Below are 288,358 nucleotides of genomic sequence, written 5' to 3'. Positions count from 1 at the left end.
CTGTTCCTCACAAGCGTCTTCTAACCAAACTGCGTGCCTACGGAGTATCGCCTCAGTTGTGCGACTGGATTCATGATTTCTGTCAGAAAGGCCACAAGTTGTAGTAACACACGGAAAGTCATCGAGTAAAACAGAAGTAATATCCGGCGTTTCACAAGGAAGTGTTATAAACCCTACATTGTTCCTGATCTGTATTAACGACGTAGGAGACAATCTAAGTAGCCCTCTTGCATTGTTTGCATATGATGGTGTCATTGACCGTCTTGTAAAGTCATAAGATGGACTAAACGAATTGCAAAATGATTTAGATAAGATATCTGTGTGGTGCGAAAAGTGGCATTTGACCTCGAATAAAGAGAAGTGTGAAGTTGGTCACATGAGCACTAAAAGAAATTCGATTACGCGATAATTCACACGAATCTGAAGGCTGTAAATTCAACTAAATTACAATTACAAATATCCTAAATTGGAACGATCACATAGATAATGTTATGTGTAGAAGAAACCAAAGATTGCGATTCATTGGCAAAACACTTAGAAGGGCAAAAGGTCTGCTAAACAGACTGCTTACACCACGCTTGTCCGACCTATTCTGGAGTATAGCTGTGCCGTGTGGGATCCGCAACAGGTGGGAGTGGCGGATGACATCAAAAAATTTCAAAGAAGGGCAGCTCGTTTTATATTGTCTTGAAATAGGACAGTTACTATCACAGTCATTACACGTGAATTCGAGTGGCAGTCAGTGAAACAAAGGCGGTTTTCGTTGCGACGGGATCTTCTCATCAAATTTCAATCGCCAGTTTTCTCTTTCGATTGCGAAAACATTCTTTTGGCACGCACCTACATACATAAGGAGAAAGGGTCATCACGTTAAAATAAGAGAAATCAGGGCTCGCACAGAAAAATTTGAGTGTTAGTTTTCCCCGCGCATCGTTCGAGTGTAAAACGATAGAGAAAGAGAGAGCTTGAAGGTGGTTCATTGAACCCTCTGCCAGGCAGTTTATTGTGAATAGCACAGTAATCACGTAGATGTAGATTTGGAGCTCATGTATTTCATGTTATGAAAGGATTAGGTGAACGATTTAACACTTCTCCCACGTTATACAAGATACCAACTGAAGAGACTCTACAGCGCTGAAGAAGAGAATCGAAAACATGTGCAAATCGCAATATATGAGTATAGTATCAGTGTGATTTGCAGATTACCTATTGATTTACGTGCGAGAATGTGTATTAATATGTAGTGAATGTGACCAGATAATTTCTGCGCTAATGTAAACAGTCGGGTCTAAATGGTAACTTAAGTAAAGAGAGAGATATGTGGCAATTGGTGCAATAAATGAACGTCTATTAGTGAAAAATGAGGTGGGAAAACAGCAGGTACTAACAGTAATACATACAAAGATGTGAAATTACAAATAAAGCGAAACAAGACAAAAAGTAGACGGAGGATATTGACAGGAAAGCTCAGTTATCTCATAGGAATTCCTCGACATAAACTGGCGCTGAAACGACAGGACAGTTGTTGAATTTAGTTCAGAAGGATGAACGAGAAAATGGTAATTCTTATTTTTCTAGAAACAAAGGTACACTTCCTGTGACGTTCGGTAATTATATTGCGAAAATACAAAAGAAGAAACGAAACTGTCACAGGCAGAATGAATTTTAGGAATTAAGTTGCACAAAGTATTCAGCAGAAACCATTATGATGGTTAGAACATGTCAAAAGATGGTTAGAAGGTTGGGTTCTAAAATGTCCCATAGACTGGATGCCAGATCGAAGAAGAAAAAAGGGCAGCCACCTAATTCTTGGATTAAGGGGATTCAGATCATAGTTAGGGGCAAGAGTATTCTTGAAGTACTGTGGAGGAATGGAGAGAAGTTTAAAAAAATGATACATACTGCAGTCAGAGGTGTTGGTAAAATTTGCAAACAGTCTTCAACCTGTCATGCTGAGAAATTCTAATATTACTTGTTGGTCTCTTCGATTATGTCAATAGTAACATGAAACTACCTTTAAAATAATGATTGGCATGCACTGAAAGAAGTACCGATTCCATGACAAATCTTGTTCTGGTGCAGTGGCATAAAAAGTCATGAAATATTTTCTGTTAAACTCGTGAATTGCTAGACTCCTACGTAGTATCGTCTCCCCCTGACGAAGGCGAAGACACAACCTTCTGTGCGCTAGACGAGATACCGAAACAGCTGTGGGGTCAGCTTGATTCATAAGCATTCAACAGCCACCTGTGTTTCATGGAGGTAGTTTATAGTTCAGTCGATGGGGTTTACACCTCACTCATTAGGATCCAAATGTGCTCAATAGGACTGAGGACAGGTGACATGGTGTAACAGGAGGGAAGAACCCGAAGCAAGAAACAGTATGACCGTAGAGTTTCTTTAGAGTGTTCTAATATAATTTGGGAGTGTGTACTGAGCCTGCCTGCTCTGCCTATTGTCTGAAATTTATAATTTCGACTTTCGTTTAATACGATTTAATGTTGCATTGTACTTTGCTGTTATCGGACAATAATTACACTCCACTCGACTGTAACAACAGGCAGCACGAGCATGAGAGAAAATATTAACGGTTTGATGAATAATGTGCGCAAGGGCATCTGATATACATCACCATTTTTCCTTAGTAGTTTATGATACGTTTATTAACCTCGAACAGAATTGTCACAATAGAATAAAATGTGTCTATGTTAGATGACTGCTTTTAAATTCACAAAAGCGACGTCTACTCATCGAATGATTGCACCAATTTAACGGTAACAACTAAGAGTCACTATCAATTCAGCGTAAAACCAACATCCGCTCATCTCACTTCAAAATTAACGTAAGAATTTAAGAAAAATCTACCTTATTAGTCTACATTCAGAGAAGGTGATCCAGTATGGATAACTACTTCGTAAAAACAAGGAATTGGAAATTACTTCCCTGTAAACTCTGCACCTAGGTAGAACTATTCTCTTTTTGTAGTAAACTGATTAATTTTCGTAGCATAATAATATAAGCAGCTTGAAAGCCTCGTAGAAATGCTGAACTTCTGCGAATAAAAATTACCTCTTTTCCTTTTCTTTATATGAGCGACGTTAATAGTATTGTGGGAACGTGTGAGTAGCCAGTGATGCATGCTTCGTTTACTCCATGCAAGTGCCGCGGACGTTAGATATAGGTTTTTAATCCTTGACTGTTAGTTCAGTGAGTTTTCTTTTCCGAGGTGGAAACATCAAGTATTTTGTGCAAAGCTGTATGTGGATATAATTTGTTACCTACAGTATATTTCGCTACTTCACTTTATTCAAACCAATAATATCTATGAACGCTGTGTAAGTAATATAAAAAAATGAAAATATTGTATTTAATTCCTTATTGAGAATTAATTAACGAAAAATTCCGGTTCTCATATTTCTCAAAATATTTGATTTTTCCGTGTGAGTCTGTTAGGCTTAATTAAAAAAGTCCCACAAATTTATTTGTAGGGTGTCACTATACTGCGAACTCACACAGAATACATCACTGAAATTTTCCTGAAACTTCTACACCGATATAAGGATACTGATTTGGGTATTTTGATTTCGATAAAGTCTTATTTTTTTGTTTATACCTTATTTTTGTCAATTAGAGTCACTATTTTACACCTTTTACAAAAGGTAGCTACTTAGTGCCGGAAAACTAATTTAATCTCCTCTAACGGAATCAGAAGAGCAATCAAAATAAAAATCCTAAGTGTAACCGCCAGTTTACACTAACCTGGGACAGTTCATGTGCAAAAATAAGTCTACTTAGACGCTGACGGATCACGAATCCCACTAATGAACGCAAAATTAAAAGCGGCCGCTCGTCACTTTATAAGTCACCATGCAGTCTAATATGGTTCCAGAATTCAAGGAAAAATATTCACAGCTAGGAAAGATATCTCTTACTGCAGTCAGATTTGCTCATTGCTGGGGACTGTTGTACAAGTAGAATAACCAGTTACACACTTCGAGATGTCGCCTTGCTCGAGTAATCGAAAATCACCAACAACGATTAATTCAAAGGAAGCTCACACTCAGTTGCCTTTGAGTCGGCTAACAGATGCAGTAGCTTCACATTAAAGGAAACGAATCGCATCCTTCGTCCAACCGAATCAACAATACCAATCAAAATTTCTAAAACAACGAAAATGAATAACAACTGCAGAAGCTAAACATAATATGATCTTCCTAGGTATATTATGAACTATCAAGCACTAACTTTACCTATCCTAAGTGAAAGGAATGTGTTCCCTTGGAATTAGAGGAAATTTACGATAGGCAAGTTCGTGCATATTGTGTTAACAGCAACCTCCATACGTGTAATTAGACCTACCGTTCTTCTTAATTTTGATTACTTTAGGGACATACTTTTAGACAAATATGTGTCGATACTGCAGTTTTACAATTATCACTTTTTTCTATGGGATGGCTGTCGGTCAGTCTTGTAGTGGTCAGATAGCAGCGGCAGTAGATGATCTCTGGACTCCACAGTTGTCATCTCACACGCCTCACATGTTCTCTACTTCGCTGCGTTGGTTTTTTAGAAGCAGGGATCCTCGTGCTGGATTTCTGTACCAGATTTTAGTAAAAATGTATAAACTATTATCGTCATACTATTTTCAGTTAATTTGCTTCGAAATTTACTATTACTTACTTAGTTTGCGAACATACATCAGGTAGAATAAAAACACATTTCCAACATTTTGACACAGTACAGAGACTTCTGCACCTCTTTACATATTTGCGAAGCTACAGGGTACCATAAATTTAACTATTTGAAGAACACTTAGAACTCCTCAGCTTCAGTTTCACCATAGATCAAATCTCACCGTTTTAAGAATGAGGTAGCCTATTAGAGTGGACTTGAGATTTATACTAACCTATTGGTTATTACACTAGAGGCCCTTAAAATTGCTACACCACGAAGATGACGTGCTACAGACGCGACGGGAAGAATGTGCTGTGATATGCAAACGAATAGCTTTTCATTCACACAAGGTTGGCGCCAGTGGTGACACCTACAACGTGCTAACATGAGGAAGGTTTCCACCCGATTTCTCATACACAAACAGCAGTTGACCGGCGTTGCATGGTGAAACGTTGCTGTGATGCCTCGTGTAGGGAGGAGAAATGCATACCATCACGTTTCCGACTTTGATAAAGATCGGATTGTAACCTATCGCGTTTGCGTTTTATCGTATCGCGACATTGTTGTTCGCGTTGGTCGAGATTCAATGACTGTTAGTAGAATACGAAATCGGTGGGTTCAGGAGCGTAATACCGAACGCCGTGCTGGATCCCAACGGCCTCATATCACTAGCTGACGAGATGACAATCATCTTATCCGCATAGCTGTAATGGATAGTGCAGCCACGTCTCGATCCCTGAGTCAACAGGTGGGGACGTGTGTAAGACAACAACCATCTGCACCAACAGTTCAACGATACTTGCAGCAGCAGGGACTATCAGCTCGGAGACCATGGCTGCGGTTACCCTTGTCGCTGCATCACAGACAGGAGCGCCTGCGATGGTGTACTCACTGCCGAACCTGGGCGCACGAATGGCAAAACGTCAGTTTTTCGGATGATTCCCCGTTCTGTTTACGGCATCATGATGGTCAGATCCGTGTTTGGCGACATCGCGGTGAACGGACGTTGGAAGCGTGTATTCGTCATCGCCATACTGGCGTATCACCCGGCGTGATGGTATGGGGTGCCATGAGTTACACGTCTTCGTCACCTCTTGTTCGCATTGACGGCACTTTGAACAGTCGACGTTACATCTCAGATTTGTTAACGACCCGCGGCACTACCCTTCATTCGATCCCTGCTGAACCCTACATTTCAGCAGGATAATGCACGACCGCGTGTTGCAGGTCCTGTACGGGCCTTTCTGGATACAGAAAATGTTCGACTGCTGCCGTGGCCAGCACATTCTCCCGATCTCTCACAAACTGAAAACGTCTGGTCAATGGTGGCCGAGCAACTGGCTCGTCGCAATAAGCCAGTCACTACTCTTGATGAACTGTGATATCGTGTTGAAGCTGCATGGGCAACTGTACCTGTACACGCCATTCAAGCTGTTTGACTCAATGCCCAGGCGTATCAAGACCGCTATTACTGCCAGAGGTGGTTGTTCTGGGTACTGATTTCTCAGGATCTATGCACCCAAGTTCTGTGAAAATATAATCACATGTCAGTGCTAGTATAATAGATTTGTCCAATGAATCCCCGTTTATCATCTGCATTTCTTCTTGGTGTAGCAATTTTTAATGGCCAGTAGTGTAATACTTCCATTAAAAACTCTGTAGACGAAACGTTACATAGCGTCCCGTCCATCTTTCAGACAGTATACATCTATCTCCATAGCATTTAATCTCTCTGGAAAGCAAGATACATATTATTGCATAACAAGTCTTACTGACAAATCTACAATTTAATTCGCAGATCTACCAAATTCAGAATGTAGTCACCATTCAGATCAATTCCGATCCTACTCATTTTGCCTGTGATTCGGTGGCTGTGTTTAGTTCCTAACGTCAATTCTGAATCCAGTCTCCATTTACCCACCAATCGAAAAGAGAAACCTCAGTCAGACATTTTGAATCAATATAAACATTACAGCAAAATTTCTTCCAACTAATAACTTGACAATTCCTTAAACACATGCTACGTCTAGGTTACCCACTTCAAAATCAAGACTTGGCCACTAGCCAATATGCAGCGTATTTGTATTAGAACACTAACACTTTTCTATAAAACCAACAAAGAAATGATTACTCAACTAAAAGCGATAATCGAATGAGAACTTACATATTAAATTTGGGCACAATGTTATCACTACTTGTCCTGTGGCATCAATGCGTACATAAAGTGCTTATCGAGCCACACCTATGACTTCAACGTTTCTATAGGACCTTGGTCGTCTTCCTTCCACCTCGTACTCTGTTCATTTACGTCTTTTTTGCTTGTTATGGGTAAATAAAATTGACTATCTAAGTAATTATCTGCTTATTTCCTACCGTGCAGACTCCACGTCCCCTTACCAACACTTTCCTCCCTTCGGTAGCTGTTTAAGTCGGCTGTTTACCTTCTGTATGCTACTCGTTTCAACCTCACTTTCTGTGACAGACCAAAGCGTGGTACATACTATACTTGTCCGTTCTGCACATGTTACTATCATAGCCTCCGCTTTATATACATTATCCTTCTTGTTTTCAAATATTATGTTTAAATTTAAATCGTCTCTCTGAAGTTTATAATTTAAGTCATTTTGGTATGTGCAGACTCATGAATTGTTTCACTGTTATGACAACTACCGGATGTACTGCTATTCTCTTGACTTTTGGTTCTATAGGGCTGCCTCCCCTTAGACTCACATATTTAACGAGGTGTTCCCTCTGTAATACTTACTCCTGAGAAGGGGCACCTTATGTAGCCCGTCTGAGTCTTCGTAGCCTGTAATTCACTAAATTATTCGACGTTTCTAAGCCCACTCTAATTTACTCTATTATTTGCATTTTGATCTTCTGTTACTTGATCAGACACCTTTTTATATAACAATTCCATCGACTGGCCCTGAATCCTTTAATCTTCTGCGGTTCATCAAGAAGAGTAGATAGATCTTGCTATTCCTGTCTTCACTCTTACACCTCATCGTTCAACAATACGTGGTCCTCACTTAATGCTTCCGTTCATCGCTCAAAACTTTTATTCATACCCTTCATCAGTTTTCCTCTATCTTTTTACTATCCTCCTACACACTCTTTATTTAGTTTTTGCCCTCTTCGTACCTTCGCGTAATTAAGTTTTTGGCCTCCCTCGCAGGTCTTGATCCTTTCTCCTGATCCCACATTATTAAATCTTGAGTATTGGACTGTTTGCGTATTATTAAATTCTCGAAATAATCTTTCACTGACTCATCCATATTACAAATTCAGACAGAATACTTTAAATCACCTAATCATTAATAATCACATGTGTATGATATTCACACAAAGAAGGTCCGTCCCAGACTAAACAGTCACTGCTTGCACATCGTATCCTAACAAACTTGCAAATTTCCACACACACAAATAGTATGGAAATGTATCTGACACTGAAACTATGTATTTAGCAGCCTCCTCCAGTAGCAATGATAATGCCAAGGTGTTGTCTCAGTGCTCGTGAGGTCCCGCTTGTAGCGATGTCTCAGCTGAAATGTGTTTTCGGCTGAATTTGAGGCCTCACTTGCAGTGATGCCTCTGCAGTTGAATGCGCTGGGCTGAGGTTGAGCTCTCGCCTGTAGTGATGCCTCGGTGTGGATGTGGCTCAGCTGCAGTTAGAGTCGTGACCGTAGGCGGCTAAACCTCTGTTGTTCCAGCAAAGCGCCCACAGGGCCAACTCCACGACAAAGTACACTGCTCAATACTCTACACACTGTATCACTATATAACTTAATAAAATGTCAACAACTTCCCTTATTATCAAAACAAACAATTAAACTCACTAATGCTGATTATTACAACCAACACTCCGCCAATCCCCTCAGTAGTTTAATTGTTCACTACTGAACCGTTAAGCAGGATGGTTTAAAAACTGACCAGTGCTGGTAGTCACAGTCTGCAGTTAATGTACTGTGCCAGCATCCCCTCTATTGATTAAAATTTATAGGTTCAGATTACGTTTAATATGATTTAACGTTATACCATACTCTGCTGTTAATGACGATATTATCGAGCAATAATTACACTCCACTTAACTGTAATAAGACGCAGCACGTACACGCCAGAAAAAATAAAAGAAATAATCCGCCCAAGAGCATCTGATATACTTTACTGATTCCCAGTTTCTGGCGCCATTTGTGTTGTGTGCGACCGATAGTAACTAATTTATGTTTCAGGTTTTATCAATCCAATGACAATTACATCGAAACCCTTACCTGCCGACAAATGTTGATATACATCAATGGGGATAGTTGAAAATGTGTCCCCGACTGGGACTCGAACCCATAACCTCCTGCTTACATGGCATACGCTCTACCTATCTGAGCCACTAAGGGTACAGAGGATAGTGCGACTCCAAGAACTTATCCCTCGCACACTTCCCGTGAGACTCACATTCTCAACTGTCCATAGCCAACATTCGTAGTGCTCCTAATAGATATTTTACCCATTCACTCATTACTCGTGGCAGACTAAGCTGCCGAATCCCGTAAGAGTTCGAGAAAAGCGTGTGAATTCGCACAGAAGAAGGTCAATGGCCGGGTAGCCTTTAAGTATATGAAGACCTTGCAGTCACACAATCATCTGTGCCCTCAGTGGCTCAGATGGGTAGAACGTCTGCCCTCTAAGCAGGAGATCACAGGTTCGAGACCCAGTCGGGGCACACATTCTCAACTGTCCCCATTGAAGTACACTCCTGGAAATGGAAAAAAGAACACATTGACACCGGTGTGTCAGACCCACCATACTTGCTCCGGACACTGCGAGAGGGCTGTACAAGCAATGATCACACGCACGGCACAGCGGACTCACCAGGAACCGCGGTGTTGGCCGTCGAATGGCGCTAGCTGCGCAGCATTTGTGCACCGCCGCCGTCAGTGTCAGCCAGTTTGCCGTGGCATACGGAGCTCCATCGCAGTCTTTAACACTGGTAGCATGCCGCGACAGCGTGGACGTGAACCGTATGTGCAGTTGACGGACTTTGAGCGAGGGCGTATAGTGGGCATGCGGGAGGCCGGGTGGACGTACCGCCGAATTGCTCAACACGTGGGGCGTGAGGTCTCCACAGTACATCGATGTTGTCGCCAGTGGTCGGCGGAAGGTGCACGTGCCCGTCGACCTGGGACCGGACCGCAGCGACGCACGGATGCACGCCAAGACCGTAGGATCCTACGCAGTGCCGTAGGGGACCGCACCGCCACTTCCCAGCAAATTAGGGACACTGTTGCTCCTGGGGTATCGGCGAGGACCATTCGCAACCGTCTCCATGAAGCTGGGCTACGGTCCCGCACACCGTTAGGCCGTCTTCCGCTCACGCCCCAACATCGTGCAGCCCGCCTCCAGTGGTGTCGCGACAGGCGTGAATGGAGGGACGAATGGAGACGTGTCGTCTTCAGCGATGAGAGTCGCTTCTGCCTTGGTGCCAATGATGGTCGTATGCGTGTTTGGCGCCGTGCAGGTGAGCGCCACAATCAGGACTGCATACGACCGAGGCACACAGGGCCAACACCCGGCATCATGGTGTGGGCAGCGATCTCCTACACTGGCCGTACACCACTGGTGATCGTCGAGGGGACACTGAATAGTGCACGGTACATCCAAACCGTCATCGAACCCATCGTTCTTCCATTCCTAGACCGGCAAGGGAACTTGCTGTTCCAACAGGACAATGCACGTCCGCATGTATCCCGTGCCACCCAACGTGCTCTAGAAGGTGTAAGTCAACTACCCTGGCCAGCAAGATCTCCGGATCTGTCCCCCATTGAGGATGTTTGGGACTGGATGAAGCGTCGTCTCACGCGGTCTGCACGTCCAGCACGAACGCTGGTCCAACTGAGGCCCCAGGTGGAAATGGCATGTCAAGCCGTTCCACAGGACTATATCCAGCATCTCTACGATCGTCTCCACGGGAGAATAGCAGCCTGCATTGCTGCGAAAGGTGGATATACACTGTACTAGTGCCGACATTGTGCATGCTCTGTTGCCTGTGTCTATGTTCCTGTGGTTCTGTCAGTGTGATCATGTGATGTATCTGACCCCAGGAATGTGTCAATAAAGTTTCCCCTTCCTGGGACAATGAATTCACGGTGTTCTTATTTCAATTTCCAGGAGTGTATATCAACACCTGTCGGCATGTAAGGGTTTCGATTTAATTACCATTTCATTCTAGGAAAGCTGCACGGTCATCAGTGGTATCAGTTCTTCCTGGAACAGATACTGTCTCCATATTTATCAATTCAGTTTGAAGATGTGTGTAATGTGTCACCAATAAGTGTACGCAAAACTGAAATGTAAAATAAAATATTATAGCAAACTTACTGCACTGTAACTCTTCTGACGTAGCCGTGGATTAATTCTAATACTGCACATCAATCCTCGAGATAAGTAATAACTTTCTGTAATTAAACTGTTTGCGTCTCCATACTGGCAGTGCATCTGTGTGTATCTGAAATTGTGCCACGAGCGAAATTGGCATGTTTAAAACTATAATAGGGGTCCCTGTGTAATTGTTGAGTTTAGTAACAGAATTTAAAATACCCAACAACAATTAAATTCTGTTGCTAATCTCAATTTATCTAATATTTGTTTATAAATTTGAACTGAAATCAATTTATCAGTATAAATTTTGTTTCAGGTTTTACCATATGCATTTTAAGGTACGTACCATGTAGTGAGCAAGAAGCTGTGTCCGAATTTGAAGTCTGTGTTAGAAGACCAATATGTGCACGCAAGAGTAGCAACATCTTTCCATCTATGTAATAGATCGCCGCATCTCCCATGGCTAGTTCGGATCTTGTTAGGCGTACTCCATGCCCTACAGGGTATATCAAGTTCCCACGGTCTGTTGATGGCTTTGAGAAAGCTATAAACTTGTGTGAGAATGTTGTTATACCGTTCTTGAGTTCAAGCTTCCTCCTAGTTCCGCTTGAGACAACATACTATTAGGACAAACTGTGTACATCGGCTTCTGCCGTTGCTGACAAGTTGTTTGTCATACAGACGCGGGTGAACCGTCTGTGAAATGGCTAGTTACATACACTGTCCAGTCACATTAGTGAGGCCACTTGTCAGTAGGCTGAATAACCACCTTCTCCAGTGTAAACCACTGCGAGACATGCAGGAAGAGAGTCACAGAGGTTCCGGAAGGTACTGGCAGGGATGTGGACCAATGTTGACTCAAGTGTGCTAGATTTCTCGATTGAGGATCCAAAGCGCGAATAGTCCGATCGAGATGATACGACAGATGTCGATTTGGTTTCCATTTGGAGAATTTAGTGACCAGGGAAGTACAGTAAATTCATCCCAATGCTCTTTCGACCACGCATGTACACTGTGAGCTCTCTGACATGTGGCTTTGTCCTGCTGGGTGATGCCATAGTGCTGAGGAAAAACAAGCTGCATGTAGGGATGGACATGGTCCCCAAAGATAAATGCATACTCGTGTTGACTCATTGTACCTTTCAAAAGAAATCACCTGGGGAATGCAACGAAAACTTCCCGCTGTCTATAACATTCCCTTCCTCTGGCCTTGACCTTACCTACGATTACTACGGGGCTGTACATACCAACGGGCCAAGTCCATGTTTACTACAAATATTACCACATTTCCCCCTCCACTGCCTCCAACCCTCCCTACCGTCCTCCACACCAGGCCCCCTCACTTGGCTCACCCTATCCTCCCATCTGTCCATTTTCTCTTCCACCAGCCTCCTGAATGTCCCCCATTCGCCCCATTCTGTCTCCATCTCCTGCTCTTCACTCTCTTCCATATCATCTTCCCCCTCTCGGTTCATCACCTTCTCACTCCTCTGTTCATCTCCTCCTCACCTGTCTCTGTCCATCTTCTCCTCCCTACTCCCAGTTTTCCAATTCCTTCTTCCTCTCTCTCTCTCTCTGCTGTACTGCGGCCACCAGCACATGTATCCCCTGAATATTGTGCTGGTACTGGTACTACCTGCTCAAAACACCTATCATACAGAATTTCCTACATATCAGGGGTAGAAAATCATTTTTGTCTGTATCTTCCCATCTTCTGGAGCTTAGAGGTTCTATCCTGCAAAGACAGCAGTGCCTTTTGGATAGGCCACTGCCATGGTCATACCAGTCAGGCACCCAGGGACTTCACCTTTCATTTAGTTTTGGTGATTATCATACAATTTCATTCAGATTTATTGTTTGTAAAATTTCCCTGATTGATATTAATCTGATGGACTGTTAGGGTTAGGGCAATCCAGTGATTGATCTCACAATACTTGCATGACTGAGTAGCAGTAGTAGAATTAAACTCAGTTATAGGAACAGATTTTTGGATGCTGGAGATGACAATTGCATTAGGCGCAGCTTTAGAACTTTCCCCGAGCAGCAAGCGAGTCCGAGGATTCCTTTTTCGTCACCGAAGCGAGCCATGGACGTGGTGGGGCAGTGGTTTATGGGCTGACATTCTGGTGGTCAGCCGTGTTCTACTGTCGGCCAGGCAAGTTGGTGGGAACGCCGTGGCTCAATGTGAAACGACACTTCTTTAGAAACTGGCTGCGCCGGGCATCCTGGCGCCATGCAAACCGCTTTACTAGCGAATGGACATGGTGAGGGAGCCTGGTCTACTTATCCCATGTGCGGTTTCAGGTGAAGTCGTGCCAGGCTATGTTTATTAGAATTGTGGACCCAATTTTTCTCAGAAACGAAAGGCGCTGAACGTTTCCAGAACATAATCACTCAATTTTTAGTATTAATAGAGACTGATGAATGACACTGCTAGCTGAGGGAAGATGGTACAATTGCTCAGACCGCGAATAGTAGCATGATAATGTTGCCTGGTTCGTTTGGGAACACATCATTTCAGTAACCTGTGGCCACCAAGAGACACAGATTTACATCCCACCGACTTTTTTATTTGTGAACGTATGAAATACGTCTACAAGAACAATCCTCACACAATATACTAACTGAGCACAACACAGAAGAAAATAAAGCCTGTATAAGTATAGTGACCATCTAAAAAATGGCATATAAAATCAAGGAACGTGTTGAGGCTTATTGGAGCACATGGAGGATACTTCCACCATCTATTATGAGAAAATACCAGTTGTGGGTTGTACATTGTAAGTTCATTGATAATGATTTGTTTTTTCTTAATTTAGGGTTGCGTTAATTCCCGCTGATACTGCTGATTAATTCAATAGCACACAAAGCTCAATGAGCGAACCAAATTCCGAAAGAGTTCTTTGAAAAATTCTGGGGTATCACCGAGTCTACTATCACAGTAATGTTAAATAGCATACTTAGTGGCGGGTATTTTAGGTAACGAGATAAAAAGAGTGAAACAAGACCGGACTGAAAAGCTTAGAAAAATTGCGATGTTTTACACTGATGAGCTCTCATTACAAAAGTGTCGCCAGTGCTACATTAATAGCAGGCTGGCACTGTTACTCAAGAAGGTAGTAAAAATATGTCAGCTTTGCATCTTTGGGAGGGCTATAATGTCTGATGTTTCTGAAATTAATCACCTCATTTCAGTAACTGATATGGCCAATGTCAAAAGCGGGCTTTTTTCATCGATTTCCTTAAGGCCTTTGATCATGTATGCCATCAATGAGTAATGAGAAAATGTGAAAGTGCTTCTGGAAGAGAGTATAATAAAAGTCATTTGCAACATGATCACTGACATATCCACTAGGGTCCACGTTCATGGACAGTCCACATAATATTTTAATGTACACCAAGGTGTGCCACAATGTGGCCTGTTCTCTACGTCTCCTTTCGCACTGTCGCTGAAGTCATTGCTACAATTTTTCAACGAAACAATATTAGGTCTGATCAAACGCTGGCCGTACGAAAGAATGCTGATGCCTAATAATAAATGAGGACGAGATAGTGTCCATCAATCGAGTCACTGACAAACTGTATCGGGAGCAGAACTAAGTGATTTAAAATGTAATATCCTAATCATCCGACGATTCGAGAACTGTGTCGTAGTTATCCATGTCATTCTCAGATATGTAAAAATTTCCCTGGAAAGCACTTACCACTGTTTACATGTAGACATTGTGACAAAGCTGCCATCTGAAAGAATCTGAAATTAAAGATTGGGCTGCCATTTCTCGGTTTTTGTGGAACTGTCAACTAATATCAATAAAGCACATCACATAACATGTTTTGCGTGCAATAAATGGTTCAAATGGCTCTGAGCACTATAGGACTTAACATCTGAGGTCATCAGTCCCCTAGAACTTAGAATTAGTTAAACCTAACTAACCTAAGGACATCACACACATCCATGCCCGAAGAAGGATTCGAACCTGCGACCGTAGCGGTCGCGCGGTTCCAGACTGAAGCGCCTAGAACATCCACATAGACCTGCTTTGCATGCAATAACTGTTTCTGATCATTGCCAATTACCACTGTTCACAGACGAGGTTTTCATTTCAACTATAGTTTCAGAAAATTATTCGAAATTATAGCAGTATTTACAGCCTCAGATGTTCACTGGTTCAGGAGAACTATCATAGCTGTGATTATTAAGCAACCAGATTAAATTTTCTTCAAATTAATCATTTTTGCACTAGAATTAACGATTAAGTAGAATCAGAGATATCATTAATTAATTCCAATGAAAGTGGCTCATATAAATGTAAAATGTGTTTAGTTCACTGCCCATAATTAGTTTAACTGATATGCAACACTGATGGATTTGTGCTTTTCGAAAAATATGGTACTGCCAATAGCTCTACCGCAATTGTTTGAGTCTGTACTATGAAATAAACGATTTTTCTTCTTTCGCTTGTGCCTTTGTCCTGCAGTTTTCGCAGGGTCTGCATTGTTACAATCGGATTTGTCATTGTTAATTGAAAGGGGTGGCCACGTGCCCTTCCTGCCGCCACCCCATACCCCCTGGGACGGAAGCAGTGTAACACAGCTGTGGGCGTCCAGTGTAAACCATGAAAGAGTGCGAACGTGTTTCAAATGTTTGCGGGTATGCTAACTGAGGCGGGATCTGGGGACCAGCCCGGTATTCACCTAGTGGGATGTGGAAAACCGCCTAAAAACCATATCCAGGCTGGCCAGCTCATCTGCCCACGTCGTTAATCGGTCGAGTGGATTAGATAAGGGGCCGGCGCGCCTACCCGAGTCCATGAAGCATCGCATTAGCGCTCTCGACTAAAGTGGCGGGTGTGAAATAAACGAATATTACCAATTAATAAATATACTTAGAAACTCACTTGAAAATGTAGAAACACAGAATTGTGGAAAACTTGACCTTTAGCAATTCTCTCATTGTCTGGATAGCTTTGTGATGTGATGGGTTTTACCTGCTCAAAGGGTGTTGTGTGTTGTCGTGTAAAACAGTGTGGACAGTGACTGCTTACCCTGCTGAACGAGATAAGTGAAATGTACGAGTATTAACAAAGACAGGGCGGGAACATGTGTGTAGGAGACAGTGACATTGAACGGGAGAGTCGCCCGCTCTGGCAATGTTTTATGCACTCGCCGTTGTGTTAAAGTATCCGAGGAATCCTTTTCAGAAGCAGATAGAGACGTGTAGTAGGTTCATACTGTATGTAAATGAAATCTCGACTGCTCCACGCTTAAACAGCGGTAAGGCTTGGAAGGGAAATTTACTCTTGTGATATGATAGCATACTGCTGAAAACCTTCCAACGCAACAGTCTAAGATTACAGTGACATTTTACTGGTGACGTCCCTAGGATGTTCAAATTTCTACCATAACCATGTATGTGTTTTTGAAACTGAGAGGATATTATTAAGCTAGTGTGTGCGTAACACATTTTACAGATTATTGACATAATGAGTTTGCTTTTATTGCGTTACCTACAATTTTTTTGGCTAGAAGTCATGTCATCGATCTGTTAATGAATACTGGCAAAATCTGTCCTATCAAGTCTCACAGCCAGGACCCCAGAGCAGAAACGTAGTGACATGTGTGCCACAGTGTACCTAGATATCACTAATTCGACGTCGACCACCACTTGCTGATTATGAAAAACATTGATTGATATGTAAATGGCTCCAACTTGGGCGTAAGAAGTGTTGTGAAATAAACAGGGTTGACTTGGTTAAGAATGTCGAAGAGCGGTCGTAATTTCGGTATAGCTTTCATTTGTCTGTGTGAAGATGTGCACTTAAGTACTTGTTTGTACAAGTGTAACTCTCTGTAACGATGTTTTGTTCTGAAGAGATTCACTAGCTCATGCGTAACCAGTCAAATGATTTTATGAAGTCGCGCTGTAGACAAATATAGGTTATAAATATGCAGGGTTGATTTGAAAACTAAGGGCATCCCACAATGGGCTCCTAAAATGTGAAGAAATTAATTCAAAGGTGATAAATACATGGCAACATTTAAGTTTATTATTATCGTATCGTTTCCTTCACTGTAGATTCTATTTCTAATCTCATCCAGTGAACATTCAACACTGAGTAATCACGTCTGCCAGTCTTGCTGCTGGGTTCCAGATTTCTACTCTTACAAACAGAAAAGTCCCTTGGCAGCGGCTGGCTAGCAGGATAGATAACTCCCGTATTGTTTTCACACAGTTTCGTGTTGTTTTTACTTGCATTCTTGAGTTGCCAAGAGGGCTCCAGCCCGCTTGTTTCAAGATGAACTGTCCGTACGTCTTCGCACAATTAGTCACTGGCGTATGGAACTCGGAGGTGGACATGTGCTGTCCGTCATGCTTTAAATACTGCACCCGTTTCAGAGGGAAGAAGTCACTCCAGTTAAACCATACCTGCCTGGCTTTTGAGAAAGGCTTACTGCGTCCTGATGGCTTCGGTGGAGTCCTGTAGCCTGTGGAGTATTGCCTGTTGAGTGTTACTGAATATGTACAGTATGTTCTCTAATATGCATAATCAACTTTGTTCATTTTGTATTGGATGTTCAACAAGACACATTCCACTGATTTTCGGATAAACGTCGTTACCAAAATTTTAATTAACTATTCTATATCATAACACTTCGCATATTAACACGCTATAGTTCCCATTCAATTTAAGGAGCCTCATTTCTTATTCATTTATTCACTTGTATGTCTCAGTCGTCGTATCTTGCCATTCGTATCCCCATTCACCGTCGCTTGTCTTTTAATCATTTTCACTACTCTAACGATATATGTGCTTGTATTTCACTTCAGTTACTGGTAATATGTCTAACTTTTAATTATACGTATCTCTCTTAAGGTCATGAGTTATACAACTGCTTTTCTGTGCAAGAGAGAGAGCGGAAGAGCTAGAGACAGACAGAGAGGAAAAAGTGGAAATGTTACGCACAGCAGCAGCAACAGCCGTGCATGTCGGCGGCAGGATTAGCTAATGTGTTTCTAAATACTGTATCTCATTTACATACGTAGCCATGTTTCCAGACGGCACAAAGAACGCTAAATGACTACCAACCTAAAAAAAAGGCAACAGCATGGGGAGGAGAGATATTCTGCAGTGAAATGACAGAAACAAAATATGATCACAATGTGTCACCACTGGCCTAGTTTGTCAGTGCCTGATGAAGTTTTTCTGATGAAACCGTAATAACGGTCTACGGGTAAGGAAAAAAAGAAACAACAACAGCAACATGCTACTATCAGCATAGACTGATTGCAGAATTCAGTAAAATTGTCATGGTCATGTCCACTAGAAATCTATCAAATAGCTCATTTCGGAGATAATGTTTCTTTTTTTCTTTAATTCCTCAACTGAAGAACATTTTAAATCACAACCTCTACAGTAACCGTACTCCTTCCTAAATGCTACAACAATGCTTTAAGGTTAGTTAATACTCTATGGCTTCACAAGAGTTTTTAATCATCGGAATAGGAAACCATGTTGTTGTTGTGTGTCTGCATTCCGAAAACTGGTGTGATGCAGCTCTGCACGCCAATCTGTCCTGTGCAAGCCTCTTTATCTCCGAATAATTACTGCAAAATACATCTGCAATCTGCTGTCGAAACTGTTTACTGTATTCATCTCTTGGAGTCCGAACCTGGTAGATGAGTGGTCAGTGCTACGGAATGTTATACCTAAAAGCCCGGGCTAGATCCCAGGCTGGGTCGGATATTTCCTCCGCTCTGGGACTGGGTGTTGTGTTGTCCTTATCATCATCATTTCATCCCCATCGACACGCAAATCGCCGAAGTTAGGTCAACTCGAAAGACTTGCACCAGGCGAACGCTCTACCCGACGGGAGGCGCTAGCCACACGGCATTTCCATTTCCATCTGTTTGTTATCCTCCACAATTTTTATCGCTCACACTTCCGCCCGGTACTTTTCTGCGCAATTCTATTCAGTACCTCCTCAGGAATTGTGCGATCACTCCTTTTAAGATTCAACATTCTTCCCTAGCACAACATTGCAAAAGCTTCTATTATTATCTAATCTGTTTCTTGTCTGTGTTTCACTTGTATACATACAATCAATACAATTACTTCCTGACAATTTGTATTCGGTGTCAATAAATTTCATTTTTTAGAAACTCTTCTCTTGCCATTGCCAGTCTACCATTTAAGTACAGTATACTGCGATCATCATCAGTTATTTTGCCGTCCAAATAAAATAAAGCTCACCTACTATTTTAAGTGTCTTGTTTCCCAGTCTACTTCCCACAGCACCACGTGATTTAATTCAACTCCATTCCATTAACTTCGTTTTGCTTTTGTTGACTTTCATCTTATATCTTCCTTCCAAGGCGCTGTCCATTCATTTCAGCTGCTCTTCCAAGTCCTGTGCTGTGCCTGAGAGAATTGCAATGTAATCGGCCAACCTCAATGCTTTTATTTCTTCCCCTTGATCTCTCCAAAGCTTTCTTTGGTTTCCTTTATTGCTTGCACACTAGTTTGCATAACATCTGGAAGTTGCTGCAAATCTGTCTCACTCCCTTCTCAACCGCTACTTCCCTTTCATACACCCTCAACTCGTCTAACTGCCGTCTGGTTTCCATACAGATTGTGTATAACCTTTCGCGTACTGTGCTTTTCATCTGCTGCCCTCAGAATTTAGAAGAATGTGTTCCAGTCTACATTCTGAGAAGCTTCCCCCTGATCTATAAAAGCTATAACCGTAGCTTTTCTTTCCTTAACCTATCGTCTAAAATATGTGGTAGGATTAACATTGCCTCGCGTGTGCCTATATTTCTCTGGAATCCAAACCAATGTTCCACGCGGTCGGCTTCGACCATTTGTCCCATTCTATCGTACAGAGTTCGTATTGTGGATTGGCAAGACAGCCAACCCACCATGACAGGAAGCCGAAAGGCACGCGTTTAAGCTCACGCAGGCTGGCGTGAGGTATGTTTTACAGCATCAATAGTAACTGGTAATGGCGCCTTGCTAGGTCGTAGCAAATGACGTAGTTGAAGGCTATGCTAACTATCGTCTCGGCAAATGAGAGCGTATTTTGTCAGTGAACCATCGCTAGCAAAGTCAGCTGTCTAATTGGGGCGTGTGTTAGGAAGTCTCTCTAGACCTGCCGTGTGGCGGCGCTCGGTCTGCAATCACTGATAGTAGCGACACGCGGGTCGCGGCCGATTTAAGGGCTACCACCTAGCAAGTGTGGTGTCTGGCGGTGACACCACAGTTCGTTTTTGTATTCTGCTAACATGACTTTTTAATTTGATTGAGTAATTTCACACCTGTCAGGAGGATCAGAAAAACTAAAATAAGGAATCAGACTAAAAGATGTTCGGAAATTCCGTCACAAAGCTATAAGACTCGAAGAGGATGCTGAGTAAATAATATTTTGAACCAATGTCCGCAAACGTACCGTTACCTTGGTACGGCCCTTTGAATACATGTTTGCTGGATGGGTATGCAACAGAGCGGTTATAGTGGGGCGTGGGGAGCTTACGTAAGATCGGATGATGTCATTTGGCGTCTGTCCTACCTCTCTGACCCAGTTAGAATTTCGTTTACGTGTCTGTGAGTGTTGGAGCAACATGGGTGAATCCACGTTAGCGAAATACATCGGCGCGGTCCTTGTTCTCGGAAAAGTTCACTGTGATGGAAGAGTTGCTCTTCGTCTTTATCAAGATCTTTAACCATAACGCCTGACTCCTTCGCATATCGTTTTTCCCACAATTACGCAATGGCTATAAGCTTCAGCACTGTCAGCGGGCATGACTTTGGTGCTGAAAGCAGACGTAGCACACACAAAATGGAAAAGTCCGTGGTGTAAATAACTGTGTCTGTTAACACTGATTAAGTTTCCTTTTCGTATCTTTGGTTGCTAATGAATGGAACTCTACAACAAGCGATATACTAGAATAAGCATAATTCACTGGTGTCAAAAGTTAAATCAACTAACGGAAAGTTTGCAAGATTGTGTTTATTTTGCCACAAACAGTATAAACAGGTGATAGCAAAGCAGAGACAATGTAAAGAATACAGAACAAATACAACTGCTACATACATAACAGTAGACGACAGCGTTCGAATTTTCCCGCATAAAAGATTTTCACACTCGTTGCGAGAAATGGTTAATCTGCTCACTAAGGGTTGTGAACATCTGTGGCACCGATAAAGGGCTGACAACGACGGAGCATGCTGTGAATTACGTCATAAATATCGTGCTGCGGGAGTAATGCTCATTCTTCATGCGGATATGCTCTCAAGTCGTGAAGAGTCGTTGTGAATGTTGACGTGATTCAACCTGTCTCCGCCGGCCGGGTGGCCGAGCGGTTCTAGGCGCTACAGTCTGCAACCGCGTGTCCACTACGGTCGCAGGTTCGAATCCTGCCACGGGCATGGATGAGTGTGATGTCCTTAGGTTAGTTATGTTTAAGTAGTTCTAAGTTCTAGTGGACTGATGACCTCCGAAGTTAAGTCCCATAGTGCTCAGAGCCGTTTGAACCATTTGAACCAACCTGTCTTTCTAATTAATTCCAGACATGCTCCATGTGATACCAACCGGCAGGCGAACAGACCACGATATGTGCGCGGTATCATCCATTTCCAAGAAAACGTCAGCCTCTCGTTCGCTACGACGTCGAGCACTATCGTTCATATATACGAAATCTGGGCGCACAGCACCTCGCAGCAACCATACATGAGGTCCCAAAACCTCGTCACTATACCTGACAACAGTTGAACGTTTCCAATTAATCCGTGCAATTTCCTAAAGAGGTGTTAGAGTGGTCAACACAATGGCTGCCCACACCATTAGCGATCCTCCTTGATATCGGTCTATTTCTATAATGTTAGGGTCTCGAAATAGTGTTCAGATGCGATTCCGTCGAGAATCACTCTCTAGACCAAATCGGGACTCATACGGGAAAAGAATATTGGCCCACTGTTCGGTTGTCTAGTTGGCACGTTGACGACTCCACTCCAGACGTTCCCTTCTGTGAAGACGCGTCAGAGGCACACACACAGCAGGTCTAGACAATAAAGGCCACCCTGTCGAAGCCTTCTACAGGCTGTTTGCCGTTATACAACACTTACTGTGGATGCTACGATGTCAGATGCCCTCTTACGTTAAACCATCGGGGCAGATCAGTTTGTGACTGTCCTGCTTCCATTCTTCCTATGGGCCGCTACCGCAGTGACTCTGGTAGGCGTCTTCTCTGTGCCATACTGTACCGTCAGCGAATGTGTGCACAGTGATTGTGGATGTTGCGCTATCCGGAGAACACTCCTCCATTGTATAGGTGCACTGACGTCGTCGTTGGCGTCGTTTCTCGTTCATCGAAATGCTATCTTCCGTGCACAACACAATCGTACGGCCACCTGTAGGTAGTTTGTATGACTATATCGTGAGTTGGACACAGGATGGGGAAATAGCGGTTTCTTGCTTTAATTTTTGACACTATTGTAAATTACTTGTAAAAATGGTCGCATTGTCAACATCTTTTTAGGTGTATGTAGTTTGAAAATCGTACTTTTGCGGACATGGTTTTCCGTTCAAAATATTATCTAGTTAGTCCCCTCTACAGGTCCTAGAAGTTTGTAACGGAAATTTCCGAACATCCTGTATATTATATACACAATTACACGCACCTGAAATCGTCCGCAGGCTGGCAGTCAACTGGGATCGAGCTATGTGAAGTGTTTCCATACCTGACAGCGCTTGGGGCTACTTTGAAGGTTTTCTCTGTATAGGAACGTTTTAAAATTCTCAATGAACGTAGACGAATGACACGGAGGGCTTTTTTTTTTTTTCTAACGAGAATGGTGTACAAGGACCTTTAGCCGTTTTATTCACGCATACGTGAACGTCGCACCACTCCATGACCACACAATAGGGGGCCATGAAAGAAGAGCACTGGAAACGCAAAGGCATCCTTCTCTGCTTTGGGTCATTCTGATTTTGTCGAATAGTTTTGGACGGTCCCTAGTGGCTCCACCCTGTATGTGAGAGCAAAACCTGCCGCCACGCTGGACTCTAAAGGGGTGAGCACACGTTCAGTGTGATTGCTAGACCAGAATGTCCAGACAGAAGGGTTGAAGCATCAGGGATACGTCAACAGTATCAAAGGTTGTCAGGAACGTTTTCCTGTTGCTGTTGTCGTTTTAGATCATGAAATAGGAATCAATGATCCAAAGAGTGAGGTGGTTTTTTAACAACCTTTATGGCACTCACAGGCTTTTTCATGTCTACATCTACATCTACATCTATACTCCGCGAGCCACCTTACGGTGTGTGGCGGAGGGTACTTATTGTACCACTATCTGATCCCCTCTTCCCTGTTCCATTCACGAATTGTGCGTGGGAAGAACGACTGCTTGTAAGTCTCCGTATTTGCTCTAATTTCTCGGATCTTTTCGTTGTGATCATTACGCGAGATATATGTGGGCGGTAGTAATATGTTGCCCATCTCTTCCCGGAATGTGCTCCCTCGTAATTTCGATAATAAACCTCTCCGTATTGCGTAACGCCTATCTTGAAGTGTCCGCCACTGGAGCTTGTTCAGCATCTCCGTAACGCTCTCGCGCTGACTAAATGTCCCCATGACGAATCGCGCTGCTTTTCGCTGGATCATGTCTATCTCTTCTATTAATCCAACCTGGTAAGGGTCCCATACTGATGAGCAATACTCAAGAATCGGACGAACAAGCGTTTTGTAAGCTACTTCTCTCGTCGATGAGTCACATTTTCTTAGAATTCTTCCTATGAATCTCAACCTGGCGCCTGCTTTTCCCACTATTTGTTTTATGTGATCATTCCACTTCAGATCGCTCCGGATAGTAACTCCTAAGTATTTTACGGTCGTTACCGCTTCCAATGATTTACCACCTATGGCATAATCGTACTGGAATGGATTTCTGCCCCTATGTATGCGCATTATATTACATTTATCTACGTTTAGGGAAAGCTGCCAGCTGTCGCACCATGCATTAATCCTCTGCAGGTCCTCCTGGAGTACGTACGAGTCTTCTGATGTTGCTACTTTCTTGTAGACAACCGTGTCATCTGCAAATAGCCTCACGGAGCTACCGATGTTGTCAACTAAGTCATTTATGTATATTGTAAACAATAAAGGTCCTATCACGCTTCCCTGCGGTACTCCCGAAATTACCTCTACATCTGCAGATTTTGAACCGTTAAGAATGACATGTTGTGTTCTTTCTTCTAGGAAATCCTGAATCCAATCACAAACCTGGTCCGATATTCCGTAAGCTCGTATTTTTTTCACTAAACGTAAGTGCGGAACCGTATCAAACGCCTTCCTGAAGTCCAGGAATACGGCATCAATCTGCTCGCCAGTGTCTACGGCACTGTGAATTTCTTGGGCAAATAGGGCGAGCTGAGTTTCACATGATCTCTGTTTGCGGAATCCTTGTTGGTTATGATGAAGGAGATTTGTATTATCTAAGAACGTCATAATACGAGAACACAAAACATGTTCCATTATTCTACAACAGATTGACGTAAGCGAAATAGGCCTATAATTATTCGCATCTGATTTATGACCCTTCTTGAAAATGGGAACGACCTGCGCTTTCTTCCAGTCGCTAGGTACTTTACGTTCTTCCAGCGATCTACGATAAATTGCTGATAGAAAGGGGGCAAGTTCTTTAGCATAATCACTGTAGAATCTTAAGGGTATCTCGTCTGGTCCGGATGCTTTTCCGCTACTAAGTGATAGCAGTTGTTTTTCAATTCCGATATCGTTTATTTCAATATTTTCCATTTTGGCGTCCGTGCGACGGCTGAAGTCAGGGACCGTGTTACGATTTTCCGCAGTGAAACAGTTTCAGAACACTGAATTCAGTATTTCTGCCTTTCTTCGGTCGTCCTCTGTTTCGGTGCCGTCGTGGTCAACGAGTGACTGAATAGGGGATTTAGATCCGCTTACCGATTTTACATATGACCAAACTTTTTAGGGTTCTTGTTTAGATTGTTTGCCAATGTTTTATGTTCGAATTCGTTGAATGCTTCTCTCATTGCTCTCTTTACGCTCTTTTTCGCTTCGTTCAGCTTTTCCTTATCAGCTATGATTCGACTACTCTTAAACCTATGATGAAGCTTTCTTTGTTTCCGTAGTACCTTTCGTACATGATTGTTATACCACGGTGGATCTTTCCCCTCGCTTTGGACCTTAGTCGGTACGAACTTATCTAAGGCGTACTGGACGATGTTTCTGAATTTTTTCCATTTTTGTTCCACATCCTCTTCCTCAGAAATGAACGTTTGATGATGGTCACTCAGATATTCTGCGATTTGTGCCCTATCACTCTTGTTAAGCAAATATATTTTCCTTCCTTTCCTGGCATTTCTTATTACACTTGTAGTCATTGATGCAACCACTGACTTATGATCACTGATACCCTCTTCTACATTCACGGAGTCGAAAAGTTCCGGTCTATTTGTTGCTATGAGGTCTAAAACGTTAGCTTCACGAGTTGGTTCTCTAACTATCTGCTCGAAGTAATTCCAGGACAAGGCAGTCAGGATAATGTCACAAGAGTCTCTGTCCCTGGCTCCAGTTCTGATTGTGTGACTATCCCATTCTATACCTGGTAGATTGAAGTCTCCCCCTATTACAATAGTATGATCACGAAACTTCTTCACGACGTTCTGCAGGTTCTCTCTGAGGCGCTCAACTACTACGGTTGCTGATGCAGGTGGTCTATAGAAGCATCCGACTATCATATCTGACCCACCTTTGATACTTAACTTAACCCAGATTATTTCACATTCGCATTCGCTGATAACTTCACTGGATATTATTGAATTCTTTACTGCTATAAATACTCCTCCACCATTGGCGTTTATCCTATCCTTGCGGTATATATTCCATTCTGTGTCTAGGATTTCGTTACTGTTCACTTCCGGTTTTAACCAACTTTCCGTTCCTAATGCTATATGCGCACTATTTCCTTCAATAAGAGATACTAATTCAGGAACCTTGCCCTGGATACTCCTGCAGTTTACCAATATTACGTTAACTTTTCCTGTTCTTGGTCTCTGAGGACGGACGTTCTTTATCAACGATGATAATGCCCTCTCTGGTAAGCCGTCAGGTATTTTATCGTTTCGCCCAAGGGGGGGTCCCTCTAACCTAAAAAACCCCCGTGTGCACGCCACACGTACTCTGCTACCCTAGTAGCTGCTTCCGGTGTGTAGTGCACGCCTGACCTGTCTAGGGGGGCCCTACAGTTCTCCACCCAATAACGGAGGTCGATGAATTTGCAACCATTATAGTCGCAGAGTCGTCTGAACCTCTGGTTTAGACCCCCCACACGGCTCCAAACCAGAGGACCGCGATCGACTCTGGGCACTATGCTGCAGATATTAAGCTCAGCTTGCACTCCGCGTGCGATGCTGGTTGTCTTCACCAAATCAGCCAGCCGCCGGAAGGAACCAAGGATGGCCTCAGAACCCAAGCGGCAGGCGTCATTCGTTCCGACATGTGCTACTATCTGCAGCCGGTCACACCCAGTGCGTTCAATAGCTGCCGGAAGGGCCTCCTCCACATTACGGACGAGACCCCCCGGCAAGCACACCGAGTGCACACTGGCATTCTTCCCCGACCTACCCGCTATTTTCCTGAGGGGCTCCATAACCCGCCTAACGTTGGAGCTCCCTATAACTAATAGGCCCGCCCTCTGTGACTGTCGGGACCTTGCCGGAGAATCGGCCACTGGCCCAACAGGCGAGGAATCCTGTGGTGGCTCGGAAACGATGTCATCACCACTAGGAAGCACCCCGTACCTGTTGGAAAGGGGTAAGGCAGCTGCCACGCGGCCTGATCCCACCTTCGCCTTTCGGCCAGGCACGCGCGAGCCCACCACTGTCCGCCATTCACCCTGGAGTGATGGCTGACCGGTAAGATGCTCACTGCCGGAAGACGCAGCGACATCAGGGGTTCCATGTGATTCCAAGGCCACCGAAGTAGGCATAGGTCTCACCACAGTTGCCCCAACGCCACTACGAGCACAAAAGTACAAAAACGCTTTATACAAACAGTACTCGCTGCTGCTGGTGCTCTCGCTCTGGCTGTCACAAGACAACTGTCGATTCTGGGTGGCGAAGTGTCTGAAATATTTTTCTCGGCCCCTTGTAAGGAAACAGCGTCGCGGTTCTGTCCTCCATCGCAGAGGCGTCAAAATAAGATGTAAATGTTGTGACGCCTCCACAGTGGCGTTGGGCAGAATTGTGGTGAAACTTGGTGTCAATGTGACGTCACTAACCCACTTTACACATGGTCGAGGCCGAAGGTGGCTTCACAGGGAGCCATGCCTTGGGACGATTACAGAGAGAGATACTGTAGGCACTTTTGAGCCAAATTTAAAACTTGCGTGTCACGGTGTAAACAATTATGGGGTTTCAAGGAAGTGATCCCTTAATTCCGTTGTGGAATGTATTTCTCTTTTAAAGATCTTCCTTCAGTAACTCTATACAGTCTGTTGCAGGCCCCTGTGGTGAGTGGTGGAACCATGCTGACAGAGGTCAGGAAGTCAGCAGTTCCCCAGCGTAGGAGTCGGGGGGGGGGGGGGGGGGGAAGGAGGGGCGGAGGCTGGTATGATAGTATTGGAGTGTTCAGAGGAAGCTTGGAAGCCGTGCGGCATATCGCCATGAACATTCCATTGTTAACACTTTCATTAATTGCTAAGCAAACTACAGCAGTCGTGATGCCCTCAGGAAGTAAGCCATTTGTGTCCCGCGAAGATGTGCGCCCGCCAGCATTGTATTTCCTGTGACCATGGTAATAGCGCGGTTAACACGGTAAAGACGCTGACCACAGCAGGAGATGGCGGCTCACCATGCTGGTTTCACGGGAAGGTATGTGTCAAGGAGTTCAGGAATGGCGCCGTGGACCAAGAAGGGATGAAGTAGCTCACCACACAAGTAGTAGCAGCGGCAGCAGTGTCTGCCCACCGGAGCAAAGGCAGTCAGGATGGAGATATCCTCACAAAGACATGGATTCGAACCACAGACCACAAGAGCAACAGGGCTGCATGTAGCAACGATAGAGTCGAAAGTAGGGGACTTGTTGATCCATGTAGATTTGTAGACCCGTAGACCAACATAGATTGCCCCTCAGAGCTTGTGGCTGAGCAGACGGATATTCCTCTGTGTTTACAGGTACTGAACCGGCCCTTGTTTCGCTGGATATGAGTTCATAACCCATAAGTTACAACAAAGCCTTATCTCAGAAGTGAAGCAGTGACTCTGTATTGTGTCACTGCTATTATGCCTCTGGTCCCTCTGCTTGCCTGTAGCACGTAGTAACTGCCTTGGTAGCTGGGTGACAGAACATGCCATATTCTGACGTATCATCGCCTGGCCAGCCTGAATTGACTCATTTGCACTTATTCATGGGCAGTTTCTTTGTTGTTGTCAACCGTGCCAAGTAAATTAACTGCTGTGCAACAACTCTGCCCCTTCATTTATTTCGTTACCCTCTGAGATCTTCCGTCCATAAATTTTGTCACGTAACGTATTTACTTATCGTTTCAGAATATTTCCCCATAAATTCTGTCACATTAATTATGTCATTATCTTCCAGGGAGATTTACTCCTCACCTATATTACATAAGATTTCTCAGACCCATCGCCATATTTGTGGCTGTTTCTGTCACACCCAAACACTTTCTTTGCTTTAATCACATCCTGGATTTGTTTTTTCGCTGTGGACACAGCAAATTACCAAAGGAAGGGATCAGTTGATAGGAAACATCCAATGAACCGCCAGCTTTTTAAACGCTGCAGGTGTGGGAGGGTGTATGTGGAGTTAAGATAGGAGAGAGAGAGAGAGAGACAGACAGACAGACAGACAAACAGACAGACAGACAGAGAGAGAGAGAGAGAGAGAGACAGAGAGAGAGAACAAGGCCTGAATACATTAAACAGGGGCAAATAGAAGTGGGTTTAAGTTGTTATTCAGAGATTCCATGATTGCAAAAGTGTTGGTAGTGCAGGATGTTACCACCAACTGATCTGTCGATTATGTCCAATAAATGTTTGATGGGGTTTGTGCCGTGTGCTTTGGGATGTCAAATCATTTTCTGGAACTGTCCGGAATGCTGTTCAACCTAGTCGTGAACAATTGTGGCCCAGTGGCAATTAGTGCATTGTCATCCATAACATGAAGTACACATATCCTGAATTAAATAAATAATGGTAATAATAAGACTAAAAGTATGTGGAACATTGTCAAATGGGAGACAGGACAGCCAGTCAGTGTACTAAAGTCCATAACAATTAAACTAAATGAGGATGTTCTGAGTGAAAATTCATAAGCTGCAAGCACTTTTAACAGTCACCTTCTAAATGTGCTTGCAAATATTGGACTTAATGATTCTGTTGAAGAAGCCAGAGAATATGTTAAGAATGTCATTCCTCGTAATTTTAAGCCACTAGAAGTAGTACTAACATCCTTCGCTGAAATTAATACAATTATCAAAATTCTGAAAACCGAAAAGCTTTTGTGGGGCTGATGGTATTCCAAACATGATTTTAAAAATTTGCTTCAACCTAGTTAGTAATTCCTTAGAGATATATCTATTGCACCACTGGCACTGAGAATTCTTTTCAGATAGCTTAAAATATGCAATTACTAAATCATTTCATAGGAAAGGTGAAAAGACAAACTTAAATAGTTGTAGTTCAGTTTCCTTACTGACGTGTTTTTCGAAAATAATGTACCCAAGGGAAGTCGCACATTTAAGTGGAAAGAATTTACTTAGCGTATCACAGTTCGGTCTGCAGAAAGTTTTCTCCACTGAGTATGTTATTAATACATTCAGTCATCAAACAATACAAGCATTAAATAACAATATGTCGCTTGCTGGCATATTTCGTAAACTCTCCAATGCCTTCTGTTGTGTAGATAATGACAGTCTCCTTTCAAAACTCGTGTTTTATGGAATTATTGGCTTTACACATAGCTGCTTTGAATCATACTTGACAAACAGAATGCAAAGGTTATGTTAAATAATTCAGTGTTGGAAAGGTAGAAAATTTTTGTAACTGGGGTAAAAACACAAAGGGTCTCCCACAGGGTTCAGTTTTGGGTCGACTCTTATTCCCTGACCAATGAAGAGCCAAAAAAAAAAAACTGGTAAAACTGCCTAATATCGTGTAGGGCCCCCGAAGTGCTGCAACATGACGTGGAATGGACTTGGCTAATGTCTGAACTGGTTCTGGAGGGAATGGACACCACGAATCCTGCAGGGCTGTTCGTATATCAATAAGAGTACGAGGGGGCAGAGGACAGCACACTGCAAGGTAACCCAGATATGCTCAATAACGTTCACACCTGGAGATTTTGGAGGCCAGCGAAAGTGTTTAAACTAAGAAGAGTGTTCCTGGAGCCACTCTGTAGCTATTCTGGCCATGTGGGATGTCGTATTCTCCTGCTGGAATTGCCCAAATCCTTCGAATGCATTTAGGTGATCGGACAGGATGCTTACGTATGTGTCACCTGTCAGAGCCGTATCTAGACATATTAGGGGCCCCACATCACTCCAATTGCACATGCCCCACACTATTACAGAGCCTCCACCAGCGTGGACAGTCCCCTGATGACATGCAGGGTCCATAGATTCACGAGGTTGTCCCTATACCAGTGGCGTAGCGTGAGGGGAGACTTTGAGACTTAGTCTCCCCTGTACACGTGCTTAAAAAAGATGCAACAGCAATTCATAACAAAGATTTAAACAACTTTCTACTAAAAGCACTAAATGTACGAAGACATCAGTTTTGTAAACTGCGCCGCTGCACGCTGAGTATTGGTGTATTTGCCTGCTTGAGACTCGACTGCTCCCAGTCTCTGCCTCTCTTCCCTTTACCTGGCTGTGTGCGCCTGCGCTTTAGTGGCATTCTTGGCTACCCTCCACTTTCCCTCTTCCACGAAGGCCGTCGCGCTGCACTTGCTAGTAGGTATCGAGATTAGTCTCTTCCGCTTCTGTGCTGGTTTTTAACACGGAAGTGAACAGTCGCGCGGTTTGTGCTCATAGTCATTCTTGTGTGATTTTAATGCATATTTTCGTTGTGTCGCCAATATGAACGAGCCAGCAACTAAAAACCTTATAGAATTTTTATTAAAAACGTCTTTTTTTACATTAACGTACGAAAAAAAGTGCGAATTGAAGGACAAGCTACCTACTCCTACACTCAGTGTAGTTTTAAGTGAAGCCAAACAAAAACGTACTTTTCAGACAGTCTCGTACGAAAAATGTGCTTGGCTGACTACGAATGCAATTAATATACCATTATATTGTTATGTATGTCTTCTTTTCGGTGGTAAAAAGGAATGATGCAATGAGGGCATTTGTACAACAACGAACTTTGACAAGAAAGCACAAAAGCATCAGATACCATAACGTCACCTGCAGAACAAAGAATCATTTCAGTTATTGGGCAAAAGTAGAATGAGCACGCCCTTTCTGAAGCCGCTTGTCTGGCAGCAATAAAATACAACGAACAAGTTGCATCCAGCAGGAGAGTATTGGCTCGTCTTATGCAGGAAATTGTATTTCTTTCTAAACAAGAACTATCCTTTCGCGGCCATCGAGAAGACGAATCCTCTAGCAACAAAAAAAAAATGGATCAAATGGCTCTGAGCACTATGGGACTCAACATCTTAGGTCATAAGTCCCCTAGAACTTAGAACTACTTAAACCTAACCAACCTAAGGACATCACACACACCCATGCCCGAGGCAGGATTCGAACCTGCGACCGTAGCAGTCCCGCGGCTCCGGACTGCAGCGCCAGAACCGCTAGACCACCGCGGCTAGCGTCTAGCAACAAAAGTAACTATCTGGAATTGTTGGATTTACTAGCTCAAGGAGAGCAGTTAATCTGAGACCATCTGTCATCATCTTCAAACTTTAAAGGAACTTCTCCAGATACAAAGAATGATGTAATAGAAATGATAACTCTGGAAGTTAATGAGAAAATAAAATCTGAAATTCAGAACTGCAATTTCATTTCGATTCAGGCTGATGAAATATTAGACATGACCTGCAAGAGTCAAATGAGTATAACATTAAGGTATTGTATCGCAGACAAAATTGAGGAAAGATTCATTGTATTTTACGATGTTTCTGGAGATAAAACTGCTGAATGTTTGTCAAACATTATTTATGCAGTATTATAAGAATGGAATGTGGAAGGAAAAGTGGTTAGTCAAACATATTATGGTGCTTCAGTAATGGCGAGCAGAGAAAGAGGACTACAACAATTGGTGAAGCAGTCCTGTCCCTATGCGCTGTTTAATCTTTGTTACGCACACCAACCGAATTTGGTACTGTTATATGCCTCCAAAATCATACGACAAGTGTGCATGTTTGTAAGTGAGCTTACTGTATTCCATTCGTTTTTCAACAAATCATCAAAACGAACTGAGAAAGGATTTATACTGCCACATGCAAGCAAAACTCACTGGAACTTCCGTTCCAGGGCAGTTTCAACAACATGTAGTAATTTCTTAGGGCTATATAGTGTTTTTAATTATATATTTGGTGATACAGACTCTCAGTGGAACCCAGAATCTTTGAGCTGTGCTGTGGGAATGAAATGACAGATGGATGATCCTACGTTTGTCTACTTACTTTGCATCTACCGAGGATGCTTTGTTTATGTTGATCATCTCTCTATTGTTCTTCAGTCAAATTCTGTCAGTATAACTGCTTGCCACGACGAAACTGTTTTGAGAAACTTACGACAGTTAAGAACGAAAACATTCATTGACGAATGCAATAATTGCACCTTGTGTTTGAATGGCAACTTCTCACCCTCCGACAGTCAAAAGACATCTCTCAGGGCACGAACTTACGAGATACTGGATTTGCAAATTGTTCAGATGGAAAGAAGGTTTCAAGACTTTCCCCAAATTCAGTTTGTTGAACTTTTGAACGAAAAGTGTTTCCCGAACTATCAAAAAGAATTCCCAAAGCTGAACCGCTTCAATTATTAGCACAGTACCCTTTTTTTGAAACAAGAACAACTTGAAAATGAACTGTGTACCATATACGCTGATGAGAAGAAACACCTATCTCCGAGAATCATCTTTGTGGTGTGCGTACTGTAAGACCTTCGGTACACACACCATCAGATTATTTGACTTGTCGCTCTAACGAAGTAGGCGAATGTCAGCAATATGTCTCGTGGTCTTATCGTGGCGAATATATCTTCTGCCGTTAGGTCAGACGATAGAAATGCCACTTGCACGTTTAGAGTATCAGAATGATGGTGACCAACTTTAGACAGAACTTGATTAATTTTCACACACATTTATTAAAATAATAAAAAATATAGACATTACGTAACTTGATTCTGGATGCTGTTTACAATTGACAATCTGAAGTTCCATTGGTCTTGGTACGTTAATCTTATTCTCACGAATCTCTGATACTTGATAAAGTGTCTATACACTTATCTTCATGGCTGTGTACAGGAATATGGTAATCTTAATAGGCGCAGACTGAAACTTGACTATAGACTGGTACAGACTAAAGAAGACTGACTAATTGGAGGTCTGTACACTCGTTGTAATACCTCGAGCGGTCAGGTGTCACTGCCGAGTGTGATCCGCGAGGAGAAAAGATCCTACGTTAGCAGCAATCTTATTGGCTGCGTTACATATTAATGAGCAAATTGGCGGAAGCAGAAATTGGTCCGTCTCTAAGACAGCGCCATCTCGTAGTGTGGAGACAGACGAGCGCTGCGCCCGCGCTGTTGTGCTTAGCGGGGCGCGCTCCATTGGGAAAGTTGTGTACGCACTGACTACGCGGAACTATGTGCACAACAATCTTAAAGTACATTGTCAACAGTGATTTAGACTCCGTTTATGAAGAAACGACAAAGTTCCTGCCTTTGGTTTTGACCCAGCCCGCAACTACAGCAAGCAGTGAACGAAGCATGACTACTCTTAAACGAGTGGAGAATTATTTAGGGAATTCAATGTCCAACACCCGTCTGTCGTGATAGAGCACGTTAGCAATAGAAAAGATATTACTTGGAGAGCTATCCAGTGATCAGATCTTTGTAGACCGAGTTATAGACTTATTCGTGGAAAGAAAAGTCAGGTGCATTGCACTTGTGTACACGGAAATATAAGAGCTTCTTCTCTTGCTGCTGGAGTTCTACATATTTGTCATCGTTTCTTGAACAAGTTTGTTATTATTATTATATTATTATTATTATTATTATTCGTGGCGGTGGTAGTGGTAGTGGTAGTGGTAGTAGTAGTAGTAGCAGTAGTAGTTGTTTTATTTGATTTATTTTGTTTCATTTGTTTAAATTATTGTTTATTGTACTATTTTGTCTCCCTATAATAACTGCAGAGTCTCCCCAACCTTTACAACCACGCTACGAAACTGCTCTATACCCGTACACGTCCATCTGCTCCATACAATTTGAAACGAGACTCGTCAAACCAGACAAAATGTTCACAGTCATCAAAAGTCTAATGTCAATGTTGATAGGCCCAGGCGAGGCATAAGCTTCGTGTCATGGAGTCATTGGGAGTACACAAGTGAGCCTTCGGCTCCGAAAGCCCATATCGATGATGTTTCGTTGAATGTTTCGCACGCTGACACTTGTTGATGGCCCAGCACTGAAACCTGCAGTAGTCTGCGCAAGGGTGGCCCATCTGTCACGTTGAACGACTCTCTCCTGTCGTCGTTGGTCCCGTTCTTGCAGGATCTCTGTCCGGCCGCAGCGATGTCCGAGAACTGATGTTTTATTGCATTTCTGCTATTCATGGTACACCCGTAAAATGGTCGTACGGGAAAATCCCCACTTCATCGCCACCTTGGATACGCTGTGCCCCAACGATCGTGCGCGACTGTCCAAGCTCACTTAAATCTTGATAACCTGCCATTGTAACAACACATCGAACAACTGTGCCGGACACTTGTCTTATACAAGCGTTGCCGACCGCAGGGGCGTATTCTGCCTGTTTACATATTTCTGTATTGGAATACGCATGCCTATACCAGTTTATTTGACGCTTCAGTGTATATGTGAATGACCTGCACTTAAATTCAACAACCAAAACTGATACTTTTTGCAGCTGGTACTAGTGTTACAATAAATCCCATAAGAAAGAAAGTGACGGAAGGATTATTAAGTGATATTTTCCAAGTAATTATTAAGTGGTTCTCTGAATACAGACTCTCCCTTAACTTTGAACAAACGACTACATTTAATTCTGTACAAAAAGAAGAGTGATGCCAACTACTGTTGTAGAACATGAGCAGCAGTCTGCAAACAAGGTGGAATGCTCCAAATTTATGGGCGTAGATAATGATGAAAACTCTAACTGGAAGAAGCGTATTACGGAACTTCTCAAACAATGTTCAGCTACTTTTGCGCTTCCTCTAATTGCCAATTTTGGGAACAAACCTATCAACCTCCTGACACGTTTTGTATATTTTTACTCAATAATGTCGTATGTAATAATTTTGTGGCATAACTCATCACCTAGAAGGGAAGGATTGATTGCATAAAAGCGAAAAGTGAGAACAATATGTGGTGCTCACCCACAAACGTCAAGTAGGTATCTCTTCAAGGAGCTAGGCATTTTAACTATGCCATTACAAATCATAGTTTTGCTAATGAAATTCGTCATAAACAGTTCATCACAATTTGAGATGAGCAACGATGTACATACCTACAACACTAGAGGGCAAAGTGACTTTAAGTCTGTCAGCGGCTCAGACAGGAATGCATCATACAGCAATAAAATTTTTTGTCATTTTCCAAAGAACTAAAATCTCTGGTACAGGTAGAGAAGTAAGTTTTAAATCTAGTTTAAAATCCTGTCTCCTGGACAAATCCTTCTGTTCCACGTACCCTATTTAAAAATTGGTAGCCAGAAAGAAAGCCTGTTTTTAAGCACAGCGGTATAAGTAGGAATAAAATGATAATATGTTCATTATTGCTAACATTAATCAAGTATACATATCCTGTAATATGTCTCGTTCCACATCATTTAGATAAAACACTGGTTTAAGTGGTCTGTGGAACGTACAATAGTGTAAAGTCAGCGCCGGCACACCAGTCAGGAACGGCAGATAAGAGAAGGCTATGAGAAGAGGTCAGACAATCGCACTCTGGCCGGCCTCCTTCCACGACGACAACCCGAGAGCACCGTCCTGTGCGTGAAGACGGCGTAAGCGCCGCGCCCAACTCGTGGCACATAATTCGATAGCTGCTTCAACGTTAGCCACTTCGTTAGCCAATGCACCGTAGCCTCTGTCATTAGCAGTCTCTATGTATCTCAGTTAGAGATCAGCAGTTACCGCAGTTCAGTTGATGAACTGCTCTTAGTAGCGGTCGCTAGGGCCAGAAGTGTAACTTGTGTTTGTCTGTTGTGAGGAATACTGATTTTTTGTATATCACCCTTCGCCTGTGACACACGTGTTTAATTGCACTTGTGGATGATCATGTATAAGGGACTGCAAGAATCCTCAGATCAAAGTTAAGTATTTGTTGTAATAAAACTCATTAATACGAGGTATTTGATTGTTTGCCTACCGAACCGAGTATGCAGGATTCCTAAGCACAAAAATAATTAAGTAACTAATGAGTAACCAGTAATAGTGGCTAGCATGGGAAGTGCTTCTGAGAAAAGTGGTTTTATTTTACCTTTGTTTTACTGCGTACATGACAACCATTACTTTATAGGACCGAAGTACTGTTCATGCTGAATAACACACAATTTGTGCGGCAAGAGTCAACCACTAAATCTGAAAAAAGAAACGAAATCTTCCAATAGTTGTTATTCATGATAATGCCAGAAGTCAAAAAACACGTTAATTAATTGATTATTATCACATTGCCCAACGTCAACTGATTTATTGCCTATTGACTTCTCTTTGTTCTCTTAAGGTCAAACAACAACTGCTCGGACAATGATCGTCAGCAACACAAGAATTTGTTGAAATGGTCCAAAACTATGGTTTTGAAGTCAGAACGCTGTTTCCATAATTGATTGCAGTTGATGAAAAAGTGTTTACAGTTCAGAGGAGAATATTCTCAGAAAGAAACAAAACGATTTATACCAACAAAGATTTTCTCTCTGTGTTTTCGTAAGAATTTAAAAGAATATCCTTGTACAATGAAGGACGAATGTTTTCTTTTGTAATATGGTAGAAAGTTGCTTCCCTTATGTTTATTCTGTGTTATCCTACAACATAATAATATCCCAACCTATAACTGCTGGTGAAAGAAATTACCCACCACTTGTGGCACTGGACTGTGTTAAGACACCTTTGAAATCATTAATATTTTTACACGAGCTGTGAATAACATAAAGGCAATTCGCACCCAAGTTTTCAGCTACTAAGCATACTACAGTCTTTTGGCTGACAAAGAGAAGGCATATGTGCCGAACATACCAATGGAGGTGTAACTGAGTGTCCAGTAACGTATCTGCGTGGCAGAATTTGGTATTAGTATGCCCCTGAGAACGCTCGACAAACTTTCACTCTATATTCTGCTTTTGGTCGCGACGATTCTTCACGCTATTCTGAGCTATTCTACTTTCCTAGAGCCTTTGATGCCACATGCATCGCCAGAATGCTATTTGTCTGATGTCAAGTTCCGAGACTATTTTCTTGGTGCAAGCTATAAAAATTATAGTGAGATTGTGGCTATGATAGTGGAGCTTGGCGTAATATTTTGTTCGTGAAACTTTCACGGCAATAGATGAATCGAGGCTTCATATCCGTTGCTCAGAGGAAGCAGTCCCATGTTCGAGGAGCAACATCGGTATTTCATTTGCCGTACGTCAGGTTAGGGCACGGTTTTGATTACCTGCGGAATGTTATAATGTTGCTCAGAGTATTCTAGGCAAGGAACAAAGTGCAGTTACAGAAGTAACAGATGAGTGACGAATAAAATACAATATTTGTAGGTAACAAGTGTCATGAGAAACAAGAACTGCAGCTGGTCTACGAAAATAAAAATAAAAACACCTTTAGAGCAGCTCCTGCCACACCCTCAGAGCAGCTCCTGCCAATTAGGAAGCAGCTGAAGAATGCCGTCCTCTGCAATCATTAACCGATGTGCAGTTGCACGTATCCGCAGGAGTCACAAATGTAACGCTGACAAGCTTCCTGCTTGTGTTTAACCCTTTCACGACTACGGGCGTACATGTATGCCCTCCAGGTAGAAAGACCGGACGGCTGTGGGCATTCATGTACGCCCGGCAGGCGGAAGGTCCAGACGGCTAATGGCATTCATCTACGCCCAACCTCGGGAGCAGGTAAACGTACGCAATAGAACGGCTACTCGCTGTTGCCCGCATTCCTAACAACAGTGTCATTATTTGGTCTTCTTTGTAATGTAAGAAAGCGCTGTAGCGTGCACCTCTCCTGCACCCTTTCTGCTTACGAGTCTAACATTCGGCCAGTCCTCTTTTCGGTTCTCGTGAGACGACAGCGTTCACGTGTGTAGCCTTTGACATGTCGGGACACAGTTTACCGGACAAGGATATCATGGATATTCTTATGGGTAGTGGCGAAGAGGTGGATGCGTCAGGACGTGTTGCTGAATTCTCGGCATCACGAACAGAATATTCTTCCTCTGAAGATTGAAAAGAAGATGACGTAAGTGAAACTTCGTAGGGAAAAAGAAAATATGACTGGACGGAGAATTATCCAGTGACGAAACGACACCGTTTTTAGAACACATTTAGCGGTTTAAAAGCAGACTTCGAAGAGTCAGCAAGTCATTTAGATTTTTTCTTGTACTTCACGCCCATGGAATTCGTTTCTGCCATCTGTACAAAGATCAATAATTATTATAAATTTATTATTGAAAAAATTACGACAGTACCCAGGAGACTACGACGCTTGAAGCATATAGAGCCAGCCGAATTTTATTGCTCCCTAGCGTGCTCTCTGCTTATGCCTAGAAGTAAAAAGTGAATGAATATTGTAAGTGGGCTGCTTCTGTGTTGGCAGCGCTGTGTAGCGCTTTGCACTGGATCTCTGGTTGCGCTTTCTTTGTAAGAGACTCTGTGGCTGGTTGGACTCGTTGTTGGAAGTTAATCGCCAGTAGTGTTGGGCAGTCGGAAGTTAGTCGCCAGCAGTGATGGAAGTACTGTTGGGCAATTGGAGGTGAACAGCCAGCAGTAATGGATGTTCGGTGTGAGAAGTTAGCATTGATGGAGGGTAGGGGTCCGAAGTGTTAGCGTAGACCAACGATCTGTACATGGTCGACTTGCAGATTGAATATTATTCATGGTTATATACCTTTGTACTAGGTGTCAATGACGATTTATATTCGTTTCTGAACTGGATGTCACATTATTAAGGAAAACAAAATACTTTATTTGGTTTCGCAACAAAACCTTTCCTTTGCTAACCACATGCCTATTAGTAGTTACTGCCTTTGGTAGTTAGAATCTTTTATTTAACTGGCAGTATTGACGCTCGCTGTATTGCAGTGGTTTATGTAGTGGAGATTTTTGTGAGGTAAGTGATTAATTAAATGTGTAGGTTATTGTTAAGATTTCTTTTTAGTCAGGGCCATTCTTTTGATTTAATTATTTGAGGTCAGGTTGATCAAAATGGTTCAAATGGCTCTGAGTACTATGGGACTTAACATCTGAGGTCATCAGTCCCCTAGAACTTAGAACTACTTAAACCTAACTAACCTGAGGACATCAGACACATCAATGCCCGAGGCATATGCCTCCAAAATCATACGACAAGTGTGCATGTTTGTAAGTGAGCTTACTGTATTCCATTCGTTTTTCAACAAATCATCAAAACGAACTGAGAAAGAATTTATACTGGCACATGCAAGCAACACTCACTGGAACTTCCGTTCCAGGGCAGTTTCAACAACATGTAGTAATTTCTTAGGGCTATATAGTGTTTTTAATTATATATTTGGTGATACAGACTCTCAGTGGAACCCAGAATCTTTGAGCCGTGCTGTGGGAATGAAATGACAGATGGATGATCCTACGTTTGTCTACTTACTTTGCATCTACCGAGGATGCTTTGTTTATGTTGATCATCTCTCTATTGTTCTTCAGTCAAATTCTGTCAGTATAACTGCTTGCCACGACGAAACTGTTTTGAGAAACTTACGACAGTTAAGAACGAAAACATTCATTGACGAATGCAATAATTGCACCTTGTGTTTGAATGGCAACTTCTCACTCTCCGACCGTCAAAAGACATCTCTCAGGGCACGAACTTACGAGATACTGGATTTGCAAATTGTTCAGATGGAAAGAAGGTTTCAAGACTTTCCCCAAATTCAGTTTGTTGAACTTTTGAACGAAAAGTGTTTCCCGAACTATCAAAAAGAATTCCCAAAGCTGAACCGCTTCAATTATTAGCACAGTACCCTTTTTTTGAAACAAGAACAACTTGAAAATGAACTGTGTACCATATACGCTGATGAGAAGAAACACCTATCTCCGAGAATCATCTTTGTGGTGCGCGTACTGTAAGACCTTCGGTACACACACCATCAGATTATTTGACTTGTCGCTCTAACGAAGTAGGCGAATGTCAGCAATATGTCTCGTGGTCTTATCGTGGCGAATATATCTTCTGCCGTTAGGTCAGACGATAGAAATGCCACTTGCACGTTTAGAGTATCAGAATGATGGTGACCAACTTTAGACAGAACTTGATTAATTTTCACACACATTTATTAAAATAATAAAAAATATAGACATTACGTAACTTGATTCTGGATGCAGTTTACAATTGACAATCTGAAGTTCCATTGGTCTTGGTACGTTAATCTTATTCTCACGAATCTCTGATACTTGATAAAGTGTCTATACACTTATCTTCATGGCTGTGTACAGGAATATGGTAATCTTAATAGGCGCAGACTGAAACTTGACTATAGACTGGTACAGACTAAAGAAGACTGACTAATTGGAGGTCTGTACACTCGTTGTAATACCTCGAGCGGTCAGGTGTCACTGCCGAGTGTGATCCGCGAGGAGAAAAGATCCTACGTTAGCAGCAATCTTATTGGCTGCGTTACATATTAATGAGCAAATTGGCGGAAGCAGAAATTGGTCCGTCTCTAAGACAGCGCCATCTCGTAGTGTGGAGACAGACGAGCGCTGCGCCCGCACTGTTGTGCTTAGCGGGGCGCGCTCCATTGGGAAAGTTGTGTACGCACTGACTACGCGGAACTATGTGCACAACAATCTTAAAGTACATTGTCAACAGTGATTTAGACTCCGTTTATGAAGAAACGACAAAGTTCCTGCCTTTGGTTTTGACCCAGCCCGCAACTACAGCAAGCAGTGAACGAAGCATGACTACTCTTAAACGAGTGAAGAATTATTTAGGGAATTCAATGTCCAACACCCGTCTGTCGTGATAGAGCACGTTAGCAATAGAAAAGATATTACTTGGAGAGCTATCCAGTGATCAGATCTTTGTAGACCGAGTTATAGACTTATTCGTGGAAAGAAAAGTCAGGTGCATTGCACTTGTGTACACGGAAATATAAGAGCTTCTTCTCTTGCTGCTGGAGTTCTACATATTTGTCATCGTTTCTTGAACAAGTTTGTTATTATTATTATATTATTATTATTATTATTATTCGTGGCGGTGGTAGTGGTAGTGGTAGTGGTAGTAGTAGTAGTAGCAGTAGTAGTTGTTTTATTTGATTTATTTTGTTTCATTTGTTTAAATTATTGTTTATTGTACTATTTTGTCTCCCTATAATAACTGCAGAGTCTCCCCAACCTTTACAACCACGCTACGTCACTGCTCTATACCCGTACACGTCCATCTGCTCCATACAATTTGAAACGAGACTCGTCAAACCAGACAAAATGTTCACAGTCATCAAAAGTCTAATGTCAATGTTGATAGGCCCAGGCGAGGCATAAGCTTCGTGTCATGGAGTCATTGGGAGTACACAAGTGAGCCTTCGGCTCCGAAAGCCCATATCGATGATGTTTCGTTGAATGTTTCGCACGCTGACACTTGTTGATGGCCCAGCACTGAAACCTGCAGTAGTCTGCGCAAGGGTGGCCCTTCTGTCACGTTGAACGACTCTCTCCTGTCGTCGTTGGTCCCGTTCTTGCAGGATCTCTGTCCGGCCGCAGCGATGTCCGAGAACTGATGTTTTATTGCATTTCTGCTATTCATGGTACACTCGTAAAATGGTCGTACGGGAAAATCCCCACTTCATCGCCACCTTGGATACGCTGTGCCCCATCGATCGTGCGCGATTGTTCAAGCTGACTTAAATCTTGATAACCTGCCATTGTAACAACACATCGAACAACTGTGCCGGACACTTGTCTTATACAAGCGTTGCCGACCGCAGGGGCGTATTCTGCCTATTTACATATTTCTGTATTGGAATACGCATGCCTATACCAGTTTATTTGACGCTTCAGTGTATATGTGAATGACCTGCACTTAAATTCAACAACCAAAACTGATACTTTTTGCAGCTGGTACTAGTGTTACAATAAATCCCATAAGAAAGAAAGTGACGGAAGGATTATTAAGTGATATTTTCCAAGTAATTATTAAGTGGTTCTCTGAATATAGACTCTCCCTTAACTTTGAACAAACGACTACATTTAATTCTGTACAAAAAGAAGAGTGATACCAACTACTGTTGTAGAACATGAGCAGCAGTCTGCAAACAAGGTGGAATGCTCCAAATTTATGGGCGTAGATAATGATGAAAACTCTAACTGGAAGACGCGTATTACGGAACATCTCAAACAATGTTCAGCTACTTTTGCGCTTCCTCTAATTGCCAATTTTGGGAACAAACCTATCAACCTCCTGACACGTTTTGTATATTTTTACTCAATAATGTCGTATGTAATAATTTTGTGGCATAACTCATCACCTAGAAGGGAAGGATTGATTGCATAAAAGCGAAAAGTGAGAACAATATGTGGTGCTCACCCACAAACGTCAAGTAGGTATCTCTTCAAGGAGCTAGGCATTTTAACTGTGCCATTACAAATCATAGTTTTGCTAATGAAATTCGTCATAAACAGTTCATCACAATTTGAGATGAGCAACGATGTACATACCTACAACACTAGAGGGCAAAGTGACTTTAAGTCTGTCAGCGGCTCAGACAGGAATGCATCATGCAGCAATAAAATTTTTTGTCATTTTCCAAAGAACTAAAATCTCTGGTACAGGTAGAGAGGTAAGTTTTAAATCTAGTTTAAAATCCTGTCTCCTGGACAAATCCTTCTGTTCCACGTACCCTATTTAAAAATTGGTAGCCAGAAAGAAAGCCTGTTTTTAAGCACAGCGGTATAAGTAGGAATAAAATGATAATATGTTCATTATTGCTAACATTAATCAAGTATACATATCCTGTAATATGTCTCGTTCCACATCATTTAGATAAAACACTGGTTTAAGTGGTCTGTGGAACGTACAATAGTGTAAAGTCAGCGCCGGCACACCAGTCAGGAACGGCAGATAAGAGAAGGCTATGAGAAGAGGTCAGACAATCGCACTCTGGCCGGCCTCCTTCCACGACGACAACCCGAGAGCACCGTCCTGTGTGTGAAGACGGCGTAAGCGCCGCGCCCAACTCGTGGCACATAATTCGATAGCTGCTTCAACGTTAGCCACTTCGTTAGCCAATGCACCGTAGCCTCTGTCATTAGCAGTCTCTATGTATCTCAGTTAGAGATCAGCAGTTACCGCAGTTCAGTTGATGAACTGCTCTTAGTAGCGGTCGCTAGGGCCAGAAGTGTAACTTGTGTTTGTCTGTTGTGAGGAATACTGATTTTTTGTATATCACCCTTCGCCTGTGACACACGTGTTTAATTGCACTTGTGGATGATCATGTATAAGGGACTGCAAGAATCCTCAGATCAAAGTTAAGTATTTGTTGTAATAAAACTCATTAATACGAGGTATTTGATTGTTTGCCTACCGAACCGAGTAAGCAGGATTCCTAAGCACAAAAATAACTAAGTAACTAATGAGTAACCAGTAATAGTGGCTAGCATGGGAAGTGCTTCTGAGAAAAGTGGTTTTATTTTACCTTTGTTTTACTGCATACATGACTACCATTACTTTATAGGACCGAAGTACTGTTCATGCTGAATAACACACAATTTGTGCGGCAAGAGGCAACCACTAAATCTGAAAAAAGAAACGAAATCTTCCAATAGTTGTTATTCATGATAATGCCAGAAGTCAAAAAACACGTTAATTAATTGATTATTATCACATTGCCCAACGTCAACTGATTTATTGCCTATTGACTTCTCTTTGTTCTCTTAAGGTCAAACAACAACTGCTCGGACAATGATCGTCAGCAACACAAGAATTTGTTGAAATGGTCCAAAACTATGGTTTTGAAGTCAGAACGCTGTTTCCATAATTGATTGCAGTTGATGAAAAAGTGTTTACAGTTCAGAGGAGAATATTCTCAGAAAGAAACAAAACGATTTATACCAACAAAGATTTTCTCTCTGTGTTTTCGTAAGAATTTAAAAGAATATCCTTGTACAATGAAGGACGAATGTTTTCTTTTGTAATATGGTAGAAAGTTGCTTCCCTTATGTTTATTCTGTGTTATCCTACAACATAATAATATCCCAACCTATAACTGCTGGTGAAAGAAATTACCCACCACTTGTGGCACTGGACTGTGTTAAGACACCTTTGAAATCATTAATATTTTAAGCATACTGCAGTCTTTTGGCTGACAAAGAGAAGGCATATGTGCAGAACATACCAATGGAGGTGTAACTGAGTGTCCAGTAACGTATCTGCGTGGCAGAATTTGGTATTAGTATGCCCCTGAGAACGCTCGACAAACTTTCACTCTATTTTCTGCTTTTGGTCGCGACGATTCTTCACGCTATTCTGAGCTATTCTACTTTCCTAGAGCCTTTGATGCCACATGCATCGGCAGAATGCTATTTGTCTGATGTCAAGTTCCGAGACTATTTTCTTGGTGCAAGCTATAAAAATTATAGTGAGATTGTGGCTATGATAGTGGAGCTTGGCGTAATATTTTGTTCGTGAAACTTTCACGGCAATAGATGAATCGAGGCTTCATATCCGTTGCTCAGAGGAAGCAGTCCCATGTTCGAGGAGCAACATCGGTATTTCATTTGCCGTACGTCAGGTTAGGGCACGGTTTTGATTACCTGCGGAATGTTATAATGTTGCTCAGAGTATTCTAGGCAAGGAACAAAGTGCAGTTACAGAAGTAACAGATGAGTGACGAATAAAATACAATATTTGTAGGTAACAAGTGTCATGAGAAACAAGAACTGCAGCTGGTCTACGAAAATAAAAATAAAAACACCTTTAGAGCAGCTCCTGCCACACCCTCAGAGCAGCTCCTGCCAATTAGGAAGCAGCTGAAGAATGCCGTCCTCTGCAATCATTAACCGATGTGCAGTTGCACGTATCCGCAGGAGTCACAAATGTAACGCTGACAAGCTTCCTGCTTGTGTTTAACCCTTTCACGACTACGGGCGTACATGTATGCCCTCCAGGTAGAAAGACCGGACGGCTGTGGGCATTCATGTACGCCCGGCAGGCGGAAGGTCCAGACGGCTAATGGCATTCATCTACGCCCAACCTCGGGAGCAGGTAAACGTACGCAATAGAACGGCTACTCGCTGTTGCCCGCATTCCTAACAACAGTGTCATTATTTGGTCTTCTTTGTAATGTAAGAAAGCGCTGTAGCGTGCACCTCTCCTGCACCCTTTCTGCTTACGAGTCTAACATTCGGCCAGTCCTCTTTTCGGTTCTCGTGAGACGACAGCGTTCACGTGTGTAGCCTTTGACATGTCGGGACACAGTTTACCGGACAAGGATATCATGGATATTCTTATGGGTAGTGGCGAAGAGGTGGATGCGTCAGGACGTGTTGCTGAATTCTCGGCATCACGAACAGAATATTCTTCCTCTGAAGATTGAAAAGAAGATGACGTAAGTGAAACTTCGTAGGGAAAAAGAAAATATGACTGGACGGAGAATTATCCAGTGACGAAACGACACCGTTTTTAGAACACATTTAGCGGTTTAAAAGCAGACTTCGAAGAGTCAGCAAGTCATTTAGATTTTTTCTTGTACTTCACGCCCATGGAATTCGTTTCTGCCATCTGTACAAAGATCAATAATTATTATAAATTTATTATTGAAAAAATTACGACTGTACCCAGGAGACTACGACGATGGAAGCATATAGAGCCAGCCGAATTTTATTGCTCCTTAGCGTGCTCTCTGCTTATGCCTAGAAGTAAAAAGTGAATGAATAATGTAAGTGGGCTGCTTCTGTGTTGGCAGCGCTGTGTAGCGCTTTGCACTGGATCTCTGGTTGCGCTTTCTTTGTAAGAGACTCTGTGGCTGGTTGGACTCGTTGTTGGAAGTTAATCGCCAGTAGTGTTGGGCAGTCGGAAGTTAGTCGCCAGCAGTGATGGAAGTACTGTTGGGCAATTGGAGGTGAACAGCCAGCAGTAATGGATGTTCGGTGTGAGAAGTTAGCATTGATGGAGGGTAGGGGTCCGAAGTGTTAGCGTAGTCCAACGATCTGTACATGGTCGACTTGCATATTGAATATTATTCATGGTTATATACCTTTGTACTAGGTGTCAATGACGATTTATATTCGTTTCTGAACTGGATGTCACATTATTAAGGAAAACAAAATACTTTATTTGGTTTCGCAACAAAACCTTTCCTTTGCTAACCACATGCCTATTAGTAGTTACTGCCTTTGGTAGTTAGAATCTTTTATTTAACTGGCAGTATTGACGCTCGCTGTATTGCAGTGGTTTGTGTAGTGGAGATTTTTGTGAGGTAAGTGATTAATTAAATGTGTAGGTTATTGTTAAGATTTCTTTTTAGTCAGGGCCATTCTTTTGATTTAATTATTTGAGGTCAGGTTGATCAAAATGGTTCAAATGGCTCTGAGTACTATGGGACTTAACATCTGAGGTCATCAGTCCCCTAAAACTTAGAACTACTTAAACCTAACTAACCTGAGGACATCAGACACATCAATGCCCGAGGCAGGATTCGAACCTGCGACCGTAGCAGTCGCGTGGTTCCAGTCTGAAGTGCCAAGAACCGCTCTGCCATTGCGACCGGCTGAGGTCAGGTTGTAATTTTTTTGAGCAGTCAGATTGCGGTGCGCTAGAATATTGTGTGTCAGTGTTGACATGATAAGAAAAAGTAAAGAGAAAGTAGGCTCAGTACCTTCAGTTTTACTCAGTTGTTTCAGAATCAAATAACGCTAAGGATCAGTATTGGTCGACAAATTCTTTGTTTCAGACAACATTATTTTCTAACATAATGGCCAGGGATCGGTACAGGATGTTTTTGCGTTTATTGCACATCAGTGACAGTTCCACCGCATCTCAAGATATTCTTGTAAGAATTCGTCTCATAGTAGATCACACAAAAAATAAATTCGGCGGGGCACTAGTACTCTTTGAAAACCTAGTGATCGACGAAAGTCTGCTACTTTTCAAAGGCAGGTTCCGATTTAAGCAGTACATACCAAATAAACGTAGCCGTTTTGGTATTAAAATTTTCGTCCTTTGTGACGTACAAACCAATTATATTTTGGATTATTTTGTCTACACTGGTGCCGCCACGGAAATAGGATCTGGAAATGCTAACTGGAGAAAATCAGACAACGCGGTTGTGAGTTTGTTATTGCCATACCTCAACAAAGGTCATAAGGATTATTTTGACAATTGGCATTCGAGCCCCGAATTTTTCCTGTGGGTCTATGATAAATGTACACACGCCGTCGTAACAGACAGAAAAAATAGAAAACATCAACCGCCGTTGGCAGACAAGCTGAAAAATGGGGAAATACAGTTCACGTCCTGTGGAACAATAATGGAAATAAAATGGATGGACAAGAATGAAGTCTGGATGCTCTCCACTGTCAATGGACCAGAGTTTGTGGAGACAGAAAAAAAGAACATAGAAAGGGGTCAAAACAAACTGAAACATACCTGTGCTGTCAGCTATAATACACTCCTGGAAATGGAAAAAAGAACACATTGACACCGGTGTGTCAGACCCACCATACTTGCTCCGGACAATGAGAGAGGGCTGTACAAGCAATGATCACACGCACGGCACAGCGGACACACCAGGAACCGCGGTGTTGACCGTCGAATGGCGCTAGCTGCGCAGCATTTGTGCACCGCCGCCGTCAGTGTCAGCCAGTTTGCCGTGGCATACGGAGCTCCATCGCAGTCTTTAACACTGGTAGCATGCCGCGACAGCGTGGACGTGATCCGTATGTCCAGTTGACGGACTTTGAGCGAGGGCGTATAGTGGGCATGCGGGAGGCCGGGTGGACGTACCGCCGAATGCTCAACACGTGGGGCATGAGGTCTCCACAGTACATCGATGTTGTCGCCAGTGGTCGGCGGAAGGTGCACGTGCCCGTCGACCTGGGACCGGACCGCAGCGACGCACGGATGCACGCCAAGACCGTAGGATCCTACGCAGTGCCGTAGGGGACCGCACCGCCACTTCCCAGCAAATTAGGGACACTGTTGCTCCTGGGGTATCGGCGAGGACCATTCGCAACCGTCTCCATGAAGCTGGGCTACGGTCCCGCACACCGTTAGGCCGTCTTCCGCTCACGCCCCAACATCGTGCAGCCCGCCTCCAGTGGTGTCGCGACAAGCGTGAATGGAGGGACGAATGGAGACGTGTCGTCTTCAGCGATGAGAGTCGCTTCTACCTTGGTGCCAATGATGGTCTTATGCGTGTTTGGCGCCGTGCAGGTGAGCGCCACAATCAGGACTGCATACGACCGAGGCACACAGGGCCAACACCTGGCATCATGGTGTGGGGAGCGATCTCCTACACTGGCCGTACACCACTGGTGATCGTCGAGGGGACACTGAATAGTGCACGGTACATCCAAACCGTCATCGAACCCATCGTTCTACCATTCCTAGACCGGCAAGGGAACTTGCTGTTCCAACAGGACAATGCACGTCCGCATGTATCCCGTGCCACCCAACGTGCTCTAGAAGGTGTAAGTCAACTACCCTGGCCAGCAAGATCTCCGGATCTGTCCCCCATTGAGGATGTTTGGGACTGGATGAAGCGTCGTCTCACGCGGTCTGCACGTCCAGCACGAACGCTGGTCCAACTGAGGCGCCAGGTGGAAATGGCATGGCAAGCCGTTCCACAGGACTACATCCAGCATCTCTACGATCGTCTCCATGGGAGAATAGCAGCCTGCATTGCTGCGAAAGGTGGATATACTAGTGCCGACATTGTGCATGCTCTGTTGCCTGTGTCTATGTGCCTGTGGTTCTGTCAGTGTGATCATGTGATGTATCTGACACCAGGAATGTGCCAATAAAGTTTCCCCTTCCTGGGACAATGAATTCACGGTGTTCTTATTTCAATTTCCAGGAGTTTAGATAAATGGGTGCAGTTGATAAGACAGACATGCTGTTATCTTCTGTGCATTGTATCCGAATGCCAATGAAACGGTACAATAAGGTACTCTTCCATTTGACTGACTTGTATGTGCTTACGCAAAAACTATTTTTGAAATACAAAAGCTACAGAAGATACCACTAGCGAAATACCACTTGGAAATAATCTGTCAGTTGCTTGATAAATTTCATAGTCAAACGTGTAGAAGTGCGATCTCACTGACAACCAAAGAAGAATGCCATTTCCGACTACAGAATAAAGAGGGACATTACCCAATGTTTCTCGTAACAACGGAGAAAAAGGAGATTCCCCAGAGACACTGTATAGTATGTAATGATTATTCACAACGAAAAATGGCACACATAAGTTGCAAAAAAAAGCGATGTGGCTCTCTGCATGGTGCCATGTTTTGAAAAATATGACACACTAAAGAAATATTAGGAAGTTTTAGTAACTGTGAACTTTTCAAATAAAGGAAACTAAAAAATAATAGTAAAAAAATGGTAAATAAAGGTGAAGGAAATGGTATTTAGCTCAGCCAGTGGCAGTCCGAAACCTTCGTCAAAAATGATGATGCGAAGCCACTAAAGTATACCGTACTGAACGTGACGTGCTGAAAAAGAAAACAGCAGGTAAGAAGAAGATAGACATTTACTAACGGATTTCTTACTGTGGTGAATCGATTTTAGGCTTTAATTACAAACGAAGCCCTGGGCCTATCGCAAAATGAGTTACATTCTTTGTTTAATTATGAGTACGGATGTATGACACAATTAGGATTTAAATTTCTATTATTATTTTTTATTTAAGATATTAGCAAGAATTGTCCGAGATTTCGGCTTTATAAACGAGAAAAACCGCGGTAGTCCTGCGTTATCTGATGCTCTTACGGGTCTATATACATATCATAGACTGATTTTCTTAATGAAACATCTTTATATTGATGTCGTTTCACATCGTTTGTAGGGCGCCATCATGCTTGGCTCCAACACATTGTCATGACCAATACACTACTGGCCATTAAAATGGCTGCACCAAGAAGAAACAGAGATGATAAACAGGCATTCGTTGGACAAATATATTATACTAGAATTGACATGTGAATACATTATCACGCAATTTCGGTGCATATATCCTGAGAAGTCAGTACCCAGAACAAATACCTCTGGCAGTAATAGCGGCCTTCATACGCTTGGGCATTGAGTCAAACAGAGCTTTGATGGCGTGTACAGGTACAGCTGCCCATGCAGCTTCAACACGATACCACAGTTCATCAAGAGCAGTGACTGGCATATTGTTAGGAGCCAGTTGCTCGGAAACCATTGATCAGACATTTTACAATGGTGTGAGATCTGGAGAATGTGCTGGGCAGGGCAGCAGTCGAACATTTTCTGTATCCAGAAAGGCCGGTACAGGACCTGCAACATGCGGTCGTGCATTATCCTGGTGAAATGTAGGGTTTCGCAGGAATCGTAATGAAAGGTAGAGCCACGGATCGTAACACATCTGAAATGTAACGACCACTGTTCAAACTGCCATCAATGCGACCAAAAGGTGACCGAGACGTGTAACCAATGGCACCCCATACCATCACGCCGGGTGATACGCCAGTATGACGATGACGTATACACGCTTCCAATGTGCGTTCAACGCGATGTCGCCAAACACCGATGGAACCATCATGATGCTGTAAAGAGAACCTGGACTCATCCGAAAAAATGTTTTGCCATTCATGCATCCAGGTTCGTCGTTGAGTACACCATCGCAGGCGCTCCTGTCTGTCATGCACCGTCAAGGGTAACCGCAGCCCTGGTCTCCGAGCTGACAGTCCATGCTGCTGCAAATGTCCTCGAACTGTTCGTGCAGAAGGTTGTTGTCTTGCAAACGTCCCCATCTGTCGACTCAGGGATCGAGACGTGGCTGCTCGATCCGTTACAGCCATGCGGATAAGATGCCTGTCATCTCGACTGCTAGTAATACGAGGCCGTTGGGATCCAGCACGGCGTTCCGTATTATCCTCCTGAACCCACCGATTCCATATTCTGCTAACAGTCATTGGATCTCGACCAACGGAGCAGCAATGTCGCGATACGATGGACCGCGATCGTGATAGGCTACAATCCATTCTTTATCAAAGTTGCAAACGTGATGGTACGCATTTCTCCTCCTTACACGAGCCATCACAACAAAGTTTCACCGGGCAACGCCGGTGAACTGCTGTTTGTGTATGAGAAATCGGTTGGAAACTTTCCTCATGTCAGCACGTTGTAGGTGTCGCCACCGGCACCAACCTTGTGTGAATGCTCTGAAAAGCTAATCATTTGCATATCACAGCATCCTCTTCCTGTCGGTTAAATTTCGCGTCTGTAGTACGTCATCTTCGTGGTGTAGCAATTGTAATGACCAGAAGTATATGTTAAGGGCCGATGAACAAACAATTCAAATTTATTTAGTTAATTTAAAAGCGTATTTACGAGAAAAATCATGAAATGTTACAACCGTAGTGTCTTCAAGGCTCTGCAAGTAAGTCTCAAACTGTAAAGTAAGGATTGTCTCCACGGTTGTTTTCTGGCACTTAGGATAATATTTACCGCTGCTTCTGACATGTTTGCCATAAAAATGTCAATCTGAGTCGTTGCTCGCTTTTCCTGTTACATTTTAGGCCATTCTGAGCTGGTATAGTTATCAGTTCGAGCTGAGGCAACTGTAATAGAGTGAAACTTGATAAAGCACAGTGCATTTCAAACTAAAAATTTATGTCATGACTGCTATACTTCGGTTTCCCTACATCTATATTTTCGTAAACCCTCGTCGCTAGTTCTGGAAAGGCCTCGTCGCTACTGCTGTTGAGGGCGAGTTGCCACTGCTGTTACGGCAGGCTGAGTTTGTGAGTTCGTGAACCGGTTTCTGATGCAGCACACAGCTGACACAATTTCTCCCTGCCGCTATCAACAGGTGTGCCCCAGGATCAGGTAACAGGATTGGAGAACAAAGGTCTATAACACTCCAACAAATTAGCAACTAAGTCACACAAATGAGTGAAAAAGGTTTACTTATCTTTAAGACTAGTTGAAATATGAAGTCTGCAACACTGCTTGTCTTATAACACAAATAAGGCCCTCAGTGTCTAAGTGTAAATATTCATAGGTGAACTTCACAGTACATAGCAAACGCAATTTACACCAACTGTCTGTTCACTTCTAACAGTTCACTAAACGACATTCCCTGTCTATGTCAGTCCTGGACGATGGTCTACCTCCCGAGTAGGCGTGTGTCCGTTTTCGTCCCTTAGTGGCACATTGTTCATCGGTCGACATTGGCCGAGGCGAAGTCGATATCGTCATCTTCAGCGCCGCGCGTGGCGCTGGTGGAACTCGAGCAAGTGGCGAGTCTCTACGGCACTGGCACCAACTCTCCTCTTTGCGCCTGTGGTGTTTTTGCCTTGGCTGTGTCTTGTTCGGACGACACGGCATATATACCTGCATGCAGTATCATTATCCACCGATACTAAGTACAGTTGCTTATTTCGGGCTACGTGGTAAGAGCCAAAAATGTTTAGTCTATAAACCAGAGAGCACGTATTTATGACTTAGACAGTAGCTGCATTGCAACGACAAATAACGTTATTACGGATACATTAATGAGAGAGATTCAATAAGAAACATTTATTTGGTATCAAGATTTACCAAAAATTTCTGATAAAAGTAAAGTCTTCTGGTAGTTTTCATGCAGCACTCCGCAGCCAGTTTCTGCGCTACATTGCGCCATCTACATGTCCCCTGGCAGACGAATAGGAAGAATCCTGCTTCTAGTCTAGTCAAATTAGGGGCCAGCATTCAGTGACTGGCATCCGTACAATTTTGGAAAAAAATTACATTTTGTCTGTGGAGTGCGTGATTGATTGTTTTGTAATTTTTTATGACTGTGTCATAAACATGTGATTGTGACCATAAATAAACAAAAAAATTTAAAACCGTAAAACTCTTCTTAATGCAGCCATCACTTCAATCTTCACTTGCTGGCAAGTGATGCTCGAAGGGGTCGCTGTGTTACGACAAAATTCTTTGGATACCCGTCACTGGCACTATAGTGGATGGGAATGGGACGGGGGCGGGATTCTTCCTTTTTTTTTTTTTTTTTTGTTCATCTGTCTACTAACTGTTTTGATGCGGCCCGCAACGAATTCCTTTCCTGTGCTAACCTCTTCATCCCAGAGTAGCACTTGCAACCTACGTCCTCAATTATTTGCTTGACGTAATCCAATCTCTGTCTTCCTCTACAGTTTTTGCCCTCTACAGCTCCCTCTAGTACCATGGAAGTCATTCCCTCATGTCTTAGCAGATGTCCTATCATCCTCTCCCTTCTCCTTACCAGTGTTTTCCACATATTCCTTTCCTCTCCGATACTACGTAGAACCTCCTCATTCCTTACCTTATCAGTCCACCTAATTTTCAACATTCGTCTATAGCACCACATCTCAAATGCTTCGATTCTCTTCTCTTCCGGTTTTCCCACAGTCCATGTTTCACTACCATGCAATGCTGTACTCCATACGTATATCCTTAGAAATTTCTTCCTCAAATTAAGGCCGGTATTTGATATTAGTAGACTTCTCTTGGCCAGAAATGCCTTTTTTGCATAGCGAGTCTGCTTTTGATGTCCTCCTTGCTCCGTCCGTCATTGGTTATTTTACTGCATAGGTAGCAGAATTCCTTAACTTCATTTACTACGTGACCATCAATCCTGATGTTAAGTTTCTCGCTGTTCTAATTTCTACTGCTTCTCATTACCTTCGTCTTTCTCCGATTTACTCTCAAACCATACTGTGTACTCATTAGACTGTTCATTCCGTTCAGGAGATCATTTAATTCTTCTTCACTTTCACTCAGGATAGCAACGTCATCAGCGAATCGTATCATTGATAGCCTTTCACCTTGTATTTTAACTCCACTCCGGAACATTCCTTTTATTTTCATCATTGCTTCCTCGATGTACGGTTTGAAGAGTAGGTGCGAAAGGCTACAGCCTTGTCTTACACCCTTCTTAATACGAGCACTTCGTTCCTGATCGTCTACTCTTATTATTCCCTCTTGGTTGTTGTACATATTGTATATGATCCGTCTCTCCCTATAGCTTACCCCTACTTTTTTCAGAATCTCGAACAGCTTGCACCATTTTATATTGTCGAACGCTTTTTCCAGGTCGACAAATCCTATGAAAGTGTCTTGATTTTTCTTTAGCCTTGCTTCCATTATTATCCGTATCGTCAGAATTGTCTCTCTCGTCCCTTTACTTTTCCTAAAGCCAAACTGATCGTCACCTAGCGCATTCTCTATTTTCTTTTCCATTCTTCTGTATATTATTCTTGTAAGCAGCTTCGATGCATGAGCTGTTAAGCTGATTGTGCGACAATTCTCGCACTTGTCAGCTCTTGCCGTCTTCGGAATTGTGGGGATGATGCTTTTCCGAAAGTCAGATGGTATGTCGCCAGACTCATATATTCTACACACCAACGTGAATAGTCGTTTTGTTGCCACTTCCCCCAATGATTTTAGAGTTTCTGATGGAATGTTATCTATCCCTTGTGCCTTATTTGGCCGTAAGTCCTCCAAAGCTCTTTCAAATTCCGATTCTAATACTGGGTGCCCTATCTCTTCTAAAGCGACTCCTGTTTCTTCTTCTATCACATCAGACAAGTCTTCACCCTCATAGAGGATTTCAATGTATTCTTTCCACCTATCTGCTCTCTCCTCTGCATTTATCAGTGGAATTCCCGTTGCACTCTTAATGTTACCACCGTTGCTTTTAATGTCACCAAAGGTTGTTTTGACTTTCCTGTATGCTGAGTCTGTCCTTCCGACTATCATATCTTTTTCGATGTCTTCACATTTTTCCTGCTGCCATTTCTTCTTAGCTTCCCTGCACTTCCTATTTATTTATTTCCTGAGCGACTTGTACTTCTGTATTCCTGATTTTCCCGTAACAAGTTTGTACTTCCTCCTTTCATCAATCAACTGAAGTATTTCTTCTGTTACCCATGGTTTCTTCGCAATTACCTTCTTTGTACCTATGTTTTCCTTCCCAACTTCTGTGATCGCCCTTTTTAGAGATGTCCATTCCTCTTCAACTGTACTGCCTACTGCGCTATTCCTTATTGCTGTATCTATAGCGTTAGAGAACTTCAAACGTATCTCGTCATTCCTTAGTACTTCCGTATCACACTTCTTTGCGTATTGATTCTTCCTGACTAATGTCGTGAACTTCAGCCTACTCTTCATCACTACTATATTGTGATCTGAGTCTATATCTGCTCCTGCGTACGCCTTACAATCCAGTATCTGATTTCGGAATCTCTGTCTTACCATGATATAATCTAATTGAAATCTTCCCGTATCTCCCGGCCTTTTCCAAGTATACCTCCTCCTCTTGTGATTCTTGAACATGGTATTCGCTATTACTAGCTGAAACTTCTTACAGAACTCAATTAGTCTTTCTCCTCTTTCATTCCTTGTCCCAAGCCCATATTCTCCTTCAACCTTTTCTTCTACTCCTCCCCCCACAACTGCATTCCAGTGGCCCATGACTATTAAATTTTCGTCCCCCTTAACATACTGCATTACCCTTTCAATATTCTCATACGCTTTCTCTATCTGTTTATCTTCAGCTTGCGACGTCGGCATGTATACCTGAACTATCGTTGTCGGCGTTGGTCTGCTGTCGATTCTGATTAGAACAACCCGGTCACTGAACGGTTCACAGTAACACACCCTCTGCCCTACCTTCCTATTCATAACGAATCCTACACCTGTTATACCATTTTCTGCTGCTGTTGATATTACCCGATACTCATCTGACCAGAAATCCTTGTCTTCCTTCCACTTCACTTCACTGACCCCTACTATATCTAGATTGAGCATTTGCATTTCCCTTTTCAGATTTTCTAGTTTCCCTACCACGTTCAAGCTTCTGACATTCCACGCTCCGATTCGTAGAACGTTATCCTTTCGTAGATTATTCAAACTTTTTCTCATGGTAACCTCACCCTTGGCAGTCCCCTCCCGGAGATCCGAATGGGGGACTATTCCGGAATCTTTTGCCAATGGAGAGATCATCATGACACTCCTTCAATTACAGGCCACATGTCCTGTGGATACACGTTACGTGTCTTTAATGCAGTGGTTTCCATTGCCTTCTGCATCCTCATGTCGTTGATCATTGCTGATTCTTCCGCCTTTAGGGGCAATTTCCCACCCCTAGGACAAGAGAGTGCCCTGAAGCTCTATCCGCTCCTCCGCCCTCTTTGACAAGGCCGTTGGCAGAATGAGGCTGACTTCTTATGCCGGGAGTCTTCGGCCGCCAATGCTGAATATTTATCAAAATTTGGGCAGTGGCGGGGATCGAACCCGGGACCGAAAACGTTTTGATTATGAATCAATGACGCTACCCCTAGACCACGGGTACATACCCGTCGGTTAAGGCGCCTTAAGATGTCGTAATATGGTGCTGAAATGGCTCGGAGCACTATGGGACTTCTACATCTACATCTACATCTACATTTATACTCCGCAAGCCACCCAACGGTGTGTGGCGGAGGGCACTTTACGTGCCACTGTCATTACCTCCATTTCCTGTTCCAGTCGCGTACGGTTCGCGGGAAGAACGACTGTCTGAAAGCCTCCGTGCGCGCTTTAATCTCTCTAATTTTACATTCGTGATCTCCTCGGGAGGTATAAGTAGGGGGAAGCAATATATTCGATACCTCATCCAGAAACGCACCCTCTCGAAACCTGGCGAGCAATCTACACCGCGATGCAGAGCGCCTCTCTTGCAGAGTCTGCCACTTGAGTTTATTAAACATCTCCATAACGCTATCACGGTTACCAAATAACCCTGCGACGAAACGCGCCGCTCTTCTTTGGATCTTCTCTATCTCCTCCGTCAAACCGATCTGGTACGGATCCCACACTGATGAGCAATACTCAAGTATAGGTCGAACGAGTGTTTTGTAAGCCACCTCCTTTGTTGATGGACTACATTTTCTAAGCACTCTCCCAATGAATCTCAACCTGGTACCCGCCTTACCAACAATTAATTTTATACGATCATTCCACTTCAAATCGTTCCGCACGCATACTGCCAGATATTTTACAGAAGTAACTGGTACCAGTGTTTGTTCCGCTATCATATAATCATACAATAAAGGATCCTTCTTTCTATGTATTCGCAATACATTACATTTGTCTATGTTAAGGGTCAGTTGCCATTCCCTGCACCAAGTGCCTATCCGCTGCAGATCTTCCTGCATTTCGCTACAATTTTCTAATGCTGCAACTTCTCTGTATACTACAGCATCATCCGCGAAAAGCCGCATGGAACTTCCGACACTATCTACTAGGTCATTTATATATATTGTGAAAAGCAATGGTCCCATAACATTGCCCTGTGGCACGCCAGAGGTTACTTTAACGTCTGTAGACGTCTCTCCATTGATAACAACATGCTGTGTTCTGTTTGCTAAAAACTCTTCAATCCAGCCACACAGCTGGTCTGATATTCCGTAGGCTCTTACTTTGTTTATCAGGCGACAGTGCGGAACTGTATCGAACGCCTTCCGGAAGTCAAGAAAAATAGCATCTACCTGGGAGCCTGTATCTAATATTTTCTGGGTCTCATGAACAAATAAAGCGAGTTGGGTCTCACACGATCACTGTTTCCGGAATCCATGTTGATTCCTACATAGTAGATTCTGGGTTTCCAAAAACGACATGATACTCGAGCAAAAAACATGTTCTAAAATTCTACAACAGATCGACGTCAGAGATATAGGTCTATAGTTTTGCGCATCTGCTCGACTACCCTTCTTGAAGACTGTGACTACCTGTGCTCTTTTCCAATCATTTGGAACCCTTCGTTCCTCTAGAGACTTACGGTACACGGCTGTTAGAAGGGGGGCAAGTTCTTTCGCGTACTCTGTGTAGAATCGAATTGGTATCCCGTCAGGTCCAGTGGACTTTCTCTATTGAGTGATTCCAGTTGCTTTTCTATTCCTTGGACACTTATTTCGATGTCAGCCATTTTTTCGTTTGTGCGAGGATTTAGAGAAGGAACTGCAGTGCGGTCTTCCTCTGTGAAACAGCTTTGGAAAAAGGTGTTTAGTATTTCAGCTTTACGCGTGTCATCCTCTGTTTCAATGCCATCATCATCCCGGAGTGTCTGGATATGCTGTTTTGAGCCACTTACTGATTTAACATAAGACCAGAACTTCCTAGGACTTTCTGTCAAGTCGGTACACAGAATTTTACTTTCGAATTCTCTGAACGCTTCACGCATAGCCCTCCTTACGCTAACTTTGACATCGTTTAGCTTCTGTTTGTCTGAGAGGTTTTGGCTGCGTCTAAACTTGGAGTGGAGCTCTCTTTGCTTTCGCAGTAGTTTTCTAACTTTGTTGTTGTACCAAGGTGGGTTTTTCCCGTCCCTCACAGTTTTACTCGGCACGTACCTGTCTAAAACGCATTTTACGATTGCCTTGAACTTTTTCCATAAACACTCAACATTGTCAGTGTCGGAACAGAAATTTTCGTTTTGTCTGTTAGGTAGTCTGAAATCTGCCTTCTATTACTCTTGCTAAACAGATAAACCTTCCTCCCTTTTTTTATATTCCTATTAACGTCCATATTCAGGGATGCTGCAATGGCCTTATGATCACTGATTCCCTGTTCTGTACATACAGAGTCGAAAAGTTCTGGTCTGTTTGTTATCAGTAGGTCCAAGATGTTATCTCCACGAGTCGGTTCTCTGTTTAATTGCTCGAGGTAATTTTCGGATAGTGCACGCAGTATAATGTCACTCGATGCTCTGTCCCTACCACCCGTCCTAAACATCTGAGTGTCCCAGTTCATATCTGGTAAATTGAAATCTCCACCTAAGACTATAACATTCTGAGAAAATTTATGTGAAATGTATTCCAAATTTTCTCTCAGTTGTTCTGCCACTAATGCTGCTGAGTCGGGAGGTCGGTAAAAGGAGCCAATTATTAACCTAGCTCGGTTGTTGAGTGTAACGTCCACCCATAATAATTCACAGGAACTATCCACTTCTACTTCACTACAGGATAAACTACTACTAACAGCGACGAACACTCCACCACCAGTTGCATGCAATCTATCCTTTCTAAACACCGTCTGCACCTTTGTAAAAATTTCGGCAGAATTTATCTCTGGCTTAAGCCAGCTTTCTGTACCTATAACGATTTCAGCTTCGGTGCTTTCTATCAGCGCTTGAAGTTCTGGTACTTCACCAACGCAGCTTCGACAGTTGACAATTACAATACAGATTGCTGCTTCGTCCCCGCATGTCCTGACTTTGCCCCTCACCCGTTGAGGCTGTAGCCCTTTCTGTACTTACCCAAGGCCATCTAACCTAAAAAACCGCCCAGCCCACGCCACACAACCCCTGCTACCCGTGTAGCCGCTTGTTGCGTGTAGTGGACTCCTGACCTATCCAGCGGAACCCGAAACCCCACCACCCTATGGCGCAAGTCGAGGAATCTGCAGCCCACACGGTCGCAGAACCGTCTCAGCCTCTGATTCAGCCCCTCCACTCGGCTCTGTACCAAAGGTCCGCAGTCAGTCCTGTCGACGATGCTGCAGATGGTGAGCTCTGCTTTCATCCCGCGAGCGAGACTGGCAGTCTTCACCAAATCAGATAGCCGCCGGAAGCCAGAGAGGATTTCCTCCGATCCATAGCGACACACATCATTGGTGCCGACATCAGCGACCACCTGCAGATGGGTGCACCCTGTACCCTTCATGGCATCCGGAAGGACCCTTTCCACATCTGGAATGACTCCCCCCGGTATGCACACGGAGTGCACACTGGTTTTCTTCCCCTCTCTTGCTGCCATTTCCCTAAGGGGCCCCATTACGCGCCTGACGTTGGAGCTCCCAACTACCAGTAAGCCCACCCTCTGCGACTGCCCGGATCTTGCAGACTGAGGGGCAACCTCTGGAACAGGACAAGCAGCCATGTCAGGCCGACGATCAGTATCAGCCTGAGACAGAGCCTGAAACCGGTTCGTCAGACAAACTGGAGAGGCTTTCCATTCAGCCCTCCGGAATGTCTTTCGCCCCCTGCCACACCTTGAGACGACCTCCCACTCTATCACAGGTGAGGGATCAGCCTCAATGCGGGCAGTATCCCAGGCAACCACAGTCGTAGTCCGATCAGGGGATGCGTGGGACAAGCTGGCCATCCCCGACAAACCCCCATCCGGACCCCCACAGTGATGCCCATTGGCAACAGCCTCAAGCTGTGTGACCGAAGCTAACACTGCCTGAAGCTGCGAGCGAAGGGTTGCCAACTCAGCCTGCATCCGAACACAGCAGTTGCAGTCCCTATCCATGCTAAAAACTGTTTTGCAAAGAACGTCTGAACTAATCTACAGAGAGCGCAAACAAATCGACAAAATTTAAACAGTTATTAACATACAAGATTGCCTAGTAAATGCAGTAATGCTGCTACTTGCGCACTGCTGACACTGCTCGGCGGCAGAAGGAGACTACGCGAATTTACACTATTCAGGTACTAAAACGCGATGCTACAACTCCCAAATACTATAATATGCCCGAAATTTATGAATTAAACAATGCAAGTACCAAAAACACGCAAAGAAATTAAGAATTAAACTATGTAACAAATGAGTGAGCTAGGAGTATACGACTTGCTGCTGCAGCTGCTTATCCAACGGCGGCAGGGACCTTCTGAGGTCATCAGTCCCATAGAACTTAGAACTACTTACGCATAACTAACCTAAGGACGTCACACACATCCATGCCCGAATCAGGATTCAAACCTGTGACCGTAGCGGTCGCGCGGTTCCAGACTGCAGCGCCTAGAACCGCTCGGCCACTCCGGGCGGCTATTGCGCTGAAACTAGTCACTCAAATAAAATTCAGTTTAGACCACTGACAGTGTTCTGATTCGATATTTTATACTGAATACTCGAGGTCCCGCAACGGTCTTTACAAAGATGGACTTGAGGAGACTAAAATGTAAACCGCAGCCATGTTTTGGTACGTAAAAAAAAATGTTTTATGAAATCTTCTTTCTCTCCTGCTCGCTTGTTTGCGTATCTTCGGGCTAATATGAGGAACTACTGAGAGATTTCGATACGGTCTTCGAATTTTCGGCACCAGTCTCTTGGCAGTATCGATATCGACAACAACCAATAATGGTTGAGATTCTCGATTCCCACGATGGATGAACTACATAAATAAACAATTAAGTTTGTACCGAACGCCCAGTGCGCGATTCCAACTCGCACTTGGCCAGTTTTTTTTTAAATTTTTATTTATTTATTTATTTTTCTTTTCTTGTCGCTAGCGATCATTTACAATCCCTTCGATTTGTGCAACTTACAGAAATATAAGAGTGACATACATTACTTTGACTAAACCAGAGGCACGATTTTTACAATTCTCATTGGCTCTGAAAAGCTGTGGTAGGGAACGAAAGGTTGGTGCGGTTAGCATCAAGGCCTCCTCGGAAAACAGGGGGTATATTAGCTGACAATTTGAATAAAATGTATCAGACATATGAGCATCATAGCCCCTCACTTATCTCTTCTGCTGTATGAAAAAATTGTACTTTCAGGGTTTCAACACCCATGCACTGTTCTTTACATATCTAGGAGTTTTCCCACAATCTGATTCGTCCAGATTTTGACTGTCTAGCCTAACTCTTTTGTAAGTACAACAGATATTAGGCGTGAGGGAGGCATCGCCATGGAAGTCAGAACGAGTTGTGTAGCTTCCGCGTTTTAGGACCCCCACAGCTCTTAATGGCTTTTTATACTCCCGGTTGGTGCGTACTTTTCGCCTCTAGTTCAGTCCATAAAATGGAGACAGCAGCTGTTCACCAGAATATGATCCACATAAAACACTGGAGTTGCTACCTAACCTCTCCTCATAGAATACCGTCGACCTGAGATGAGACCATAAAAAGTAGAATCTGACGTGACGTTAGAAAGCATAGTGTAACTGTACTTACAACAACGGTGACAGCGAAAAAGAGGGCTGTTAATTTTAACGGCGATTTGCAAGGTGAAGTATCTTTAGTGTCAGTTACTTGGCAACGCCCAGCAGTGCTTTAGATAAGTTCGATCCAAATGGCAGATTGTTATTAGCGCATAGGAGACAGGCCTGTTATCAGTCGTGCATGCTGGTCTGGAAGGAGAATGAAACAGAGAACTCTTGGATCTATAATGAATGTAGCTCTGGAAACGGAAAAACTAGAGATGGTTACGTTTGTTGAATGGGTTTACTGAAATTAAGGCTCTCTCCTGGTTCAGACTGCAAGAAATATATGGCATTTCCCTCCTTCGACCTTTGAACTGGCTCACCTAGCTATTTATAAAGGGCCCCACAGTTTTACGTCGACTCCGACCTACGATGAAGCCCAACTTTGTCGCACTGACAGTCACTGCCAGAGGTTAAAGAAGCGATAAGTGACACACAACACCCCTAGTACTTATCTGATTACCAGTATCCGACCACTCATACATAATGCGTAATCTACCATTAGGTGTACGAGAGGCGGAGGAAGCTGAGGTTAGTGTTTAACGTCTCGTCGACGACGAGGTCTTTAGAGACGGAACAAAAGCTCTGATACGAAATAATGGAGGAGGAAGAGACCTTGTCCCTTCAAAGGAATCCTCTAGGCATTTGCCTTAAGTGGTTTAGGTACAGCACTGATAACCCAAATCGGGACATCAGGACGCTAGTTTGAAGCGTCATCCCCCCGAATACAAGTAAGTGCTGACCACTGCACCTCCTCGCTCTTTGCTAGAGGCGGACAGGGCCAGTCAGTGTAAAGGGAAGAGTAGATTATTTTGCTGTCAGTAAATGCGGTGTGGCTGTTGTTTCGAACGGACAATTTGGGCGAGTGTCGGAGTGGTCTTCACAAAGCTAGAAACGCTTTTGTACTGTCTCTATCGGAGATTTTCGTCACCTTGGGTGACGTCTTCTCTGTGCAGTTGTCGTGATGGGCGTTTGTTCTTTGCAGTTGTCGTGATGGGCGTTTGTTATTACGAAGCTTTCATGTTTCCACCTTATCAGACTTTCCTTTTCTCGTTTGTTTTCGCTGCTGCCAGTCTATGGCTTGTCTATTGACTTCAAGTGTGATTTCCGCGTTGTTGGGTGCTGCTTGGGGATTTTCTTTATCGAGTTTGTCATCACCAGTGCTATTGCTAGGACTGCAGCTCATTCCTCTGTAGCTCGGGGACCAAAACATCAGGGACCCTGACACTGCCCATCGTGCTGAGTGTTTCATCAGTAATTTAATGACGGACTCTCCCTTCGATACCTGTTTGCAGGTATCGACGAAGGGGTGACCAGAGTCATTTGCAGCAGTTTTCCACTAAACTTTCCGATGACTTGCATAACTGTAGCTACAAGGCTCTCCTCACTCACAGACCAACGCGAAACCATACGTTCCCACGGTCCAGGCCATTCTACCGTTTGTCAAGGCTTGTGATATGCTTCATCAAGAGATTGAGTAGGAGAAACAGTTTGCTCGGTCTCAGGGTACAGAATTTTCCCATACCTGTCATTCCGAGGATGACGGTAATAACGAAGGTGATGAAGTGAATGGTGTGGACGCCAAAACCATGCCTGAGACTTCTGCTAACATCGCTACCAGCGATTTTACGCAGCTTGATGAACAGGGTGTTGACGATAAACGACGAACTCTGAAGACTGCTCAAAGGATGCCGCCGATAGTTTACGTGAACCTCGTTGCTGAGGTGACTACCAGCCTCACTGGCTAACGGCAGACTGTTATCAGCCATGTAGTTTCAGGCTGAAACACTAACTAATTACCGACTCCCACAGGAATTCGGGAAACGTTGCATAGGATTCCATGCTTAACTCACTCGACAAAAATCACAGATTAGGACAGCCATCCGTGACATGTCGAGCGACGCTCATGATGCGAGGGCGATGGACGCGCTCTTGTAGACCAGTTTCTCAGTTGATAGCATGATAAATATTACAAAGGCATCTAATGCTGAATATCTGAGGAGGGTGGGATTAGGCGGCCAGTGTCCATGGCACCGACAGTAACCTGCAGTCTTTCAAGCAACGAATCTGCTCCGCCTCGAAGTACGAGTGGAAAAATACTGCTATTGAGTTCTGAGAGTCCCATGCTGTGTTTCCCCTGTCAGGACTTCTACCGTGCTGCACAGAAATGCCATGTCAAGCTGATCTGCGAGAGATGTTCTTCCGCTGATCTGACAGGTGACAGCACGAAGTCGAGAAGTACTTCGGGCTAAGAGCGTGCAATGCATGGCAGTGCCTCTTGCGAATTATCGTCGATACCAGTATTACGTTAAAAATCTGGAAATCGCATTCACCTCAGTATTTCCAGAACCAGTACGAGCTCTTCCACCACTGTGTCATGTCCGCCTCGGTACTCTCAGTTCTCTGCTACACCGGACTCACACAGTTGTGATCAGAATCAGATCGAACGAATTCTCTCCCCCGACTTCTCCTTTCACCCCGCAGCTTCCCTGCGACATCACCCTGAGACCCCCTCTCCCCCCTTTACCACCAGCTCCTCAGGGCTGTCTAGTTTCCTGACAAATTCTGGTCTTTTGAACCTTCCACGATTCATAGTGAATACGAAACACACCATCCTGAAACTACGTACATGTAGGAGAAGTTTGGTAAAATCGTGATCGTAGCTAAAGCTCGTTGCTGAGATGACTACTAGCATCACTAGCTAACGGCAGATATTCCTTCAGAGGTACAGTTTAGGATTATGCATTTTCGTATCTTAGATGGGAATTCTGCGGGCATTCTAAATATGGGGCAAGAATTAAAGCATTTCCTCGACCGTTCTGACACTGACTTTACGTGCATCTTCCAGGCGTACTTGAAGGTCGATGACAGACTGACTGTTCGCACATACGCAGTGCACTAGGCCGACAGCATTAGCCAGTCTGGAGACTGCATTATCGTTCTGGTGAAGCGTCGACGTTGTTTTATGACTAGACCTAACCCAGAGTGCCGTTACTCCGACCAGTGCTGCTGTGAAGACCAACTTTGGCAGACCAAACTCCAGGTTATAGTAGTCTGCTGAAACACCTCTCCCCCCTGGGGACTCTTCAAGTTTTATCTTCAAAGGAGGTGAGCGTATGATAATTACGTTCATTAGAAGCATCGTGCATCGGGTGCTCATACTGTGTGAATTCCGGCTGTAAGAAATTGAGCCAGTTCGTTGAGCAGTGCACTAGCACGCATATCGTGGCGCCTGATGAACCGAAGCATATTCCTAGAAATCCACAGCATAGGCCAAATGTACTGGGTCTCTGTCTGCTGAAAAATCAGAGTTAGCAGGTTTTCCCTTTCGTGTACCATGGGCGTAGCTCTGATCATAATATGGTTGTCTTGAAAACTGTCAGTTTTTAAGAAGATACCAGAAGAATGGCTTCGTTGGTTTGTAGGGGTGAAACAGATACATGGATACACCGCGAGAAATTTATGCTTGAAAGAAAATTTAGGTAAAACTTTCATTCTGGATAAATGCACATGCTAACTAAGCCTATAGGTCGCGTTGTTGTATTTGACCATGAACAGCACCTCTGAAATGTCCTCTACATGTCACAAGTGCCAGCCATGGTCGGACCAGTGTTCCGTGTAGCTGTGAGTAAGTGAGCTAAGTGAGTTCGGCCGGACACGAACTGAGCAACATAGACGGGGTCCAGATTAGGTCTCACTAATCCCCGCACACGAACTGAGCAACCTCCACTTCAGGTAGAAGAGCGCAGTCCTGAGGCTTCCTACCTAAAAGATGCGACCGGCAGCGCCTCCCTAGACCCAGTACGCTTGTTTCCGCTGCTATGTTCGTGTCCGACCTTGAAGAGCCCGTAGTGGCAAGTTTCAGCATAAAGTTTTGTTAAGCGCGAAGGAGAGTTATACTGAATATGGAGGACAGTGTTAAGACAATGTTTAGCGGAAGGGGTCAGATATTCCTTGTTTACAAAAATTTCACATTTAGACGCGATAGGGAGGTGAAATCGAGTGGCGAACAGGAGATGCTCTAAGCATAATAGCGATGGAAAATTTTTTACATTAGGGAATGATCATATTTTGTCGAGGTGCGACGGAAATCATAGTCATGATCTATATTTAGTGCAAGGCTTAGGAAGAAAATCAGTGTTGAATTCAATAAAATCGAAAGCTACATGTGATATTGACGAGCGACCGGCAAAACTCATTAATAAGGAGGTGGAGCAGCAGAGCCATTTGGTCAGCATCTTGACTCATCCAGATTAACTTACATAAGAAACAATACAGTCAGTACAAGGCTTAAGTGACATCCGAAATTTCCAAAATCAACAGAGGAGGTACACTTGACGGTGAATTCTATCAACACGAAGACAGTAAAAATGGTTCACATTACTCTGAGCACTTTGAGACTTAACATCTGAGGTCGTCAGTCCCCTAGAACTTAGAACTACTTAAACCTAACCAACCTAAAGAAATCACACACATCCATGCCGGAGGCAGAAGACAATAAAAGATGAGGAATTTGTATTGAAAAATGATCCTGAATCAGGTCTGACATTTTTTTCAATGGAGTCTAGTCTTCGTTATTTATCTGAAACGGACATCGTTCTGATGGATGGCACATCTGATTATGCTCCAAAATTTTTCCTGCAATTATTTACGACTCATGGGTAAGGCTGTGGGATATAAATTCCTCCGGTTTTCTGTCTATTGAAAGAAAAAAGACGGCGACGTACGTCAGTACCTTTGATTGTGTTAAACAGGAATGTGCTTCGAACCAAAAATATTCGTGTTTTGATTTTGAGGCAGCAATCCATGGGAAAATCCCCACTTCATGCTACCAGATGGTTCAAATGGCTCTGAGCACTGTGGTACTTAACATCTGAGGTCATCAGTCCCCCAGAACTTAGAACTGCTTAAACCTAACTAACATAAGGACATCACACATACCCATGCCCGAGGCAGAATTCGAACCTGCGACCGTAGCGGTCTCTCAGTTCCAGACTGAAGCGCCTAGAACCGCTCGGCCACAGCGGCCGGCACATCGATACCTCGAAGATGCTGTGCCCCATTGCTAGTGCGCTGACTATAACACCACTTTCAAACTCACTTAAGTCTTGATAACCTGCCGTTGTAGCAGCAGTAATCGATCTAACACTGCGCCAGACACTTGTGTTATACAGGGTGTTACAAAAAGGTACTGCCAAACTTTCAGGAAACATTCCTCACACACAAATATAGAAAAGATGTTATGTGGACATGTGTCCGGAAACGCTTAATTTCCATGTTAGAGCTCATTTTAGTTTCGTCAGTATGTACTGTACTTCCTCGATTCACCGCCATGATTTCATACGGGATACTCTACCTGTACTGCTAGAGCATGTGCCTTTACAAGTACGACACAACATGTGGTTCATGCACGATGGAGCTCCTGCACATTTCAGTCGAAGTGTTCGTACCCTTTTCAACAACAGATTCGGTGAACGATGGATTGGTAGAGGCGGACCAATTCCATAGCCTCCACGCTCTCCTGACCCCAACCCTCTTGACTTTCATTTATGAGGGTATTTGAAAGTTCTTGTCTACACAACCCCGGTACCAAATGTACAGACTCTTCGTGCTCATATTGCGGACGGCTGTGATACAATACGCCATTCTCCAGGGCTGCATCAGCGCATCAGGGATTCCATGCGACGACGCTAACGGAGGACTTTTTGAACATTTCCTGTAACAAAGTGTTTGAAGTCACGCTGGTACGTTCTGTTGCTGTGTGTTTCCATTCCATGAATAATGTGTTTTGAAGAGAAGTAATAAAATGAGCTCTAACGTGGAACGTAAGCGTTTCCCGACACATGTCCACATAACATATTTTCTTTCTTTGTGTGTGAGGAATGTTTCCTGAAAGTTTGGCCGTCCCTTTTTGTAACACCCTGTATAGGCGCTGCCGACCACAGCGCCGTATTTTACCTGTTTACATATATTATTTGGATACGCATACATATACAAGTTTCTTTGGAGATTTGATGTACTATATTTCTCATCCATTTAGCATATTTCGCCCTGTAGACATATTTCGCACTGTAGACAAATTTCGCTCCGTAGACATAGTTCATCAGCATCTGTAGCAGGTTAGCACACTGGACTCGCATTCGGGAGGACGATGGTTCAATCCCGTCTCCAGCCATCCTGATTTAGGTTTTCCGTGATTTCTCTAAATTGTTTCATGCAAATGCCGGGATGGTTCCTTTGAAAGGGCACGGCCGATTTCCTTCCCTAACCCGAGCTTGCGCTCCGTCTCTAATGACCTCGTTGTCAACGGGACGTTAAACACTAACCACCACCACCATCTGTAACAAATTTCGCACTGCGGTTTCGTTTTCACAAAGCTCAATGTTTATAGCGTTGCATCTCCTGAACTGTGACATAATTTTGCAGGTACATTTAGTGGTGTATGTAGATACTGCCTGCAGAATAGGTCGAGAATGCAGTTAGCAGTAATGAACCAATAAGTTAAAAAGTCATGCATGAAACGATAATTTTCACGCATCACGTTGTTTGTGACGACGTATTTCATGAATTGCGTGCTGTACACTGAAATAATATTGGTGGTATGTTCCGTCATATACTTGAATACTGCCTACGAATGTTGGTAGAGAAGAAGCAATAATTTAGAATGTTCTGCTTGACGCGGCAGTTTTACTACACGAAGTGCGAAAAAGGAGAAAGCGACACTTTTTTCCTTTCATTATTTTACGTGGATTGTCAGCGAGAGGAAGATTCCTAAAGGTTTGAAATCGTGTGCAAAGTTTGTTGCAAGTCACGAAGTACTCTCATTCATAAATACTGAATGAATAAAATCTGACTATTTGCATATCATTGGTTACACCACTTTTTCACCATAACCCACACACCATGATAGGCAATTCTTACTGCACAATGATTATTTCCAGACAGTAAGTGAAAAGTGTACCAAAATTGCTTGAAATCAGTCTATTGTTTTAAGAGGAGATCTGGAACATACAAACATCCACACATGCATGCACATAGATTTTTATAATATGCTGGACGGTGGCAGGTTCGAATCCTGCCTCGGGCATGGATGTGTGTGATGTCCTTAGGTTAGTTAGGTTTAAGTAGTTTTAAGTTCTAGGGGACTGATGACCACAGCAGTTGAGTCCCATAGTGCTCAGAGCCATTTGAACCATTTAAAATGCTGGATACCGTCATTACCTGTGATCATGTGATCTAATACGGAATGGAAACAAAAAGAGAGGACCTGTTATATGAGGATCAATTTGGCTTTAGGAAACGTAGGGTGCCTGGAAGGCAGATACGGTGTTGGGCTTGGTTGTGGAAGCAAAACTTAAATCTAAATTCATGTGTGTGCGAATAGTGCTGTAAGACGAACAAAATAGTTGTACACTTATAAATGGCATCAGGAAGAGATGTTGTCTTTCTGTTTTACGTTTCATCCCGCATGCAGACGAAACAGAAAACGTAATAAAGTAAAAGTTTGTAACAATTTACTGGGTATCGGTGGTACCATTAGCTGGATATGTACCTGTGGTGTGCAAATGTGTGGCAGAGTTATATGACTCGTTGAAAAGTTTTACCAGTCTACTAGACAGCCGGGCGGTGTGGCCGAGCGGCTCTAGGCGCTTCAGTCTGGAACAGCGCGACCGCAAAGGTCGCAGGTTCGAATCCTGCCTCGGGCATGGATGTGTGTGATGTCCTTAGGTTAATTAGGTTTAAGTAGTTCTAAGTTCTAGGGGACTGATGACCTCGGATACAGTCCCATAGTGCTCAGAGCCATTTGAACCATTTTTCTACTGGACAACTGTACAAAACAGAAAAAGAAAAAAAATGAATCTGTAGCGAAAACCGTTCACTAGAAAACGTCCTCCGTATCGTTTACCTTTTCACCAGTTATAAGTCGCTGGCGATGTGCAAACACATTCTACGCACGAGTTTCGCCTACTAGGACACAGCGAAAGTACATGTATAGAATGTACCTGTATTGGCTGACCAATACCGCGTCGGAGAGTCTGATTTCTGAGCTAGAGTGTCCACGTGGACTTTACAACATGACACCCTAGTATTTTCGTCACCTCGGGTGTTTGACGCATCGTGTGGAAGCTGCCTGTACTTCTTATAGATGTAATTCGACGGTTTTGCCTAATGTTTCAGTTCAGTGGCCATTTCTATCGGATTTTATTGTGAGAATATTACTTTCAAGCGAATATTGACGAAACATTTCGCAGAAATATTTGCTGCTTTATAGATTTACTTTCTATGTGACCAAAGTTAAATCTGTTTATCCAGGAGACAAAGATTTGTTCCACGTTCAGGGATGAATGTCTACCTTTCATTTATGCATCGGTGATTTCAGGTCACGGCATATGCTAAAATTCCACTTATTTAGCGTTATTGTGGGGATTAGAACAAATACGGCTTCTTTCCCGCCGTTTTTTTATGGTTTATGGTTGTGTGTACCTCGTGGTCAGCTGGAGGTCACGTGCAACCGCTTTTGTTAAATTCTCTTCCTGTAAATTTTTTTGCTTCCACTACTGAGAGCTGCGCCGTAACTGCCTCTCAGGCTCCTCTGCCTTTCCTGAAGCCAAACTGACCGTCATTTAATATATCAGCCCTTTTCATTACCATTCTGTGTTAGATGGCATATCGTATTGAATGTATCTACAATTATTATAAAAATGGATATGCATGTATATGCGTCTGAAGACACGGATTTCTCGTTAGATGAATAGAGATTAATACCAACAGCAGCTGAAAATAGTGCAACCGGAATAGGATTCATTACAAAACAAGCTGACGGCACAATGACCGAAGGATAGAGATGAACAGCAGAATATCTCCTGAACAATATTCTCCCAGATGACGACACCACACAATACGAGCGACACCACACTGAACTCGGATACAGGATGAGGCAACCATACAGCAGTGACAGTGTAACCATACTATTCTCATAAGAAGAGGTCGCGACGACAATCATCAAGCTTAAAAACCGAAAATCACCCGGCGCAGACAAAATACTTTCTGAAAAATTAAAACAAACAGCAAAGAAAAAAGAAAAACACACCTTTTCTTACGAAAATGTTCAACGAGACATTACTAATAAGTGAAATTCCAAACCTCTGGAAAACTACTAATGTAGCAAAAATCTGGAGGTCACAAGACAAAGAACCAACAGACCCCAAAACCTACCGACCGATCTGCCTCTTAGACACTCTCGCCAAGGTACAGAAAATTCTCCTGTGTGACCGCTTACGATCGCACAGACGCCTCCTCGGCCTAACGCCCCATCAATTCGGCTTCAGGGAAGGTAGATCAATTGGAGACGTCGTCAACCGAGCACTGTCAGCATCAGTGACAAATACGTGGCCACCATACTAATCGACATAGCCGGGGCAAGAGTCGGACTGTGGTGGCCGTCCCTCTTCGCCAGGTTAAGAAAAATGAGGCTATCAGTTTCCCCCTGCCGTAGCCTCCTAGTCTACTGTTGAGGCAGTCCCGGGTTTGAGTCACGGTCGGGGCACACATTTTCACATGTCCCCGTTGATATACATCAGCGCCTGTCAGCAGCTGAAGGTATTAATATATAACTCTAATTCCGTTCTAGATTGCTGCAGGTCATCAATGGTGTCTGTTCTTTCGGACATGTCCGAAAGAAAAGAGACCATATCCATAGAAGTATATAACAAGTTACTTAACCTATATTACACATCTAAATGTAGCATATCACTTCCCTCTGAATATTGCAACGTATTTTTACCGCATTTATTAGATTACTTTTTTACGTTTGAGTTATAAAAATTGTAAACTACATTCTCCTCAATTAGACAGAAGCAAATTACATAGAAAGACCTTAACAGTTGTAAGGCTTTACATTGTCTGTAACCTTAGAGAAATTTTTGTGTATTATGTTCTTTGTATTATTTAAAATAGCGTTAAGAGCCGTATACCAATAAGGCTGTGACACTAAGAAGACTTTGCAATTTGGTTTTGTAGAATCCGGCCCACTTTACGTTTCAAGGCGGTAGCTCACTCTTTACTGTTAATGAAATCAATAAATACATGAAATAAACATCTACGTGGAGGTCACAATGACGTCACTGGATCTGTGTACTTGTGTACTCGGGGTAAGTTCAATAGCAAAGGAAAAAAAGAGAAAACTGAGGAGCTGCCAGATTTTGGTAACTGGCAGATTTAACATAAAAATTAGAGACTACAAAATAGATGAAACCTCATTACACATCGAAAATTATCAGATCAACCCAGCTTCAGAACAAAAGGAAGGATGGCCTCCTCGTTTTCATACAATTATAACAATTACACTGGAAATGGAGGCTGGATTAGAAGCTAGATAGTAATTTTATGAATGTTTTAGGTATCATGCCTCTGGTTTTGTGGAACAATTAATTCCGCTGCTACTGCGCAGGTACAAGTACACCCAGAGCACCACTCACGTTCATGTTACTGCACATATCTTTCACACATAGACTGCATCGCTCCCTCTCCCTCTACTGGTATCTACAGGACTTTTATATATCTACAGACCCCGTTAAAAGTCTCAATGATGGCTTGTCCTGTAGAACTATAACGACTCTGTGGAACTTCTGAAGTTGCTTGATAAACACGGACAGCAATTGTCGACTTCCGAACATTGTGATATGTTGAGCAAATATACTTCCAATATTTTCATTTTTCTAATCAACACAGTATAAGTCAATGACGAATCAAATGGTACAGATTATGCTCTCTCCGATATCTCATTTGTACCAAGCATTAAGACAAGTAACGTAATTTGTATTGGTCTATCACTGTGTTAAGCAATACCGAATTTTGCTTTTATAATTTAGGGATTTTCAAGAACCGCTCCCATTACATCCTCAACTCTTAGATGGAGACGTATCGAGTGATGCCAATTTGAAGCTTACACAATTCTACTTCTGCACTTCTCAAGTCTAAATCAATGAGTGTTCTTGGGCAATGCCTCAGGACCAACCCCCTTTCGATGGAGTTTTTAAGTTCACTGATGAAAATAAACAAAGCTGCTAACTGGCTAATTAGCTGCGCTTTAAAGGACCGTCGATAATTATCTGGGGCAAACTGTTGCTGTGAGAAAAAAAAATACATTTTTTATATCTAATCGCCGCAAAATTCTCTGTCTGAAAGCTCCGTCGTTCGCGAAAGGGGTAAATTGTGCTCCCTACCACAACAACGCACCCTTACGTCGCTTCGTTATTGACGTGTTCTTTTCTTCGGGGAGGGGGTAGGGGGGATTGGAGAGTCGAGCCTCCTTAAGGTCAAACAAAGGGCTGGCAGTGAGGGCCACCTTTATTCTCGAACTCTTCTGCCCTGAATGAGGGCAAAACTTTGCCATCAGGACGGAGCGGAGTGTGGGGGAGACGGCGTCAGTTGGACCAAGTTAATTACCTCCCTCAAAAGAAAAGTTATTTGCTTTCTTTCTCACAGGTCACTTAAAAAAAGAGAGAACTTTTACTGCCGAAAAGCGAACATCTGTTACGTCCTCCATGTAAGGGCGGAGATACTTTTCTCTTGTTGCCAACTACACACAATCAATTGTGATCACAGAAAGTGCTAGTGTTTCTGAGGAGTACATTTATTCCATTCGCCATTCCTTTCCATATTCGAAGATGTTTTCTTCTTTTAGTTTATTATTCCATTCGGCCAGCTAGCAGAGCATCTGCTCTCTAGCAAGACAGGGGTACAAAGACACCACCTTTCAAAAGTTAATCATAATCAAGAAAGGGGTCCTTACATCCTTAACAGAAAGTAGAAACACTGAGAAAACCATTTAAGGTTAAGAGCGTCCATAATGCGCCATGCATAAAGGTTTGATATAAAATAGGCACGTTTTATGAACATGTCAGATAGATGAAAAATCTTTTTATCAGCTACGGTTAACTCATTTGGGACAGCTATACTAGTTTGAAGCATTACCGGCGAAATATGTGTTGTGGAAAACAGGTGAACCGTTAGTATGATTGTGTTGCGTTGCTGCTTTTGAATCAGTGATAGCTGCTATTATTCCACTGTTGTATTGTTACTGCTCCTAGAACTGTTCATGCGAAACCCCTCACGGAAACACGCCGCTGCCGGGATGTGGCTAGCTGCGCCAGACATGGATCGAATCCTCCCGCCGTGTTACCGAACGGGTCAGTGAGCCTCTCAGCCTGGATGTGGGTTTTAGGCGATTTCCCTAACTCGACAAGATGAATACCGACCTGCTATCCAAGTGTCGCGTCAATTACACGATTCGCAAACATGTACAAAACAATCACACTTTCACATGGATAACACGATACGCAGAGAACTGTTGTACTCACATTCCCTCCGGGAGGGGGGGGAGGGAAGGAGGGGGCTGCCGATTTAGCGACAGGCTGGACATCCGGCCACCCCTCAAGATTAACCATGACCTCGGGTAGATGCGGGACAAAGTGAAAAGAAAAAAAAAGGAAAGAATTTTTCAACGGAAATTGTCAGTCCTCGCTATGTGACTAAATCACTTTTTCCTAAAAAATTTTCAATGCGTCTGAATAAAATACTGAAATCTTACAATCAAAAGCACAATTAATTCAGCAGCTTTGTACAACGTACTCTACCAAGTGATGCATAACGGTAGACTTCATTCCACAAAACAGCCTAGCTTTACCGCAAAGTATCGTGTTTTCACTAACGAAAAATACTTAAACTCACGACCGCAAATCAAAATGTACAACGGCTTATCTCTAATGCTGGAAGCTGAACACACTGCTTGTGACTAGAGTGGGTTGGAATGGAACTATTGTGCAATTTTTTCACATACTCTAGCAACGATAGTTCACTGTTTGGTAGCAAACAGATGATTTTCATGTTCACGTCTGTTTAATTTTGTTGTAGTAGGCACTATGTTGGAGCATACGTAAGCTTTACATCACAATTTATTTAAGACATCCACAAACTCTTGGACAGAAAGATTGTGCTTGTAAAACTGTTGTTTCCAATGTCGACGAAACGAATTCCCACCATTTATAGTTCTGATTTTGCCTCTTGATACACTGTCCTATAAATTTGGAGAAAATTTAGCATCTTCACTTCATACTTTTCAAGAACATAGTAAAGAATAAAGTTTAACGATTGTGACTGGGAGCAGTACTACGCAACTGTACTAACGCATCCCTAATTGTGCAACTTCCGACTGAGAAATGGTATACTCAGGCAAAACTTTTCTACTCGATTTGTTAAAATATATAAAACATTTAGCTGCTCTGGTGCCTCATCCACTACGAAGACTGGGCATCTGTTTCCGTCGGAACATGTACAATGATAAACGAAAGTTGTATCCTTTTCTGTATTTCGTACCTAAGTGACCTATATAATTCTGTGTCGCGAGGATCTTGAGTGTCTCTTAAGCGCACTGTTTCGCTCATTTCCGTATTAGCCTGTAAAGGTGCAACATAATTCTTCACCGTGCACCTCAACGAAACGTCACTGCCGGCCGGAGTGGCCAAGCGGTTCTAGGCGTTACAGTCTGGCAAAGCGCGACCGCTCCGATCGCAGGTTCGAATCCTGCCTCGCGCATGGATGTGTGTGATGGCCTTAGTTAGGTTTAAGTAATTCTAAGTTCTATGGGACTGATGACCTCAGAAGTCCCATAGTGCTCAGAGCCATTTGAACCATTTTAAACGTCACTCGTCATTTTTTTTCGCTTCTTTCTGTATTTAAAACTGTCCTTAACAATACAGTTTCTCTCCATAATGTAACAGTTTTTATGAAGTCAATAATTTTAGCGCGTAGTTATAAGAAGCACAATATGCATTTCGACACCAGTGTTGTAGCTCCATTCCCATTAGGTAGAGAAAGCAGTACCTTGTGTAGTCACATCTCCAGTAACTTTCGCCTGAGGCTATAAGGGCAGCACATGAGATGGCCCATCCAGTTAGTTGCTGTAAACTCTCTTCCACTGGTAGCGTTTTCTTTTCTTAATGAAATCATAATAATTTAAGGCCGGTGTATTCAGGTTATGATAAAACGTTGTACCCTCCTTTCAGAAGTGCCAACAATTAAGTAAATTTCTTAAAATACTGTTTCCAGGCACATAAATGACCGTGTTTATCAGTAGGACCAAATCTCATACTAAAGTTTCCTCGTGTCCTAATACTCTTTACATGTTATGCCACATTCCTTTAGTCTGACTAGCTGAGAAGAGAATGCCTTTTCAAGTCATAACCATCGTGTAAAAATTACGATTTTGCTTCCCTAAAACAATGACTCGTCAGTACTATTCTTTAACTATACGTTAACTGTTGTGCTGTGTAACTTTAAATTACATCACTTTCTATAACTATCTTCTTAAATGCTAATCGATAAATGATCAGAAACTGTTTGAATTATTAGTCCTATGAACTCCTTTGTTCGCTTTCCCGTCATACTTAATCGAGCATTTCTCTTAGGAAGAGGTCTCGTACTGCTCAGCCCATTCACAATGATATGGATTCTGAGTATCTTTCACTCACAGAAAGCGTATGCAGTACTGTCTTTGGGCGTCATCAGTTTTCTGTCTGGTTTCCTCCAGTTCGCAATGACTTCTCCCGTGTCCACCTCATCATCTGAGAATAACACTTGCCCCGAATATCCCCAGTTATTTTTAGGATACAGATACATGTCTTTTCCAAGGGTCTTTTCCCTCTGCTCTTTCCTGTACTATCATGAAAATTATTCCCTCGCGTCTAAACACATGACCTGTCATCCTGTCGTTTCTTCCTTTCAGTGATTTCCACATACATCTTTCCTCGCAGATTTTATGTACAGTGTCCTCATTTTTCTGTCTTGTCAGTCCACCGAATTTACAAGTCCGTACTATTCAACCACAAAGCAAAAGCTTTTATTCTACTCGTTTCCGGTTTTACCATGGTCCGTGATTCACTGTCATACAAAGCTGTGCTCCAAACCTACGCTTTCAGATATCACTCCCTTAAATAAAGGCCGATGTTCGTTACTAGTAGACTTATTATGGTCACAAATTCACCTTTACCCGCTCCTGTCTGATTTTATGTCCACCTTGTTTCGTCTGTCACCTGTTATGTAGCTGCCTAGATAGCAGAATGTCTTAAATTCGTCTACTTATTGGTCTCCTCCAGTTTTGATGTTAACTTTGACATCCACATCAGTCCTACTATTCCTCAATGCGTTGGTCTTTTTTCTGTTTACTCTTGATCCTTATTCACTGTCTCGTAGACTGTTCATTAGATTCACTATGAACTGTACCTACTCCTCGTTTTCACTCAAGACAGCAAAGTCATCAATGGTATATTTCACCGTTAATTATGTCCTCTTATCTCCATCATTGTTTGCTCAATGAAATATATGGAGAAAGACTGTATCCCTGTCTCACATCTTTCTAATCCGAATACTTCGTTCTTTTTACTTCCTTCTTTCGTCGATCAAATGGAGCTTTGATTCTGTTACCCAAGATTTATTCGCAGCTAATATCCTTGTATCTAGGTTTCAATATCATATGTCTATGATTGCCCTGTTGGAAGATGTTAACTATTCTTCAAATCAGCTGCTTATTGTAGTATTCGTTATTGTAGTACCTACAGCCTCAATGAACTCTAAACAGTCATCATCATTCCGTAGTACTACAGTATTCCACTTCTCTCCACGTTCTAATTTTTGACGATTCTCTTAAACAGCCGTCCGGAGTGGCCGAGCGGTTCTAGGCGCTACAGTCGTGAACAGCGCTACCGCTACGGTCGCAGGTTCCAATCCCGCCTCGGGCATGGATGTGTGTGATGTCCTTAGGTTAGTTAGGTTTAAGTAGTTCTAAGTTCTAGGGAACTGATGACCTCAGAAGTTAGGTCCCATAGTGCTCAGAGCAATTTGAACCATTTGAACCTGATTTTTAATCCAAGGGAAGGCGCAGTCATTTGGAAGAAAGCATGAAAAACCAAGAGGTTCTGTTAAACAACATCCTAATCTTCATCTTTCCTAACTTTTGGTCTGAGTCTTGTGTACTCCTATGGAATCTGTTTCACCATGACGTAATAAAGTACGTACCGTCCCGTGTTTAAAGGCCTTTTCCAAGTATAATTCCTGCAGAGCCACTGGGGGCTCGTTAACATAAAAAAGCAATAAATTAATCGACAGTTTAGATCAATTTGTTGACATGTAAGTACTAGAGGGCATAAATTTGTATTTGGCTCACCTGTATAGTAGGGTTTTGGCCAAGCAGTGTTACTTACAGGCTTAATAGGACATTGGTCTATCACGAGGCACATTAGTTTAGCAAAGACGATTTAAAAATTTCTCAGAAGCCCAGGTTAATAAATGGATTAAAAAATACAGAAAATATTTAAATATATGAGCTCGTAGGAAAATGGTGTTGAGAAGTATGTGGAGGTGACACACTTCTTACGGCAACTACAGTGGCGACACAGAAATTTGTGGGTATAGACGGCGATTACCTGCCAAAGAGGGATGGATGTGCAGTAGGAGACGACAGTTAGTAGATACAGGTCCTTCTTTATTACTGTTTGTTTGCAATCATCGGTCTTTTAGGCTGCTAGTGTTGAAGATGAAGTCTACTAGACGTTACGGTGTCTCCGGCCTGGTGCTGTTAGGTGGTAGCGTTGAGCATGCATTGCCTCTGCAGCTGCTTTGCTAAGGCCAGGCTCGCAAATTCCGGCCTGTGACGTACCGGCCCGGTGAAGCTACTCCGCTGTGAATAACTCTGGCTGTGGCACATTCAGTGGTGCATGGTATGGAAGATATCCACTGATACTCGAGCAGGAGTAGGTATGACTCTATCTCCAGTGTAGCAGTTCTGTGCACCTGGGACAGTGCTGAGCTGCCCGTTCACGCAGATGCGTGTGTGGTGGACAGAGTTTCGAAAGCCAGTGAAGTTTGAGGTGGCCACATTGTAGGTACGGAATGAACAACAAAGATTGCATATCATATTACTGCGTATCTACGCGTTGGGTGGTCCTGGAGGAAGCAAAGGGAACTTCACAGCAAGCATAAACATTGCCAAAGCCTTGCAAACAAACAAAAATTACGCGAAGCGAAATGTAGTGTGAGGAGGGCTATGCCAGAAGCGTTCAATGAATTCGAATGTAAAGTTCTATGTACTGACTTGGCAGAAAATCCTAAGAAATTTAGGTCTTATGTCAAAGTGGTAGGTGGATCAAAACAAAATGTCCAGACACTCTGTGACCAAAATGGTACGGAAACAGAGGATGACAGACTAAAGGCCGAAATATTAAATGTCTTTTTCCAAAGCTGTTTCACAGAGAAAGACTTCTCTAGATTGTCACACAGATGACAAAATGGTAGCTAACGAAATAGACGACAGAGGGATAGAGAAACAATTAAAATCACTCAAAAGAGGAAAGGCCGTTGGACGTGATGGGATATCTGTTCGATTTTACACTGAGTACGCGAAGGAACTTGGCCCCCTTCTTGCAGCGATGTACCGTAGGTCTCTAGAAGAGCGTAGCGTTCCGAAGGATTGGAAAAGGGCACGGGTCATCCCCGTTTTCAAGAAGGGACGTCGAACAGATGTACAGAACTATAGACCTATACCTCTAACGTCGATCAGTTGTACAATTTTGGAACGTATTCGAGTATAATGACTTTTCTGGAGACTGTAAATCTACTCTGTAGGAATCAGCATGGGTTTCGAAAAATACGATCGTGTGAAACGCAGCTCCCGCTATTCGTCCACGAGACTCACAGGGCCACAGACACGGATTCCCAGGTAGATGGCGTGTTTATTGACTTCCGCAAGGTATTCGATACAGTTCCCCACAGTCTTTTAATGAACAAAGTAAGAGCATATGGACTATCAGATCAATTGCGTCATTGAATTGAAGAGTTTCTAGATAACAGAACGCAGCATGTCATTCTCAATGGAGAGAAGTCTTCCGAAGTAAGAGTATTTCAGGTATGCCGCAGGGGAGTGTCGTAGGACCGTTGCTATTCACAATATACATAAATGACCTTGTGGATGACGTCGGAAGTTCACTGAGGCTTTTTGCGGATGATGCTGTGGTATATCGAGAGGTTGTAACAATGGAAAATTGTACTGAAATGCAGGAGGATCTGCAGCGAATTGACGCATGGTGCAGGGAATGAAAATTGAATCTCAATGTAGACAAGTGTAATGTGCTGCGAATACATAGAAAGAAAAATCCCTTATCATTTAGCTACAATATAGCAGGTCAGCAACTGGAAGCAGTTAATTCCATAAATTATCTGGGAGTACGTATTAGGAGTGATTTAAAATGGAATGATCATATCAAGTTGACCGTCGGTAAAGCAGACGCCAGACTGAGTTTCATTGGAAGAATCCTAAGGAAATGCAATCCGAAAACAAAAGAAATAGGTTACAGTACGCTTGTTCGCCCACTGCTTGAATACTGCTCAGCAGTGTGGGATCCGTACCAGATCGGATTGATAGAAGAGATAGAGATCCGACGGAGAGCATCGCGCGCTTCGTTACAGAATCATATAGCAATCGCGAAAGCGTTGCGGAGATGATAGATAAACTCCAGTGGAAGACTCTGCAGGAGAGACGCTCAGTAGCTCGGTACGGGCTTTTATTGAAGTTTCGGGAACATACCTCTCACCGAGGAGTCAAGCAGTATATTGCTCCCTCCTACGTATATCTCGCGAAGAGACCACGAGGACAAAATCAGAGAGATTAGAGCCCACACAAAGGCATACCGACAATCCTTCTTTCCACGAACAATACGAGACTGGAATAGAAGGCAGAACAGATAAAGGTACTCAAGGTACCGTCCGCCACACACCGTCAGGTGGCTCGCGGAGTATGGATGTAGATGTAGATGTAGATTTAAATGTGGCTCCTCTCAGCTGACGTCATGGAAGTGGTAACGTTTGTGTGGCACGCCGAAACTGAGGCAGCGAGTGTAGTAGCTGTTGTCATGCAGCAGTTGGTCCACTCGTAGAAGTTTCATGAAGGCTGGCCCCAGAGCACTGACACACGGAAGTTTACGTGGGATTGTGGACGCTGCTGGTTTGTTGGTTGATTTGGGGGAGAGGACCAAACAGCGAGGTCATAGATCCCATCGGATAATGGAAGGATGGGGAAGGGAGTCGGCTGTGTCGTTTCGAAGGAACCATCCCGGCATTTGATTTAGGGAAATCATGGAAAACCTAAACCAGGGTGGCTGGACGAGGGTGACCTCTGGTGGGATGTTGAGTGGGCAGGTGCGACAACAGTCGGTGGGCAATATCCGGTTGGCTGATGCTCCGTTCTTGGCTGCAGCTCTGCTAAAGTCCACCCCATTACAAAATTAATATTCAAATTTAGTTTATTCAAATCAGGCGCAAAGTTACCCTGAATCGTGTCCTCTAACAGATCGTTGTGCCAACCAAGTAAAGAAACAAGAAGTCAAATAACTGACTTGCCAGAGCAGACAGAGTGTCCACTGACAGGCAGTAATGAAAACCCAAGGCACTGAGCCATGCACCAAATCACTGAAACTGAATTAAAGTCTTCTATTTCAATAGTTAATTCAAGACTTTATACATCTGCAAATTCAAGTCCTCAAAAGTTCTGTCACTGATAACTAAACTCTCACAGCTAAAAATATCTGGTGTAAACAGAAACAATCTGATGTGTCGACAAAGTGCCGACACAGTGTGATTTGAGGGGACCGCAATGCACGCTATAAACACACGAAGGATGGCGTGAGGTCTAAAACAGGATACGTAATGAATGATATAAAGAAAAGTACGTAGCTTTTGGAATACTTAACTTTAATCCACCCTTGTTGTATACATCGTTCTTGATGAGACGTGCTTTATACGATAAGTATCAATTGCTATGTAAGGCTAATGGCGCCTTGCTAGGTCGTAGCCATGGACTTAGCTGAAGGCTTTTCTAACTATCTGCTCGGCAAAGGAGCGAGGCTTCGTCAGTGTAGTTGCTAGCAAAGTCGTCCGTACAACTGGGGCGAGTGCTATTCCGTATCTCGAGACCTGCCTTGTGGTGGCGCTCGGTCTGCGATCACACAGTGGCGACACGCGGGTCCGACATGTACTAATGGACCGCGGCCGATTTAAAACTACCACCTAGTAAGTGTGGTGTCTGGCGGTGACACCACACAATCCTATGTCCGAAAACGGTGTACATCGAAATAATTCGAATCCCGGACAGTCAGGTAATATTTCAGTTTCATTTTGACGTCTCTAACGTAGGAAGTACATTTGTCTCACGATATATTTAAAATAAGCCATCCTCTGCGATTTTTGGCAAGGCAACGATTTTCATATTAACTTTCTTGATTTCAGTTGTCTTTTTCTATAAAGAGACGCAGACAGTATCAGAGATTGGTTCTGGTTCATTAGTCACACAAACTAGAAAGATTTCTGGAAAGCTCCAATTGATGCATTTCGTCGCCTTTTTACGAAAGCAAATTTTAGTGAAAATCTGTTGTTGCATACTAAGTATTAGCCACAGCGTAATGAGTGCATGATCGAAGCTAATATCTGAAGTGTTAAAAAATAATTAAGGAAGAAGAGACGGTATTACATCTTTTCCCATTTAACAGCGGTTACTAATCCTATAGAAATTTATGTTCACTGAGCTAACTGTCGAACACTGACTGAAGGTCAGAATAAAATAATTGTTTTAATATCTCGTAAGTGGGGCCCAATAAGACTAATTATTACTAATAACCAATTTATCGAGATACGAGGAACACTTCGGCTCTTGCAGCTCACCGGTCGTGCAAATCTTACCAAGCAACTGGAGTGATTATTAGTGGCTGATGACTGTTGCATTTAGGGGCGACGTTGTGATTGCTTGAGCAACGTCTGCTCTAGACCTGCTACACCTAACACCTCAGCCTCAACATTCCCTTATTACATTTCTGTAGCAATTCAGCCTTGCAACTCCTGTGATTTGCAACAGGGTCCAGCCGTTCTTCCTCGGCATCGAACTTCTTTCTGTAAGTGAAATGGCTATAAACCAAAACACTGCTTCTTTACTTAAATAAGGTGTAGATTGGTCCCAATTAACTCTGCATGTTGTCGCAAACGTTCACAAAAGGTTACACTTTACATGGGAACCAGCTAATATTACCGTCTCATAGACCTCTCGTTAGCATTCTTTGAATAGTACATAACAATAATCGCTTATGTACAAGAGATTAGCCTTCCTTGGTGCCAGAGATGTTCCATGGAACCAGAGTTACTTCATTCCTCCTTTCTCCACGGAGATTACAGATTCTCTCCAGCACATAGTCTAGGCACCTGTTAAGTGATACGTTCCTACAGTATGTGGCCCGGAGTTTACAAACCAATTGCGACAAGGCAGATCTTTACTTTGAGCTCTATATTTGACTTACGTGACAATACCCTGTCATGGATGGCGTGGATGACTACAGAACCTTGCCATCCATAGACGCAATCATCATAAAACCCTGAAACATTGCATTCCCAACTATTTAGAAACATGGGACTGTGATGCACTACTAGAATGAGTGGAGCACCGTACAACTGGAAGACTTATCTTACGATTACACACATTATAAACGCTACATATTTCAGACAAACATTACACATGCATTTGGTTGATTGGCAATGTGACATTACACTGCCAGATGCTACAGATCACTGAATGGTTAACATCTAGTCTCGTTGATATTAATCAGCTTGCGGCTCCAATACTATGTGTGTGTCTCTGTGTGTGTGCTCGGGAGGGGAGGGGGGAAGTCGGGTGGGGAGGGGGGGGGGGGGAGGTGGGAAGTTAGCGGCGGGTTTATATTTGTGGAATTTTCGATAAAGGCACACAATCCCCCCACATGTTTCTAAACGGCGATCATTTAGGGAGCTCAGCTCAGCATATGTCTCCTGGGTGCTGGCTTGTGGAACCCGTGTATTGTGTGCTGGTGACTGGTTAGCGCCGCCAGTGCTCTCTAACCATAGGGCTACACGCTGTGTGAGTGATAGAAGCGACCAAGAATGTGGAATAGCTTCAAGCAACTAGACACGACCACAAGTTGCAAGAAACACCCACTCGGACTAAACCTCCAGAAATGTCTCAGTTTAGCCGGTGACACCGTAGATTGTGATGTACGGGGCGAACAATATAACTGGCCACACTTTCCCATCCGCGTTTGACGATGATTAAGTCAATCCGTCATTGAACTGACTTAATGAGCCATCGTGTATGAATTCTTCCGACCTGGTATGTAAAGGTGCTCCCGTAGTTTTATGTCCTCTTGCAGAAGCGTGGCAGCGCGGTCGGGCTCTTAAAGTGCAGTACCACTGTCTATGTACTACGTAATGAAGCGGTAGGAAGATTTGTGTGCAAATAATTTTTTTTTTACACGCGGTACCATTATGATGTGTTTATTTAAGAAATACCGTAAAATGAACTTGTTCACACTGACCATAAGCTAACTATTAACGGTATGAGAGTATGATCTACAACATGGCTAGATCGAAAGGCCGACTATGGCTCACGGTCTGCAACTTTAACGTACAATCGGTATAGTTCGCATGAGATCGTCCATCTTCGCTTATACCACAGTTATTCTTTCATTTGTGACTACCAACGTGTTCTGGCATTGTGAAAGTTCTGAAATAAGAGTATTTATGACTGGTCGACTCCTCCTAATGTCTGATAGGCAAAAGACAACTATTGTTAGGAAATATTTATTAATAACAGTTACTTGATTCGCGCCAGAATGAATGTACTTTCCCTACGTATCTCTTTGCGGACGTCACGAGACACTTATGAATTGGCACTTCATCCCATTGGCTCTGAAAGCGCCAGCCTGCGAACCGCCTCCGTTTGTGAGCGTGGGAACCTACCGCTGGCTCCTTACTCCATACATATTGCAGCGCTGATACATTCACATCAGGTATGTGACATAAAAAAAAAACCGAAATAAACTGTGATTCGCTCTTATCTGAATGCAAATGGTATCTTACAACATATAGCTACGTACGCGTACCAGATTGGTGACGTCCAAACCACTGCTGGTTTCCCGCTACAACTCGCTTCGACGGATTCCAACATTTCTAAATCCTGTCGCTGCAGCACGCATGACGGCGACAGCTACGACTCTTCTCAGCGAAGTGCTGGAGCATTCGCGCCAGTTACTACAAAATAATTATAATCCGATTTTAAGAACACTAGTATGTGAAAAATTTGATACTTTCGCATCTTACAGCTTATGTCGTCACTCGATAAAAAATTTTCTCGTTATTCGTCGTAGTTACTGCGCAACATGCAACTAAGTAAATGACTGCACGAAATTGTTACAAGTTTGTAGAGGAAATAACGCACTCTGTAGACTTTGCATATAGTTAATTTTAGGCTATATACATTATTACATATGAAATGGAGGTCACGTAACGAAATTCTATTGAAACTTGAGCGGCAGCTATTTCCATGCCGGGGATGTGGGTTTTTATACCTGAAGAACAAGCCGCACGGGGCGTATCAAATTCCTTCTTTGCGAATCGGAAATCATGTGGTAGTAAAATTCATAGTATCTTATACACAGTTCAAGATAACAAAAAGACAGCACAGAAAGAGAGTGGATATTTTCATATGATCAACACTCGAACCATTTTGGTCAAATGTTTTGGTGGAGCAAAAACAAGACTTCCTATAAATTACATCACGGGTTCCTGTCAGAATTTTCATAGCCAAACGAAAAGAATTGGACAAATGGGGTATCATACTGAACAGCGTGAAGACTAGTTTTGCAACGACAATATTTAATTACTTGAAAGTAATGAGGGTAATTAAGCAAATCTTAGTAAATTGAGGGTAAACTGAAATATTTCTTGAACAGGTGTTTTTCGCTACAATGTTTAAATGAGGTGTAAAAATGTTCATCACTTCAAGGTCGAGCTATTTTGCACATAAAGAGATACACTGGTGCGATATTTAACCATCAAATATGTCCCCTTTGAATCAGCTACTAAAGTTAGCACATTTCAAGAAAACAAGCCGCTAGTAAGGCAAATTAAATTTCAGTAAGATCATGCTTTCTGAGTAAAGCTAGGAAATAAAAAAATAACTTAAAAATAAGTTAGTGAATTGTCTTCTGAAGTGATATGTCTACAGTAAAAAAGATTAGAGGAATATCTGACGTGCCTTTGAATGATGCTTGAAATTTTGTACAGCAGATGGGGTGCCATAGATTGGAGAAACATTGATGTACCTTTCAGTTGTACTCAAAGTCATGAACAGCAAATGAAGTCACCAAACATTTCTCTGATGTATTTTAATTCTTATTTTAATAAATGCGTCCTTTTATGCGCAAAATAGCCCGACCTTGAGGTGATGAACTTTCTTACACTTAATTTAGATACTGTAGCTATAAACAGCTGTTCAAGGAATCATTTCAGAAATTGTTTGACAGTTATTTCGAAAACATTGTATGCTGCATTTATGCAGACTACTAAGATTAACTGAGATATTCGGCATTATCATCGATTGCCCGCATATTACGTTCTCCAAAATCTAATGTCAGTAAAATTTCACCATTGTTTGATGTATTTTATTAGCACTGACATGTGATTACATGTTCACGCAATTTGGGTGGATGGATCCTGAGAAATCAGTATTTAGAACAACCACCTAATGGCGTATCACCCGGCGTGATGACATGGGGTGCCATTGGTTACACGTCTCGGTCACCTCTTGTTCGCACTGACGGCACTTTGAACAGTGGACGTTACATTTCACATGTGTTACGACCCGTGGCTCTACCCTTCATTCGATCCCTGCGAAACGTTACATTTCAGCAGGATAATGCACGATCTCATTTTGCAGGTCCTGTACGGGCCGTTCTGGATACAGAACATCTTCGACTGCTGCCCTGGCCAGCACATTCTCCAGATCACCAATTGAAAACGTCTGGTCAATGGTGGCCGAGCAACTGGCTCGTCACAATACGCCAGTCACTACTCTTGATGAACTGTGATATCGTGTTGAAGTAGCATGGGCAGCTGTACCTGCACACACCATCCAAGCTCTGTTTGACTCAATGCCCAGGCGTATCAAGGCCGCTATTACGGCCAGATATGGTTGTTCTGGGTACTGATTTCTCAGGATCTATGCAGCCAAATTGCCTGCAAATCTAATTACATGTCAGTTCTAATATAATATATTTGTCCAATGAATACCCGTTTATCATCTGCATTTCGTCTTGGTGTAGCAATTTAATTGGCCCGTAGTGTAAATTACCAAATTCTCTATGACAATTCCTCCCTTTGGAAATTACATGAACAGCTCTCCTTTATCGCCTTATTTTGCTATACAATTCTAATTTTGTTGCCTTCCTCTCGAGCTGCAACCTTCTATGGTTTATGGGCACCGTTTCATAGAAACACCTGATCGGCTTTAATAGCCATCTTGCGGCGGAGCGTCGTCGCTGACAAGTAGGGCATTGGGCCATTTCTTCTGAGCTCCTACATTCACATGGAATATTTCAAATCCAGAAGTCGCTTCTGTTGTTGCCGTAAGACACGGCCTCAGCCTTATGCATACTTCACTGAACATCGTGCTATGTGGTGGTGGAACGTTTTTTGACATGGGGGACTGGAATCTTTGCTTAACCACTCAGGGTGGTAACATAAAAAAGACACTGAGTCTCAAGATGTGCTGCGTGCTGATATGACACATGGCTGTTGAGGTGAAACAGTTGGGAATACGTGTGTGTGTGTGTGTGTGTGTGTGTGTGGAGCTTATGTGCGTTATGGAAGCGGTATCAGCGCCTTTACACTCATTAAAATAAACGAAGTTCGAAAATACACTCCTGGAAATTGAAATAAGAACACCGTGAATTCATTGTCCCAGGAAGGGGAAACTTTATTGACACATTCCTGGGGTCAGATACATCACATGATCACACTGACAGAACCACAGGCACATAGACACAGGCAACAGAGCATGCACAATGTCGGCACTAGTACAGTGTATATCCACCTTTCGCAGCAATGCAGGCTGCTATTCTCCCATGGAGACGATCGTAGAGATGCTTGATGTAGTCCTGTGGAACGGTTTGCCATGCCATTTCCACCTGGCGCCTCAGTTGGACCAGCGTTCGTGCTGGACGTGCAGACCGCGTGAGACGACGCTTCATCCAGTCCCAAACATGCTCAATGGGGGACAGATCCGGAGATCTTGCTGGCCAGGGTAGTTGACTTACACCTTCTAGAGCACGTTGGGTGGCACGGGATACATGCGGACGTGCATTGTCCTGTTGGAACAGCAAGTTCCCTTGCCGGTCTAGGAATGGTAGAACGATGGGTTCGATGACGGTTTGGATGTACCGTGCACTATTCAGTGTCCCCTCGACGATCACCAGTGGTGTACGGCCAGTGTAGGAGATCGCTCCCCACACCATGATGCCGGGTGTTGGTCCTGTGTGCCTCGGTCGTATGCAGTCCTGATTGTGGCGCTCACCTGCACGGCGCCAAACACGCATACGACCATCATTGGCACCAAGGCAGAAGCGACTGTCATCGCTGAAGACGACACGTCTCCATTCGTCCCTCCATTCACGCCTGTCGCGACACCACTGGAGGCGGGCTGCACGATGTTGGGGCGTGAGCGGAAGACGGCCTAACGGTGTGCGGGACCGTAGCCCAGCTTCATGGAGACGGTTGCGAATGGTCCTCGCCGATACCCCAGGAGCAACAGTGTCCCTAATTTGCTGGGAAGTGGCGTTGCGGTCCCCTACGGCACTGCGTAGGATCCTACGGTCTTGGCGTACATCCGTGCGTCGCTGCGGTCCGGTCCCAGGTCGACGGGCACGTGCACCTTCCGCCGACCACTGGCGACAACATCGATGTACTGTGGAGACCTCACGCCGCACGTGTTGAGCAATTCGGTGGTACGTCCACCCGGCCTCCCGCATGCCCGCTATACGCCCTCGCTCAAAGTCCGTCAACTGTACATAAGGTTCACGTCCACGCTGTCGCGGCATGCTACCAGTGTTAAAGACTGCGATGGATCTCCGTATGCCACGGCAAACTGGCTGACACTGACGGCGGCGGTGCACAAATGCTGCGCAGCTAGCGCCATTCGACGGCCAACACCGCGGTTCCTTGTGTGTCCGCTGTGCCGTGCGTGTGATCATTGCTTGTACAGCCCTCTCGCAGTGTCCGGAGCAAGTATGGTGGGTCTGACACACCGGTGTCAATGTGTTCTTTTTTCCATTTCCAGGAGTGTAGTTCCACACTGATATACTATAATCGACTGCGGAATCACTTTGTTTCATGTGCGGTAAAACAACGCAGAAAAAGTAAATGAAATTAAAACACAAGTAAAACAAAAGAGTTAAAAGAAAGGTACAGGTAGATATCACTGGCTGACTACTTACAAAATATATGGTTAGCTAGTCATCCTGTTAACACATTAAAGCCATCTACTTTCAGCCCATGAATCTTTAGGAATGATGTTGGACAATTCACAGGAGTTCAAACCTCTAACGACATTCGTATGAACATTACCTAAAAGAGAGGGCAGATCCGTCGGCAAATCTGCCGCGTCCCACTGTTCGGAAAATAAAACAGTCTAATAAAATGTGGCGCATATTGATGTAAATGCCACAAGCACCATACATTGGCGGATCCTCTCCCTGGAGTAAGAATCCATGCGTCATACGGTTGTGGGCTATGCGAAGACTGAAAGGAAGTGCGTCATGGCCTAGTTGTGGACTTCACGACACGGAACTCGTTGTCGGTCACTTCCAGCCACTCGTCTTCCAACCGACGCATGTCTTTGTGCCTCAAGAGCGAGGTGATAGCACGCAGTGGAATGGCACGCTGAAATACCTGACGATCACGGCACGCCCCCTTGGCTGCTATATCTGCTATTTCGTCTCGCGCAATACACATGTGCTCAGGTAGACAACAGAAAGAACATCCTTTCCCCGTCGTTGTAGTTGGAGAAGGGCATCCTGCATATCCTAGATTACTTTACCTGCTGGGTACAAATGTTGGAGAGAGTGAAGGGCACTTAGAACTGGAAGAACTCCGTATCTGCTCCGGTGCCCGTAAGATCGCATATAATTCTGCATCAAAGAGGTGTGTTGCTCACATATAATTTCAGAAAAAATCACATTAGGCAGGAATGCTGTCTTTCCTTTACTGCACTAAATCCAAAACTGTGCTGGGCATCTACTGTAGCCAGGGCGGCAGACGGTTAAAACACTTCATTTGGGTGTGATTCCAGCACACACTGAAATCGGATCGCAAAAGTACTGGGACTAGTAATATAATAATCCGTGGCCAGACGAGTCCCCTCATGGTATCGTTTATGGTCTAGGAAAGTTAACGGAAGATCAGTACAAACCGCAAAACGATTTATAAAAGATATCGGTATGATGTGGAAATTGGCAGTTGACCCTAAATATTGAAAAGGTCATCTACATGAGAGCTAATCAGTCAAATTTAAAGCCCATAAATTCAGCTAAATAGCTAGGGAATACAGTTATTTGTAATTTTAATTGGAAAGAACACACAGAAAATATTACGGGCAAGGCAAACCAAAGGCTGCGTGTTACTGGCAGAACACCTAGAAAATGTAAGATATCTACTAAAGAGACTGCCTACACTAAAACAAAGACTTTTTTCGTCGCGGCGGAATCTTCAGTCACCAACTTTATTCTCCTAATGACAAAATGTTTTGTTGACGCCGACCTACATAGGGGGAAACGAACATCATAATAAAATAAGGGAAGTCAGGGCTCGCACTGAAAGATGTATGTGTTCGTTTTTCTCGAGCACTGTTCGTTATTGGAATTATTGTGAAGCTGCTTCAATCACTCCTCTGCCAGAGTATTCTTGTGGATATATATGTACATGGTGGACAGTGCATTTTCATATAAGAAGGCCTCGCAGATACAGTCGTTGTAGTAGCCATTGTCCAAGAGCGAATGCACGAAAGCCCTATAAAACTAGATCAGACGCGTCCTGTCCATTCCACAAGACCTGCGACTAAGGCACGTTAATCTGGTACCGCACGCCACGGATTTGGAATACTCGCCAGACGGCATGGACGTCGAAGACCCCTAGAGGTCTCCGCACTATCGCGCCGTAAGTTGTGGCGGCGCGCGCCTCCTGGCCCGCATTTAGTGTGAGGGCCCCACGGCGGAACACGTCGTCACAGCGGTCAATAGTGGCGCCCCGATCATGTACTTAAGCGCCTGCCTCTAGCTCAGTCAGTCAGTCTTATCGTTGTGTGCGTCTTCACATATCGCCTCGACAAGAGACAGCGTGTTTACCGTTCTTTGTTTTCAGTACTAGTGGACGTCTTGGATTCGTTTGGTTGTCTCTGTCACCCCGTTGCTTCTTGCGTGTTGTCGCCGTAAGGTCTGTCTCGATCGTCTGTCGTTGTGTCGTGTCCGTCCTTTCCGTTCGTTTGTTTGTTCGCAGGCCGCTCACCGTTTGGTCCCACCGCGCTTTCTCGGCCACCCCATGACCGTTCCGGTCACGGTTACAACAATTAAGATATCCAATGCCTTCAAAGTTCTGCCTTTCAGACCTCTTAGGTGTGGCATACACACTTACCTGCAGAAAACTGAAACCCGTCTTTGAAGCCCACTCCTCTACCTCCCGCAGTGTTAAGTAGCAGCTGACGGCTCGCTGTCGCAAGACTGGAGGAGGAACAGAAACCAGAAAAATCGTGCACAAATAAAGAGCACTGTACAGGACTCATTACCACAGACGTGATACTGTTTATAGCTACGGCAAAAAGGGGACACTGCCTTGAGGGACACCTCTCCTGCTCAAAACAATTTAACTGTCTGTCACTAACTCGTGTGCTAAGAAACCGCATCGACAGGAAAGACAGTACGAAGATAAGCAAGTGTCCACGAAAACTCCATTGATGCAGTTGGGTGGGAATACAGTGTGTCCAAATAGTATCGTATGCCTTACTGATATCGAATAATATGGGGATAAAATGATGTTTATGTACGAAAGGCTGCTGAATAGCCGCCTCTAGCGGGATCAGATTGTTAAAATGGACCGAAACCTCCAGAATTTACACTGAGAACGGTTAAGGAGCTGCCTGGTCTGAACAACCAGGCGAGACGACGGTTAACCATTTGCTCCACGTCTTTCCCTGCACAGCTAGTTAAGGAGATACTACGATAACTACTGGACACGCGCGGTCCTTTCCTGGTTTGAGGAGAGGTATCAAAAGTGCCACTCTCTAGGAGTTGGGGAAGTTGCCTGTCTGCCATATCAGATCGAAACATTCGAAGAGGATTTCCTCCGACCCCGCCGGCAAATGTCCTAGCATGTAGTACATTTGGTCGTGACCGGATTCAGTACCACGAGTCTTAGACAGAGTCGATTCCAGCTCCCACATGGAGAAAGGGTAGTTGTAAGTCTCAGAGATGTTGCATCTGAAGTCCAATTTTCCCATCCCTGCAGTCGCTCTGTAGCGACGAAACGCCGGATCCTGTCTGGCATTGGCAGAAGTTTGTGCAAAATTCTCTGTCAACATGTGACCGGTGTCTCCAGGAACTGTTTGGAGTCATTCTTGTTTCAGCACTGCTACTATTGGTAAACGACTGCGTTTACAGAAATCCTCCTGATGGCTTTCCATACTTTCATACAACAAGTGGGGCGGTTTATAGAGTCCAGAAACACTTTCCATGACCTTTCCTTGCTCTCCTTAATAACGCGTCGCCCCTTATCTCTCGCTACTCAAAAAGTTATCAAATTTTCTGCTATAGGGCGGCATTTATATTGACGAAGAGCTGCACGCTTGTCGTCCAGGATGGCTGAATAGCGCTCATCCGTCCACCAAGGTGGAAGTCGCCTCCAAACATGACCTGAGGACTTTGTGATGGATAAGTCAGCTGCGAGATGTGTCACTCACGTCATGTGGTGCACCCATTCCTGGACGCTGTTATGATGTTCAGAAACAGGGAGCTGGTTTAAAGGCATCCAGCTAGCCCTGCTGATCATCCATGTCGGTGGCTTCTCTCCAGGTACTGCTCCATCCAGTAGGCTAATGCACAGAGGGATGCGGTCACTGGAATAAAGGTCGTCAGTGATCTCCCACTGAACGAGGTCTGGGAGGGCTGGAGACCAGAAAGAGACTTTAATGCCCGAGAATGACCCAGTAGCAGCGTGTGTACCTGTGTTGTGGATGCACAGTGGGAAAGACGTCACGAAGCTCTCCAAATTCCAACGCTGAGGGCAAGCAGAGGTAGAGCCCCATAAGACATGATGGGCACTGAAGTTTCCCGGTAGGATAAATGGTCGCGGAAGTTATTCAATTAGGTCTATCAGAACTTCAGAATGTATTGCTTCTGACGGAACTAAATAAAGGGAACAAAACATGATCCTTTTGACACCCATGAATTTTGAGAGGAACTGCTTGCAGCCCAGTAGCCAGGGGGAAGGCAGAGAAGTGATGCGCCTTATTGACAAATACAGCAAGCCGTCCGTTGGCTCTGCCGCTAGTCCGGTCATCTTTTTGGAGACGGTATAGCTCCTTAGCACAGGGATGCTAGTGGTTTTGAAATGTGTTTCTTGTAAACACAGGCCCAGGGGACGCTCCTGCACTTGCAATTTCAGTTCTTCCCCATGTGTCCTAAACCCGTTAATGTTCCACTGTAATATGGGAGCCATCTATCATGGGGTATTGCACTTCACTCTGCCTTTCCGCCGGAGAGAGGAGACTGTAGTTGTTGGAGGATAAGTCTTGGTGTGGACACCAAGCTCCATTAGCTCTACCAAAGATAGAGACGTAGATAGTATGACTTCGACATAGTCGGATTGTTTATTCGCGACTCCATCGCTGGGGAACGCTTGACCTTTTAATTTTTGCCATGGTTAGGCTTTGGATCCAAAACCGGGCCAATGGTATTGGCAGTGATGGACAGTGGATCAGACTGAACCTTATGGGGGGAGGGGGGAGGAGGGGGGTTAGGGAGCTCCGCAACGACCACAGACTTCTCCGACGTTTGAGGAAGAATTGTAGGCTGTGAAATAACTGCAGCAGCACAAGGACATTGACAAACGCAAGTACTAGTGCTAATACCAGCTACCTCCATTTGTGTAGCGGCGTCGTTTTTCTGTACTGACTGCTTAATAACTGAAGCAAAGGAGGTGGCGACAGTTGGGAGCTGCATAGCTTTATAAATCTTCTTGGCCTCCTGTACCTTCTTTTCTTCAAGGAAGATACGGTAGTTGGATTTAATCTCCTGTTTCTACCATTCTTGAAGGAAGATACAGCAACCACTACTCGAGACGGGGTGAGCCCACGCAGTTCGCAGGAGATGAACATTCGATTTATTTGGGGGCAACTTTACCGCATTTTCCACAAGCGGCTGGTATCTTACATCCAAGATTGGTGTGTTCAAAGAGATAGCAACTAAAACAGTACCTTGGGTTAGGGGCATGGGGCCACACGGTTAAGAGAAGAAATCCTGCCTTATTAGGTTCAGAGTTTTGTGCCATTAAAAGTGAGGATGAACGACTCAGATTTAATCATATTGTCTTCCATTCTTTTCATTAAATTCTGCACATCTACAATGCCTTCTTGGGCCCATTCGACTTTCAAGTCTTGTTTGGGGACATCAACCAGTTATCCGCATGTCACACCTACAGTTTAATATGGCTTGGAGGTCAGTGTCAGTGGCATATTCCCCAGCGGTTTTGGCCCTCTGCAGGTTCGTCACTTGTTGGGAACCTTATGTCCCCACCAGGAGTGTCCCACACCGTAACCGCTTAACTAATTTTAAAGTACCGGCAATCCCCACTCAACCCTTTTGTACGTAAGAAGATGACATATTGTCAGAACTCCACTCTTTCATTTTAACCAATAAAAACACACTCTGGCAAGCAGCAGAGTTCTTTAATGTCTCTGAATCCTGAGGTCTGGCTACACGAGATCTCTTATTTGATTGGGTGTCAGAACACACCAGCAGCCCATCTATTCCGCTGGGGGGCGGATCGAAAGATCCATCTCGGTCCCCACGATCATCTACGGAAATAGAAGTCTGTCGAGACAGTGCCCCGCGTGCCTAGGTAAACCCTACACAACTGAAGTGCGGCAGGTTCCCTAGAGGTTGCCCGCTAACGACTGTTCCACCTCATCAGCCATGCATCTCGTCAGTGCGCTGCAGGCTTTGAGATTAAGGAAATTTTTAGTTTTTACCATCTTCGCGATGCCGTGGTCAAGCCAAAATCCCCAACCCTGTGTCACGCAACATTCCACTACCGCCACACACGGTGGTCGCTGAAGCATGCTCAGAGCTTACGGTGACAGGGGACTTGCGGCCCTTACCAGTCCCCAACTCAGGAACCCTGGGGTCACCAAGCCCGTCAGCAAATTAATATTGAGGGGTGAGGTTGGAGGGGGGGGGGGGGGTGGGGAACTACCCCTAAAAGCATCAACAATGATCAGTGACATGTTGATGCAGAAGGCAGTGGAAACGATTGCAGTAAAGAGACATAATGTGCACCCACAGGACATGTGGTCTGTATGTGACTGATTCGTGGGAGGCCGAATCGAATCAGTCAGAACACTGATGACTGAAAAAAGAGTTTAATGTAAAACTCTATTACTCTTTACCCTCTCTCTTTTCCACTGCCAAACTTATATTTCATTATAAAACTGTCCTCAGTTCCCTCCCGCAGCACAGCATTACATTCACCGATGACAGATCTTCATACTGAGTTACCACTTCAGTGCCCATGTATGCTCCCATTATCTCTCCGTTTCATAATCTGCTCCTTGTGAGGTCGGCATGTATATACGAAATGAAATACGTATGAAATACGTGGGTGGCATTTGTCTGCAGTCTATTTTGATCACCACAATCCCGTCGCTGATTTGTTCGAAATAACTAATTTTCCTACCTTTCTATTCGTAACGAACCTACTCTTGTTAAAAAGTTTGTGCTGCTGCAGATGTTCCCCTATATTCATCTGGCCAGAAATTCGTATCTTCTTCTTTTTTCACTTCACTGAAATTTAATTTATCGGGATTGAGCCCTCGCAACTCCCGTTTCAGATTTTCTAGCTTCCATAAAAGATTCAGTCTTGAAAATCCACGTTTCGGCATGTAGACAGTTACCCTCTTGGCGGTTCTCGCTTAGACATCAGAATGCGGCTACCTATCCAGTAGATACACATCAAGTGGGTCTTTCAGGCAGTGCCTTCTACATCCCCATTCCTGATTCCCCCGCAATTTAATGGAAGTTTCGCACCCGAAGCACAAGGGCGATTCCTGAACCTTATTGCGCTCCTCTGCCAGTTCTGGTAAGGCCGTTGCCAGAACCAGGGCGACTCTTTACGCTGGTAGTCTTCGGTCGGCAGTGCTGACGATTTTCACTAAAAACTCAAACAATGGCTTGGATCTAACTGACAACTCATAAACGTTTGGCAACTAGTCGAAGATGCTACCCCACAAACTCAGATCTATTTATCTCATAAAATGTGATGTGAAAACTAACATCAAGCGACTATTAACCAAATAGTTACGTAATTTTACTCGTTACTGTTTATTGTATGGTAGCTCCATAAGCGATAAGATATTGTGAGAATAGTGAGTGTCGGAGTTAAGCTGTTACTAGCGTCGAGGTCCAGAACAGATAATGTGGGTTCAAATGGCAAATCACCTAACGTCTCGTTTCTGTGGCAACAAATGAACGAAAACGAAAGATTTTTTCCCTGTGGTAACATTCAAATCTCATCGGATATGCTGAACAATGGACGGTTTAAAGTAAAACAACGTATGCGTGGCAAGGGAATTGGTTTTTGCCTTCATATCGAGTGGCTTGCATCTCCTAGAAATTTATTACAGACACTTCCATGTTAGGGTGCAATGACTGATAATACTATCGGAAGCTTTTGCATTATAGGATCTGTTGTTAAGAAGGGATGTAAATGTGCCAACGTCTGAAAACCGTCCCTCACATTGTAGTCCCCCGTGACGTTCTGCGTATCAAGTCAACTTAAATACTTGTACTATTTAGCTATGAGAGGATAGCGCCTTTCATTGAATCAAGAGTTACTCTCTATAGTTTTATGCTGTGTTACTTCTGAAACTGGGACGTGGCATTCATGATCCCTACTCAAATGGAAATGTTGCTCAGAACAGAGGAACAACTTTCGTTAGGGGCAAAACATTCGTTGACGCTTTCTGGTGACGTGTGGTGTCCTTTAGTATTCTCCAGCTCTGAGACAATGATACTTTACGAACTAGCAGGGTCTACTAAACAAGAGTGCAACACAATACCTACGACAGTAAACTGATAGAGGGACTTTCGACGAAACTCATAAATGGGGCGTCTCTAAAGCAGTGGTTCCCAACCTCGATGTAGTTACGTCCGGAGCGATAAAATAAAATTTTCTGGTGGATGAAAACCAAATGATCGATTCTGTTTCAGTCATGAAACTATTTTCAAAAGATCATTACTATTATCACATTTTCTAAAGACTCCAATACTGATTACATAAGTTATCAACAACTACTTTCTTTCAAATAGTAGCATTAATGCGATGAAAGTTATGGGTTCTTCATATTGTCCATCCACAACATACATAAGTTGCGCTTTGTCCCGCAAATCGCTGTTGATGAAAGTCAGATATATAGGTAACAAATACTCAATATCTCAAGAAAATGTCTTCTTCAAGCTCCAGACAGTATCTGCAGCAATCCAGAAATTGCTTCATTTATCGCTTCGAAGCAGATAAATGAATTAATTGATAGTAGGACACAGTATTGACTACACAAAGGCTACTACAATGCTCTACACAGTATTGTTATTATTATTTCTTTCCTTTCTCAGACGTTATGTGTGGTTAAAAATGGAAAGTGACGCAGACCTTGATCAAGCGTGACTTCCTCTTAACTACACGGTATATGTTACATTGCATTTAGGAACTTTCGGGTAACTGAACGTGTATCAATAATTACAGATTTCTGTAGTTGTATATACGTTTGGATGTAGCTGTATTGCGTTGATGTATTGGTGGATATTGTGTGATATGACTCCTGTAGTTGATAGTATAATTGGTATAATGTCAACTTTATCCTGATGCCACATGTCCTTGACTTCCTCAGCCAGATGGATGTATTTTTCAATTTTTTCTCCATTATTATTATTATTACTATAACCAATAGTGGCTGTGGTCAGACAAAAATATTAACAGCCTGAAGTCTTCCAATTCTGCCAGTTCAGGAATAAGAAGTGCAGCAACCAAGTGATTTATGAACAGTAAGTATAGTGCACACATTTTAACTTGGTTGATTCTAAACGCGGTGCAGCAATGGAGGGGAATAATGCATGGGAAGTACGTTTTGCAACAAGTGTCTACCAGGTGCTAAAGTTCGTGGTAGCGTGGGGAAGGGGCCACAGACAGTAAGGGGGTGGGATAGAAGAGCGGGGGTACTACCTAATGTCTAATTGCACTCAGAGATAATGGTCTAAGAAAGATTGGGAACCACTGCTCTAAACGGAGAAAAAAATTTTAGAAGCGAATCAGAAACGTTCATTGCGCTTGGTCTACTGCCTTTCACACAGAGTACATGATTAGCGATAGATAATGTGGACACCCGCAGTATTTCTAATCCCTTCAGCCTTCCAGAGTAACAACCAGTCTTAAAGGAACTCTAGAGTCAACGGGAAGCGTTAGCGAACGTTTTGTCTCTAAGATTAATTGTTTCCCGTTTCCCGTGACGCGATCTATCACCCCATAGATGCCTGTACCAAATGTTTTGAAACATCCCGTACATACTGATGAAGTACAACACCATGGTCACCACCCACCTGGGAAATAAATGGTACCTAGTGACACTACAGGCACCCGCTGCGGTGAAAAAAGGATATAGGCGGATCAGTGGCAAACGAGGAACTACTCTAGTGACGATATGGGCCACTACTGTAGAAATTCTGTGACTTACGTGGCTGACGTAGGGCAGATAGCCCATGGCCTGGGAATGCACATCCTGAAAACGGCGAAGCTGGTCGTCTTTTGCGTGTGTTAATGTAGTGAGCATTTGTGGAATCCGGGAGTAGCTGAAAGGAGTCGAATATCCGTGCAAGGCGTCACTGTCCACCAACCTATTCTTAATATTCTAGTTTGCACTTTGAAAAGAGGAATCGAATGTAATAATAATACTGTCAGTATCATTATTTGTAACGCTACCTTGGCGGAATTGAAGAGTCCTCGGTGTAACAATATTGGTGGAATGTTACGTAAGTTTAGTACGTGTGGTTGCTAGCCATAAGTTTTCAACCAGCAATAGCGCAATGGTTCCAGTTTTAACTGCTCCCCGCCTCACCCACATACGTCCAACATATCCGTGAAGGAAAGTAGGAATTCAGGAATCTTCGCCTTCAGAGAATCTTACGGTAGGTTCTTAACGTGTTTAGACAGGTGTTCCTGTGAAATGCCTGAGTGAAGTGGTGCCACGTTGTAGACACTGGACTCGCATTTTTGATGACGGCGCTTAAAATCCCCCTCTGACCACTCAGATTTAGGTGTTTGTTGCTTTTGAATGTGCCCGTAGAATAGCAGGTCAAACAGGTAGAAATTAACTGCAATTGCGGCCACAAATTTCTATGCTTAAATATAAAATGAGCCATATTTGATGACGACACATGCTATGTATGTTGACCACAAATACACTGATGTCTATACTGCTATTCGTGTTGAACAGCAGGCTCGTTATCATAAATTTTAACGCCTGCCGTTACCATCGTCAACAACTCAGAGACGACACCACAAACATACACTGATTACGTCTAGCAACATTATACAGTTACACTTAACATACAACATCTCATTCTGCAAATGAAAGATGTCAGTGCGTCAAGTAAGTGGCTTAGCCAAAACCTCTTGATCTTTCACGTTTCTTTCCAAGCTACTGTAGCTTCACTTAGTTCATAAATCAGAACAGTAGCAATTGTAAAACCGCCATCCATAATGAAAGAACTGTTTAAACTGGCTACCGATACACAAGTGGAAGAGACAGCAAGAGAAACATCAAGAAAGTAAAGAGCGACGAGGCGACATAGCAGGCCGGAAAGTACTTCGGAAAAATGTTTTGTTACGGCATTGGCTTTCTTCATTCAACAATAGATTGTACTGTCATTTATATGCGATATCAGCAAAGAAGCAGTTACGATAAATATTTCATCTTACACAAATGTTCAATCTCGGACTGATGCGGTAGCGAAACGTGGTTTCAGATACTCTCGTTAGATTGCTGAGAGAGAAAACTATGCTGAGTTTATCGCAATAATGTTACTATGTTGAATACCTCTCTCTCTCTCTAGGTCATTAAATACGTGAACGCTAACTATATCTCTTAGAACTAATGGGTTGGTTAAAGATTTTATGAGCGTGGATCTTCAAAATTGCTGTTATATGTTATTGTTCGGACTTTGGAAATAATGCACGATCTCTATAGTAAGTATAAATGACAATTATCTCAATGAGATAACCGAAATGGTGGCCATACAAATCACGATCAAGCCGGCTAGTTTTCTTATTAAAAAAATCACTGACTGATCCATGAGATGAGCCAGTAAAAATAATAAGCACTCAATATTTAATGAACATACAATGGCATCGAAACAAAGGTACACAATACATGTGGCTATTGAAATATTCCTTATTATTAAAGAACACTTATGTGTACCTACCGTCCCAAAGGTAGAAGCAATAAGAAACGCGTGAAAGGCAAAAAACTGGAAGATCTTTTTATTCATGGAAACAAAAAGTTAATCAGCGTTGTAAACACACTACGTGAATCTCGGATATGGAAATATTTAACCATTACGCGAGTTCTTCATGCGGTGGAAACATATTACATTCTGTTTGATTAAACATCGTTATTCACTGGAGATCAAATACACAATCCAAGACTGAATAATCACTGTGGTGTTTCAAGATGTGGATATTTTTTTGAAGCTAGTAACCACGTTTCACGTTCTTTTCATCCAGTCCTCAAAGTAAGTGGCTTAACCAAAACCTCTTGGTCTTTCATGCTTTTTTCCAAATGACTGTGCCTTCACTTGGATTGAAAATCAGGACAGTAGCAAGTATACAACCATCAGCCGTAATGAAAGAACTGTTTAAGCAATCTACCAATAGAGAAGTGGAAGCGGGCAGGAAGGGGAACCTCGACAAAGGAAAAAAATAATGAGACGAAATAACAGCCCCGAAAAGACTTCGAAAAATGTTTTATTGTAGTATTAGCTTTCTCCTTTTAACAGCAGACTGTATCGATGTTTATATGTGATCTGAGCAAAGAAGTAATGGCGATAAATCTTTTACCTTAAACAAGTGTACAGTCTCGGACCAATTCGATAGCGAATCGTGTTTCAAAAACTCTCGACAGTTCGTTGAGAGAGAAAACTGCGCCGAATTATTCTTAAAACTGTTACTGTTGTTGAGTACTTCTCTCTCTCTCCCTCTAGGTCATTAAATACATGAACACGAACTATTTCTTTTAGAACTAACTGGGTTGGTTGAAATTTTTATGACCGTGAATCATCAAAATTATAATGAATTTCTGTTCGAGCTTATAAGTCGGACTTCATTAAGATAAAACGTACAGGTTTTTTGTAATAAATATAAATAATAATTATCTCATTGGGATGACCGCAATGGCGGCTGTGCAAATCGCGATCAAGCTGGATTATTCTTCTTATAGAAACTTACCGACTGATCCATGAGACGAGCTACTAAAAAATTACAAGTACTCAACATTTAGTGAGCATGGAAATAAAGAGATACAATACATATGAGTACTGAAACATTCCTTATTATTGAATAATACTTATATGGACCTTCCGTCCCAAAAGCTATAAGCAATAACAAACACGTGAAACAAAACAGTCATGGGAACACAAAATTACTCCGCGTTGAAAAAAAAGACAAGAAGAATGTCATATACAGAAATATTAAAATACTGCGCGAGTCCCTTTAACTATAATTATTCAGTCGCGATCAGTGTGACAGTCCAAGACTAAATAATCATTGGGATGGTTCAAGAGTTGGGTATTTTTTGAAAATATTAACCATTTCTTATGCTCTTTAAGTCTATTAAATGGCCTCTCTGCAACGTAGTGACAACGTAGCTGCTGCTGAGCGATGTGTCCCGCTTTCTAGTCCTCAGTTTAAGATGGATGTTTGAGTACTGCCTACTTTTCAGTGATCTGTGAACTGTCCATCTAAAGATCTGCCGCTCTGCCCTACGAATAGTAATAGAATAGCTTCTGGCGCTCATTTTAGAAAAGTCGGGATAAAGCGATGGGCATAGCTTAACGTGCAGGTGTTCACATTCTGAGTTCCTCTCTTGGCCTGTGCGTAGTTGGTAGCGTTTTTGGTTTAGAATATTTGTAATTGAAAATTCGATTAAGCGTCTAGACGTAAGTACTTACTCAGCTTTATAAATTTAGTCTGTGTGATACGGTATCTACGTTTATAATCATTACATATCATTTACAACAGTCTTTTAAATTACACTTGGTACAATGCAATACTACCGCAGCAATCGGAGAATAGTCGTTTTTATTACCTAGCTTTTAAAGGCGTAGTTTGCGTTTAAACTCTTCTTCGGCTGTTTTACATGTACTACATCCTAGCATGCTGTTTTGTCTATTGACAGCATTGGTTGCCTTTCCTTCAGTTGTACCTCTTTTCTAATAAGTAAAGGGCCACCTCCACTTTCTTGATACAGGGTGTTACAAAAAGGTGCGGCCAAACTTTCAGGAAACATTCCTCACACACAAATAAAGAAAAGATGTTATGTGGACATGTGTCCGGAAACGCTTGATTTCCGTGTTAGAGCTCATTTTAGTTTCGTCATTCCAACGTGATCAAATTGTAAATTTTCACAATCAACATGTGTGGGCTGACGAGAACCCGCACGCAATTGTGCAATCACGTCATCAACACAGATTTTCTGTGAACGTTTTGCCAGGCATTGTTGGTGATGTCTTGATTGGGCCCCATGTTCTTCCACCTACGCTCAATGGAGCACGTTATCATGATTTCATACTGGATCATCTACCTGTGCTGCTAGAACATGTGCCTTCACAAGTACGACACAACATGTGGTTCATGCACGATGGAGCTCCTGCACATTTCAGTCGAAGTGTTCGTACGCTTCTCAACAACAGATTCGGTGACCGATGGATTGGTAGAGGCGGACCAATTCCATGGCCTCCACGCTCTCCTGACCTCAACCCTCTCGACTTTCATTTATGGGGGCATTTGAAAGCTCTTGTCTACGCAACCCAGGTACCAAATGTAGAGACTCTTCGTGCTCGTATTGTGGACGGCTGTGATACAATACGCCACTTTCCAGGGCTGCATCAGCGCATCAGGGATTCCATGCGACGGAGGGTGGATGCATGTATCCTCGCTAACGGAGGACGTTTTGAACATTTCCTGTAACAAAGCTTTTGAAGTCACGCTGGTACGTTCTGTTGCTGTGTGTTTCCGTTCCATGATTAATGTCATTTGAAGACAAGTAATAAAATGAGCTCTAACATGGAAAGTAAGACTTTCCGGACACATGTCCACATAACATATTTTCTTCCTTTGTGTGTGAGGAATGTTTCTTGAAAGTTTGGCTGTACCTTTTTGTAACACCCTGTATATTGTTGCATCTTTTCTAGTTGAGAGTTCATATATATATATATATATATATATATATATATATATATATAAGCGAATCACTTAACAACAACGTCTGTGCATACGCCTCACGCAGCTCCATCAATTAAACTCGGACCGAGTTTCTAGTATATTTTCTAGCAACAGTTGTTTCTGTCATGCTAGTCACTATCACGCCCATTACATGTAGTTAGGACATTACGACAACAGTATCGTTAACAACCGGCTCCGCAGGTAATTACCGAACTCTGTTAAACTCATTTTGCCATCAATATCTTCTTTTCTATCTTCTGCCCTATTACCCCGTCCACCGGCGTTCAGCATGCTTATCAACGTAACTGGCACGGTTAATTATCAGGTGTAACGATGCCGTTCCCGTCGGCACCCCGTTATCTCGCAGTTGTATGTATGTATCCTAACCGTCTGGGTGTAGTGTGATCCACGTCACAGTGTACGAACTTTTTCTAAATGTTCGTAACTAAGGCAACGGTTGGGGACTTGGGAACCAGCACAGCATTCACCTGGTCGGATGTAGAAAAGTGCCGATAATCACCTCCAGGATGACCAGCACAGCGGCCCTCATTGCCAAGGAGATTCTACCTCGGGCAGAGCACCTGCCCGAATGCTGAGAGGAGCGCTTTTATCTGCTGCGATAAACCGGAGGGTTTTATTATAATCATTAAATAATTACTATTTCTTTCAGTTATAAACTATTATTATTATAATTATTATTATCATTATATAAATAATATTCCCAGAAATTTCTCCTGAAATGGACTGCGTGCTGCTTAGAAGCTTCCTGGCAAATTTACTATACGTGCCGTACCTGCTTGGGCTCTTTTCCCTTCGCGTGACTCATGACCCTGCCTTACACCTTTTCTTTGACCCGTGCATTTGCTGATACTTTCCAAACTTCACCGAAATTCTCATGCGTATGTTCCTGGACTATCGCTCCTGGAACAAGGGGTACTGCAAGGAAATGACCGAGCCGAAGCTTAGGGGACTTTCTCCACAAAGAATTTTCACACTGCGGCGGGGATATATCCGCGTTACTTTTAAATAATTGAACGTTGTTTGTATAAGACATACTGCAATTGTTGTACAAGATAACTAAGCCAGGAACCATACCATTCAGTCTAAAATTAGAGATAAAAATAAAGCCTAAACCTGAAATCGAACTTCTCGGATTTTCTAATGTAAAACTATAACCAATGTCCCAACATAGCATAGACAGTCAGTGGAGAATAAACGTATTTGTCACACAGATGACTCACCAAACCGCTATTCCTTTGACGTCAGTTTGGTACCGAAAATATGCACCGGACGAAATATCGTTGTATACATTTTTGTACTGTTGGTATCCGAGTAATGGCGCCGTGGTGTCTGGGAGTGCCAACTTTTATTCAGCCGGTATATCCATAAATTTTGTCCGCCCCGACAGGTGAGTGGTCAGCGCGGCGGTCTGTCGCTCCAAGTGGTTCGGATTCGATTCCCGGCTGGGTCGGAGATTTTCTCCACTCAGCGACTGCGTGTTGTGTTGTTCTCATTATCATTTAATCATCATCAGTGGACGGCAACGGGAAACCACCACTGGAGTCACTTCCCTAGACCCTCATGCTGTGGACCTCTCTGACGAGTCTTACCCCATGACAAGACTTTCCTTAAGGCAGGACACAAAGTTCAGTTAGTTATCCTTAAATTTATTTTGCCTACTTGCAGACAATTTCTTGGCTTAACATATGACACGGTCAGGGGCCGAACAATACTGAAACGCGATTAGGTGGATGTGTAGCCATGTGACGCTCACCACTTATTCGCCTCTGCTGAGAGATGCAAGAAGATGCGTCGGCTGGCACCTCCACCTACGTGGCCGTATCGTGGGTAAGGCGGGGCGAAATTGCTTTTTAGGAGCCGGAAGGCTCAGGGTTCCGCCAGAAGCCCTTTCCCTTTTGTAGGCTAAATTCGGTGTTGGGCGGAATGGAGAGCAAGGAGATTACGGCGTAATGCCCGCCTCTCAGGCTTTCTTCTTCTCTGTAATCTTTTACGCAGTGGGGGTTTTGAGTTAGCGACTTAAGGGACACGGGTACCAATTCTTTGTAGCGTTTCCACGTTGTCATCTTGCAAAGATTTTCTTAATTAGGAATATAAAGTGAACGGGAATTTAAACTTTTCTGATGGAATATATTTTCGGGCGCATTCTAATTATACGTAATCTCCACATTTTTCTGTTGAATTATGGTATCTATCCACGTAATATAGTTAGTTCCACAGGAAAGTGTAATCCATAATTTTGAAAGAAACTTCCACAGCGATATCTCTGGTAGTGCTCTCGTCTCTGTAATCAACGCGCTTTTGTACAATGTATACACTGACAGTGTGAGAGCTGAATGTTTTGTTCTGTTTGTTGCCGTTTTGGCTATTTGCATTTATTTACAGCCAATTTAGACGCTGAATAAATGTGCAGTATTGATTTAAAAAAAGGCCTTCTGAGGCCTGTTAAGGTTCGAACGAGGCAGACTGGGTGCTTCAAGAGGATAATGATCCGAAATATCGCAGTCGTCTCTGTACAGCGTGGTAACAAGACAATGGGGTGTCCTCGATGGATTGGCCTGCAATGTCTACGGATGCAAATCCGATCGTAACGTGTGTTTGTATATTAAGATAAAGCTTAAAGGAAAGCCAATATACACTTTGAAGCAGGACGATATCGAGGTCGTTACCGAGAGAAAATGCAGAAAATCTCGTGAAAAGCATCCCAAAAAGGTGCCAAAGTATAATCGATAGCGACAGGGATTGGATTAACTGTTAGGAAATTGTGCAAGTAGTAATAACATGTATTTTCGTATCAACATATTATTAGAATTTGTCTTTTATTTTATAAAGATAACGGCACTCACTTTCTTGTGGAACTGAATGCAAGACTTACGAATTAAACTCGTACCGTACGGTATTCTACATTAGAACTCTGATTCCGGTCTGGAAGTTATGTTTATCTCTGATTTGAAGACGTGCTAAAGCGAAAAGATGAGTAAGATAAGTGAAAGTAACATTTCATTCCTTCTAAGTTAGCGGAGGCAAGTTGAAGTAACGTATAATAATGAGTCTGCATGGCTTCGATAACATTTTTTGTCAAATTATATTTCACAAAAGGAATGCTGAGATACGATGTGAAGGTCTTAGTTTCACTGGTTCTTTCTTGTTTCCAACGATGGAAATCTTAAATGGCTCTGGGCACTATGCGACTTAACTTCTGCGGTCACAGTCGCCTAGAACTTTGAACTAATTAAACCGAACCAACCTAAGAACATCACTCACATCCATGCCCGAGGCAGGATTCAAACCTGCGACCGAAGCGGTCGCGTGGCTCCAGATTGTAGCGCCTAGAACCGCACGGCCACACCGGCCGGCAAATCTTAAATCTCGGGCCAGTTGCAGTGTGATACTTCGTAGATAATCACGTGTATTTTACCCTGTCACACTGAGAAACTGTTCCTAACGTTGTCATCACGCAACTGGGAGCAACCACGTATAATGAATACTTAATTTTCGATAGTTAATCAAGGTCATTTTTTAATAAAAGAAATTAAGCATCCTTATGATAACAATACCATCCTGACAATGTACATACGGTAGCAGACAATAAATTAAGTAGTTATATTTTTTTATATAAGCTGCGTTTCCTAAGGTAATATAATGTGGAAGAGTTGAGTAGAGCGAGACATATATAGAGCCATACATGTAAGAAGATAGAGATCGACTTTATAGATCAGAAGTTAAGTCAGTGCATAAAAACAAGCTCTAATGCATGCTGTAAATGAATTAATAATAACTTCTCACCAATATTTTTGCATGATAATATATAAATTCTAATGAGTAAAATATAAAAAGCGTAAAACAAAAAATACGTAGCAAATGCTATCACAGTTGGTAACAAATGCTATCGCAGTTGAGACATTCATTTTTAGATGTGCAATGGCTCAACTTAGTTTGAAAATGATGAATAATGATCACATATGAGAATAAAGGATAGCATGTAAAATTTAAAAATTTATACTCAAGTGGAACACATATAGCATTAAAAAAATGGAACAATTAAAGTTCAGTTAGCAAGTCGCAAAACGCACGAGCCGTCTGCTAGAGACAAGAGGGTTACGAATGTCTCAGCCCATTATTAACTGCACCGCAGGAGTAAGACTCAGCAATGTTATGCTAGAACCAACTTCACCAAGGAGGTAGAGAATGAAGTCAGTTTCCCATTCCTAGATTTAATGGCCACAGAAGTCATGACAAAATGCATAGAAAAGTCACCACACTAATAAGAAGTAAGATGCATTTTTTTATCAGCACCCAGCTCAGAACCAAGCAGCCTCACCACCCTGTCTTCACACACATTCTGTACCACTTACGCTAACAGCTTGCAATCAGAGTTGAGCGTCGTAAAGAAGACGATAACAATTGATTTGTTCGTAGATAAGACTTTCAATGTAAATACTATTAATAATGGTAATAAGAATTATGAATAAACGTCTTCTCAAACTGGCAGATTACTTTTCCTTTCTAGAATTTATGACACAGCAGATAACTAGAACAAATGATATACAGACAATTTTTTTCAGTGGGAAGAAAATGAAAGGATTTCTGATTGACACAAAACGAACGCACACTACCGGAGTCCAAGGCAGGTCTTACGTCTATGGGTTCCTACCATCAAGGAAGTATTGTGCAGCTAAGCAATCTACTAATCTCACTACAGTGAGAACTTACTTCGTCACGTAAATAGAAACACTCATGTTCCAGTTCAAAATAGCAGGTACTGTATCGCAGTGTCAGCAGGGAATGCGATTGCGGAAAATGACTTTACAAGAAACCGCGAGAAATTGCAGTTAATGTCATTAACTTTACTAACAGTGCAAACGAGAAGGATGTAACAGTGCCGACAGAGAAGTTGGTGGAATATGCAAGCAGATCTTGACATGCAAAAGTTAACTGAGTCACACTGGTGTGTCAAATACGAAAGAGGAGCTCGATGTCCAGTGGGGCAGGAGTCAAGTGTCTGCCCCAAAGTAGGATACATAACATTCAGGCATTACACATTTCATTGGTGATACAGATAATGTGCTAGCAATTTATGGTTGGTTTTAAAAAAGTAAGTATCACCTTTGCAAAAACTTTACAGTTTTTATAGAACTTGATCTCCAGACTAGGAAATGAGCTCTCAGAAAAACTGTTCCACATATGGCGCTTGATTTTTAAAGTTTCCGGAATGAATGAGTTACGAGGACTTGCAAAAGAGAATATCAGAAATAAAGTGATTGGTGGTTAGCTTAAAAGAGTCATTGATTCAACTTAAGCAAAATAACACTGTCAAGAGCATCGTCATACAAGCGTGTCAGGCAACATTCGTGCATGTGAATGCAGAGTCTCATTTGGTATTTACTTCTCCTGTACGACTTTATAAGGAATCGCTTGAGTGCCAGGTAGCAAGTTTAGTGTTTAGTAAGGCAATTATGACAGGAAATATTAGCTGCTAATGACTTACCATGTGCATCAGGAGGGCGACAGAAAATGAGATTCCTGTAGGTGCAGAGATTAAGCTTCTATGGGTTGTATTACACTTCAGAAAATGGACATCTTTACATTCAAGAAATGTTCAAAACAAAAAGTTTACGTGGACCCTGAACACCGAATGAAAAATAGCGCACTGCAGTAAAGGTTTTGCACCATCAAGATTGAGGACGAACTCTATGAGAGTTGCAGGACATTTAGCTAGGTATTCACTCTTAAAGAATGCATATAGAATTTTATAATTGGTGTAATAGTGCGACGAAAACTGAAGAAATGTGATGGCACATTATCAAATGCGAAACTTCTTATCGTGCAGCTCATCATGAAATTGGCTATTATTTAAGGCGTAGATGCAGACAGTGCGATAACATGTTTTATCGGCGCGGAGAAAAGAATTACTTACGAAGGAAGATTCACGATAGTGACGATTTCGTCATAAGCAGCTGTCACAAGTAAGATTACTGACACTCCCCACCACCTTGGCTCAAATCACGAAGAAAACAAACATCCAGAGGCTGAATTTGTCCAGTGGTTCCAGGTGGTACGAACTTTTCAGGAGGAATAGTTGGCTGTAAAGGAGCATGATTGCTATAAGCAGACCAGTAATCATGCAAAGCAAGTTATTTTGACCAGCAATTGGCCAAAAGGAGTGTTAGTACCATAGTTGTAGTTCTCTTACGCCCATTTTCCCACTCTTGCTTGCTGTGACGTAAATATTCCCTATAGCCCTTGAAAGACCACGCACTCGAGGAAGAACCCCAGCGGTCAGAGCGCCCCCAACTTCTCGCAGCACAATTATTTCCAGAGACTTTACCATCCAGCTTACCAGTCGGCATAAATGTTTACGAATACGTTACGACACTGATGTTAGTTTACCTTGATACAACTCTTTTGGAACCTCTTATTTCTAGGCTTCCTTTCAGACGCCTTTTCTCTTCCAATGCCGACGGTTGAAAACAAATTCGTTCCTGAACTATGGGATAAGTTTGTTTATCTCGTTTACAGATTTCCTTGCCGATTCCGCCGTTTACTATGCATCGTCAAGTTGACGCTTTGTTTGAAATTTCGTTATCTTATGTCTTCCAATTCTGCAGCACTGTTTGAAGTTATGATGCAACCATCCACACCTTCCCATGAAATCACTGTAATCTATGTACGCGCTGTTTGATGACTGTCAAACTTCGTGTCTGTACATTTCGTTTTATTAGTTCAAAAGGGCCTCTGGTCTTACTTACCTAAGCAATCGCAAGTCATCAAAGCGTCAAGATTCCTTATAAGATGATCCAGTTCATCTTTTGCCCCAAATCAAAAGCAGACAAGGAAACGGGTTATTACCTCATAAAGCAATATCTCAACTCTAACCAAACTTCAAGCGCTAGAGAGTGAGAACGAGCTACTGCTCATGACTTTGTGTCCTAAGAAAAGGCTATCCCCGAAGCATTTCGACTGCTCTAATTAGCATGAATGCATAATTAGTCATTTAAAGAGAGACTTCATTGCCGGAAATTAACACAGGGAACACTTCTCGTATGCTGTCACGTGTTTTGGAAGTTTATAATTGGGAATCCAGCTCAGGAGTGACCGAGAGAACATCAGGACAGTCCCGAACAGACGGAAATGACGGCAGTCATGCAGTGAAAAACGTAATTGGGTGTTTGTTTTCACGTTTCATTCCCCCTTAACGTAATAATTTAAAATATAACAGTAGTATCATGTATTTTGAATGTTCTGCTGAGTGATGAGTTGAGCTATAGAACTCTGGGAAATTCCTTGTATTGACTATTTTAGGGAAATATGTTAATATCAATATCATCTAAGTCGACATTCAGATGAAAATTTCAAAGCAGATATTACCTGGACGGAGAATGTGTAAATGGTAGGGCGATGAACAATGGCCCAAACGGCACGGAGGTGTAATGAAGTGTCTTGGATGGCTTGGTGTGGACAGTGACTCCACACCGTAGGTGGCTGCTGGTGCAGCAGTCGAAAGCAGCTCAAGGTTAAAAGAAACGCTTCATTGCGGTTTATTTACCTTCATTCAGTCTTTGTTGCTGCCAGTGCTGATCGCTTGTGAGTGCGGCAAATACACTGACACAGTGTGTAGACTTGCCAACCCTGGCCCAGTCAGCCGTAGTGCAGGTCATATACCGCCACTGTTGCTAAGTTGGAGGTTGTGTCTAAATCCACAGTGACAGCGAATGTCCATGGCATCAGCTGCTGCTGTCACTGAGAATGGGGCAGGCTGCATTTTGCCCCAGCAGCACAATTTGGAGGTCTGCAGAGTTTGATTCTCAGCACAAGCGGGACTGGGTGGATTCCAACGTTATAAAATTGTGAGGGTAGAATGGACAACTGCCCAAGTGTCCGTGTGGTCAGTGACTGATGGATGGTGGGGTCATCGGTACTGTGTGGTCTGGCACAGATTGGAAGTCATAAGAGTAGCTCAGGTGTTGCACAACGAGAGGCGGTAACTTACGGGTGGGGGGCGGGGGGATACAGCTATCTGCAGCTGACCACGCAGAAGGTATCACGTTTCTGTCTACATCAACATCTACATTTTTGCTCCGCAAGCCACCCAACGGTGTGTGGCGGAGGGCACTTTACGTGCCACTGTCATTACCTCCATTTCCTGTTCCAGTCGCGTATGGTTCGCGGGAAGAACGACTGTCTGAAAGCCACCGTGCACCCTCTAATCTCTCTAATTTTACATTCGTGATCTCCTCGGGAGGTATAAGTAGGGGGAAGCAATATATTCGATACCTCATCCAGAAACGCACCCTCTCGAAACCTGGCGAGCAAGCTACACCGCGATGCAGAGCGCCTCTCTTGCAGAGTCTACCTCTTGAGTTTGTTAAACATCTCCGTAACGCTATCACGGTTACCAAATAACCCTGTGACGAAACGCGCCGCTCTTCTTAGGATCTTCTCTATCTCCTCCGTCAACCCGATCTGGTACGGATCCCACACTGATGAGCAATACTCATGTATAGGTCGAAAGAGTGTTTTGTAAGCCACCTCCTTTGTTGATGGACTACATTTTCTAAGGACTCTCCCAATGACTCTCAACCTGGTACCCGCCTTACCAACAATTAATTTTATATGATCATTGTGGTGTCACCGCCAGACACCACACTTGCTAGGTGGTAGCTTTAAATCGGCCGCGGTCCATTAGTACATGTCGGACCCGCGTGTCGCCACTTTGTGATCGCAGACCGAGCGCCACCACAAGGCAGGTCTCGAGATACGGACTAACATTCGCCCCAGTTGTACGACGACTTTGCTAGCGACTACACTGACGAAGCCTTTCTCTCATTTGCCGAGAGACAGTTAGAATAGCATTCAGCTAAGTCAATGGCTACGACCTAGGAAGGCGCCATTACCCATTTTAAGATCGAGTCTCACTTGTATCATTAGGGAATGCTGTATACAAATTATGGATTAAAAGTTAAGTATTATAGCAGCCACGTACTTTTCTTGCTACCATTCATTACGTATCCTGTTTCAGACCTCTATCTAGCCTACGTGATATTAATGCGTGCCTTTCGGCTACTTCAGTGTGGCGTAGCTGTCTTGTTACGCCACAACAATCATTCCACTTCAAATCGTTCCGCACGCATACTCCCAGATATTTTACAGAAGTAACTGCTACCAGTGTTTGTTCCGCTATCATATAATCATAAAATAAAGGATCCTTCTTTCTATGTATTCGCAATACATTACATTTGTCTATGTTAAGGGTCAGTTGCCACTCCCTGCACCAAGTGCCTATACGCTGCAGATCTTCCTACATTTCGCTACAATTTTCTAATGCTGCAACTTCTCTATATACTACAGCATCATCCGCGAAAAGCCGCATGGAACTTCCGACACTATCTACTAGGTCATTTTTATAAGCGCGACTGCTGCGGTCGCAGGTTCGAATCCTGCCTCGGGCATGGATGTGTGTGATGTCCTTAGGTTAGTTAGGTTTAAGTAGTTCTAAGTTCGAGGGGACTGATGACCACAGATGTTAAGTCCCATAGTGCTCAGAACCGTTTGAACCATTTCATTTATACATATTGTGAAAAGCAATGGTCCCATAACACTCCCCTGTGGCACGCCAGAGGTTACTTTGAAGTCTGTAGACGTCTCTCCATTGATAACAACATGCTGTGTTCTGTTTGCTAAAAACTCTTCAATCCAGCCACACAGCTGGTCTGGTATTCCATAGGCTCTTACTTTGTTTATAAGGCGACAGTGCGGAACTGTATTGAACGCCTTCCGGAAGTCAAGAAAAATAGCATCTACCGGGGAGCCCGTATCTAATATTTTCTGGGTCTCATGAAGAAATAAAGCGAGTTGGGTCTCACACGATCGCTGTTTCCGGAATCCATGTTGATTCCTACATAGTAGATTCTGGGTTTCCAAAAACGACATGATACTCGAGCAAAAAACATGTTCTAAAATTCTACAACAGATCGACGTCAGAGATATAGGTCTATAGTCTTGCGCATCTGCTCGACGACCCTTCTTGAAGACTGGGACTACCTGTGCTCTTTTCCAATCATTTGGAACCTTCCGTTCCTCTAGAGACTTCCGGTACACGGCTGTTAGAAGGGGGGCAAGTTCTTTCATGCAGAAATGCCTCCAACAGCAGCAAGTTATCTAGGCCCAGTTGTTGTTACATGACAGTCCATGGAAGCGTGGAAGCACCCACTTCCTACTGGGTGCCCTATCAGCGGAGGATAGATGATGGACAGGCAGCTGTTTATGTCGCAGATACAACATTTGCCTGTAGCCACAGCAGTGCTTTACGCCATTACACTTCCTTACCACCAGTAAAATCTGGTCATCCAGATTTCTACTTGTGAGCTACCTGCAATGTAAGCACCGACGTATTCACACTTATTTATGTCCCCTACGTCTTACACAGTGTCGGTTGTTGTTTTATGAAATTCACACTTCCTTTGCTGCTGATATAAGATGAACATCAACAAAAGCAAAACAAGGATAATGGAATGTGGTCTAATTAAGTCGGGTGATGCTGAGGGAATTAGATTAGGAAATGAGGCACTTAAAGTAGTAAAGGAGTTTTGCTATTTGGGGAGCAAAATAACTGATGATGGTCGAAGTAGAGAGGATATAAAATGTAGGCTGGCAATGGCAAGGAAAGCGTTTCTGAAGAAGAGAAATTTGTTAACATCCAGTATTGATTTATGTGTCAGGAAGTCATTTCTGAAAGTATTCGTATGGAGTGTAGCCATGTTTGGAAGTGAAACATGGACGATAAATAGTTTGGACAAGAAGAGAATAGAAGCTTTCGAAATGTGGTGCTACAGAAGAATGCTGAAGATTAGATGGGTAGATCACGTAACTAATGAGGAAGTATTGAATAGGATTGGGGAGAAGAGAAGTTTGTGGCACAACTTGACCAGAAGAAGGGATCGGTTGGTAGGACATGTTCTGAGGCATCAAGGGATCACCAATTTAGTATTGGAGGGCAGCGTGGAGGGTAAAAATCGTAGAGGGAGAACAAGAGATGAATACACTAAGCAGATTCAGAAGGATGTAGGTTGCAGTAGGTACTGGGAGATGAAAAAGCTTGCACAGGATAGAGTAGCATGGAGAGCTGCATCAAACCAGTCTCAGGACTGAAGACCACAACAACACAATTCCTGCTGCACTAACGTTTAGCACAAACAGTAAGTTTTTGGTTCGGGGCTGGGTTTGTCCTTTGTCAATCTGTTCCTCCTTGGTGCTGATATTAATGGCCTAAACCTGTAGGTTGAAGGTGGATAGGGTTAGCATACGAGCAACCCTATGATTGAGCTGGTAGTAAACAATATGTAGTACGGTTTAAGTTATGCAGGCAGCTGAGGTTATGGTTACTACGGTTAAAAGTTCATGGTTATGTTCTGTCTGATATCTTAATCATGACTGCGAAATAGCAACAGTGTAAATCCGAAGAAGTTGAAAAGTCTGCCAACCAGTTGCAAATAAAAGTTTATTAGCCCATGGCCATGGTTTCGATATTTGTAAAAATATCTTTTTTAGCGGCCTTATTACAGAACAATTGGCACAATAGACCTGCTTCATCTAATCTGTTGTGCAGTCATGTGGTGGGGTGGGATGTGATATAATAAGACCACTACTTCTGAAGAAGATATTTTTTTCAAATATCGAAACCAGCCGGCTGACTTTTCAACCTCTTCTGTCTGATACCTTTTCACTTGGTCTAACATGTGTTTCATTGACATGCACCCGTTTTGTGCACCTAGCATCTGATATAAGGAGGCATGCAGAGTCGGGTCAGAAGTGTCATTTAAAAAAGTCAAGTTTTCTGTGCACAAGATCATAAGCATAGGTCATTTTGGTAAATTTCAGTATGGGTGAGACGTAGGGAGTGGTCCCAGTAATGGTTGCAGGTAGTTCTAACGTTGGTCCCGAAATGTAGTATCAAATGCCGCTGATAAAAACCCTTGTCCCTGGAGTTCTGTGCGCTGCGTTCAACTGCAATGTCCTTCCTCATAACAAGTAAAAACAAGGGCCACTCTCTTTGCCGCAGGGTATAACCAACAAAATCCTATCCTTTGGCCAAATTCCTTTTTATCGGCAATCACCTCCTTAATTATTCCGTCACATATATCTGGTCGTCACATTACCTGGGTGCGGTTCGTCCCCATTGTCTAAGGCAAATGGTGGGTGGCCCAGTCTGGCAGTGAGGCTATCCATGTATGGAGCACAGTGTGTGCGACTTTCCGTTCAATACTAGTTCATCTTACGTGATTAAACTGATATAAAAAAGAAATTCTTGACCTTCAAGCTAAATACGCAAGACTAACGAACACCCATATACCCAATGGCAACCTTCTTCGTCATACAAGCTGCACAGAATGGCCAACTTCTTCCCCATCAACCGAAAATGATACTTCTATACTACACACATCATAAAAGCTTTGCGTCGCCTCGGTTCCGCGAGTTCCGGAATCTGTACAGAAAATTGGATTAGAGATCATCATAGACATCATTTACGCCCTTTTTATTGCTCATGAAAACCACACATTGCATGTTGTTCCACCATACAGTAAGACCTTCAGAGGTGATGGTGCAGATTGCTGTAAACACCGGTACCTCTAATACCCAGTAGCACGTCCTCTTGCTCTGATGCATGCCTGTATTCGTCGTGGCATACTATCCACAAGTTCATCAACGCACTATTTGTCCAGATAGCCCCACTCCTCAACGGCGTTTCGGCTTGTATCCCTCAGAGCGGTTGGTGGGTCACACTGTCCATAAACAGCCCTTTTCAATCCATTCTAGGCATGTTCGATAGGGTTCATGTCTGGAGAACATGGTACTAGTGGAGCGATGTCGTTATCATGAAGGACAGCTGTGTACGATGAGGGAGCGAATTGTCGTCCAAGAAGACGAATGCGTCGCCAATATGCCGCCGATATGGTTGTACTATCAGTCGAAGGATGCCATTCATGTACCGTACAGCCATTACGTCACCTTCCACGACCACCAGCAGCGTACGTCACCCCACATAATGCCAACCAAAAACAGCAGGGAACCTCCACCTTGCTGCACTCGCTGGACAGTGTGTCCAAGGCGTTCAGCCTGACCGGGTTGCCTCGAAACACGTCTCCGTCGATTGTCTGGTTTAAGGCATCTGCGACACTTACCGGTGAAGAGAACTTGATGCCAATCCTGAGCGCTCCATTCGGAATGTTGTTGGGCCCATCTGTGCCGCGCTGCATGGTGTCGTGGTTGCACAGATGGACCTCGTCATGGACGTCGGGAGTGAGGCTGCGCATCATGAACAGTTTGAGTGGTAACACGACGTCCTGTGGCAGCACAAAAAGCATTATTCAACATTGTGACATTGCTTTCAGGGTTCCTCTTAGCCATAATCCGTAGGTAGCGGTCATCCACGGCAGTAGTAGCCTTTGGGCGACCTGACCGAGGCATGTCATCGACAGTTCCTGTCTCTCTGTATCTCCTCCACGTCCGAACAACATCGCTTTGGTTCACTCCGAGATGCCTGGACACTTTCCTTTTTGAGAGCCCATCATGGCAAAAAGTAACAATGCGGAGGCGATCGAACCGCTGTATTGACCGTATAGGCATGGTTGAACTACAGACAACACGAGCCGTAAACCTCCTTCCTGGTGAAATGACTTAAATTGATCGGCTGTCGGAACCCTCCGTCAAATAGGCGCTGCTAATGCGTAGTTGTTTACATCTTTGGGCTGGTTTAGTGACATCTCTGAAAAGTCAAAGGGACTGTTTCTGTGAGAGAATATCCACATCCAACGTCTACGAGGGGCGTTCAGAAAGTAAGCTCCGATCGGTCGCGAAATGGAAACGACTATGAAAATCCGATAAAGCTTTGCACAGATGTGTTGGGTAGTGTCTCTAGTATAACCCCAGTTAGCATCACGTCCCTCTTCTCATTTCTGAGCTCGCAGTGAGTGCGTAAAGATGTCTAGAAAATAGTGTCTGCCGCCAAGTACGAGGGCCTGGTGAGAAATTTCGCCTGAAGCTATGCAGCTAACATTACATAACTGTCGTGCTGTTTCTTCTTCAAGACAATTCTCAGCCGCATTCTGCAGGGGCAATGAAGATGCTCCTGCATCGTTTTCAAATGGAAATGTGAGATTACCCACAATACAGTCCGCAATTTTCTCCTCCTGAGTTTCATCTCTGATCACATGAACCGCTGTCTTTGAAGACAACATTTTGACACAGACAACGAGGTGTAGGCCAGCGTGGAGAATTGGCGGAAAGCACTGGCGGCTGCCTTCTATGATGAGGCTATTGAAAAGTTGGTACAACGCTATGACAAAAGTCTAAGTCAGAACGGCGACTACGTAGAGAAGTAGCTGAAAGGTGTAGCTAATTGTTACAAGTAAAACATTTCTGATGTTTACTGTGGTTTCAATTTCGCAATCAATCGGAGCTTACTTTCTGAACAGGCCTCGTATATTCAGAAGTTCTGGAAACCCAAGGCGCTCATCCTCAGTCCCCTACGGTGGTGGGACTATCATCTCTTCCTTTCCTATCGTCTTTTCTCCTCTTCAGACTAAACTATTCCTTGTATTTCCTTCTTCCAATTCAAAACTAATTTTTGTAAAAATTTTGTTAAATCGGTTTTGGGAAAGCTGCCAAAGTAAAGAAAGAAATAAGAAAAAAAAAAAAAAAAGCACAGACCCGCCTCCACGTGGCGGGACACGGGCAACGGTGCGACCGGATGCGGGAACTGGTGTGAGTTTCATCAACTACATCAGTGTCCGCACACCGGTCGTAGCGGCCAAGTGGTCAAAATAGACCCACCTTAAGCACTTAGGTGGTGGGTCGTAAAATCAGGGCGGCAAGTGAAAAAAAAAAACCCGGGATGATGCAAATCTTTTTTGATGTATGTATTTCTCTATACTACATGGTACAGCTTATTCTTTGGTATTGGGGACATTATTTATGTAATCTTATGCTTATGTTCATTTATTTTATCACTTTTGTAACGCTATTTTTCACAATTTTGTTTTGTAAGAATTTCGTGTTTGCTCCTTGCCAATATGTTAGGCAAGAACCACCCCTCAAAATTCTTAAAAGTGAGATTGGAGGTTAAGAAAGTTGTACGTCCATATTTTTTTTTTAGAAAGTTGGCTATGGATTTTGCTGTTGCATGCATACACAAACTCTGAATCTGAGGTATTATTATCACGAGTGGTAGCGAGAGAACAGCTGTGTGCGATTCGGCCGCAGCCTGGCGTGCAGAGTAGCCGCGCGTCAGGAGAGGTCGTAGCCTGGCCTGCCGTGCTAGTGGCGCCAGGGAAGAAATTTGCATTAATCTAGGGAGTTTGGTAATTTCCCCTATTGCTGTGCGTAGTTATCACTAGCTTGCACACTGGATGGATTTTGTCTAATTTGTGTATGATAAATAGTAAGTAACATTCGTATCTTTGTTATGACCACATGCGTGATTATTGATTAAGGAGATTGTGGAATAATTAAAGTTCTTACTAATAAAATTCTCCCAGGGAAAGAAAGGTCTGAGTAAATTTTGTCTGTGTATGAATCGTAAATTTTCAGAATATAGTAAATTAAAACTTTTTATTGATTCCCTTTCATTTTTTACACCCCTTAAGGCTTGTTGACTAAATCCATCCTGATCGTGTAATTTCTATAAAAAAGAAAAAGGGTAGTAGGTGCATCAGTAGTTGCGACCATGCGTTGCTCTCTGCCTGGATCGCTGCATTTTTTTTTAAATTATTGTAACATGTTGCTGGATGCAGAATGTTCATGCAGTTGCTGCGGCAAGACGAGGTAAGTTGTCTGTTGCGGGCATTACGATATAATTGTCTGGAGATGTTACAGAATATTTTAAAAATCCCAGTCAGAATTCTGACATGTCCGACAGCAGGGAGTTCCGGAAAATGTCTAAATACTGACACGTCGGAATAGCGGTTTTTATAATACAAGCTGAATGGCTACGAATCAGATTTTATGATAACGATAATAAAGTTTCAGTATATAGCCAAGAAGTTTTTAGAGAAAAAGCATAGATAACGATTATAGTTTGAGAGATAGCACTTTACAAATTTTCGTACAACCGTTGCCATAGTAATTATATCTGATAATAAAACTTTCGCTCATTCGAAACTGTTCCCGATCGAGGATTAGAACTACTACATTTTTTTAAGTACTGGACGCAATGCACCACTTGCAACTGCGCTGATATAACGTTCGTCCTAAAGAACACCGTCCACTCACTTTGAAGTAATCTTCATCTCCAGCTCGAAAAGTCGCCTGACCTGCTACAAACGGCGTAACGCTCTTCTACTAGAGAATGCTGTAGCGGAAAATCGCCGCTGTACTATACGCCTGTACAGGTAGCATCAAATGTTTTCTGGCGTCAGGTCAACAGCGCTATTGAACGAAAGTTTATCAGTGAAAAGTTCAATATATTGTACAAAACCACCGCCAAGCCCTAGCTTTCGATACTCACATGCAATTACAGTCACTCGTAATAGCCAGCTTATGGTACTTAATGAAACCCATTACTGGAAAGATTACAAAACGAAATGTCTGTGACAGAAGGCTGTCTCAGATATTGGACAGATTCACTGCTACGAATGTTCAGTTCGCGGTCACGACTTGTATAACATGCCACCCGCAGTTTAATTAATTCCAGAGTCACAGTTGTCATTTATAATACGGAATTAAGCTTTTTCGTCTCTCTCACACGTTTCATCACCCCATGCTCAAGTTTTACTCATTGTTATGCGAAATTATTATACCTATGCAGAGCTCCTAATGAATGCGTCATAACAGGGTGATGGCTAAACTCCGAACATAACTTAGATGTCCCAAACCAATTCCTTAGTTCCCAATATACACACGAACACAGTTCTCTGACTGGCTGATGCACATCATAGCCAACCCAGTATCAATACTAATTTGTTAAATCTCGCGATATTTACACTGGCCAACCACAACTTAATACTCTTTAAGAGCAGTTGTTTAAAAGGACAAGTTTATAAAATCTACAAATATCATAAAAAGTTCATTTTTAAATAACTTAATTTGCGTAAGCTATTTCATGTTTTCTCGGTAACGTAAAAGGACTAGCTGCACCTTGCAAATTTCCGCTGAAAATATGATTCACTCTCTGTACAATCTCAGTTTCACGCTAACGTGTACATAGTTAACAGACATGACAGTATTCATAGTGTAGTAGCTATATCCCCGACTGATTGACCTACATATAATTTGCTACACAGACTGTAGGAAATTCTATAAAATCCACTTTGTTCTAAAGACGGAATCTTAGCTTTACTACGAAACACAAGGTTGGAAACAGTATTCCTACTGCAAAAAGCTTGATTATATTTCCTGGACGTTAGTATCCTGGCAAGAACCTTTGAAATTCTACCCACATTTGGCATGGGGACACCATTTGCAATCAATGTGGTTTTGTGCTGTCCGAGATGGATAAAGAAGAGAAGTTCTACCCACATTTGGCATGGGGACACCATTTGCTATCAATGTGGTTTTGGTGAAGTTCTACCCACATTTGGCATGGGGACACCATTTGCTATCAATGTGGTTTTGTGCTGTCCGAGATGGATAAAGGAGAGGTATTATCTTCTATATCTTCTTTTTCTGACTGTATTGTCAGGACTATAAACATAACTGTATGCCACTTCTTTAATTAATTACAATTCATTTTCAAAATCTGGTCTGGTTTGGGGTACAGATAGCAGGCGGTGCACCATGGACTGGAAGGCTGCATATTTATGTGTTATGGGACTCTGGTGACTGGCTGATATTGCTGTGTCCGTTGAGGTTACTTTTCTGTATATCTTAAAAGTATGCAGGTCAGTCAGGTAAGGCTATAACTACTAGACTCTCTGAGCATGAAAGGCGTTAGAGACTAAGATAAAAAAATCCACTTTTGCTGAACATGCTTTGTGTGAATGTCACGGATGTGGTGTGAAATGTGATGTTCTCCATAAGGGAAGTAAAGGAAGAAAACTAAAATTACTTGACATTTTGGCCATAAACATCAGTCAATGAATCCTGACCTGCTCCTCAATGACTAAACACGGTTCCATTACTCACCCTGATTGAAGTAGCAGTGAGTTATTATTCCTCTCGACATTAGCTAATAGGACTGTTATAATTGTTCCACAGACGTCTTTCTTCCCCTCCCGCTATTTGGTCTGTTCATCACATATACCAGTTTGTCCATATGACATAGTATCCCGTGCCATTACCCACTGGTAGCACATTTCTGTTTTATTCACTCACACAATTTAATATTTGAATATCCTGTAATATAAGATTTATTTGTTCAGAATCCTTTTAGGTATTCCATCATGCCTGTGTTTTATCGATATAGTCATAAAATGACTTTTTGTACAGCATTCTTTATATAGCTATCAATTCTCGACGAAGTAGTGTGGGCTATCTGTTCAGTATTAAGATATCTGACGATGGCCTAAGAAGGCGAAAGCTGAATCATAATCAACTAATAAATACTATTCTGGAACATTAATACGTTGAATTCAAGTTATTAATATGTCTATGTAAATATTCATTTATTACATTACTTCATATTCACATCTTCATTCACACTAATAGTTTAACGTATTAATTCAATAGCAATTGATAACAGTTGTAATAATCACTTCAGATAAAGTTTCATTTCCTAAATACTTCTTTTGGCTTTACAATTTCATAGCTCGTGAGCAGCTAACACCTTTCGGCCAGAGCCGAAACTACTCGGAACTGCTGCTGGATCAGATCGCACACCTGTTAGCCTACAGCCTTGACTCAGTGTCTGTTAATATCTAGTCGCTACCTTCCGACGACTTACGTAGGCGCGATATAAAGCTCCACGCCTCAGAAGATAATACGCCAAGAGCCAATACACCAAGAGCGTCTCGTACGACATCACCCAATATAAACATAATGCGCAACGGATTAGTCGAAGAAATGTAGTAGCACGGCCTTCCCGTTCATCTGATACCATTCTCTTACATTTATAGTTATGGGTTCGTTTGAATTCATTGGTGTATCCTATGCCCTTTGCCAAGATGCACATATCACGGTTATGAGAAATTACACAGGTAGCCATGTCAGTTCTTCGGGGGTAGTGAATCTCTGAGACAAATGAAGGATGCGCTAGAATAAGCGTTTAAACATACTGAACACTCTCTGAATTAATAACAGGAAGATGGCCTTCAGAGGATAGTTTCGTTTCCGGAGATATTTTTATTTCGACGTTCTTTTCTAACTTGTAACTACACTATTTCCTCCATTAATATGCGACATTCTGTAAACATCATCTATACCTGACGATTCCATGGTTGACAATTATTTCCGCAATCCTTTCTGAAACGGCATAACCCGAATGCACCCCGTGCAGAGATCCGCCTAAAACTGTAACAGAGAACTGCAGAGCGAAAGCGCTGAACTTTCGCCAGGCAACATGCACCTCCCTGCAGAGTTTTAAATTTAATCACGCCACCCACAAAGAGCGAACTCTGCTCTCCTCTGTGCGCAAACAATTAATCACGCTACGGTACACACGGACAAGATACCAATTGCATTCACGACCCCACAGAAAAACAGCGAAACGAAGCTTGCTGGCAAAGCTGAAAGTCACTCAGCCATTAGTTCCACGCATTTTGGAAGATTCATCCACAGGAACATATAAGCACTTTCTGCATACATGAAAATATGAGTGGCAAAGTTAACGTAGGTGAGGCAACAGTGCATAGAGTTTTGTATAGTCACAAAATTTCGTCAATAGTTATGCAGTAGTTATAGATTCTCTGGCTCAGGTTCTCTGAGAATTATTGGATGGCTAATTAAATTCGTCATCATAGCCGTCCTCTTGCTTACAACCATTAAGTATAGAGCAGTTACGTTGACATATCACACTTATACCGTTCCATTAGTTCAGCAGTTTGCATTGTATCCTTCCCAGCGGATTGTGGTTCAATATTTATTTTATATTCCTGTATCTTTCACTCTGTTCACACATAACGATCGTCAGCCTCTATGTACGATTAATATCTCGCAGTTATCATTATTACGAAAGTTTTTACTTCTGGTGAGACTTGTTGGGTAACTCTTTATGCTCCTGAAGAATATCATCTGTAGTCGTTGCATTTTGTCGTCATCTTCCGTTTTGTTTGTCCAACCCCCATATCTACACAACAGTAATGATATCGAAAAAGTATTTTCGGCCTTGTATTTGACGAGTTTTGCAGTCAATTGTCCCGTTTGGTGTTTTATATATGATTAATCTTTGTGCAAGTATTCATCTGTATCATAAACATAATTGTAGTTCATGTTGCAACTCAGATATTTAAAACATGAAGTCAGTTGAACTAGTTTTCCTCAACTACGGTCCTGACTTTCTTGTTGTGGTCTCCAGTCCAGAGACGGATATAATGCAGCTCTCTGTGCTACTCCAACCTGTGAAAGCCTCTTCATCTCCGTGTAACTACTGCAACCTACTTCCTTCTGAATCTGCTTATTGTATTCATCCCTTGGCCTTCCTCTACGATTTTCACCATCCACGTTTCCCTCCAGTACTAAATTGGCGATTCCTCTGGTCCTAAAAATGTGTCCTACTAACAGATCCCTTCTTTTAATCAGGTTGTAATACACATTTCTCTTCTCAAAAATTCTATTCAGTACCTTATCATTAGTTGGATGATCCGTCCATCTAATCTTCAGCATTCTTCTGTAGTACCTTATCTCAAAAGTTCTTACTCTCTTCTCGTCTAAACTGTTTGTCGTCCAATTCCAAACAGGGCTACACCCCATACAAATACTTCCAGAAAGGACTTCCTGACAAATCTGTAATCACTGTTAACAGATTTCTCTTCTTCAGAATCGCTTTTCTTTCTATTGCCAGTCTACATTTTTTATAATATCTACTTCGACCATCATCAGTTACTTTGATTCCCATGTAGCAAAACTCTTCCATCTGAGGTCTTGATATTCATACTGCCGGTTATCTTTCTCCAAACGTCTCTTTAATTTTCCTGCAGGCGTTATCTATGTTTCCCCTAGTGATGCATGCTTTTACATCCTTACGTCTGTCATCTAGCCATCACTGCTTAGCAATTTTGCACTTACTGTCGATCTCATTTTATTTTTTTCCGATTTCGCCTGCTTCATTTATTGGAGTTTTCTATTTTCTCCTTTCCTCGATTAAATTAAATATCTCACGTGTTACCGAAGGATTTCTACTAGTCCTCGTCTTTTTACATACTTGATCCTCAGCTGCCTTCACTATTCTATCTCTCAAAGCTGCCCATTATTTTTCTATTGTATTCCTTTCCCCTGATCTTGTTAATCGTTTCCTGATACTTACTCTGAAACCCTCTACAACCTCTTGTTCTTTCAGTTTATCCAGGTCTCACCTCTTTAAATTCCTGTCTATTTGCAGTATCTTCAGTTTTAATCTGCAGTTGGTAACCAATAAATTGATGTCAGAATCCACATCTGGCACTGGAAATATCTCAAAATTTTAAATATGATTCCTAAATCTCTGTCTAACAATTATATAATCAATCTGGAACCTTTCCGTGTCTCCAAGTGTTTTCCACGTATACAACCTTCTCTCATGATTCTTCAACCAAGTGTTATTTGCGATAAAAATATGCTCAGTGCTAAACTCTACTACGAAGCTTCCTCTTTCATTCCTTTCCTTCAGTCTATATTCCCCTACTACTTTCCTTTTCATTTCTTTTCCTACTATCGAATTTCAGTCCTCCATGAATATTAAATTTTCGGCTCCCTTAACTATATGAATAATTGCTTTTATTTCATTATACATTTCCTCAATCTCATCCTCATCCGCGGAGCTAGTTGGCGTATAAACTTGTACTACAGTGGTGTATGTGGGCTTCGTGTTTATCTTGGCTGTAATAATGCATTCACTATGCTGTTCATGTTAGCTTATCCGCTATCTTACTTTCTTACTCATTAGTAAACCTACTCCTCCATTACTGCTATTTTATTTTGCATTTATAATCCTGTATTCACCATACCAGAAGTCCTGTTCCTTCTGCTTTCTAACTTCACTAATTCCCTCTATATCTAACCTTAACATAGCCAAAGCCTTGCAGACAAACAAAAATTACGCGTAGCGAAATGAAGTGTGAGGAGGGCTATGCGAGAGGCGTTCAATGAATTCGAAAGTAAAGTTCTATGAACTGATTTGGCAGAAAATCTTAAAAAATTTTTGGTCTTATGTCAAAGAGGTAGGTGGATCAAAACAAAATGTCCAAACACTCTCTGACCAAAATTGTACTGTAACAGTGGATGACAGACTAAAGGCCGAAATACTAAATGTCTATTTCCAAAGCTGTTTCAAAGAGGAAGACCTCACTGTAGTTCCTTCTCTAGATTGTCACACAGATGACAAAATGGTAGCTATTGAAATAGATGACAGAGGGATAGAGAAACGGTTAAAATCGCTCTAAAGAGGAAAGGCCGCTCGGCCTGATGGGATACCAGTTCCATTTTACACAGAGTACGCGAAGGAACTTGCCCCCCTTCTTGTAGCAGTGTACCTTAGGTCTCTAGAAGAGCGTAGCGTTCCAAAGGATTGGAAAAGGGCACAGGTCACCACCCTTTTTAAGAAGGACCGTCGAACAGATGTGCAGAACTATAGACCTATATCTCTAACGTCAATCAGTTGTAGAATTTTGGAACACGTATTAAGTTCGAGCATAATGACTTTTCTGGAGACTAGAAATCTACTCTGTAGGAATCAGCATGGGTTTCGAAAAAGACGATAGTGTGAAACCCAGCTCGCGCAATTCGTCCACGAGACTCAGAGGGCCATACACACGGGTTTACAGGTAGATGCAGTGTTTCTTGACTTCTGCAAGGCTTTCGATACAGTTCCCCACAGTCGTTTAATGAACAAAGTAAGGGCATATGGGCTATCAGACCAATTGTGTGATTGGATTGAAGAGTTCCTAGACAACAGAACGCAGCATGTCATTCCCAATGGACAGAAGTCTTCTGAAGTAAAAGTGATTTCAGGTGTGCCACAGGGGAGTGTCTTAGGAACGTTGCTATTCACAATATACATAAATGACTTTGTGGATAACATCGGAAGTTCACTGAGGCTTTCTGCGGATTATGCTGTGGTATATCGAGAAGTTGTAACAATGGAAAATTGTACTGAAATGCAGGAGTATCTGCAGCGAATTGGTGCAGGGAATGGCAATGTAGACAAGTGTAATGTGCTGCGAAAAAATAGAAAGAAAGATCACTTATCCTTTAGCTACAATATATCAGGTCATCATCTGAAAGCAATTAATTCCATAAAATATCTGGGAGTAGTCATTAGGAGTGATTTGAAATGGAATGATCATATAAAGTTGATCGTCGGTAAAGCAGATGCCAGACTGAGATTCATTGGAAGAATCCTAAGGAAATGCAATCCGAAAACAAAGGAAGTAGGTTACAGTACACTTTTTCACCCACTGCTTGAATATTGCTCTCCAGTGTGGGATCCGTATCTGATAGGGTTGATAGAAGAGACAGAGAAGATCCAACGGAGACCAGCGTTACCTAGATGATAGATAAACTTCCGTGGAAGACTCTGCAGGAGAGGCGCTCAGTAGCTCGGTTCGAGTTTTTGTTGAAGTTTCTATAACATACCTTCACCGAGGAGACGATGAGGATAAAATCAGAGAGATTAGAGCCCACACAGAGGCATACCGACAATCTTTTTTTCCACGAACAATACGAGACTGGAATAGAAGGGAGAAACGATAGAGGTACACAAGGTACCCTCCGCCACACACCGTCAGATGGCTTGCGGAGTATGCATGTAGATGTAGATGTAGATGTAGATGTAGAACCTATCCATTTCCCTGTTTAAATTTTCCAACCTAACTGCCCGATTAGACATTTCACGCTAGGATCTGTAGAACGACAGTTTTGTTTCTCCTGATAACGATGTCTTCCTGACTAGTCCTCGCCCGGAGATCCGAATGGAGGACTGTTTTACCACAAGAGTATTTTACCCAAGAGGATGCCATCATCATTTAACCATACAGTAGTGCTGTATGCCTCGGGAAGAAATACGGTTGTAGTTTACCCTCGCTTTCAGCCGTTCCAATACCAGCACAGTAAGACCGTTTTGGTTGACGTTACAAGGCCATATCAGTCAATCACCCAGACTGTTGCCCCTGGAACTACTGAAAAGACTGCGGCCCCTCTTCAAGTACCTCATGTCGGTCTGGACTCTCAACAGATACCCTTCCGTTGTGGTTGCAACTACGGTACGGCTATCGGGAATCGGTGACGTACGCAAGCCTCCCCACCGACGGCAAGGTCCGTGGTTTACGGGAGGAAGGTGGGTCCTTTATGATGCATTTACGTGAAAGGTTGTAACCTCGGTGTAATCAGATTGTATGGTTGCAAATACTTCGTTTGGCCGATGTACTGACCGGTGGTGCTCATCTTCACAATCTTGTATTATTACTACAAATACACTCCTGGAAATTGAAATAAGAACACCGTGAATTGATTGTCCCAGGAAGGGGAAACTTTATTGACACATTCCTGGGGTCAGATACATCACATGATCACACTGACAGAACCACAGGCACATAGACACAGGCAACAGAGCATGCACAATGTCGGCACTAGTACAGTGTATATCCACCTTTCGCAGCAATGCAGGCTGCTATTCTCCCATGGAGCCGATCGTAGAGATGCTGGATGTAGTCCTGTGGAACGGCTTGCCATGCCATTTCCACCTGGCGCCTCAGTTGGACCAGCGGTCGTGCTGGACGTGCAGACCGCGTGAGACGACGCTTCATCCAGTCCCAAACATGCTCAATGGGGGACAGATCCGGAGATCTTGCTGGCCAGGGTAGTTGACTTACACCTTCTAGAGCACGTTGGGTGGCACGGGATACATGCGGACGTGCATTGTCCTATTGGAACAACAAGTTCCCTTGCCGGTCTAGGAATGGTAGAACAATGGGTTCGATGACGGTTTGGATGTACCGTGCACTATTCAGTGTCCCCTCGACGATCACCAGTGGTGTACGGCCAGTGTAGGAGATCGCTCCCCACACCATGATGCCGGGTGTTGGCCCTGTGTGCCTCGGTCGTATGCAGTCCTGTTTGTCGCGCTCACCTGCACGGCGCAAAACACGCATACGACCATCATTGGCACCAAGGCAGAAGCGACTCTCATCGCTGAAGACGACACGTCTCCATTCGTCCCTCCATTCACGCCTGTCGCGACACCACTGGAGGCGGGCTGCACGATGTTGGGGCGTGAGCGGAAGACGGCCTAACGGTGTGCGGGACCGTAGCCCAGCTTCATGGAGACGGTTGCGAATGGTCCTCGCCGATACCCCAGGAGCAACAGTGTCCCTAATTTGCTGGGAAGTGGCGGTGCGGTCCCCTACGGCACTGCGTAGGATCCTACAGTCTTGGCGTGCATCCGTGCGTCGCTGCGGTCCGGTCCCAGGTCGACGGGCACGTGCACCTTCCGCCGACCACTGGCGACAACATCGATGTACTGTGGAGACCTTACGCCCCACGTGTTGAGCAATTCGGTGGTACGTCCACCCGGCCTCCCGCATGCCCACTATACGCCCTCGCTCAAAGTCCGTCAACTGCACATACGGTTTACGTCCACGCTGTCGCGGCATGCTACCAGTGTTAAAGACTGCGATGGAGCTCCGTATGCCACGGCAAACTGGCTGACACTGGCGGCGGTGGTGCACAAATGCTGGGCATCTAGCGCCATTCGACGGCAACACCGCGGTTCCTTGTGTGTCCGCTGTGCCGTGCGTGTGATCATTGCTTGTACAGCCCTCTCGCAGTGTCCGGAGCAAGTATGGTGGGTCTGACACACCGGTGTCAATGTGTTCTTTTTTCCATTTCCAGGAGTGTATAATCAGTTTCGATTAACCCATGTAAGCACTACAGCACCCTATTTGCACGGCAGCTGAAGAAATTTTACATCTTTGGGAAGTCATCTGATTTTCGACCAACAAGAGGAATCGTTCAAGAGGCATTAGGTAATTCTTTTTTGAAAAAGAGTTCTCCATTTTCGCTCAGTGATCTGTGCCGGGTTCGGATGAATGGTACTTCCTGGTGCTGTGTTTGGATGAGATCTTTGCTGTGGAAAGGAGACTGCTGGAGGCTTATGGTGTTGAGACGAACCTACAGTGAGTAAAATACTAAGTGAGACCGTTTCATATCAGGAGAGATTCAGTACCGTTGCGGAGTTGTAAAATCATGTGCTTGTGTTCAGGAACAATCCGTTTATTTCTTTCTCATTAATTTCGGTATTCTTTGTTATTAAGACAGAAGATTGAGTCATGTTGAGCGCAGCTCACCTCAAGATCCAAGAGCATTCTGATGCATCGACAGACACATAGTCAGTTTCAAGTACGAGACAGTAATAATAAGTAGTTCTTCGTATGCAAAGAGGTTACACGTGCATCGATAGCTCGACGAATGCTGATTCAACAGTTGCTGTTTATCAGATATGGTATTCACGTACGTAACTGTGATGTTTCGTAAAAACGATATTTGTGAGTTACATTTTGGCTTTTTTATTGCAATTCAACAATTAACACTCGTTCAGATTTGTATCGCAGTAAAAGGAATCATTATTCACATTATTCAAACGGTAGAACGCAAGCCCCTGCGTCTCAGTTGCGCCATACTATCGAAGAGCGTGTATGTGTGTGTGTACAACTACTTGTACTAAACTTAACAGGTGAGAGGGAGCTTCCAAATTATTTCCTGTGGAAATGAACTATACTTTTGGCATGGCTTGGAGGCTTCGAGGCTTAAATATATCACCGTTATAAGAGTTATTAATCCACATGCGTCTTTCAGTAACATATAATTTTATTTAAACTGATGCTTTGTTAGTACTGTGTTTGAAAACTAGTGTAGGAGTTAGGTTTGCGAAGAATGTTTGAAGGGGTAGGCGGGTGGTAGATGGGGTAGCTTCTCTCTCACACCCCTCGTTTATTACGAACTTGTACCAAAGCTTCCTCAATGCCTCTACGCAACTATTATTTATTTTTCTGTCATTAATTGAGTAGAAGTGACAGACGATAATACATTGACGGAAAAAAGCAAGACACTAAGAAATAATATAGAGTAACGAAATTTCGGGATACATTTTTCTAGGTAACATTCTTCAGTGATTAACATTGTAAGATCACAGGTTAATGTAAGCGCGAGATAAACGATTGCAGATTTGAAATTCTGGTGCATTAAAAACCAACGTAATCACCATAATGTTGAATTCAATCAATCAACCGTGCATTCGTTGTGATGCACAGATGTCGGATGTCAGTCTGTGTGATGGAATTCTATGGCTGTTGCACTTGGTTGGTCAACACATGGGCAGTTAACGGATGACGCTAGAGATGTCCGGTGATGACCAATATGTGCTCGACTGGAGACAGATCTGGTGATCGAGTAGGCCAAAGAAACATTTTGACACTCTTTAGTATGTGTTGGGTTACAGCAGAGGCAGGTGTGAGATCGATATTCTGCTGGAAAACGCACCCTGGAGTGCTGTCCATGAATGACACCACAGCAGGTAGGATCACCAGAGTGACGTACAGGTTTACGATCTGGGTGCATGGCAATAACCACAAGAGTACTTATGCTGTCATCAGAAATCGCACCCCTGGCCATAAATCCAGGTGTAGGTCCTGTGTGTCTAGCATGCAGACACGACGGTTGCAGGCCATTAACTGGCCTCCTTCCAACCAACACACGGCGCTCCTTAGCACCGAGGAAGAACCAACATTCATTAGAAAAGGCAACAGACCAACACCCTATCCTCCAATGACCTCACCCTGAACACTACTGAAGTCGCAAAATGGCGGTGATTTTGGGTCAGTGCAGCGCACCCAATAGGGTGACTGGCTGGGACCTCCCCTTAAAGTAATCGATTTCGTTGTGTCACTGGGGTGACTACTGTGGTGTCACCGCCAGACACCACACTTGCTAGGTGGTAGCCTTTAAATCGGCCGCGGTCCGTTAGTATACGCCGGACCTGCGTGTCGCCACTGTCAGTGATTGCAGATGGAGCGCCGCCACACGGCAGGTCTAGAGAGACTTCCTAGCACTCGCCCTAGTTATACAGCCGACATTGCTAGGAATGGTTCACTGACAAATTACGCTCTCATTTGCCGAGACGATAGTTAGCATAGCCTTCAGCTACGTCATTTGCTACGACCTATCAAGGCGCAAATTTCCAGTTTATATTATAATAATGTCCAAACAAGAGCGATGTGCTCCAATTGTGGATTAAAGTTAAGTATTCCAAGAACTACGTTCTTTTCTTTATAGGATAATTACTTTACCTTGTTCCAGACGTCACGCCAATCTGCGTGAGCTTAAAAGCGTGCATTTCGGCCTTCTCTAGCAACACGGTGTTGGCTCTTCTGCCAACACTTCAACAACTGTTGCTCAAACTGCTGCTGCAGATGCAGTACAATTCGCGAGAGCCACACACCGATCACGATCGTCTTCCCTCTTGGCAGTGCCACGTGCCCGTCCAGAGCCTGGTCTTCTTGCGACCGTTTAGTTTCGTGACCACCGCTGCTAGCAGTACCGTGCAGTAGCTACATTGCTGCCAAGTAATTCTGCATTATACAGCTCCTCGTAGCCCTATTACAAGACCTCGTTCGAACTCAGTGAGATGTTGATAATGGCATTCTTGACTAACATCAGCTTGCAACGTCCAGTCTCAAAGGTAATTGACCCTACAACCGTTACAGCTGTGCTTAGAGCAAACCTACTTTGTATCCTCGTAGTGGTGCTACTAGCGCAACTCTTATCCGACTGGCGTGGAACTTGAACAGACATAATCTTTCAGACGTAGAAACACGCCTACCAACTTTCGTTTACATCATGCAAGTCTTTCTTGGTATTGCGACTTTGTTTCCGTCAGGGTATTTTTTCTCTCTCTCTCTCTCTCTCTCTCTCTCTGTATCGTAACAGACTTGCTCCAATACTTCGGAGATTACATGTAGATCTTTTGTGGGAAACTGTATGTTTCCTGTAGATGTTGCCTAAAAGACCAACAGACTGTTACTGCATGAATTGTACATCTTGCCTGATCCAAATCAAATGCATAATTTTTTCTGTTGCTTCCACAATTTATTATACCTTCCTTAATTTGGTCTGATAGGTTGTGTCGTCTGATCCCCTTGCAATTTTATCTTCGTCCGAAAGTTTCTATAATTTTCATTTTCTTACATGCAGTTTTAAATTATACTAGTGAAGTGGAAACTTCCATGCCTTCCTTACGTATTTACTAGATCAAGTGCGTCTTCCGGTATCTTTCTAATCTATTAACCCCACTTGGTATCCACAGGCGACTTTCCATTCATGTGCAGGAAAAAAGAACAGCTTGAATGACTAGAGATAGGATGCTCATTTTCACATTACATGTACATTAGTATGTTCTGCAGAAATGAATAGCAGGTCAGTGACCTCGGTTCTTCAAGTGCTCTGTTGCCTGGTAGGCAATAGCTCCGTCGTGGACCCTGATAACTTGTTCCATGCGTGATGGAATCGACGCGTATAAGGCGCGAACCTCGTCCTGCGGTATAGGCATCCATGCCGCATTCACCTGGTTACAAAGTTAATCTGTGGCGATTGGCCGGCCACTGTTTCCACGCAACTCTAGGCCCTTCAGTCTTGAACCGCGCTGCTGCTACGGTCGCCGGTTCGAATCCTGCCTCGGGAAGGGATGTGTGTGATGTCCTTAGGTTAGTTAGGTTTAAGTAGTTATAAGTCTAGGGGACTGATGACCTTACATGTTAAGTCCCACAGTGCTTAGAGCCATTTGAAGTTTTGTGTTGATTGGCCCTGGGTCACAGCACTGCACCCGTCGTTTCACCCTATCCCACACATTTTCGATTTGGTGGGCCAGACCAAAATGCTGACATCCTGCGACACCAAGAAGGCAAACGTTCGGGCAGTGACATATGGTTGTGCATTGTCCTGCTGAAAGGGTGTTGCTACAGGTCGCAGGACGACATCTAGTCACACAGCGCCCTGGATACGCACCTACTGAGATTTGCGGTTGTCCCGATAGCACGCCGCACCACAAACCTGTGGTAGGCGGTGTAAAAGCGAACGCAGTCACTGTGATGCCGCTCTTCCTGTCAGCGGTCATCACTTCGAAACAAACAGAATCTGGATGCATCCGAAAACACCATCTGATACCATTCCCGTCTCCAGTGACGACGTTCCAAACACCATTGCCGTCTAGGTTCCTGCACGTTAGCCAAAGGCAAGTGCAGTGGACGACGCGCACGTAACCCATGCCGTAATGGCGACGGAGTTTCACCACTGAAAGTGTACGATTTCCACTGTTGCGCCAGAGCCGAGGACGACGCAGACCTGTCCTGAAATGCCATTAGGATGAGGTGTCGATCTTCTCGGGAGGTGATCCCGGTGGTGCTACCTGACCCATCTATCGCGTTGTACGTCCTTTGGTGACCCATTCGGCACACACCCATTCCACTATTGAAACACTTCGTCCACACGAGCAGCACTTTTCCGGATGGGTGCACCACATTCTCTCATATCGAAATCACTGATTTGACGGTACCGTTCACGCACACGTCTGCGAGGCATCCTGCGCGTGTGCTCAAGTCAGACTGGTCCATTGCCTTCCGTTTATAGCAACAACGAGAGCAACAGACACATTTTACCGGTAGATGGTGTTCTACCGCGATATCGATATTTACCTTGAACCCGCGGCCTGATATGGTTTAAGTGCTAATCACTTCTGCAGTGCATACTACTTTACATATCCTTTTCAATATGAACGTCCTATCTCCGATCGTTGAAGGTGTTCTGTTTTTTCTTTCTGAACATGACGTATATTAGTCCTCTATCTCTGTATTTTATTCCCTCTCCCCACTTATCTCACGATTGCGGACATGTTATTCTACACCGGAGTCCTAAAGCGTTTCTCTTGCTCCGAATATGATAGTAAGAAAATTTCTTTAATTTACCTGTTATAATAAATGTATCTTTATCCATATTGTTACTCATCCAGCACCGCTTCAACAATTTCTGTCTGTTAGATCTACAAAGTCCTTCGAAGTGAATCTGTTGTACCAAATGTTCTCGAGACATGTGTCGCATTAATTCTCTATAAAAATGCGAGCCTTGCACAATATCGATCATTTTCTTCATCTAGAAACCAAATGAATACCAGTAAACTAACACATTGCTCGGATATACATGATGATGGAGTTAAAAATGAAGGGAGATAGCGCTATGGACTTACGCTGTACGTTGCTTTGCAGCCAGAGTGGGCGGCGCCTGCCGCCATCTTTAATATCCCAAAACATTGGCAGATGCTGTTTACACTTGCTTCTTGTTGATTATTTCTGTCGTGTGCAAGGACAGCAGTTTGAAATACTAAAAATTGAACTGCTTACATGAATAACATCATTTCAGGAAGGAAATTTCATACTTTTTCTATTCTTTATTGCGTATTTTCTCTAGTAAAGCGGCACATTTGGTATCGTTGATATATACATGGAGGTGATGTGAAAAGAATGCTTTCGTTATTCATTTAATTCCATTTGTACTGTATTTGTATCGATATCAAACTCAACAACCAATGTTTGTTTATTTAATGGTACTGCTTCTTGTTTGTGACGTTTCCAGCTTTCAATTCACATGCACAAGATTTTTAATGTTGATGTTTGCTGATAACTTACTTACGTGTTCTATGTTAGCTCATAAATGTGTGTAATGAGGAAAGAGGCAAGGAACGCATTCGTGTCTTGTGCATGTCAACAAAATGATCGATTACTGAAATGTTAAAAACGGAAGTGCATAGGGCACACCTTAATGCGGAACAGAGTTCTTGCTTTATTGTTTTGTCAGTGCATTTGGTTCGCTGTAGTTCACACATCTTCTCGCTTTGAAATCTGGTCTGTAATGAGTCCTTCAGTGTTTTTTTTGTTTTATTTTATTTTATGTACACCATGCTCCATTACTGTGTTTTTAGAATACCACATGTGTATACAGTGAGTGTGTGTGGAGTGTAGTGTAATGTTTGCATTGCACGATGATTATGGGAGAAGAGAGAGGGTGACTCCCGGTACCAAAGCACAGCCTACACCTCACGAATAGCAGCAACTGCGCCGCTAAGCATAACGTCCCAATCCGACGGACGCACGGACTGTTCAACATCAACATTGTCCATCGCCTCGTTTCATAAGACATCTCAGAGAGGACTGATATTTAAACCAGGACACTGGCAGGACACTGATCAGGAGTTTTACACCGCCAAATCTTCTCACCTTGCCGCTTGAACACCACCAATGAAAATTTTATCACCACCAGTATTCGAACCGGCTTACTCCCGGGACCAGTGCCGCGACAGGAAAATGCGTCAGGGTCCTCGGCCACGGAGACAGGCGCATCATCCAGTGTGTGACAAATAACTGAAATTTACAGGTTAAAAAAAAACTATGTAATCTTTTAGACATGATGCAGCATCGTGCAATGCTATAAATGTTGATAAGAGAATGGTCTTAAACACTTAGATCCCGTAAACTGGATATTTTACTGTAAAATGCATGTAAGTAGTTTTTTAAATAATGACAGCCTAACATGGGTAATAACATTTAGCCCCACGTTTCCTATGGTTTTACTGTTTTACAGGAATATTTTTCGCAAGTAATTTTGTCAATTTTCCAGGAATAGCTAACATAAATGGTTCAAATGGCTCTAAGTACTGTAAGACTTAACATCTGAAGTCATCAGTACCCTAGACCTAGAACTACTTAAACCTAACTAACGGAAGGACACCACACACATCAATGGCAGAGGCAGGTTTCGAACCTGCGACCGTAGCAGCCTGGTTCCGGACTGAAGCGCTTAGACCGCTTGACTACAGCGGCCGGCTAGTCAAACATATCCCAATTGGAAAATACAACCACTTGAACATCTGCTTAATTTACTTTAGATTGTCGTTTTGAGATTTTCAATTTATATAAGCCTATACCACGCTTTGTCGTACACCAATAGATAATTACTTAGTTTCATGTTCCATGTATCATTTGCACGATAAATCGTAATGATATGTATCGAGTCATTTTACATTAAGATAATTTTTTTTTGTTAAGGTGCCTCCATGTTGATTATTTATTAGTTCTTTTCGCTTTTAACTGAAGAGAGACGTATGTTACTCAGTATTTTCTACCCTTCACCATTTACAGATTAAGTTACAGATAGTATTCTGAGGAATAGGAGTCATAAAGTAGAAAATTTTCAGTTTAGTATCTAATTTTACTTTGCTGTCTGTCAGACATTCTATATCACTGAGCCAGTTATGAAAACTTTTGGTTCCAGCATTGTGCATTCCGTTTGTGCTACAGACATTTTTAATGTGGCGTAATGAATGTCATTTCTTTCTTCAGGTATTGCAGTTGTGTACATCATTGTTCCTGTTGAAGAGCAGTAGTTTATTTATAAAAAAAACTTCATGAGGGAATTACTGTACTATGGAGTGGTAGATTGTTATTCACACACCGAGCAGCAGGCAGGGGGACGGAAAGAGTGTTGACGTAAGTTTTCGGTCAGGGCCTTCTTCAGAAAGGAAGCAAATCACGCGCACCCAAACACACACACACACACACACACACACACACACACACACACACACACACGCGCGCGCGCGCGCACACACACACACACACACACACACACACACACACACACACACACACACACACACACACACGCGCGCGCACATACACACTTACATAATCGCTATCTCCGACTGTACTAGGAAGAATCTCTTCTATAGAAAGGGGAAATGTGAACAATGAATAATTATATGGGGGAGCAATGTAGGGCATGAGGTGCTGCACCAACAAACAGTGCTGTCACTTAGTCGTGTGTTGTGTGGGGTCGAGAATGTTAATACAGTGTAGTTCGGATGTTGGAGTGTTTGCAGTAAGGAAGGAAATGGAAAGTACTGGAAAGTAGAGAAATATCGGACACTGAGTAAGGTAAAATTTTAGAGGCCAGTAACTAAGGAAACCATCGCAGTTTTGCAGGATGGAAGAAAGGTATTTAGGCGATTGGCCTTGTTGGATTATCATCAATATTTGCAATTATGGGTACAGCGGCAGGAGAGAGCGGTCAAGTGTGCGTAAGTCTTATGTATCTGATTGTATGAATGTGTGATAGTGGTTTTCTTGAATGAGATTTTCAGTCTGCAGCGGAGTGTGCGCTGATATGAAACTTCCTGTCAGATTAAAACTGTGTGTCTGACCGAGACTCGAACTCGGGAGTGCTAGTTCTGCAAGGTTCGCAGGAGAGCTTCTGTAGAGTTTGGAAGGTAGGAGACGAGATACTGGCAGAAGTAAAGCTGTGAGTACCGGGCGTGAGTCGTGCTTCGGTAGCTCAGATGGTAGAGCACTTGCCCGCTAAAGGCAGAGGTCCCGAGTTCGAGTCTCGGTCGGGCACACAGTTTTAATCTGCCAGGAAGTTTCATATCAGCGCACACTCCGCTGCAGAGTGAAAATCTCATTCTGGAAACATCCCCCAGGCAGTGGCTAAGCCATGTCTCCGCTATACCCTTTCTTTCAGGAGTGCTAGTCCTGCAAGGTTCATAGGAGAGCTTCTGCAAAGTTTAGAAGGTAGGAGACGAGATACTGGCAGAAGTAAAGCTGTGAGTACCGGGCGTGAGTCGTGCTTCGCTAGCTCAGATGGTAGAGCACTTGCCCGCGAAAGGCAAAGGTCCCCAGTTCGAGTCTCAGTCGGGCACACAGTTTTAATCTGCCAGGAAGTTTCAGTGTTTTTCTTCTTTCCTGAAGGTAGGTTTGCCCGAAACTTACGTTATCAGTCTTTTCGTCGTTCATGTCTATTCTCCACGTGTCTTCTTTACGGTAAATAGCAATCTGTTCTTTTCATGGCACTATTGATATTCAAAACTGTACTTTACATTCCATTGTTTGATATACTGCGAAGCAGTGATAAAAATATCCTACGCCTTACACAGATGTCTGCAAGGTGATCGTTCGTGAGTGCCACGTTATATTATTAGAGCATGTGTCTGAGCAAAGAATATCTTTTTTCTGAAAGATAAGTTATCCCAAAACATTATTCAATACGACAATATTGAATGGAAATATGCAAAATATGTCGACCTAGTGGTTTCACACTCCCTAAGATTTTCAGTGATTCCAAGTGCAAATGTGACTGAAATAAGTTATTATAGGACATCCGAAATGAGCTTTCATTAACTTAAATTTTGAAGTTTCCAGCCTATTTGTTATTAGTTATAATGGGATGATACCTCTAGATGTACTAAACTTAATATCTTTAACCTTTTTAGAATCGAGAGTGAGACCATTTGCAGAAAACTAGCCAATGATACTTTTAAGAACACTGTTTGTCATTTCTTCTCATGCCATGCGTATGCATGGATTGATTACAATATAGTGTCATCCTAAAAAATAACTGATTATGCTGCAACCGTTTCATTAAACAAAGTTTTACCGTTCCATGATTAACAAAATCCCTATGAATACACTGTATGGGAAATGATCTGTTGGACTGTTTGTCGGAAGTTCTTAGAGATATTTCTGAAATTTCGTTTATACGTGAAGCTAGTTTCTTTTCAAAATAACGTTCTAGATCACTAATCAGGTTGAAATTAATTATAGTATATTGCTAAACAAAGAGGTGCAATGACAATTTTTGAAACTATGTTTTACATCTGTTCTTGAAATTGAATACTGTTAAATCCTGCCTAATTTAACGAAACAACAAGTTTACTGTTACCAGTCACTGTTTATGTATCTCTACGACGAGTTTCAAAGGTTTAAACCTCCATTATCAGGTGGATTTACATTTGTTAGTATGACATTTGTGTGTGTTGCACTAAGATTTCTAAGAGGAACTTGAGGCACTGTCTAGTGGAGGAACAAAACACTATTTCAGAACGTGGTTTTGATTTCATTTTAACAAAAAATTAAACGTATATCTAACGGTAAACATAAAATAAGAAAAATAGAGTACCTCCAGTTGTCACAGTTTCCTTTCACGGTCGTATCACATATTTTGTAAAGGATTATGGCGTCTGGAAAGTATTGAGTGCAAGAATCATATAGCAGAAGAGAAAACATTATCCAGATGTCATATTTGTGTACTAAATAAGACTGAGGTGACAGACAAATCTGTTATCCTGAAGAACGACAGTTTGATTACGAAATGGCAAATCCAACGAGTGTAAATGCCAAATCACAGCATTTGCCATGGTTAAAACCTGGTACTTAGGGGAAGGCAGGGTTTGCTGTGGACGGGGCCGTAATCATTTACCTTGGGTTATTCGTTTTCTTTTTTCTTTTTTTTTAATCATGTACAATTTATTTGGAAACAACTGCAAATAAAGTTGACAAAAGGAACAACTATTCAGTTTCACTGTTAGGCACAATGTGTAATTAACAAACCTTAAGCATGTATCACTCGCGGCTGAGGCCTTATTGACCAGAAATTCAAATTATTTGTCAGCTGAAGGGCCCAATAGTAATAACTTAAAAAAAAAAAGATTTGACTGCTGAAGGTGTGGATAGCAAATTCTTAACAAGCAATTAAACTTCTTAGAGAGATATTTAAAAACCAATTATCAACATTTCAGTGTTTAGGTATTTTGTCCAATTAAAATTTCTGAAGTCAAGTTGCACTCACGGCTGAAGGCCTTATAAACAAGAAATTCCAACTCTTTGTCGGCTGAAGGCCCAAACAGTAATAATTCAAAATCAAAATATTTTTATAGAAAAAAATCATCACAATCTGACCAAACCAAGAGCGAAGTGGGCCTCAAACAGTGTTCCAAGGATAGGTCTTGGAAAATCGCTCAACTTCGTAAATGATGAGACAGGCAGCCAAGGGTTGTATTCGCTTAACCAGATGGCAACTCAAACTTGTGACAGTTTAAACGCAGACCAACACATCTGCAAAATCTACCTAACGTCTGATAACCAATACAATAATGGAATAACCCAGGCATGGCGGAACTGGCATACAGCACTGCGTCTTCAGAATCCAGTGTTTAGAATATCCAGAAACATAAGGAACCACTACAACCAAAGTAATCCAAAAGAAATAAAATATCCGAACCACAATAAAGGAGGCTATCGAACTACGCGCCTTAACGGATAGCAACGGCAAGTTGAGGAAAGGTACACTGCCTCGAAAATACGCTGCCGTCCAGGGCAGCCACTAGGCAGAAAAATACCGCTGGTTGAACTTCACAAATAGTAACACAAGGAATTCAATGATTAATAATAAGAAGTGGAGGACACCCAATTAAATTTGCCAACTTCACTCATTGCTCTTCTCAGCGACCCTAAGAGCAGCAATGCGCGAACAAACGAGGTGATCTCAAAACAGTGGAGGTTTCACTATTCGGTTAATGTTCACGCAACTCAAACGTCCTGGTTCTGGTGGACAACGAGGTGGTAGCCCTCGCAACTACATCCTCTCGATCCAGCAGTGCCTGCGTGCCACCAGCAGTCCTGGCATGTCCCCGCACTGCCGGACCTCATGGCTGCTCCGTTCCTACCAAACTCCCGACACACTCCAACCCGGAAAACACTTGACGTCCTTCCAAAGATAGTACCACCGTACTAGATATCGACAACCGCAGCTGCTGCCACTCGCAGACAGACAACACAAGCAAACATAGTGGTGCCAGAAAACACAAGAAGAAAATGAGACGCCACTATCCCTATTACACGATGCCAACCTACCAATGGCACTAACGCGAGCCGCAACATGCGTCAACCTCCCTCCCTACCCTCTCTAAAACACCAACCTAGGTGTAATACAGCACTTGGCCTAGCCAAATTTAATTTGATTAAGATGGACCCGGTATTGCTTACTGGTGTGGTGGGCCTAAAATATACATTGTAGTACAGGTACCCAGGAAATAGGGAGTGAACTTACCAAGGTTTCCGTCACTCACCTCCCTCCCGGGAAAATTACGGAAATACACCTGGTCTCCTAGTTTACCCGTAAAGACTCGTCAATTACGGTTGTAACGGTCAGCTTGTTTGTTGTGGGCCCTGAGAATATTGTTCCTGGTACGATTCCAGTTTTCTTTGACGACCTGAAGTGGTAATATCCGCTGGGATTATCTCTTGAATTCCCCATAAGTTCGAAAGGGGGGAATTAACAGGATAAGCAAGGATTAAGGAAACTGGAGTAGCCTTCACAGTTTCATGGCTGGCGGTATTCAAGGCAAAACTAAGCCAACGGAGACTAGAATCGCACTTACTGGGCGCCTTCTGAGGCAAGATAATCAGTGCGGATTTGAGATTACGATTGACCCTCTCCGCGAAAGAGCCCTGCAGGTAATCACGTGGTAGTCACGTGCTTCACACTGCTGTGAAAACAGAAAGCCTTGAAAGGAGCCGAAAGAAAGGCCGGCACATTATCACAAAAGATTTACTTAGAAGGTTCAAACACACTAAATATGTTAGTTAAATGCTCAATAGTACTAGCAACAGTCACATTACGACTCGGAAGAAGCCAGGTAAACCTCGAAAACGCGTCAATAATAAGCAATACGTACCGACGGCCTCTTTTGGTCTGAGGTAAGGGCCCCAGATAATCGATACAGAGTTTGTCCATGGGGCAGGATTTGCACTCCGAACTCAAGAAGCACTGTTGAAGACCGTTTTTGGGCTTGGCCACACGACACAACCGACACCGAGAAACCATCTCTCTAACGTTTCTGTCCATAGACAGCCAAGTCAAATGCTCCTCAATATTTTGCAAGGCCTTATAGGTTCCTAAATGCCCGCCAATCAACGAGTTGTGAAAGTAATGGAAAACGAGGCGTACCAGGGTGGCTGGTAGACAGATCTTCAACTCCTTGGCACGTCCCACACTTTTACACAAAATGCCTTAACGTATCCATCCAAAGGTTCCACAGCCGACAGCCGTTCCTTAACCGTTCTCCTAGTGGAATCCTGAACCTGATGGTTGGCAACGTCACTAAACAAATGAGGAATACCTCCTAACACAACACAACTAAGATTGCCTTCCTGCGTTTGTTGGGCGCGCTTACAAGACGGATGTTTAGTGAACATACGGCGGAGGACGTACGCGAGGACATTCTGAGAATTGAAACGCTGAAATGCTTACTGCCCACCTGGCGACACGGCCAGTTTTACGCGGCCTGGCTAGCACCCAGTTTAATGATTAGTTGTCGGTTTCTAGCTGAAATACTCTATGCTCGAGATAAAAGCGATACTTCTTCATCACGAACAAGACGGCCAAATGCCTCACATTCACGGAATATGTAAGTTCGGCACTGGTTAACCGACGAGACGCGTACGCTGACGGCTGCCATTGATCCTCGAAGTCCTGGAGGAGGACGGCCAAAATTCGCGCATTAGATGCATCGGTTTTATCAAAATCAGGCACTCCGAGAACCGAAGTGTGACCTTCCAGTTTCCAGCGTTGTACTTTCTAAATGTCCTTTCTCGAGATATAAAAATGTCTACATCATTTGATGGTGAAACCTAACCACCTCTGCTCTACTACGGAATGCGAGAATAACAGTATGACTGTCATCACCACGCAGCACTGATAAGTATGGGTTACAGTGAAGTGTACTTTCTTAGTGCTGAACAAAAAGTACTGCAATGTACCCAACAATATGGGCCCTCACTTCAGGGAGAAACACACCAGCTTCAAGATAGTCATGATGGTTAGTCGCCAAATGGCTTCCTACATCTGCTAATCGTGATCGATCTGAAATGATATGTGGCTTCATCAGTGCTCTGTCCATCGTAAGTCACAATACAAATTTCCTTTCTCAGAGTAACGAATTTCATTGTGTGCTAAGGGCCTCTTGTAGGCAGACATGATCTGATGTGCAGTTAGGTTGTTGTTTCATCCACCACGACTTAGTAAAGCACTGATAAACGTTACTAAATATTCTTGAGAGCAGTTGTAAGTGACAAGCTGTTCGTTGTACAAAGATGTAAAACACTTATAAGGAAACCATCAAATATGGTCTTTCTGTTCGAGTCCACATTTCGTGGACATTGAGGTACTGAAGATACTGTAAGTTTTTGGGTGTACTTCTGTGTATCGAACAAAAATCTTTCCAGAACTCTAAAGTTTTGAACGATCAGGGGCCGCTTCCACCGATTCTGGATAAGGTTCCTGGAATTCACCATATCAAAAAGCAGTTTTATCTGCCAATGAATATGATTTTTGGAGATGCATCGTTGAAACCATTACCTTCATGTCACAGCAATTTGCAACAGAATTTCTGAGCAGGTGGACTGCAGCCTCAATTCCATTTTTGTCATTGAGAAAATGAATATGGCTGCTTGTAATGCTGTCGCCTAAATGGAGTCCATCCTTTACCTAATTAGCTCTTATGAATTAATTCAAAGCGATACCAAGAAATGATAGCACTCTACCCCACGAATGCTTCTTTTCTTCCAATGTGTTAATAGCGAGTTCAAACGTGTGTGGAGGAGCGAACGTAAATCTCACTTCACAACTGGTACCTTCAACAAAAGATGTTATCTACAGATCATGAGGGTCAAGACGGCACCCCAAGCATTTGGCCACAAACAAATTAGTAGCACAACCATCACATGATAGAAACGCTACCCGAATGTCACTGGTGCCGGCAAGGCTGATGCGTTATTGAACTAAGTTTGTTTTCAGCTCTCCAGTTATCCAGCAAATCAAAAGTACTCCACAGGAATTTTCCGATAGCAATTAAAAGCAATCAGCATCAGCACAAAAGCTTCCTCAACTACAGGTAACCCATCAATTACAATAGTAGCCATAATACAAAGTACAGTTAAATTCAGTGTGTTGCCTGGTTGCAATATCATCAACTAATCAGCTGCAGAGAATGATATTATTGGATCCCTGATGGGAAGCTTTTGATCAAATTATGGCAAAAGCCTCGGAGGTAAAACCTTTTGCACTACCTACACTTGCTGACGTTCCAGAATATGGCGAACATGTGTCAAAGCAGCGCCTAACGCACTTATATGCCTTTGGCGATTAAAAATGTAAATAGAGGGAAGATGAGTGGCATTATGATTGCTATATCTTTGCTACACACTGACAGGTAGCCTTTGCAGCCACCGTTCATCAGTTACTGTGTTCAGCGACGAAACTTTCCTCTTTAATCGTTACTTGTTTGATAAAGGGCTTTAATTGTTTCCTTGACTTATTCACATTTTGCTAACAGAACAGTATTAAACATCCTGAGAATTTTCGTAGCTGCTGACTCTTCATTCGGCTTTTCTCTAAAACAGTGAGAGGCAGCAGCAGGAGCGATACGTCATCGTCAGTTCCAGTGGAAGCAGGTAAGTCGACTATACTTATAGCAGCTTACTGCTGCTGCTATGATGGTGGTGGTGGTGGTGGTGGTGGTGTCGGTCTCTTCCTCTCATTCTAAAGAATATAACAAAATAGAAATTACTAAAAACGAATGTAATTAAAGGTGCAGCATACTATGAAATCTTTTAAAAAATTAACTGTATTATCGTACATAGTAACAAAAATAGTGTCGGATACCTAGGAAGAAAACTTCTGTATTGTAATTTTGTAGGAACAGAATTAAAAGTTGATATTCTACACTTTACTTACTGAATCACAGGAAAAATCGATGGCACAGCATTTATCCCAATACACACTGCCGGAACTTATGTTCGGTTTGTGTCCTCTTCCGGAAAATGAACTGAACATATTTTGATAAATGTGGGTGGTTCCCAATGTTTCCTTCTCACTGTCTTCATCCAGAGATTTTCTTTATTTGGAATTACAGGACAACTAAAGTCAGATGACGCAACCGTAATTCATGACTATAAAAGAAAATATTAATTGAATATCTTCACTTACGAATGAAATGTGATGGCAGTAAATTTTAAATTACGACCTGGTCGATTAGTAAACGACGTCTCCACACAACCAAAGCGCCATATGCTACTTGCGATACGATCACGGAAGTCGATACGTATCCTTAATGGTCGAAACTGGAGCTGACACTTTAGAGTGTCACTGTGGGTAAGTATCATCATGAACCATGGAAGTTTAAATACGGTGAAACTAATGCTTTGGGCTTCACGTTGATGAGGTAATGACAATACGCTTATTTTTTCACCTCGATGTCAATGATGTAGTGTTGCCTACTGTGACCAGAGATTACATTCGTGCCAAAGATAATGTACCATCAGTGCCATCTTTGCTTGAATCGTGACGTATAACGCAGGACATTACTATCAGAAAAATTTCAAATACACAATCCTATAGCAAGTAAGTATGAAACCTATCATAGCATCAATACACCCTTAAGTTCCTGAGAAGAATAATGTACAGAAGAATGAAAAGAAGATTCTTATCTGGTAAATGACTATCAATTTGGCTTTGGGGAGGGCAGTTCCGATGCTATGTTCGATAATGGAATCAAGCCATAAGAAGAAAACACTTATAGGTTGCAGAGAAATATGGATGATATACAATATGTACAAGAAAACAGAGGAACGGTAGGGATGTAAGATGAGGAACAAACTGCTCAGATTGTGAAGACCGTAGTAGTAGTAGAAGTGGTAGTAGTAGCTTTATTCATCTGTAGATCTCTTTTTACAAGGATACAGGACATGTCAAATAATTTACAAATTTAGATCCATTTAAAATAAGCTAATTCGTATACACATGTATTTACAGACTTATAGTTAGAGACAATCATTAGATTTACTCCTGGTAGACAATATTTTTTTGCAAATAACTTATTAAATAATGTAATGCCGGAGTCTGCACTCATATCTCACTGTCAGTCACTGCACACACTAACACACATTGTTTCATAACACTTCATTCACCACACACACACACACACACACACTGGTGATCTCTGGGCCATTTTCTGTACTGCAACTTCCCATTTGCTATCTTGAAAAACAGATTCAGCATCCCTCCATAATGAGTGAGATGTTGAGATCAGGAAGAAGAAGGGGTGTTACTATTGTGGTATGCATAGCATGGGGGTAAGTATTTCTAGAATGGAAAGAAGAAGAAAAAACATAAAGAGAAGGTGTTGTGTGGAATGTTAGATATTTTATAATCATTATAACTATTATTTATTTCTGTAACATATTTTTTTCAAACCCCTACTCTGATTTATCTAAGTAATCCTTCAATGTATAAAATGTATTGCATAACAGGTACATTGTAGCTGCCTTTTTAAATAAGTGTATTCTTGTAATTTCTTTAATCTCTTTCGCTAATTTATTGTACAGATTTATTCCTTGGTAGAAAATGCTGTTTTTCGTTTTATGTTTATTTTTTTTTGGTAAATGTAAGTGGAGTCTATCTCTTGTTGCATGGTCATGGACAGAGCTGTTTGTGCAGTAATTACCAATATTATTTTTGATGTGTGCAACTGACTGGTAAATGTGTTCACATGCATCAGTTAAAATCCCCAATGTTCTGAACAGATCTTTACAATGAGCTCGAGTAGTAGTTTTGGTTTTTATTCTTATGGCTCTCTTCTGGAGTTTGAAAATTGTGTTCATATTTTATGCATTTGTTCCCCAAAAAAGAATGCCATAGCTAAGAATAGCTGTAAGTTACATCTATAGTGCTCTCTCCCTACTTTGAAGCCTATAAATCAAAGAAGCGATAAAGTAAATAGCATTGATAAACTCCGCAAAATGTGGACGCCATGAGTAACAAAACATGCTGTTATGTCGACGTTTATCTAAAATAGTCCCATAACCTGTTTAATAGCCCAATTCGCAAAGTAAATTCAAGTAGTAAATCAAATCGTATTACTAATGCTGCATAGAGGCTCCAAACAACAGAAAAAAGTGCAAATTTTGGCAATTCTAATTAGCTTTATCACTTTTGCTTATGGTATGGTGAAGGATTCGTGTAATGTACACAGACTGGGGCTTTTAGATGGCTGTCAAAACGCGAGAATCACCAGGAGAAACAGCGTGGATCATAAAGATGTTTCCCCTGAAAGCGAAAGTCTTGTGCAGATATACACTGCAAAAATCTGTCAGCAAAATGAAAAAAGATGGAGGGACTAGTGACCGTGGTCTGCCTGCTTCATTGTGAATGAAGTGGAAAGGATCCCTTTTAGTGAAAATAAAGATCTGAAAATGTGACTGCCAGCAGAAATCATGATGCTGGTAGTGTGAGCCCGCCAGTAGGCCCAAAGGATGCCACCGAAATGTTTTTTTTCTTTTTTTTAAGTGTAGTAAGATGATCTCCGATAGTCCCATACTAATCATTTTGGTAGTGGGAGAAGTCTACAGCGGGTATGCAGATGGGTGCCTTTTCTTTGGGCTGAACTAAATACCTTCCTTGTTCCAGGGAGTTACAATCAGTTCTGTTCTGCACCGAGGGAGGAATACACTTCACTTAGTAACTGCAGCAGTATCTGTAATAGTAGGGAATTTGTTAGCATATTGATTAAATTATCGTGTGTTGGAAGCAGCTCGAAACATGTGTATCGTGTCTGGAGCTAGTGCTACCGGAAAAATGACGTCAAAATAGAAGTTTATTGTTTCAAGACAGATCGTTCTGACATGAATGATTTTCCAAATTCTGAAAGTCTCAATAACTGACATATGCCTATATGATGACCCGCACCATTTGCATTCAGGGGGCTAGGTTTAGAGTTGGATGTAGATAACCCGCATGCTCTAATTCAGTAAAAATCAATTGGATTACTATTACTACATTTTTGCCAGAACGTCATGTATTCGCCCATTAAACATTCCTGTGCATTATTCTTCCTGCTGACGAATCATGATGTCTTTTTGTTACCATCTTACATAGGAATCAATGGATGAGTTCTAACAAAAGACACCTCATGGAGAAAATGGCAATCTGAACAGAAAATATTTAACATCTATTGGCACAATAAAGGTGTTGTGTACTATAAACTCATTTAAGGGCGTTTTTCTAGTCCAGCTCGCATTATTACCAAGAACTGAGGTGTCTTTCAGCGGCAGTTTAACAAAAGCGACAAAGAAAACTGCACACATTTTTACTCCTACATAATAATGTACACAGCTGATTTTACAACCAATACTCTTCAAAAGTTCGTTTGACTCACTTATTCATGTGATCTTGCGCCACCAGATATTTACCTTTTCAATTCCTCATGGAACAACCGTCAACAAAATTCCTTTCCAAATGAAAAGGCTCTTCCAACTTGGCGTGACATCTTTAACCCAGAACAAGATAAAGCCGTGGAATCTGTAAACAACCTGAGTATTGTCAAAATGCTTTAGATAATGTTAGGGAATGTAGTGTTGGTGATTAATTCTTCATGCATTGAAAAAATTTAAAAACATTATTAAATTTAGCACTGTAATAATACAAACGAATTAAACATACCTGATAACCTTATAACTAATGTCTAATTCAATAAAACACTTCCGTCCCGGCCCGGCTTCACATGGGTAGCATTAAATATCTATGGTCAGAGGAATAGTGAGGCGTCTCTCATTTTGTTTGTAGGACACTGCATAGAGTTATGAATAAATTTCAGGGAACAACATTAACTAACACGAAATAAGTAGTGCTCGGCAGGAGTCTGGAGGCATGAATATTACGTCTTCTATATTGAACCACTGTTTCGAGTGACTCCTCATGAGAATGAAGTGAGCATATCATGACGTAAGTAACGTGTTTACTATGAATGTAACTCTTGTAAGCGAATCATGGGTGTAAGTCTGTGTAAGTTATTCAATTTCAGAGAATAGCTAACGTGGCTCAAATAAATAAAAATTTAAAATAAAGAAACGCGGTTTGATGTAAATGTTTATCTCATGTTACAGCACTCTTCTTGTGGAGCTTAGTACCCACCTGATATGATGTTGAGAATCATTGCCGCAATTCGTCGTGAGCTCTCTATGGCAGAGTTTATTGCTGTGCCGCGCAAATAATCGTGTCCACATCTAGTTTTGATTCGAAGAAGGCACAAAGTTGTAATTTGAGACATCTGCTGCATTGGTGAAAGGAAATACGGTATTTAAACGTAGCAAAGTTGCTGAAGTAGTTCTTCGAAAAACGGTTTACTAATAGCATAAAAAATAAAACATCCCATATCTTGGATTCGCAAGTGCTTTTGTTGCGATTGTTCAAAAACAACTGCAGGGAATTTTTTTGTTAGAAAAGATTCGATCATTTGAAACGTTAAGTTTCATATCATAGGCCAATTATGAGGTCGATATCTTTCCGTTATTGCTCATATTCATAACATAATAATTGAGAACATTTTTCTTGGAGAACAGTGGTTGTCTTTATTAATGTTGAATGAACATAAACAGTCTTGACCACAAGAAACTCTTTTTTTTTCGGTCGAGACCGTTTCTGTTCATATTCATAACAATACTTCAGAGGTGATGAGTAACGTACTGCCTCTTTGCCTCTTTTCTGTTTACAGTGAATTAAGAGTGTGAATTACGATTGCTAAACAAAGGGAGACAGAAAATGGCACGGTTGGAATGTTAGATTAAAAGGTAAACTCAGAAAAGTTACCCAGCCAGGATTAGATTCCTCAGCCTTTCGGTTTCCTGCCACCCGCTACACACTATGCGTACTTTTTACAAAAACTGGTTTTTGTGTGTTTCTGAGATGCTCGATACAGTTTACAGGATGTGCATGATAGTAATCTACTACGTTATGCCATCAAACTGCGCTTGAGAAACATTAGAATCATATAAACGGAAGCAGTGGAAGATTGCATAAGTTCAAGATTGCTACAGAGTAGGAACAGGTAAGATAATGAAATTTAAAACAAAGCGTTAACTTGACGATGAACAGCAACCTGCGGAATCGGCACGAAAATTTATAGATGAGATAGATGAGAGTGAGTAATTTGTTTCCATTTCCGACCAATCGAATCTGAAGAGGAAATGAATATGATACTAAACCTGGAAATTAGAGGTACCAACGGAGTTGTATCAAGATCAGATGACATGGATACCTGAAGGAAATCTCATACAATTATGGCGACTTTTATTCTGGGTGGTAAATTAGCTGGGAAGTTATTGTGCTGCGAGGAGTTGGAGGTGCTCTGCTCCCAACGATTCCTTCTCCTGTGTTTGATGATGCAAGGCTAGTCGGGAATATTAACGCCACTGCAACTAAGGGTGGGAAAATGGGAGTACGAGAACTACAACTGTGCTGTGAACACTGCGTTTCGTCAATAGGCGGACAAAATAACTCGCTTTTGCTTGATTCCTGGTCTGGGTATTGAAATCACTTTCGTTTAGGGTAAACTATCCTTCCTGATTAGTGGAACAACTGAACAAATTCAGCCTCTGGATGTATGTTTTATCCGCATCTACAGACCACATTATCGCACTAACTGCAGCGACTCCTTAAAGTAAAGTCAATTTCACGTCAATCTCCAAGCTCCACGACAGACAGCTTTATGGCATTCGGTTACATGCCACCACATTCCATCAGTGCTTATCACCCATTTAAGCCAATATGATTCTAAATGCTTTTTTTTTAAGTCGATTCCTAGGTCGTCCCGCACTGTTTGTAAATCCCAAGGATTTCGCCCTCGATCTAAATGGCGCGAATCTTTGTAATCACCGATTTTCATTCGGTGTTGATGGCGCAAGTTAATAGTTTGTTTGAACAGTTCTTGACTGACGACACGTCCATTTTGTGAAGTGTAATACATACAGCCCAAAGAAGGTTATCTTCTGCAGCTTCTGGACACTGACTTTCTGTTGCCCCCCAGATGCCCATGGTGAGTCACCAGCACCTAATACCTTTCCTGACATAATTCTTTGCACAGTGCTTTCAAATGAGCCTTACTAAGGATTCAATCTTTGTCACCGCATTCAGGGGGCTCCTTGTTAGGAAAAATTTTCGAAACAACGTTGCCACTGGCACTGTCCTCAAAACCGAGGAACGCAAATGAAAAATTAAAATCGCAGCACTGATTGCAAATCGTGAATATACATGGAGAGGCTTTATAAGTTATGAGTACAATGAAGTTCCAGATGAAGGATGACTTAAACAAAGGTCCAAACGGCCACGGAGAAAATGAATCCAGCGAACGTTCCTTCGTAAATAATGTTTTAGATGATATGCGACAGGTGGCACATTTCTCGCATTGCAGTTAAATCGTGTACTGCTGTTTGTAAAACACAGGCAGCCGTTGTGGCCGAGTGGTTCTAGGCGCTTCAGTCTGGAACCGCGCTGCTGCTGCGGTCGGCCTCGGGCATGGATGTGTGTGATGTCCATAGGTTAGTTAGGTTTAAGTAGTTCTATGGGACTGATAACCTCAGAGGCCATCATGCTAAGAGCCATTTGAACCATTAGTAAAACACAATGTAACATCAGTCTAAAAACGATGCCTCCCGCAAATTGTCACCAACGTCAATAATCTGACTTAACGAACAGAGTCATCAGTTCATGAGCTGTTATGACACAAATGTGGCAACAAATTTTATTCTTATAATTTCAGTGTGTCTTCATATGACTCCATAACAAGTAATGTGATCAAAAGTATCCCCAGAAACATACGTTTTTCATATTAGATGCATTGTACTGACACCTAACGCCAGGTTCTCCATATTAGCGACCTCAGTAGTATTTAGACATAGTAATAGAGCAGAATGGGGCGCTCCGCGGAACTCACGGACCTGTGGTCAGGTGATTGGCTGTCACTTGCGTCATACGTCTGTACGCAAGATTTTCACACTCCTAAACATATCTATATTCACTGTTTACGATCTGATAGTGAAGTGGAAACGTGGATGGACACGTAGAGCACAAAAGCGTACATTCCGACAACGTCGGTTGACTAAGAGAGACTGCCGACAGTTGAAGAGGGTCGCAGTGTGTAATAAGCGGACACCTATCAAGACCATCCCACAGGAATTCCAAAGTGCATTGGGATCCACGCCAAGTACTATGACAGTTAGGCGGGAGGTGAGAAAACTTGGATTTCATGGTCAAGCGGCTGCTCATAAGCCACACATCATGCCGGTAAATGCCAAACAACGCCTCGCTTGGTGTAAGGAGGGTAAACATTGGGCGATTGAACAGTGGAAAAACGTTGTGTGGAGTGACGAATCACGGTACACAATGTGGCATCCGATGGCAGGGTGTGGGTATGGCGAATGCCCTGTGAACGTCATCTGCCAGTGTGTGTAGTGCCAACAGTAAAATTCGAAGGCTGTGGTGTTATGATGTGGTCGTGGTTTTCATTGAGAGGCTTGCACCCCATGTTGCTTTGCGTGGCACTATCACAACACAGGCCTACAATGATGTTTTAAGCCGCTTCCTGCATCCCACTTTTGAAGAGCAATTCGGAGAGGGCGACTGCATCTTTCAACACGATCGAGCACCTGTTCATAATGCACGGCCTGTGGCGGAGTGGTTACACGACAATAACATCCCTGTAATGGAGTGCCCTGCACAGAGTCCTGACCTGAATCCTATAGAACAGCTTTGAGATGTTTTGGAACGCCGACTTCGTGCCAGGCCTCACCGACCGACATCGATACATCTCCTCAGCGCATCACTCTGTGAAAGATTGGCTGCCTTTCCCTAAGAAACCTTCTAGCACCTGATAGAAAGTATGCCTGTGAGAGTGGAAGCTGTCATCAAGGCTAGCGGTGGGCCAACACCATACTGAATTCCAGCTTTACCGACGGAAGGCGCCACGAACTTTTAAGTCATTTTCAGCTAGGTCAGATAGTGGTTTACTGTCTGCTATGCAAACATAATGACAGTCAGTACACAGTTTCTATATGTTACACCTACTTAAATAATGAGGCCACTGCATTCCTACTTCGACTGAGCTGAAATATACTGGCGGTTTGTTATTTAAGTAAAGATGCTGCACTCTTATTCACATGTGTTTAACATAGCTTGAACCATTAGAAAAATGTGACTGAAGAATGGATGCCATTAAACTTCTATTGCGCAATTCTTTCACAGTAAGTGACAATGGGCTATAAACTTTAATTTTTCCACAGCCAAAAGGTGATTTTACGAGTAAATAACAGTTTCTCTCATCTTTTACTCTGTGACAAATCTGCCAGTTTCTGCCTTCGCCATTAGTGCACCAATGAGAAAATGTTCACGCTATCGATACCTCATTACCTTTGTTCTACAGCAACTTCAGCCATAGATTAAAACGTAATTAGAAAATTTTATTTAAAGTGAGGAGTTTATCCTTGGCATCTACTGTAATCCAGAATCACCACAACAAAATTAAATATTGCTACCTTCAAGTCTTACAGCAATGCTGTGCAGATAAATAAGGCAACTTTTCATTATTAATCTCGATTCCTCTAATGGCTGATCCTTTCACACCAGAAACATCATCTTGGTCATTTTCAGGACCACAGTTGACCATCAAATCGGTGAATACAGAAGGTATATCATTACCAAAAAAGAACTGCTACAAGAGCTTTTCATAACCGTGAAATTATGGTTGGAATTGGAAAACATCACTAACTATTAATCTGTAATTATAGATTAGTTCATAGACACTTTTTGTTGTTAATTTCACTACTTTTTTGAATGACCGAATCGAAAGAATGGAGACATTGGATGTTTGCCATTGGCATCCGCAGACGAGAACATATGCACCGGAGGACCATGAATTGAAGAGCACTGTATAATGCTTTGAATCCATTCAGATGGTAACGAAACACGAAGGAATCACTTATTATTCACAGGTAAGTTAGCAAAATCTTGGGGTGGTCCACTGACCACTGTCACTCATGTACAAATACCTACCAAATACCTACAGGGACGGCAGCACTGTCCAGATATTCGGTCAAATGTAACAACCGAACATACCGGCCACCAAAGAAATATTATTTCTTTTCATCACAATATAAGTAACACAAGTCCAACTACATCACACAAAATGACTCAAGTAAACACACACAACATTGCGTCCTTCAGTCAGATATTCTGTCTATGGAGTTTGCAACTGGTATCTGGAAATCACAATCACATAAACAAATATAAATTTAAACATAAGAAATGACGAAATACACCGAGTGTGCAGAAAGGTACGCACAAGGCAAAAGGAGGAAAACACACAAATAAAAAACACGAATGCACTGTTAGTTTTTGTATCACGTCATTCCGTAAAGGACATATTGCAGATTGGTCTCTTGAAAACCCCTTGCAGTGTATGAACAGTGGCCTTGAATAGTTACAGGGGGAACAAAATGTAATATAAAATGGAAACTGATTAATAATTGCTGCTTATATAATTGAAAAAAGAAATTTTGAAAGAGTAATTTAAAAAAATTTATAGGTAGACATATCCTGAGTAAACTTTATCTGGCGTTAATATCAACAGACCCTCAATATTCAATACATATATTCAGCATTTAAATTTACGTACTTCTTTTTCTTGTTACCGTCATTGTGCATAGAGCTTGGTATGACAATACTGGTTCAGGATCAACCCTCTTTTGCTTACGCAAATTATTCTTGTCTACTTCGATCCTCTTAATGCAGAATTCTTGGCGCGTCGCGGAATGATGAACAGACGTGTATGGTCGTTGTGAATGCACAAAAAAACTTTACTGTCTCGTTAACTTTCTATAATTCTTTTTAATGTACAATTGGAATATACATTTTTTAACAATATTAGCTCGGCGGAACTCATCATACGTCCGCCTGCTACCACTTATAGATGAATATAAAGAAATTAAAAAATTGAAGAACATTATTTTCCACATGATTTCGGGATTGCAGCCGGATCTCATCGACTTCTTTCCACGATATTTCGGCTGACAACCTTACAGCCATCTTCAGGCGAGTGTTTGACACTGGAGATTGCTAGTGCAAGTCGCTCTATTTATACGTAAAAGTGCCGCAGGCGCGCATGCGCAAGTTACCGTAGCATGCGCGCCACCTGTCGATTCCAAGGCCCTCTACAATATTACTGCATCTATGGAGCGCAATCGAATGCGTGAAAAAAGTGAAACATGCACGCAGACGTGTACAAAACAATAAAATTACAATATTAAAATTACTTGTCGCTCGACGTGTCAGAAGCCATAAAAAGTTTTCTTTTGGTTGAAATTAAAGAAATCAACGGGTCCCAGGCCTTATTCAATAAAAAGCTGCCATCACGATTAATGAGATTATCCGCTAAACGTATTTCCACGGATTCCTTCACAACTGAATCCCAGAAGGATCTCGATGGGGCCAAGACTTTCGTGGCCGAATAATCCATAGTATGTCCTGTGGAGTCCGTGGAAATACGTTTAGCGGATAATCTCATTAATGGTGATGGCGGCTTTTTATTGAATAAGGCCTGGGACCCGTTGATTTCTTTAATTTCAACCAAAAGAAAACTTTTTATGGCTTCTGACACGTCGAGCGACAAGTAATTTTAATATTGAAATTTTATTGTTTTGGACACGTCTGCGTGCATGTTTTACTTTTTTCACGCATTCGATTGCGCTGCATAGATGCAGTAATATTGTAGAGGGCCTTGGAATCGACAGGTGGCGCGCATGCTAAGGTAATTTGCGCATGCGCGCCTGCGGCACTTTTACGTATAAATAGAGCGACTTGCACTAGCAATCTCCAGTGTCAAACACTCGCCTGAAGATGGCTGTAAGGTTGTCAGCCGAAATATCGTGGAAAGAAGTCGACGAGGTCCGGCTGCAATCCCGACATCTTGTGGAATATTCGATACGCCAGGAAAACTTCAAGAGTCACATATCTCTATTTGTTTTGTTCCTACACAAATATTATCTATGGTACACAATAAAATATATATGCTGTCGTCATCTTGCCAACTACCTCCAAAGGCACTGCTCATGTAGCTAAGAACACAAACAGGGCAACGTTCTCTTTTCCTTTAATTTGGATCTACGTGAGCCTGTTCGCACACAACGATCCTGTGTGATCAGTCCCACAATTGAAGAACGCCCTCGCAGCTTCTACACGTAGGGGTGGCGGGTCTCCCGTGAGCTGTTGTGCAGGATTCGCCTTTAATCGCTGACAAGTCAAGCACTGATGCAGAACACACCGGACAGCATTTCGTCCGTTAGATATCCGGTATTTCTTTCTGAGGGACGTAAGCAACAGTTGACACACAGCACGGGAAAGACGACGGTGTTCGCTTTCCACTATTAGTCATGTGAGATGATGGTTAGGTGGCAGTACGAGTTGATGCTTCTCCTCATATGACAGATTATCATATTGTAGCCAGTCACCAACCTGTAGCAGTCTCATGTCATCGAGGATAGGATGCAGTGATTTGAGCCTGCTATTTTTATTCACAAACTTTATGGTCTTCAGATGGTACATTTCCGATGCGTATGAATCTTCTTTTGCTACCCCGACACAGTGTAGCAAAGGTTCCTGCAGTTCATTGAGAGACAACTTAGGAGTTACTCTCATTTCTTTTACAGTCTTGTCGTTATTAATGAATTTAAGAGCCGATCGGAGTGGCCGAGCGGTTGTAGGCGCTACAGTCTGGAACCGCGCAAACGCTACGGTCGCAGGTTCGAATCCTGCCTCAGGCATGGATGTGTGGAATGTTCTTAGGTTAGTTAGGTTTAAGTAGTTCCAAGTTTTAGGGGACTGATGACCTCAGAAGTTAAGTCCAATAGTGCTCAGAGCAATTTGAACCATTTGAATCTAAGACAGTATGCCATTATCCGCTGTAATAGCGACAACTTTGAGAATCGACAGATGACACAGTATTGAATTGCTCTGCTCTCCTCTGCTGATATGACACACGAATTTAGCCCTTTCTTCTGACAACTCTTGGGCTGCAGAATTACTGGAGGTGTCCATCACAAGCCATGAAATGGTGTCTTCCTTAAGCCAAGCAAGTCCATCCCACCACAGCTGAAGCTGCCACAGACGTTGCAAAAACGTTCGGAATGTGATAACAATGGGACTGGATAATCGCAGAGGATCAAAAATGGATGACGTGACACCCAATAAAATGCGTTTTGTGAAGCTGTAGACCTTACGTGCTGACTTGACATTATTCACAATTGGGAACTGATCAGCAGCTGGGTGCCAAAGTAAACCTAAAGTTTTAATATCCTCGTCGTTATCAAGTTGTAAGGGTACTTGCATCTCTCTTAAGTCTGAGGGGATGTTTTCGAGGAATTCCATACAGTTAGTGGACCACTTGCGTAATGAGAAACGACCTATCTTCAAAAGCTTCATGAGATCTACTGTATCGTAGTCTGAGATGCAATCGTCCACATAGAAGTCGTTAGCAAGAATGTTTGCTGCCTTGTTAAATCTGCCCTCTTCATGAGCTAATTGTAACAAACATCATACCGCAACAAAAGTACACAGGCCATTCTGTATGGGACTGTCTTTAACTGATATACGTGCAGTCGTGCTGATCTGTCACTTCTCCACAGTATTCGTTGGTAGGCGCGATCTTCATGCGCAACCAGAACTTGTCGATACATCTTCTCTCTGTCAGCTGTGAAGGGAATGCGATGCATGCGGAAACGTAATATTATGGAGCACAAATGCCGTTGAATCGTTGGTCCGACCATCAATAAACTGTTTAGCGACAAATTAGAGCTCATTTTGACCGATCAATCAAAACCTAGTCGTATTTTGGTAGTCGAGCTGGCTTCCTTAAGACTTTCATGGTGTGTCATGCAGTATGAAATGGCAACAGGTGTAGCTACTGGTTCCATTTGTGCTAAATCTTCATATTCCGTCATAAACTAGGTGTAGCTTTCTTTAAGCATCTGGTGTCTCGCCAGTTTCTGTTCAATCTGAGAAAAGCGCTTTGCTGCAATGTTGAAAGGTACACCTAATTTACTTGGCTCTTCGCGAAACGAAAGATGGACAACGAATATGCCTATGGGATCTTTCGTTGTGCGTGTACAAAGCGTACTTCACATTGTTCCTCTTCTTTCGTCATCACATCACGATTTAACTCTTCTATCTCCCAGAATTTCATCAAGAGTGTTTGAAAATCTGTGCTCGTTTTTACAAAGCACGATAAGACCGGCCGCCGTGATGAAAAGTTGTGCTCTACCGTTTGATTCTGGCCAGATATGACCCAAGCTAGTTCTGTCTCTTGAAGCACACGATGATCAGTTCCTACGAATATAGACCATGATTTGTGAATGTATGGACAAAATTCTGCTCCTAGCAACACGTCGATCTTTCCAGGTGACAAAAACTCTGGTTCAGCGAGTTTAACATTTGGCAAATGCCACGTACTGGGATCAATTATGTGTTCTGGCAAGGTGTCAGGTATCTTTAGCAAAACTAAACATTCGAGAGATGACATAAAGTTGCTTACACAGGATCCCACTAATACAGAGACCGTGTTTTGTTTCTGAGCGGGTTGCACCTGTTCCTAGCATCGGTACTCTGCTGTGCCACCTTTGAAGTCTGAGGCGTTGTGCTCAAGTTTCCGATGACTGTGACCCAGAATGTAATAGAGCACAAGTCTGACATTTTCCATTGATATCTTGCAACCTTATTCTCGCTGTCGCAAGGAGTACTGGTTTGCCTGGACTTATCTTCAGTGAACAATAAAATGGTTCAAATGGCTCTGAGCGATATGGGATTTAACTTCTGAGGTCATCAGTCCCCTAGAACTTAGAACTACTTAAACCTAATTAACCTAAGGACATCACACACATCCATGCTCGAGGCCGGATTCGAAACGGCGACCGTAACAGTGAACAATAGCTAGATGTAGTTGAATGATGTTTGCCAATGTGATCGTGTTGCATGTCACCTGTAAACTCCTTCCTTGGTGCATCTTGTGTCCACTGTGATTTTTCTTGTAATAGCGTGTGGTATCGCTTACAATAGGTATGACAGGTAATGGAGTTGCATTGAGAAGCCCCATGATCTTTCTTCAAACAGTTGTAGCTCAAGTTGTTGCGCTTCACAGCAGCCTTGCGTTCACTACACGTGGCTTGTTGAAATTTGGTGCACTTGTGAAGCGCGTAAGGCTGGTAGCACATGACACATGCAGTTCCTGTAGCAACGTATGTCTGTTTCGAATGCCCAAAGTGCTGGGTGTTGGGCGCATTCTGATATTTATTAACAGTTGTGCCTTGACTATTTCTATGAAATTACGCTTATTCTAGAGAGATGCAAAAGTTCCTTTAAATGTTGGAAAGCTGCTTGAACTCAGACCGGCTTCAAACTTGGTTCTTATGGAATGTTCAACCCTTTCTATAAGGAGTTGTGATGTATTATATCTTGCAAAAATAAATCGAGCTGTAATGCCATCAGCGCATGCACATTGCTTAAAGCTTCATTTAGTAGTGCACGAAGTACACTTCAACATGGCTTTGTCATTCCCGGTAGCGTTAGTAGTTTCTTTAAGTGTGCTGATGCAATCAGTCGAGGATTATTGTATCTATTACGGACCAAATCAATGACTACCTTAACGTCTGTAATAGTCACAGGGCCGGCCGCTGTGGCCGAACGGTTCTAGGCGCTTTAGTCCGAAACCGCGCTGCTGCTATGTTCGCAGGCTCGAATCCTGCCTCGGGCGTGGATGTGTGTGATGTCCTTAGGTTAGTTAGGTTTAAGTAGTTCTAAATCTAGGGAACTGATGACCTCAGATGTTAAGTCCCATAGTGCTAAGAGCCATTTGAACCATTTAGTCACAGGGAGATGGGCAATTACGTTGTGTGCTTCACCTGTTAATGAACTCAGCAAATTATGGTACTTAGCAATGTCCTCAACGTCCTCATAACTTACAACGAGACTCGCAAATGTGTCATGAAAATGCCGGAATTGCGTTACATCACCGTTAAATGATGGCAGTTTTATGGTGGCCAGCTTGATGCTACGTTTTGATCACTCAGAGCAGACCGAGCATCTGACTAAACCTTGTCAACTGCGTTTGTGTGATTCATCTCAATCGCTCTTGCTTCTTTCGAGTCCTCGAAGACCATATTTTCGAAAGTTTCTCTGTCCTCAGCACAACTCACTACTTTTTCTAACAATTTGGGCTGTGGCTGCGCGTCTTCATACCTCTCAATGGCCTTTGTCAACTGTTCTAGCCTGACAGTAATGTCCAAAGTGTCCGATTTGCCTGTTACATCGAATACGTTTGCAAACTTTAACAATCGTGTGAGGCTTGCTTTCGCCACCAAGCGTGAGGCTACAAACTTCTTTCTTTATACTTCGTCCATCATGGAACACTAGCGGTGGCAGGCAACAGCAAAGACAGCAGTTACAATGAGTGGGAATTACAGGAAGCAGCATAGCGAGACCAGGTACTTAACTTTTAAATCCGTCGTCTCGATGATGCGAGCTAAGTCTCCGTGTTGTTCCGTCGACATTTGTTACTGCCGTTCCGCCAATGGATGGCTGTCCCTGTACGTTACTCAGTCAAATCTATCACAATCTGACAAGGAGGACCAAAATCTTAGCGTCCGCAGACTTAAACATAAATGTACCGGAAGACCATGTGTTGTGGATTGACACGAGAGCCCATAGAGGAAGGCGAAAGGCACGCGTTTTAGCTCACGCAGGCTGGCGTGAGGTCTGGAACAGGACAAGGAATTTAGACTAGCAATAAAAGGATGTAGCTGGTGGAATACTTAACTTTAATCCATTAATGTTGAACGTAGCTCTTGTCTGTACATTATTTACAATAGCAATAGTAACTGAAAGTGGCGCCTTGCTAGGTCGTAGCAAATGACGTAGCTGAAGGCTATGCTAACTATCGTCTCGGCAAATGAGAGCGTAATTTTTCAGTGAACCATCGCTAGCAAAGTCGGCTGTACAACTGGGGCGAGTGCTAGGAAGTCTCTCTTGACCGGCCGTGTGGCGGCGCTCGGTCTGCAATCACTGATAGTGGCGACACGCGGGTCCGACGTATACTAACGGACCGCGGCCGATTTAAAGGCCACCACCTAGCAAGTGTGGTGTCTGGCGGTGACACCACACCATGAAATGAAGAGGACTGTATAATGGTTCGAGTCCATTCAGATTGTAATGAAACACGAGAGTTGAGGTGGTCACTTAATATTCATAGGTAACGACCAAAATATACGTCTTTGCCGTTCACATAGCGCGCAGCCGCGATAAGGACAGCCGCCCGACCGATAGCCCATTCACCGCTGAAAAATCTCTCCCTCGCTGCAGTGAGTTTACCATTAGGTGCCCTTGGAGGGGTCGTCCAGTGACCACTGTCCCTCATGTACAAATACCTCCATAGCGGGCAGCACTGTCCAGAACTCAGTCAAATGTAACAACCGAACATTTCATACAATGAAGACCTTCACGACCGGATGTTTCAGCTGCCGAGAAGTTATCCGGGTTGTATGGCCGTGGTCCATGGAACTCTTCTATCTCTGACGTTTCGTCCACAGCTACGTTGCACATCTTCGGAGGTGTTCTTGGTTGTGCTGCTTCCCTTTCATGCCCCTCGACACCTGATTTCTGTATAAATTGTATATAGCCTTTCGCGCCATGTGTTTTGCACCCGCCACCTTCAGAATTTTAAAGAGAGTATTCCCGACAACGTTGTCAAAAACTTTCTCTCAGTCTACAAATGCTAGAAACGTAGGTTTGCCTTTTATTAATCTATCTTCTAAGATAAGTCGTGGGCCAGTATTGCCTCACGTGTTCCAACATTTCTACGGAATCCAAGCTGATCTTCCCGGAGGTCGGCTTCTAGCAGTGTTTCCATTCCTTTGTAACGAATTAGTGTTAGTATTTTGCAGGCGTGACTTACTAAACAGATAGTTGGGTAATTTTCACATCTGTCAACACCTGCTTTCTTTGTGATTGGAAATATTATATTTTTGTGGAAGTCTGAGGGAATTTCACCTGTTTCCTACATCTTCCTCATCACACGGTAAAGTTTTGTTAGGGCTGGCTCTCCCAAGGCTATCAGTAGTTCTAATGGATTGTTGTCTAATGTAGCAGTTCTAACTGTGTATGATCCAAGTTTGACCGGGTTATGTTAGTATGTAGTGATACGTAATGCTACAATTACTTTCGTCCTGCAAATTACCACACCAGTGTGCTAAATTGATGTAATAAGTTTTTGTTTCTTTATAGCTAGACTTTTTCCGTCCTGGTACACGTTAGAATCTTTGCGTCACAAAAATGGAGCACACGATTTTCTTTTGTCTCCTCTATAGGCGTGAAACTGCACTGTGCCACAAGGATTCTAATGTTTATCGGGACAGCAGACTCCACCCTCCAAACAAATTCAGATATAACTACGCAACTTTATACTTTCGGGGTGCTCATTAAAGCGATGTGGCCGTCGCTCGCACTTTGGCTCAGGTCACGGCACTGGAAAGAACTGAGTGCGGAGTTGAATAGAGCGATCTCACGTGACCCGCACGCGCCCGCACACACGTCCAGTCCTCTTCTTAATGGCGGGCAAGTGGGCCGAGGCATATTTCTGCCTCTCGTCCTTCTCCCACACAAATAACGAGCGTACTCAGGGAACTTGTCGAGAGGCCCTCCACGCACAACTGCCGCTGCACGCATCGCGACTTCCAAATAGAACCCACGGTCTCACCTGACGAAGTTCTTCTTATATTATGGCACTCAGCCCACTGTATTCCGTGTAAAAGCTGTACATTCCGGCTCCTCATTCAGATTATTCTCATACATTGCGTTTGATGAAGTATCTATTATTACCAGGTATTTCGAAGCCTCCACGTAAAAATCGGAGTACTTTCCTTGCTGATGTTCGGAAAGAAATGTTAATAACTCAGGGATAACACAGAGCAGTTACCGATTTCGGATAGTGGCCTTGAGAGTGTAATTAAAATTAAGTGCTGGTGCATTTATTTGTAACTGAGGCACTGACATGGGAAAGGTAGTAAATCAAAACAGACCATTTTTTTTAAGATTTTTTTATCGAAAGAGTAGTAAGATATGTCCTAGTGCCATAGAAGTAGCAGAATGTCAAAGTTGAAAACGGTTGAGTCCTTGCAAACGACGCAAGATCGTACTTGTAGTAACATGACGTGAGCTGTCATGGAGATCGGAATAAGCCAATCAGCCTCTGAGTTACCAGCTTTTATTCTGTGACCGAGCGTTCATTATTGTGTTTCGATTCTGCAGTAACGTTACTAGTAGTTGTTAGAGCGACAAAAGGCCTCCGAAACCTCTTCCACACAAACTGGAAGGTCATATGTATGTCTACAACGAAATTTACTTGGTGACATTCAGTGGTAACATCTAGCTTTGTGTTTTATTATGACCTGATCCAACTGTATACCCCCTTTGAGCAGGCAACTTCTAAATGCGAATAAAACTGCCTTAGTTTTGAAGAGAATGACATACGTATGCTGTGCCCAGACTTTTGAAACCGAGATTGCGGAAGTCTAAATAATCTGTTTTTTGTATACTCAACGTAGTTTAAATAAAACAAACAATTTTCTAGCATTCGTACCTGTCTTGTGGCTGAGATTTTTGCATAACTGAGAAGAGAAAGAAGGTTTCACAAATAATGACTCGTGACGAAATAGCTGATATGATTAGAGAAGCAAAGTATGTACAACCTGTTGTGACTTGGCAAGAACGCCAAGCCTGTATGAGATAGCCGAAAGGCACGCGTTTAAGCTCACGCAGGCTGGCGTGAAGTCTGGAACAGTTAAAGGATTTGAGTCTAGTAAAAAAAGTATGTAGCATCTTGAATACTTAACTTTTATCCATAATTGGTGAACATCGGTCTGACGGTACATGCATCACAAGATAAATAGCAAATGATAATGGCGCCTTGCTAGGTCGTAGCAAATGACGTAGCTGAAGGAAACGCCTGAAAACCTACTCCAGGGTGCACGCCAACATGCGGTGAATGCGCCCGTAAAGAGACTGGAGGGGCCGAAGGGTCGACTTCCATCGGGTCGGGGCACCCGACGGGCGAAGACACCATGTGGTCCGGAGCTGGCAAGAGTTCCATGTCGGAGGACAGCCTGTCACGGGAAGCGATCGGCGGCGAGTGACCCAAGGAGGCGCCCGGCGGTTGCAGCGACGCGTCCACTGCGGGCGTCGCCGGCGGGAGAACAGGCGGCGACGCGTCGCCATGGGGCAAAATGGAAGGCAGCGTCGGTAACACCTGGGGATGAGGCGAGCCAGTAGATGGGTCCCTAGGGCGCTGACCGGACGGCACCGTCGCTGAAAGCAGACGGGGAGCGGCAGAACCCGTGCGACGACAGATGCGCAACTGATTGAGATGCCGACGCACCTCACCAGAGGCCCCCAAAACCAGATACATAGCGCGGCCGAGGCAGCGAAGAATGCGCCCTGCGAGCCAACGCCGTGAACCTCGATAGTTGCGATAGTATACAACGTCGCCTGGAGCAAAAGCAGGTGTCTGCCGCTGCACAGGAACCTGATGCGGCGGATGTAGCAAAGACATCAAGGTGCGATGAGGGCGACCGTGCAACAACTCAGCCGGCGAGCGACCATCTCGGGGCTGAGAGCGATACGATGACAAAAAGAGCAATAACGCGTCCTCCCGCAAATGCGACTCTTTCAACTTCAACATCTGTGACTTGAAAGTCCTGATCAAACATTCAGCGGCACCGTTTGATTGCGGCGAAAACGGCGCGGATGTCAGATGTTGAATACCATTGGCCTTGCAGAATGACTGAAATTCTGCGGACATGAATTGTGGGCCATTGTCGGAAACAATAGTCTGTGGGAGACCTTCAATGGAATAGATAGCGGATAACGCTTGGATGGTGGCAGATGACATCGTGGAAGACATCCGGATAACAAAAGGAAAATTACTGAATGAATCTACCACAACCAACCATCGGGCATTCAAGAATGGACCAGCAAAATCGATGTGTAAGCGTTGCCAAGGTGTAGTGGCTTTCGGCCATGCAAAGAATTTCCACGGTGGTGCGGACTGTTGTTCGGCACACGCCATGCAAGAAGAGCACATATTCGTAATCGCAGCATCGATTCCGAACCAAGTACAGTGCTGACGAGAATGTTGTTTCGTTCGCACTATACCCCAATGTCCTTGGTGGAGCAGCCGTAAGACAGAGGACTGTAACGAACGTGGGACTACGACCCTGGACTGATCATTATCAGAACGCAACAGCAAAATTGTGAGCAAAAAATCGGCGGACCAACGGATCCCCGATCCGTGACTTTGACAAGGGCCATTGCGTAGCAACAACACGCAGAACGGTAGCAAGGACAGGGTCAGCAGCTGTGGCTGTAGCTACACGACGAAAATCAATGGGAAACGATTCGACCACGTCATTGGTTTCCGCATCAATGAACATGCAAGCAAGTTCGTAAGAATCGAAAGCGCTATCCTCAGCAACAGGCAAACGGGACAACGCATCGGCGTTTCCGTGCGTAGCAGTGGACCGATACAAGATATTGTAGCGGTACTGCGAAAGGAAATTAGACCAGCGAATGAATTTTTGTGCTATACGTGGAGGTACAAGCTTGTTCGGATGAAAAAGGGGTGTCAAAGGTTTGTGGTCTGTGATGATGGTAAAGTGACGACCATACAAGAAATCATGAAACTTTGTAACACCAAATACGAGAGCCAAGGCTTCTTTCTCGATCTGTGAATAATTTCTTTGCGCAGACGAGAGCAATTTGGACGCAAAGGCAATAGGGCGATCATGCGATCCATGTTTGTGCGCAAGCACAGCACCGATCCCGAAATCCGATGCATCCACCATCAACAAAAGGGGCTTCCGGGGATCGAATGGCGTAAGGCAAGTAGTGGAAAGCAACGCCGATGTCAACTGGCGAAAGGCGCGTTCGCATTCCGTCGTCCAGACGAACGGAACACCTTTACGGCGTAAGCAATGAAGCGGAGCTGAAATAGAAGAGGCGTGGCGCACATAGCGATGATAATAAATTATTTTTCCCAGCATACTCTGTAGCTGCTTCAAATTCTGCGGCGAAGGCAAGTCTTGTATGGCACGGAGGTGCTCTGGACTGGGATGTATGCCTTGGGCATTGAGTACATGGCCCAGATTGGGTAAGTCACGAGCAAAAAACACACATTTGTCCCTCCGCAAGCGAAGACCAGTTAGTCGCAAGACCTGAAATAACGTTCTGAGATTGGCTAAATGTTCTTCTTCCGTCTTGCCGGAGATCATAATATCGCCCAGATAGTTTGCTGCAGTAGGGACCGATGCACAAACAGTTTGCAGATATTGCTGAAACAATGCAGGGGCGGATGCACACCCGAATGGCAGTTGTTTGAATCGGTACAAACCAAGATGCGTGTTAACCACTAAAATGCGCTGGGATTCTTCGTCCACCAGTATTTGCAAGTACGCATCTGCTAGGTCCAACTTCGAAAAATATTTACCCGGGCACAGTTTATCAAAAAAATCTTCTGGGTGGGGTAATGGGAAAGTTGCAATCACTAGTTGTGGATTCACTGTTGCCTTGAAGTCCACACAAAGTCTCAGTTTTCCAGAAGGTTTTGGCAAAATTACTAAGGGTGATGCCCAGAGAGAAGGCTGCACACGTTCAATGACACATTGTGATTCCAAATCGTGTAATGTTCTTGCGACCTCATCATGCAATGCGTGGGGAACATTGCGCGCTCTGAAAAATTTCGGTTGCGCGTTTACTTTCAGTTCCAAATGTGCTTTATAGTTCTTAGCGCAACCAAGACCCGGTGAAAAAATGTCTGCAAACTCTTCACATAGAGGAGAAACACTGGCTGAAGGCACAGTCTGGTTCACTGATAGGACCTGATTGACTATAGACAAGTTAAACAACTGAAATAAATCCAAACCAAACAAGTTCACTGCAGAAGAAGAACAAAGGACGTAAAATGACACAAGTTCTGTGTGTCCCTTGTATGTTGCAAGGAGGCTGCACTGTCCTAACACAGGGATTGCTTGTCCTGAATAACTACTTAACTTAACATTTGCGGCACGCAACTGAGGTGTGCCCAGCTGTTTGTACGTGTCGTGATTGATCAAGGAAGCTGCAGCTCCGGTATCGAGCTGGAATGGTATCACGTTGCCGTGAATGGCCAAATCCACAAAAAGTTTATTGTACTGTTGACAACAAGAGCGACTGTCTCGTGCAACGTGAACTGACACCGGTACAGAATCACTTGCGACTTGACGGAATTTCCGGCGATGTCGACGAACACTATTTGTGGGACGAACACAGTCACTGTTAGAGAGAGTGGCACTGGACGGAGTGGAACGAACTACATGAATTTCCATGGGCGAAGGTTCAGGATCCTGAGTATTCTGGGTTCGATTCCGGCGCGAAGCAAAGGGCCTGGAATGGTTGTGAGTGTCCGATCTGAGCTTTTTCTGGCAAACACTTTGAACATGTTCTTTTTTATTACAGAAAAAGCAAATAGCCTGGCGTGACGGGCAATTCTCACGCGAATGTCTAGTAGCACACTACGGGCATGATTTCACTGTATTTGCCTGCCGACGCGGGACACGTGGCCGAGAGCCAGACGGCTTTGGCGCGGCCGGGCGCGATGACTGTTAACTGTTCCGTGCAGCTCGCCCGACGGGCCGGTTAACGTGACACACGGGTGGCGAAGTTTCAGATGACGCCTGGGCAAAATCAAGCGTGTCCTGCAGATCCAATATGTCCATCACTTGTTGAAGGGAGGGACTGACTAGTTTAAAATCTGTTCCCGTATACGAACATCAGAAACGTTCTGTGCAATTGCATCACGTACCATAGTATCTGAATAAGGGAGTCCACATTCACACTCAAAAGCACAATCCCTTGTAAGGCCTTGCAAGGTTGCAACACACTCCCTATTAGTCTGACCGGCCGTACGTTTTTTACGAAAGAAGGTATACCGTTTTGCATATGCATCTAACGCAGACAAAATTTCGTCGTAGGACAGAGTTGCTACGTCGTGTCGGGGAAATAATTTCACTATCACACGGTACGTGGACACCCCGACGCACGATAATAAGAAAGGCTGCCGCTCGCTACCTTCAATTCTGTAGGCGGCGAGATGGAATCCAAATTGGCGTGACCACTCCGTCCAGCTTTCCAGTGCCGCATCAAAAGGACAAAAAGGTGGTGCAACTGCGTGTTGTGGCTGCGTGAGCAGTGGAGCGGCGGCGGCCGCATCGTTTTGCATTGCACGTTGACCCTGGACGAGCTGTCAAATGGCATCCAATAAGGCCTGCGTCTGCTGATTCTGTAAGCGATAAAATTCGGACAGTACATCTGGAGATTGTGGCGAAGCCACGACACAAGTAAATCAGGGCAATAATACGAACGCAAAATTCTCGTCGCCAACTTTTGTGGACTGGCAAGACAGCCAATCCACAAGGACGGGAGGCCGAAGGGCATGCATTTAAGCTCTTGCAGGCTGGCGTGAGGTCTGGAACAGTTAAAGGATTTGAGTCTAGTAAAAAAAAGTACGTAGCTTCTGGAATACTTAACTTTAATCCATAATTGGTGAACATTGGTCTGACGGTACATGTATCACAAGATAAATAGCAAATGATAATGGCGCCTTGCTAGGTCGTACCAAATGACGTAGCTGAAGGCTATGCTGACTATCGTCTCGGCAAATGAGAGCGTAATTTGTCAGTGAACCATCGCTAGCAAAGTCGGCTGTACAACTGGGCGAGTGCTAGGAAGTCTCTCTAGACCTGCGCTCGGTCTGCAATCACTGGTCCGACGTATACTACCGGGCCGCGGGCGATTTAAAGGCTACCACCTAGCAAGTGTGGTGTCTGGCGGTGACACCACACAACCATTCACTGTTGTGGAGGTAACGCAATAAGATATCTGTGATATCGCCTCCGTATGCAATACATTATTGCATACAAATCCAGTGAAGATCTGTTCTACTTCTTGGACTAGAACGGTGAGGTAAAGCTGCCCATGATAGATAAAAGAGATTCGTTCACAGAAATGAATCAGCAAAGGGAGCACATCATTTTGATAAAGAACCAATCTATCAAGAACATCTCTGGTGGGATAAGTTTCCCATCATAGAAATAATATTCATTCAAGAAAATGGAACCGTGGAGGGAGCTCAATATTTCGACTACATGGACATCAAATATCATGCATTTTGCAGAAATATTTGTATACAGTAATGGTATTTCTTTTAAAGATGCCACAGCTTACTGTAGATATATTTGTAAAATAAAGCTGGAGATCCTGTAACCATTTTTTAAGTACAACTTCATACACTACTGGTCATTAAAATTGCTACACCACGAACATGACGTGCTACAGACGCGAAATTTAACCGAAGAAGATACTGTGATATGCAAATGATTATCTTTTCAGAGCATTCACACGAGGTTGGCGCAGGTGTCGACACCTACAACGTACTGACATGAGCAAAGTTTCCCACCGATTTCTCATACACAAACAGCCGTTGAATGGCGTTTCCTGGTGAAACGTTGTTGTGATGCCTCGTGTAAGGAGGAGAAATACGTACCATCACGTTTCCGACTTTGATTAAGGTTGGATGGTAGCCTATAGCGATTGCAGTTATCGTATCGCGACATTGCTGCTCGCGTTGGTTGAGATCCAATGACTGTTAGCAGAATATGGAATCGGTCGGTTCAGGAGGGTAACACGGAGCGCCGTGCTGGATCCCAACGGCCTCGCATCACTATCAGTCGAGATGATAGGCATATTATTCACATGGCTGTAACGGATAGCGCAGCCACGTCTCGATCCCTGAGTCAACAGATGGGGACGTTTACAAGACGACAACCATCTGCACGAACAGTTCGACGACGTTTGCAGCAGCATGGTCTATCATCTCAGATACCATGGCTGCGGTTACGCTTGACGCTGCATCACAGACAGGAGCAGCTGCGATGGTGTATTCAACGACGAATCTGAGTGCACGAATGGCAAAACGTAATTTGTTCGGATGAATCCAGGTTCTGTTAACTGAATCATGATGGTCGCATCCGTGTTTGACAACATCGTGGTGAACGCAAATTGGAAACGTGTATTCGTCATCGCCATTCTGGCGTATCACCCGGTGTGATGGTATGGGGTGCCATTGGTTACACCTCTCGGTCACCTCTTGTTCTCATTGACGGCAGTTTGAACAGCCGACGTTATATTTGAGATGTGTTACGACCCGTGGCTCTACCCGTCATTCGATGCTGGCGAATACCTACATTTGAGCAGGATAATGCACGACCGCATGTTACACGTCCTGTACGGGCCCTTCTGGATACAGAAAATGTTCGACTGCTGCCCTGCCCAGCACATTTTCCAGATCTCTCACCAACTGAAAGCGACTGGTCAATGGTGGCCGAGGAACTGGCTCGTCCCAATACGCCAGTCATACTCTTGATGAACTGTGGTATCGTGTTGAAGCTGCATGGGCAGCTGTACATGGACAGCTCTGTTTGACTCAATGTCCACGCCTATAAGGGCGTTATTACGGCCAGTGGTGGTTGTTCTGGGTACTGATTTCTCAGGATCTATGCACCCAAATTGCGTGAAATTTTAATCACATGTCAGATCTAGTAAAATATATCTGTCCAATGAATACACGTTTATCATCTGCATTTCTTCTTGGTGTAGCAATTTTAAAGGCCAGTGCTTATTCCTTATTGTTACCAAGTATTTCGAAGCATCCACGTAAAAATCGGAGTACTTTCCTTGCTGATGTTCGAAAGAAATGTTAATAACTCAGAGATAACACAGAGCGGTTACCGATTTCGGATAGTGGCCCTGAGAGTGTAATTAAAATTAAGTGCTGTTGCATTTTTTTGTAACTGAGGCACTGACATGGGAAAGGTAGTAAACCAAAACAGATCATTTTTTTAAAGATTTTTTTATCGAAAGAGTAGTAAGATATGTCCTAGTGCCATAGAAGTAGCAGAATGCCAAAGCTGAGAACGGTTGCGTCCTTGCAAACGAAGCAAGATCGTACTTGTAGTTACATGACGTGAGCTGTCATGGAGATCGGAATAAGCCAATCAGCCTCTGGGTTACCAGCTTTTATTCTGTGACCGAGCGTTCATTATTATGTTTCGATTCGGCAGTAACCTTACTAGGAGTTGTTAGAGTGACGAAAGGCTTGCGAAACCTCTCCCATACAAACTGGAAGGTCATATTTATGTCTACAATGAAATTTACTCAATGACATTCAGTTGTAACATCTAGCTTTGTGTTTTATTATGACCTGACCCATCTGTATACTCCCTTTGTGTAGGCTACTTGTAAATACAAATATAATTGCCGTAGTTTGAAGATAATGACGGACGTTGCTGAGCCCAGACTTTTGGAACCGAGACTGCGGAGGTCTAAATAAACTGTTTTTTGGTTACTCACGGAAGTGTAGGCAAAATAAACAAATTTCTAGCATTAGTGCGTGTCTTGTGACTGGGAGTTCGGCATAACTGAGAAGAGAAAGAAGGTTTCACAAACAATGACTCCTGACGAACCGGCTGATATGATTAGAGACGTAAACTATGTACAAGCATTTATTCACTGTTGTGAAGGTGACGCAATAAGATACCCATTATTTCGCCCTCGTTTGCAATACATTATTGCATACAGCACCAGTGAAGATCACTTCTACTTCTTGTATTAGAACTGTGAGTGATAAGCTGCATATCATAAAAATAAGAGTCATTCACAGAAATGGAACAGCGAAGGAAGCACAACATTTTGAAAAAGAGTAAATTTATCAAGAACATTTCTTTAGGGATAAGGTGTCCATCACAGAAATAAAAGATTCGTTCAGAGAAATGGAACCGTGGATGGAGCTCAACATTTCGACTACATGGGCATAAAATACCATGCATTTTGCAGAAATATTGGTACGCCATAATTATATTTCTTCTGCAGATGTGATAGCTTATTGTACATACATTTGTAAAATTAAGTTCCAGATTCTGTAACAATTTTTAAATACAACTTCATACATCGTAATGTCCAAACCGATTTTTCTTCTCGTGCCACATTTGCTTTTCATGAATTTGTCCCTTCCCTATGTAAATGCCTCAATTCAAGGACGTTGAAATCAGCTGTTTACTGCTGGTTATAGAATCTAGTAATTCATCTAATGTGGTTTACGCTAATTCAATCGAACTCTATTTCTGAGTCCTGTAACATATCCTTTGGCTATTGGGGGACAACTTCATTACCCTTGGCCGTAAATCTAACATTATCAACATTCATATTTAATATGAATTTTAACTGAATGGATCAGGATGGTACACGGTTTGCAGAGTAGAAGTCATCGGGCATGTTTAAGACTTAGTTACTTCATTTTATATTCAGTTCCAATAGAAAGCCAAATCGACATGAGGCAACGAACACATTACAAACAACAAAAATCTGCTCTCATAGTAAGATTAAACAAAACCATACAGTTGTGGGGAAAGTTCTCCATTTGATTTGAAATAGAAGCCTGATTTACTGCATCATACATCTGTAAGGAAAACGATTACTCTTTTACTCCTCTACACAAGATACGGCCTATAGACATTTAAATCTAATTACTGCTTATCTGAAAACTTCATATATACACACCTTGGGTGACAGAAACATGAAAACCTACAAGAATGATTACGTCAAATACTTAGTTGAATGAAAGGATGATTAACTTTAAGTTGAACTTCTGGTGTACTGTACATTGGAACCAGGGAATGTACCGCTCCACAAGTTGATTCACGTAATTGGCATGCATTAGAATTTAATTGCGTATGTGGGTGGTTAGTAGGTTGGTTTGGGGAGGGGAGAAAACAGAAAGGTCATCGATCCCATCGGATCTGGGATTAGGGAAGGATGGGGAAGGAAGTCAGCAGTGCCCTCTCAAAGGAACCACCCCGTCATTTGCCTGAAGTGATTTAGGGGATCACGGAAAACCTAAATCAGAAAGGGACGAGGGTTTGAACCACCGTCCTCCCGAATGCTAATCCAGTGTGCTAACCAAGCGCCACCACGCTCGGTGTCCTGTAAATGAATGTACTCTCTCTCTCTCTCTCATTAAACAGTTAACTGAAGTGATATCAGGTGTTCCCCAGAGAAGCGTCCTGGGACCTCTGCTGTTCCTGATCTATATAAAAGACCTGAGTGACAATCTGAGCAGTTCTCTTAAATTGTTCGCAGATTATGCTGTAATTTACCGTCTAGTAAGATCATCCGAAGGCCAGTATCAGTTGCAGAGCGATTTAGAAAAGATTGCTGAATGGTGTGGCAGGTGGCAGTTGACGCTATATAACGAAAAGTGTGACGTGATCCACATGAGTTCCAAAAGAAATCCGTCGGAATTCGATTACTCGTTAAATAGCACAATTCTCAAGGCTCTCTATTCAACTAAGTACCTGGGTGATAAAATTACGAAAAACTTCAGTCGGAAAGACCACATAGATAATTTTGTGCGGAAGGCGAGCCAAAGGTTGCGTTTCATTGGCAGGACACTTAGAAGATGCAACAAGTTCACCAAAGAGACAGCTTACACTACACACGTTCGGCCTCTGTTAGAATATTGCTGCGCGGTGTGGGATCCTTACCAGGTGGGATTGACGGAGGACATCGAAAGGGTGCAAAAAAGGGCAGCTCGTTTAGTATTATCACGTAATAGGGGAGAGAGTGTGGCAGATATGATACGCGAGTTGGGATGGAAGTCATTAAAGCAAAGACGTTCTTCATCGCGGCGAGATCTATTTACGAAATTTCAGTCACCAACTTTCTCTTCCAAATGCGAAAATATTTTGTTGATCCCAACCTACATAGGTAGGAATGATCATCAAAATAAAATAAGAGAAATCAGAGCTCGATCAGAAATGTTTAGGTGTTCGTTTTTCCCGCGCGCTGTTGGGGAGTGGAATGGTACAGAGATAGTATGATTTTGGCTCGATGAACCCTTTGCCAAGCACTTAAATGTGAATTGCAGAGTAATCATGTACAGGGCTATTACAAATGATTGAAGCGATTTCATAAATTCACTGTAGCTCCATTCATTGACATATGGTCACGACACTCTACAGATACGTAGAAAAACTCATAAAGTTTTGTTCGGCTGAAGCCGCACTTCACGTTTCTGCCGCCAGAGCGCTCGAGAGCGCAGTGAGACAAAATGGCGACAGGAGCCGAGAAAGCGTGTGTCGTGCTTGAAATGCACTCACATCAGTCAGTCATAACAGTGCAACGACACTTCAGGACGAAGTTCAACAAAGATCCACCAATTGCTAACTCCATTCGGCAATGATATGCGCAGTTTAAAGCTTCTGGATGCCTCTGTAAGGGGAAATCAACGGGTCGGCCTGCAGTGAGCGAAGAAACGGTTGAACGCGTGCGGGCAAGTTTCACGCATAGTGATGTGAAAGATTCAGTGTTTAAACCTCCTCTACCAAGAAACGTGCCACAACTGCGAGCTCGCATCAACAATGCTTTCGAACTCATTGAGGGGGACATGCTGCGCCGAGTGTGGGAGGAACTTGATTATTGGCTTGATGTCTGCCGAATCACTAAAGGGGCACATATCGAACATTTGTGAATGCCTAAAAAACTTTTTGAGTTTTTGTATGTGTGTGCAAAGCATTGTGAAAATATCTCAAATAATAAAGTTATTGTAGAGCTGTGAAATCGCTTCAATCATTTGTAATAACCCTGTAGATGAAGATGTAGATGGACGTCATCTGCAGTGATCTTCTGATCCAACAGTTTCACTGAGAGAGAGTAAGCGTTTCCGTGGAAGAAAGGAGAAATCTGCTTTGAAGTATCACGTATATAAACCAACTGATCCTAAGATAAAGTTATTTTTAAGTCACTATGCCGAGAACTTTCAATACTACCACTGTATAGAACCCTTGATTCGACATCATACCCTCACAGATATGTTTACTGTCGCTGATTTTTAATTACAGTCATGGGTAAAGAACATTATTTGCACGTCAGGCGGCTGCAAGGATGACTCCACATCGTCAGCAACGGAAAGAATTATATAATTGCTCGAAAACGTATTTTGAACTACTTTCCTAACAATTATATGACGGCAGTCTTGTAGCTGGGACTGTTGCTATGGGTTTCGACATATTTATAGTTTGAAAGTTGTGGCAAAACTGAGTAAATACTTCATCAGACGCTATAAATAAATATAATTTTAGCAGCATTGCATGTAGCATTAAAACATAAATAATAGTTTATATCGTCTATGCCTTTTTCAGGTATAAAATACAAATATCGTGGGTTCTACAGTCCGTTGGAGCCGACGTCTCACGAAAAATGAACAAGGTTATAATCCTTGTTGCTAAACCTGATAAACGTAGAGTGTCAGTAATGGTTAATTTCTATGAGTTGCAAGTTATGACTACTTATTGATCTGTCTGCATTTTGAACACACCCATTAATTCACTCTTAAAGGAGACCGATGAGTACACATCATTGACGCATTCAGGAAATCTGCTTATTCCAAATGTCCTAAGTATTTTGGAATTAATTATTCTTGAATATGGCATGATGCTTCAGCTGGAGGACTATGGTTTCAACGATAGAATAGAAGAGGAACTTCTTGCTGCTTATTACACGTTCTAGTGGCTCAACTCGAAAATCTTGTGTAAACAGTGTTTAGACATTTTACAGAAAGGCGCTGTAGTTTAAATGCCGCTGACTATTATTTGTCTTCTACACAACTTATACGGTTGTCTCGTAATATTTCACACAGATTTAACTGGCTACCTCGTGTGTTTAAGAGTGATCTGCTTATTTCTGAGCATGATCACTAGTATAAATGTTAAGATGCACTATAAAAGACTGATGGTCCTCTTTCAGTTTAAAATGTGCTGTGGTGGCTGTAAAAAGGGAAAAATGAAAATAATTACTGAGTCCATTACATTTCTATTTCTTAAAATAGTAATATGAGAACTCATCACAGCTTAGCTTCTAGGTTGGATTATGTTAATGGGGAAACTACTTCTGTTTATCAGACTAACACTGTACCTGCCAAGCCACAGTGACAGTGGATATTGATCAACTCTTAGCTCATATTGAATCCTGACTGTTGCTGCCACTGACAGCATAGGGTGGGATGTGGAGGTATGCATCTGTGGGCAGCTTACTTACGTATGACTGTATCTCTCAGTGTACGACCAGGTGCTAAAGATATCAGTGGTGGTTGGAGCGGTAGCGGGATTTGAAGTTTTGTTGGTGGTCGCTGCTGCTGCATGAGCTTCAGCGATGGCGACAGTAGCTAGATCTCATGAATGCATACTGGCACTTCGTTTGTAGCATTAGTTCGTCTGCTGATTGTTTAACATGCTTCTAATTTCGACAAAATTGATAGCACTGCTCTCTAGCGAGCTGTGGCTGTAAAACATTTGACTGATAAGATATGTATACATCAAGTTCTGACGACTGACACATTTGCCTGTACTTGGAACATACCAATTACCTCTCGGTCAAAGGAGACACAGCAGATATTGTAAATAGTTCACAAAGTAATACCCACCTCTGACACATTTACACAGTGCTCCAGTAGAAGTGATTCTTTGGAGTCCAGGAATTTCCTGCCCCTTTAAGTCTTCCTATTGGTCGAGACCAGTAGGGAGAGAGTACAGAGGAGGTGACCTTGAACGTAAGACACGCAACTGCCTCACAACCTTGGGCAGGTCAGGGTCTCACAGGGTTATCTCTAAGATAAGTACAACTGCCTGAGATGTAAACTGACTCCAGAAGTGGCACTGAGATAAGATTGTTATCTAGCCACATACCCACCCCACAGCTCCACTCACACCTGAGACAATTCAGAGAACCTACATTCACGATAGGTCTCAGAACCATCCAGTTATCACCACTATACTGGTATGTGTCGCATATGGATTGCATAGGTAAGATAATCAGGACACTTATGGAAGTGTATAGACATTTGTCTTTCTCTCGCTCCCTTAACCAGTGGAACACGAAGGGGATCGAATGGGTGTGGTACAAGGTACCCTCTGCATGTACTACATGGTGACTTGTGTACATACACTCCTGGAAATGGAAAAAAGAACACATTGACACCGGTGTGTCAGACTCACCATACTTGCTCCGGACACTGCGAGAGGGCTGTACAAGCAATGTTCACACGCACGGCACAGAGGACACACCAGGATCCACGGTGTTGGCCGTCGAATGGCGCTAGCTGCGCAGCATTTGTGCACCGCCGCCGTCAGTGTCAGCCAGTTTGCCGTGGCATATGGAGCTCCATCGCAGTCTTTAACACTGGTAGCATGCCGCGACAGCGTGGACGTGAACCGTATGTGCAGTTGACGGACTCTGAGCGAGGGCGTATAGTGGGCATGTGGGAGGCCGGGTGGACGTACCGCCGAATTGCTCAACACGTGGGGCGTGAGGTCTCCACAGTACATCGATGTTGTCGCCAGTGGTCGGCGGAAGGTGCACGTGCCCGTCGACCTGGGACCGGACCGCAGCGACGCACGGATGCACGCCAAGACCGTAGGATCCTACGCAGTGCCGTAGGGGACCGCACCGCCACTTCCCAGCAAATTAGGGACACTGTTGCTCCTGGGATATCGGCGAGGACCATTCGCAACCGTCTCCATGAAGCTGGGCTACGGTCCCGCACACCGTTAGGCCGTCTTCCGCTCACGCCCCAACATCGTGCAGCCCGCCTCCAGTGGTGTCGCGACAGGCGTGAATGGAGGGACGAATGGAGACGTGTCGTCTTCAGCGATGAGAGTCCCTTCTGCCTTGGTGCCAATGATGGTCGTATGCGTGTTTGGCGCCGTGCAGGTGAGCGCCACAATCAGGACTGCATACGACCGAGGCACACAGGGCCAACACCCGGCATCATGGTGTGGGGAGCGATCTCCTACACTGGCCGTACACCACTGGTGATCGTCGAGGGGACACTGAATAGTGCACGGTACATCCAAACCGTCATCGAACCCATCGTTCTACCATTCCTAGACCGGCAAGGGAACTTGCTGTTCCAATAGGACAGTGCACGTCCGCATGTATCCCGTGCCACCCAACGTGCTCTAGAAGGTGTAAGTCAACTACCCTGGCCAGCAAGATCTCCGGATCTGTCCCCCATTGAGCATGTTTGGGACTGGATGAAGCGTCGTCTCACGCGGTCTGCACGTCCAGCACGAACGCTGGTCCAACTGAGGCGCCAGGTGGAAATGGCATGGCAAGCCGTTCCACAGGACTACATCCAGCATCTCTACGATCGTCTCCATTGGAGAATAGCAGCCTGCATTGCTGCGAAAGGTGGGTATACACTGTACTAGTGCCGACATTGTGCATGCTCTGTCGCGTGTGTCTATGTGCCTGTGGTTCTGTCAGTGTGATCATGTGATGTATCTGACCCCAGGAATGTGTCAATAAGGTTTCCCCTTCCTGGGACAATGAACTCACGGTGTTCTTATTTCAATTTCCCGGAGTGTATATGGATGTTGATGCAGACCTACACTCCACAGCAAAATTAAAAGATCACTATTTTTAAATCCTATAACTGCCTCTCACTGCAACGCATATGGATGGAACTGGGCTCAGAGGTGCTAACAACCTTTTGCTGTTATGCTGCGAAGCATGGCACCTAGCGTCGTCATTCTCGGGCTCGACGAAGCTTCGAAGAGGTAGGTGTTGACACTTGTGAAAAAAAGCTGGAAAGTTTATATGGGGTATAACGTGGGTTAATGAAGTCACATTAGCACCAGATTTCACTACCGTTATGTCCAAGGCGATCACGAACGTGTCGCGTTCCAAGGAGGTCGTCACTCCCACACACCTCCTTGCTCACTTATCACCCTTTCTTTTTATGGCTTTCAGATGGATGTCCGAACGGCGATGGCTTGTTTTCAAATGACGTAGTTTTTATGATTGGTCGAGGAAAACATTCCACGCAAACCACCCGCTGGTTATCGCCAGAGAAGGTCTCAGGGGCGGCGTAAAGAGGGTAAATGATACCACCCCTTCTCCTGGGAGACTGACTGCCACACATTTCGCCGTCGCAGACGACAGCTCGCTCTGTGATGGGCGACAGGAAGACATTCTTGGTATCCTTTCACACTGGTGACACAACTGGACGTTTCAACCCTTCTCTAAAGACACTGTGGATCTGTTTCGCAATTGGACTTGATTGCAAACTTTGAAGTGCAGCTCTCTTGTGCAGGATGGAACCAACGTGGACCGTTCAAAACCATTCGATGAAAGTAGAACGTGATCGGAAGCGACTAAGGATGGCAATGCTTTTCCAGTCCTTCTATTTTGCGCACTTCTGTGGCGTGATTACTGGGGAGTGAAACATTAGCACGTCCGTGAATAGAACGGCGAAGGGCATCCCTAAGGCCCCCAGCTCGGCAACGCAGTCGATGCCACCGATGCACCTTTGTTGAGCATATTACAAATTTACCTGTCTACCTGTCTGAAATTTTAATAATATCATTTCAACCTTGTTGTGCCATAGCGCCTGGGGGTCGGGCGACTCCTTCGACACCCCTTAGGTTGAGCTGGCGTACCATCAGATTCTGGAGCAGCCGCGAGGCCGAATTAGTGTCGAAGTTGCTCGCAGGTAAAGTAGAAATGTGAGCAAAAGAGGCACATGGGTTGCATCGAGCGTGTTGCCGAGCAGAGGGGGGGGGGGGGGGGGGGGGGGGTTGCACCCACATTGATGTGTAAGCTGTACTCTCACATGATCACGTCACAGGATGGCACAGAACAGGAGGGCCGGATAAGTTTTCGTAAGTATCCTTCGCTCGAGTTTCGTTCAGTGGTTTTGAACAGTCAGTAGTGGCTCGCCCACTATATACCAGAGAAAAATTTCCACTCACTCTACACTCAACATAGGTCTGATCACGTCAATCAGGTTGCAGGCCCACGATATCCGTAGATAAATGTTGAAACTCCCAAGGGGTGGCAATAGTGTCGAATACTGAGAAGAAATTCGTCCTGCTACTCATCACACTACGGACTGTCGTTTTCGACTACGAAATCCGTGGGAATCAAAGTCCCAAGGGAAGGGATGATTTCATTGACGTCTTTTATACCACCAAATGAGGCCTTTCGTGAGTATTCTGAGCGGTCATGTGTCTCAAATGTTTTCTTGGGCCACCAATAAAAGAGCCTCGTGATTTCAACTCTGGATGTCGCGGTTCAGAACTCCACCGCAGAGGCATCAAAGCAAGGGGTGAAATGTGGGTAAGATGGGGTCTGTCGACTTACCTATCGCATGAAACCTCCAAAATTGTGGTAAAATTTGGTACCAATGTCACCTTTTTAACTCACGTTATGGCTCATGTCAACTTCTGAGCTGTTTTTCTTTTTTCTTTTTTTTTTTTTTTTCTTTCACATGAGTGGACGTCTTCGTCGAGCACGACCGTGACGTCACAGTATGCCAGCCTTTTGCACCTTTACAGAGGATAGTTGTAGGACCTAATGAGCGAAATTTCAAACTTACGCTGGGAATTACATGATTTCGAAGAAGTAGTACTTTATTTGTGTTACACAGTGTAGAGCAGATGGAACAATTTCCAGCCATCTATACAATCTTGAACTGATCCCAGCTGAGTTATTTGTAGTGACATTTCTTAGATTATTGTGAATTCATCGTGTAAGCGTGTTAATCACTAGTGGGTTTCTATGACTCCCTTACTATTCTAGTCATGCAGCTTCAGAGTGTATTTGTACTCATAGCTTAGAGCTAGAAGTTGTAATAGAATTTTAAGCTTGAGTACTAGCAAAAATTTTGCTGAGAATATTCAGCTCTTGCAGAATATGAAATATAAGTCGCCTTCACATTTATGCGAAAAGATGCAAAGAAGTACAGTGCCCGTCTCTAATAAGGGAAATGCTTCACGGCTTTTCTGAAATTTTCTACCATTTGAGTTAATATTTGCAACAAGCAATTATACGAATTTGTGAGCCCTCTTGTGGATGGAGAGACTCGTCTGACGAAAGAGAGAGAGATGAGTATGCAATCCTACTTCTAAACTGCTTAACGTTTCCTACGGTATTCGACGTCAGCCTGAGATTACAGGAACACATTGCTCTCTTCTGTTAGTTTGCTTCCGTGGACACAGAAAAAAAAATCTGTGTGAAAGAGAAACTAGTAGGAAGTGCAAGAGAGACGAGCACAAGACCTTTCTAAACCACTTATCATTTTCTAGCATGTCGAAAGTCTTTTACGAAGACTCAGTGCTCTCTTCCATTACCTTTCTTCCATTGGCACAGACAGAATAAAATTAGACACGGGAGAAAAGTTTTGTATCATAGTGACAAATGACATTAGGTCAACTAGGTATTGACACACTTATTTCTGACTTTTTATTTATTTATTTGTTTGGACTGCCAAGATTATATCACGTGTCCCTGCGAGCAGAAAAAAAATTCAGTGCTTAATTTCATTTAAGATGAAACCTGTAGTACACTTTTCAGTAAAATCGAATCTTTTTTCCGAATATAATGTACATCCAAGCATGTCAATACATTCAGTCATTACAACAAATTTGTTAAGAGAGATTGTCCATCTTAAATGGAAATCTTAGAAATAACTATGACTTAATAATACAACCGTTTGTATTTGTTCAGGAATAGTGGAACGGCATAGACAGATTACATGCAGGTAAATTCATACAGAGGGTGCTGACAGCAGTGGATTTAAGAGAAGGGCGAGCATAATATAGAAGAATGTGACAGAATACAATTGAGTAAGATAAAACAAAAGAAAGTGGTGCGGCTGATTGAGAAATAAAATGAGAAAGTAACATAAAGGCAGAAGTCTGCAGTATTTGCTTACTATTTGACAGAAGGAATCTGGACACATCTGTTAATTTCTAACGGGAAAAGTAATGAGATTAAAAATGAAAGTGTTATATGTTTGACTGAAAGGAAATTTCGCATTCATCTGAGTGCAGAGTGCAGGGCAGCTTGTTCTACGGACAATAGGGAAGGAGTTCATGCATGTTCTGGTATTATGAGTGGAGACAGCTTGGCTACAGTGTAAGTATGACTTGAAATTGCGATAATGATGAGGTGACAAGCACTTGATACCTGAAATCAGGTTATGGGATGCATATGCGCTGAGGAGCCCATGAAGCAGGCAATAGCATGTGGTATTCACTTAACTTGTCTCGTCGCAACCACCGTAAATGTGTGTAAGAAGCACTTACATGGTATCAATTATTGAACTATATTAAAACACGTAAATTATTTATTACGGCGTGTACACACTTTATTCAACATGTAAAAGTTACTACAGGTATTCGGATTTAAGTTATGGCATATTCGACATGCCTGCCAGCATTGGCCATGATGTGTCGCAGGCGAATAGCGAAATTCTGCATGAACCGATGAAACTTGGGAACATCGATGACATCGATGACCTCCTGAATGGCTGTTTTCAGCTGAACAATGGTTTTGTTCGATGGGGTAGCGCTCCGTCTTACATGAACCACATCTTGTCGAAATCAGGGTCACTTTGGATAAAATGGATAAAACCAACTCCCAAAGCCTTCACGTACCATTTGGTAGGCTCCGTGCCATCAGGGAACATCACACCGATTCTACCGTGACTGGACACTGAACATCACGTAGTTGCCAGTTGAGGATGAAGAAGACATGGATGATCGCGAAATGCGGATTCTCAGCCCCCCAAATTTGCCAGTTTTGGTTTTTGACGAACCCATCCAAATGAAAGTGGGCTAGTGCACATACTAATTCCAATCATGCTCCGCCGCCGACTGTGCAGTTTGTACGTCGTAAGGCAAACCATTCAGAAACTTAGACAATATTATTTAATATACTTCAATAATTGTCACGCTGTACATGCTAATAGGGACGGATGTGACAGATGCAACACAATTTAACAATGTAGCGTTTCTAATATTCGTGCTGTATTGTATTTCTTTGCTATAGTTGCAGTTGGACGAAACGACTGATTGCACGTTTACATTTCACGTCACGTCGAAGGTGTAGACCTTATCAAAAAGTTTTCGTTCGAAGGCCATATAACCCAGAATGGGTAAGCCAGTCTGGCAAAATCACCGTGAACTCTGACCGACGTACCATATTGAAACACCCGTTTGATATGACACCGTTTACTGCTGTATGAAAATGGCTGTAACTGCCAGCTGTACATTCACGTCGGTTAGGAATCGTAGATCCTTCAAGGCATTTTTATGGGACTAAAGTCGTAATAATTGCATGGGTTCCTTGGAATCAATGAGCAGTTGGTCCATGCAATCAAAGGGCAGGCCGATCAACACCCAGAATGGGTAAGCCAGTCTGGCAAAATCACCGTGAACTCTGACCGACGTACCATATTGAAATACCCGTTTGATATGACACCGTTTACTGCTGTATGAAGATGGCTGTAACTGCCAGCTGTACATTCACGTCGGTTAGGAATCGTCGATCCTTCAAGGCATTTTTATGGGACTGAAGTCGTAATAATTTCATGGGTTCCTTGGAATCAATGAGCAGTTGGTCCATGCAATCAAAGGGCAGGCCGATCAACACCTTTAGGGGCTCCTGAAATTCTTGCAACGAGAGTACAACCGATGACGCCACTGTCCCATACACATTCTTTAGCCTATGAAGGCTCTCTACTGCTTTTACTCCTTCGGTAGCCAAGGAAAAAAAAAAAAAAACATCACATTGGGTCGGTTTCGACTCATTTAGGAATAACGTAACCATAGTTCAAGTTTCCACATTTAATCCACGCACGTCTGAAAGATGCACGCATGTCTGAAATATATGAATACCACACTAATACCTTTACTACATGCCATTGCTTATATATCTATAACGGAGTCGCGCTATGTCGCATGTACACTGCAACTACGCCCTCAAACGGATACCCTTTGATCGCCCCATATATGTTCCGAAACTTTTATAGGCCGTTGAGCATTCGGACTGCACATGCTGACAGTATTTTCTCCGCCACTGAGATGTTTATCCAAGGTTACACTGAATTTCTTCGTTATTTTCTTACACGACATTATGTTAGAAGTCACGCAGGAACACTTGACCCCTGTGCAGCAATGCATTGTAGCTCTCAGCTATGGACAAATCCTCCATCCCTCTGTTCTGAAGGGGCGACTACCTCTATCGGCTGTCGCCTATTGAACTCCTCCATTGAGAACGACATATTCTTTGCCCGCTTCAGCACAGCCGATGGGTGATACGCTAACACAGCAGGAATAGACACATGCACTCCCTGGCTCCTCTACAAACCCACATAAACAATTTTAAAGGAACCGTTGATTCTCTCCCGTCACGTAAACTCATTTCTAATCGTCATTGTGAACTGCCTATTATGTCGTTAATGGTTATAGTTATTGTGATATTACGTTATTCAGTAAGCTAACATGCGAATTTAGAATAGTTTGCAATGAAAAATAGTGGCTGCAATGAATTAGCAAACGGTGCATGTTAGGTCATACATTGCTGCAAACAAAATGTATTTCACATATTGAGTTTTCCTTCACTTTGACTGTATAATGTCTATCTCTCTCCAATGCCGAGAAAGCGGATTGTATCTAGTGCATTCGCTTCCCCTCGTGTGCGCAAACAATAGAGGAAAAGTAAAATATTCGTTATGTTCCTCATTTCTCATAAACTGTTTGAGATATCGAAATAAGTTTTCGGCAAATGATAGCATGAGAAGTGGAGATTATTTTGTCATATAGTTAACACAGGAAACTTTTTCTCTACTGTGATACGTTAGCAACTACAGATACTTTTTTCCAGTGAAGTACTATAATTACTGTAAGTGCTATCAATAACACGTCAAATGGGAATTAGTGAGGGTTTGCAACAATGTAAACGAATAAATTACGCATTTATTTTTCCACCTAGCATGAGCTTTCCACAGTCTACCAGCTGAACTTGTCCTGGATTGTTTGTTTAATAATAGACTGTTTCAGGATTGTATCGCAAATACAGCTCCAATAGCATCTTACAAGGGAACCTCCCCATCGCACCCCCCTCAGATTTGGTTATAAGTTGGCACAGTGGATAGGCCTTGAAAAACTGAACACAGATCAATTGAGAAAACAGGAAGAAGTTGTGTGGAACTGTGAAAAAATACGCAAAATATACAAACTGAGTAGTTCACGGCAAGATAGGCAACATTAGGGACGCTGGGCCCACAGCAGCGCCGTGGTCTCGTGGTAACGTGAGCAGCTGCGAAACGAACGGTCCTTGGTTCAAATCTTCCATCGAGTGAAAACTTTAATTCTTTATTTTCAGTTTATGTGACAAACTCTTATGTTTTCATCACTTTTTTGGGAGTGATTAACACATCCACAAGAAAACCTAAATCGGGCAAGGTGGAAGAATCTTTTTACCCATTCGCCAAGTGTACAAGTTAGGTGAGTCGACAACATATCCATGTCATATGACGCACATGCCGTCACCAGTGTCGTATAGAATATATCAGATGTGTTTTCCTGTGAAGGAATCGGTTGACCTATGACTTTGCGATCAAATGTTTTCGGTTCCCATTGGAGAGGCACGTCCTATCGTCTACTAATCGCACGGTTTTGTGATGCGGTCACAAAACACAGGCACTAAACTTATTACAGTGAACAGAGACGTCAATGAACGAACGGACAGATAATAATTATGCAAAAATAAAGAAAGTAAAATTTTCGCTCGTGGGAAGACTTGAACCAAGGACCTCTCGTTCGGCAGCTGCTCACTCTACCACGGGACCACGGCGCTCCTGAGCTCACGTTCTCCTTTATGTTGCCTATGTGGCCAAGACTGATTACCAGTTTGTATATTTTGCTTATTTTTTCACAGTTCCACACAACTTCTTTCTGTTTTCTCAATTGATCTGTGTTCAGTTTATCAAGGCCTATCCACTGTGCCAAGTTATAACTAAATCTGAGGGGGGTGCGATGGGGAGGTTCCTTGTTAGTAAGGTGAAACTGTGTAAACCTTCTATTTTGGCGAGAAATTCTAGTTTTGCCATGGCAACAAGTGAACACAAAATAGTCAGACGAAAATAAATCACTTCCTCTTTTGCTATTTCAGCGTAATTCTTTAACCACATGTGGTTTTTGTAATGATTGGTTAACTTGTAGAATTATTACGCGTAGTACTATCATTTACATACGCTCTGGCTAACTACCTGTTGAGTTGCACCTCCCCTACCATGAACAGTGTGTCCAAGTGAACCCCCCAGCAGTACCTTTGTCCCATTCGCTACGACGTCGTCTATGCAGGTACTGGCCCCGCTGTATATTGTGTGCATTCTGCATAGAGAAGAATACTCTCTATTTTCACTCATTAAATAAATTATTCTACATCCTACGTCAATCACACTAATTTGGGTAGCACATAAACAATAATTTAGAATTTAGTTGCCCTCTTGGTACCAATGGGAGGAGCACGGGTAACCAGGAATAATCAGGTACGTCCGTTGGTTAATAGCGTGAGTAAACTGGGCGGATAACTTCGCACTGTGCAGCCCTCGCGCCCCTGCGGTGGTATCGATTTGCACTGGCGTAGCCATGTTCTTCTAGAGCTGATTAATGTCTCAGATGTCCAATCTCTGAGAAGTAATTCTTCTACTTTGGAAGCTAAATAACGACTGAAGGACGAGGTAAGGAGGCCGTAATACGTAAATGAGCACAGGCAAACAGAATATTCTTCACCAAAAGGACTCTACTATGTTACACCTACGCTTTATTTTGAGCGCGAAATACTGTGAATATACGTTTGTAACACAAAAAGTGAGCCATGGACAGTGGGAAACTCAGAAAAGAAGAGAGCTGTTATGTTTGAAATTTGGTGCGACGCTAAATATTAAGTGGATAGAGAAGCTAAGAACCGAGGAAGTTTTCCGTTGAATGGTGGGGAAAGGAATATATGATGAAAATACTAACTAGAAAAACGGCAAAATGTTAAGAAAAGTGGTAAGACGTTAGGAATAACTTAGGTGATACTAGATGGAGATGTAAAGGGTAGAACGGTAGGGAACTAAAGATATTGGAAAAACTGGAAGAAGTAATTGAGAAGTTCGAGCGTAACTGCAACTCTATTGTAGCGAACAGCTGAATCTAGCCATGCCATAACAATGAATGTACATAGTAGATCATTCGAAAAGTTGAAATTTAATGAATAAACCTGCAAATGAACATGACTGGTTGCGATCTAATTAACATTCCTTTTGCGACTTGTGAAACGACTTTTCTTGCTTATTGTCTGAAGGCTACGGTATACCACGTATTTGCCATCTGTGGGCAATCACTTCAAACTGAACCTTCCGGGTAGGTGTAGTTGAATAGTTGCATCTTTATCCTGGCTGTAAATGCGTTCGTTCCCCGTAAGCGTTTCGTCCTGACTTCAAGCGTTGTGACAGGGGTGACTGTGCAGTCATTGGCTGCTTCATAGATGGAAGGCGAATTCTGGACGTAAATCTTTGGCGCACGTATCTAAACTCTGAACACTAGTCTTCTTTTCGATAAAACATAATGAAGAATTCAGGGGAACAGCAGAAATATTGTGAGCATAGGGAACTACAGTATGAAAAGATTTTATTTACATATTAAAAGAATCTGTCCTGTCATGCTAACGATAACTTTTAAACAACCCACTAAGAAATCAAAAGTAAACTAAATCGACTTACGACAGTGTGGAAAACCGTTGTAGTAAAAAAATCGCACAAATGAGCAAAAAGTCACACACAAATGTCATATGTGGAAACATGTGAAGGAGACAAGAACTCCAACTAACATCAATTTCAAAAATCGGCAATTGAAATGCGGAAAGAAGAAACTGATGAATTACAGTCAGATAATCTCTGTGGGTTTCGCCTTCGTGGCGCATATGTATTTATATGGTAGTGAGTGGAAAAAGGAAAATTGGAGGTGGAGGCGCGTGGGTAGTCCATGCAGTTGGGTCCAACCACTGTGCCAAGTTGGCACAGATAGTTAACACATCTGTCTAGTAAGCAGGAGACCAGAATTCGAATGCTGGCCCCGGTATAAACTTTCATCTGTGGCCATTGTATTCTTTCATTGCCCGAATGAGAGGGAGATCGCAATTTCTCGTTTCTCAACACATTCTCTGTCCGACCGCGAGATCAAACACAGACATACGTATCAGCGCCATGAGGCGTAATGTGATCATTCAGTGCAGAGCAATCTTCACCCGAATTCGTGAGACATTTCGCGTGATATGACGAGAAAAATGAGGAAAAAGAGATAGCGGATGCTGCTTTGAGAGTGTGCGGGAACTGGGAATTTGGATGGAGTGGGGAGCCGTGCTTGTGTAGTCAGTGCAGGTTTGTGTAACCATTGTGCAAGATGGCGTAGATGGTTAATGCGTCTGCCTGCTAAGCAGGAGACCCGAGTTCGAATTCCGGCCTTCGTACAAATTTTTATTTGTTGCCAGTGAATTCTTTCACTGCCCGAATGCGTCAGATATCGGAATTGCTCCCTTCTGAACGTATGATAACACAATATGTGGAGTTCTTTCATTGAACGGAATTAAAATGTATACACTGAAGAGCTAAGGAAACAGATAAGCTACACTTGCCTAATATCGTGTGTGGCGCCCGCAAACACGCAGAGTGGCCACAACACGACGTGGCATGGACTCAACTAATATCTGAAGTAGTGGACAAGGAAATTAACACCATGTATCCTCAGGGTTGTCCATAAACCCTTAAGCGTACGAGGGAGTGGAGATCTCTTCTGAACAGGCATCCTAGATAGGCAAGGCATCCTAGATATGCTCGATAATGTTCATGTTTAAAGAGTTTGGTGGCCTGTAGAAGTGTATAAACTCAGAAGAGTGTTCCTGGAGCCACTCTGTAGCATTTCTGCACATGTTTGGGGTTTCGCATTATCCTGCTGGATTTGCCCAAGTCCGTCGCAATGCATAATGGACATGAATGGATACAGGCGGTCAGACAGGATGCTTAAGTACGTGTCACGTGCCAGAATCGTATCTATACGTATCACGGGTCCCATATCACCCTAAATGCACACACCCAACACCATTACAGAGCCTCCATGAACTTGAACAGTCCCCTGCTGACATGCAGGGCCCTTGGGTTCATGAGGTTGTCTAGATAAGTGTACACGTCCATCCTTCCGATACAATTTGAAACGGGACACCTCTGACCAGGCATCATGTTTCCAGTCATCAACAGTCCATTGTCGGTGTTGACGGGCCCAGGCGAGGCGTAAAGCTTTGTGTCGTGCAGTCATCAATGGTATACGAGTGGGCCGTCGGTTCCGAAAGTCCATATCGATGACGTTTCGTTGAATGCTTCGCAAGCTGACACTTGTTGACGGCCCAGCACTGAAATCTGCTGCAATTTGCGGAACGGTTGCACTTCCGTCATGTTGAACGATTGTCCGCAGTCGTCGTTGGTCGCGTTCTTGCAGGATCTTTCTCCGGCTGCAGTGATGTTGGAGTTTTGATATTTTACCGTAACCCTGATATTCATGGTACAGTCGTGAAATGGTCGTGCGGGATAATCCCCACTTCATCACTACCTCGGAGATGCTGTGTCCCATCGCTCGTGCGCCGAATGTAACGCCACGTTCAGACTCACTTAAATCTGAATAATCTTCCATTGTAGCAGCGGTAACCGATCTAATAATTGCGCCAGACACTTGTTTAAAATAGGCCTTACGGACTGGAGCGACGTATGGTGCCTGTTTAGACATCTCTGTATTTGAATGCGTATGCCTACACCAGTTATTTTGGCGCTTCTGTTTACTTTTTCAATAACTCAAGTATGGAGAACAATTTATCGATTCTCACTTGGGGAACCTATAGTTAAAATTAAAACAGTGGGGAAAAAAAGTGGGAGAAAGTCCTCTCTGTATGGGAGGTGTTAGCTCGCCACCGGAATAGCCGTGAGGTTGGGAAGTTAATGTACCAAAGAACTTCAAGGATTCGGTTGCTAGCCAGTGAAGTGTGAAGTTCTAGAGTGGATCGTGAGGCATAATGGTTTCCAAATTGTATAAAAGGTCCTAAGATGGATGTACTATCAGGATATTATAACGTGGCATACCTATGACAGTTGAAATAAAAAAATTTAATACAAAAGTTCTTAAGAGGAGCTCCGATTGCGTAATACATCCCAGCACCATCGTAACAGCAGATGAACGCTTAAACACCTCAAGATTATCTCGACTTCAAGCCTTACATGAATCATTTGTTTCATTGCAGTACTTCGGTGCATTTGTAAAATTGAGTACTCGTGTATAGCGAGAACATCACGAGGCGTGTATTAGGTTTCTGTCCTGATTCTGAAAGCTTCTAAGTATGCGTAAATGCTGAGTTCATTATTTCGACCTTTTTTTACCACTGATGAAGTGGTCAAAGGCATGAGTCAGATTATTATATCAGTTTGAAAGATACTGCGGTTCATGAATTTCTCAATATGATCTAAAAATCGTAGTGCTGCAGAAAAGAGCTGGTTTAAATTTTCATATGAGACAACAGTTACTTTTGTCTAAATTGATGCTATAAAATTACGATGTTTGTTATGCGTTTCTACGCAGATAAAGTGCTACTAAGAATGTTGTTGGACGATATCACAGTCCCAGGGTTCCCACATTTTGGAAACCCGTTAGATCAGTGACTGATTAATTTCATTAAAGAGGCATTTTGTTTATTAGGTTGTTCACTTACGTACGCTATTGTGTGGAAAGATTTATAACTTTGTTGTTCCTTTGCGTTATGGACTTTTTGTGTGTCTTATGTTGCTAACATGTTCTCGCTTAAACCCATGTGATGAGTTACCACGTTATTTCTGAGTTGCGGACGTGGAGAAAGAAGAAACTTACTAACTACTCTGTAATTATTTGTCCGATTGAGACAGGCGGGCGTTTTTGTCTATCGGGCTACACACTACTACTTTTCCTTAATGAACTCCAGTTCCGGGTGCAACTCTACGCTCTTTATAATGCTGCGTCTGGAAACGAAGTTAACAGTCTGATTTCTTTAGCCGTTTAGACACAATATCAAGTTCCCATAATCCTGCAAGAGGGGTAACGTTTATTAATGTGCGTTTAGTAAGGGAGCGGGGGGTGGCTTATAAACTGAGAGTATGGCACTATGAGTATAGGGAAGGTGTCATGCGTTCAAGATTGATGTGAGACTTGCGAGAAAAGATCGACATGTATTCAACCAACCCCATGCGATCTGCTAAATACCAACAGCAACCAATCGTAATAGCTAGACCTCCAACTCCACCACTACGATGTATCCCTCCTGTACTATGCTGTATTTTTTGGTGGCCTGCTTTCCAGTGGAATAAGTCATTTGGTCGTAAGATTTTCTTTGTTTCCGTTTCTTACAGTGGTGTGGTTAATATATATCACTGTTTGTTGTTTGACGCTGTACGATGTCAGAAGGAAGATCGTCAAACGTTATTCAGTGGAAAGACTCTAGGCAACGGGGTAGTCGAGAGGAATAACTTGAGCATTACAATCCGGTAAAATCAACAATAAATCCTGATAATGGTGCCAATCGTTCTTTTGTTACTGACAAGACACACACCACGGCAAAGCGAAAAGAGCAGATGACTAGCTTCGACGTCGAGAAGTCGATATAAGTGATAAATTTAAAAGACGATGAGGCTTACCGATCTAATACGTATGAATATACCACACCCCTCTATGTACGAAACCAACAAGTTAGCAAACACGATTATACACTCATTAGGCTGTCAACTTGTCACTACCATATCAATCCAACAAAATCATATGAGCCCCAATGAAAGCTTACGTTGCTAGCCGTAGTTAAAATAAATCTACGCTGTACGCAATCGAGGCATTTTGCAATGATGTTCTTAGGATAGTCACCTCTAAAGAATGTCAGTAGGTTTTTTTTCCATTGTCATCACGAAAAATATGCATAGGTTGACTCAGCAGAATGTTGGTATACACAGTTGAAGTATCTTCGAAGAAAAACTATATTTTCCTAAGTTTTGACTATGTATAAGAAGACTATTAGTAGTAAAGCTGCATGCCCTCGGGAAAAATTATGGCCGTAGTTTCCCCTTGCTTTCAGCCATTCGCAGTACCAGCACAGCAAGGCCGTTTTGGTTATTGTTACAAGGCCAGATCAGTCAATCATCCAGACTGTTGCCCTTGCAACTACTGAAAAGGCTGCTGCCCCTCTTCAGGAACCACACGTTTGTCTGGGCTCTCAACAGATACCCCTCCGTTGTGGTTGTACCTACGGTACGGCTATCTGTATCCCTGAGGCACGCAAGCCTCCCCACCAACGGCAAGGTCCATGGTTCATTCAGATAGTGAAGGGAGACGAAAATTTAATAGTCATGGGTGACTGGAATTCGAGTGTAGGAAAAGGGAGAGAAGGAAAAGTAGTAGGTGAATATGGATTGGGGCTAAGAAATGAAAGAGGAAGCCGCCTGATAGAATTTTGCACAGAGCACAACTTAATCATAGCTAACACTTGGTTTAAGAATCATGATAGAAGGTTGTATACATGGAAGAACCCTGGAGATACTAAAAGGTATCAGATAGATTATATGATGGTAAGACAGAGATTTAGGAACCAGGTTTTAAATTGTAAGACATTTCCAGGGGCAGATGTGGACTCTGACCACAATCTATTGGTTATGACCTGTAGATTAAAACTGAAGAAACTGCAAAAAGGTGGGAATTTAAGGAGATGGGACCTGGATAAACTGAAAGAACCAGAGGTTGTACAGAGTTTCAGGGAGAGCATAGGGAACAATTGAAAGGAATGGGGGAAAGAAATACAGTAGAAGAAGAATGGGTAGCTTTGAGGGATGTAGTAGTGAAGGCAGCAGAGGATCAAATAGGTAAAAAGACGAGGGCTAGTAGAAATCCTTGGGTAACAGAAGAAATATTGAATTTAATTGATGAAAGGAGAAAATATAAAAATGCAGTAAATGAAGCAGGCAAAAAGGAATACCAACGTCTCAAAAATGAGATCGACAGGAAGTGCAAAATGGCTAAGCAGGGATGGCTAGAGGACAAATGTAAGGATGTAGAGGCTTATCTCACTAGGGGTAAGATAGATACTGCCTACAGGAAAATTAAAGAGACCTTTGGAGATAAGAGAACCACATGTATGAACATCAAGAGCTCAGATGGAAACCCAGTTCTAAGCAAAGAAGGGAAAGCAGAAAGGTGGAAGGAGTATATAGAGGGTCTATACAAGGGCGATGCACTTGAGGACAATATTATGGAAATGGAAGAGGATGTAGATGAAGATGAAGTGGGAGATACGATACTGCGTGAAGAGTTTGACAGAGCACTGAAGGACCTGAGTCGAAACAAGGCCCCCGGAGTAGACAATATTCCATTGGAACTACTGACGGCCTTGGGAGAGCCAGTCCTGACAAAACTCTACCATCTGGTGAGCAAGATGTATGAAACAGGCCAAATACCCTCAGACTTCAAGAAGAATATAATAATTCCAATCCCAAAGAAAGCAGGTGTTGACAGATGTGGAAATTACCGAACAATCAGTTTAATAAGCCACAGCTGCAAAGTACTAACACGAATTCTTTACAGACGAATGGAAAAACTAGTAGAAGCTGACCTCGGGGAAGATCAGTTTGGATTCCGCAGAAATACTGGAACACGTGAGGCAATACTGACCTTACGACTTATCTTAGAAGAAAGATTAAGGAAAGGCAAACCTACGTTTCTAGCATTTGTAGACATAGAGAAAGTTTTTGACAATGTTGACTGGAATACTCTCTTTCAAATTCTAAAGGTGGCAGGGGTAAAATACAGGGAGCGAAAGGCTATCTACAACTTGTACAGAAACCAGATGGCAGTTATAAGAGTTGAGGGACATGAAAGGGAAGCAGTGGTTGGGAAGGGAGTAAGACAGGGTTGTAGCCTCTCCCCGATGTTATTCAATCTGTATATTGAGCAAGCAGTAAAGGAAACAAAAGAAAAATTTGGAGTAGGAATTAAAATCCATGGAGAAGAAATAAAAACTTTGAAGTTCGCCGATGACATTGTAATTCTGTCAGAGACAGCAAAGGACTTGGAAGAGTAGTTGAACGGAATGGATGGTGTCTTGAAGGGAGGATATAAGATGAACATCAACAAAAGCAAAACGAGGATAATGGCATGTAGTCGAGTTAAGTCGGGTGATGCTGAGGGTATTAGATCAGGAAATGAGACACTTAAAGTAGTAAAGGAGTTTTACTATTTGGGGAGCAAAATAACTGATGATGGACGAAGTAGAGAGGATATAAAATGTAGACTGGCAATGGCAAGGAAAGCGTTTCTGAAGAAGAGAAATTTGTTAACATCGAGTATAGATTTAAGTGTCAGGAAGTTATTTCTGAAAGTATTTGTATGGAGTGTAGCCATGTATGGAAGTGAAACATGGACGGTAAATAGTTTGGACAAGAAGAGAATAGAAGCTTTTGAACTGTGGTGCTACAGGAGAATGCTGAAGATTAGATGGGTAGATCACATAACTAATGAGGAAGTATTGAATAGGATTGGGGAGAAGAGAAGTTTGTGGCACAACTTGACCAGAAGAAGGGATCGGTTGGTAGGAAATGTTCTGAGGCATCAAGGGATCACCAATTTAGTATTTGAGGGCAGCGTGGAGGGTAAGAATCATAGGGGGAGACCAAGAGATGAATACACTAAGCAGATTCAGAAGGATGTAGGTTGCAGTAGGTACTGGGAGATGAAGAAGCTTGCACAGGATAGAGTAGCATGGAGAGCTGCATCAAACCAGTCTCAGGACTGAAGACCACAACAACAACAACAACAACAAGACTATTATCAAGAACTGAATCCGAATGCAGGTCATGTCAGGAACTCAGTCCCACAAAAGACATCCCTCTCATCATTTGCATTATACTGTAATTGTTGCAATCCAGAGGCAGCGTGTTTGGTTATATCTTTCTTTTTCCAGGCCGATAAGTTTCCCCACCTTGATTTACCGGTATAATTATTTGCTACTTTACAAAAAAGTAGAAGTCTGATCAGAAAACTTAATTAAAGTGCATTTATAAAAGTAGCAATCTGTTTATCTCAGTGAAACCAAACTGACGACAGCCGAGGTCGTATGGTCACGTTCAACTATAATTATGTAGTGTTTAATATCTCAGACGGAGATTCAGGTGGGGCGGAAGAAAATATGATGTACTTCCTATAATGTGTTCACGAAAATTCAGTAACAATATGGTTTCCCGCTTGTCGAAAACTCTGTAACGGTGTAAGAACATGGCCGGCCGGAGTGGACGAGCGGTTCTAGGAGCTACAGTCTGCAACCGCGTGACCGCTGCGGTCGCAGGTTCGAATCCTGCCTCGGGCATGGATGTGTGTGATGTCCTTAGGTTAGTTAGGCTTAAGTAGTTCTAAGTTCTACGGGACTGATGACCCCAGATGTTAAGTCCCATGGTGCTCAGAGCCATTTGAACCATTTTTTGTAAGAACATGCATTTTCGTAAACTTTTCGTATGTCAACTAAAACACTTTTTCCGCGAATGAAACTGAATGGAAAATATAGTGTAACACATCTGCAACAGAGAAATATTATTTTCATCCTTGTAAAACGCCTACTTTGGCATTTTGAGCGAACTGAATAGAGCGTGGGGTTACGGGCGTGTTACGTGGGCGACGCGGCAGCTCTTCTTCCCAAGTGACAGCGCTACGGTGATTTTTGAACAGACTTTAGATGCTGCTTCTGTAATCTGTCTGCAGTATTAGTATGTCCTCTCCGCTCTCTGTACGTCGACTAACAATTGCGTTTTCCAGATATATGACTTCCGCACCCACATACAACAAAGTCCATGTACTGGGTGTCTCTAAATGTGTGCTGCACTTTCAATGTTTTCTAGCACCACAACTAATTAATATAATAGCACTAAGTTTAGTTTATGGGACAGAAGAACTCACGAAGTTTTGTTTGCATGCTTTCCAGGTTATCGTGAGTGAAGCGAAATGACAACGTTTCAAGGAAACTTTTAGTGTGTGGGTGGTTCATCCAGACCAAATTCATTTCCTTGGCCTCCTACGTCACCTGACGTTACACCAATGGACATGTTCCTACGGGGGCACGTCAATCACAGAGTCTAGTAAGAGCCTGTGAACAACGCCAATGGTTTAAAAACATGAATTCTCATTACCACAGCCACATCTGATGCGGATATGTTGCACTAAGTGTGGCTAGAGTTGAACTGAGAATGGATGTTTCGCGTGTCATCAAAGGTGCACGTGTAGAAACTGATTAAAAGGTAGTAAAGCTTTGTGAGATAGTGTGTCACATAAGCTGAAAATGGTGTGCGTACCGTAATTACTTTGGATGCTGTAAAACATTAAAGTCGCACAGAACCATTCGAGACACCCTGTACTATTGGGACATGGCCAGTGCTGCAGTAAAACCCCGAATACAGCAAAAAGCTCTCACTAACGAATCTACGCTTTCTGCACCGACAGCAGAGTTCTACGTACAGCCTGGAGTGGCTCATACGCAAGCACGAGGTCCCGAATCCCCATTAGAACTACAGTTAACTCCATAAAGACTGAAACTGCCGTAAATGTGGCACCGCTTCACGGATTTATGAGTCCGATCGCATTGCAGAACTTATTTACGACCTCCACACGTATAGTTTTACGATCGCCTAATTTATCGGTCGTTAATTCTGCAGGTACTTCAGATATACGGAAAGATATGATAACTGAAATCAGATAACGTAACAGCAAAAACTACAAAAAATGCTTAAAGAAATACTCAAGAGAGAGTTATATTAGAGGACTATTGCATTTTACAAATGTTAATGTAACAGATGATTATTTTCCTCATCTGTTCACAGACTGAGATACGTGTTACTACACAGCTATGCAGAAGTGAAGAAATATTCATAGCCGCAGTCCTTACAAACTATCAAAGCATTAATACCGATATTGAACTTCAATTAAAATACATTTTTTGATAAACACAGATGTGAAATAAAGCTGATGCTATAATTGTATACACGACAAGTGCCTTCACTGAATCCAGTTTCTTAGCGTTCTAACCCGCCTTCGCATGCATAGCATAAAGTATCTACGCCCTGATGACTGGTATGGCGTATAGGTAATAAACTGTATACAACAAACTTCTACTCTAATGAGTCTATCTATTAGTCAAAACCGTATCAAAACCCTAAAGAAGCTCCGGAGATAAGACTTCAGCCATTTCTTTTTGCGTCATTAGTCTCCTCATTGGTTTGAGGCTACTCACCGTAAATTCCTCTCCTGTGCCAACCTCTTCATCCCAGAGCAGCATTTGCAGCATGCGTCATCAATTACTTGCTGGATGTATCCCAGTACCTGTCTTCCGCCACAGTTTTTACCCTTACAGCTCCCTCTAGTAACATGGAAGTTATTCTAGATATCCTATCATCCTGTCTCTCTTTCTTCTCAGTGTTTTCCATATACGCCTTTCCTCGCCAATTCTTCGCAGAATCTCCTCATTCCTTATCTAGTCAGTCCACGTAATTTTCAACATTTGTTTCTGGCACCACATCTCAACTGCTTCCATTCTCTTCATTTCCAGTTTTCCCACTGTCCATGTTTCAATATCATACAATGCTGTGTTCCAAACCCACCTTCTCAGAAATTTATTCCTCAGATGTTTGATACTAGTAGACTCCCCTTGGCCATGATGCCCTTTTCGCCAGTGACAGTTTGCTGTTTTATCTCCTCCTTGCTCCGTTTGTAATGGATTATTTTGCTGCCTAGGTAGCAGAACTGCTTAGCTTCATCTACGAGTGAAACTTCCTGGCACATTTAAACTGTGTGCCCAACCGAGACTCGAACTCGGGACCTTTGCCTTTCGTGGGCAAGTGCTCTTCCATCTGAGCTACCGAAGCACGACTCACGCCCGGTCCTCACAGCTTTACTTCTGCCAGTACCTCGCCTCCTACCTTTCAAACTTTACAGAAGCTCTCCTGCGAACCTTGCAGAACTAGCACTCCTGAAAGAAAGGATACTGCGGAGACATGGCTTAGCCACAGTCTGGGGGATGTTTCCAGAATGAGATTTTGACTCTGCAAAGCCATGTACCCGCAGTATCCTTTCTTTCAGGAGTGCTAGTTCTGCAAGTTTCGCAGGAGAGCTTCTGTAAAGTTTGGAAGGTAGGAGACGAGATACTGGCTGAAGTAAAGCTGTTTGGACCGGGCCTGAGTCGTGTTTCGGTATCTCAGATGGTAGAGCTCTTGCCCGCGAAAGGCAAAGGTCCCGAGCTCGAATCTCGGTTGGGCACACAGTTTTAATCTTCCAGGAAGTTCATATCAGCGCAAACTCCGCTGAACAGTGAATATCTCATTCTTCATCTACGAGTGTTGCCCAGAAAGTAATGCACTGCAATTTTTTCTTCAACAATTCGTTATTGAACATAACGAGAATTACACACACTAGAGAATGGTGTTTTATCTACACACCCAATTTTTCCACGTAATCTTCAGCTCTTTCTATTGCCTTCCACCAGGGGGAAACAATGGCGTGTATGCGCTGTCGGTATCAACCCTTGTCCTGCTGGCGGGGTCAGTGCTTCAATGTGTCAGTCACCTCCTCATCGTCCTCAAAGTGTCTTCCAAGAAAGGCATTCTTTAATGGCCAAAACAAGTGGAAGTCCAAGGGGGCTAGGTAAGGTGTCTGAGATGTGACAGCCGTGGAAGGCCTCCCCGTCCGCTGCAAATCGTTGAGCTCCGTCGAACCGCCTTCTGGTGACCCTTCCTCCGTGCCCAGCGACTAACTGTTCCTCTGTCGAAAGCAGATGCTCCATAGACTTTGCACAAGCATTTGTGAATATTTATCTACTTTTCTTTCTCTGTATTTTCTTTCTCTGCAGTGAGAAATTCCATAACGGCATGTTTCTTGTGACGTGTATTACCTACGGACGCCATTTTGAAACTGTCCTGCATCTACACAATCTGCCGTAAGTGATGAAACTATTTCTCGTTAACTGAGAGATTTCAAATAACACATACTAACGTTTCGTAGCATTGTATTCAGCTGATAAAAAAAGATATTGCAGTGCACTACTTTCTGGGCAGCTCCCGTACTTCGTGATCACCAATCCTGATCTTAAGTTCCTCACCTCATTTCTCCTAATTCTCATTTCTTTCGTCTATCACACACTCTCAACCATATTCTGTATTGATCAGAATGTTCGCTCTATTCAGCAGATCCTGTAATTCTTCTTCACTTTTACCTTGAGTAGTAATTTCATCAGCGAATCTTATCACTGATATCCTTTCACCTCGAATTTGAACTCCACTCTAGAAACTTTCTTTTATTTCCGTCATTGCTTCTTCGATGTATAGACTGAACATTATGGGCGGCAGACTACATCCCTGTCATACACCTTTTTCAATCCGAGCTCTACGTTCTTGGCGTTCCACTTTTATTGCTCCGTCGTCACTCTTGTACATATTGAAATTAAACGTCTTTCCCTGTAGCTTACCCCTATTTTTTCATAGTCTTTAGAACGTCTTGAACAATTTGACACTGCCGAATGCTTTTCCAGGTCGAGAGATCCTTGTCCTGATTTTACTTTAGTATTGGTTCTATTATCAACCGCAATTGCCTCTCTGGTGTCCTCGCATCTCCTAAAGCCAATCTGATCGTCATCTAACACAGCATCAGATTTCTGTTCGACTCTTCCGTAAATTATTCTTGTCAGTAACTTGAATACCGTGCGGGGTCACAAGAGTGTTTTGTAAGCCACCTCCTTTGTTGATGGACTACATTTTCTAAGCGCTCTCCCAATGAATCTCAACCTGGAACCCGCCTTACCAACAATTAACTTTATATGATCATTCCACTTCAAATCGTTCCGCACGCATACTCCCAGATATTTTACAGAAGTAACTGCTACCAGTGTTTGTTCCGCTATCATATAATCATACAATAAAGGATCCTTCTTTCTATGTATTCGCAATACATTACATTTGTCTACGTTGAGGGACAGTTGCCACTCCCAGCACCAAGTGCCTATCTGCTGCAGATCTTCCTGCATTTCGCTACAATTTTCTAATGCCGCAACTTCTCTGTATATTACAGCATCATCCGCGAAAAGCCGCATGGAACTTCCGACACTATCTACTAGGTCATTTATATCTATTGTGAAAAGCAATGGTCCCATAACACTCCCCTGTGGCACGCCAGAGGTTACTTTAACGTCTGTAGACGTCTCTCCATTGATAACAACATGCTGTGTTCTGTTTGCTAAAAACTCTTCAATCCAGCCACACAGCTGGTCTGATATTCCGTAGGCTCATACTTTGTTTATCAGGCGACAGTGCGGAACTGTATCGAACGCCAACCGGAAGTCAAGAAAAATAGCATCTACCTGGGAGCCTGTATCTAATATTTTCTGGGTCTCATGAACAAATACAGCGAGTTGGGTCTCACACGATCGCTGTTTCCGGAATCCATGTTGATTCCTACATAGTAGATTCTGGGTTTCCAAAAACGACATGATACTCGAGCAGAAAACATGTTCTAAAGTTCTACAACAGATCGACGTCAGAGATATAGGTCTATAGTTTTGCGCATCTGCTCGACGACCCTTCTTGAAGACTGGGACTACCTGTCCTCTTTTCCAATCATTTGGAACCCTCCGTTCCTCTAGAGACTTGCGGTACACGGCTGTTAAAAGGGGGGCAAGTTCTTTCGCGTACTCTGTGTAGAATCGAATTGGTATCCCGTCAGGTCCAGTGGACTTTCCTCTATTGAGTGATTCCACTTGCTTTTCTATTCCTTGGACACTTATTTCGATGTCAGCAATTTTTTCGTTTGTGCGAGGATTTAGAGAAGGAACTGCAGTGCGGTCTTCCTCTGTGAAACAGCTTTGGAGAAAGGTGTTAAGTATTTCAGCTTTACGCGTGTCATCGTCTGTTTCAATGCCATCATCATCCCGGAGTGTCTGGATATGCTGTTTCGAGCCACTTACTGATTTAACGTAAGACCAGAACTTCCTAGGATTTTCTGTCAAGTCGGTACATAGAATTTTACTTTCGAATTCACTGAACGCTTGACGCATAGCCCTCCTTACGCTAACTTTGACATCGTTTAGCTTCTGTTTGTCTGAGAGGTTTTGGCTGCGTTTAAACTTGGAGTGAAGCTCTCTTTGCTTTCGCAGCAGTTTCCTAACTTTGTTGTTGTACCACGGTGGGTTTTTCCCGTCCCTCACAGTTTTACTCGGCACGTACCAGTCTAAAACGCATTTTACGATTGCCTTGAACTTTTCCCATAAACACTCAACATTGTCAGTGTCGGAACAGATATTTTTGTTTTGACCTGTTAGGTAGTCTGAAATCTGCCTTCTATTACTCTTGCTAAACAGATAAACCTTCCTCCCTTTTTTTATATTCCTATTAACTTCCATATTCAGGGATGCTGCAACGGCCTTATGATCACTGATTCCCTGTTCTGCACTTAAGGAGTCGAAAAGTTCGGGTCTGTTTCTTATCAGTAGGTCCAAGATGTTATCTCCACGAGTCGGTTCTCTGTTTAATTGCTCGAGGTAATTTTCGGATAGTGCACTCAGTATAATGTCACTCGATGCTCTGTCCCTACCACCCGTCCTAAACATCTGAGTGTCCCAGTCTATATCTGGTAAATTGAAATCTCCACCTAAGACTATAACATGCTGAGAAAATTTATGTGAAATGTATTCCTAATTTTCTCTCAGTTGTTCTGCCACTAATGCTGCTGAGTCGGGAGGTCAGTAAAAGGAGCCAATTATTAACCTAGCTCGGTTGTTGAGTGTAACCTCCACCCATAATAATTCACAGGAACTATCCACTTCTACTTCACTACAGGATAAACTACTACTAACAGCGACGAACACTCCACCACCGGTTGCATGCAATCTATCCTTTCTAAACACCGTCTGTACCTTTGTAAAAATTTCGGCAGAATTTATCTCTGGCTTAAGCCAGCTTTCTGTACCTATAACGATTTCAGCTTCGGTGCTTTCTATCAGCGCTTGAAGTTCTGGTACTTTACCAACGCAGCTTCGACAGTTGACAATTACAATACCGATTGCTGCCTGGTCCCCGCATGTCCTGACTTTGCCCCGCACCCGTTGTGGCTGTTGCCCTTTCTGTACTTGCCGAAGGCCATCTAACCTAAAAAACCGCCCAGCCCACGCCACACAACCCCTGCTACCCGTGTAGCCGCTTGTTGCGTGTAGTGGACTCCTGACCTATCCAGCGGAACCCGAAACCCCACCACCCTATGGCGCAAGTCGAGGAATCTGCAGCCCACACGGTCGCAGAGCCGTCTCAGCCTCTGATTCAGACCCTCCACTCGGCTCTGTACCAAAGGTCCGCAGTCAGTCCTGTCGACGATGCTGCAGATGGTGAGCTCTGCTTTCATCCCACTAGCGAGACTGGCAGTCTTCACCAAATCAGATAGCCGCCGGAAGTCAGAGAGGATTTCCTCCGATCCATAGCGACACACATCATTGGTGCCGACATGAGCGACCACCTGCAGATGGGTGCACCCTGTACCCTTCATGACATCCGGAAGGACCCTTTCCACATCTGGGATGTCTCCCCCCAGTATGCACACGGAGTGCACATTGGTTTTCTTCCCCTCTCTTGCTGCCATTTCCCTAAGGGGCCCCATTACGCGCCTGACGTTGGAGCTCCCAACTACCAGTAAGCCCACCCTCTGCGACCGCCCGGATCTTGCAGACTGAGGGGCAACCTCTGGAACAGGACAAGCAGCCATGTCAGGCCGAAGATCAGTATCAGCCTGAGACAGAACCTGAAACCGGTTCGTCAGACGAACTGGAGAGGCCTTCCGTTCAGCCCTCTGGAATGTCTTTCGCCCCCTGCCACACCTTGAGACGACCTCCCACTCTACCACAGGTGAGGGATCAGCCTCAATGCGGGCAGTATCCCGGGCAACCACAGTCGTAGTCCGATCGGGGGATGCATGGGACGAGCTGGCCGTCCCCGACAAACCCCCATCCGGACCCCCACAGTGATGCCCATTGGCAACAGCCTCAAGCTGTGTGACCGAAGCCAACACTGCCTGAAGCTGGGACCGAGGGGATGCCAACTCAGCCTGCATCTGAACACAGCTGTTGCAGTCCCTATCCATGCTAAAAACTGTTTTGCAAAGAACGTCTAAACTAATCTACAGAGAGCGCAAACAAATCGACAAAATTTAAACGGTTATTAAAATACAAGATTGCCTAGTAAATGCAGTAATGCTGCTACTTGCGCACTGCTGACACTGCTCGGCGGCGGAAGGAGACTACGCGAATTTACACTATTCAGGTACTAAAACGCGATGCTACAACTCTCAAATACTATAATACGCCCGAAATTTATGAATTAAACAATGCAAGTACCAAAAACACGCAAAGAAATTAAGAATTAAACTATGTAACAAATGAGTGAGCTAGGAGTATACGACTTGCTGCTGCAGCTGCTTATCCAACGGCGGCAGGGAGCACACTAACTGTGACCAACCGACACTGGCCGTTCAAAATAAAAACAGAAGACAAACGACTACGCGAATTTACACTATTCAGGTACTAAAACGCGATGCTACAACTCTCAAATACTATAATACGCCCAAAATTTATGAATTAAACAATGCAAGTACCAAAAACACGCAAAGAAATTAAGAATTAAACTATGTAACAAATGAGTGAGCTAGGAGTATACAACTTGCTGCTGCAGCTGCTTATCCAACGGCGGCAGGGAGCACACTCACTTCCCCAGTGATTTTAGAAATTCTGATGGAATGTTATCTATTCATTCTGTGTCATTTGATCTCAAGTCTTCCAAAGGTCTTTTGAATCTGATTCTAATACTGGAACCAGTATCTCTTCTATACCGACTACTGTTTCTTCTTCAATTACGTCATCACACAAGTTTTCCCCCTCATAGAGGCCATCAATGTACTCTTTCCACCTACCCGGTCTTTCGTCCGCATTTAACAGTGGAATTCCCACTGCGCTATTATTGTTATCACCCTTACTTTAAATTTCATCGGGGTTGTTTTGATTCTTCTGTATGCCGAGTCAGTTCTTCCGAAAGTCATTCCTTTTTTGTTTTCTTCACATTTTTTGATGGAACCATTTCGCCTTAGCATCCCTGCTCTTCCTATGTATTTATTTCATTCTTAAGTGACTTGTATTTACGTATTCCTGAATGTCCATGAACATTTTTTTACTTTCTTCTTTCGTCGTTCAGAAGTATTTAATCTTTTATCCATGGTTTATTCGCAATTACGTTCTATGTACCTTCTTTCCAACTTCTGTCTTTACTCTTTTTAGAGATGTCCATTTTTCTTCAACTGTACTGCCTACTGACTTACTCCTCATTGCAATATCTACAGGCACAGAGAACTTCAAGCGTCTCTCTTCATCTCTTAGTACTTCCATATCACACTACATTGTGCACTGACTATTACTGACCAGTCTCTAAAACTTCATTCTGCTCTTCATTACTACTAAACTGTGATCTGAGTATATATCTGCTCCTGGGTAAGCCTTACAATCCAGTATCTGATTTCGGAATGCCGGCCGGTGTGGCCAAGTGGTTAAAGGCGCTTCAGTCTGGAACCGCGCGACCGCTACGGTCGCAGGTTCGAATCCTGCCTCGGGCATGGATGTGTGTGATGTCCTTAGGTTAGTTAGGTTTAAGTAGTTCTAAGTTCTAGGGGACTGATGACCTCAGATGTTAAGTCCCATAGTGCTCAGAGCCATTTGATTTCGGAATCTCTGCCCCACCACGCTGTAATCTAACTGAAATGTCTCCGTACCTCCAAGCCATTTCCAAGCATATTTCCGCCTCTTGGGATTCTTCAACAGAGTATTTGCTGTTACTAGCTGAAATTTATTGCAGAACTCGATTAGTTTTTCTCCTCTCGCGTTCCAAGTACCAAGTCCATATTCTCCTGTAACCCTATCTCCTTCTACTCCTTCACCTACAACCGCATTCCAGTCCACCATGACCGTTAGATTTTGATCTCTATTTACGTACTGAATTACCCTTTCAACACCCTCATACGTTTCTTCTAGCTCTTCATATTCGGCTTGCTATGTCAACATGTATACCTGAACTATCGTTGTTGATATTGGGTTGCCGTCGATGAGAGCAGTCCTATTACTGAACTGCTGACAGTAACATACCCCTATTCATAAAGAATCCTACACTTCTTATACCATTTTTGGATGCTGTGGATGTTGCCCTACGCTGATCTGACCAGAAATCTATATTTCCAGTTCACTTCATTCCCTTCACTATATCTAGATTGCGCCTTAGCATTTCCCCTTTCATATTTTCTAGCTTCCCTGCGACTTTAAAACTTCTGACATTCCACGCCCCGATTCGTAGAACGCTACCCTTTCGTTGGATATTCAATCTTTTCCTCATGGTCACCTCCCCTTTGGCTCCCTCCCAATGGGGGTTCTGTCTGTAATGCATTGCAAATGGAGAGATCAACAAATAAAAAGAAAATCAGGTAAGATGGATTGGTTGAGACAGTCAGTGTGGGATTTATGGAGATGTATTTGAACCAATGTGCTCTTCCACAGAGATAGTGAATATGATCGACACTAAATAACTTATTTAAGTAAAATTCAAACAGAAACATTCTAAATACGACTTGCTAGGTATCTTTTAGAGGATTCTCACGATGGTGCTAATTGAATATTTATAACCAAACGGGAAGTGATGTATTACTTGTCATTTAATTTAAATCGTTGTGACAATCTCTGTTATAGCTTACGAATTTATATTTCAGCCCACTAAAACAAAGTTTCTTAATAAGAAAAAGGCTACAATTAATTTTTACTAATGACGTCATCGATAATTTTTTAAGAAAAACGAATCAAATACCATTGCTCGTAAGTTAACTGAAACATCAATGGAGCGACAATGAAGATGGCTTCATATTCTACAACATATTCAGGGCTGCATTAACATCGAACACTGTGATCAATAGAATTCCTGTGTTGGAAAGCTCTCTGTAAAAGAAAGTTGTAATATTTTTTGGGATATATATGTCGCTATAAACACGACAGGGCTGACGAATGATTGTTTGAACGAACTTAGCAGTATCCACAACACTGAAAGGAAGAAATTAATATTCGCTTTTACGTCAGTGCAATTTCTTGCGTTATTCGTTTATCGTGCTGGACATTTTAAAGCCCTGATGTACATTAAATAATGCGCATAAAGTAACAATTATTTGTAAATGAAGTTACAACCACCGTATGTAAGGTTCTAAAAATTCAGCTAACTCTTTGCTTTCTGACGGAGAAAGGACTTTAGTAAGTCATTTGATTTTGCTCGAAGACCCTTTTCAGCTGCACACTGGGGTTTATTACGCCTTTAGAAGTGTGTTTCCTTGTCCTTGACTTTTTTGTCAGTGTCAGAACTTTTACGTATTCGCCTCTTAATAACCAGTCAGAAATATGATTGGAGTTGTTGACTTCGAACTATTTATTTCTTAAAAGAATAATATTACGATATGTTCGATACTTTAACAATTCGAAGTTTACCCGTTCCATGCTCAAACAACAGATTTCCCGTTTAACGTAAGAGTGAAATGACGTATTATGCAGATGATTCCAGTGACGTCTGGTTTGGTTCTAATGACTGCTGTAGTTGTTGGATATGTTTCACTTCTACAATGGCAGTTCGTGGGAAAAGACAGGATACAGTTTAGAAATGGTTTTCCTGGAAACTTTCTTGTGAGCTATTATCTTTCAGACTACTTGGCAGTCCTCTCTAGCAGCTTAAGCCACTGGCTATACATTCATATACAGAAAACATACCTCAGTCCATAATGACTGGAGCAATATGATATACGAGTACATAGAATACAGAAGTGAATGCTAACCGATCGCTACAGGTTGCCGCGGGAGTTTGTTTTGACGGATGCAGAGAGTGGCATTAAGGATCGCCGCACACGAGCCATTTATTATCGCAAGCTCGTTACGTATTCGTGTTTCAGCAGTGCGTGTGAAACAGTGCAGCCGTGCAAACTACGGTTCTGTAGCTGCAAAGTCGGGGCGAAAACGCGGCGAGAGAAATGTGGTCGCTAGTAGAGCACTTATTAAAATACCAATTTACCGATACTACCCACAGGAAATATCGATCCACGTCGCCGATATTTCCCACCCGATGTATCGATATGTCGATACCAAAATGGCAATATCGGGTGCTCGTATTTTTATTTTGTATTGCATTTTTTTCGCATTTTCGGAAAATACTTGAAACTGTTCTTTTGAAATTGCAGTACAATGGAATTTTGCTTTCACTGTGTGAACGAATCTTACTATCTTTTGAGCTTCCATCACATCCTGTCTTTCTCTTTGCCTGTGTGAAGCAAGCATAGGTGGCACAAAAGACGAGCTCTGCACTGGGGACATGGCGGTGTGAATGGAGTGACAAGATTTCCGATAGCACACTGGTTGCCTTAATAAACAATTTTAAAGCAACTAGAGTGCTATTCCTTCACATCGGCGTTCTTCAAAAACAGTTGCTGAAAATGATGAACAAAATGTATCCAGAATGAAATTTTCACTCTGAAGCGGAGTGTGCGCTGATATGAAACTACCTGGCCGATTAAAACTGTGTGTCGGACCAAGACTCGAACTTCGGACCTTTGCCTTTCGCGGGCAAGTGCTCTACCTACCTTGCAGAACTAGCACTCCTGGAAGAGAGTCTCTGCGAAGTTTGGCAAGTAGGAGACGAGGTACTGGCGGAATTGAAGCTGTGAGGACGGGGGATGAGTCGTGCTTGGGTAGCTCAGTTGGTAGAGCACTTGCCCGCCAAAGGCAAAGGTCCCGAGTTCAAGTCTCTGTCCGGCACACAGTTTTAATCTGCTGGGAAGTTAAAAAAAAAAATTTAAATGACAAGATTGGTCTTTGCGGCGAGTGGAGACATGTGAGAGGAAATGCTGAAGTAATCGGTAACAGGTGCTACCAACAAAAAATGTAATGTTTAGATTCACCAAGCAGTTTTCCTACATGAGCGTGAAAAAAAATATTTTAACATGTAGCCTATGGCAGATTAATAAAATAAGGTACGAGAGGTTAATTGGAATGAAATTTTGCACGACAGTGCACCATGCACACGGTTGTTAGATAACAACGTAACAGTCGACCAAAAAAGCATAGTAATACAAACTTTTCGTCTGCATAGAGTCTCATTATTAATTTACAACTTTCAAAATTGAGTATTTTTCTTTCACTTCATACTCTACGGTTTATAGCAAAGCTACTGGGTGGTTGACGTAGAGAATATCCAATAATACTTACATATTTGAAACTGGCAGTGTATTTGCAATGTCCATCCGATACATTTGTAGGACGATATGTCGCAATTTTCTCCTTCGATGTGTAGGTTCATCTTGTCGGTAAATTGTGGGTCAATAAGGATATTTTTTGAATAGCGGTATATCGGATTCACGAAATTTTTTCAACAGCTCTAGTCGGTAGCCACGGCCGCATCGCGTATCGCCACGAAGAAGCAGCCGTTGTGGGTGAATGGCGCAGTGCAAACGTGACCGCAACACCAGCAAAAGCTGCTGGCCGCCGCCACGGATGCAGAAGGTTTGCACATGGAATTGTTCACAGTGCAGCACTTACCTGTAAAAATAAATTAAAGAAAGCAGCCAGTATTACCTTTTAGATGTAATTTTTTTAGATAACGTTACTGTACTCAAAGAAATTAACGTTTAGAATGGAATGGACAGTTTCCAGATTGGTGTTAGATTAATGAAACACGAAAGTAATGAGAAGTTTAGAAACGTCATTAGCATGAAGCTAAACATTGAACTAGATGACCACGAAGAAGATGAAATTAGGGAATTTTGAAGCAAACTACCGCATGACAGACGAACCAAAGAGAATATTGAAAATTATCTCGACTTAAAAGACAAGGAATGAGGAGGTTATCAGCAGAATCGGCGAGGAAAGGAACCTATAAAAAACGCTGACAAGGAGGAGGAACAGGACGATAGGACATGTGCTGAGTCATCAGGAAATAAATTTCTTGGCACTAGAGGAAACTGCAGAGGTTAAAAGCTGTACGGGAAGATAGAGACTGCGATACATCCAACTAATAGTTGAGGTTGCGTCGTGCAAGTGCTACTGTCAAATGAAGATGGTGGTACAAGAAAGGCATTCACGGTGGCCCGCATAAAATCGGAGGTCCGACGATTCTTAGTTGGTTTGCTGTTTCAGAATTACAGTTTTTAGAGGAATTCTACAAAGCTGTTATGTGACATGTTTCCGACCGTTAGTAAATCATATTCTGTATTAGAAACATTTCTGAGGACGTTATTTTCTTGCAAACTATGTAAATCACCGAAGACTGAAAGATAATGCTGTTCCATTGATCTTTCGTTTTCCTAGGTATATACAGCAGAAGTTAATCATAGAATCTAGACACATTAAAAAAAAATGTTTTGCATCACACCAGTTCCAGAACTCCTGAAATAGACGTTGATTGTGAATATTCTATCACAGGCACAGTCTCTTTGGCTGTTCAGAGATGTCACTAAACCTGCCCAAAGATGTAAAAAACCAAGCATGAGCAGCGATTATTATACGGGGGGGGGGGGGGGGGGGTCCGAAAGCCGATCATTTCCAGTCATTCCACCAGGATGGAGGTACACGGCTCGTGATGTCTGTAGCCCAGCCATGCCTAAACGGTCAATACCGCGGTTCGATCGCGTCCGCATTGTTACTTTGTGCCAGGAAGGGCTCTCAACAAATGTCCAGGAGTCTCAGAATGAACCAAAGCGATGTTGTTCAGACATGGAGGAGATACAGAGAAACAGGAACTGTCGATGACATGCCTCGCTCATGGCCGCCTAAGGGTTACTACTGCAGTGGATGACCGTTACCCACGATTATGGCTCGGCGGAAGCTTGACAGCAACGCCACCATGGTGAATAAAGGTCTTCGTGCAGCCACAAGCCGTCGTGTTACGACTCAAACTCTGCGCAGTTGGCTGTATGATGTGAAACTTCACTCCCAAAGCCCATCTTGGCAACCACGACACCATGCAGCTCGGTAAAGATGGGCCCAACAACATGCCGAATCGACCGCTCAGGATTGGCATCACGTTCTCCTCACCGATGAGTATCGCTTATGCCTTCAACGAGACAATCGTTGGAGGCAACCCAGTGAGGCTGAACGCCTTAGACACACAGTCCAGCGAGAGCAGCAAGGTGGAGGATCCCTACTGTTTTGGGGTGGCATTATGGGGGCCGACGCGCGCCACTGGTGGTCATGAAAGGCCCCCGTAACGGCTGTACGATACGTGAATGCCATCCTCCGACCAAGAGTGCAGCCATATCGGCAGCATATTGGTGAGGCACTGTGCACATCTTGTGAATGACCTCCTTCAGGATAACGACATCCCTCGGTTAGAGTAGCCACCATGTTCTCCAGACATGAACCTTGTCGAACTTGACTGGTTGAAAAGGTATTTTTATGGACGACGTGACCCACCAACCACTCCGAGGTATCTACTCCTGGTCGCCGTTGAGGAGTGGGACAATATGGAGCAACAGTACCTTGATGAACTTGTGGATAGTACGCCATGGTGGCACAACATGCAATATGAGGGTTTCATGAGCAATAAAAAGGGCGGAAATGACGCTTATATTGATCTCTATTCCAATTTACTGTACAGGTTCCGACACTCTCGGAACCGAGGTGATGCAATACATTTTTGATGTGTATGTCATGTTTTATTTTAACTACAGAATTTTAAAGACACCGAGATTCAAACACAAAGACATTTAAGTCAGACAGCAGGCGTTTATCATTATAAAATACAAATCGCTGTGTGTGGTCATGAACTCATTTCACAACTATGCTCAGATGACCTATGTTGCTGATATTGTTTTGCGCGTATCTGCAGGGCCAAATATAAATTCAATATAAGAAGAATAAACGATTGAGTTAACTACTGTCTCATACCACTTAATCAGAAAGATCCAAAATACTCAGGTAAATAAATACTGACACCCTACCAAGGGAAATAATATATTCCAATTATAAAGGTAATAGTTTTAAAACTGATTATGTTTTAGTACGATACCTTTGAACAATTTACGTGTGTTTGTGTGTGTGTTTTCTGCCTTTATATATTCGTCATAATATCCTATAGTTTTACTCAGTTTTGTATAATCCTTGTACTTACCACACATTCGTTATCGTAATGTTTGTTTTTTTCGTCAACCATGAAACGAGTACCTAACTAATTAGCACAGGACTGATTTTGTTCCTCACGTCCTGTCTTACAAGGAACCCCTTGAGTGTGAGGTTGCTTAAGGCCAGTGATATTTACAGCTTTCGACACTCCACACTTTGTGTACCATGAAACTGCAGTTTAGGCTGTTAATAGCAACAGGGGACGCGACTGGAGGTATTCAATGCTGAACACAGTGTGAGGCTATGGAGTGAAGTGGAAGTAATCAGTCGACGAGTAACAACACTGCTACTCCTTGAGTGATACCCACTTTCACGATGGACTGTTTCACATTCGTTTGCTTACCATTACACTCCATCAGTTCTCATCACCCCTCTACATCAATATGATTCTATAGGAATTCCTTATGAGTGCATACCCATTTGAATGTCGTAGACGGTTTGTAAAGCCCAAGGAGTTCGCCTTCAGTATTGTTGGTGCGAACATTTGTGATCACTGTGGTGTGAGATTTCATTCGGTATTCATGGCGCAACTTAATGGTTTGTTTTGAACACTTCTTGAATTTCGACGACGTCCATTTTGTGAAGTGTAGTACATACATCCAACAGAAGATTTATCTCTGCACCTCCCGGAAACAGATTTCCTGTTTTCCTCCTGATGCTCCCTCACGTGATGAGTCATTAGCAGCTGATATTGTTCCTGTCGTAATTCTTAACGCAAAATTTTCAAATGCGCGTTACTAAAGATTAAACTTTCGGCCTCGCACTCCAGGGCTTTCTCGTTAGTAATGTGTAGCATTGTTTCTGTTTTATACAAACATACAACGAACTTTGAAATGTCCTGTGAAGCAGCTAGTGGCACCACGACTGCAGAAAAGTAAATGGAAGAACAGTGACAAGTACTGATTGAGTTCAAAACTACCGTATTTATGTAGTGCGAAATAGTGGAAGGGCAAGCAAAAGACTGTGTAGCGAAATGTTAGAAATGAACGATCGTGCGATTAGGAGCATACGAAAGGAGCTCTCTACAAAGAAAGTCAAGTGTGAAAAGCAAGAACGGTGAAGAAAGTGTTACGAGGTGAAGTCAGCACCGGCACGGCAGTCGGGAACGACAGGGAAGAGGAGGCTACGAGGAGAGGGTAGCCACTGACCGACGTCCCTCCAGGACGACAACTCAACAGCAGCGGCCCCTACGTGAAGACGACAAAAGCGCCGGGCCCGATTGGTGGGACCCACTTCTTTAACACCTTCAACATTAGCCACTTAGTTAGCTGACGCATAGTAGTAGCCTCTATCACTAGCTCTCTCTACATAGCACAGACTTTGTCTCTTCTGAAGAAGACAGATTATTTGGTATGTCGCCCTTTGCTTGAGACACATCTGTGTAATATATAAGTTAAGTATTTGTGATTGTCTAGTTGTAATAAAACTCATTAACAGCCGGCCGCTGTGCCCGAGCGTTTCAGTCCGGAACCGCGCTGTTTCTACGGTCGCAGGTTCGAATCCTGCCTCGTACATGAATGTGTGTGATGTCCTTAGGTTAGTTAGGTTTAAGTAGTTCTAAGCCTAGGGGACTGATGACCTCAGATGTTAAGTCCCATAGTGCTTAGAGCCATTTGAATATGAACTCTTTAATTGATTGCTTGTCTAGCGAACCGAGTACGTATGATTCCTAGACACAGCATAGAGTGTTTAAAGAACAACCTTATTGTGGTGTCACCGCCAGACACCACACTTGCTAGGTGGTAGCCTTTAAATCGGCCGCGGTCCGTTAGTATACGTCGGACTTGCGTGTCGCCACTATCAGTAATTGCAGACTGAGCGCCGCCACACGGCAGATCTAGAGAGACTTCCTAGTACTCGCCCCAGTTGTACAACCGACATTGCTAGCGATGGTTCACTGACAAAATACGCTCTCACTTGCCGAGACGATAGTTAGCATAGCCTTCAGCTACGTCATTTGCTACGACCTAGCAAGGCGCCGTTACCAGTTTCTATTGATGCTGTAAAACATATACCGTCAAGAGCGATGTTCACCATTTATGGATTAAAGTTAAGTATTCCAGCAGCTACGTACGTTTTTTGTTAGTCTCATTTCCTTGACCTGTTCCAGACCTCACGCCAGCCTGCGTGAGCTAAAACGCGTGCCTTTCGGCTTCCTCTCATAGTGGGTTGGCTCTCTTGCCAATCCACAACACTTATTCAGTAAGAGAAAGTTTAATTAGCGACAGAACCTTACGCGCCGAAGTTTATCCCCACGAAGGCCGCTAAGGTGCTATTAATTTTGGCCGCTGTTCACAGTACATCTTTTAATGGGGCAAGAGATGTGACTCATGACGTGGCATACACATTGCAATGTTCATGACTCTTCGCCAAATGTTAGAAACGTATCCCGAAGATGTTGTGGCTTTCCTCAGTATAATTAGTATTAATCAACGAAAGTCTAAACGACATCGTTGGACACATCATTGCTAGAGTGCTAGTATGAACGAAAGTGATGTTTTAAGACACTGAATATGTTATGACGAAACATTTCAAGTCATTTAACTAAATGAGCGGTGACGCTGTTGACTTGTTGTGTAGGAAGATTTGGGCATCAATCTTGAAACAGGGTGCCGGCTGCAGAGTTTTAGAGAATTCAGTCATCCGTACCATTCGATGTAGACCACCCTACTGCCAACTCAAATCCAAACCCAGGATGCTAAAAGAGACGTAGAAATGATGCTGTGGAGCTGAGAGAATATACCTGCGGTTTCTTTTTGAGCCCCAGTACATTATTATCTTGGCACAATAAATTACGTATATAGCTACATATGGAGGGATCCTAATATCACATTACATTTAGCATATGTATAAAGAACTTTTGGAGATACGTTTCACGGAAAACCTCATTAGACGTTTCTATGTAGTTCTATATCGCCTTTCTCTTCCACAAATAAATTAAATGCATTTCAATTAATGTGCTCTGATAAATGCCTGTGCAGCTAGAAGCCAAGTTGATGCAACAAAGAAGAAAGTATACTGTACCTAGATCTGATATTTCACATTAATTTGTTTTCTGCAATTTATTTCGAAAGTTCATATTGATGTATTCAGCAATATTGCGATTGTAAATACTAGGATATTTCTCTACAAGGCCAACGAAATCAATAATAAACTCAGTATTGTCTCTCATTTACCTGAATAAAGAGGATGTCGCATTTCCACAGGGGATGGGGCGTGTCTCATGTGGAGAACGCAGCATTCATCTGGCTGTGACTCTACATTCCAATTTAGGAATGGAAAAAAAGATGGATTAAATGCGATACCGGTATTTTAGTTCTGAAAACAAGTATTTTCCGGTATTTGTTTGGTCTCAGCTGTAGCAGGTGTTTTTATTATTTACTAATAGCCGAGTAAAAAAAAAAACGGAATAAAAATTAGGCATGGCAGCAAAGCATAAATTTTTGGTTTTTAACCAAACGTTTTTGAAAAAAGTGTAATTTTTATTCGTAAAATTTCATTTCTGTTATTTTGTTAACAGAGCCGATAGAAACGAGTAAAAACAGATGCCATAAGAATTGGTACAGAAATGATGAGACAGTAATATCCTTGTTGCCGGCGCGTATGTGGAAGACTAGGAAGACTAGCCCCAACTGGTCTGTACAGTGGGGATGGGGGGGTGGTGTGGGAGGTGGGGTAGATTCTCGTTATTATTCCTAATAAAAACACGATTTTTAGCATAACTTCAAAAAATTTGAATCAGTAGGAGAATACAGGTGGTTTTTATTTCTTGTTTACCATTCAACCATGTAGCATTTCTCGAGCAAAGGAGCAAACGGCGGCGGAATAAGTTTTCTTTTATCTCCCTATTTAATTTATCATGTAAATTGAAACCGAGGTAGTGAAAATTTTTCAGTCTTCGTTCGATTTCTATGTTGATTACTTGAAATAATAGAAGTAGAAACCGAAAATCGGTTATTTCAGAAAATCGTTATATTAAGCTGTTTAAACATTCAGGTTAAACTTACGTGGAAAAACATATATACCCGAAAACCGGTTAATTCAGCAATAACCATCATCCCGAAATGCCATCGATAGAGTTGCTTCTCGTAAGTGTGGTAGGCACCCCTACTTCATGTTTGGTCCATATGAAGTTATAAGCTAGATGCAAGCCTTTTGCATCTTCTCGTAAGTGTGGTAGGCACCCCTACTTCATGTTTGGTCCATATGAAGTTATAAGCTAGATGCAAGCCTTTTGCCCCGGCAAGCACCCCATCACTTACCAAATCACTCCTGTGGACGCCCTGCGTCATTCTTTGAACAAGAGGTAAATATTATTTTTTGTGCCATCAGAGTGTAAGGACTCTGCGACATTCTTTATTGCTAATTGTCATGTTTCAGCACAAGCAGTTATCGACGTTAATGTTATACTGCGCGGTATCCCACATTTACATATAAAATTCCGATTATCTCCGTCTCTATGAACTGAATATACAATGTGTGTGTTTTAATGTTTTAATTGCCTTGTTGCAAAAAGCTTGCAGCATGCTTAATGAATCAGTTACACAATTTATGAGTAAATAAACCGAAAATAAGTTAATTATTCTAAAAAATTAAAGTCTCTATCTGTATTTTATGAAATTATGTTTGTAGGCAAAACATTTTTAATCTAAAGACTGGGGCCCGTGACATAACACACATCAATCTTTAAGTAATATTCTGCGTGATCATTTTGATGCGATGGATCCATCATGAAGCTAGGTGCCACGATCCGTGAGAGTTTGTAGGCCTCCCATCATCTTGTCGATTGGGGCAACGAACACGCAGAATATAAGGAGGTATGCCAGTTTGTTTTCTTTCCTTTATAATGGATCACCCGTCCACTGAACGGCAAGTAATAGTCGTAATTTTGACTTCATATGTATTATACTGTCACACCAGTAACAATGAGCAACGTCATTCCAGTCATGTGTCACATCTAGTACTGAACTGCTATTACATTTGTACAACAAGCATGCTCACATTTAAACATTTTCCTGTAAAATAAATTCAACACGCATTATTCGTGCGTCTGCCTACGCTGCGGCCACTCGCAGATTAATGTTGCATCCACCGACAATAGCCGTCACGTGGCCCCATTCGTAAAGAAAGTTTTAGTGTAGGAAATGTGGGTTTCAACCATTTCAACTCTAGTCCTTAACCGCCATCTGTAATGTGCTAAAAGCCGAATAACTACGGTGTCCTCAAAAAACTGATACATAGCGGTATCATATGACCTTCTGCAGCACCATTTTGAAATGATAAAACTTAGACAAAGCCCGTTTTTTTAATATTTCATAAAATATTTCTCAGCTCGCATCAACTTTGACCCGCCTGTATTACATCACCATGATATACCTCTTTCCATGATTAAGTGTGCTCTTAATTCGTGCAAAATCGATCGTGCTGTTCCAGAATATAAACATACCACTGGCAAATCTGAGTTGCCACAGCTAAGATAACTGAATAGCGCTAAAAGCTTATACTATAAATAACTCTAATATCCTCTTCAGTCTCGTCACTGTTTATTAATGTACTCTGTTCAATATAGATTCTCGTCTGAGAATTTGAAAGGCTTGTCCAGCTCGTAGGAACTTCAAAAAGTAACACGTGTCGCCACACGCTAATATCATTGCGCAACAAGAATGACACATTGGCAGAAGGGTGTACACGCTCCTGGTTTACGGCGCTCACAGTTGTGCTGTGGTACGAATAATAGTTGCATCACATTGTATGACTGAAATGATAAGGCAATTGAAAACGTACTCCAAAGCTGAAGAAAGCGAATGGGTCTAAATTGTACACATATTCAACGTGAAATGCTGATGAATATGGATCAAAAGGAATGTCGTGTCCAGCAGCAGTGACATGGTCCCAACAATTTAGACCAACTCCGCAAAAACGTCAGTGATGATGATGGGGACGGATGGCCCCGTCTAGGCAATCGAGGAATCGATTCCCAACACTTGCAGATTTTCCAACGATGAGGATGTTCATGAGCTGTTATCAAATAGCTATACCAAAATGTAGTCGATTTCACAACTGGCAGAGCGTTCAGAACATTACTTACAGAGACTTGATAACTATGTTGAAAACTGATCCTGAAAGTAGCTAATTAGTTTTTTGTTGTGTGGTAATGTATAATTCACTATGTGGTAATGAGAAACTGAACTCCTGGTTAGAGAAACACTGGAGCTCGTATTTAAGTTCATAAGTAATCTCGTAATTTTTGAAAACTGATCTGCAAAACATACGTTTAACAGAAATGCAACATTAAACTGTGTCCTGCAACGCTCATGGGGATAGTACAGTATGTTCTGTTAAACTTAAGAAAACTCTTGTGTTAGCTATCATGGAACCAATCTGACTGCGAGAAAAATCTGAAATAGAAATAACTACCAAAAATGCCCTGTCTGAAAAGTATGTCATTGTTGAAATGTTAATTGTACCACGTGTAAATTATAAATGGCCTAACTGTTTGCTCAATGAATAAATGCTGTGGTGCTGCTAACTCCAAACTACTGTGGCTGCTGCTACCATATTATTTCAAAAATAAAAGTAGATAAAACTAGCAACGTCATTAGCAATGCCTGCTTTAAACTGTAGAGACATTCACGAAACGCTTGTGATAATAAATCTCATTACTGGAATAATCATTATGAAAGTTCTGTTACTGAGAAACTCAAGAAAGTAAATTTATGTGTGTGAAGCTTGAAATAAAGAGACGAATTCTAATAGATGAAAAATAAAGTAACGGTATTAACAACAGTTTACATCACTAAGACAAAATATTTTAAATGAAATATTAAGTATTCACTTTACATTATTAGTGGAAAACCTGAACAAACTCTCTTAACTTTCTTACAAACACAAATACTATCCACTTTTTTTAAAAAGAATATCAGTAAGTCACACATTGTTACATTATCATAAAAAACTCCACTTCTTAATCCCTGACAAAATTAATTACTATGCTTGGATGTCTCGGCAAATGCGCTATTACAGTACGTATTGAAGTCTTCTGAAAGAATTTACAAGATATCTCTTCATAAATGAAAAATAATATACGAAAATAAATACTGGGACACAGAATGGCCTAAACACATCCCATGCCATGACCAGATACAACTCGACTCCTCCTCTCTCTCGCTCTCCAAGACTGCACTCCATTCGCAAGCAAAGATTCTAATAACAGTGTCTCGCAGCACAACCTCTTTGGCAGAGATATTGCCAGCTATTACTGAGATGCTATGGTAGTTTTACTTTTCCGCGTGGCGTCAAAGATATTGTCAAAATTACAGTTTTCCTTATAGAACCAGCCCTTTACAATGTTATCTATCTCTGTCACTCTGAAGTGTAGTGCTTTATCCAATAAATGTTTTCTTGGACTCCAACAACAATCTGTGACTTTCTTTTGGAGCTAATCGCTTGAAGAACCTCACTGAGAGAAAAATAGTATGGTCGATTCAAATTTATTTGGTTACTGATGGATCAGTTGTCTTGTAATACTCCATGCAAATGGGAAAGGTAGGATACGGTGTAGAAACTTTACGAAGGCTATCTCCATACATAAAACCGTTTTCTGTTGGCATTAGTTGCTTATTTATTGCCTTACAACCGACGACACTACGTGGTGGAATACAAGAGCAGGGGCAGCTGAACACTTTGGGGAACAGAGAGTGCACTTCGCTTTGTTTGTTAGGAAGCCCAACTGTTCTCATGACCGCCGGTGTATCGCAGTTTTGTTTGCTCAGTCATATGAGAGTCAGAGTTCAATAAATCGCGCGTATGCCACACCGGCACGCATGGAACATAAATCCCTACAACACGGCCTCGCTAATTACTTTACGCCGGCATATATCACCCACGAATGTCACTGAAGTTTGCATACCGAGCGCCGAGTACAGTACGGCGTGTTAGTCATACGTCATTTGCAACAGGTGTTTACGCAGCAGCACACAAACTTCTCCACTTTAGACTCGTTATCTACCGTCGCAGGCTGTAGCCTCCATTTAAATAATCAGCACTTTGGTTTAAGTAATAGATACAGTACAACGTCTTGCATTTGCAACATTTAAATTGTTTATTTCACAAATCTGTACGTTTTACAATTTGACAGTGTCATCCCATTCGTAATAATTATTGCTGGCATATCAGAAGGGAGGTGCACTAATCAGTTTAAAATGACGTGAATGATGCTCGACTTAGCCTGAAAGTAAGAACGGTCATCTTCCACTGCATGCATAAACGTTTTATTCAGTGTCATCATTGCTTTTATTAGAATGAAGTGACTATATAGCGAAATACTGAGTAAAACGGAAACGTAACAGCAAATTATCAGTCGCAGCTATTGTCTTGTATATTAATAATCGTTTACCTGGATAGGTTAGGGATCCATTGACAAAACGTACAAAGACGTTGCATTATTTTTGTTGACTGTGTGTTTAATAGATAATGTGTGTCGACAGATTCGCTTTCTAATTCTCTTATTTGGATTGACGGAAATGCCATTTATCTACTTAGAACTACATGACTTGCACTGAAGCTTCCGTATTCCGCTGCTTTTTAACTTTATGTGTTTACAGTAGCCGGCCGAAGTGGCCGAGCGGTTCTTGCGCTACAGTCTGGAACCGCGCGACCGCTACGGTCGCAGGTTCTAATCCTGCCTCGGGCATGGATGTGTGTGACGTCCTTTGGTTAGTTAGGTTTAAGTAGTTTTAAGTTCTAGGGCACTGATCACCTCAGCAGTTAACGCCCATAGTGCTCAGAGCCATTTGAACCATTTGTATACAGTAACAGCAGTCGCCCATTTTCTGGAAGTATCTGCCGCTAGAGCTTCGAGGGTACATCTCAGAAGATAATTCTTTACTGGGGACAACTTATCTTACCTACTCTACGTTCGTAATTTTTACAAATAAGCTCTGCATGTAACTTACACAAAGTTTTGTTATTTCAACACACGTATTCGCTAAGCTACCTGCCTTACTGAAATATTAAAGAGATGTATATCGGAATATGGTACAGGCGTTTTCATACTACATACTTAACCATTGAGTCCATCCTATCATTTTATACGGTTCATACAACTTTTTACACAGAGAAGCCATTTTTGAAGTAAAACTATGCGAAACATTAGAAAAAATATTGCTGGACACTGCGGAACTTGAAACGTATAAGGCTTCTGGCATACATTGTATGTTGGATGGTCAATACTGTACAGGGTGTTTTAAAAATACTTTTACTAGTTTTGGGGACAGGTTCCTTACACTAAAACAAAAAGACAATTTCATACAAAATTATGTCCGCAGAGCTTTTTTTCCGAGTTGTTAAAGAAAGTTGGTGCTCAACGGCTTTCCAGGAGAACCCAACAGCTTAATTTATCTTTGCTGCTGTTTGACTCATTGTATCCTAGATGCCGTAGTGTTGCCAGGGAGACTTGTTTATATTCGTCATTCGTCAGTCTTCAACTTATGTGCCGTGTACTGTACATCTACTACAGCTAGTAACTTAAAGTGCTCAGTCCAAACATGCCTTCGTGAGCAGGCAGATACACTTTTATATGTTTATATACGACCAGGCGATCGTAATGGACGCGAAGCTGCACGCATGTATCAGACTGAGTCTCCTGACCAAGAAACCCGAGTCACCCAACCTTAAGTGTCGTGTATAGTCGCGCTGCCGAAACAGGATCAGTAGCACCAAAGACAACTGAACGAGGAAGACCACGTGTTACTCGCACGCCTAGGCAGGAACAGCACGTTCTACGGGCTGCCGAAGAAGAGCCAGGTATCATCTCGGAGCAAGGGGGCCTGAATGTAGACTTCTCCATGTACAGTATGGAGTGTAATTTACCAGCAACTCATGTACCTGTATCACCTTTAACATGTGCACAGCCTTAGGCCTGCTTATCACCCACCAGTGGAGAACTTCAGCCGATGGTTATTTGCGAAACCTAGTAGTCAGCTGATTGTCTCTTCAGTTTTCTTCACAGACGAGGAACCTCTTGGAAGACATGCAATAACAAATTTCGCCAACCAACACATGAGCACAGGCTAGACATCGGCATCAGTTCAAGGTGCATGTGTGGCTTGGAGTTGTAGGTGGCTGTCTGATAGTGTCACACGTTTTCCCTTTAAGTCTTATAGATGCTGTCTACAGGGACTTTATTAACGCTGCAAGATGTACTAGAAGATGCGCCCCTGCAAATAAGAAACACGTAGTTTATGCGGGTTGAGCACCAGCACATTTCAGTCCCATTGCTCGAGATGCTCTGGCGGGTATCTACGCTGGCTGAAGGATAGGTGGAGGAATGCCAGTTGCATCGTCCTGCCCATTCTTCCGATCTAAGGCCTTTGGATTATTAACTCTCTTGGCATCATAAACAGTCGGTCTACGTAGCAGACCACACAGAGGCAGAAATCATTCATCGCCGTGTCACGGAAGCCCGTAAAACAACTTTAAATTTCTCTAAGCATATGGGAATTAACATATGAGGTCATCAGTCCCCTAGACTTAGATCCACTTAAGCCTAAGGACATCACACACATACATGTCTGAGGCAGGATTCGAACCTACGACCGTAGCAGCAGCGCGGTTCCAGACTGAAGCGCCTAGAATCCCTCGGCCAGCAAAACAACGTTAAATCACCGTTGGGTATTTGGAAGAGTGCGAAAGTCCATGATTCGATGAAGGCATGCGTGTTTAGAAGTAAGAGCAAAAATGCTATAAAGTTGTTCCTGTGCCTGAAAAAACAATGTTTACGTTTTAATTTATTGCATGTAAAATATCTTGAAACAACTCCTGTGCAGAATATTTTCACATTTTGCGCATTTTACAGTCGATTATTCCTGACGGCAAAGTTCTCACATCACTTTTGGTTTATTCTCTGGCCAGTGACCAACACCGACATATCGCATGTTATCCACTGGCACAGGAGATTCTGTTTACTTCTGCTTCTGGTCTTGTTGTCCATCCTGTACTCAAAGCCAGGCTTTGTCTTCCCAGAAAAGATAAGTCCGTTTGGAATGTCCCAGGTAAGAATTCATTGACACATTTGTATAACAACTCTCCCGCAAGAACTCTTCTTTTCCGTTTTTTCCGTTTGTGCAAAGTTTATTTTCTACAATTAAAAACAGTACAACAAGTCTGATGAAATTGCTACACTTGCAGCTGATGCTGACATAACCTTTCAAGGTGACTGCTGGATATGCACACTATTCAGGAACTTTTCGCCAGAGGAAACAGATTATCGCTGTATTTGAGACTTTAAATGTTGCATACAAGCAGAATTACCCTTCCAAGGACGAAACTTGAAACATGTGTGAAATTTTGATGTTAATGGAGAGCACACTGTCAAATAAAGGGTTAATATGTTAGGCTTGAAAGTTGCTAATCTCTATCTTTAGTCTTGCTAATTATCACTGTGTCCGAACTGTTGATTTAATTGCACAGCAAATGAACATAAAATATAACTCGTCTGGCTTTCTGATGAAACTGCTTAAAAATTCACAAGATCTTCTACTGGTATTAGGCGTCCGAACTGATACGGTATTTTCGCAAAAACATTCCGACAATCACTGTACCTTACAGTGGACATGAACTCTGATGATAATGAAATTTGTCGGCCTACCTGTGCGCACGTAACATTGACTGCTCTATAACCTTTCACCATAAGGAATAATGATGTGACTATCAAATATCTAATTCCATTTGCCATACCGGCGATGTGCAGTGCAAGAGGGTATTTTATCATTTTTCATAAAAATTCTTCTCAGTCCACAACCCGCGATGTGCAGTGCGAGAATGCAAACGATCATAGAAGTAAATGAAAATGAGGAACTAAATTTAACGACTGGTAAAGGAGAACAAATACTTCAAGTTAATCGATGCTTCATTAAGCCATAACAAGAATACACACTTTCATAAAGTTCACACACGTATTTCCTAATAACTCCCGTGTGTACAGTTACATTCCATAACACTTGTTTCAACCATTAGACAAAACCTTACGTTGCATTATAAAATTCTCCTGCAAACTTCAGCCATACACTATGTCCTATCCGGACGCTGTGGGTGAGCGGATCTAGGCACTTCAGTCCGGAACCGCGCTGCTGCTACGGTCGCAGATTTTAATCCTGCCTCGGGCATGGACGTGTTTGATGTCCTTAGGTTAGTTAGGTTGAAGTATTCTAAGTCTAAGGAACTGATGACCGCAGATGTTGTCCCATAGTGCTAGGAGCCATTTGAACCACTATGTCTTAACAACAAGAAACTACACAGTTACAAATATGAAAAACCTGGATTACCTAACACTTGAGTTAGTATTTCTTCACCGGCCGGAGTGGCCGAGCGGTTGTAGGTTCTACAGTGTGGAACCACGCGACCTCTATGGTCGCAGATTCGAATCCTGTCTCGGGCGTGGATGTGTGTGATATCCTTAGGTTAGTTAGGTTTAAGCAGTTCTAAGTTCTAGGGGACTGATGACTTCAGAAGTTAAGTCCCATAGTGCTCAGAGCCATTTGTGAGTATTTCTTCCATTGGTATTTGCTTAATCCCACCAACATTCCCCAAAAATATTCTATTACTAAATCCTTTTTTAAATAGTGCTGCCTCTACTACACTGCATGCCAGATTCCATCCTTTTCAAACCAGGTACACAGTCAGACTGTCTGGCACACACTATCTGCTACTCTCTTCAAAAGAAGTAACCTCTATGACCAACATCTGTGATGTCAGGAACAGACTTACCAAGAATATCGATACTATAGAGGTTGAGCACACTTATGAAATTCACAACTTCATTCATATCTAAGGCCAAAACTACCTGAAAATCGTCATGGCAAATAAGATGGTCCCCTTACACACTTAACTTTTTTTGTTGTATAAGGAACCTGTTCGAAGAGTTTGTAATAATATTTTTGAAACGGCCTGTATACATGCACACAATGTTAGTTTCTACTGAAAATGAAGTGAATAAAGTTGGCAACGTGCTTGTGTATTGATTCTAGTCGAGTCGGTTTAGAACTGTACTAAGTATTGTTGTGGCGTAGCCAGACAGCCACGCCACGGAAGTAGCCGAAAGGCACGCGATTAGTTCACGCAGGCAAGAGATAGGTGATGTGTTGGCAAATGTGCCAACACCTTGTAGATAGAGGAGGCCGAAATGCACGCTATCTAACGCAGACGGGCGTGAATTCTGGAACAGGATAAGTAGTGAATGCTAAAAAGAAAAGTATGCAGCTCCTCGAATACTTAACTTTTATTCCTTCATGTGAATACAGCATTCTTGATGAGACATTTCATACGATAACTATCAAACTATGTAAGGCTAATGGCGCCTTGCTAGGTCGTAGCCATGGACCTAGCTGAAGGCTATTCTAACTGTCTCTCGGCAATTGAGAGAAAGGCTTCGTTAGCGTAGTCGCTAGCAAAGTCGTCGTACAACTGGGGCGAGTGCTGTTCCGTATCTCGAGACCTGCCTTGTGGTGGCGCTCGGTCTGCGATCACACAGTGGCGACACGCGGGTCCGACATGTACTAAATGGACCGCGGCCGATTTAAGCTACCACCTAGCAAGTGTGGTGTCTGGCGGTGACACCACAATAGGTCTGTAACAGGATACGTAATGAATGCTATAAAGAAAAGAACGTAGCTTCTGGAATACTTAACTTTAATCCATCCTTGGTACATCGCTCTTGACGATACAAGTGAGACTCTTTAGATACAAGCTATGTAAGGCTAATGGCGCCTTGCTAGGTCGTAGCCATGGACTTAGCTGAAGGCTATTCTAACTATCTGCTCGGCAAAGGAGCGAGGCTTCGTCAGTGTAGTCGCTAGCTACGTCGTCCGTACAACTGGGGCGAGTGCTAGTCCGTATCTCAAGACCTGCCTTGTGGTGGCGCTCGGTCTGCGATCCCTGACAGTGGCGACACGCGGGTCCGACATGTACTAAATGGACCGCGGCCGATTTGAAGCTACCACCTAGCAAGTGTGGTGTCCGGCGGTGACACCACAAGTATATTATTATAAATAGAGATAATAAGTTATCAATAAAACAGGTCAGAAGGTCATCACTTTCAAGTGATACTATATTATCCAATAATACATACCTTGACACCTGTTAGAGGACATTAATATGGGACGTATCCACCCTTCGCTTTCATGACGGCTTGAATTCTGCAGGGGACACTTTCCATGGGGTGTCTGAATCTGGAGCAATGGCAGCCCATTGTTCCTCAAAAGCCGAAACCAGAAAGCTTAGTGGTATTGGACATACGAGTCTGGAGCGAAGTCAAAATTCTGCCTCATACCAAGGATGCAGCATTATGTTCAGGTGGGACTGGGGATGTCAGTCCATTTCAAGAGTGTCATTGTCCACAAACCATTGCCTCATGGATGCTTCTTTCTGAGAGTGTGCTCAATACACTGTGCAGGAAAATGTGGTCATATGCGTCTGCATTTAGCGTTTTCTTAAGCGCGATAAAGTAACCACACAGTTATTACAAAAAATATCCCCAAGATGTGCAACACCTCCTCTGTATTTCACTGTGGTCACGACAGGTGTTGGCAGGCAACGTTCCAAAGGTGGTCGACAAATCCCAGACTCTTCCATGGGATTGCCGCAGGGCACACTGTAATTCATGGCATCACATCAATCGTTTCGAGTCATCCAGTGTCCTGTGGTGTCACACTTCTACAAAAAAGCTTAGCTTACCAAGACCTGCTCCGCTACTGTACCCTGTTCAGTTCAACTCGCTACCCACAGTCATCGTGCTAGCTTGACTTCTAGTACGTCTTGGGAACTCACAAGTAATTCTTACGATGTTTTCAGACGATCTTTTACACCAACCCTCCATAATTATCGACGATTCCTGCCCGTCAGTGCAAGAGATCTGCCTAGTCCTGATTTAGATGTTGTTGTTCCTTCGCGTTTCCACTTCGCAATCACCTCATCGTGACAGCTTAAGATGGGTTCGAATACCACTGAACGATTTGTTACTCAGTTGACATCTAGCAACTAGTTTGCACTGAAAGTCAGTGGGCGCCCCTGATCGACGCATTCTGCTGTTACCGTTTCAGTACTAACAACATAATATTCTCACCCTCCTTTTGTACTGCCCGTTCCACCTATCGTGAAATCCAGTGGTCAATTCCGCATTACTTTTAATTAGATAGTGTAAAGCGCGGTTTATCAACAATGGTTATCTTGGAACCAATATTTATACAGCGTGCAACAAAACTGCACGGCACAAATTGCAGGACACATAGTGACACGAAGACCAAGAAATTATGTTCCGTGAACATAGATCTAGAAACGCTTTGTTTCCATGTTACAAGTCATTTCCTCCCCAACTTATTAATCGTAGTAAACATACACGAACAGAACGCACCAGCATACGACGTGCAACTCTTTCTCACAGGAGGTATTCAGAATGCCTTCCGTGGGCACTGATACATGCGTGAACCCGGCCTTGTAGTGACTGTCGGATGCATTGATGTATACCTGCTGTTGTGTCTAGACAAGACAGCCTAGACACAATGAGAGGAAGCCGAAAGGCACGCGCTTAAAATCACGCAGGCTGGCGTGAGGTCTGAAACAGGATACGTAATGAATGCTATAACGAAAAGTACGTAGCTTCTGGAATACTTAACTTTAATCCATAATTGTAGAACATTGCTCTTGATGATACATGCTTCATATAATAAATATCAATTGAATACGGCGCCTTGCTAGGTCGCAGGAATTGACTTAGCTGAAGGCTATGCTAACTATCTTCTCGGCAAATGAGAGAGTCTTCGTCAGTGTAGCATCGCTAGCAAAGTTGGCTGTACAACTGGGGCGAGTGCTAGTACGTCTCTCTAGACCTGCCGTGTGGTGGCGCTCGGTCTGCTATCACTGACAGTGGCGACACGTGGGTCCGGCGTATACTAATGGACCGCGGCCGATTTAAAGGCTACCACCTAGCAAGCGTGGTGTCTGGCGGTGACACCACACCTGCAGTATTGCGTAAGGTTCCTCAGGTCTCAATAACACGGGCACAAAGACACTGAGCCACTTGTACTAGGGTTCCATACATATGAGCTTTCAAATGCCCTCAAAAATAAAAGTCCGATGGGTTTTGGCCTGGAGAGCGTGGGGGCGAGTCAATTGGTCCATCTCTACCTATCCACCTGTCACCGAATCTGTTATTTAGACGCTTACGGATATTAACACTAAAATGTGGGGGTGCTCCATCGAGCAGGAAGTACATGTTTTGTCGTACAGCTGAGGACACACCTGTGAGCAGACCAGGTAGAGAATTCTCGGCGAAATTATGAGCGCTGTCCGTTGAGCCTGGGTGGAAGAAAGTGAAGACTATTAAACAGCACCAACAATATCGGCCCAACCTTTGACAGAAAATCTTTGTTGATGGCTTGCGCAAGAACGGACGTCTGCCCATACATGCTGATTGTGAAAATTTACAATCTCGCCTGGATGAAGCGACGCCTCATCTGTGAACAGCACCGATGTACTAAAATTAGGGTCGACTCTTTGTGGAATAAACCATTTGCAGAAGAGTATACGCACAGGAAAATCCGCTGCTTATAGTGCCGGCACACGCTGTAAATGTATACAGCTGGTCCTCGTGTAACACTCGCCAGACAGTCATGCGGTCAATATTCAGTGTTTCCGCTAAATATCTTGTACTGACACTAGGGCCGTCGTCAACTGCATGAAGAATTGCCGCCTCCCGTTACGGTGTCCTTGTCCTTCTAGGCCTCCCATTCGCTAGTATCAGGCTTAAGTGTCCCATGTTTCCGAAGTCGACGATCAGGGGCTTCAAAGGTTTTCCCGTCGGGGCACCTTCGGTGTGAAATCTCTCCAGGTACCAACGCTGAGCGTGAACGCCATTGCCGTAACGTAATACATACATGAAATGACCATCTCACGTCTCAGCATGTGTGAACACTGCCACAACAAGAGCGAAGCCTATCATTAATTCTACGTAGTAACCGGTCTGCTTGCAAAGGTCGTGCTGACCGCTGGAGTAGCCGATCTTACCTGTAAACAAGCAATGATGTGCTTTGCATGGTAAGAGGTACGTGTAAAACAAAAGACTGGCTGTACACAACGTAACCAGACTTTATCAAGAGTGCGCGTTCTCCGTGATTTTAACGTTCTGTTCTTGTGTGTTTCTCATGATTAATGCGCTGGAGAAAATGAGTCGTCACGTTAAAAAAAAGCGCTTCCAAATCCATGTTCGTGAAACATAATTTAAAAAAAATGGCTCTGAGCACTATGGGACTCAACTGCTGCGGTCATTAGTCCCCTAGAACTTAGAACTAGTTAAACCTAAGGACATCACAAACATCCATGCCCGAGGCAGGATTCGAACCAGCGACCGTGGAGGTCTTGCGGTTCTAGACTGCAGTGCCTTTAACCGCACGGCCACTTCGGCCGGCAAACATAATTCGTTTATGTGTTAGGAAAGCGTCTTGCAATGTGCCGCACGTTTTTGTTACACCCTGTGTAATTAGTTTTCATCTCGTCCTTTAGGTCTTCATTTTTCCCGCGCTGCTATTCCTCGAGACATACTTCCAACTATCGTGGGGTAATGTTGATGTCTAATAGTGCTAAGGTGCTATGGCAAAACGCAGCAAAAACGGGGGTAGAGCCAACTCGCAAACCACTGTGACCCTAGTCACGTGATAACAACATGTTGCTCTTTATGTCGATACTATTCTCTTCCTTCATCGAAACACAGCACGTCACAGCAGTGGTATTATGAGCAGCAGGATAATACCAGCTATGTGGCGTCATTAATTTTGAGCCATACTGCGACTTCATGCAGTCGCTGTGTAACCCTTTATAATGATACTGTCGATGAGGTCACAACTTTTTGCAGCTACATGGTCTAAAATATTTTCATTGAGTGTGGGTTGTCAAACTATCTGCTCAAGACAGTTCTCGGAAAATGCATACAGAACTACTTCACAAGACTGTGCAAGAATCCCTCAGTTGTGCTGACCTCCAGAAATGTTTCAGTTTAGAGACTGAGTCCGTAGAGGATGGTATAAGACGCGTACAGTTCGACTGGCCTGCTTTTCTGTCCGAGTTTTACGGGGATTAATAAAATCCGTCCTTGGACTACATTAGTGAATCGTCGTGTAGGGTTTATGCGATTGCAGTCTTTCTCGGCGTATTCCACTGATGAATTCTTCTCGGGTTATCAGCCGAGTGGTAGCGTCGTTTTGTTACAACGTTTCATAGAGTTTCGAACCCATCGTCTTCTGGCTACGGCTGCCACTCGGCTGATAACCGGAGAAGAATTCATCAGTCGTGTATGGTTCTTTCAAACTGTTTTGCGAGAAACTGCCGAAGTTTACGTCCATCTCATAAGGTGTATCAGCGCCGTGAGGTTCTGTGTAAAGTGCAGTTCTACTCCCTGTGACTCTAAATGCAGAAGTAGGAAGCTATATTATTCGGAATAATGTTAAAAAGGGATGCATTTATGATGTACTAATTTTTTGAATATCGTAAACTGATAATAACAACACACATTTGATAATGATTAGCTGAAAACTAATAATTTCTGAGAGCATGGTCTTACGACGGACTGGACCGGAAGTCATCCTATCAGCGACTGGCGACTATGGTGCGCAGCCTGTAGCTTTGTACTTACACTCGTGTAGCCAAACATTTTTGTTATCTTAAACATTATTCATTTATTTATTAAGATGATCGATTTCTGGCATTGTAGTACTGGACCAGTAAGCCTTCTCCTAATATCTTTATCTGGAAGGGCGACTTTTATTAGCAAGTAACTTTGAAGAAAGATTGCTTGCTTCGCCCCAGAGCAATTGTGCTTTCCCCACGCAACTCTCTGCTGACGTAACGGGCGTCAACATGTCTAGATACAGCGGCTGACACCGCCCTCCACTGGAAACGCCAGCTGGTCCACCGGCTCCTTCGGCCGGCGTGGGAACTCAAATGTGACTCCCGACTGCGTGCTTTCTGCAGTACCGCTTTATTCACTGAATGCTACTCGATATTCGCAGATGCGATACAAAATTGTAAATGTGGGAAATAGGGCAGAAGATGTGGCTTGAACGGAAGGGGTACCTTACAACTGTTTTTCAGTACCACTTGCAGTGAATCCATTGACGTCCCAGGCTGCCCTCTGTAGGTTAAAATCGCATCCAAATAATATTTCACTGCGGAATTAGGTGGCCGGTAAATATCCGATGATTATAAATGCGAACATTTTAGGCTAGGCCTTCTGTGGTGCTCTTGATAGCGAATGAAACAACAAGTTTACTGTTTTTTACCAGTCACTGTTTGTATACAGTGACTTTTTATAAACAGTGACTAGTAACATACAGTAAACATTTTGTTTCATTGTGTCCTATAATTAACTAGAGTTCTCTGGTAATAGGCTACCGTTGGACTTCACGCTCTCACGCTTTCATTAGCACAGCAGGTTCCGGCTGCTCTTTTGATGCCCTTCTGACAGGCCATCGTTAATCACTGTTGGTACTGACAGCAAATGCCACAGATACTTAATCTGCGATTAGTGATGAGGTTCCCGCAAATTTAATGGGTAAGTGATTACATGGTGTCGATATCGTTGGCGGTGCAGTGGCGGCTCGGTTTGCCCGAGGCCTGTGTTATAAAAGAGCCGCATCTGTCAGTGACTCATTGACAGAGGAGAGAGATTAATCAAAGCTGACACTGTGGAGTAGCGGGCTCCCTGATGCGAATGAAGCCGTTTGTTTACTTCCCAATCCTCTGCGGTAGTGTTATGTCAATTCTTTTGTTATACGCCAAAGATACAAACAAGTGGAATACTCGACTACTGAAAGAGGTGACTGCAAACAGAAAGGTTTCATGGAAACTGAAGCGTCCCGAACTGGTAAAACGAACACTGTGCTCCTTAATGAATCGATATTCCAATTTTATTTATCATTTCAATAGTCGACAGAAGGGGGCAGTCTCATCGACTAAATACGAGAATCGTGTTGACGTTTCAATCCCACAGGAAGTTTCCTACTGTACCATTCGTGTAGTAGCCACAACTTACATCACATTCCTTGAAAGTAAATAGCACGTACAGTATAACCAATATGAGGATGCAGTGAACTGATCTGCTCTGTTTAGCCATGATATACAGTAGGTTCTTCATAACGCATAAGTTAACGCTGTAAGTTGGCGTAAGTGCTGTATCAATCCAGGGTCTTCTCGTTCACAGTGGTTTCGACGGATGTATCCTTCCGTAACATTCTGTGGCTTGTAGCTAACGGTAATGACGAGTTTCAAGCCAGCCGTTTGTGTAATGGTTTTGTCTACTGCTTCCTCCACTAGCTACCTATTGTAAGTTATTTAAGAGTTGTATGAACACTTTTGCGCTTACGTAGTGGGTGATTATAATTAAAGTTCAACTAATCACAGAGGTCCAGGCAGTGAAACTTCGGTTATATTCTAATGCGTTAATGGAGAATTCATTTACGATGAAAAAAAAACTATTTCCAATTTAATTTTGGGCAATTACTTGCAAATATGGATCTGTAAATGTAAGAAACACATATAGAAATGTTTCTGTATGTAATGGATATCTGTATGTAATGGACCGTGTACGGGACGTGGTCAGAAAACATCAAACAACTGAGAAAGGCACAATATTAATTTTCTTCTTAAGACAGCTATGAGTAACGTCGATGTCGACGAGATGTTGCTCGTAGTTTCAGTGGAATCTCAGCAACGTGTCCCTGGACAGTGGTGTTCAGATCAGGTAGAAACTGAAAATGCATTTTTTGAGATATCTCCAATCTCAAAAGTTTCATGGATACAGATCAAGTAATCTTGTAGGTCATGCATCTGGAAAACCTGTGGAGATAACAAGCACGTGGAAGGTTGCATTAAGCAGAGTTTGCATTGGGCGAACGACATTTGGTTTTGACCCATCTTGCATGAAAACAGTGGTTTCCACATAGTCACGCTCTTCCTAAGCGGGGGCTTCATAATGCACAAGGCGAAGGTGCAGACATAACGATACAGCTGGCAGTCGCCACTCGGTGTTTTCTCTTCAAAGAAGAGCGGACTGAGAGTAAAGGTGCTTGTGAATTCATACCTCACAGTCAGAGAAGGTAAGTGCAATGGGTCTTCGTGCACAACACGCGGTTAGCACTACCCGAAATTCGGCAGTTCTGTATACACACTGCACCCTGTAGTGTAAAAAGTGCCTCGTCACTCCATGTAATACTGTCCTGTCACATATCGTCACCTTCGATCCGTGTCAGAACCCGAAGAGCAGAATCAGAACGTTGCTGCGGGTCATAAGGTTCCCGTTGCTATAGTATCTAGATCTTGTACGGGCACCAGTGTAATAAAGGCCGCAAATCTTCTCGCAGTGATGACCATGGGATGGAGAATTCTCGTGACACCGGAGAAGCTCCAGTAGTACCACGTTCACATGCTTCATGGTGAGGTACAACAATAGCAATCTCGATGATAACTTCCACCGGCACAGGACTTTCTCTTTGAGATGTCGCACCAAGCTCACCCGTTTTATTTTAATTTCATTACCATCTTGTTTGAACCATTTAATGATATCGAGCCTCTCCTCGGCCATTTCAGTCGGCAGAACTCTCTCAATGCAGCACTGTAATTGCTGGTGTTCTGACAAATCAGTTTCACTAACAGAGCACTGTCTCCCTCTGATACGGTTCACTCGTGTTCGGGCTTGTCAAAAGACGGCGCGGATGTCATACCCGTCATATGAACAGTGAAAAGCGCCAGATTTGCGCCTTGGGGTCAAAATTAGAACTAATTATTTTTCAACGTAAATCAGTTCCGTATTAATGCATTAACAAATGTACCACGTTTCACGGCCGTGCAATAATTACAGGCCATACTGGACCAGCGTGATGTGCTGCATTTTAATTGTATCCATCGGGTACTTTTCTTCGTTGTTTTTATTGATAAGGACACATATAATTGCATTCGTCACCTTGAAACGAAAGTAGCTTCTCGAACTGTTTTCACCTTACGCGAGATTCTGTAGGAAAGTGAGACAGTTCTGTATACCCACTGCACCCTGTAGTGTAAAAAGTGCCTCGTCACTCCATGTAATATTGCCCTGTCACATATCGTCACCTTCGATCCGTGCCAGAAACCGAAGAGCAGATTCAGAACGTTGCTGCGGGTCCTAAAGTTCCCGTTGCTATAGCATCTGGATCTTGTACGGGCACCAGTGTAATAAAGACCGCAACTTCGACAACTGGTGTAATAGTCCAGTTCTGAGTGAAAACTAACTAGTACGAAAATCGATGTTGTCGGCACAATGCGACAAAAGACAACGGAGTCTCCTGACAGAATAAAAACTGGAAAACCGCACAAGGGCGAAGACGTGATAGTGTAAAAAATAAACAAATGTTGACGGAGTGGAAGGACAGGAGAGACGCTTGATGTTCAGCTCGACGCATGAGGGTACGCTCCAAGGAATGGCATTGTGCTATAGCCAAGAGTGCCATGGGTTTAAGAGTAATATTAAAGGCTTGGGCAGGAGTGATTCCCAGTTGCAAACTCACCTAACAACGAGGAGCAGACTGAAAAACGATTATTAAAATTTTCTTCCATGTATCGGATTATGTGTGATTCACTGCATATGTTCTGTAAAGAAAATAGTGCGGCGTAAAAACAGATTGGATTTCATGATTAGTCTTGTGGAACGGCTGACCATATCCCGTCCACAAAAACGTTCATGAGTCAAACACCCACATCTGGACATTAAATGCGACTCCCATTGCCGGCCAGAGTGGCCGAGCGGTTCTAGGCGCTACAGTCTGGAACCGCGAGGCCGCTACTGTCGCAGGTTCGAATCCTGCCTCGGGCATGGATGTGTGTGATGTCGTTAGGTTAGTTAGGTTTAAGTAGTTCTAAGTTCTAGGGGACCGATGACCTTAGAAGTTAAGTCCCATAGTGCTCAGAGCCATTTGAACCAATTCCGACTCCCATTGTAGGCAGGCATTCCCCTATTTTCGTTAAGCACAACGAAGAAGAAGACCAAAACGAAAGTGTGCACTATGGACGAGAAGAGTTGAACGAAAAAATACATTTTACTGGAATGGATAATGTGAAGTTGTCTCTTTGCAGCAATATGCTTTAAAATATTTCAGACAAAACACAACCAGTAACTGCGTAGAAATAAAATTTCATTCTCTCCTTATATACTTTCTATTCGATTCTAGTCCAGTTTAGCTTTGTTCCAGGAACTAAAATCAAAAATGAAACGCTTTAATAAGTGACAAAGCCATGTGACTCCGCTGCGTCATCCAACACGCAACGTGAGATTATCTACAGAGGCACCGGGGTACGCACGAAAATTAGCCACTTAAGACATTACTGCAGTGTTCTTTCACTTACGGAAGACATTCGTTACAATTCTGCTTTGTCATCCAGCCAATAAACTGTAGGTGCGAAAAATCACTGGATTGGATAACAAATTACTATCAAATATGATACAGTATGTATTTCCGAAGAGAGATAAATATTCAGACGTAAAAGAAACATCGGTCTGGCACCAAGAGAGTATTATATGTCCATTATTATTTACAATATATAGAAACGACCGAATGCACAAAGTCCGGAGGTTTATGAAGGTGTATGCGGATGATACTGCTGTATATAAAGCAGTGACAAAGCTAGAGAATTATAGCGAAATACGAGAAGACTTATAGGGGATCGAATACTTGGTGCACTGATTAGAAGTAGGCCTACGAAGAATCCAAATGTATCGTATTTCACCTAAATAGCGTGGAGAGCCATTACTATACGATAACATCATTGTTGAACAACCACTGGAAGCAGACATAACCATTACTTGTCTGGAAGTACGCATACAGTGCTGCTTAAAGAGGAACGAAGATGTTAAAATAGTAGTGTGAAAGAAACTGACAAACGAAGACACATTATATAAATTCTCATTGAGTTTAGTCCACCCACGAAACGAGTTCTACGCAAAACTCTAATCGGATCTAATCGTCATTATAGCATAGAGGATTTCATAGAGGATGAAGATTCGATGCAAAGAAGATCAGCGCATTTAATTAGGGAGGAAGTGTCAGTGTTGTTCTCATTGTACAACAGTGGCAAATAATGAAAGCGGAGCGTTGCGCATTGCGAAATATTAAACTATTACATTGCCGACAGCGTACGCTCCTCTGAAAGCCGACACAGATATTTTTTCTTCCAACGTATATCTCACTAAAACATCACGATCGTAAACCTGGATAGGTTTATGTTTCACAAAGAGGTTCATCAACAGTTGTAGCGCAGGATTCGCAAATGAACGGCGATGCGATAGTGACAGTGGTACACGAACTTCCCATCACCACAAACAGCATGGTGGCCAGTAGAAAGTAAAAGTTGTGCTGGCGTCCGATGAAGTACCCTGGGCAGTGTGCACATATGCTGTCGCTGATCGACCTGTCCCAATTTCTCGTCTTAGTACCTCAGTTCGCATTTCACCTCAATAAGTCACACTGGTCTTCCACAGTGATAGTCGTCGCCTCCCACCTTCGCTAGTTATGAGGGAACGTTAGTCATTGTACGAGGGTTATTCCAAAAGTAAGGTCCGGTTATAAAAAAAAAATCAAAACTAAAATGTTTTTTCAAAACAATTGTTTTATTTACATTCCTTACATCTTTATCTATTTTTATACATAACTTCCATACTTATTTAAACATTTGTCACATCGTTCAACAAGCTTTTGAATGCCCATGTTATAGAAATCGGCCGCCTGTGACGATAACCAGTCCTTAACTGCTTCTTTCACTTCATCATCTGTGTCGAAGCGCTTGCCGCCGAGAAACTCTTTTAAGTAACGGAACAGGTGGAAATCACTTGGCGCCAGGTCCGGACTGTAAGGAGGATGGTCCATCTGTTCCCATCCAAATTTCTTGATCAGAGCTTGCGTTTCATTTGCAGTGTGGGGTCTGGCATTGTCATGCAACAACAAGATTCCAGACGACAAAAGACCACGTCGCTTATTCTGGATTGCACGTCGAAGTTTAGTCAGGGTAGCGCAGTAGGCGGCTTTATTAATCGTTGTTCCTCTCTCCATAAAGTCGACTAACAATACTCCACGTCTATCCCAGAACACAGTCGCCATAACCTTACGTGTTGAGATTGTCTGCTTTGCCTTGACCTTGACTGGCGATGACGTGTGACGCCATTGCATTGACTGACGTTTAGACTCTGGAGTGATGTGAGAAACCCATGTCTCATCCCCTGTGACAACATTGTCTAAAAGACTGTCACCTTCCTTATGATATCGCTCCAAAAAATCAAGAGCAAAAGCCATTCTTTTCATTCGTTGGGGTTCAGTAAGCAGCCTGGGAACCCAACGGGCACACAATTTGTGAAACTTCAAATGTTCAGACACAATTCTGTACAAAGTTGTTCTACTCACATTCGGAAAATGCATGTCTACGTCTGTAATAGTGAATCGGCGATCTTCACGAATTTTTTTGTCAACCGCATTGACCAAATCGTCTGAAATCACTGATGGTCGGCCACAACGTGGTTCATCGTGCACATTATCCCGTCCTTCATTAAAAGCTCGCACCCACTTGCGCACTTTACTGTCGCTCATTATGTTAGGACCGTACACTTCAGTAATCTGCCGATGGATTTCCGCCGCTGAATTGTTTCTTGCAGACAAAAACCGTATCACTGCCCTTACTTCACAATCGGCGGGCTGATCAATTGTCTTAAACATTGTAAAGTGACACTGTGAACTACACTCAGCAACAGTAACAAAGCGAATGGCGGCGTTTGACGCGCAAGGCTTGCCGGGAGTCGGCGCGCATGCGTGTTTTGTCATTGGCGCCAAATTTCAATAGTTACGGCGAATCGGACCTTACTTTTGGAATAACCCTCGTATAAACACTGAGCCAAATAACGTGTAGGGCCCCTGCGAGCACGCAAAAAGCCGCAACAGGACGCGGCATGTACTCGACTAGTGTCTGAAGTAGTGCTGGAGGGAACTGAAACCATAGCTCTAATACTCTACTGGTTCATTTTGCCTTTTGTTTTGTTTAGTGTTACAACGTTGAGTTTCTATAAATGTTTTTTTGATTGAATCAATAACACAAAATTGTATACTCCTTTCTTTGTAAAAAATTTGATGTCATGGTTTGATTCTATGCAATGTCGTATATGTGTCATTTAAATTCCTTGTCTCAATTGGAAGGAGACAAAACTTACTCTATATATTTGGAATTTGGGTGAATATTTTTTTGTAGAAATATCAATATGTGCAAATGTTCTGTTTTATTTAAAATGTTTGTTTGCTGTTATGTAAAATGCTAAGCTTCACTTAGGGTTCTTAGTTATTTTGTATGTAAAAGGTGTTGTAGTTCCCCTCGGGAAAGGAACTGTGTAGCGCGCGCAAATTGTTCTTGGCCTAGGTAGAAAAGGTGGAACTGACAGTCAGTCGGGGACGAGCTACCAAACTATCAGCTGCTCATTTAAAAGTTGGGTATTGTGCTGGTTCCGAGAGAGGCTTTTTCTGACGCTTTCCGATGCCTCGGATGGATGGATAAAGACCTGGAATTATTCTGGAATTGGTATCTATCATCGCCACCAAGAAATGACAGAGTCCAGCAATTCTAACTGCAAATCCACCTACCAACATGCAATCGCCACTACATTGCCCAAGCATTGTAATGGAGCACTATAGTAATGTACAGTGAAGGATCAGCCCATAGGATGTTATAGTGAACAAAAATATAAGGTAAAATTTGACTGAACTCTTGTTCCTACCGTGATTTATCCTCAGTCACATATCCACTTAGGGTCCCTCCCACGCTTAAATATTTACCGAGTGTCCTTTATTGAAGGCATATTAAAATTAATATGGCATTAGAGTGTGCTAATATTAATATTGTGTGTTCAACGGATCTTACAAATATCTCACATTAGTGTTTCACTGCAGTAAAAGTCCTGAACCGCAACTGTTGAGAATTATATGTTCATGCTTGCTTAGTACTTGTTTGTCTAGTGCATTGAAAGTGTGTTTAGTTTGCTCTGCTACAGTGGCCAAGATTAAGGGCCCCCCTCCAGTGAAAGTAGTTCAAATGCACAAAGTTACCTAATTGTAGAAAGTTTTAGCTACTCTTGCTATTCAAGTCAAATTCAGTACAATATTGGACTCCTCTTGTGTATTAAAAGTAAATATTAATGACGTAACAAGACCAACAGTTTGTCTATTGTGCTCATACTACATACCGATTAATAGAAAGACCACTATTTATGAAACCAATAATTTCTTTACCCAAAAGACAGTGAGAAGTAACCTGTTAGGGAATTCCATTTAACTTTCATTCTGAATTGAAAAGTATTTAGCTGACAGAGACTTAATCTGTAACCAGTTCGTAATTTTGCAGTGAACTACATTTACAATTTTATGTCAGCTAGAAAAATGTTTGAAAAGTAATACTGAGCCTATGTCAAATTTATGATTCTACAGTGAATATTAATAGTAATGATATAAAGACCATTCAGTTTGAATAAGCACTAAAAGTAATAGTGTGTAGTACTATAAGGTAATATTTATGCAAATAGTTTGTTCTGATTTGGTAACTCCAACCTTAACGTGAACATACTGTATTCAGGTGCCAGAATTCATTGCACTCGCGTGTGGCAACGTATAGGTTGTGTTTGTCCATTAAAGTTACTCTTACCTATTTTCATGAACAAGAATGTCAATCATTCTCTTGCCTAATTAGGCTGGCGAACATTTTCTTTATTCTTTGATCAGTGTAAATAGGTAAAATATTGTTTGTTACTTTTTAAATATTTATGTAGTTCTGACTTTCACTTCCGATAAGCTACCTCCGTTAGGTATTTCGCGGTCAACACAAACAAAATTCCTCTCAGAGGGTAACACTGCTCTGTTGCTTTATACCATAATTACTCTAGCGAAATATTTCCATTTTACGATCTGCTTCCCACTTTAAGGTTATGGTATAACAGTAGCAGACGGTAGTGTTATAAGGGAATTGTCACCATGAATCCAGCGGGGCTGTCCATAAATCCGCAACAGTATGACGGGTTGAGATCTTTTCTGAGTAGCACGTTGCAAGGCATCCCAGATATGTTCAATAATGTTCATGTCTCGGCCGTTTAGTGGGCTACGGCAGTGTTTAAACTCAGAAAGGTGTTTCTGGAGCCACTCTGTAGCAATTCTGGACGTTTTGGGTGTCGAATTGTCCTGCTGGATTTGCCCAAGTCCTTCGGAATACCCGATGACATGAATGGATGCAGGTGATCAGACAGGACGCTTACGTACGTGTCACCTGTCAGAGTCGTATGTAGACGTATCAGGGGTCCCACATTACTCCAACTGCACACGCCTCACACCATTACAGGGCCTGCACCATCCTGAACAGTCCCCTGCTGACATGCATGGTCCGGAGATTCGTAAGGTTCTCTCCATTACCGTATACCTCCATCAACTCGATACAACTGGAAACGAGACTCGTACAAGTTACCAGTCATCAACAATCCAATGTCGGTGCTGACGACCCCAGGGGAGCCGAAAAGCTTTATGAGTGCAGTCATCTTGGATACACGAGTGAGCCTTCGTCTCCGTAAACACATATCGATGATGTTTCGTAGAATGGTTCGCACCCTGACACTTGTTGATGACCCAGCACTGAAATCTGCAGAAATTTGCTGAAGGGTTGTACTTCTGTCACATTGGGCGATTCTCTTCAGTCGTCGTTGGTCACGTTCTTGCAAAATCTTTTTCCGGCTGCAGCAATGTCGGAGATTTGATGCTTTACCGGATTCCTAACATTCACGGTACACTCAAGTAATGTTCGCACGGGAAAATCTGACTTCATCACTACCTCGGAGATACTGCGTCCCATCTCTCGTGCGCCGACAGTAACACCAGTTTCTTTGGCGCTTCAGGGTAGTTGTGATATGGACACGGTCTAGGCAGCTCGACGTGGCACAGACTCAACAAGTCGTTAGAAGTAAACTGTGGACATATTGCCTCTACAGCTATCCATAAATCGGGAGGTGTTTCCGGTGCAGGATTTTGGCACGAACTCACATTCCGATTATGTCCAGGTCTGGGATTCATTTCGGGCGGTCTGTGTGGCCTTATCATTCGCTCGTATATTCCATAAAGTTCTTCAAATCAATCGCGAACAATTGTGACACGATAACAAGGTGCGTTGTCATCCATAAAAATGACGTCGTTGTTTGGGGACATGACTTCCATGAATCGTTGCAAATAGTCTCCAAGCAGCCGAAAATGGCCATGTCCAGTCAATGATCGGTTCAGCTGGACCAGACGACGCGGTCCATTCCAGGTAAACACATCCCACACAATTATGGAACCATCACTACCGTTTTCTTTCTTTTTTAGACAACATAGTTGTATGGAGATAAACAGCGACTGATTTACTTATAATCAATTAATCAAAATGACAGTCACAATCAAAGTATTTATTTTGCCGCCAAACGGTTTCAACGCGCGATGGGGTCATCTTCAGGGCAATTTACACCATTTGGTCGCTCGCTGGAGTCGTCACCCTGCCAGTGCAGGGTTAGTAACTATGACGCCCTGAAGATGACCCCATCGTGGGTTGAAACCGGTTGGCGGCAAAATAAATAATGCGGTTGTGACACTCATTTTGAATAATTGATCATCACTACCTTTCGCAGTGCCTTGTTGACAACTTGGGCCCATGCCTTCGTGGCGTCTGGGCGAACCTCGAAACCTACCATCAGCTCATAACAACTGATATAGGGACTCATCTTACCAGGCCACGTTTTTCCAGTCGTTTAGGGTCCAATGATACGGTCACGAGCTCAGGAGAGGCGCTGCAGGCGATGTCGTGCTATTAGCAAAGAGCAAAGGCAGTCGCTTCAAGCGTGTGCTGCCATAGCTTATTGACAGCAAACTTCGCTATACTGTCCTGACGGATACGATTGTCGTACGCCCCACATGAATTTGTGTGGTCATTTCACTCTGTATAGCTTTTTTACCGGCACTGCCACCTCTACTTAAACGCCGATGCTCTCGGTCGTTAAGTAAGGGCCGTCGGGTACTATGTTTTTCCATGGTGGGTTGTAATGGCCGAAATTCGATATTCTTGGTACAGTTTTGACGCTGTAGATCTCGGAATATTAAGTTCCCTAACAATATCCGGAAACAAGTGACTCATGCGTCCTGCTCCAATTTCCAATCCGTATTCAGCGTTGTTTAATCCCCGTCGTGCGACTATAATCACATCGTAAACCTTTTCACATGGATCACCTGAGTACAAATTATGGCTCCACCAGTGTAATATCCTTTTATACCTTGCGTACGCCATATTACCGCCACCTGTATATGTGCATATCGCTGTCCCATGACCTCAGCGTACATTGAAACATCATGAATATCATCACGGGCAAGTGACTTGACTGCAACGACAGCAGAGGAGTGGCTGTTGGGATAGAAGCACTCACGAAAGCACACGAACCGTGACTGAGTCACTTGTTTCCTGACATTTACGACAGAAAGGTATATGTTGAAAAATGGTTCAAATGGCTCTGAGCACTATGAGACTTAATTTCTGAGATAATCAGTCCCCTAGAACTTTGAACTACTTAAACCTAACTAACCCCTATGGACATCACACACATCCATGCCCGAGGCAGGACTCGAACCTGCGACCGTAGCGGTCTCGCGGTTCCAGACTGCAGTGCCCAGAACCGCTCGACCACCCCGGCCGGCAGGTATATGTTCTTGAGAGGTCTTCTAACATCGTGTCACTTCTGTACGAGGCTGTTTTCTGATTACTGTTTGATAGTTTTCCAATAATATTACGTCATTGTAGACCTTTTCGGAAGATCTTTCCAGGTGCACAAAAAAATATGTGATGTATCATTTTCAAATAAATCCAATGACAATCTGTGTCATACTTTGACAGCTATAAACGTTAAAAGTACATACTTGCGTACGGTAGAAAATTCCGAAGCTATTGACCATAAACTATTTACTAGTTTTGGATGTATTGGGATCAGGACAAAAATGCGTGCATGAACGTAAATGAAAATGCTAGACAATCCTGTAGGCTGCGCTTTTGTATTTGACCACGAACGTCATCTGCGCATTGTCCTCAATACGTAGCAAGTGTCAGTCATAGTCAGCAGAGCATTCTATATCTCTGAGTGGGTTATTTCGGAGCTAAGTGAGTTCTAACATACGGAAATTGTTGATACTCGTATGTTGCGCTTCTGTAACCAAGGGTCCCGAAGATTTTGTTGCTGTTGCAAGAGGCACTGTATCCCATAGAAGTCGGGAAAACATAATTTTCTAAGTGAAACCGGGACGAAAGGATATCTTGTGTGATTGTAACGGACGGTCATTGAAGAACATCGTGACTAAAAATAAGAGGACGCACAGATGCCAAAGTTACTGCAAAACTGTATGTCTGCAATCAAATTACATGAACGAAGTTCGAGAATCAGGGAATTTTAGGGAGACCTGAAATTACAAAACCATTCATTAGTGATGCAAACGCCTGTAACAGAAATACGTGGTGCCTAAGTCATAAAAGCAGGATGATGGAGCATGGAACAACGTCATTTCATTGGATGAGTCTTGCTTTATACTGTTTCCAACTTTTACCTGAGTTTAGGTCCAAGGAGTGAGACTTCGAGGGTAGAGACAGAGAGAGAGATAGAGAGGGGGGGGGGGGGGGAGAAGGCTTTCATAATGATTTGGGAGTCATGTCGTGGCATTCCATGGGCCCCTTGGGTAGTCGTCAAGGCCGTTCTACTGTCAAGAATCAGGTGACCATTTTGGCTATTAAGATCCATCCCATGGCAAAATATTTGTTCACCAGTGGTGCTGTTGTGTTCTAGCACGAAAGGCACCTGTCAACGCGGATAGCATCGTCCAGGACTGGTTTTATGAGCACTGGGCAAAATTATCACCTCTCCCACACCCACAACAGCTAACACATCTAATTATTATTGGGTATGTGTGGTGTACTTTAGAGAGAGCTGTTGCCTGATCGCTATACACATCATTTATCGTTAATTGAACTTGCAGGAATTATGGTACAATATTCTCTTGAAAACCATACAGGAACTGTATTTATCTATCCCGAGATTACTGGAAGCTGTTTTGAGTAAAAACTGTTTTCCCACACAGTAAAAGAGATGATAATGTGTTTCACTTCTGTTGCTTCCATATCCCTGTCTAACCCCTGTATTTAGTGTGCCCTTTCTTAGTTACTTCATGTTAATTAAAGCATTTCCTTGAAAGCAGTTTGGGCGGTGATTTCCTTACAGCCTAATACGTATCTACCTGTTTGCGTGGACAATTCATCATCAACTGATCTAGTGACACATATACTGCAGGGAAAATATTATTATACCCAGAAATACGACACGTCACCTGGGGGATGCACATTTACGGTTTGAAATTCGATACCTAACAGATAGGTAGTGGCGCAGCCACCTGAGCGCCATCTGTGTCTACCGTTTAATAGGGGATGCTCACAGCCAGAAAACTAAGTATAGTGTAGACGTGTGAAGCAAGAAGGCAACCATGTCACGGAGACGGACTCGTCCTTCCTACAGCCATATGAATGTGTTTGAACGGGGTCGAGCGAGGGATCCGGGGGAGCGTGGGGGAGGGGGGGGGGGGGTTTAAAAACTGCCTCTGGAAGCCAACGTGCTCTCCAGGACGTTCCAGCACTATCTGCGGATTTGTCTAAAATCGAGCACGTGTGGAAAATGACGGTACGAGAAGTGACCCGTGCGACTCGTCAACTAACAAATCTTACAGAAATACACGAATAGATCGAGCAAGCATAGCATAACGTATCCCAGGACAGTATTGGCCATCTGCACGAGCGACTGGATCCCAGAGTCAGCACCTGTAATGCCGCTCGTGGTGGCGACATCTAATACTAATATGGGTGTTTCTGCATGGGTCGACACCTGGATCCTCAGAACCGCTTATGATACTGATATGTAAATGTAAGCATTTCATGTACTCCATATGCACTGTTGCAACAATAAATCTTGAGTGAACTGGAAAGTTGCAAAGGGGTGTACTGTTTTCTTCCAGAAGTCTACTTAATCCGCTAGCTTCCATTCTTCCGTGACTTCAGACGTCTCATATTAGGAAGCAACACGTTAAGTGAGAAAGTAGACCGATTGCGTTCGATTCTGGAACCAACTTCTCCTACATTGGTGCCGAAGGATGGGACATACGTTGCCATGGTGAGCTACACTTGACTTCTAGCACTGTTGGGATATACAGAAGAGAAACGCCACATTTGATGACATGGTCACTATATCATGCAACGTGCGATATCGGACCGTAGTCCATAGGAACCTTAGGTGATCCGTTTGGTAGTTTTTGCAACCCAAGCAACTCACCCTCTTTGACACAACTCCTCAATCCATATTTCAGCAGGACAACATCCCAATACTTGAGGCAAGTATGATTTAGACCCCTTCGGAGAATGACATGCAACATGGCTTCTCTGACCTACACGTTGTGATCAAATTGCCTTTTACACTTACGTTACACATATATTACTTATTTGCAGTTTTATTTGATTGCTTTATACCTATAAGCATAGCAATTACCTTCTAGCCAGCCGGAGTGGCCGAGCGGTTCTAGGCGCTACAGTCTGGAACTGCGCGACCGCTACTGTCGCAGGTTCGAATCTTGCCTCGGGCATGGATGTGTGTGATGTCCTTAGGTTAGTTAGGTTTAAGTAGTTCTAATTTCTAGTGATGACCTCAGAAGTTAAGTCTTATAGTGCTCAGAACCATTTGAACCATTTGAACCAACTACCTTCTAAATCGATAGTACCTTTTATCTACTGGACTGTCGTCATAGTTGTGTTCTTTGAGCTGTTTGAATTCTGACTGATAAACACAATAAGTGTTATAACTCGTACTGTGGACTATTCTAATACACTTGTTATTAATACAGGTTCCATTCCATACTGGGTGCCAGGTACAGCAACCGGTAATGAATTTCTTGAAACAAAATAGCCACGGTTGCAAATTTCGTTTATTTACAGGAAACGAATCGTTTCGCCCCTTTGGGGCGTCATCATATTGGCGTAAAAATTGATGTAGAAAACCAACATTCGTTCATTAACGCCATATGTTGGCACTAGTGTTCTTCGATTTTGGAATAGCTACTAGGTCTGGCAAGGTATATATGAGATGTGAGCAGAATCGCATGTTGCCTTATCACTGTGAAGGACCTGGAGAGGCTATGTACATGTGTTGTACATTGTTGTCTGCGCATGGTAGAGATTAAAAGGGGCCTCAATGTGGACCTCCATTTGGTCCCCTGGTGGAATACTCATTGTTAATATCCAGCCGACAATGTGTGACAGCTACAAGAGAGGATTACCGGACTGTGCAACATGCACACGTAATCTTTATACATCCGCACTTGCCATCGCAGAACAACTAATGGACTCTCTGCAACGTTTTGTATCATGCCGCACTATTGGTCAGGGACCGGTAGCAGCCGAGCTCGGGAATTGCTATCTCATAAGTAGGTTGCCGTTATCACCACAGCACAAACGTCTGCGCTTCGAATGGTGCCGTGACCAGGAAGCAAGGACTGTTGAAGAATGGCGGCGCACTGGGTTCAGTAATAAATAAATGATTTGCGTGGCTCTGAATGAACATCAGAGGAAAGTATAGCGACGATATAGGGAGAGGTCCCATTCCTCCATTGTCTTAGAGAGGCAATTTGGAATTATCACTGACGTCATGGTGAACAGCCATTAGTTATGACTTTAGTCAAATGGTTCAAATGGCTCTGAGCACTATGGGACTTAACTACTGTGGTCATCAGTCCCCTAGAACTTAGAACTACTTAAACCTGACTAACCTTAGGACATCACACACATCCACGCCCGAGGCAGGATTCGAACCTGCGACCGTAGCAGTCGCGCGGTTCCGGACTGCGCGCCTAGAACCGCTAGACCACCGCGGCCGGCTATGACTTTAGTCAACTCTGGTAGTGACTGAGGAATCTCTGTGGGCACAAAGTCACGTTACAGACGTCCTGTGATTTTATATGTCACCTCTCAAGTAATATTATCAGTTTGCCATTTTTCAACAGGACAATGCTCGTCCCCACATGGTATGTGTCTCTATGAACTGCCTGTGTCATTTTGTGCTTCAGTGGTTAGCAAGATCCACCGATGTGTCTCTGACAAAACTGGTGCACGCGATATACCATATAGGACGTCAGTTCTTTCCCAGTACCAATATCCAAGACATCAAGGAACAGTTAAAACATTAGGGGCCACCTTGTGAAGGGTATAACGGCTTGATAACACACTTCCCGACTGAATCAGTGTATTCGTGCAAATTACAGAGTACAACGTCATACTGATAAGTGGACTTATACTGTCAATATCTTTGTAAATGTAACTTGATGCCACAATCATTAAAGCATCTCAACCCATGAAGGTTCGTTTCGTTTCCTCTTCCTCTTCTAGGTGCTTTTGTAGTCTCGTCAGTCAACTTCTCCCACTTATGTATGAAAAATTGTGTAACCCTTATAAACATCCAAGGCCGTGCGGTAACGAGCAATGCGTTCATAGCAGTTCTCGATGGTGCGTTCACCAACATCTGGTGGGATGCCGTAAATAACGCTTTTAATTTTATCCTTCAATTGGTCTGTTGCTTTTGAATCGTTCACGTACAAGTCAAAAGGCCTAAGACATGTCACACCATCTTGTTGAAGCCAAAATCGTCATTTTCATCAATAAAAGGGAAAAACCAATCAGAAGGCGTGTTTCGGTAACAGTCGTCGTTCACAGTGACGGCAGCTCCCTCATCGTTTTCAAAAACGTTCGGGTCGATCACTCCTGATCAGAATCCACACCACACAGTCATGCGTTGTGGATGCCTCTCACCTTCCACAGTCATTCACAGATTTCAGTTGTCCCAAATTCTGCAGTTCTGATTACTGACGTACCCGCTGAGGAGGAAGTGCGCCTCATCTGAGAAAATTATACTTTTTGTGAAGTTTTCGTGCTCCGCTTTTCCAACAAAGACCCATTTAGCATATCGATGTCACTTTCCATGATCTGCACGCTTCAACTCTTGTGTAAGTGGAATCTTGTACGCATGCATTTTCAGATCTTTCGAAAGGATTTCAGGCTGTGAACTTGATCGTAAATTCTTCAGCTCGTCGGCGAACCGATTTTCTGGGTCTTACGGTCACATTGTCACGCATGACAGCAATGTTTTCTTGTGTTCGAACAGAGTGCGGTAGTACTGTTTTCTTAACGTTTGAAACAGAAGCAATGGTCCCACACATCCGGAACAACGTCTGAACTAATGATTCGGTTTTAGCGGCATTAAGAGTGCTTGTGGTCTTGCTGTAGCGTTCTCGCTTCCCGAGCACGTGGTCCCGGGTTCGATTCCCGGCGGTTTCAATGATTTTTCCTGCCTCGAGATGGTTGGGTGTTGTTATGTCGTCTTCACACAGTTTGTAAACTGTTCGAGAGCCGCCATGGTTAAAGTAAACCTTGCATTGCAAAAGAATGCGATCCTAAACCAGCGACGAGGCGACATTGGTGCATCACGGGCCACAGACGACACGGGCGGACGGCGGCAGCGGACATGTGTACTGGAAAATAGATGTGACACTGTTGAGGAACTGACCGTTCTGATTAATCAAGCGGCTACCGACAGTGTCTCCGCAACGGCCATTCAGCGAACTTCACTCCGTATGGGATTCTGCAGGTGCCTGTTCCGTGCGCCCATGCTGACTACTGTTGATGGGCGACGAAGGCTGGAATTTGGAGGTCAGTGCCGCAACTCGATGTCCACTGAGTGGTGACAGGTAACGATTACAGACGAATCACGTTTTATGCTGCATCGGACAGATGGTCGTTGGTTCGTGCGGCGTAAAACGTCTGAAAACAAATACTGTCTATGCATTATGATTTAAGGAACGTATTCGTGATATTCCCTGTTTGGTGTCGTCATTCTGGAAGGTACAATCGATCAACACAAGCATGTATCTCTTCTCGTTGACCATGTCCATCCCTATATGCAGTCTGTCTTTCCTCAGGATGGTGTCATCACCAGCAGGACAATACAACATCTCCCACAGCTCGAAGCGTATTCGCATGGATCAAAGAGCACCAGAATAAGTTCACCGTCCTCCTCTGGTCACCAGACTCTGCAGACTTCAGTCCTATCGAGAATTTCTAGGAACATGCCCATCTGGCTGTGCAGTAACGGATCCTCAACCGAAATACCTAGCCCAGCTGACCACGGCACTGGATTCAGCATTGCTCCGCACCCATGTCGGTACCTTCCAGAATCTCACTGACTCTCATTCTGCATGTCTTGCAGCAGTTTGTGCTGCAAAAGCTAGCTATTCAGGCTTTTGACAGGTGGTCACATTAATGTGACTGAACTATTAAGTCATGAATGCCTCATTCGTTAACGGTATTTCGTTATACATCAGCTTTGACTGAAAGTAGCCAAAAGTGTCCGGTGGAGTTTACATTCTGCTCTCATTCTACTCTCTGAAAAATAGTTCGGTCACTGAGATTCATGTTTTAGTAGCTTATTTTGTTGTTCAATTTCTTGTTTATAATGAAATGAATACTGTTTGAGGAACCTGTGTTTGTTAGTTATCACACGACCGTCTTCTTGCCAGATCTACATAAAGCCTGGTCGCTTACCGGAAGCCATAGAACATGTCCGAGTCATTAACTTAAGATCGATAAAAAACATGGCCGCTTCTCAGAGTCAGGAGTCCAGTCATCTGCATGAGCTGCCATTGCTGTAGGCTGCAGATATTCAAGAAGGAAGTACTGGATTCCATTGAGTAGTTCCGTACTGCAACCGGTCATGTTTGTGTGTTTCAAAGCTTAAACAAGAAGTGGACAGCCAGTCCATTCCTCTATTAATGTAAAGAGTATTTTGACTGTGTTGTCGAATTATCGGTCTGACGGAAGGGGCGAGACAATTAATTTCACTTTCAGACCTACTAGTAACAACCAAACATTGGAAAAATGTTTCCACGAAACAGCATGTAGCCGTTTGTCCAACTCAGAAGACAGTTTATTCCGATACACAGGGCGTAAAGCTGCTCGCAGCATGAAAACGACTGCGTCCGGTCAAGTGACTATAACACATTGCAGTCGGTGCCATGATCTATAGCACTTGTTGCTGCCCTCGCTTTAGCAGTCACAGATAGGTCACCGTGCAATAATAATACTGGTGTGACCATTACTCGTGGAGAATATTATTCGTGGAATACTGAATTATTTAATGTACCATCACGGTTAAAATTCACCTGAAAAAAAAATTAATAGCTGAGACTTATTTAGAAGGTAAACGCCAGTGTCCGTCCAAACGAGATAACGATATGCATTTGGCTGCTCAAACTGAGTGTTTTCCGCTACTAACTGGTTCCCAGGAGGTTGTCTATTGAAGATCACGTTTATTTCCAACAGCTAAAACGCCGTGAATTCAAAAAAAGCCAAAAAGATTGCATCAGATGCTGCTACTGCTGGTTTGAAATTGAAGAGCAATCGAAGCATTCTTATACCGTTGTGGATAATGCGAGGAAATATTTTGCTAATAATGTTTCTCTCTCTAGTTCATATGTCATGTTCGACAAAGTAACGAAAGAATTTGCAAGAGACAGAGATTTTTAATACAAGTGAATTACTTCCTAACATTTAAACGAAGAATGAAGTATCTGTAATACCAGTATATCCAAATCTTCACAAATAAGCCAGAAATTATTCCTCCTAATCACCAAATTGTCTGTGTCTACGTACTGTCCTAAGCCATACTCAGGCAAAATTACGGACTATGATGAAGTTACAGAAATGTGGCAGTTGATGTAGATGGATAACAAAACACATTTAATAAATTATTCAGAGTGACATCGTAATCAAAGAAATTTTTGGTGGAGAAAAAACTAAATATCATCTTGGGAGACGAAGAAATATTCAGGAGTAATACCCCACAATGTCATAGCTTTCACCCTTCGATCTAATGGGTCCTAAATCGAGGTAATGTATTTATAACTTTGTAATTTTTTTAAGATTTCGCAGCGATTTTCAAACTACATATTTGTAACCCCGTCAATGTTTTGCATCATGCCGGTTCCCAGAACCCTGAAGATAGACGTTGACTGTGGGTATTGTATCACAGACACAGTCCCTTTGACTGTTCACAGATGTCACTAAACTCGCCCAAAGAAGTACACAACCATGCATAAGCAGCGTCTATTAGACGGAGAGGGTCCGACAGCCGATTATTTCTTGTCGTTCCACCAGGAAGGAGCTACACTGCTCATGTTGTCTGTAGTTCAACCATGCCTAGAAGGCCAATACCTCTGTTCAATCGCGTCCACCTGTTAATTTCTGCCATGAAGGACTCTTAAGAAGGGAAATGTCCGGGTGTCTCCGTGTGAACCAAAGCGATGTTGTTCAGACATGTTGAATAATGCTCTTCGTGCCGCCACAGGACGTCTTGTTACGACTCTAACTGTGCGCAATAGGCTGCATGAGGTGCAACTTCACTCCTGACGTCCATGGTCAATCTTAGAAACATGACACTATGCAGCGCGGTACAGATTGGTTCAACAAATTGCCGAATGGACCACTCAGAAATGGCATCACATTCTCTTCACCGATCAGTGTCGCATATGCCTTCAACCAGACAACCGTCGGAGACGTGTTTGGAGGCAATCCGGTCAGGCTGAACGCCTTAGACACACTGTCCAGCGAGTGCATCAAGGTGGAGGTCCCCTACTGTTTTGGGGTGGCGTTATGTGGGACCGACGTACGCCGCTGGTGGTAATGGAAGGCGCAGTAATGGCTGTGCGATACATGAACACCATCCTCCGACCGATATATTGGCAGCATATTGGCAAGGCATTCGCCTTCATGGACGACAATTCGGGACCCCACCGTGCACATCTTGTGAATGACGTCCTTCAGGATAACGATATCGCTCGACTAGAGTGTCCAGCATGTTCTCCAGACATGAACCCTATCGGACATGCCTGGGACAGGTTGAAAAGGGTGACGTGACCCACCAACCTCTGCGAGGGATCTACACCGAATAGCCGTTGAGGACAATCTGGACCAACAGTGCCTTGATGAACTTGTGGATAGTAGGCCACGACGAACACAGGCATACATCAATGCAAGAGGATGTGTTACTGGGTATTAGAGGGACCGGTGCGTACAGCTAATGGGACCAACACGTCTGAAGGTCTCGCTGTGTTTATGTTGATCTCTATTCCAATTTTCTGTATGGATTCCGGAACTCTCGGAAGCAAGGTGATGCAAAACGTATTTTGTTGTGTGTAAATGGTAAAACTTTCGTCTTCAGCGAGATTTGAATTCAGTGCTAGTGCAGCCTTCACTTTAAAGTGTGACCACGTTACCTATGATCTAGCTGTCAATTGCAGTACTGAGCACTTTCATTTTCCCATCCCTGAATAAGGCGATTCACTATGCCAAAGATGAGATTACCTTTAATTTTTGCGAGGAGTGTCCTTCCTTGCCTCGAAAGCGTAGGCTTACATTTAGTAAGACAAATCATATGTTCATGGAGGATAGTTCAGAATCGAAGTGACAGTAAAATATTAGAAAATTTAACATGATGATTCCGCAGTACTGCACGAAGTGGAGAGTTGCCATACATAATCTACATTTTTTACAGCTCTCAGTTACGCTGATAGCACTGCCGATTTGGTTTTCGGGAGTTTTCAAAACATGTCATACTTTCGTAGCACAGTTTATTCTTCAGAGGAGCAGTGCAGACAGATACCGAGTTGAACGAGGGCCAAAGTACGAAAAGAATATGCCAACAAGATTTATCATCAGTTCTGAAACTAAGATTGGGGACTAAAATATGGTTACGAGTAAAACTGAAATTAACTAAGTAGAACCAGAACGTCATAGACTAGCAGGAAGATGGCCTATTGGGGCATCTTTCCTCTTCAATGGCAGTCATGTCGCATGTCTTCATGAAAATACTGCAAAGTGAAAAGGTCGTTCACCAGACTCAATTTGCTGTTCTTAGTGTGATTCTCTGTAATACTGTACATAATACGGGTAGATAATACTTTTGGTTTAGTCGATGTTTTTTGAATTTAAAACAACTGGCGCCACTACAAATTAGGGTAACATAAAAAATTAACGACGATACTGTACTGAATGGAATACGCGAACAGCTACAGAGAAATTTGGTAACATACACATCACAGAAAGTTATAAATCAAAAAGTAAAACGTTTGAGCTAAACACGTGGTATATGTGAAAAACTGGATTCGAATAACCGCAAGAAAAAGCACGAGAGCAGCGCAAGTTAGATTTGAACTTCAGATAACATGAAAGGAGAATTGGTTGTCAAGAAATATTGCAAAAAGAAACACAAATCGATGACAATTATGGCCGAACATGACATTCTGAAACATTACCAGCTATAATAACAAAAGGCACTAGATGTATGTACTAGTATTTCTTGCAATGTAACTGAAGGTGCTGCTTTGTCAATAAAACTGAAGATGAATGAGCTTTGCAGTTTGCAGGACACTTGAGACTGCGAGAAACGGGAAGGACAGTATGGGTTTCGCAAAAGCTTTTATGGGCGGAGTTTCTATGCATCACCTCATATGCGACACAGTCAAGCCTTAATTTCGTTACTTATGGTTTCAAATTAATGTCAGCTTTACCTTATCATAATAATCAAGCGAGATTTATTGACGCATAAGTACCACAACAATCTTCCACACGAAATAATACTTCTAAACTATAGATTGTACAAACCAGTCGTCCTTTTCAAATTTTATTATGAATAATAAAATTTAAAAAGGGCGACTGACTGATGCAATCTATAATTTACAAGTCAATATAACAGACGCTGAGTGCAACCGCTATCCGAATGGAAAGTAATCTCATGAAATAATAGTCTACTTAGAGCTGAAAATGATGACGTTAATTTAAATGATAAGTACCAGAACAGTCTTCCACATGAAATAATAATTTTCTTAGAGTTGAATATGACTTAGATGGTGACGTCAATTTAAATAAAATTTTATGTGCTGATGATGACATATAGAAAGAGGAGCAAACGGTTCTAACTTTTATGTTTCTTACCTCTTGAGATTCGCTAAGTAATTTCTTAGAGGACAATCAGAACTGGATGTAGACATGAACGAAGCAGTTCACTGATTAGAGGAATACCTCTTTTTAACACTATGTTTCTAGCTATTATATATTTATGGTTAACTTATTGTGTCCTTGAACGAGATCAGTTTGATAAAATAGAAAATGCGAAACATTCTTTTCATCCGTATTCTCTTGGCGGTGTGCGAGGCGCGAGACAAATAAAGCGACGTGCTGCTCTACATACAAGGTGTAAGGAGTATAAGTGAGGGAATTTTTTTGTGATTGAGGACAGTGTACTGAACAAAATTTTTAGCTATTATGAGTAGTGTGTTTCCAGGTTGGTTACTACCTCCAAGTATGTGTGTCACAAGCAAGCCAGCAATTTTTATTTTCGACTCGGCAGCAGGTCAGGTATTGAAGTTTGGATGCATGATGCAAAATAGGTAGCCTACTCTGATCAGTGTAGTCAATTTCACAGCGCAGTTAGGCTGTGAAGGAAACATCATGTAGCAAATTATGTGATGTTTCCGTTTGAAGACTGTTAGATGCAGAGAAAAAACAATTAACACACTGAAGTTGATAAATAATACTATTAAGATACCAGTGATTACAGTGTTTCTCCCTACTCCCTTAACACTCTGTGTTCAATCGGAAACATTTATTGGCAAACCTCGATTAATTCCCTGCAGTGCTGCGCAACAGCCTAAATAAGGAAGACAGCGTCACATTGATTTCCGAACCAATTATAAACTTTTCATCATTCCAGAGTCAATAATTAAAAGCCCTACAGCAATCCAATTTATATCAGAGATCTCCCGATATCTGAGCACCTCAATAGAATACGTTCATCGTTCACAGTTCGGTATACAAGCTACAAATAGCACCTATCAACTCACGCAAATAATCTCTACAGCAACAAAACAGCGGTACAATTTTATCAAGGGAATGAATGGCACGAAAACAACATGCTCTAATGTCCACAGAACATAATAAATTTATTTATTTATATGGAAACGTCGCCATGTCCGTTCCGTTCACTAATCAGCTCTGTCTAGTAAACTATTTGGTTCGAAAACCTAATTTCTGTTCTCTACCTAAGGAGCGTGTCAACATTCAGTAGACTGCAACACACGCCTACAACGCAGGAAGCGCACAACCGAAAAGTGCACACCCAAGCATGGGAACACCCTTACAGAATTCCCAACAGCGCAGACTACTAGGAATATTTCGGTTGATCATTGAGTATCACCTCTTCCTGATGTCTGAACTAAGCCATGAGAACCAAGCCTCATCCCAGAAGACAAACGATATGTACACCGCTCAAAGTCTTTCGGCCAGATTCCCCAAATCACGACACCCAAAACGCTAGATGCAACTATTTAGCATCGAGGCCTTCCAGCCAGTCGGAATCAACAGCATAATGTAGATATCTTCCAGGGACTAACAGCGCCTGTATAATGTGCTGCCAGAGCTGCTAGAAAACACCGGCAGACGCAGAAAGTATTTCACTCTTAAAATGAGCCTACCTGACGTCAACCACTACCCGTTTATGAGGGTTGAAGAATGATTGGCATATCACGTTCAGGCAAAACAAATAAAAACCTTCCCCCCCCCCCACCCCACGCCCCCCCCCACCCCTGGCAGCTATAAGGCTTCCAAGGTGACTACAGAAGATCTAACACACCGGGGCGAGAAGGAAACGATATTGAACACCGTACAGTGTGGAATTGGCTTGGTCGAACCCGATGATGTGTAACTGAAGAAGAACATTCTGTGCTGTCATTCATTCTGAAACCATGGGCTATCTCGTGAGAAGCACACAGAACCACGTTCTTATCTGACATTGGTTGCTTCCAAAATTTATACGAAGATTTATACGAAGATGACTGGTAGAAGCGGACCTCGGGGAAGATCAGTTTGGATTCCGTAGAAATGTTGGAACACGTGAGGCAATACTAACCTTACGACTTATCTTAGAAGAAAGATTAAGAAAAGGCAAACCTACGTTTCTAGCATTTGTAGACTTAGAGAAAGCTTTTGACAACGTTAACTGGAATACTCTCTTTCAAATTCTGAAGGTGGCAGGGGTAAAATACAAGGAGCGAAAGGCTATTTATAATTTGTACAGAAACCAGATAGCAGTTATAAGAGTCGAGGGGCATGAAAGGGAAGCAGTGGTTGGGAAAGTTGTGAGACAGGGCTGTAGCCTCTCCCCGATGTTATTCAATCTGTATATTGAGCAAGCAGTAAAGGAAACAAAAGAAAAATTCGGAGTAGGTATTAAAATCCATGGAGAAGAAATAAAAACTTTGAGGTTCGCCGATGACATTGTAATTCTGTCAGGGACAGCAAAGGACTTGGAAGAGCAGTTGAACGGAATGGACAGTGTCTTGAAAGGAGGATATAAGATGAACATCAACAAAAGCAAAACGAGGATAATGGAATGTAGTCAAATTAAATCGGGTGATGCTGAGGGGATTAGATTAGGAAATGAGACACATAAAGTGGTAAAGGAGTTTTGCTATTTGGGGAGCAAAATAACTGATGATGGTCGAAGTAGAGAAGATATAAAATGTAGACTGGCAATGGCAAGGAAAGCGTTTCTGAAGAAGAGAAATTTGTTAACATCGAGTATAGATTTAAGTGCCAGGAAGTCGTTTTTGAAAGTAGTTCTATGGAGTGTAGCCGTGCATAGCAGTGAAACATTGACGGTAAATAGTTTGGACAAGAAGAGAATAGAAGCTTTTGAAATGTGGTGCTACAGAAGAATGCTGAAGATTGGATGGGTAGATCATATAACAAATGATGAAGTATTGAATAGAATTGGGGAGAAGAGGAGAATGTGGCACAACTTGACAAACAGAAGGGACCGGTTACTAGGACATGTTCTGAGGCATCAAGGGATGACCAATTTAGTATTGTAGGGCAGCGTGGAGGGTCAAAATCGTAGAGGGGGACCAAGAGATGAATATACTAAGCAGGTTCAGAAGGATGTGGGTGGCAGTAAGTACTGGGAGATGAAGAAGCTTGCACAGGATAGAGTAGCATGGAGAGCTGCATCAAACCAGTCTCAGGACTGAAGACCACAACAACAACACAATAACACTACTAAACGTTCAATGAGACCAAATCATTAAATGAACAGAAATTGGATCTAGGAGTCGCGTTTACGCACAAGTGTCACAGAGCATCTGCAATGATACAAATAAGCAGACTGTACTGGAATGGGTTCTGAGTAGTCAGATGCTGCCAATCTATAACCCAACTACCACCATTTTTAACAGCAGTGCGGAATGATAGATCTTAGAATTAATTTTGTACGAAATTAACAATTACCGTAAATGGTAACGCTCAACAAAACCTGATTTAAGACAATTTTCAGCTCATCAGTTGTAGTAGAATTTGCACATGAAATGACTTCTTTGTGCACATGATCTCATATATAGTGACTTTATATGACGAATAAAAGAGATGGATAGTATCTTCAGTGCATTTTAGTTTTGTACCATGGTTTTCAAACTGCCACTGAAGGTGAATTTGAGAGCGACATAACTTGTAATTAGCTTTTGTCAGAATTGTCAATACTCGGGTAGCAATTGATTCTACAGATAGTTTCGTAACAAATATTACGCTCGCTTATTAACCTGAAATAACAGTGATGATATAAATGATTGGTTTACTGTTTCAGTGAATAAGCGCCAAGCCTTTCTTCTCATAGAGGTTTCATACGCTAGCGCCATCATATAAACATTTTCAGTTGACATTACTGTGCAGAGTTAATGTGTCATAAATAGCAAGACTGTTATTTGCAGATTTATTATAGTGTCTGAAAATTGAAAAATTCATGAAAAATTCAATGTGTTTCGTTTCTACACAAACATACTAAAATAGAGCAGCAGCATATGAACAGACGCTGACCATTCCAGCATTGTCTGCCCGTCTGTATAAATGACATTCCCAGTTGCCGCTGTGTCAAAACGGAGTTGTAAGATCAAAAGTTTTACTCGTAATTTTTGGATTTACCCTCAATGAGCAGTTGAGGCCAAGCGAGCCCTATGTCATTTTACTAATTACTACGGTGAGACAGAAAAAGGATATTCCACTACAGCAGTGAAGAGCTTTCTGCATGTCAGTATACAGCTCGAATTGTCATCCAGGAGAATAATTAAGCGAATTAGACGCGATATGATAGTTCGTAACGTGTATTATATCAGTGTCGACTTTGGCACATTGTTCAAATGTCCGGCAGTTGTCATTCATCGATCTCCAGTAGCTGGTCACGGAGGGAACGTAAAAAATCCGATACCGTGGATGGAGAGAAATTTAAAAATTAGCCGAATACTTAAAAATCCAAGATCACAGATGGTAGGAATCTAAATAAAATGATGGTAAGTTCAAAAAATCAAATATGACAGTAGTTGGAAAGTTAAAACAAGGAGGAAATTCAAAGAATCCAAGATGGTGGAACTAGCCAATTTGGGTTATGAATCCCCACGTCCCTTCCTCTTTGTCTCTACTCACATTAAATTACTAAAAAATCCTTCTCTCTACCCAATCAGAATGTAGTATAAAATGGCGCCAAGTAGCATCGATTTCATGGAAGACATAAAATGGTACCAAGTTACATTAGTTCAGTGAAAGGCAAAGGTATATGCACATGCCCCTTACATAACTAAAATTATGCATAAAAATGTTGTGAAGTTACTTTATTACTGTGAAAGTCAAAGTTGTGTCCAGACCTTAGATTAATATGATTATGGTGCTTAAAACTGCTTTCTAGTTGCAGTATTTCAGTGAACGTGAATGATACTTCTGTAAGACATTTACCTCAGAATTTAAGTAATGCAAAATTTAAATTTTTATTTGCCTCTGAATTGCACACACACACACGAACACACGTCCACACACACAGATAATCACATCCACCCTCTCACACACTAACACACACTACTGGGTGACGGCAATGATGATGAACTGACTGGATGCTAGTGAGTGTGACAATGATAATCAATTCACGGGGAGTGCATCACTATGACGCTGCAGACCGCTGGGTGGGAACACTGCAGACTTTGATAGTTCACGACTGTGACGCCTTCTCTGAGAAACATACTGCCGTGCTTCTTCCAGCTTTCCTACTATGCCACCATTATGAATTAGCAAGAAAAAATATGATTACTAAGCAGTAGTAGGCTAGTTTTCTATCCTGTGGTTGTTTACCACGTGTCAAAGAAAGACGACCTCTAAGGCCCGAGATATGTCAACGAGATTCGGTCTCACGAACATGCAAGTTGAATCTCTTCTAATGGTGGTGGAGAACAGATTAGGAAAACCTCGCATTTCAGTGGACACAGTTTGTTCGGTGCTGCGCGTGTAATATCTTAATACACGTCATACAAACTGTAACAATTGGCCAGCTGCTAGCTGCCACTCCTGCTGTAATATTGCCCAGCAGTCAATGCAGTTACGTGTAGTGTTTCACATCTACACTCCTGGAAATTGAAATAAGAACACCGTGAATTCATAGTCCCAGGAAGGGGAAACTTTATTGACACATTCCTGGGTTCAGATACATCACATGATCACACTGACAGAACCACAGGCACATAGACACAGGCAACAGAGCATGCACAATGTCGGCACTAGTACAGTGTATATCCACCTTTCGCAGCAATGCAGGCTGCTATTCTCCCATGGAGACGATCGTAGAGATGCTGGATGTAGTCCTATGGAACGGCTTGCCATGCCATTTCCACCTGGCGCCTCAGTTGGACCAGCGTTCGTGCTGGACGTGCAGACCGCGTGAGACGACGCTTCATCCAGTCCCAAACATGCTCAATGGGGGACAGATCCGGAGATCTCGCTGGCCAGGGTAGTTGACTTACACCTTCTAGAGCACGTTGGGTGGCACGGGATACATGCGGACGTGCATTGTCCTGTTGGAACAGCAAGTTCCCTTGCCGGTCTAGGAATGGTAGAACGATGGGTTCGATGACGGTTTGGATGTACCGTGCACTATTCAGTGTCCCCTCGACGATCACCAGTGGTGTACGGCCAGTGTAGGAGATCGCTCCCCACACCATGATGCCGGGTGTTGGCCCTGTGTGCCTCGGTCGTATGCAGTCCTGATTGTGGCGCTCACCTGCACGGCGCCAAACACGCATACGGCCATCATTGGCACCAAGGCAGAAGCTACTCTCATCGCTGAAGACGACATGTCTCCATTCGTCCCTCCATTCACTCCTGTCGCGACACCACTGGAGGCGGGCTGCACGATGTTGGGGCGTGAGCGGAAGACGGCCTAACGGTGTGCGGGACCGTAGCCCAGCTTCATGGAGACGGTTGCGAATGGTCCTCGCCGATACCCCAGGAGCAACAGTGTCCCTAATTTTCTGGGAAGTGGCGGTGCGGTCCCCTACGGCACTGCGTAGGATCCTACGGTCTTGGCGTGCATTCGTGCGTCGCTGCGGTCCGGTCCCAGGTCGACGGGCACGTGCACCTTCCGCCGACCACTGGCGACAACATCGATGTACTGTGGAGACCTCACGCCCCACGTGTTGAGCAATTCGGCGGTACGTCCACCCGGTCTCCCGCATGCCCACTATACGCCCTCGCTCAAAGTCCGTCAACTGCACATACGGTTCACGTCCACGCTGTCGCGGCATGCTACCAGTGTTAAAGACTGCGATGGAGCTCCGTATGCCACGGCAAACTGGCTGACACTGACGGCGGCGGTGCACAAATGCTGCGCAGCTAGCGCCATTCGACGGCCAACACCGCGGTTCCTGGTGTGTCCGCTGTGCCGTGCGTGTGATCAGTGCTTGTACAGCCCTCTCGCAGTGTCCGGAGCAAGTATGGTGGGTCTGACACACCGGTGTCAATGTGTTCTTTTTTCCATTTCCAGGAGTGTAGTAAGCCCCGTCCTCTGGAATTCTATTTAAGTGTTGGATTTCGTGTGATAATACAAATAAGTACTGATATTTTGATACAGATTTTCATGATCATTATTTTAAAATCAAAGAACCAGCACGGAATCTGCGGTCTAGTACAGTAGTCCTGATAGAGCAGCTGCAAAATCCACAAGAAACAGAGGCAGCAGCAGCGTAGAGTCAGCAGGGTAAAAAGACCCTGTTAGGCTGAAGTTTGTCGACTAACAAATAGTATTAGCATAATGGGTGAACAGCCAGAAAAACACATTGAATTAGATGACCTTCAATAGGTTGCTGTCGAGTCAGCATTTCTGAGTCAAATATATACTGGTGTGATGAAAGCAGGCTAGTGGGCAACGAAGGAAATAGTTCAGTTGCAGGAAACTGTTAGTGAAAACTAGGGATTTCATTCAGGCATATACATGAAACTGGCGGAAGTAGTAGCAAATAAACATTCTGTAATAAAATTTCGGTCATATAACGATGCTTCTTTTAAGTGGTCAGTTCTGCCGGGTTTTATCTTGTAAAACTGAATGCAGGAAGTATGCTTAAACGTTTTCCAAGTGCAAACAAATTATCTTTCTAAAGGATACAGAGCTCAAACATTTTCACATTTGCGAACAACAGAATGAGTGCTCTCTGTAAATGTCTATGGCATCCAGTATTCACACCGTGGATGGATGGTCGTCGAAGACAAAGGATTTAGCGTTGTACTACGCACATCAAAAAGCACGATAAATATGTATTCTGAATATGTATATCTATTAATTATGTAGGTTTATAATAAAGGTATGTCTGATTTCAGTTAAACAAAAAAATTGTGTTGATCGTGTTATTTTCATTCCTAGGAAAAGTAAGATACACATCCAGTTGACTGTCCACTGTTTAAACCAGTTTCCAGTATGTTTTCTACTGGAAGAACAAGTTTGTAAAATTGGCAAAATTCATCAACAAACTGAAATGAACTTTTGTAATTTGTGCTGATATGGAACGTATATTTGAACCAATTTCTGGTTCATAATACTGACTCTGGTTGGTACTCCGATCAGCTGCACTCTCATTAAGCAATCAACTTTGCGTAGTGCTTTCACTGTGGCTATGAACAGGAATATTAAAAGTTTAGATTGGACATATGTACTGCTTGCACTGAATGGTTAAATGAACAGCTGTATGCAACTGTTGAGAATGTGAGCACCATTTTACTAAAAAGTGATGAGGTAATAAGCACCGAGGAAGAATTGCTCAGCAGAGATTTCCAGTATTTTCAGGAAACTGAAGAAGGTGACGTAAAATACACCGACAAATCACCAGTGTTTACAAAAGCGTGGCACATCCCAGTTGGAATGCGAACTGCATGCATCACTATACAGTGCCCATCACATTGCAGAATATGGACAATTATACTGGAGATTTCATGATCACGAACAATTTGCGAATCAAGGCCAACCACATAGCGACAGATAAATTAAATTAAGTCCTAGAAGCGTTTCTATTTTGTCACAGAATATGGAAAAATGTTAATATTTTACGAAAAGTGTTTCATTGGCGCACCAAGAGCACTACTGCAACATAAAATTCAGATATATCGATTCGCAAAGTTTTTTTGATTCCCTTGAAACCTGCACAGCATACCTGGTGTCTGATAAACGAAAGACAATGAGAGCACGTTTCCCGACAATCGACAGTTTAATCCAGATCACCAGAAGTTAGTTTTTTCGTTCTAGTATGTGAAAAATACATCGTTTCTGCTGGAAGCTCGCTTGCCCTCACTATCAAAGTTTATTAACCCTTTCAGTTCCACTACCACGAAAAAATGGAAAGTTTTACACATTATTAATCTCTGTTAACATAATAAGTAAGGAATACACGAAGACATTGGCAAAAAGTAACCACTCACTAGTAACTTGGTGGTTTCACGTTGAAATATAATTTTAAATTTTTTCTCAAAACCGTTTTCATTATCATAGTAAGCAAGAAATATAATAAAAAGCAGGCTAAAAGAGAATAATCAATTGTTTTAAGGAGGTTGTTTCATTCTGGAAATATCAGGACGGACAGTTTTCAACCACCCCTCATTTCATGTGATGTATCTGAAAGCAAATTGGCATTTTTCCTCTACACAGTCCCACGTCTCGAAACCTCAATGAACTAATAATGCTAAAACAGATTATACTCATAAGGAACATGAAAACGTAGACCTAAAATGTAATAAATTCTGTATCAAAGCTCCAGTGACTTCGTTTCGAAACCACTCATAAAAGTGGCAGTACAAACTCAAGTTTATAAGTTACAGTAACTTCAGACATACTTTCCTTCAGTGTTAATGATCTCCTCTAAAATGACCACTATAAAAGGAACTCCCACATCACAATCTCCTAAAATTACGTAGCACAATCTCTACGCTAACTGTTGCCTCGAACGCTGTATGGTGACTGTTACTTACGTTGATGTAAGTACCTCGGTGTACCACTAGATGTCAGTCTTGCGACGGCATACGTGCTTTCGTGAAATAAATTATGGTACTTAGAAATAATAATAATAATAATTATTCTTGAAGAACAAGGACTGCATAAGAAGACACGGAACATCATAGAGCAGACATTAACAAATACAAAATGCAAAGTGAAATTCATAGGAAAACTTTCAAAATCATTTGAGATAAAACTGGGGTTAGACAAGGTGATGGATTATCACCTCTGTTATTTAACTTAGTTCTGGATAGAGTCATGGCAGAATGGGAAAAAGAACTCAAAAAAGAAAAGTACTGGAAACCAATACCACTGGGAACCAAAAAAGATGACCTACAAATCCCCTACTTAGCCTACGCAGACGATCTTGCAATAATGGCAGATTCTAGTGAAATGGCAGTCAAACAAATAGAAACCTTAAAAGAGTGTGCAGGAAAAGTTGGCCTACAAATATCTTTTGAGAAAACGGTGTTTACAACAACAAATCTAGAAATTTCTAAGTTACAAACCAAATATGGAGAAATTAAGAGGGTACCATACTTTAAATATTTAGGAGAGATAATTTCTGAAAAATACTCACAACAAGAAAGAATATTAAAAGCTCGTAGGGGTCTAGGGCTGGTCCAAAACATTTACAATAAAAAATGTCTATCTATAAATACAAAAATTAAACATTATAAGTAGGTAATTAAACCAATAATGCTATATGCCAGCGAAACCTTGACACTTAAAAGGAAAACAGATATGGAAAACCTGAAGAAAGAGGAAAGGAAAATCATTAGGAAAATTCTGGGACCAAGATGGACCAAAGAGGGGTATAGATTACAGAAAAATTCTAAAATTGAAGAATATTCTAACATAGAGATAGACATGAGGAAGAGGCGTATAAAATTCTATGGCCACATAATGAGACTTCCCGATCACAGACTTACAAAAAAAATAGTAAGATACGTAGCATCCCTTGTTAATGGAGGAGAATGGATCAAAAATGTAAAGAAAGATCTGGAATTAGCCGACATTACTACTGAAGACATGAACAAAAGAAACAATTTCAAACTTAAAGTTGACAAATGGGAGGTCAAACCAGAGACAAAAGCGCCGAGAACTGGAACAAAATGGAGCGAAGAAAGAAAAGCTGAATTCTCGCAAAGAATGAAGACCTGGTGGGCAAACAAGAAGAATGAGAAGCCCCAGAAGTGAACCATCTTTACTTAGCGTCTTCCATGTTGGGAGCTTTAGGACTAATAATAATAATAATAATAATAATTAAATGGTGGTTTCAGTCACAAGGCACTGGTATTCAAAGAGTTAACGGGCGAAACGATAACATAGGGCGAAGACGAAAGAGCTTGTAATGCATGGAATTCTTTCAAGCGTAAGGCACTTCCAGAATTCTTGGATTTATATTTGGAGAAAAATTTAGAAATTATCGGCATACTTAAAAATCCAAGGTGGCAGATGGTAGGAATCTAAATAAAATCATGATAAGTTCAAAAAATCCTTGTTGATGCTTTCGAATTTTTATTTATTTTTTGTTGTTTTTTTTTTTCATTAGGGCCTATCAGTTAGCTCTAGAGCATTATATTACTTTAACATGCTTGACATGGGATGTTTTGCTAAAAATTACTAAACCAGAAATACAAATCATTACCAGTATCGAAGAACTCTAATTTGTTAAGAGATGCTTCTGCGGCAGAACTGGCCATTGTTCTTGCACACTCGCAGTTGCCAACAACAGATTCATTTTCGATTATGATTACGAAATGGACGAATCTTACATCATATACCTTGATGCGAATAACGCACACTCCTGGGCGATGTTGCAGCACCTTCTGGTACCGAATTTTGATCAACTTTCTCTAGACCTCTAGTATACCCGACTATTGGAACATAGGATGCAGGTTAGAAGTGGATCTCGGATGCCCCACAGAACTCACGACTTACTTATGATTTTATCCTTACGCCCAGAATAAGTAGTACCGCTACCCAGTAGTAACAAATTAAAGAAATTGTTCCAAACTTCATATCACAAGACAAAGTATGTTATTCATTACAGAAGTCTGAAACAGTGTTAGAAACGTAAAGTGACTTTAAAAAATATTCGAAAGATTTTATCACTTTGGCAATCTCACAGGATAAAACCATACATTAGCATTAGTCCACAAAAACGCATGAATACAAGCAACGACTTCAAGATGAACTTTTTAATACAGCTGATTGATTGTGTGTTTGGATAAAACATGCAGAATCTGCGGAAGATGCTAGACACACATTTAGTAACACCATGGGTAGGAGGATATGGGGCAGCCGCTTTAATTGCCAACTAAATTCCATTTTTAATAAAAATGTAGTCTGAGAAAATAAAATGTAGTCTTCGATAAACCTATTGGACTAGTAATGAACATTATAGATATTTCGAAAACGTTTCGTTTCGACTTTCACTATGTATATACATTAAGTAAATTTCAATTAAATCACGCAAACAGTTCACACAGCCACTGAAAGCCCAATAAACCACGTTAAAACGTCACATATCAGTAAGGATATCACGAGTGAAGTTGGCAAACGGTTCATAACATCAACGTACCCTGGTAATAATGATGATTATAGTACCTCACGTGTCAATAAGGAAGAGGTTGGCATGATGAAAGAAGAACGTAATGTTAACATATGGCAAAAATTGTTCACCTACAAGCAAATATGTATGCTCTCGAAGCTGAGTATGGGTGCATAGTGTGCAGAGCAAATGGGAAAAAACGAACTTCTACAAATCGATTAACGCCTGGCGACTACAGGCATTGTGTGCTTGTCTTGGAAGTACGAATGACTGTGCAGGACGAACGACTGTTCAGTCTAGGCAGCATGATTTTTTTCTACTTTTAAACAATATAAACTTACAATACCTCCACAACGCGATAAACGTTCGGTACTTCTGGGTCAGTTAAATACATTGACCTGATGGCACTAATGTGTGAATAACGATGAAGATGATGATGTTTGTAAATAATGTAAATACCTGTCGAAATGTAAACACTGGTGAAAAGTAAATAATGTAAACTGCAGATTGCAATTTTAAATTGTTAGTTGAGGTGAATACTAACATTCTGATTAAACTCACGTTCTCATTATATCGGTGAAAATTTAGTGATCCATTGTAATTGCTCAGAGAGTGAAAAAACATTGCATTTAAGACAATTGAATGTGAATCCATTGTAACTGCTCAGAGAGTGTAAAAACATTCCATTAAGGCAATTGAATGTGAATATATTCCATGAAAAAACATTCTATGGAAAATATTTTATAATCAAATTGCATTTAATATTTTTTCGTTAGAGTTTCTCTCCTTCCCATTCTCTCTGTTGCTGTTTGTTTCATGCAACTTAATGTTAGCAAGTCTCTCTCCCACACTCATAACAGAGGCAACTCGCTCTGTCTCTTATCAGGACAACAGCGACGTCTAGAGATAACGCACTGCTCTGGTCTCTCTCTCTCTCTCTCTCTCTCTCTCTCTCTCTCTCTCTCTCACTAAGAGGGTCCGCAGAGATGCCCTTACTGTATGTGTGTGTCTGTGTGTGTGTGTGTGTGTGTGTGTGTGTGTTTGTTTGTGTATGTGTGTGTGTGTGTGTGTGCTTATGTTAATGACTAAAAAGCTCAAGATCTCAAGCATTTATACATTTTATGAACATGGATTATAAAGTTGAGATGCCTTTAAGGTAGAGTTTTGAGTTGACATTTAGTAATGAGGTGGAGGCGGAAAGGTTAACACACACACACACACACACACACACACACACACAAACACACACACACACACACACACACACACACACACACACACACACACATATATATATATATATATATATATATATATATATATGTGTGTGTGTGTGTGTGTGTGTGTGTGTGTGTGTGTGTGTGTGTGTGTGTGTGAGAGAGAGAGAGAAATTTAATAACAAGGTAGTGAGATAGGTAATATTTACTGGTTCCCATTCACCATGGCCCATTTACAGCTACCGTTCAACATTTACCATCCACGTTTCACAATTCACCAAATACCATTCGCCATTTATCATTTACTATTCACCATTTATCAATCATTATTTACCGTTCACCATGTGCCAGTTACCTTTTATCCATTTGGACTGAGCACTGCAGTTATCAACATGGCTCCCAATTACACTGGACAAAGGAATAGTCCTAAGAGTTGGATTTTGAAATCTGTATGAAAGTATCTGCAGGAAACTGACGATGGTACAAAATGTCAAACTGAGGCCGAAACTGTATTGCACAATGTATTTAAATACGTTAATTAACTGCTACAGAGATTGGAACATTTATTTCTAAAGAAGACAAACCAAGACAAGAAGATGGAGCCAAAGAAAACAATGTATTTTTCAAACCAGAAGAAAACGAATACGATATGGAAGATGAAGGTAATGACGATGATGATGAAGAGTCACAAAAGAAATTAATTCCATAGACAAATGGTAAACTGGCAGCCTAACTTTTTAACCAAAGCACAAATCGCATACATTGTATACGACATTATATTTGTATCTTCAGCGAAATTGTGGATGATTAGTTATTCACTATGGATGACGAGTGAGATGACTTAATAACTCACATTCAGCAACGTTGTGATTATTTTATCTATTGTTCAAAGTTATACCTCCTTAAGAGTGTTAAGGAAATGGAATCTTCCAAATTCTAAAATGATCAAGGCTAAAAATGGTCATAGGCAAAGCTTCCCCGCCAACTGAGGTTATACATAAGAAACGATGATATCCACATCGGTAGATGAAGGTGATGAAGTCAAAGGCAACAAAGCATTTATGAAAGCAGAAGCACGAGAAGAAGAAGAAGTATAAGACGAGACAGAAGATAATTACCGTTGGTATGTGTTCCTTAGCAACATGCGTGGTTCCTTAGTTGATAAAGGAGCGAGGAAGGGACGCTGATCATAAACAGAGAATTCGGATATTAAATTTCTTTAAATCTAGTATCAAATAGTAAAAATTAATACACCACTTTGTTGTTGTATTTGCAGCTTCAGATGCTAACAGTAGAACTGAATGTATAAATATATGCAGATACTAAAGACATAGGTCTGTCACTATGAAAGCCTTTAAACATTATTCAACTGGTAAACGCACAAAATGGGTTCAGTGTACGAGTGTTCAAACGTAAGCAGACCCGCAGCTGAAGATCGTAGAGGGGATGTTTGCATCTCATTGGCGGCGGCGTAATCGTTCGTGGCATCACCCTTGTGCCGCTCTGGCGGTTGTACAAAATGCGGCGGCGTAACTGGCAGCGCGCGATTTGAAAGAGCGGCCGTCAGGGAAGAGGTCGATACCCCTACATGATGATTCCTGTGAATATTTGGGAGATGATGATTATGATGACGTTCTCGCATTAAATGGTGTCCAAAGTGACATTCAACATAAAGAAAACTAGTGCCATGAATTTGTGTTTAAAGAGGAAAAATGACCATTTTAAATTAAATGTAGATGGCACCTCTATAGATGGTGTAACAAATGCAAAATTTCTAGGAATGGAGATTGATTCTCAGTTGAAGTGCTGTGAACACACAAAGGTACTTGCAAACAGAATGTCATCAGCATGTTATGCCCTTAGAATCCTATCATCAGTGTGTCACAGATATGATACGTGAATTGGAGTGGCAATCATTAAAACAAAGGCGTTTTCCGTTGTGTCGGGGTCTTCTCATGAAATTTCAGTCACCAGTTTTCTTCTCCGATTGCGAAAACGTTCTGTTGACACCCACCTACATAGGGAGTAATGATCATCACGATAAAATAGGAGAAATCAGGGCTCGCATGGAAAATTTTAGGTGCTTGTTTTTCCCGGTGCCGTTCGAGAGTGGAACGGTCAAAAATGGTCAAATGGCTCTGAGCACTATGGGACTCAACTGCTGAGGTCATAAGTCCCCTAGGACTTAGAACCACTTAAACCTAACTAACCTAAGGACAACACACACATCCATGCCCGAGGCAGGATTCGAACCTGCGACCGTAGCGGTCGCGCGGTTCCAGACTGTAGTGCCAGAACTACTCCGCCACCAGCGGCCGGCAGTGGAACGGTAGACAGACAGTTTGAAGGTGGTTCATTGAACCCTCTGCCAGGCACTTTATCGTGCATAGCAGAGTAATCACGTAGATGTAGATGTAACATGCAGTGTCTTTTAGCTACATGTTTTTCACTGAATTCTTAGCTATCGCATTTTTTTTGGGGAACAAACGCACAAAATATGAACACAGCTTTCAAACTTTAGGAAAGAGCCACAAGAGGAATAACCAAAAATACTAGGCGAGCTCATTGTAAAGATCTCTTGAAAACACTATGGATTTTAACTGCCCCATGTAAATACGTTTACCAGTCAGTTGTACATATCAAAACTAACATTGGTAATTACTGCACAAACAGCTCTTTCCTTGGCCATGCAACAAGAGATAGACTCAACTTGTATTTACCAAGAAAAAATAAACATCAGTGTCAAAACAGCATTTTCTACAAGGAATAAAACTGTACAATAAAATACCAAAAGAGATTAAGGAAATTGAAAAAATACACTTATTTAAAAAGGCAGCTAGAAAGTACCTGTTATGCAGTACATTTTATACATTGAAAGACTACTTAGATAAAACAGAGTAAGGGTTTGATAAGAAAATGTTATACAAATAAATAATAATAGTAATGATTATAAAACATCCAAAATTTCACATCACACCTTCACTTTATGTTTTTTTCCTTTTTCTTTCCTTTCTGGAATACTTACCCCCAAGGTATGCACAGTACAATACTAACACCTCCTCCTCTTTCTGAGCTCGACATCTCACTCATTATGGATAGATGCTGACATAGCTTTTCAGAATAGCAAATGGGAAGTTGCAGTACAGAAAATAGCCCAGAAATCACCAGTGTGAATGTGTGTCTGTGTGTGTGAGTGTGTCTGTGTGTGTGTGTGTGTGTGTGTGTGTGTCTAGCGAGTGAATGAAACAATGTGTGTATAGTGTGTGCAGTGTCTGATAGTGGGATATGAGTGAACAGTGTGGCATTACATTATTTACTAAGTTATTTGTAAGGTAAGTATTGTATACCAGGAGTACATCTAATGATTGTCTCTAACTATAATTCTGTAAATATATGTGTATATTTTATATATATGTATGTTTTACATTGGTCCAAACTCGTAAATACTTTGACATGTCCTGTATCCTTGTAAAAGGAGATTTACAGATGAACAAAGCTACTACTACTACTATTACTACTACTACCACTGAATCGACAGCAAATATGAACCCGAGAAAATTTGTATCTATTTTAGTATTTTGCGCAAAACAAAGTAAAGGTCCGGAAAGTTGCATATGGTTGGGAGATAGTTGCAAAAAGTGTGCGAAAAGTTCGCATATTTAGCAGCACGCACTCAATGCACTCACCCATCAGTGATGTGTGTGTGTGTGTGTGTGTGTGTGTGTGTGTGTGTGTCTGTGTGTGTGTGTGTGTGTGTGTGTGTGTGTGTGACGAATCGTGTTCATTTCCGCAGAGAACTATGCAGATATAACCATAGCCAGTATTAAATCTGCAGGACGCGGCGAGCAGCATACAGGTCGGATTGTTATCTTTTCACAAGGGGCAACAGTAACTGCTGCCCAGTCATGTGGTGTCTTGAGATACCGCTGTACATGTTATGAAAAGTGGAAAATAGATATTTCCAACAATTTTTTTTACCGAGAGATAGAAGGTTTGTTTATCTGTACCCCGAACATTGCAAAGCATTCAACAAGTACATACGCAAGATGAAGTTTCCTGTAATACCTTGGTGCTGGAGTTCGTCATCCATGAAAATGTGATAAATAACAAGATAGAAAAGTTGCAGCTCAATGCGTAGTAATCATAGTTTTCCTTAGTAGCCATCATGGTGGAGTACTATAAAAACTGCAAGACACACTGCAGTACATTAGTGGATTTCAAAGATGCCCACAACATTGTGAGGAACCACCTTGTAAACTGAGACAGCCCTATAGAGAGCAGATAATGACGGTCATCCTGTATACTGATCTTCATTGTCCCAGTCCAACAGTATCCAGGTAATTGACCATCAATTAACACACTCAACATTGATATATATATATATATATATATATATATATATATATATATATATATATATATGTGTGTGTGTGTGTGTGTGTGTGTGTGTGTGTGTGTGTGTGTGTATGTGTGATAGAGAGAGAGAGAGAGAGAGAGAGAGAGAGAGAGAGAGAAATTCAGAGTCAAAAAGTAATATTACACCACATGTTTGTATGTGTGCTCAAATATTGTTGACTTTCAGGAAATAATGCGACTTGTCTCCAATTCTACGCTCCATTTTAACACTACATCCTAATAGGCTGTAAATGTGGGGAAGGTGGGATGTTATCTATAACACTAGTTGGAGAGGATGGGGAGGGTAGGATGGTCACAGCTGGCCCCATTCTGCCATACTGGTTTTTCTTTTCATTTCCCATCCATTTTTAAATTTGTCACCAATTCCATGTTTGATTTTTTTAATTTACCACATATTTTAACTTTCCACCATCTGCCATTCGGATTTTTAAATTTCCCCACTATTTTTTAAATTTCTCACCGTCTACTGTTTTACATTTTTTAATTTCCCGGCACCAACAGCGACTGCACCGCCACGACTGTGAGGTGGCCTAGCGGAGGAAACTTGGCCCATTGCACTAAAGGCCCCATATACATACTACTGCAGTTTGTGCAGTTTGTTATGTTTATCACTAGAGACTGGAAGGTACTGTCACTGAACAATATTCAGCTACAAGAAAAGTACAACCTAACGTAGAACTCTTTTTTACCAGTTACGTCTCGATACTCCACATACGTAAATTATGATACTTTTGTGGATTCCCATATAGGAAACTATCAGTTATGAGTTAACTGCGACAACTGCAAAACCTTACATAGATATGTTGCATATGCAAACTGACGAACCTCCTATTGACATTTTGTCGGTTTTTTGTTTATAAGGGTTCGCCAAATAAAAAGCTCATTGATCATAAGATTTCGCATTCATTGACAAAGCATGGGCAGCAGTTACATTCAAACCCTTACCAGCAGAATACATTTTTCATTCTATTACTATGTACAGAATGACGCTTTTGCTTTATGCTGGTAAATTCCAGACGTACTCTCACTGTTTTGTTCTTCATTTCCAATGGCTAGAATCGAACGTCCAACGCTTACATTCGCCAGGCTCGTTTCTGCAAGACATTTTATGCCTGCTTTATTGGCCTATTTTTTCGCGTTCCGTAAACTCATTTTCTTGATCTGAATCTTGATGTTGTTCGTATCTTATAAAATTTCTCTGTAACTTTTCACGTACTCGAGTCAGTATCGAGTCGTTAGGAAGGTACCTATGACAGCACTGTAAAGGAAATTTGTAGTTGTGTTGATAACAACAAAATGAGCTCAAAATGTTGTCCCCACATGTTGATTAGAGTGTAGCCACCCAGGATGCTAAAGAACGAATGAAACGAGTTTAGGGATTGAGCTTTTCACTATAGAGTGAGCTTAGGTCGTAAAAATGAAACCGATTATGGCTGTTAGTGAAGAGGAAGCCTGCCCAAACACTGCGTACTCTTAATAAGTGGTTTTCAGCTTGCAGTCCTCCATTTCATTATCACGTCTTACCCGTAATCACAAGTGGATAAATGAGAATGTAACGTATTGGTTCATTATTTTAGAATTTTACTCCTCAGCCAACGTAGCAGCTACTTGCACTATACATAATATTTGACTGTGTTCTGTAGAGCAAGCTGTTCCGCTGTAATGAGCGACGGCTAGAGATTACTGAAGAAACACGACGAATATGGAAGTGAATTCATTCTGGCAGTAGTGTAACGACCCTAAATTACATCGCAGAATGTGACTGGAAACACTGTAATCGTCGACTTGGTTGTGGAACTGGCCCAGAAAACACCTATCATATTCATTTCATATTCTCTTCTCATTTCGGTTAAATACTGACAGTTATAGGAATTTAAGGGTTCTCCTTATTCAATATTCCACACATCGTACGCTACATGGGCGACAGTGGAGCCGTTGTCACTTCATGATGTTCGCTCGGTTTATCGAAGACATTAGACATGTAAACTATCAAATATTTATGTGTTTACAAAATCAAGTGCAGCAACATGTGCTGTACATCATAGATGCAAGATGCGATTTGTCGCGATCACTTTGGAGGCCGCCAAACCTCTAAAGGCAGCACCCGGCGGCCGATGGTCGATTTCAGCTGCATCGCGGAGAATGTCCCTTGCAGAAAGCTGAGTTGAACAGCCAGTCACGACTTGTATCTCATATAGGTTTTTTGAAGGTTTCGCCGTTACTGAATGGCCAGAAAATGAAACGAGTTGTCTTTGCACTCCCATCGGACTGAAAATTTTGCTTGGAGACGAAATACTGTTGGAAAAAATCAAGAATAGAATATTTTCAAGCTGTTGACTTTGTGTTTACATTGCGTAATATTTAGCACAAAATCACTGGCAGATACAACTGAACAGCTCGCATGTAAGACATTATTTTTTCTACAGAACATTTTACATCCTACAGCGTTGCCCGTTTCATGCAGATGTCCCGGATTTAGGCCTGATCACAAGCGATATTCTAGTTCATTGGTACCTTTAAGTGCGGAGCTTAGATTTAGTCACTGTGGCCATGTCCGATGTCAGCCTGTACACCTTTATTTCACATCCCAATCCCAGCTAAAACTGATCCTTTCCTCCATTTAATCGGATCCTTTTTCTTTTACTGCAGCATTCTAAACTCTAGCGTTCTAAGTCACTCGAATATTTGGAGTACTTAAACTCAGTGCAGTACCTTCTCTATTGAACCTCGAGGAGAGGTTTATGCGTGAACATTTCTTGAAGGCCTCAAGCATTCACCTGATGCGTTTTCATCAGTACCTCATTGTGCTGTTCTGCTATGTCTTTTATTCCACCCCTTTATTCGAAACTGCGGTGACAGCACAGCTTAGGTGTAGCATGGATTTGATTAGAGGGGACATCTTAATAGATTGGACTTGTAACAGAACAAAATGGCACCATATATATATGTACAAAACAACACAGGCACTGTAATATAGGAGATTCTAATGTAAAGTGCAGAATAGCAACATTGAGTACAGCTGTGGTAGTTATTAATAGTAATGGATGTACAATTAAGTTAAACATGTTCTAAGAACGACAGATCGCAAAGGTTGACAATGGCTGCCTACTGCATGACATTTACAGACTTCTGATGACACATAGGTCTATTGATTTCAACTACAGTATGTAAAAGTTTACTTGGCAGTGTCGCACACATTTTGAAACGGTACTTCGCGGTAGTCTTAAGTGGTCGTGCCGTTTGTGCTCTGTTTCAGTTCCCTGCGAACCTTACAAATTAGCCGAATAATTTTACCGGTAAAAGAATTACCATATTTTCATCCTTATTACTACAAACAAGTACCACATTCGAATATGAATGTATGTATAACGCGCTATCGCGAAACATTGGTACTACCACGCTACATTAGAAAGCGCTAGTTTTCCCGTTGTCGATAAACCTTTGTTTCGGCGCCATGAAACGTGGGAGAACCTACATTTCGCCAAATTGATCAAAATATTTCTAGCAGAAAAATTTTAGGGCAACAAGACGTGTTTTCAGTAAGTCAAAGAAAATATCGATAAGCGTAGTTAATTAGTAATTATCGCCACTTATCAGCTTTCTGGTCAAGGCGTGGAGGTATCAGTACAATGACTCCCTGGTTTTGTGGCCCCTTCGTCAAAAGCATGTGCTTTTCTGTGACAAGTAAATCAGCACAAGGAAACCATGATATGTTTCCTGAACACTGATTATAATATATTTTGTGACACATAGTATGAGGTCAGAAGCAAGGACTAAAGACAGGAACGCACCTGAATGAAACTATTGCACTCATTCATGGAAGATATTAGATCACGAGTTTATGAAATATAGACATATCTCCATTCAGACGTGTTATTAGATTGAACTGAAAATAACATCCACAGGAACTGAAATTACTTCTTACAATGATCATTTGTACAAAAAGAAGGGAGACCGTTCAAAGCCAAAGGCAACAATTAACAGCCTTTCACATCCTATCGTTTCAGCAGCAAGACTGAGATCCTTTCTTTCTATCACACAACTGGGTCGTGAGTGAATTTTATGTACAAAATATGGATCAGAACCTTTTGTGGATGTGTTGTCAGGTTTTCAGTTAACCCTATAAAGATATCCAATAGTTGAAGTACGCAACATGCAAAAACCATTAAGAACTCGAGCCGCTACTTTTATCAATGTTACGTTCAACGATTGGATATCCATATTCACAAAATTAGTAATAAACGTAAGCAACGTCCTTAGAAAAGAAAACAAGGCCTTGGTTTCACAAGGCAGGTTTATTTAATCTTAACATGTTCCGTGTTTTGTCTGTTCTATGCATCATCAAACAGTCTGCGGAAATTACAAACTGGTGTATTATAAATATCAAGACGAAGACATAAACCGTTCGGACTATGGATCACAGGGTCACATTTGTGTTTCAGAGGGTGCTGCGGTGAATTTTAACTCATAAAACATTACGCCATAACAGATTACCGTAAAAGTTCTTGCTAACCGTAGCCGAGGCGTCGATCGTAATTAAAAGTCCTATAGAAATGGGAAGTAACAACCAGACAACTACTGTTAACGCTTCATTACATCACCAATTAAATTCTTCCTACTCGTAACGCAAGCCGTCGCTTGCTTTAATTATAAATATTTGTTAAATATTATTATATTTACATAAAGAAAAGTATTATCTTCTCAAAGCCCTTCAAATCATGAGCGACAGCCTTAATTTTTATATAGGAAGTTCGGTAATTGATTCATGACACTTTTGTTGCCTATGTCTGCGGTCACAATCAAAACTCAAATTAAGAATCAAGTTAACAAATTTAACAAGATTGAGCCTTGAATGACTGGTGTAGTCCTGTATGACAGTAGTAAAATAAAAAACAGTGATTAATTGAGGAAGTGTAAGTGAGAACAGTGGCGTATTTAAGATTACAAAGATATTGACAGGTTTTTATTAATCTTTTTATAACCACAACAAGCTGATAAATCTAACAAAAAAATGACAAGCACAAATCAGAAAAGGGATTGTGCTTGATTTGCAAAGCACTCATTGGGATGGAAGCTATACAAATTCTGCCCTGAATTAATGCCTTTTACAATGCAATCTGACTATGTTTACCTGAATCCACTGTGAGGCGCAATTCTGTTCAAATAGAATAAAGTACGACAAAGTACACCACAAACTATGGTTCAAGGAGAACAGGGAGCTGTGAATATCGTTTAATAACCCTACACCGGTGCAGCAGTACTTTACCCTTTCACCTCGATTCAGGCGGCAGCAGAAAACGGCACCCTGTGGGGAGGGACGCAGGGCGGCTACAGCTGTAATGATTTGAAGCGTCCACGGAAACTTCAAAATTACGCCGACTGGTGTTCTGATTATTAAAACACTGGAAACTTCCCTATGAGAGCCCTGAAATCCCGGCAGATTTCAGTGTGAGGTGCACCCGTTAGCTAGCCTGGCCAAACCAATATGACTCACAAGCGCAACGGTGTGTGTTGGAATCGTCAGGCTCAGTTTGAATAAGTTCAGCCTCGTGACGCACGATATGTCCTAGATCAAATGCAGTTCACCCATTGCCACTGGCTCTTAGCGAACTACAAGTTGCAGACCACAAGTCTCACTCTCTAGGAAAACACCTAAAGTTCTCCACCATGGGAGGACCACAATACAAAGAAGGCAAAGAATCACAGCCACGTTCCCCCAAACCTTGGTACGGGAGCAGAATCAACGAAAACGAAACCGCCTCCACATTGTACAAACGAATCGAACTATCCCCCACACATTGCATCTCCCCTCTTCACTGTTCTGTTGGCCTGTTAGCGAATTCAGGCACAGAATTAGGGTTCCTATGCTGTGAAAGCAAGCCTCTACTTTGCATATCTTAGGAGAGGAGTCAGTCAGCGACTTAAAGTCTCTCTTGTCTAAAAAAGAAGATTTTAGACTAGGGAGGCGTCGTTTTCATAGTAGGCTTGGCCATCTTTCGGCAAAAAACGCCTACCTAGATGGGAGCACAGTCCCTTATTTGCAGAGAGATCTAATCTTTCCAGACCAGTCATTTCTAATTTCTGAAACAGGGCTGTTAAGCTTCAAACACAGTCGAGCACATGAAATGTTTCCGCCGCTCGCTGAAAGAACCTGGCGACTACCTGGCGTCAGGACAGTTGCCTCCACTAAAGATATGCACCAGCCACTCCGTCTGTATCATCCCAGCTTCTAACATGAGAATGACTGGAGTTTCATGACCACCCCACCGTTTGCCAAAAGCTCAGATTACACCATTCTCTCTTAAATGGCTTCCTCCACCCACTTTCTGCCAACTGGCCACCTTCGCGAGAGACTGTCGCCTGGCCGAGGTAAAATGCTTTGCGAACCGGCATCCTCTTGCTGCGACCATATGTGGGAAGCGGCCAGTGCCAAGACGCGAAGCCCCTCTACAGGTACAGTCCACAGAGTGCTGCTTTCCAGAATCACTCGCAGAGCCAACTCGCTGGACTCATCATTTATGGCCCGCAATCGGTCCCCCTGTTTTCCGTCATCTCCACTATCGCTCCTGTTCTCTGCAGGCTACACATGCAGTTACATGATCATTCTGTCCGCCATTTTCCAATGTAAAAATGTCATAAGCCACACATAACAAATGGGGCACTGAGTAACAACGAAATCATGACCTGACAGTGACCAGAGGTTCTAACTCTGGGGACCAGCCGCCAGAAGATTTGAGGTTCTGGGCAACGAGGAAGCATCTCAAATCTTCTGGTCATCAGCCCACAGAATTAGAAAACCTTAAAAGCTTTTGCGTGACGAACAAAGGAGAAAAACTTATTTTAATGGAAGAGTTTGGAAATTTCTAAGCATACCTGTTTCACATCTTCGAATCTAATAATGGAATAAACCTGTTAAAAAATTAAATATTTTTGTTATAATGATGTGTATCTCTAAATGATGGTTGCCACATATATTACATATTGAATATTTTATTTAAACCTTAGCAATCATCTAATTAAGTTTTAGCACGCCACTTTGTGATACTTTTCTCACTAAGGTTCCACGGGCGCCTTGACACTTGCCCAGCAGACTACTCTCTGCCATGACAGAGCGTCCTCACAGAGCTGTATGCAGACTAGTGTTCATGAGAGGCTTTCTTCATGGGTAAGTTATCATCGTCACAGTCAATTTTCACGTTTAGCCTTGCTTCCGGCTTCATGCTTCATACTTTTACAAGAAGTTTTAGGTGTTTCTTTATTTTTTTTAGTAGGCAGTCATTTGCGAAAGTGTATGAGCCTAGCCATTATATGAGTGTATTTTAACCTCTTAAGTTTTATTTTCACTGAATATGCATATTTTCATAAGTCAGGTACCCCTTGCACGCTTTAGTACCTACTGTTATTAAGATTTTTTTGGCGTTGCTTCTAGGTTATGTAATGAAGCATTGGCAGTACCTTTTCGGCTGTTACCTCCCAGTTACGGTGCAACTTTTTATGTGTTTGAATTTATACCCCTTACCACTCCATGAAACACAAATGTGTCCATATGCTCCATAGTCCTACAGGTGTAGGTCTTCCTCTTGTTATTCTTAATTTCTTCATTTATCATTATCCGCCCCCCGCAGCTGAGAGGTCAGAGCGACAGAATGTCAATCGTAAGAGGTTCGATTCCCGGTTGGGTCGGAGATTTTCTCCGCTCAGGGACTGGTCGTTGTGTTGTTCTAAACATCATCATTTCATCCCCATCGACGCGCACGCCGCCGAAGTGGTGTCAAATCGAAGGACTTGCACCTGGCAAACGGTCTACCCGATGGGAGGCCCTAGCCACACGACATTTACTTATTATTGCCTTAAATAGCAATTTATACTTATACCCGTTTGTAATTTCCTCAGATTGTCTGATAATGCCTACAACAGGCGAAACACGTCACACGTGAATATTAACGAAACCTATTTTGTGCAGCTAAGACTGTTTCATTCTGTTCTAAAGATTTATTACGGTTGCTACACCAATGACGCTGCTGTAGTTATGGAGTGGCTGGTATCCGGCATAGTTTCTTTACATTTTAACGTACATAATGGGTTGGAAGTGGACAAATACATTTGAAACAAGTCATCATTATCTGAAAATTTAACGTAACTGCGAAACATAAAGAAATAAGAAGATTAAATAAAGGTTCTGATGCTTCTGAGAGTGAAACGACCTTCACATTATTAGAGTCTCGTTTACACACCATGACGACTTGCCATACCAGTTTCCATATATCACTCACAGATCATCAGAAATCTGGTTGGCATAGGCACTGGAATTTAGTTTCCGGAATATACTGGTTCAATGTCACGACAAACAAAGGTGGTATTGCGCGTCTGTTATGGAGACAGCAGCTGCGAGTTCTGTGAGTTCTGTGCTAGCGGAGCAGAGAGCGCAGACGGAGGGAGGCCCGTCTGCGTCGTACTTGTGCGGAAATAGGATCCTGGCTTCGGGCCAGAGCCACTCTGAGAGCGGCAGTGCTTCACGGCAGGCTTCACTGGCCAGTAACCAGAGCCAGCTGCCGCTGTCGGCTGCGGAGAGGGACAGGGGAGAAACAAAGACAGGCACTGGCGGATGGCTGAACGAGTAAATAACAGTATGCAAGTGTCGTAACTTAGGGCCAACTTCACTGTGTCCATCGTTGCGTAACTGCTGCACATGTATCCACATTAATCTGCTTAGTATACAGTTTGTGAGATAAAGGTGTGGCCGAAATTTTAGGAAACAGTCCTTACAGGTGGAAGAAGACTGACTGTTACATGGAGCTGCACGACGGCTACGGTCGCAGTTTCGAATCCTGCCTCGGGCATGGATGTGTGTGATGTCCTTAGGTTAGATAGGTTTAAGTAGTTCTAAGTTCTAGAGGACTGATGACCTCAGAAGTTAAGTCCCATAGTGCTCAGAGCCATTTGAACCATCTGACTGTTACATGAACATGGGTTCGAAAACGGTTGGTGTCTTCATTAGATCTCGTTTTCTACTTATTTTCGCAATTACTTTAACTATAGGAAAACGGCAAGAAACGATCGCATCAGCATAGTATCAAACACGGTTCTAAAAGAAATGATAAAAATGCCCATACGATAGCAACGGTACATGCGTCAACCCACCATTGCGTTGAATCTCATGCTTCCTACAACGACAATCTCCCGTTACAAACATATTCCTGTCGGGACACCTTCGTTCTGGAAATCCCTCCAGATGCAAACATTGAGCGCCACGGCCGTTGCCAGTTGCTACTGCGTACATGGAATGGAAATCTGCTGACTGTGTATTTGAGTACATATTTATTGCACTTTACCGGAAACCGCAACCATGATGAACAGTAAACAGTTTACGGTACGTGGATGTTGCTTGCACATCAACGAAGTTAGTGGCAGCTGAGCATAAAGAACAAATTAAATTATACGTAAGCATTACCTTTGTAAACTGGAGCAGCAAACACTACCGACGAACCTAAGAAATACAACGTACCGTACATTCTAAATAAACGTAACGAACACCACATATTGAACATTATATGTTAGAAATGTAGTACTAGTACGCTGTGTTGCTGTGTGTTTCTCACAATTAACCAGATCATAGGCAGAATAAAAAAAAAAAGAGCTGTAACACGGAAATAAATAGTTTCCTGGCCCACTTCCATATAACACACTTTATTCCTCTATGTGCGATGAAAGTTTCCTGAAAGTTTGGCCATATCTTTTTGTAACACACAGTGGTGCAGCCCTAGTTTTCTTCTACAGTGCTTATCCTCAACACTTCCTTCCTTTACTAAAAAGGCGATTTTCTTTTGTGCCTACCGACAAGTGGCATCTTCCAGTCAAGTTCGGCATAAATTTCTTTTCTCTTATCCAAGGGAGTACCTCTTCATCAGCTACCTGATCTAACGATCCAATTGTCAGTATTCTTCTGTATCACCACGTTTCAAATGCTTTTATTCACTTCTTGTTTCTGTTTTTAACATCCACATATGACATGCGAACAAGGCTACATTCAATACAACAACTCTCAGCAGATGCAAATATTCATATTTTCTTTCCGTATCACCTAGTCCATAAAATTATCTGAGTTCAGTCATACGCAAAATTTTTCTGCAGCTAATATTTCGGCAGTAAAATGTGCAGCCAACTTCAGTAAAAGTATTCTAACACCTAAATTTATACTTCACTCCAAAGAATTAGTGTCTTTCAGGAGCGCTATTCTTCCTTTTGTATCTTGTCTACTTCAGACATCGTACGTTATCTTCTTGCCCAGGTATTGTTTTCAGTATATCTTTTCATAATCTAATTGAATCGCACTCATTCCATTACCCGTGTTTTACTCTTGCCAGTAATCATATTGTATCATCAATATCGAGGACTTTGACGTATCTGAGAGATTTATAGTGCCAATGGTAAACCATAACTTTCATATCACATCCAAATTTCTCCTTTGTTTCCTTCACTACTTGCTCTAAATACAGATTATATAACATCATTTCCTTATGAACAATTCGTAACCTGTATTTTGTCCCTACTACATTTTTTACAACCTACTCCAGTCAATCATATTGAAGATACTTCTGAAATTTTCCCGGCGGGATCCGGCTGCATACCCGGAAATTATTAGAAGAATCATATTGAAGCTTGTCGTTGAATGTGCAAGTGCTTAAAGCGCACCTATACCTTTCTAAGTCTAACGTTTAATATTAGTCTTAGGGTTATTTTAGCCTCGCATCTTCCTAACTTGTCCAGAATACTAAATTAATTTTCCCCGAGATCGTTTTCTACCATTCTTCCCATTCTCCTGTAGATAATTGTTGTCAGCATTTCAAGATAATGAGTTATTAATCCGATAGTGTAGCAACAGTGACACCTGCCATGAGCTACACTACTGGACATTATAATTTCTACACGAATATGACGAAGATGACGTGCTACAGACTCGAAATTTAACAGAGAGGAAGAACATGCCGTGATATGCAAATAGTTAGCTTTTCAGAGCAGTCACACAAGGTTGGCGCTGGTGGCGACACCTACAACGTGCTGACGTGAGGAAAGTTTCCAACCGATTTCTCATACAAAAACATAAGTTGACCGCCTTTGCCTGGTGAAACGTTGTTGTGATGCCTCGTGTAAGGAGGAGAAATGCGTACCATCACGTTTCCCACTTTGATAAAGGTCGGATTGTAGCCTATCGCGATTGCGGTTTATCGTATCGCGACATTGCTGCTCGCGTTGGTCGAGATCCAATGACTGCAAGGAGAATGTGGAGTCAGTGGGTTCAGGAGGGTAATACGGAACGCCGTGCTGGATCCCAACGGCCTCGTATCACTAGCAGTCGAGATGATAGGCAACATATCCACATGGTTGTAACGGATCGTGCAGCCACGTCTCGATCCCTGAGTCAACAGATGGGGACGTTTGCAAGACAACAACCATCTGCACGAAGACTTCGACGACGTTTACAGCGGCATGGACTATCAGCTCGGAGACGATGGCTGCGGTTACCCTTAACACTGCATCAGAGACTGGAGCGCCTGCGATGGTGTACTCAACGACGAACCTGGGTGCAGGAATGGCAAAACATCATTTTTTCGGATGAATCAGGGTTGTGTTTACAGCATCGTGATGGTCGCATCCGTGTTTGGCGACGTCGAGGTGAACTTACATTGAAAGCGTGAATTGGTCATCGCCGTACTGGCGTGTCACCCAGCGTGATGGTATGGGGTGCCATTCGTTACGCGTCTCGGTCACCTCTTGTTCGCACTGACGGTACTTTGAACAGTGGACCTTACATTTCAGATGTTTTACGACCCGTGGTTCTACCCTTCATTCGATCCCTGCGAAACGCTACATTTCTGCAGGATAATGCACGAACGCATGTTGCAGGTCCTGTACGGGCCTTTCTGGATAGAGGAAATGTTCGACTGCTGCCCTGGCCAGCACATCCTCCAGATCTCTCACAAATTTAAAACGTCTGGTGAACGATGGCCGAGCAACTGGTTCATTACAATACGCCAGTCACTACTCTTGATGAACTGTGGTATCGTGTTGAAACCGCATGGGCAGCTGTACCTGTACACGGCATCCAATCTCTGTTTGACTCAATGGCCAGGCGTATCAAGGCCTTTATTATGGCCAGAGATGGTAGTTCTGGGTACTGATTTCTCAGGATCTATACACCCAAATTGCTTGAAAATGAAATCACATGTCAGTTTTTGTATAATATATTTGTCCGATGAACACCCGTTAATCATCTACATTTCTTCTTGGTGTAGCAATTTTAATGGCCATTAGTGTACATCCACTTCCTTTTCTCTAACATTTCCTTAGCGTAGTTCTTCTACGCAGTGAGCTGACAAAACTCAGGAGTTACCTCCTTATATTGTGTCTGACTTCCTTTTGCCTCGTGTAGTGCCGCAAATCGGCGTGGCACGTACTGACCAAGTCGTTGGAAGTCAGCGCAAACAGTATTGAGCCATGTTGCTTTTATGGCCGTCTCCAATTCCGAAAGAGTAGCCAATGAGGGATTTTGTACAGGAATTGACCTCTCGATTACGTCCTATAGATGTACGATAGGATTCATGTCTGGCTATCAGGGTGGCCAAATCAGTCGCTCGAACTGCCAAGACAATTCGTCAGACCGATCATGAACAAAAGTGGCCCTATGACATGGTGCATTACCATCCACAGGAATTCTCCCGTTCTTTAGGAAAATGAAGTCTACGAATGGCTGAAAATGTCCTCCAAGTAGCCCAACATAACCGTATCCAGTCAATGATCCTTTGAGTTGGAGCAAAGGACGCAGTCATTCTATATAAACACAGCCAACACCACTATGGAGCCACAAACAGATCCTATGGTGCCTTTTTGACTGCGTGGGTCCAAACTTCGTGAGGTCTACGCCACACTCGAACCCCTTATCAACTTTTGCCACTAGAAATCGAGACTCATCCGACGAAGACACGGTTTTATACTCGTCTAAGGTCCAATAGATGCGATAACGGGCCCAGGAGAGGCGTTGCAGACTACATCGTGCTGTTAAGAAAGATACTCGCGTCTGTCTCCTGCTGCCATAGTCGATTAACGCCAAATTTCGCCACATTGTCCGAACGCATACGTTCGTCGTAAGTCCCACATGGATTTCTACGATTATTTCATGCAGTGTTCCTGTCTGTTAGCACTGACTACTCTGCTCAAACGTCACTGCTCCAGGTCGCTTGATACTTCTTTGTTTCATAATTTTTTACTTAAATTGCTGAGTGAAATTGAATGCAAGTGAACCTTCTTAAGCTGCTGAGTGAAACTGACGTACTGTCACTTTGCTTTTCTTTATCGTTTCACCACTAGCCTACAGCATTTGCCCTGACAAATACAACTCAAACTTTTCCTATCCATTAACTACCCACAATATTAAAGGGCAATGCGATCTGACTGCTTTAAAATTAACTCAAAAGAATGGCCCTGAATTAGAAGAAATTTTGACAATAACTCATACATATCGTAAGTAACTTACCTCATAGAAAATCTTCATTACACCAACTGTAGCAATGCAGCAAGCAGCAATACATCCAGCTAAATAAAAAGATTCTAACTACTGTAGGCTCTAACTACTAATACGCATGTGGTTAGCAAAGGAAAGATTTTGTTGCAGAGCAAACAATGTATTTGGCAGATTTTACCTTCATCATGTGACAAGCAGTTAAAAAATTATATAATCGTCAACAATATTACATCTCCATGACGGACACACGTCCAGACAGTCCGCTCGCGGTAGCACTTCAAGACCTCCTACCTCCATCCCTGCTAACTATTAACATCCAACCCCCGTCACTGCTGGCTGTTCACCTCTAGCTTCCATCACTGCTGGCTGTACACTCCTAACTGCTAGTCCGACCAGCCACAAAGTCTCTTAGAGAGGGCGCACAGCGCTGTAAGTGATACTAATGCAGGCTAAAGTGCTGCCAACATACAAACACATAAACAGGCTACTTACACGTTAAGTGAAGGCCGTTACCCACTGCATTGTCAGTGGTGAGACGTGATGCTGAAATTTGGTATTCTCGGCACATTCTTGACACTGTGGATCTGGGAATACTTAATTGTCTAACGATTTTCTGAACGAAATATCCCATGTTTCTAGTTATAACTGCCATTCCGTGTTTTAAGTCTCTTATTTCCCGTCGTTGTACCATAATCATGCCGTAAACGTTTTCGCGTGAATCATTTGTTTACAAATGACAGTCACGCTAACACTCTGTCCTTTTATACCTCATGGAAGCGATAATACCGCTTTCTGTATTCACTGATAAACCAGAATATGATGACCATCAACCGATATAAACCCATCCAGGCGATAGCAGCGACATCTAGTGACGAGTGACTACTAGTCAGACACACGCACTGTGCGTTTAGTATCAGTGCTGTCCATGTGTAGAACGGGGAAGGCGTGTGATCTATATCAGTTTGACCAAGGGCAGATTGTGATGGCCTGGAGTCTCAGCACGAGCATTTCAGAAACAGCACGACGTTTCGGATGTTCGAGGAATGCTGTGATGAGTGTCTCAATACATGGCGAAACGAAAGTCAAGGCACGTCCAGACGTCTTGTGTTTGGGCGGCCGCTCCACGTCATAGATGTCGGACCTTGTAGGTTGGGCAGACTGGTAAAACAGGGCAGGTGGAGGACTGTGGCGGAACTAACATCAGACTTTACTGCCAGGCAGAGTACAGTGTTTCTGAACACACAGTGCACCGTACACTCTTAACGACGGGCCTCTGCAGCCAACAACACATGCATGTTCTAGTGTTAACACCACGACATCGGCAGCTTGCATGGGCATGTGACCACCGTCACTGGACGTTGGCGCATAGCAGAGCGTTGCATGGTCTGATTAATCCCGACACCTTCTTTATCATGTCGATGGGAGGGCGCGAATCCATCTTCGTCCGGGGAAAAAACTCCTTGACAACTGAACTGTGGGACGGATACAAGCTGGGGGCGGCTGCATTATGGTCAGAAGAATATTCATGTCGTCATCCACGGGTCCAGTGTTGCTCGTGCAAGGCACCGTGACGGCCAAGGAGTATCGTGCACTGATTGAAGACTACATACATTCCTTCATGACGATCAGTGGCATTTTTCAGCAGCATAAGGCGCCATGTCACAAGACCAGGAGTGTGATTGAGTGGTTTGAGGAACACAGTGGCGAGTTCCAATTGATATGCCAGATCTGTACCAGAACGATAACATCTAGGATGGGATTCATCTTAACGTGGGAGTTCATTAACCCACTTCCCGGAATTTACCGGATTTAGGTAGCTTGCGTGTGCAATGTGGTGCCAACTCCATGCAGCGACCTACAAAGGCTTCATTGCTTCCATGCAATGAGGTGTCGTCGCTGTTATCCGTGCCAGAGGTGGACGCAAAGGCTATTAGGTAGGTGATGGTAATTTCTGGCTGACGAATGTATGTGTATATCGCTATCACACTACTTACTTCATCTCACAGTATATTCGTCTCTCTTTCATCCTTTTGTCCTTCGCCTAGTACAGGCTTTCCGTATTCATATCAAAGCCTCTCCCTATTCCAGATGTTTCTTTAAGTCATCCGTGCTTGCAGAACTTTAAATTTTTCCTCTACACGTTCCTAGTCTGCTATTTTGTTCTGTCTGTAAATCTCCATCTGTCGACATCGGTCCTTATGCGTGACAAAAACTCTGCAAGGCGTCTTCTCCATTTCTTTCTTTGATTAGTTAATTTTTTCCGAGTATTTTACCCACTCTTCTCTTCCCTACAATCGGATTTCAGTCATCTTCTCCCTTCAGTTTCTCCTCCCTTAACAATCTGACGATGTAAAGCATGTTCTAAAAATTCAGTGGGCTAATGTTTAGTATTATTACAAGCGCAAAACGTAATAAAACCTGAAGCGATGCTGTATACGTCATAAATGTATAAGCACTCATAGAAATGAAAGGATGG

This window comes from Schistocerca serialis, chromosome 1, assembly GCF_023864345.2.
Source record: "Schistocerca serialis cubense isolate TAMUIC-IGC-003099 chromosome 1, iqSchSeri2.2, whole genome shotgun sequence".
Taxonomy (NCBI): Eukaryota; Metazoa; Arthropoda; class Insecta; order Orthoptera; family Acrididae; genus Schistocerca; species Schistocerca serialis.
The sequence above is the reverse complement of the archived record's forward strand: the minus strand, read 5'-3'. Positions refer to the sequence as shown.